This window comes from Misgurnus anguillicaudatus, chromosome 23 (genome assembly GCF_027580225.2).
Source record: "Misgurnus anguillicaudatus chromosome 23, ASM2758022v2, whole genome shotgun sequence".
NCBI lineage: Eukaryota > Metazoa > Chordata > Actinopteri > Cypriniformes > Cobitidae > Misgurnus > Misgurnus anguillicaudatus.
Genome location: NC_073359.2, coordinates 1,262,501 through 1,550,858, shown reverse-complemented (window position 1 = coordinate 1,550,858; position 288,358 = coordinate 1,262,501). Strand labels below are relative to the sequence as shown.

The window sequence follows — 288,358 nt, the reverse complement described above, 5'->3', positions numbered from 1 at the left end:
ACAGAACGGTAGCTTATTAACACCTTATACGTATTTTATTACATAGTTATAACAACATTTTATAAAAGCTTAAATTTCTCAACTATCCAAGTTTTAACAGGCTCTCATTATGTTTTTAAGTTGATCTGCTAGCTTTGTTAAAGTGGAAAGCACATCCGGACCGCGTAATGGACATTTTGGGTCGATTGCGACACGTCTGCGGGGAGGAAATTGTCAAAGTTAGCGTTCTGTCTTATTATTATTATAATTTTTTTAGATAATTATTATCATTTTTATTAATGTGACATTTGTTTTCCAGTTTCTTCAAGATATTCTTGACACGCTGTTTTCGATTCTGGATGATAATACAGACAAATACGGACCTCTGGTGTTTCAGTCACTGGTGAGAAAATTTTAATACATGAATATTGTATTAGTGTGCAATCATTTACATTAATAATTTAATGTTTTTATGAAGACTTCATCAAGTGTGTGTTTGTTCGTGTGAATGTTTTAAAACTGCTCGATTCATCTTGTTTAGGAAAACCTGTGCGGTATGTGTCTCATTTTGAAAAATGGTTGTTTTGTTCTGGCGTGGATCCAGGCATTATTAAGCATCACAGCTGCATGATTCTGCCGTCTCCACAGAGCCTTTAGCTTCTTGTATTCGTGCAAAAAGAGTCAAGATGCTCTAGCCTTTCCCTCGGCCTGAATACATCTGTCATGTTTCTGCCATGAGTATAGTGTACCTGCACGGGGTGTTTTCTATTTGAGTTTTGAAAAAGGCAGCAGTTCTTTGAAATTTGGCATCTGTAGTTAATGCAATGTCTATGGAAATTAAAATTTTCAAAGTTCAAAAAGCAGATATATCCAATACAAAGTAATCCTCATGACTCCTGGTGATGTATTGGTGACACATTGACGTCTTGTGAAACCAACCGATCAGTTTTTTGCAAGAATGAACGTTATTTACAACATTATTAGCATAATGCAGGGCAAACATGAGGGTGGACGACTTCTTGTAGTGGTGTTTGGTGCCGGTTGGCAAACCAGCCAATCAGTGCCACCTATAGAGCCGGAGGGTAAAGCGCACTTCCTGTATATTCCTCCTAACAAGTGGGCAAAGATCTGAGCTTTAGACCTAACCTGTCCTTTACTGTCCGTCTATGTCCAGGTTTTTATCATCAATCTACTCCGGGACAGTAAGTTTTATCACTTCAGACCTGTGATGGACACCTACATCCAGAAACATTTTGCTGGAGCGCTTGCTTACAAGTGAGCATTGTTTATTTAGAAATAAAGCTTACTTGCTTATAAATATGAATTAAACTTGTCCACATGGCTGCCAGGATAATCTAACTTTATTTTGTATTTGAAACACAGAGAACTGATTCGCTGTCTGAAGTGGTATATGGACCGATCAGCTGAAGTTGTTCGACAGGATCACATCCAGGAAGCGATGAGGGTGAGGCCTCTGTGATGTCACTAAGTACCGATGTTCCTTTTTAGGGTTTGGGATGCTTGAAGTATTACATCATCATCCTCCTAGCAGGAAATGAATATGTGTTCTTAACAACAAGTGACCAATCATTTCTTATTTTCATTTTCATTGAAAACCTGGAAATGCCACATCTTTTCGTTTGACAGTTTCTTAATTAACTCTTTTCCCGCCAATGACAAGTTATCTCGTTAATTAAGAGAAAACATCCCAATGACATTTTCAATTTATAAAAAACAGCAAAAACTAATTTAATTCATTTTAAACTCTGTTAATGTTTTAATAATCGTTCTGAATCTGATCTCTAACAAAATTCCTTTACAAAAATGCAATTATTTCAGCTTTTTGCTTTTTTTTGAAGAAGAAGAAACCTACCCATATATAGTCACTTTTTCAGCTTAAACTGCTACTAAAATAAAGGATACTTAGCATAGGAGTCAGTGTTCCAGTGTTCAAAAACCAGATCCAAGCAAATTTTATTAGGCATTGCGATCCAAGTCGTGAAAATCTGTTAAGTGATTACGATCCATGTCAAATTAATCTAAGAGGACATGAACTCTTAGGGCAAGATCAGCCTGATCTCACCAGAATTTGTATTTTACGAGTTGGCTAATTCGTATGAATTCGTATGGAAAAAAACGTAAGATTATCATAAAAAAAAAAAAACAATAACGAAACCCCACCCCTAACCCCAACGTCACAGGGCCCAGGGCAAATCGTACCAAAATATACGAATGTGGTCGTACAAATTAATACGAATAAGGCACCTTGTAAAATACGTACGAATTGCCATGAAATAGCTTTGGTCAGATTCACTAAACAGGGCAAATTAGTGTGAGAACCCAATTTCAATAAAGTGCCGATGGGAGTGGCCATTTTGTTGTGTGATTTAGTGACAATGTGCAGGTTAAAAAACACGAATTCTCATTTCCATAATAACCAATCCAATCTACCAAGAGCAGCTCAAATTTGCATAATTTATCAAACAATACCAGTAAATTGACGAGCACAAACCTTAGTAAATCGCATTGAGTGATTTATTTAAATAATCTCCTCCCATAAAAAAGAGAAACTCCTACAAATACATGCAATCAGATTTTTTACTGCGTGTCTAAAATTTTAGTAAATCCTGACAGTAGTTTTTTTAATGCCGCTGGCACAAGCTGTTAGTAATTCAGGCCCTAAATCTTTTCATGAATATTTAAATCACATGATGTGACCATTTACATTTATGCATATGGCAGAATATAGATGAATTAACACATTAACCCAAGTATAAATATCTCATTTATATGATGATCTGTATGTTTACTGTAAATTTCCTCCAGGCTCTGGAATACCTGTTTAAATTCATCGTCCAGTCACGGATCCTCTACTCACGAGCCACCTGCGGGATGGAGGAGGACCAGTTTCGGGCGAGCATCCAAGAGCTTTTCCAGTCCATCCGCTTCGTGCTCAGCCTGGACAGCCGCAGCTCGGAGACCCTCATTTTCACCCAGGTCAGATACAAACTTAAGACACTGAAATATTTATCAGCAGCTTGTTGTAAAAGATCAGCTTTCTTGTGAGTTAGCTATAGAGAACCCGACCGGCGGCTCCCAAGAGTGCAATACTTAGTAGAGCAAAGAAGATGCTATTAAAAAATATATTAAAGCTAAAAATTATACAGGAGAAATTGCTACAAATTGTACAATAACTAATAAAAGGATGCAATGGTTCGAGACCTTAAATTAAAAGTAATTACATTCACACCTGCATCTACTCGCTATTGCTATTTTTACTGCACTTATTATTGCAGAAGAAACAAATAAAAACAGATGCTTGAAGCCAATGATTTTTCTTTTAATAGAGAAAATTAAAAGCTTGAATTTAACAGCAGTGGGATGCCCTTAATAACATCATATATAAATAATAACTGGACTTAATGTTTAAAGAATCCATCCATTCTCCCATTCTCCCTATTTCTCTGTGTCTCAGATGTTTCTCCTTAGAAAAAAAAATGGAATCTCACAAATGTCTCCATTGGAGTTTCTCATGTGTTTCTATTTTATTTTATCCTAAGTAATTCTAAGGAGAAACATCTGAAATTGAATTGAAGGTTGGATAGATAGGTGCCAGTCAATGATAGGACACTTGAGAGAATCATACGCCTCAAAAATACTAGTTTAGCTGTTTAAAGTGTTTAAACTCTTAAGCCACTGTTGTTGATCCAGGATTTAAGCTGCTTTGGGTTTGTTTAGTCTTCACAGATTTTTCTTTCCAGCTCTGCCCTGAAGAAGTTGTATATGCCCTGCAAAAAAATTATTTTTAAGAATTTTTTTTTAGTATTTTTGTCTTGTTTTCAGTAAAAATATCAAAAAATTCTTAAATCAAGAGGATTTTTCTTGATAAGCAAAATGACCCAAGAAAATAAGTCTAGTTTTTAGACCAACAATATAAAATTTAAGTGATTTTGTGCATAAAAAAGCAAAAAAATCTGCCAATGGGGTAAGCTAATTTTCCTTGATTTTTTTCTTGAATTTAGTGTTTTAGAAAATGTTCAAGATTTTTTGCTTACCCCAATGGCAGATTATTTTGCTTTTTATTTGTGCACAAAATCACTTTAATGTGATATTTTTGGTCTAAAAACTAGACTAACTTTCTTGGGTCGTTTTGCTCATCAAGAAAAAGCATTTTAATTTAAGAATTTTTAGATATTTTTACTAAAAACAAGACAAAAATACTAAGACTTTTTTTCTTGAAAATCCTTTTTTGCAGTGTGTAATCTGTTTAAACAGCCCCAATCAGAATGAGATTCTTATAAATTATTTCACATGTTAAATGAATTACAATCATTTAGGATTTTCTTGTGGGCTACTGGTGTCAAGCTCTGTCACTGTCCCACAGGTGGACGTTTGGCATTACATATTTAAAACAAGTCTAAACCTACACTAATCTTGACAAACTATCGTTGGAAAGCTCTAAGAATGTAGGTTTTATATTTCGTTCTTCAAAAAGAATGACGTAGTAAGAGTAATTTTCTAAAATGTCACGGGCCAACAGGTAGGCCTAATGTGTTATTACGTATTTATTTGTAAATATCCCATAAGCTTAAAATAATCTTGACAAACTATATATTGTTGGAAAGCTCTAAGAATGTAGTTTTCATATATCAAGTTCATCTGAGGATAGAAATTGTATAGTGACCGTCATTTTGTTAAATGCCACAGACCCGTAGGAATACATATGAATGATTATATATTCATAATTCTAATATTCTTCAAATGAATCTATAAATCTTCAAAAGTCTTGACAACCTATTTATATCATTGGAAAGCTCTAAGAATGATTTCTAAACCTTTTTCAAAACCATTGACAGTAATTTATCAATTTGTGAGTATGCAGCAAACCATTGACACCTAGTGGCCGTTGTTGGTAAAACTACTAAAAGTGTGAAACAAACCTAATTTATTGTGATTTTAACTTGAAATTTGGTTCTGTCACACCCTTCCACTCAAAGGGTGTGAGCAGTTAAAGGGTTAAGCAGATTGGAGTCATTTGAAATGTTAAATCTGCAGAACACACAGGGGCTCTTAAGAAGATCAACACCTACACTACCACCTCAAAAAAAAAAAAAAAATCTGCCAAAGTTTTTAAGAACTTTTTTTCTTACCCCATTGGCAGATTTATTTGCTTGTTTTAAACACAAATTCGCTCAAAAAATGTGTGCAAAAAATGTAAAAACTATAGACTTATTTTCTTATATGTCATTTTCCTCATCAGGAAAATGCATCTTAATTTAGGATTTTTTTGATATTTGTACTTAAAACAAGGCAAAAATACTAAGTAACAAAAAGTCTTTTTATTGAAGTGTATCCATTAATTTCCAAGAAATTCTTTGCACTGTAGTAATTTTTGGCAGATGCTTTAGTCCAAAGTTTACAACTTTAGATGATTTCTAAACATTTCTGAAGAACATAAGAGCATTTCTGAAAAAATGTGAGTGAAAAATGATTGACATTGCTAGGATGAAGTAAGTGATTGCATTATGTGATTCCTAAGGTGTTCATAGTGGTTGCTAGATGATTGCTTACTGGCCCAAGTCAAAGAGCCCACGACTATAATATCTGCTCCTTAGATATAAAATGTTTGATTTGAGGTATAATTTCTGTAGTACAAACACTGTGGTTACATGGTGAACTTTAATACTCATGGGTTAGGGCAGAGGCTTTCAAATTGTAAAAGGTATCTATGGGTATCTACGCACTTAAAACATACAAAACACGTTTATATTCTCCAGGGCATTATAGACTATAAAGGTGAAAATGTTTTTCTGCCACATGTTTTCAAATGTTATCAAAGTTATGTTCACATCTCCTGCAAAACATTAAATTCTCATCCCACTATGAAATTGTGATACACACAACATGACTAAACACAGTATAGTACATCCACACACAGGACTGATTTTACAAAGTTTTTTGTTGACATCTTTTTTGTGACCTTTGTCAACACCTCCCATGTTTGCACTGGTTCTTGACCGAATCCTGCCCCACCTCACTGTACTCCCCCTAGGGTCCCCAGCCTCCGACAGGACCGGCCACTACCAACCAGGGCAGCTGCTTGCAGCCGTTGAGCAGTAGTGCCCCACGGCCCTCTCCTCTGTCCGTAAGTAGACGCAGCTTGTTTGTCACACAGTAATGGAATGGAGACTCCCTCACAACCCAACCCACGACAAGGTGCAAAACATCAATGCAAGCACCCACTACCTCTCCAGACCACCAGAACCGAAAAACACCAACAAACGCTACCCAACTTCCCCAAACCTGTTTGGTTTTTGCTTTGACGTGTTTCTCAGCTTTGATTGCTGTGTTTGATGCCGAATCTTCTCCCGCACAAGCATTGATAACTTTCACAACCCTCACAAGTTTGGACCTGTTTGATCACCCCCACAATTTTTGTTTCCTTCAGTGGTATTGAACCGGAAACCATTGGATGGTGTCTTTGGACTGTTGAGCAAAAAGGGAAATGAAAAAGAGATACTTTAATCACTCAAAAGAACAGAATTGATCTATTTAAGTAGTATTTAACCGTGACCGTACGACATAACCGATGACTTCCCATCTTTGGCCAGCAGTCCTTCACTGACACATTGAGATGTTCAAACTCTGTCCTTCATCCTTCATCTGTCTTTCTCTGATCTACTCTCCAGGCTGCCCTTCTCAACTCTTTCCCAGCTATATTTGATGAGCTCCTGCAGATGTTCACGGTTCAGGAAGTAGCCGAGTTTGTAAGGGGAACTCTCGGCAGTATGCCCAGCACAGTGCACATCGGTCAGTCCATGGACGTGGTGAAGCTGCAGTCCATCGCTCGTACTGTGGACAGCAGGCTTTTCTCCTTTCCAGGTAGAGGTTTACATTTATCAATGAGATTTTGATGTGTGACAACTGTAGATAAAGTCATAACAGTGTTTCTTTCAAATACTTACTTGATTAGGATCAGTTGTACCATGAATAAAATGTGCTGTAAAGCAGTTTTGTGTCTCATATCTTTACCATTATTTCTTTCTCTGTCTACAGAGTCGAGGAGAATTCTGCTTCCTGTCGTTCTACATCATATTCATCTGCATCTGAGGCAACAGAAGGAGCTTCTCATCTGTTCAGGGATCCTGAGCAGCATCTTCTCCATTATTAAAAGCAGCTCACTGGTATACAAACACAATTAGCCCTCGTACAAATCTTCGAAACCTCCCACATCTCGTGAGCAACTTTAAGGATCGAGTGTTTTTCTGTTTGTAGGAGAGCTCTGTGCAGGAAGAGGTGGAGATGATGGTGGAGAGCTTGTTGGATGTGTTGTTGCAGACACTGTTGGCCATCATGAGTAAATCTCAGTCGCAGGAGGCGGTAAGAGGGCAGCGCTGTCCACAGTGCACGGCTGAAATCACTGTTAGTAACTAACAATCTGATTCTTCTACCTTTTTTCCTTCCCTCCATTCCTTCAGTATTCTCATCCACCTGCTTGCCAGCATCTGTTCCTCTCTTTCTTATCTGAATACTTTCTTTTCTGGCTGTAGAGTGGTCCAGAACAAAAATCGCTGATTTTCTCTCTTTTATTTTTTATGGTAAACTTTCAACCGATCAAGACAGATCTAATGTATTCCCAGCTGGCTAGACAGTTATATATGCTTAGTAGACATGAGTCAGCATAATTTTTATGTATTTTTACCAAATATACGTTTGCTAATTTAACAATGGGGAAAAATGGTTTGTGCGCCTAGCACACAGTCTAAAAGGGTTGTTGCTATTCTCGTAATGAGTAATGGGTGTGTTTAACGTGCAATAAACCAATGAAAGTCTCAGCTCTCATTCCCTTTAAAAGCCAGTTGCACTCGCGACTTGTCGATTCCCTATTTAGATGACGGATATTATAAACAAAAAAAAACTAAGCGGAGGAAGAAGACCACCAGTTTAAGATCAATGTTAAAAAATTGCGTTGTTTTTATTTGTATTGAAATTTTTGAATTAAAACCTAGTCATTTTCTTAGCCTACATGATATGTAATCTCAAAGAATTATTTACTAATTAGCAAGAAAAGGTTTGTACTCTTTATTTGTAGCAAACACGAATTTACAAACGTGTCGAGAGACGATTCCGAAAGATTTCAGCACTTGAACAGGGCCGTGCGTGTTTTGAAAAACATTACATAAGAACGTTTTTTATGTCTTCATATCCACAGGTACAAAGTCATCATATACAATAAATCCGTGGGGTAGCATTAAAAAAACATAGATGCAAGATTTGCATTTGTTTAATGCAAAACATTTAATTACTTACCAGGCTACATGTGAAGCAGCTCTTTACGCCTTCTAACGTCTCATAATCGGTCCTCATTTATGTCCAAGAGACTCAATAATAATCTTCTACATTTTAATCCTTTGATTTTTCATATTTTAAACGTTTGTGTGCTGCTGCACATTCATGTATCTGATAAGCAAACCCGAGTTGTCCCGTTTATAGGCGCATAATACTAACGCGCTCATTAAATAACAAAAACATTATTGCGACATTGACCTTAGTCTTTAGAGCAGGTTTTAGTTGGTCAATGGCGTAGTCTATTTTAGTTGCCTCAAAATAGCAACGCGCCAACAATACACCTGAACACACCTCGTTTTCAGATCAGAACGCCCATGGGCACAAAATTGGGCGCAAATGCATTTGCCATTTAAGCAACGTGACAACTTCGCTGGGCTAAAACTGCATTGTGCCACGTGTATAATAGGGCCCTTTTATTGAAATGTTTTCATTTTGGTCTATGTCTCTTTATAGAAGAGCTAAATTTAAATCCTATGAAGAATTTGGGTGGTTTTAGGTGTCCATCTCTCTCTATTTCACATTAATGTGTACAGTATGTGTTGTCGTATGTCTCTTACTCTCACCAACTCACATAATGTCTTCATAAGGGTGAGATTTGTGAAATCTGCATGTAAAATTTTATTGTGTTAACATCCCAAAAAAACAAACAAAAAAATGTGTTGTATAACATACTGTATGTTGTAATTAAGTTAAGTATTACTACATATTGCAAAGGCAGTTCAAAAATATGCTATACTCCCTAATTGCACAGCTTGTTTGAATGCTTCTGGTCAGTGATTCTGATTGGCCATTTGCAGGTTTGTTAGTCCCAGATTACAACCTATCAAAACTAGCGGTAACTCGGATGCGGCAAATAGTTTTGACAGGTACTATTTAATATTACACAAAAAAAATATAAATATGTCTTTTAATAACATTTATGACATTATATTTACAAATGATCAAACCAAATATGAGCAAAAAAATTCAAATATTTCAAATCAGTATTTAATGCTTCTTACCTTTCTTATGAGGTAAATAGCTGTGTAATAATCCGGATAATGTACAGACAGCCGGATTTTATCGCAGAATAAGTTTTACGCTTTGCATCGGTTCTTGATCACACTGTCTGGGCTTGTTTCTGTGTTAACAACCGGCTGCCTGTACAACATCCCTTACATAAAAAACTATACAAATACTGTCGGTGGTATGGTATCCTTTATAAAGGTCCTAATATGTATTATTTAGGTGCTGATTTGGTAGCAGTATGTACCTAACATATATGCACCCTTTAGGTACAAAGGTGTACCGCCCCAGTGACAGCTTTTGTACCTTTATTTCTAATAATGTATGATGATGAAATTAAATACCATATACATTACCAATTTTGCTTTTGTTCAATATATATTTCCTTTGAGTAAAATATGACTTATATGTGTTGTTGACAGGTTTCATGAAATTCACCCATGTATGTTCATTCCCTCACCTCATTTTGCTACCCCGCTCCCTTTTAAAACATCGTGTTGGCTGTTTGAGGGTCATGGATTGGTTCACAAGGCTTTCTCTTGCTTTCCGTCAGGGAGAATACGTGTCCTGTCTTTTGTCGCTTCTGCGGCAAATGTCGGATATTCACTTCCAACACCTGCTGGACAACTTCCAGAGCAAAGAAGAGCTGAAGGTGAGTCGAAATAATTTACATAGGAAATCGATTTTCCTGGGACAGCAGTCGATTCTTTTACAAGAACAAATTTGACTGCACAATGCCAGAATCGACCAATCAGCAAAGAGTAAAATTGATTCCAAATACAGCTATTTTAGAAAGCGAGATTCATTTATAATGATTTAAAAATGCGGTCCATACAATCAATAGGTAATCTCTTTCGTCTTCACAATGTCTTTCAGGAATTCTTGCTGAAGATCTTCTGTGTGTTCAGAAACCTGATGAAGCTCAGCATTTTTCCTCGTGACTGGAACGTCATGCGGCTTCTTACCAGCAAGTAAGAATCTTAACTTTCTTGAAAATCTGCTCCAAACATATTTTCTGTCTCTAAAAATCACCTTGATTGTTGTTTAAAAGGCTGATTGTGAGTAATATGGTTCATAAATGTAATAAAAACATTGTTATATTTCTAGATATTTAAAGCCCTTGTGATTCTCTCTCTCTCTTTCTTCTTTCCAGTATAATTGTGAGCACAACTCAATATCTATCACCTGCTCTACATAAAAGCTTCACAGAGGCAGACTTTGATTTTAAGGTGCGTGACCGTGCATCATGCACACATTTCCCTGCATGTATTTAACTCTACCACACCACAGATGTGTACCAAAACACACGTTTAAACATGCACGCACACCGTCTACAGCTTATGTGTAAAAAGCTGAAATAATTGAATTTTTTTGAAGGAATTTTGTTAGAGATCAGATTCAGAATGATTATCAAAACATACACAGAGTTTAAAATTAGTAGATAACATTTTTGCTTTAGTTTTTTTATAAATTGGGAAACTTGTGGATAATCGCGGTATTGGAGATTAACATAAAAATTCATCACTAACATGTTTTTTATGCAAATGTTTTCTCTTAATTGACGAGATAAGTCGTCAATGGCGGGGAAAAAGTTAAACACTAAAGCTTTTGTGTGTTTATTTGTTTCTCAGGTGTGGAATTCATACTTCAGTCTGGTTGTGCTGTTTATCAATCAGCCCAGTCTACAGCTGGAAACGCTGACACCGGCCAAAAGAAAGAAGGTCTTTGACAAGTAAGACTTTACATCTATACATACAATAGACTACAGTCAACCTGCATGAATTTAGAGGTGGTTTAAACTGATTGCTTGCTCTGTTTTCGTTGTTTGTATAGGTATGGAGATATGAGAGTCATGATGGCTTATGAACTATTCAGCATGTGGCAGAATTTGGGTAAGCGTTTTATTTTCCTCATTCTGCTGTTTCCCTGCATTTCTCTACATGCAATGACTGTTTTTTACAACATTTTTCACATCAGCTCAAGTCGGTGTTGGTTTGCTTTGTTTGTCTGCACTGCAGGTGAGAATAAGATCCACTTCATACCAGGAATGATTGGGCCATTTCTGGGCGTGACCCTTGTGCCACAAAATGAAGTCCGGAATATAATGATCCCCATTTTTCACGACATGATGGACTGGGAACAACGAAAGAACGGCAATTTCAAACAGGTCTGTCTGTGAAATCCAGGCTGATGAGATTAGAAACATCAAGTGACATGATCTTACTCAGACAATATTAAAGATATCAAGATTTTATGTTTAATACATTATGTGGGATGAATATATGTAGATCAGGCTGAAAAAATATATATTTGGGTGAAGTGTAATTACATCTCATTCTTCATCGATTATTACTTCATCTGTGTACAGGTGGAGGCAGAGCTGATAGACAAACTGGACAGTCTGGTGTCTGAAGGCAAAGGAGACGAGAATTACAGAGAGCTCTTCAGTTTACTGTGAGTAAACACACACAAACACACACACACACTTTAACTTCTCTCTCCTGTAAAAAACACACCATACACAACCAGCTTGTGTTGTGTTACTCTTATCATAATCTGAGTGTCTCTGCTTTACCTTGTGCTGCGGGATTTATAGAACTCAACTCTTTGGGCCTTACCCAAGGTAAGAGGAAACTAACCTTGTTTAACCAATCAGATGCCACTAACAACACCCGTGAGAGTCCACATGACATTAGCCGATGGGGTTGTTTACATGCAGCCTGTAAATTGTTCTTATAAGTGTGTTTTATGTGCTGTAGTCTGCTGGAGAAGATAGAACAAGAGACCTGGAGGGAAACAGGCGTTTCTTTCGTCACGTCGGTCACACGCTTAATGGAGCGACTGCTTGACTACAGGTAAAACTGACATCTGGTTTAGCGTGAATGATTATCAAGACATACACAGAGTTTAAAATGTTGTTAGATTCATTTTTGGTTAAGAGTTTTGGGTAAGATTGCCATCTAGTGGATAATAGTGCAATTACAGAAAACTCATCAGAAAAGCGTCATTGGCAAGGAAATGTTTTCTCTGAATTGACGAGATAATTGGTCAATGGTGGGGAAAGAGTTAAATAGCAAGAGGGGATTGAATCAATGAACTTTGTGCTGCTATTGCGTTACAGGAACTTTGCTAATGTCAGACTGTTTTGTCTCTTGTGTTGTCTCGGCAGGGACTGCATGAAAGGTGATGAAACAGAAAACAAGAAAATAGGCTGCACTGTGAACCTGCTGGTGAGTTTTGTCTTTCATTTGAACATGAGTTTGTTTTTTTTGACTTAACCAATAGCAAATTGATGATCTTTTGCTCGTATGTTTTAGAACTTCTACAAGTCAGAGATTAACAAGGAGGAGATGTATATCAGATACATTCACAAGCTGTGCGACATGCACCTGCAAGCTGAAAACTACACAGGTGAGACATGCACATCTATTATGAGTTATAAATATGCATTTGTGAATTTGGCAGATTTACTGTGCATTACATTCAGTGTTCGAATGCCACAAAGCTATACTGTCCATTATTTGTCCCAATTTGGCAATAAACTAATCCAAAAGATCAAGTGCACCTCACACTGTTTTCTGGAGGAATTGAAAGATTGTTAGATTTAGGATTGGGTTAGGGGCTTTTAAAAATTTGAGTTTGAGTAATGTGACATTCACACCAGGCAAGCGCAAGTGATTTACATGTTAAGTCAATGCAAAGACGCAAATAGGCATTCTGCGGCTCGGAATTGAGCGTTGCCGCAGGAAACACGCAAGTTAAAAAATCTGAACTTTGGCGGATATTCGTGCCGCGTTAACCAATCAGGAGTTTGCTCTAGTAGTCACGTGATTACAGAGAGCGAGCGGAGTCACAGAAGCTCCACCCATGACGCAAATTTCCATGCGAATGTCTAGAATGACTAGAATTTCACGCGCGGCTTTTACGCACGAATTAAGCAAGTAAACTTAAAATGTTTAAGAGTCCAACTACGGGCAAATAGCGCAAATAGCCATCTCTACTGCGGCTGGTGTGAATGCTACATTAGAGATAATTGGCAGTTTCTTTGATCCAGTGCCAACAAAAAATGTTGATCCAGGATCTTACTTTGTAAAATCACGGCGTCCGGGAAGGGGGGCTGGTGCTTAGCTGGGGGACCCCCCATAATCTTTGACATAATTCAAACAATGTATACATTTTATCAGTATGTGTGTTCCTGGGTTCAAACCCATAAGCTTGTGTTGCCAATTCTATCTTCTGCCAGCTGAGCCAAAAGTAGGAGTATAATATAAGAGTAACACCAAACGTTATGTTCAACAGAGGCAGCATTTACTCTGCTGCTTTATTGGGAGCTCCTGCATTGGGAGGAAAGACCACTCCGAGAATTCCTGCATTATCCTGCACAAAGTGAATGGCATCGCAAAGAGGGTCTTTGTCGTAAAGTCATCCACTATTTCAACAAGGGAAAGGTGGGTTCACGCAGGTAGCCGCCATGTAAATTGAGACACTGAGTGTGTTTACATCCCGATGTCTTACGTTGATTATGCTAAATAAACTGATAACATCCCATACGCGAAAAAAATATTTTCTTTTATCGGGCAAAGCGCATAAATGGCGTAAGGAAAAAACGATCGTCACAGGTAGTATTTTTGCTCATTATCCTGATGCATGTAAACACCTTTACTGATTTTCTTGCAGTAATGTTCTGCAGACATAAGAAGAGATACAACAGTATAGCTTAAGACAGATTTCCCATCTGCTTTTTGAATGACTACTATAGGCAGTGATGTCAAGAAACCTGACAAATCTCCAAATCCCATGTGAACACAGTTTTCTGCATAGCCAGTTTACTGATTTGCATGTAAATGCACAAAAACGGGTTTCTATAATAAGCAGATTTTTTAATAGTTATCCGCTTATTCTGCGCATGTAAACGCACATAATGTTTAGCATTCAGATGGTAAATGTACTTAATTTTGTTTGGCTAGCTTACTTAAGTTATTTACATACTAAATTGTGATTTTGACTCTGTAGCTACTTTTATTACACGGTAATTCTGCTTTGTTATGTGCTTTTTTTCTCATACTCATCCGACAGCATTTTTGTGTGATGCTGTGAAATTTTGTTATAATCTTACCTAAAATTGAACTCTATTCTCTTCCTACTTGGCTAGTATTGGCTGGTATTTCCTTATTAAAATGCAAATCTAGTTTTATATACATGCCAAACTTGCTGTTATGTGTGTTTCAGTGTTGGGAGTACGGCATCCCCTTATGCCGAGAGCTAGCCTTCCAGTACGAGTCCCTTTACGATTATCAGAGTCTCAGCTGGATACGGGTCAGCGATTTATATGTTTTGTTTATGTATATAAATAGATTGTATATAACAACCCTTTCAGTGGACCTAATTTCTGTTGATGGACTGTAATAATGTTTTTCATTATTATGCTGAGGAGGTGGCCGATCCCTTTGTGAATATTTGGCCTTTTCTTTCTCTACAGAAAATGGAGGCAGCGTATTATGACAACATCATGGAGCAGCAGAGACTGGAACCGGAGTTTTTCAGGGTGGGATTTTACGGTCGAAAATTCCCCTTCTTTCTTAGGGTAAGTGGACTGTATAAACCTTGCCACATTGTTATTAATAAAATATTAAGCTGTTCTGTCTCAAAAACTGTAAAAAAAAAACATTGAGGCCAGTTACTCTGCTTAGTGTTAACTATAAGATTTTTCTTCTGACTCTCTATCTTCACCTCTCCCTGCCTCTTCACACAGAATAAGGAGTTTGTTTGCCGGGGTCATGATTATGAGAGACTTGAAGCCTTTCAGCAAAGAATGCTGGGAGAGTTTCCACAAGCTATTGCCATGCAGCACCCTAATCAACCAGATGAGGGTATATTACAGGGTGATGCTCAGTGTATCCTTTACTGTAATACAAACATTTGGATGCTTTTGGAGGGATTTGGGATAGTGAATACTAATCATCTGAAGGGTCATTTTCTCAAATATAAAATGTTGAAGCTTTTAGATAGATTGGACTAGTTTGTTGGTTTACATGACAATTTAGGGGATTTTAATCTGCTCCAAAAATTATAGCAGGAGGTATTTTTCCTTTATAAAGCCCCACAGACCTACAGATCTATGCTGTAACTCCAGTCCCAGAAAATGTTGACGTGCTGCAGATGGATCGTGTGCCTGACCGCATCAAAAGCTTCTACAGAGTCAACAACGTCCGCCGGTTCCGTTATGACCGACCTTTCCACAAGGGCCTGAAAGACAGGGAAAATGAATTTAAGGTGACAAGATGAAATATACTGGAATTTAATATGAAACAGCCAGCTGATGTTTGGAAGAAACTTTATATAGTATATTAACATCTGAACCTCTTAGACTGAAGATGTTGCTGCTGTGTTTTTCAGAGTCTCTGGATCGAGCGGACCACACTCATCCTTACCCACCCTCTGCCTGGGATCTCCCGTTGGTTTGAAGTGGATAAGCGAGAGCTGGTGGGTGATTTATAAAATATACGCCATCCTTACGGCACTCTATGGTCCAAATAAATGGAGTTAATGGTTAGGTAGCTAGGTAGTTGGTGGTGTTATTGGTAAGAGATAGTTGGTAATATTACTTATCTGAATCTGCATTATGTACATCATGCATTGTGTAGATTGAAGTCAGTCCGCTAGAAAACGCCATTTATGTGGTGGAAAATAAGAACCAGGAGCTCCGTACCCTGATCAGCCAGTACCAACACAAGCAGCTTCACGGAAACATCAATCTGCTCAGCATGTGCCTCAATGGAGTCATCGATGCGGCCGTCAACGGGGGCATCGCCAGATACCAGGAAGTGAGTGGCAGAATTGGGTCAGAAATGACACTTTACAGTCATAGCTTATACAGTAGGCATTGTAGTAATAATATGATAAAATCAGCATGAAATTCAAATGAATGCATTTCTGTACTTTTTTTATTATGAAGTCGCTTCTGAGAATTCACATGGTTACACATGGCGTTTGCTTTTCATTGTTTATGCAAAAAAAAATCAGAAATCTGCTGACTATGTCTTTATGCTTGATGTTATCCAGGCTTTCTTTGATAAGGAGTACATTAGCAGCCATCCAGAAGATACAGAGAAGATCACCCAACTTAAAGATCTAATGCAAGAACAGGTGAACACGCCCAAACTCCTTTAGTTCAACAACTCAATTATTTTCTGATGTTTAGATCTTCAGGCTGATAATCTCACATATATCATTAATAACTCCACAGGTTCACGTCCTGGGCGTAGGTCTGGCTGTTCATGAGAAACTGGTGCATCCGGAAATGCGTCCCCTTCACAAGAAACTCATCGATCAGTTCCAGATGATGAGAAGCAGTCTTTGTCATGTGAGAACTTGATCACTTTTCTGACTTTTAATAGTTTTGTGCAGTCGGCACATACCCAGCATCAAACATTTATGTTTTGTAAGATGTGTGTTTCCAGTATTTGATGGCCTGAGGGCAGACAGTGTGAATATTCAGAGTAGTGTTTCTATGTGGCCCTGCAGGGCCTGCCTGGTCTGGACAAACTGAGCCCGGCCTGTTCAGGTGCAAGTACCCCACGCGGTATCCTCGCCACACATAGTCCAATGAGTCCTGAGAGTATTAAACTCATGCACCGACACAGGTGAGTAAATCTGGATGCATGAACACAAACATACATAATGACAGAGGCAATAGTAGTCTTAAAATAATTCTTAACTCTTGCCCCGCCATTGACGATTTATCTCGTCAATTAAGAGGAAACATTGTTGTCTTGCTGCCCCCTCCCCATTCTGTGATTGGTTCCCCATTTCAGGTGAAAATTTGGGCCATGGTTTCCATGCTAGACTTGCAGCGCGAATACATTTGCCGCAAGGCAGCATGGGGAAACCCAGGCTAGCGCTCCTACACAATTTATAAAAAATTAAAGCAAAAACTAATTTAACAACACTGTAAACTCTGTGAATGTTTTGATCATCATTTTGAATCTGAGCTCTAACAAAATTCCTTTACAAAAATGCAATTATTTCAGCTTTTTGCTCAAAATTTGGTCTTTTTGAAGAAATCTACCCATATATTTATAAAAAGATAATGATGATTCAAATTGATATAGGATAAAAAAAATTCTCATTTTGTTTAAAAGCTGAGGGTCTTTTATTTCATTTGATATATTTGTATGTTTATATATTTATAGAAGAAAATTTCCTAGACGGCATTTTATGAAACTTTTGTGAAATTCACAAAAATTGCTGGATGGCAACTTTTTAAAAAAGGCTAGCAGGGAATAAGTTAACAGTCCAAATTTGTTAAGTGGATTTATTGCATTCTGCAGAGAAGGAGAACTGGCGTTTATCGCGTTTTGGAAAAAATGAAAAGATGACGACAGAAAAACATGGCGGATATTGGATTTTGTGTAAAATTAAGAATTTAATTTTTAATACAGACCTGATACAATCATTTCCTCCAGAAAAATGCAGATTTTTGTGTGATTGCGGGATATTTATGCTATTTTTTGCAATGAAATTGCGGGAACTTGCAAAAACTGTTTTTCAATTATGTTCACGTCACATAATCACGTCACATCATAGCGTTCCCATGGCAACAGGGGACATGGCTGCGCTTGTGTGAAGTAAATGCAACATTTTTCAACTTTCTGCTAAGATATATGTGACTTTTGCTACGAAAATGCAGGGATAATGAAATCATGCAAGCCCTGCATATTTTGCGCACGTAAATCTGCAATTTATGCTGCGAAAGTGCGGCATATTTGAAACTTTTGCTGATTATGCGTTGAATCTTGTGATCGCACAATCACATTTTTCTAGAGGGACTGTACAATACTGATTTTGGCGGCAACTATTTTTTGTTATTGCGTTTATCACATTTTGGAACCAAACTCTTCATATATACAGTATAGTCCAATGCTTTCATTTTGATTTATTATTTATTTCCATTTTAGCACTTCATCCGCCTTCTATTGTTTTGTAATACATTTATGTAGTGTCTTCATGCTTGTGTATGTATACACATGTATTGTGGTTATAGAGATCTGTAGCCATAGACAAAGTCCTTCCTTCTCCTCACATTTTTGAACGATGTATTCCCCATAAAGAAACGTACACGATCATGCCGCCCACCCTGAACACGCAAACCTCAGCTCCACCACATCTTTCTCATGTCTCTCTCTCTCTCTTTGTTCCTCTGTCTCTCTCTCTATCTATCTATCTATCTATCTCTCTCTGTTGTCACTTTTCCTCACAACTGTTTGGCATCTATTCATATTTTTCTACTTTTTCTACTACATCTATTTTTTCCCAATGATTTTGTTCTTACCTGCATGGCTGCCTCTGTCACTATTGGATACGGTTTGTTTTACCACACGACACTCTCTCTTTCTCTTGTTCAACATTCTTTACTCTTGGTTGATCATGGCATGAATCACTTTCCACATCCCTGCATGCTTCACCACAATGTTATTCCTGTTTAAACACCTCATCTTCCTCCTCTGGCATTGCTTGCCTCTGTTCTGTATTTTCACTCCATCCCTGCATGTGTCTGTCTAGCCCTCTAAATATGTCGGGCTCTATCCGCCACTCCTCTTCTTCTCTTTCCTCTCACACCTCCAGTGATACAGGAAACCTTCTCATCCTGACGGACAGCATGATGGAGCACCCAGAGGATCTCTATCGCATGCAGGTGGGCTACACAAGGTCACACGCAAAAACACAAGCATTTTATTGGTTTTGGACACTTTTTGAGGGAAGTATGTTTATACTAAGTGGTGGGCAAAACATACAAATTGTTTTACTGGCAAAGTAAGCAATATCCCACAATAAGCTAAAAACCACATAGCAGTGTGTAAAAACACCCAAGCAATCACCTAGCTACACTCTTGTAATCAAACAGAATGCCCTAGCAACCACTTACAGTAACTAAGCCTTTGCAACCAAATAGAACACCCCTGGACTCACCCCAACACTTGTGCAACCAAGCAGAACATCCAGGCAACCATCCAGCTACAGCCTTTCAACCAAACTGAACACCATAGCAACCACCAAACTACACCCTTGCAAATAAACAGAACAACCTAGTAAAAACCTAGCTACCCCTTGTGACCAAACAGAACTGGCTAGCAACCACCTAGCTACACCCGCGAGACAAAACAGAATAGCCAAGCAACCACCTAGCTACGCCCATGAGACCAAACCAAACAGCCTAGCAGTCACCTAGCTACGCCCATGAGACCAAACAGAACAGCCTAGCAACCACCTAGCTATGCCCATGAAACCAAAAAGAACAGCCTAGCAACCACCTAGCTACGCCTATGAGACCAAACAGAACTGGCTAGCAACCACCTAGCTACACCCACGAGACAAAACAGAATAGCCAAGCAACCACCTAGCTACATCCACGAGACAAAACAAAAAGCCAAGCAACCACCTAGCTACGCCCATGAGACCAAACAGAACAGCCTAGCACCCACCTAGCTACACCCATGAGACCAAACAGAACAGCCTAGCAACCACCTAGCTATACCCATGAGACCAAAAAGAACAGCCTAGCAACCACCTAGCTACGCCCCTGAGACCAAACAGAACTGGCTAGCAACCACCTAGCTACACCCATGAGACCGAAAAGAATAGCCAAGCAAACACCCAGCTACACCCATGAGACAAAACAGAACAGTTTAGTAACTACTTAGCTATGCCCATGAGACCAAACAGAACAGCCTACCAACCACCTAGCTATGCCCATGAGATCAAAAAGAACAGCCTAGCAACCACCTAGCTACGCCCATGAGACCAAAAAGAACACCATTATAAAGACCTATTAACACTCCAGGCACTGCTTCGCAACATTTTACCCATGCCCTAGCAACCAGACATAATACTGTACCTTATAGTAGCACACCAAAGCATTCAGAACACTTTAGCAACAACTCAAACATTGACAGACAAGACAATCTATTATATTTACCAGAATTTGCAGTATTTAACCATAAAAATTGGTTTGAGCTCAAGCGAGGTTTAAAGCACCTTTCACCCTCTGTAATATTTTCAGCCCAGTCCATCATCATCCAGTTTGAGCTCGACACATTCAGCTCCTTCTCAGATGATCAATTCAGGTCACAGCAGCATCAGAGGTGAGCAGTCATTTAACATCAAGTTATTGGGTCGACAGTCGGTATATGTACACATTCATAAGTACTTAAATGCACACGGCTGCCTTCAATGGAGCTTTTATTACGCTTTTATAGCTTTGGCAAACCATGTCCTCACAAAAGCCACAATATTGCTTGGGGAGCATCTGGTACGTGTCACACACCAGTGAATTTTTATTTCTTTTCTTATCAGTTGGCTCCCCATCACTGCCCGACAGATACAGACACAGCCGTGAGATGTTGATGCTCCTGCCGCCACACAGGGATCGTCCCAGTAGCGCCATGTACCCCAACATCACTGAAAATGGACAGGTATGCCACAACAACTAGCTTATTTGCAACTTTGCACAATCCAGGTCTGTATCAGGAAATTATCAAATTCTTCATTCGTTATATAATTATATTTTGGTTTATCCTCTCCAGCCGACCAGTCACCAGAGGGCTCTGTACCATCAGGTCACCGGGCCCTGCAAGCCATGCAGTGACCCCAATCTCTCTGTGGCTGATAAAGGTACGACTGGGTGTGTATGATCCTCTAAACCAACTGTACCGCTGTACTGTCGCTCCCACAATCCTCTGCACAGACAGAAATCAGACTAACTAACCCTTTGAGTACCATATTCAACAAAATGTATAAATGCTTTCTCATTTGTCAACTCAGTGAAAAGTCATTTATTATGGCCTTTTTATAGACATTCTTTGCCCAGAGATTGAGTTAATAGTATTAAATTATAATTTTTGGATTAATTTACCCTTTAAGGAGACAGTTAGATGTACAAGCATCCCAAGCATTACATGACACATTACGGTGTCAGAGCTTCCTGATAAATTTTAAATTCTGGTTAAGATCCAGTAAGTCCGTAGTGATTGTTATGGTCCTTGGTCTTTTTCTTTGGTAGTGTTGACGGCACCCAGCAGCTGGAGTTTGGACAGTGGCACGAGGGACACTCTGCCGTTCCACTCTGCTCATGTGGGGAGTGTGATGGTACCACCCGTACCCCCCCGCACCCTCCCTCCCGGTAAAATCAAATTCCTTTTATGAATGCATTATGAAATGTAATGGGTTATCATGGTGAAGTTATGTGTTGTGCATAAAGAGGTGTTACAATGTGTCTGTACCGGCCCTTATGTTCATGTACTATCTGTTCATGTTGTCCAGACAAATTTTTATAAATGTGACCCAGTCTGAGAAAGCCCAACTAAAGTAATTTATTTATAATGTAAAGAACATTCTGTAAAAACATAACCTTGATATCTTTAATATTGACTAAGACATGTCAAAGACCGAAATCAGTGCATAAAAATAAAAGTTGACACTCATCATTAGATTACGAGACTTTAATCTAGACTTCACAGACAGGGGTACATTTCCCTAAAGCGACCCATCATATCAAACTTCCCCCAATGTGTCAGGAGTGTAGCGCCTACCCTCATTTCTTTTCCCCATTCGCTCATCAATCTTTTGCTTCTCGTCTACATCATCACATAATCCAGACCACAAGACCCCATTTCCCCTCGTTTCCTTCCAAATCATCATTCTTCTCTGAACATTAGCTAAGTTCGATCCTACATAGCGTTTGCTGAATGTGTGTGCATGCACGTGTGTGTATGTCTACGTGCGGGCGTGTCCTCTATCCAACCCGTGTTGTGTTTCCCCTTTAGGACACTTCTCGATGCACTTTGATGCCTTCCACCACCAGAGCAACGAACTCCCTCCAGCTCTCCCTGCGCGCTCCTTAAGAAAGGTATCCTCCGCCTAGATCTGTCTTGTGCAGTTTAGTCCATTCGTGCATGTTCCCGCTAGCTTTCCGAGATGTCTTGCGTCACATTGTCCTCGGATGTCCTCACCTGTTCTCCAATCGAAACACTCTGGCCTGAAATGCACTTGAGTCTGGATAATTGTTGGGTATATAAGTGTTTTGGGTTCATAGTGTAGTTGTTTCCTTTGTGTGTGTGTGTGTGTGTGTGTGTGTGTGTGTGTGTGTGTGTGTGTGTGCATGCGTGTGCTCCTTTATAGCTCAGTAGTAGAATATTGCATAAGCAGCGCAAAGATCATGGGTTCCAACCCAGGGAACATACATGCTGATAAAAATGTAGACCTTGTTATGACACTTTGGATGAAAGCATCTGCCAAATGCATCAATCTATATGCAATGTCAATCCTTCTGTGTTTTGGAGGGTCTGTCTTCCGGAAGTGTTTAGGTCCTTATTAAATGTACTTGAAGTAACTACTCAAGGTCTTTGAACCTTGCATTATATACGTGTACTACACCCTAAAAGTATAATAAATGTAGGCACTGTACTTCTCCTTTGAATTGGCATAAAAGACAGAATCCTGGTACTGGGATAACAGGCATGGAATTGTTGCCTTGTCTCAGACCCAAGATAGGAGGGCTAAATATATCTACTTAAGGTTTTAGCGTGATGTAAAATAAATAACAACCATCTACTTCTTCCTATCCTCTCCAGTCTCCCCTTCACCCTATACCTGCCTCACCCACCAGTCCACAATCAGGCCTGGATGGCAGTAACTCCACCCTATCCGGCAGTGCCAGCAGCGGCGTCTCCTCCCTGAGCGAAAGCAACTTCGCCCAGTCCTCCTCTGAGCCTACGGCACGAGCCGACACCCTGGACTCGATGCCGAGCAGCCAGGCCTGGACCACGGACACGGAGGAAGCCGACAGCCCGTACCTCCCCGTGCGCTACAGCGTCTCCGAGCCCGAAGTCCTTGACCCGCTCAAGCCCGCTCCGTGCCGTAGTCACTCGGCCCCGCTGGGCGTAACCCCGGGGATACCCCCCGATGGTCACCATCACATGCACATTCTTCACCATCACCCACTTGCAATTCACGTCACCCACCCCCATTATCATCACCACGAGCCTCCTCCCGCTCTGCCGCCTAAACCCTACCTTAGGGAAGGTTGCATTCCTGAAGAGGACCTGAGGCCGGTACCACGACCCATGGCACGAAAGATCTCCCAGCCTCTGCTCACCAACAAGGATGAACAAGCTAAAGTGGCTTGGGAACACGGTATTAGCGAAGAATAGAGGAAGAAGGTGGTTCTGCTTGGACCGGGATATTGAATCCCCAAAGCAATGATTGGTCCCCTGTACTTCCCATACTGTAGGTCTTTTAAACGTTTGCAAAAGTGCTTGCCATGTTGCTGAGCTTCCAAACACTAGTGAGATTTTTGTTTCGCGCTTAGTGAGTGCTTATTGCCCCCAGACAAGTATCTGTACATGGATTGGATAACTCAGACATGTGATGGCATGGAAAGAGATCTACAGACGGTACAGGAAGCACAATGATCACATGGTTTAGAAGGGCGCAAGTTAATCTGCGTCACCCGGTGTACCAGATCCAATATTTATCTATTTTTAAGTTTTACAATTGTTTTAATAGTTGTGTCACTCAAACAATAGTGTTGTCAACCTTCCCAGGAAACAGTTCTAGTTCTGGTTGGGTTACGCTTTAGCACTTAACCCTAGGCCACCAAAAACTTTATTAGTTATTCAAATACAGTATGAGGAACTCAGATGCCTTCGTCAAAAGGACTTTTGATAGAGATCAGATTCAGAGCGATCCTCAAAACATACATGTAGTTTGAACTGTTTGCCCTAAGGGGTTGCTTCTGGGTTTTATTAGTTGGTTAAGAGTGCCACCTCGTGGATAATAGCAGAAATATGGATTCCCGGAAAAACTTGTCATTGGCAGGGGAGCGTTTTCTCTTAATTGACGAGTTAACTCGTCAATGGCGGGGAAAGAGTTCAGAATCTGAAAAAAAATGCTTATTTACAAGAAAACTTGTCGGACCCACTTAGAGGGTTTTGCATCTAAGCTCTTCATTTTTTTAAATACATTTTTGGACTTTCCAGCAATCAATATTGCATTTGAAAGATGTCTAATAGCCGTCCAAACACAGCCCAGAGGTCTAGGCTAAAACAAGGCAACATTTGGGCTGTTAGTAAAAAATGTAATAGACATAGCGCAAAAATAAATAAATAAATGAAACCAAACTCCCCGTTGGCTTACATGATTAAAAATCATGCATCCCGCAAGTTATTTTGGCTAGAAGTGGGTTACTCATAGCCAGACTATATTTCTAGTCTATAGTTAACCTAGATGGCTATTGCTTGCTGGGAAATAGTGCATCAAGTTACCAACATATGATTAGATTCTTCTCATTGTGTTTATTTGCTCTCCGAATTAAATGCAAGCGCCTCTTTTATTAACACAGCGGTTGATATAACACGCCGACACTTCATTACAAGCCTAAAAACACTTAGCAGATCGACTGCTACCTCCTGCATGTTTGCGAGAAGCTTCTCCTAACAGAAGCCGCACACTTATTTGACAGTAAGAGGCTTTTACAATCTCCGTAAAGCCTCATTACACACCCACAGTATTGTCGGGCTGCGAAAGCAAATCAGCCGCTTTCAACATTACAATTCCGTTACGCTAATAACGCGACAGTCGAAGAGCTGTTATATCAAAGCCATTTCACTGATGTCTCCTTACGGTAAAGCAGCTTTTGGTCTCAGCTGGTTTCTTTGGGATCTGATTTTCGTTCTTTTGAGTTGACGGTTTCGTAATGAAGTATATATTTTTAGATAGAGCTGTTATAAAATAATACAAAATTCCAAGACTTTAATATAATTGTATAGTAAAATGTAATGAATATTTCTAAGATTATATAATAAACATCGCTATGAAAGATTATATTACGTTTAGGGAAGTGAAAAGGTGTGCGCGTGATGTTTAGGGACTTGAAGTCCTTCAGCTGCTGATGGATTCGCACTTTCGATACCTGATAGTGTCTGTGTATTCATTTCTGATAACTTGAAAGTACGTGTTATTTAAAAAGCTAATTTTTGTATAGTTGTGCATGTTCTCTACACTCGTGCCCAGGAAGGTCTTCTAGAGACGTTGCTTGTATATCTACAGTACACACCATTAACTCACATTTTATGTCACATGATAGGCGTTGAGTGAAATTGAGACTGGAATAGATTTTTTTGTGGCCTGCACTGTTTGATGTACCACAGCTTTCAATGGGACAGTACCCTTTTATAAGGTCCTAATATGTACCATTAGTGACATTATGTATACATTTTGTATACACTCAGTGATGTTTTGAAAGGGTAACACCCCAATGATAGCAAGAGGTTCATATTTTTACTTTTTTTCAGACAGTGTACTGGCTCACACTTCTGCTCTGTATAGCTGTATAACATCAGATAGACATAAATTGGTTGTGGTTGTGCCACATTTTTGCTTTTAGTCTGGAGAGTTGGATACTGTTGTTTATTTTTATGCACTGTCATTTTTATTTGCATTTTTACATACATTGTTTATGGTTTATGTATAATTTGATTTAGGGTATGCTCATTGTATGAAATCCCATACTTGAAGATTATTAAAGGGAAATGGCAAGTGTTAAGGAGATCTAAGGGTTGTTTATGTATGCTTTTGTAATATGAAGACAGTACGCATCATTGAGAGATATGTGACCCTGCCTGTGAAAACCCAGGTGAAGTCATTTTTACGATTTACTCTTTTGTACATAAATTCATCCAATATAATGTTCTGTAAAAATTTAACCTTGATATGTTTAATATTATATTATATATTATTTAAAGGCGCAGTGTGTAAATTTTAGCGAAGTCTAGTGGTGAGGTTGCGAATTGCAACCAACGGCTCAGTCCACTGCTCACCCCTTGCTTTTAAAACGCATAGAGAAGCTACGGTAGCCGTCACCAGAACAAACATGGCATCGTTGGAGACAACTTAGTAAAAAAGTTTGTCCGTTAAGGGCTTCTGTAGAAACATGGCGGCACAAAAATGCGACTTCCACATAAGGGGACCCTCTGTGTTTGTAGATAAAACGCCTCATTCTAAAAACATAACGGTTCATTATAAAAAGGTCTTTATACACCCCTGATAATAGAGTTTTGTATATTATTTTGCATTTCTGTCAAGAGATCCTTCTAAAAATTACACACTGAACCTTTAATATAATATTAAATTATACGACCATAGTCTGAATTTCACAGACAGGATCACATATATACGAGAAGTGCATGTTAACCTAATAGGCCACAGTTCATTACCTCTTACTGTATGGCCAAGCAAAGTCAATACAAGTGAATGTTTTGACAGAAGGTCTTTTGTAAACGTGGGAACTTCATATTCATCACACAATATTCAAATCTCCTACATAAACTAATCTTATATCTCCGTTTTAATGATCTAAGTGCCATTTTCTTAAGTAGCCTAAGTCTTTTTTTAGGAAATTATTGCATTCATGTCTTCAAAAACAAACATGAGTAATAGTTTTAACCTCCAATCATTTTAATAAAAATATTTTCTATATCCATTAAATATCGAGTGATCAGGGATGGAAATGCAATCTATGCAAAGATGGTGTGATATAGGAAAGAGTGTGAACTGCTAAAATATATATGAAATGGGCCCTGCATAACTAGAAAGCATTAATATTTATTGTTTTAAGCACATTTTGCATGTAAATATTAACCGATGGATACTATGTGGCTTGTACTCATAATTCATAATATCCAAAAACAATGCATATATTCACAATTCATTGCTTTAAATGAAGGTTACTCGTTCGGCACAAAACACCGTGTAAAAATGACTGTACATATTTTACATGTTTGATATCTCAGTGGAAGCAAGCTGAAGTTTTGGATACGGGCTTTCGGATCGAGGGTGACATTTTATTTTTTACATTACGAGGTTGCCCTAATACGCATCTACAATATTCAATCAATACTTTGTTCATATATACAGCATTAGGTGTGATTTGCTAATGAAATATTTTTTCTTCTGTATTTTGCTGAGAACACTGAACGATATTGTAGGATGTGTCAAGTTATATGATGATGATGATATGGGCGTGCAAAGTTATAACACTGGAAAATTGACATTTTTGTACATAGGATAAACTGAGTAAAGTGGGGTACTAAACACTCTGACCTGCATTACAGTTTGTACCGCACATTGTCTGGCTTTATTTTGTGTATATAATCCTTCAAAAGCTTTGTATTTATATGGTCAAGAAGGACAAATCATGTATAGACAGAGATTAATTGTCTGCCTTGTACTTTCTGATGTAAATGTGTTTTTAAAACTAAAAATGCAAACAAGGAAAAAAAGAGAAAAAAAATCAATGGCCTAATCACTACGAGTTATTTTGTGTATTTTGCATCGAAATCTAAAGAAAGTTACCATGCAGAAATATGAAAACCTTTGTATTCTGAAAGTATTTTTTCTGTATATATTGTGCTAGCATGAATAAATGTGGTGTGGATTTTAGATGTAAATACACATGTTTTCCTACTCACTTAACCGATGTGACGTGTAATTCATTAATAATGCCTAATATTAAAGATAATGTTTTATCAACTGATACTTGTCTTGTTTTTTATTTTCTTTGGGTGTACACGGTTATTTTTGTGCATGCCTGTATTCATTAATATTATATTATTTGTATGCAAAACAGACATCAGGATGTTTGTTTCACTGCAGTGTATACAAATATACAGTTTGTAGTTTCTTATGTAACAGCGCGCCCTGGTGGCGAGTTTAATCCACAGCAGTTACTGTAACAAAAATGAACTAAAATATTATAAAATGAATTATCTTAATGTATGCAAAAGGAATTGTATTTATTACACCATATAAATATCAGGACCACTTAAAGGGGTATCCTACTCCAAACGTAAGATACTCATGTAGAGATAGAAAGCAATGATGCAATGACAAAAAAGTCATTGTGTGCATCATATGCTACACTTAATATAATATAATATAATATAATTTTACCATATTTTGATTAACATTTAAGCACTTTTATCAATGGTCTAATTATGACCTTTTGTGACCACATTGGGTCCCCTTACGAAAATTTGTCTTTTATTGTGATAAAAGTATAGTAACCATGTTTTTTACTACACTAACCATGGTTTAACTATGGTTTTTGAAAACCATGGTTGTCAAAACCATGGTTTCTTTGTGGTTATCATGGTTTACTACGTTTACTTTAACTCTCATCCATTCTCAAATTCTCATCCATGGCTAATAATGTCACCAGATCAATAAAGATTTTTTTTTATTACAGACCAATAACATTTTCATATCGTATACATCAATTGGTTGGATAATGCAGATTAAGGGGCGGTATTATCCCATTTTGACATCACAAGGGGAGACAAATTTCAATGAGCTTTTTTTACATGCTTTTTACAGAAAATGGTTTACCAAAACTAAATTACTGGTTTGATTTTTTTACCTTTTCTGATTGATAGAACCACTGGGGATGCTTAAACACGAAAAAAGTCAGATTTTTATGTTATGTCCCCTTTAAGGGTCTCTGTCTAATGCATTAGTTTGGTTTTGAATTATATTACCCTTAATTAACAGGTAACAATAACTATAAAACAGATGAAAAGGTAAATGTTGTTAAGTTAAACATGCAAATGTGCTATTAAATTATTAAAATATTTATTTAAAATCTCAGGGGATACTTCAAGTAAATAATTTAGGTCAAGGTATAATAATGGTGCATTCACACCAGACACGGAAGAGGCGGCAAGCGCAAGTGATTTACATGTGAAGTCAATGCAAAGATGCGAATAGGCATCCTGCGGCGCGATAAGCGGATGGCGCGTTCCGCGCAAATTGAGTGTTGCTGCCCGAAAAGCGCAAGTTGAAAAATCTGAACTTTGGCGGATATTCATGCCGCGTTAATCAATCAGGAGCTTGCTGTAGTTGTGACGTGATTGCAGGAAGTGAGCAGAGTCACAGAAGCCCCTCCCATGACGCAAATTTTGGCGTGAATGTCTCGAATGACTAGAATTTCACGAGCGCCTTTCACGTGCGAATAAAGCGAGTAAACTAAAATCTTCAAGCGTCCAACTATGTACTAACTATGTATGCGAATAGCGCATTTTTGGGCGAAGACGCGTTTGAGGCGAATAGCGCGTGTTTTTGCGCGAACGCACTGCCCATATCGTCTCATTCGCGAGGACGCGTCTGATCGCGTCTTTGCATTGACTTTGTATGTCATCTACTCGTGCAAATCGTTGAAGTCGAGTTTGGTGTGTATGCCCCATTACTGTGGGTTTACACCAGATGCGAGTTCAACGATTGATGCGATATGGGCTGCGCGTTTGCCGTGAAAAAACGCGCTATTCGCATCAAACGCATCTTCGCCCAAGTTGAAGATATTTAACTCAAGCGAAAAATTCGCATGACACGAAGTTAAATCCCGCGAATAATCTAGAGCAAGCAACGCGATGCGATTGCACGCTTCGTGTTTGGTGTAAACCCACAGTAAGGCTTGTTCGACTTCATGCGGTGCTGCAAGAACTGACAGGTGGATAACGTCAAAGTACAGCGAAAGGATTTGAGATATCATACGAATGAGTTCATGTCGCTCTCACGGTACTTTGACGTCATCCACATGTCGGTGCGGCGCAGCATGAAGTCAAACAAGCCTAAAGACACGCCGTTCAGTAAATGTTTTTCTTTTATTTATATTTTGATGTTCAAAACAATGTAGCCTACATGTAACAAATAATAACAAATGATAAAAAAGATACAAAACAGAACAACCAGAAGGAAAGAGATAAATTAAATGTTGATCATAAATAGAAGAATTATGGGACAATGTCATGATGGAATAGTGAAACGGTTAATCTATTATTATTATTTTGAATAGCACAATTTCCCAACAGAAATATTGACCAGAGAATCAAAGATAGGCGTTTAGTAAACTTTTTATTATTTTTGTTTATTATAAAGTCAGATGTATAACAAATGTACATACAAAAACAGGTCTGCAATAGAAAAAAAAAAACTATAATTGTCAAAAGCAGAAACAGTGCAACGTCAACAGCCAAAGTTCAAATATGGAAATACAAAGAACTGTAAAGAATGAAACAAATATAAATAATGAAAAACGTAAATAAATAATAAACTTTAAATAAAATATTGATAATACAAGGGGTTACAAATAATTATTGAGTTCCGTTCAGTAAACTACAAAGATGCTTGTTTCCGACGTCACGTCATCAAACCGCGTAAACCCTCGAAACCAATCACAGGCCGCCAACTGGACTCACTCCTGAACGAATAGTACACATCCAATCAGGCGGCGGTGCGTGTTGCGACGTCATGAGTCAGCCAATAGGATCGCGTGGAGTGTAACATTAACCAATCTGATGTGAGAGTGGGTGGGTCTTTACTTCAGGAAGCGGTGTTGAACAAATACGTTGCCTGCCATCAAACCGGTATCTTTAATGATCCGACAGGCACTTTTTCATCAGATATTAAAGTAGTTAGACGCATTTATTTGCTTTGATGATGTTATATTTCAGTGGACTTTCTGTGGCGCTGGCCCTGGCGCTCGTGCCGAGCTATATTGATGCTTTGAAAGATGGTGAATGTGAAGGTGAGTTTGTTTCAACGTGGTTTAAACGTGTGCCTGCGTGTATTTAATAATGCACAAATAATATACATTTTAACTGAATAATGTGTGTATGTTCAATTATACCATACTGTTACATTTAAATTTGATGTATATTGCTATTTTATATGTTTGGCCTTAGTCAAAACTTTGCATAAATATTTAATTTATTCAATGAAAACGTCTTGTCTATAGATCCTCATTTAGGCAATGCTGCTGGGATGCATAATGTTACTGTATGTTAGATTAACACATAATGATGATATATGTGTGACATGACACACCTGTTAAAATAACAACTGAAACAGATTATATAACATATAGAAAGTGATAAATGTCTAGGTCTGGAAAATTGAGATTAATAAAACCTTATGTTTTGTGAGAAATATTACTAAATCCTATGAAAACTAGCTAATTATTTGTTTGTTTTTATATTTCAGTTTGTGTGGGATTTCTGGACCGGTTTCGTCAGTCATTAGAAGACAATAATGTTAAATTTGACAGCGACACCATTGAAAAAGCTATTCTGAAAGCTTGCAAAGAAGCCAAGGGGAAAGAAAACCGCTTTGTAAGTGTGTGTCTGTGTGTATAAAGTATTCTGTATATTGCAGTATTTCTGTTTATTTATGCATTGCTTTGTTTTTGTTTGTATAAAGTGTTATTATATAGGTGCAACAAGTGATGCAGCTACAAAAATAATCAATGAAGTTTCCAAACCGATGAGTTATCATGTGCCTGTGGAAAAGATCTGCGAAAAACTGAAAAAGAAAGACAGTCAAATCTGTGAATTGAAATACGGTAAGTTGAAAATTAAAGTTAATGCATCACCGCTGTTTAGTTAGTGTAACCTGTATATGGAGGGCAATGGCAAACAACCCTGTTGATGGAGGATTTCAGGTGTATATTAACTCTTTCCCTGCAATTGACAAGTTTTTCATCAATAAAAAGAAAACATTTCCCTGCAAATGACGTTTCCCTTATGAGTTTTTACGGTAATCTATAATTCTGCTATTTAACAATAGATGGCGCTCTTACCAAATTTGTAAAAAAACTGAAGCGTCAAATAATTTTAAACTCTGTGTATGCTTTGATCTTAGTTCTGAATCGGATCTCTGACAAAATTCCTTTACAAAATGCAATTATTTCAGCTTTTTACAGAAAATTGGTATTTGAAGAAACCTACCCATATTTGAGAGGTGATAAAAAGAGAACAAATTAAAATAGAATGAAACACATTTTTTACTGGTTTACTGTTTTTTTACTCTCGCGATTGACAAGTTAACTCATCGATTAAGAGAAAACGCTTCCTTGCCAATTACGAGTTTTTACGGCAATCCGTATTAATGCTATTATCCACCAGGTGGCGCCTTTATATATTTTGTAAAAGAAAAATTCCATGCAATGCATTTTGTGGAAATTACAAAAAATGCTAGTGGGCAACTTTTTTAAAAAGCGCTGGCAAGGAATTGAACCAATTGCTTTGAAAATTGATTCAGTTTTCGAAGCGTTCGAAACGCCACACACGCTGGCGATACCTGCTGGTCAAAATAGTATAAAAGCTGATCCGTCCATAAATTTTACACTTTTTTTTACAAAACAACAGCAAGATTTTTATTAAAATGTTTTTAGTTTTATTTAGGGCAAACGGATCACTAAAACTAACTCCCCTTTTAATTATGCAAATTTTTGTGTTATTAGTCAGAAGGATGTATATTTTATGAACTTGCATAATAAAAATGACCCGAGTTCACCTAACCATATTAGACACTGGTCATGTGATCAACTCCCTCTAGTGGTGAACCATTGGATTTTCGAAACGTTTTGAAACAGTTATGACGTAATGAAGTCGTGACTTGGCTAGTTTGAAACAAGCTCCAAACCAATTGATTCGAAACAAAAGATTCGTAAAAGTTTCGAAGCCTCATGAAGCGTGCTTCGAAAGCGACCATCACTAGAATGAGTTAAGTAGATGGTTATTGGTAAAAAAACTAATTTTCACAATATTTACCCCAGCTGGGACTGTACCCTTGTAAAAAGTACAGCTGTGCACCTAAAGAGTTAAAAATTACCATATTGGTACCATTACATAACTGTAGGTACTAATACACATTAGGACCTTTTTAAAAGGTACTACACCAGTTGAGATTATTTTTAAGCAGTAAAGTGTGATTGTTGAGTTATATAGTAAATATAGTAAGAGCCGATGATGTTGTTGAGGCACAATATTGTACAATATTTGTAGCTTTGTAACTAAACAGGGTGTGTGTCAATGAAAATTGGATTATTGCAAGAGCTAGGTTGACATGCAAATGAAAGGGTTTTACATTTATGCATTTGCCTTTTTTTTACAAACAGACATTTTTTCAACATAAAAAGAAAAAATACTAAATAAAATAAATGGATTGTTTAATCTTATCACCCACTTTTTGCTTACTGATGTTAGTTAAGCTGTTAGATTTTAAAGGCATAAATTGACATTAAAACACATTTCTCTTTCCCATAGATAAACATGTTGACTTGAGCACAGTCGACCTGAAAAAGCTGAAAGTGAAAGATCTAAAGAAAATTTTGGAGGAATGGGGCGAGTCCTGCAAAGGATGCGTGGAGAAAACCGACTTCATCCGCAAGATCAATGAACTCATGCCCAAATATGCACCAAACGCAGCCAAGGCAAGGACAGATCTGTAACTGCGCATGGAATTATGGGACTCGGGCAGCGGCCAAAGGCATTTAGGGTGGACTATGTGACTACCTGACCACCTAACACTGGTGGTTTGCATTGTGCTGTCACTTTACCATGTTCTCCTGGGGTAAACATCAAGAATTAAAGCGCACACATTCCCATACAAATTCAACTTTTCATTTATGACAACCTTGACTAAGATCCACCACCACCTAATGTTATGGTATATTTTGACACACTTTGCATAGCTTAAATATATAAATAGGTTTTCCTTTTTTTTCTGAGGGGATGGGCTTTCTTAGTTATATTATTATATTATATAAAATAGATGGAGAGAGTCTTGCCTTCAAAATGTGTGGGTCAGTTTGAAAGGATTTGCTGTAAAATGTGTTTGATATCGTTATACCATCTTTTTCAATAAAAGAAAAAAAAGTCGTCATTTATTTATGCATGTTTGTACATTTTGTGAACATAAACCTAAATTTTAAACCATGTTTTATTTCTAAGTCAAATTTGTACATATTATAACCAACCATATTTCTTTAATATGACAACTGTGTGACATGCTTCTGTTGAAAGCCTTTATTGTTGCATACTGTAAATTTAAACACAATAGTCATAAAATACAGTGAAGTATTTAAGCTTTTGTCTTTTTCCATCTTTTATGAAAAACAGATTTATAATTTTATAATTTGCGCACTCAAAAAGTGTTATTTTCAGAGAAAAATACATTTTTGTCGTAATTCCCACGGCGTCACGCGATCAGCGCTGACGTCACTGACGGCTCCTCCCTCTCGCGGGCGCGCGCACATTCCTTTTGTCCAAGATGGCGGAATAGATGCAGCAGAAGCGACGCTAATGTTTGTTGCTTTATTTTTAAGCGCAAAATTAAACACCCGCCGTCTGTTTTTCGTGCACGCGTTAGCTAAAAGTCCCCTCACGAATGTGCACCGTTTCTCGGAGCCGTGAGAATTCACCTCGGAGCTGATTTTGTGTTTTTGCGCTGAGGAGCATCACTGTAAAATGAAGAGGCAGGCCGAACGCGACGCGAGTCCGTCCAGGGCGCTCTCCAAACGCGCCCGCGAGCGGGACAGAGAGCGCGAGCCCAGCGCGCCACTCGCGCTGCTGCTCGCCGAGACCCGAAGTTACCACAAGCGAAGCCGCAGCCGAGAGCGGGAAAAATCGCGGGCGCGCGAAGAGCGCGACAGCCTCCATCACCGTGAACTGGGTCTGCTGGGTCGAGCCCCGGTCCGAACCGCAGGTAAGACCCCATCCGCAGACATGGCGGGTACACGACTCGAATACAAGACACTATTGATCAGCAACCTCGGCTCGCAGATTTCTGACGAGCATGTCGAGGACGGACTGTTTCACGAGTTTAAAAAGTTTGGGGATGTTAGCGTCAAGCTTTCCCACACGCCGGAACTGGGCCGGGTCGCCTATGTCAACTTCCGGCACACGGAAAACGCGCGGGAAGCGCGGCACTCCAAAACAAGGTTGGTGCTTTACGATCGTCCGCTAAAAGTTGAACCCATGTACATGCGGCGTCGCAGTTGCACGCCTCCTGACGTCAGTTACGCGTCCGTGCACAGTGCTGCCTACACCTACAGACAGAGATCCCTTTCCCCAGGTGCTGGTGGCAGTGCACTTACAAGGGATGCGAGAGCCAGACATTACGTCGAAGGTATTGGACTCAGCCGGGAACGTGTTTTGGACTATTATACCGCCTTGGATGAGAGGAGTCGCATGTATGCTTATCAGTTACCTGAGGATGACTTGAAACCAGAGGATGATCAGAGAGCAACTAGGAATTTATTCATCGGCAATTTGGATCATAACATTTCTGAGGTGGAACTACGGCAGGGGTTCGAAAAATATGGGATTATCGAAGAGGTCGTCATCAAGCGTCCGGCCCGTGGACAGGGGGGCGCTTACGCTTTTCTCAAATTTCAGAATTTGGATATGGCTCATCGAGCCAAAGTGGCTATGCAGGGACGAATGATTAACGGAAACCCGATAAAAATCGGCTACGGGAAAGCCAATCCAACGACTCGCCTGTGGGTGGGTGGACTCGGCCCGAATACATCGCTGGCCACTTTAGCCCGTGAGTTCGACCGCTTTGGGAGTATTCGCACTATAGACTATGTAAAAGGAGATAATTTTGCGTACATTCATTATGAAAGCCTGGATGCTGCTCAGGCCGCTTGTGCGCAGATGCGTGGCTTCCCTCTGGGCGGTCCGAACCGCAGACTGCGTGTGGATTTTGCTAAAGAAGAGGAGACCAGGGCGTACCCTCAGCAGTACCAGCCTCCTCTTCCCCTCCCTTCACATTACGACCTTCTGCCTGATGGTTACGGACGTCACCGTAGCCTCGAAAGAGAACTGAGGGCGAGAGCTCGTTCACCCTCCCATCCTTTGTTCGTGGAGCGAGAAAGAGATCGCCTTTCGGACCGTGAATGGAGTCCGCTGAAAGGGCTGGAGCGCAGTGCGAACCCTGACGCGTTTGGGCGAGCGAGACAGCGCAGCCGCAGTCGTAGTCGCAGCAGGGAACGTTGGATAAAGGAACGAGAACTGGAACGCAGACAAGGAAAAAGCTGGGAGGAGCGGCGCAAACGGAGAAGCCTCAGCCCCGTCGAGCGGTCCACAGAGGAGCGTGGAAGGTCAAAAATTCGTGGAGGAGCCCCTTGCACCCCGGAAGACAGCCCAGATCGGAGCCGTGGTCGGCTACCGGACTCCACCTCCGAACCTCTCAATCACACTCCCGATATAAGCAGACACTCCAGCGACGAACGCGCCCCGCTAGATGAATCCTCGCATTCGAGGAAGGACGGCGAGCACGAACGCAACCACCGCAAAGGCGAGAGCGACCCCGACTCGCAGACGGACAAGTCAAAAACGGACTCCAAAAAGCCAAGCACGCTCTCCGAATACGCACAGACTCTGAGCCGTGTCTGGCACGGTTCTCTCGTCCTTAAAAACAGTTGCTTTCCCACAAACATGCATATGTTAGAAGGAGGCGCAAACTTTTTTTACACCCTCATGCGGGACAATCATGCAGGCGGCGCCAAGATCACCCAGCTCAAAATTGCTCAGCGGCTGAGGTTGGATCAGCCCAAACTGGACGAGGTGACGCGTCGCATCAAACTAGGCAGCCCGGACGGTTACGCCGTGCTCCTCGCCGTTCAAGGCCCCGTGGACCGCGAAGCCCCACCTCCAGAACCGGGCCTTCAGCAGCGCCTTCTCAGAAACCTGGTGACTTATCTCAGGAACAAGCAGGCGGCTGGGGTCATCGGTCTGCCCCTTGGTGGCCCCAAAGATAGGGAGATGGGGGGCATGTTGTATGCTTTTCCACCCTGTGACTTCTCGCAGCAGTATCTTCAGACTGCTTTGAAAACTCTTGGAAAACTTGAGGAAGAGCATCTGGTCATAGTGGTTGTTAGAGACTCAACTTAACACTTCAATCGAAAGTCCAGATACTCTTACCCTCCATTTCAACATACAGATATTACACTTGTTGGTTTTATGTGGACGTATGTTTTTAATTCCATGCATTTCGCTGTGTTTTTAAAAAGTTGAACGTAGATCGTAACATCCCTATTAACATACCAGCGAGTTTTGTGTTTGTTTTGACTAAACAGTATTCGAAATGGTCATTGTCCTATTTAAAATGGTTTATAACGTTGCATGCACAGCTAATTTTCCTGAAGTTTCTTTCGGGTGATTTACTGTAATGTGTATAAAACATATTGGTCCTCACTTATGAAACAAGCAGAACAAATAACCGTTAGTAAATTGTCACTATAATTCAGTGCAATGGCTAGTTTCACAAATTATCTATTTAGTTCTGACTTGGTGTCATAAGTGAGTCCCATAGACCTGCATTCGCTATAATTTGCTTATAACTTTAAAACACATTCTTCCCTATCCACTTGTATGTTTACAATAACTGGGTAAAGGTTTGGTTTTACTTTAAGTAATACACGGTATGGTGGTCAGGCATTAACTTATGCCATCTACCTCTCATGCGACAAATCAGGTCTCCTCACGTCGACTGTTTTTGAGCCCATTGCAGTTTTATCACACATGCAGCGTTAACAGAAAGGTCATGTGACCACACACACACACGTGTCTTACTGTAAAATGTACTGTACCAATCCAAACACACTAATGTTTGTAAACAAACACTATGGACTTTGTGCACACGATTGTCTTTTTATTATGCCTTATTGGTTTTTGCCCTCTTGTATCTTAGTTATTTGAGCCAATGCGCATTTTAAACGATTGTACGAGTTAAAAAAACGTCCAGTGATTTCAAATTTTATAAGCTCAAATCCAGTGTTATTTAAGATTTTAGTTATTGGTGTTTTAAAAGCCTACTCGCCAACACTACAACCATTGCACTGAACGGTCATTTTCTGTTGTTTTTATTGCATTCTTTTATTAGATCCTCTTTTATCACTCCTTTTTTTTTGTAAAACAATTTTCTAGGAAAGTCTTTTTTTTCTGTCTGTATGCCAACTATGTATGACACAGAAATGTAAGTAAACAATTCATGTTCTTGTATTTAATCTCACCTACTAGTCCTTATTTGCCAAAGTCTCACTTTAAACACGGCAAAAAAATGATTTTCAAGAAAAAAAATTCTTAGTATTTTCAGTAAAAATATCTAAAAATTCTTAAATTAAGATGGTTTTTCTTGATGAGCATAACAACATGGGAAAATAAGTCTAGTTTTTAGACCAAAAATATCAAATTTAAGTGATTTTGTGCATAAAACAAGCAAAAAAATCTGCCAATGGAGTAAGCAAAAAAAACTGAACATTTTTCTTAAACACTAAATTCAAGAAAAATTTGCTTACCCCATTGGCAGATGTTTTTGCTTGTTTTATGCGCAAAATCACTTAAATTTGATATTTTGGTCTAAAACCTAGACTTATTTACTTATTAGCATCTTAATTTAATAATTTTTAGATATTTTTACTGAAAACAAATACTAAGAACATTTTTCTTGAAAATATTTTTTTGCAGTGAAGATTTCAATGTGAAAAGTGTCAATACACATCATAAGAAGTGTGAATGACCAATACACTGCAAAAAATGACTTCTTACATAGTATTTTTGTCTTGTTTTCAGTAGAAATATCTAAAAAATTCTTAAATCAAGAAAATAAGTCTAGTTTTTAGACAAATGAAAATATACAATTTAAGTGAATTTGTGCTTAAAACAAGCAAAACAAATAAATAATCTGCCAATGGGGTAAGAAAAGAAATCTTGAAATAAGTTTATTTTTTTTCTTCAACACTTCCTTAAAGAGAAATTCACTCACCCCAGATCTTTTAAGCACAAATTTACTTAAATTGTATATTTTTTATTTCTCTAAAAACTAGACTTATTTTCTTGATTTAAAATGTTTTAGATATTTCTACTGAAAACAAGAACATAAGTCTAGTTAATAGACAAATAAAAATATACAATTAAAGTGAATTTATGCTTAAAACAAGCAAAAATATCTGCCAAATATCTGGGGCGAGGGAATTTTCTCTAATGAAGTGTTGAAGAAAAATAGTAAACTTATTTCAAGTTTTTTTTCTTACCCCATTGGCAGATTAATATTATTTTTTTATTTTATTTTTTTATTTTTTTTCCTTGTTTTAAGCACAAATTCACTTAAATTGTATAATTTTATTTGTCTGAAAACAAGACTTGTATACGGAAGCCGAGAGAGGACATGCACTATTACTATTTTTGCTTGCTTGTTTTCTCGTGATCACGACTTAATTTCTCGTTATCTCGAGATAACAAAAGTTGTTTTCTCATGATCTCGACATAACAAAAGTTGTATTTTTGTGATGTGATTAAAGCTTACGTGTACTCAATGTTTTGTTTGTAAACAGCAAAAGCATATTTAGCTAAATTAGCATGGATGAACAAACGAGATTTTACTTGGATCAGAGATTCGCTCAAGCGGAAATAGATTTGTCAATATTTACAATTTTACAGTGGTAAATTTAGGGACCGTCTTTAAGTTACTCAATACACGTTTCTACTTTTAACAGCATTAAAATGGAATGACTGAAAGTCAACAAACAGTCACAAAACCAACGTGTTGTCAGCTATAATGCACACTTTTTAGATTCTTGATATTTATTTAAATAAACTGTTAAATACTATTGAAGATAGAAACATGTACAGTATTACTTTAGAGATGGTCCCTAAATTCACGAACATGAACCGTCCAACTTTATTAAGTCTACACATTAGCTACACGTGTGGTTACGGCGAAGACCCCAACTCATATACATTAGCAGTCCACTTCAAAATACACTAAATATTATATTGACAGGAAATTACATTATGACATTTGGATTATCATGTCAGGATAACGAGAAAACAACTTTTGTTTTCTCGAGATCATGAGAAAATTAAGTCGTGATCACGAGAAAACAACTTTCTGTATCTCGAGATCACGAAAAAACAACTTTTGTTATCTCGAGATAACGAGAAATTAAGTCGTGATCACGAGAAAACAAGCAAGCAAAAATAATACTAGTGCATGTCCTCTCTCGGCTTCCATACTTATATTCTTGATTTACATACAGACTTTTTAGATATTTCTACTGAAAACAAGTAAATAAGTCTAGTTTTTAGGCAAATAAAAATAAACAATTTAAGTGAATTTGTGCTTAAAACAAGCAAAACAATAAAAAAAAAAAATATAAATAATAATAATCTGCTAATGGGGTAAGAAAAAAATCTTGAAATAAGTTTACTTTTTTTCTTCAACATTTCATTAAAGAAAAATTTACTCCCTCATCCCAGATATTTTGCTTGTTTTAAGCACAAATTCACGTAAATTGTATATTTTTATTTGTCTAGACTTATTTTCTTGATTTAAAATGTTTTAGATATTTCTACTGAAAACAAGGACATAAGTCTAGTTTTTAGACAAATAAAAATATACAATTTAAGTCAATTTGTGCTTAAAACAAGCAAAAATATCTGCCAAAGATCTGGGTTGAGGGAATTTTTCTTTAATGAAATGTTGAAGGAAAAAAGTTAACTTATTTCAAGATTTATTTTCTTACCCCATTGGCAGATAACTATTTATTTATTTATTTTTTTGCTTGTTTTAAGCACAAATTCACTTAAATGTTATATGTTTTGTCTAAGAACTAGATTTATTTTTTTTAGATCATTTTGCACATCAAGAAAATCTTGATTTCAAGAATTTGTATATTTGTACTTTAAACAAGACAAAACTACTAAGTACACTCTAAAAATGGCTGGGTTATTTTTGACCCATAATGGGTAAATATTGGACAGAACACATGCTGGGTTAAAAATTGACTTAATGCTGGGTTATTTTAACCAAACTGCTGGGTTATTATACACCTTGGTTTAATAAAAACAACCCAATATTGGGTAATTTTTAACCCAGAACATGGAAATTTTTGGCCCAGCACGTGCTCTGTCCAGTATTTACCCATTTTGGGTCAAAAATAAGCCTGCCATTTTTAGAGTGTAAAAGAGTCATTTTTTGCAATGTAGATGTAAATTACTGTAAAATCAATACTTGTGTCCAAAGTTACCTCTCCATCTCAAAAGAAGTTGTGAAGGTTAAAGTGGTAACCAGGCAACCGCATCCCTCACATAAAAAGTTAAATAAGGCCTACTAACCGTGATGATGCTTGTAATAAACACTAGGCGGCAGTGTGGTCAAAGAATAACAAATCTCTAAACTCAACATATGAATCCAGCGAGTCCCTGCTGTGCAAGTGGGATGTTGCTTCAGGGGAAACAGTTGACGCCGGGCATATTAAGCACTTGCTAGAACATTGTTGCCGCATTTAACGACTTAAAAGCCTGCTTTTAGTTTCACCCTATGCCAATATGCAAATTAAGTTTATATATATATATATATAACTAACTACATGATTTACGCTGTAAATAAGCCCAGAATATTGTTAATAATGGAGGATGAAGTGTGTAACTGAACTATATATAGACTATATATCATTCAGCTCATTGTAAACGTCAGTTTTATTGAATTTAATCGGTTGCAGTAGATCCCCATGACACTTTATCTTTTAAAATTCCTTCGAGTTGACTGAACCTCCTGCTCTCAACATGATGGTTAGTTCCCAAAAACCTCTCATTTATTGAGGATTTTAATTTGCATGTGTACTTGTCATCAACGGCTGTGATTTAAGTGCACAGTTCATCTAAACTCTGTGAGCTGTGATTCATGATCCAGCTGATTCAAACAATTTGATAATCAGGTGAAGGTCTTATAAGGGCAATAAGGGGTGTTGTTAAGTTTAGTTTAGTCATTGCATTTATGATGCATTTGTGCAAAATATAGAATTATCCTGTGAACAGAATGTAAATATCTTCAGATTAATCAATTTAAGTTTAAATCATTTAAAATGCCTATTTTTAGTGCTTATGATGATACACTACTGTCTTGAATAACGGATTGGTTGTGCAATGAATTTATTTGGATACACATATTTTCATCATGTTAACCCAAGTGGTGAAAAGGGTAAACTTATACTATTTTTATGCACCAATTTCATATTTAATATAGAAAAAATTATAACGAGTACTATTTTAAGACATAATTTATTTCAATACGCTACAAATGTGTTGAAGTATTACATTACTGGTATTTAGTATACTTTTAAGTGCAAATAAGTACTACAGAATTAATATAATTATCTAGTATATATTTCTAGTATACACAATACTACAAATGCACTTTCTAGTATTTACTGTAAGTATATTTCTTTTACATTCAAGCATACTTCATTTTTACCTAAGAGTAACCTTTGCTTTACCATGATCTTGAAAATCATTTGCAGTAACACTCTACAATAAGATTGTATTTGTTAACTTTAGTTAGTAAATGAAATAACAATGACCAATATTTTTTTAGCATTTATTAATCTTTGTTCATGTTAATGCCAATACATTTGAAGAGCTCAGATGCAAAAGCCGCCAAATGCCACTTCCGTCAAAAATGAGATGATATTAACCCAATGTTCTCTGCATGTAATATACGTTTATTAGATATTTTCACTTCAAATCTGCTTAATCCTGGCCTCAGGTCATACAGAAATGGCGCTTTGTTGGCAGAATCCATTAAAAAATGCTCATTTACAAGAAAACATGAAAGACAACTGCTCTACTGCAAAAAAAATATTTTCAGAAAAAAATGTATTAGTTTTTTTATCTAGTTTTTGACCAAAAATATCAAATTTAAGTGATTTTGTGCATAAAACAAGCAAAAAAATCTGCCTTAATTTAATCTTTTTGCGTACCCCATTGGCAGATTTTTTTGCTTTGTTTTATGTACAAAATCACTTAAATTTGATATTTTTGGTCTAAAACTAGACTAACTTTCTTGGGTTGTTTTGCTCATCAAGTCAAAGCATCTTTAATTTAAGAATCTTGAGATATTTTTACTGAAAACAAGACAAAAATACTAAGAATTTTATTTTCTTGAAAATAATTTTTTGCAGTGTATGTTAGTTCATTATGCATTAATGTTAACAACTTTTGATTTGAATAATGTATTAGTAAATGCCAAAATTAACATGAACTAAATTTTAATAAATGCTGTAGAGGTCAGTGGTGGCCGGTGACTTCTTTTTTCGAAGGCGCTTGATGCGAAGTTCGTCACAACATGTTTGTAGCCTGTCATGTGTGGGGTTCGTAATTTCAAAAGATGTGTTCTGCGCGTCGAGTGATCCTGTGTGCATCACGTGTCTTGTCAAAATTCAGATGCATCTAAAGGGTTTCTGATTAAAGAGACGCTCGCGTTTGCCAGATACTCACATAATTTCATGCGTAATCACAGTTTAGCGTTAAGTGAATGTCGTGCGTGTATTTTGTGAACGTGAGAGTCTCGTTTTGACGCGTGTGCAGCAGGCACTTATTTTGACAAAACATGTGATGCACATGGTTCACATGACGCAACAAACACATATTTTGAACACTTATTTTGAATTTGCGCCTCTCGGGTGAGCAGTCACGAGCCGCCACTGGTAGAGGTATTGTTCACTGTTAGTGTATGTTAATGCATTAATGTTATTTCATGGCTCATTGGAATGCTTGATTCTGATTGGCCAGTCACAACATTTGCTTGTTTATTTTTCCATCCAAACGACCACTCAAAACTATAACGCACGGTAACCTGAATACTGCAAATCATTTTGACAGGCACAGCTTAATATTACACAAAAATTAAATATAAATATGTCTTTTAATATGACATTATATTTAGGCTATAAATGATTAAGCGAAAAAGGGTGATTCTTGCGAAATTAGACTTATGAGGTGTCATGAAACATTTTGATAAAAAAGTAAATGCAAAGTAAGAATCAAAATAAGAAGCATATAAACATCTCTTCATGTACTATTTTGCACATGATTTTAAATGACATCATACAAACTAATTTTGTTGTTTTTTCCACATTTAAGGGGAAAATTCTCATTACCGCTACGTGTCCATGACTGGATTTGGGTGGAAATATTTATAAATAAAAAAATTAAAAAATAAGAAGCTTCAGTGTATGTTATACTATAAACATTAACAGTAAAGAAACATGTGGTATTTGGTGATTATTGGTAAATGTAGAGACAATAATAAGGAATATAAATGTGTCCAAGATCAATTTTCTCATCCTCCGCAACAATTTTCAATCATTGTTTAAGCCCTCAAGGAACCAACATTTTCAAAAAAAAAAAAAATAGTTGGAAGGGACATTTTTTTCCCCAGATAAAAGTTAAAACATTTTTGTTATAGTACCTAGACAACTTTTTAGTTTTCATTACCGAAACATGAGTTTGTAAATGCATATATTTAATGTAATATCATGTTGCGGTAATGATAATTATTGCTAATGATTAAAAAATGTAAATAATTCTATAGGAAATATTTGTTTAAATCCTCTAAAAATAATGCTTATAGTAAGTTCAGACCTTGATCTTATATGTGCAAAAAAAAAAAATTGGCTTCAATGGCTTTTTAAATTTTTTTTGATGTTTGACATCTTCTAAGTCATGACATTTGAACGTCTTGTCTTATCTTAAAACCAAAAGTAAATAGGTTTTCCTTGTGAAAGGTCTTCAAGGGCTTTTTAAATGCATATATTTAATGTAATATCATGTTGCGGTAATTATAATTTTTGATAATGATAATCTAAAAAATGTAAATAATTATATAGAAATTATTTTTAAATCCTCTAAAAATAATGGATATAATAAGTTCAGATCTTAATCTTATATGTGCAAAAAAAAAAAAAAAAAAACAATGGCTTCAATGGCTTTTTAAAAAAATCTGATGCTGGACACCTTCTAAGTCGTGACATTTGAATGTCTTGTCTTATCTTAAAACCAAAAGTAAAACAGGTTTTCCTTGTGAAAGGTCTGCATTTGTTAAATATGAGCAAATATCACATTTTCTAATCAATATTTAATGCTGACCTTATGAGTTAAATAGCCGTGTAATAAGCGTGTTAATGTACAGGCATTACCAATTGTTATCACAGAAATAAACCCCTTCAGTGTCATACAAGACTACACATTGTCCCATACTTAACACATACAAGCTTATTGTAAAGTGTTAAAAAGTTAACGTTTTAAAAGTATCTCGCCTCTGATACTGCATGTACTCATTTATGGTAATTACCGGTCTGTGAGCATTACAGTCAGCTGTTCATTAACCCAAAAAAAAACTAGTTTGTGATTGGTTGACTGGACATTAACCTGCTTATTACAACTTTACAAATAAATGCAGGAAGCCGTAATGAGATTCAAGTACTCCAGAGCACTGTTTAATAGATATACATGTTTAAGTATTTATGTTTTATGTTATATTTATTTTTTCAAAGCTTATTTAGTTTTAATGGCACAAGAGATAGACGACAGACAGAATTCTCAAATCAAAACTATTTGTCGCAGACGCCTTTTGCTTTAATGACATTGATGGATCCTTTGAAGAAGCACTTGAAAGGTTTTTTTAGCAAAGCATCTTTCCATGGTGTGCTGAGGCAGCAGCCCGTCTGACCTGCATATGTCTGATCGCTTTAGCTTGCGCTGTTGCACTTGAATACATTAATGTTCGTGATTCATCTCAACCTCGTCATATAATATCGCAACTGCAATGTTGTCGATGTCTCTTGTTAAAACAAAATGTCGCATCCAGTTCTCAGGTGTTCATTTGCATCATTGGGCAGACAAACATTTCTTACTAAGAAAATAAGCTTGCTCGGGTAATGATGAAACAAATTTTTCTGGCAATGCATTGTGGGACATGAAACATTTAAGCATGTGAGCTCTTAAGTCAAACTGTGTTATTTATTTACAAGCACACGAGTCTCCATCCAGCTCAGATTTGTTGTAAAATATTTTGTTTGTTGTCAGTGAAAGCAAAATTAAACTTTAAGCTTTCTTGTTACTATATTCTTTGATCTAGCAGTATCATTTTTAGACTTGAGAACTGCTATGACTGTGTTTTCAGCTAATAAATATCGAATAAAACCTGATTTTAGTATGGACCATCTTTATGATTTGCTTATTTTTGTCCTTGGAGCTAAACAGACCACATGGAGATTCTTCAAAAACTCACTAGGAGACCCGTCGATAACAGTGAGTAAATGGCCAAATTTAAATTTTCGTGCGAACTAACCCTCAAATCTCATTATGTAATTGTTTTTCCCTTTTGTCATTTTAGATCGATGAGGGTCACCGTTTCGATCCCCGGGGTGTGGACGAGTCTCAGATGTTTCGGGGAGTTGGCCTGTTCCTGGTAGCAGTCCATCGACCCGGAGCACTTCGCTGTAAGCCAGCTCGGCACTCTTAAAGCCAGGAAATGGAAGACAAAGGTAATGAAATATTAATGCAGAATCACAAGCAGGAAAAATCAATGGATCCTGGCCATACAATCTCTCAGAGATGACCATCTGGTGAGGTTGTTTTCCTCTTTATGGACCCTCGGTAAGAACACGGGTAAACAAGCATATACTAGGGTCTAGCCATTAGTGATGTGCATTAATATATGATAGGACCTCCAGAGCTTAGACCCTTAAGGGATTACGTTCATGCAGGACTTTACTACTTCATGTTGACCTTGACATGTAATGGAATACACTACCGAGCAAGAGTTTTGAAACACTCACTTATTCATCTTTTACAGAATATTAATAAACCTGTCCAAATTATGGCATAACACAAATGTAACTGTTGTAATTATGCTGATGACTAAAACCATCCAAAATAAATCAAAACTGTTATATTTTATTATTTCAAGTGCAGTCACCCTTTGCCTAGAAACTGCAAAACTGTACTCGTGTCATTTTATCAAGAAGCTTCTTAAAGTTTCACTTGAGGATGATTTTTAAAGAATTTTGAAGGAGTTCACATTTAATCTGGGCTGTTATTGGCTGCTTTTCTTTCAATATTCAGTGTAATTCTGCATACACACTAAATGCGAAGCATCACATTCCTCGCTCCTTATTATTTGTGGGATTTAATTTCATGTCATGCATTTTTTTTGCTCGAGTTAAATATTTTCCTGTGTGTCTATTCGCCACTTTTCGCGTCTATTCGCCACTTTTCGCATCTATTCGCCGCTGTTCATGTCTATTTTATTCGCCACTGTTCATGTCTAATAGCCTCTGTTCGCATCTATTCACCACTTTTCGCGTCTATTCGCCATGGTTCATGTCTACTTTATTCGCCTCTGTTCACGTCTATTCGCCTCTGTTCACCTCTGTTCACATATCTTCGCCTCTGTTTGCGTCTCTTCGCCTCTGTTCATGTCTAATAGCCTCTGTTCGCGTCTATTCGCCATGGTTTATGTCTACTTTATTCGCCTCTATTCATGTCTAATAGCCACTGTTCGCACTGTTCATGTCTATTCGCCTCTGTTCGCTACTGTTCACATATCTTCCCCTCTGTTTGCGTCTCTTCGCCGCTGTTTGCGTCTATTCGTCGCTGTTCACGTCTATTTGCCACTGTTCACGTATCTTTTTACGTGAACAGTGGTTTTTTTCTCTAGGGTTTTTTTTCTCCTAGGGGGTTTTTTAACCCGGGGAGGCAGCCTCCTTGGGCTTAACTTAGCTTCTTCTTCTAGACGTTACGTGTATTATGTTGTGCTATCAGTCGTTTTTCTGTGTTTTTCACTGCTTCTATTAATGTAAAGCTGCTTTGAAACAATTAACTATTGTGAAAGCGCTATATAAATAAAATTTAATTGAATTGAATCTTTGCCTCTGTTCCCGTCTCTTCACTTCTGTTCGCGTCTATTCGCCTCTGTTCACACTGTTTGCGTCTATTCGCCGCTGTTCGTGTCTATTTGCCTCTGTTCACGTATCTTTGCCTCTGTTCGTGTCTATTTGCCGCTGCTCGTGTCTATTTGCTTCTGTTCACGTATCTTCACCTCTGTTTGTGTCTATTCGCCTCTGTTCGTGTCTATTTGCTTCTGTTCACGTATCTTCACCTCTGTTTGTGTCTATTCGCCTCTGTTCGTGTCTATTTGCTTCTGTTCACGTATCTTCACCTCTGTTTGTGTCTATTCGCCTCTGTTCGTGTCTATTTGCTTCTGTTCACGTATCTTCACCTCTGTTCATGTCTATTTTATTCGCCTCTGTGCATGTCTTATAGCCTCTGTTCGCGTCTATTCGCCACTTTTCGCGTCTATTCACCATGGTTCATGTCTACTTTATTCGCCTCTGTTCACATCTATTCACCTCTGTTCACATATCTTCGCCTCATTTTGCGTCCCTTCGCCTCTGTTCATGTCTAATAGCCTCTGTTCGCGTCTATTCGCCATGGTTTATGTCTACTTTATTCGCCTCTGTTCATGTCTAATAGCCACTGTTCGCACTGTTCACTTCTATTTGCCTCTGTTCACCTCTGTTCACATATCTTCGCCTCTGTTTGCGTCTTTTCGCCGCTGTTGGCGTCTATTTGCCACTGTTCGCGTCTATTCGCCGCTGTTCGTGTCTATTTGCCACTGTTCACATATCTTTACCTCTGTTTGCGTCTATTCGCCGCTGTTCGTGTCTATTTGCCACTGTTCACATATCTTTACCTCTGTTTGTGTCTATTCGCCTCTGTTCGTGTCTATTTGCTTCTGTTCACGTATCTTCACCTCTGTTTGTGTCTATTCGCCTCTGTTCGTGTCTATTTGCTTCTGTTCACGTATCTTCACCTCTGTTCATGTCTATTTTATTCGCCTCTGTTCATGTCTAATAGCCTCTGTTCGCGTCTATTCGCCACTTTTCGCGTCTATTCACCATGGTTCATGTCTACTTTATTCGCCTCTGTTCACATCTATTCACCTCTGTTCACATATCTTCGCCTCATTTTGCGTCCCTTCGCCTCTGTTCATGTCTAATAGCCTCTGTTCGCGTCTATTCGCCATGGTTTATGTCTACTTTATTCGCCTCTGTTCATGTCTAATAGCCACTGTTCGCACTGTTCACTTCTATTTGCCTCTGTTCACCTCTGTTCACATATCTTCGCCTCTGTTTGCGTCTCTTCGCCGCTGTTCGCGTCTATTTGCCGCTGCTCGTGTCTATTCGCCGCTGTTCGTGTCTATTTGCCTCTGTTCACGTATCTTCGCCTCTGTTCGTGTCTATTTGCCGCTGCTCGTGTCTATTTGCTTCTGTTCACGTATCTTCACCTCTGTTTGTGTCTATTCGCCTCTGTTCGTGTCTATTTGCTTCTGTTCACGTATCTTCACCTCTGTTTGTGTCTATTCGCCTCTGTTCGTGTCTATTTGCTTCTGTTCACGTATCTTCACCTCTGTTCATGTCTATTTTATTCGCCTCTGTTCATGTCTAATAGCCTCTGTTCGCGTCTATTCGCCACTTTTCGCGTCTATTCACCATGGTTCATGTCTACTTTATTCGCCTCTGTTCACATCTATTCACCTCTGTTCACATATCTTCGCCTCATTTTGCGTCCCTTCGCCTCTGTTCATGTCTAATAGCCTCTGTTCGCGTCTATTCGCCATGGTTTATGTCTACTTTATTCGCCTCTGTTCATGTCTAATAGCCACTGTTCGCACTGTTCACTTCTATTTGCCTCTGTTCACCTCTGTTCACATATCTTCGCCTCTGTTTGCGTCTCTTCGCCGCTGTTCGCGTCTATTTGCCGCTGCTCGTGTCTATTCGCCACTGTTCGTGTCTATTTGCCTCTGTTCACGTATCTTCGCCTCTGCTCGTGTCTATTTGCCTCTGTTCACGTATCTTCGCCTCTGTTCGTGTCTATTCGCCACTGTTCGTGACTATTTGCCTCTGTTCACGTATCTTCGCCTCTGTTCGTGTCTATTCGCCACTGTTCGTGACTATTTGCCTCTGTTCACGTATCTTCGCCTCTGTTCGTGTCTATTCGCCACTGTTCGCGTCTATTCGCCACTGTTCAAGTCTATTCGCCTCTGTTTGTGTATCTTCGCCTCTGTTCACATGTCTTAGCCGCTGTATGCATCTATTCACCAGTGTTTGTGTCTAATCGCCTCTATTCGTGTCTGTTAGCATCTATTCGTGTCTATTTGCCTCTTTTCACTGTTTTCGTGTCTATACGCCTCTTTTCGCTTCGATTCACAACTTTTCGCCTTCATTCACATCTGTTCGCCTCTTTTTGTGTCTGTTTGCCTCTATTAGCGACTTTGCATGTAATTTACTTGCGCAAAACATTGAATTTGTTTTGGTGTGTACGCCACCAAATGCGAAGCATCGCTTTCCTCGCCCTAAAATAATTGTGTGATTTAACTTGTGTCATGCTAATGCTTGAGTTAAATAACGTTTGAGGCAAATAGTGTGTGTTTTCGCGGCAATCGCGCCACTTGATTCGCGTCTGTTCACGTCATTTCAAAAATAATATTTTTAAATAATGTTTTAGTTTTTTAATAACAGAAATTAATCTGTTTGGCACAGCTATATTTTTGCCTAGAAAATGAATTTCAAGCATTTAAACATACACATTTTAGATTTAAATATTTTTAAGATCATAAAAAACATTTCAGTCAAGTGTTTCAAAACTTGACTGGTGTGTATTTGATAGTGCTATATAAAAAAGTACAAAAGTTGTCACTTTGACAGTAGCCTACTCTTTAAAAAGGCTCTAATAATACCATTTAGGGACAGAAATGTACCTTTGAAGTAACAATATGTACTTTTGGGGTACTAATATGCACGCTTTAGATACAAAAGATGCCGTCATATTGACAGCTTTTGTATCTTTTAATCTGAATGCAGTGCTTAAATCCAAACATCACCAGCCTTTAGGGTTAAGGTGCGACAATCATAGAGGTTCCTGGTTTAACCATAGCATCACCAGCAGCACAGGGACCCAAACTCCCCGGTGAATGATGTCAGCTGAGCCTTTTTGGATCCCGGGCTTTGTGTTCTGTGTAGCAGGCAGGCGACCGGCTGGATTTTGGATGTCTGACATGTATGTGTGGCATACCTACCATATCGCTTTAAGCATTGTTGTATGACTACAAAGAAAGCTCCTCATGGCTGTCGAGAGCTTATGGCGCTGTCCCGCAAATCCGACTCGGTTGAAACAAAGACAAGAGAAGGATTGTCCCTGAGACAATTGCCATCTGTTTTATCCCTACCAGACAATTGCCAATGTATTTATAAAGCATGAAATACAGGCTGTGCAGCGCTGTACATGTGTCTAAAATGGCCTTCGCTCTCCCACAAAACATGTCATGATAATGTCCAGGCATATAAGCTCAATTATACCTCACTTATATTAAAATCATATTTCAATCCAAAAGTCAGACGAGCAATAATATTTTGCAGAAAGAAAATGAAGCCTGTTTTTATGACCATTAAGATTGTTCGCATTGTCATTATTTTCTTGACAATTATTAATCCCCCAATACTCATTCTCAGTAATCTGTATACACTGCAATTTATTTTATCAAGCTTATTTTGTAATTCTCATCCCAATGGTGGTTCCCATTACAGAGAGATTTTAATTAAAGGCATACAGCAAAACTACAATCAAATGTAAACACACTTTAAAATCGATCATATTGTACAGATACACCATGTTTTTGGTTCCACTGGAGTATTTGTTCATTAACTAATTAAAGTTTGTCCCTCAATGTCATACGCATAAATAATAGCGGACATCAATCTTACATACATTTTTATTTTGTTTTCTTTAGATCTTGGCAGCCTGTTTTGTAAGGAAAGACTTTTCAAAGGTCAATTCTCCACAACAAGGAACAATAAACAACATTCAATACAGTGAGTAAATAATACACTTATAATATTATACATACTATCAGATGCATCACCAATTCAATTCAGATTGATTTATAAAGCACCTCTTCATAATGTTGCAGCTTTACATGAAAATCGAACACAGAAAATATGCTAAATATATATAGAATACGTACAAAAATGCTTAAATAAGTTGCTGAAATGGAACAAAATCCAAAGAGCAATTTGTTAAATTAAAGTTGCAATGTTTGGTTGCCTTAGGGGAAGTGGATGTGTCTAATTAGAAATAAATGTTAACAAAGAGCTCGCTTCACACGGGGAGATTATCAGAGGGGAGCTTTTAACTCCTCATTCACTGATTCGGGTTAATAAGCGTAGCCAGTTTATAAGGAGTTGTTATTAACTCGTGTAATGATGAATCAATCCACTCACGTTCTTAATCAATGCTTTAATAATTCAGATTTTCCCTCGAGTCTTTTGATCAGTCTTGGTCATTCATTACTTTTCTGTTGATTGTAATGGGATTACTGTATTAATGAATATAATCGGCACATTTACAATCAAAAAACTTCTTGGAATATTGTAGTGTTTTTTTTTTTTTTTATAAATGACGTATTAGTTTTGTTCATGTGGCCTCATAATCTTTAAAGGGGACTTTTTTTAACGTGTCAAATAAATCTTTGGTGTCCCCAGAGTGCAAGTTTTAGCTCAAAATACCCCACAGATAATTTATTATGGCATGTTAAAATTGACACTTTGTATGTGTGAGCAAAAATGTGCCGTTTCTGGGTGTGTCCTTTAACATGCATATGAGCGGATAATTCAAACACTGATCACCATAATGATGGTTTGTTGAAATTAAAACTCAATTGTGCTGTCAATTATTTTCTTTCTCTGCACTAAATGGCAGTCCATTGGTTGGATAGTGCAGATTAAGGGGCAGTATTATTATAATAAGATCCCTTTCTGACATCACAAGGGGATCCAGATATTTAAAGCTAATTTTTCACATGATTGCAGAGAATGGTTTACCAAAACTAAGTTACTGGGTTGATATTTATCAGATTTTTTAGGTTGATAGAAGCACTTCACAGCAAAAAATGATTTTCAAGAAGAAAAAAAATTAGTATTTTTGTCTTGTTTTCAGTAAAATATCTAAATGCTTAAATTTAGGTGCTTTTTCTTGATGAGCAAAACAACCCAGAAAATAAGTAGTTTTTAGACCAAAAATATCATAAAATAAGCAAAAAAAATCTGCCAATGGGATAAACAAATTTTTCTTAACTCTTTCACCGCCAGCGTTTTTAAAAAAAGTTGCCAGCCAGGGCCAGCGTTTTTCATGATTTTCACAAAAGTTTAATGCCTTCCAGAAAATGTTCTTCTTCAAATATAGAAACATACAATATACCAAATGAAAGAACAGACCCTCTGCTTTCAAACAAAAAAAAAATATTTTTTTTCCTATAGTTTTTTTGTAATCATCTTTTGAATATGGGTAGGTTTCTGCCACCACATTTTGAGCAAAAAGCAGAGATAATTCCATTTTTGTGACGGACTTTTCATAGAGATCCCATTCAGAGCGATCTTTAAAACAGACACGGACATGCAGCCGCTTGCCATAGGGCAATACTTCCGGGTTTGAAAAGTTGCGGAAGTGCGCCACCTACTGGATAATAGCGGTAATTTGGAAAGACGGAAATACTCGTCATTGGCGGGGAAGCGTTTTCTCTTGATTGACGAGATATTTTTATTCGGATAAGGAAAACGGATGAACGTATAAATTTAAACTAATTATCCAGAAATTGACAAAAAAATGTTAAATTGCCATTAGATTGTGTTGGAATTTTCATTTTTGCGAGCTATGCTATATTTACAGCAATTTAATATTAAAACATACAGCATCAATATGCTTTGTACAAAATAGAAATGTGAAGTCAGGTATAATTTGGACTTTGAAAGCAAAAAATTATTTGTTGGTTTAACTAAAAAAAGTAAGTTGCATTAAAATTTATTTTGAATTAATTCTACTTAAAAATATTATTTAAAGTGCACATCTTTTATTGCTCAAAACAATGTTATTTTGTGTATTTGGTATAATACCATGCGTTTGCGTGGGTTATGGGTTAAAAAACATACCGTACATTTTTCATGATTGTGAATCGGACGTCAGGTGCTCTTTAACACAAAAAAGTTTGTTGTCAACTAATAAGTTGAATTAACTACAAATTTTAAGGCAATCAAGTAACTTACTTTTTTAAGTTAAACCAACTTATGCATTATGCCAACCCATGTGTGTTTATAATGTGGCTCAGCAGAGCAAATAATGCTGTGGGTTCGATTCCCAGGGAACTTGAATGCATTATAAGTCACTTTGGATAAATGTTCTGCCCAATGCAAAGTCAATAAAAGCCAACGAAATGAAAGAGGGGTTTAAACCAATTAAAAAGTGTGTAATAACACATATAACACAACACACATCTGTTACAGTCTTAGTAAAAAAAATGACATCCTTCAAATTCTGTTTTGTATTTTTTACACTAGCCTTACTGAAATCATTTTCATTATTTATTTGCATATAAGAAGACTTTCTATAGTATTGACGTTATTGGACACCCCACCATCACAGCTGTATGTATTGAAAGGTGTGGTCTGTTTGCATTTATCCCCCAAAACAGCAGCCCCGGGCTAGCAGATGGTGACGGGGGGCCAGGTGCTCCACCTCCTCCCATTTCAGAGATTGATCCTGTTTGCAGATTGCCTTCCTGAATCATCCTCTCATGGTCGCCCCTGTGGGACATGAAACTTCAGAGGCGAGGTGAGGACTTTTATGGTATTGGATTGTGGATCACTGTTACAGAAGGGGAGGGGGGGGGGGTGGAGTAAAGAAGGTTTGGAGTTAACACAAAGAAATGTCAATTTGTTTGAAGGCCTGTGTTGATAAGCAGGTCATTCAGTTGTGCCGAACACAATGCGCTTTGCATGCATGAATGTGAAGGCGGTTGGTAGATGATGTTGGTATGAATAGCTTTATAAATAAGGCGTGTGCTCAATACAGTGAAGTGAATGGAGGTTTAGGACAGAGCCCTGCATGTCACGAGGCTGATGTAGATTTATTTCATACATACAGACCTTTGGTGCTGGGCGAGTGGCGTGTATTTATTTCGGCGACCGTACCTCGCAGTATTGCCTGCGTCAGCGAGACGATTGTGTTAGGACAGGCAAGTAGAGTTTCAGCACTTGGTCTATTTTTGCCGAAAATATATTGAAAAAGCGACGCCAACCTATTTATCAACACAATCTCTTCTGCAGTGTAGGCTTTAATGAAGCAACATAAATAATGGAGGTTAGTCCTCACCCAGTCTGTGAAGAAAAACGTCTGTTTGGCTTGATGCTATTTAGTCCAGGTACACACAAATACAGTACCGTCTATTTAGTAAATGTCAATGAATACAGATAATTTTGGTATTTATAGCTACACAATGGGGTTTGGATTCATTTTCGGTGTAAATTTAAAGGGATAGTTCACCCCCAAATTAAAATTTTATCATAATTCACTTAATTTTAATTCAATTTTATTTATATAGCGCAGGTTTACAAAAATAAATGCAGGAAAAACACAGAAAAATCATAACACATAAGCAGCAGAATACAGCAGTTCAAATTAACCATACTAGCGAGCATAGTAATAATGTAAGATATATAAAACAGTGCTTAAGTTAAAGGATTAGTCCATTTTCTAAAAAAAAATCCAGATAATTTACTCACCACCATGTCATCCAAAATGTTGATGTCTGTCTTTGTTCAGTCGAGAAGAAATGATGTTTTTTGAGGAAAATATTCCAGGATTTTTCTCATTTTAATGGACCCCAACACTTAACAGTTTTAATGCAGTTCAAATTGCAGTTTCAAATTACTCTAAACGATCTCAAATGAGGCATAAGGGTCTTATCTAGCGAAACAATTGTCATTTTTGATAATAAAAATAAAAATATGCACTTTTAAACCACAACTTCTCGTCTTCCTCTGGTCGTGTGACGCGCCAGCGCGACCTCCGAAATACATCATCACGTCAAGAGGTCACGGATGATGTATGCGAAACTTCGCCCAAGTGTTTACAAGTGTGGAGAAAGAGGACCGTTCTGACGTTGTTGTATGTGAAATGATATTAATTCATGTTTTTGTGTCAGTTTATTGTTTAAAATGGTCCACAAATGTGCGTTTCATATATGTAACACGTGACCTTTCTACATCATTACGCATTTACATGAGGTCGCGCTGGCTCTTCACACAGTCGGAGTAAGAAGAGATGTTGTGGTTTTAAATAGCATATTTTTTATTTTTCTTGTCAAAAATGACAATTGTTTTGCTAGATAAGACCCTTATGCCTCGTTTGGGATTGTTTAGAGTCCTCTGAAACTGCAATTTTAAACTGCATTAAAGCTGTTAAGTGTTGGGGTCCAATAAAGTCCATTAAAATGAGAGGAATCCTGGAGTGTTTTTCTCAAAAAACATAGTTTGTTCTCGACTGAACGGGGAGGGACGTCAGCATTTTGGATGACATGGTGTTATGTAGATTGTCTGGATTTTTTTTAAAGAAAATGGACTAATCCTTTAATCCAATGTCAGCAGACTCTCCAGGGGGTTGAAAAAGACCCTAGGAGAAAACCCCTGTGGGAAAAGTCCTAGTGTCCGTTCTAAACCAACCAGTGCTCAGACTGTCTTCAGAACACATTTTTAGATATTTTTGATTAAACCGTGAGGCTTTGGTTTGTCCCATTGACTTGTGAAATTAATTTTACAATCCATTTCCCAGAATAGAACGAAAAACGCCTTCAAAAAGGTCCATCAGTCATTCAACAACAACACCACGAAGGGACGAGAACGCTCCTGTGCGCAAAGAAAACCAAACAAACTATTTTATTGAACAATTTGTTCTCCTCCATGGTTGTTCAAAGCGCATTCGCGATCAGACCACGGCGCATGATGCCGATTTTCAAAATGTGATAAAAAATCCTAGATTTAACCATTTTGCTCCTATAGTGTGTGGTGTGCCATGATGTGTCAAAGACAGCACACCACACACAAAGACATTTTCAACCAACTAGAGTCTCGATTGTGAACACAGGAAATCTCGCAAAGTCTCGCGAGACTTCAGAATAAGCATGGCGGACGATATACAGGAAGAAATTTCGATAATATTGGGTCTCGTTTACTAAGCACGCGTACGCACAATTTTGCTCGCAAAATACATAAGAACAACTTAGACCACATGTGCGCAATAATCATAAACAATTTTATATATTTTTCCTTGTTCGTGATTATTGCGTACATGTGGTCTAAGTTGTTCTTACGTTTTTGCATACATTTTAAATAAATCAATAAATAAATAAGAACAACATGTGCGCAATAATCATAAACAAGGAAAAAATATATAAAATTGTTCGTGATTGTTGTGCACAAGTTGTTCTTACGTTTTTTCAATACATTTAAAAAAAAATTTAGTATGAAAGTTAGACCACTAAATGTATGCAAAAACGCAAGAACAACCTGTGCACAATAATCACGAACAATTTTATATATTTTTTCCTTGTTCGTGACTATTGCACACATGTGGTGTAAGTTGTTCCTACGTTTTTGCATACATTTTAAATAAATTTTAGTATGAAAGTTTTTGTTGAACATTATTAGTAAATTAAAACATCCGTGCGCACAATTTACGAACAAATTTGTGCGTACGCATGCTTAGTGAATGTTTGTAATAATTTTTACGTTGTATAAACTTTCATGCTGTTGCCACAAATCAACAAGTTGATCCTCCATCTTTGCTGTCCACATCAACTTCACTTTATGCTGCGCCATGACTGCTTCCATCTTCGATCATCTCACTTTCTGATTGGATATCGTTTCGTTTCACGTGATAATCTTAAGAGCGTGCGCGCGTTTGTTCTCGGGGTTCCCCCCACACATCAGGATTTCTGATCGTAAAGGTTTAGGTTTGGAAACTCTTAACACACCAAGGGAAAATCTGATAAAATAATCTGTAGATAATCGGGACATAGCTAGGATTGTCAGTCCGATTATCTTTTGGTGTGTACCCATCTTATGCCAGCAGGTGACGTCAGCAGCATGCACCGTAATCTGCTCGCGAGCGCGCCCTGAACGACCAAGCAGGAGAACAAATTGTTGAATAAAATGATTTGTTTAGTTTTCTTTGTGCACAAAAGTGTCTTCATTGCTTCATAATAATATTATTAAACGACTGATGGACCTTTTTGGCGACGTCTTTCATTCTTTTCTGGGAAACGGATTGTGAAACTAATTGAAGTCAATGGGACAGACAACAGCCTCCTGGTTTTCATCAAAAATATGTAAAAATTTGTTCAGCAGACAATCGGAGAACTCGGTGGCCTAGGAGGACACAGGGCTAAGTGATTTATGAAAAATGATATAATTTTGGGGTGAACTATCCCTTTAAGACCATTTGAATGTAAATGTGGTCATCTTATTTATGTGAATTAGATTTACGGACGATCAAGTTCCCAGCTAATGACCTAATCCTATTTGTATCCTACTTATACTAATCCCAATGTATGGTATACCTATTGTATAGTAACCTATTGTATAGTAACCTATAAAACACTTTATTTTCTGTATCGAGCGAGCCATGAAAAAGCTGTTCTGTAAATGTGATGCTTTTTTGGATTAACACAAGAGCAATACAAGTGGAGACAGGCCAGACTCTTTTTGAAATGTCTTTTTAAATACAGCTGTGAACCAATATTTGCTATGTGCAGAGGCAGGTGGTGTTTTATTGGACAGACATTTGGGCACGCCCATAAGTGCAGGATGAATCATCAATATTTTAGATGATTTGACAACAATAGCGTATTGACGGACTTAATGCTAGCATACATGGATTCTTCAGCTCATATGTTTAGCTAAATAAAAACATTAAGATCTCTCATTTTAAAAGATATTTGCCTTAGGGTTGTTGAAATAAGCAAACATTTTTATACTGTGATTTTTATAAACCTCAGATATGATCTGATTATAAAAACAAAGATGGCAATCCACATCTAAACGTTTTAGGTTCGGTGCAACTCAAGCCCACAATTCCCCCTCAGTTTGTATAAACACAATTACAGTAGTTTATGGGGCAAAGCATTGCACTGCCATAAAAATTAAAACACATTATTTCAAAAATATAGCCACAAATCTGAACAACTTGAGACTGATGTAATAAAATCCTTTACTTACTCTGTCTGTGGAAAATAGCAAGGGACTTCAATATTCCCTGTACCACAGCTACTGTTTGTAATACTTCTCCAAAATGGCTGCGTTGTCACAATATCTTCTCCAAATCTTCAAAATATCCTTCCTGGTTATTCTTTTGTTGCACTCGTAGTTAAAACAACGATAAATGGTACAAAACAGCAAGAGTGTGTTTGTGTATATCCTTGGCTTATCATTTAACAGTACACAAAACTATACTGTTAGTAATGTAATATGATTTGTGACATATAATTAAGACAACTGATCCTTTTAATATTAAGCTATTAATATATAAAGATAGGAAAACCTCAAATTTCAATTTATTATTCAAGTATACTGTTATGCACAGTGAATTTGCCTCAATAAATGATTTGCAAATGTGAAAAGTCTTCAAACTACTAATATTATAAATTAAATCTCACTTGTGCTTATTTAGGAGTTGAACATAAATGTTTCTGTCAAATCAGCGCACCAACTAAAAACGTACTCATTAACAGGTCTTTTGAAAAATAAATGAATAATTCTCCCTCGTTGCCTTTGATCCTCTTTTTGATCTTGAAAAACTCTTCAGCTATTATACAAATTCAGCGTTGCACTCCAAAATCTGCGTGTACCATGATGTGTTCTGGACAAATTAAAGGTATTGCTTATAGGTTGTACTAACGCAGTGGTTCCCAAACTAGAGGAGGTGCGAGATGGTGCCAGAGTAGCCTGATCTCACAAAATACGTGAAATAGTCATTATTTTGCTCAGTTTTGGATGGCATTGTCATGTATTTCCACCATTTTATGTGCCCGTGCCACGACTTTCTTTTCCTTGTCAGTTTCACGTATTGGTTACTCAACTGTTTTTCCTATTTTTCTTACAATTGTCGCTTCGGTTTGGGGTTAGAACGACTTTCTGTTACATAAAATGACATCCTTACCCAAACCCAAATCGTAACCCTAACATCAGGCGACAATGGTTTTAAAACCATATACATTTTTTTTATAAACCAATACTTAAAGTGACAAACAGCAAATCTAATCCAATTGTGTAAAATAGGAAAAACAGTTGAGTAAACAATAGGGCTGTGCAAAAATATCGATACAGCTAACTATCGTGATTATTTTTTCCACGATAGTGTATCGATATTTCAAACTCTACTATCAATATTTTAATATAATATAATTTAATATAATATAATTTTTAATAAAAAAAGAAAAAGTATTCAATGTATCGCAACATGCAACGTACTGTATTGTACCGTGAAATATTGCATCATGGACCATGTATCGCGATACTTATCGTATCGTGAGGCCCTTGCCAATACCCAGCCCTAGTAAACAATACGTGAAACTGACACGGAAAAGAAAGTCGTGGTAAGGCCATGTAAAATGGTGGAAATACGTGACAATGCCACGCAAAACTGAGCAAAATAATGCGGGACTATTTCATGGAAATTTTTAGAGATCAGGTTGTGCCAGAGGGACACCAGTTTTATAATTATTATAAAATATGTGAAAGTATCATACATTTTTGTAATCAAACATCAGACAAATATAGATACCAACCAACAGCACTACATTGTATAATTTATTAGGTTTTGTTTAATTCAACTTTTAAGTTTGAGATGTTTATGTCATGAATTTTCTTTGGAGGGGCACAAATGGATGCACCCTACACAAAACGGGGCGCACTCCGAAAAGTTTGAGAACCACTGTAAATAATGTCAAATATATTACAGACATAAGAAGACCTTTGACCTCTACGAATGGCACATTATACATCTTTTCAGTCTTTTAACTCTCTACCCGCCATTGACGAGTTAACCTCGTCAATTAAGAGAAAACGCTTCCCTGGCAATGACGAATATTTCCGGCTTTCAGCAATACAGCTATTATTAGGGCTGGGTATCGATTCAGATGTTCCAGATCGATTCGATTTCGATTCACAAGCTATCAATTTTGATTCTCTGTCCGATTTTCGATACGGATTCGAGACTCGGTTGTTATACTCGATTCTCGGCAAAAAAAGGGTAATGTCTAATGGAGAAGTTTTTATTTTATTTTACGTTCAGTGTTTGAACAAAAAAATGGGATTTGTGGCCTGTGAGAATCGATTTTGAATCAACCACGGAATAAAAACAGATTAATCGAAAAATAGATTTTTTTGCCCAGCCCTAGCTATTATCCACCATATTTATCCGCAAAACTCGGAAGTATCACCCTAGGGCAAACAGCTATATGTCCGTGTAAGTTTTGTGGATCGCTCTGCATCTGATCTCTATCAAAAATCTGTCATAAAATTTCAATTATTTCAGCTTTTTGCTTAAAATTTTGTGTTTTTGAAGAAGCCTACCCATATTTGAGAGATGATAAAAAGAAAACAAATGAAGGTAGGATGAAACTTTTTTTTAAAGTTCTTTATATTGTATGCTTATATATTTTAAGAATATTATTTTCTGGTAGACATTAAACTTTGGTAAAAATCATGAAAAATGCTGGCACTGGCTAGCAACTAAAAAAAAAACACTGGCAGGGAGAGAGTTAATATAAGAATAACATGATTTCAAATGCCTAAAAAGTATTTTTTTTTAACAACAGATGTTAACATTTTGTCATTAGTGTTCAATACACAGACCTGAAGCATTGTTGAATATGAATGCTGGGATGGTGTTTGTTTGACCAATGGCAGGTGGTGGGAGTGTTCAAGAAACCTGTTTTAATATTTGGGAAGCATAAATGCTTTACCTTTAGATTATAATTGTTCTTCCAAAACGTGAGAGGATTTCTGCTTCTGGATGTCATACATTGCCTTATTTGTTATCACTTGGTGCTCAAGGCAAATCCAGGCCCAGAACTAAAATCATTCAAACCTATACCTCAGATTTGTATTTTTTAATAATAGTTTTATGTTTTGATCGGTCCATTGGCGAAGTTGCAGCTGTTTCGTTTCTATTTAAAAATTCCTTTCATTTTCCTGTTACACTCCAAAATACCGACCTCTGCGAAGGTCACAGTGACCCTAAATAATGCTCGGTCCTTTGCAGATAGCTTTGGGCTACAAATACGCTCTACTTTACGTTTAATGGGCTGAAATGGGCTGATCTGAATTTCCTGGATTTAATCCCACTTTAATGGTTTTTGGAGTACGTGGCACGAGGCGCACGCTTCTGTTTGTGTGCCAAACTCACAAGCGAGAGGCCCTATAATTACTAGCTTCCATTTTAAGCCACAAAGTCCTCAGATTGTCATCAATTGTTGGTAAATTGTAGTTATTATTCCACTCACTCATGGCTGAAAGAAGTTATAACTCGCGTGATTGTAAACCCATCCTGTAAGAACCCAAAATTTAATTTTAATATAACCTTGATATCTTACATTGACTACGTAAGGTCATGTCAAAGATTGAAATGAAATTTAATGTCATAATTTGATTGAGACTTTAGCTTGGATTTTACAGACAGGGTCGTAATTACTCAATGTAGGGTCGTATACGATGGACATTGATGGGTGACAATGAGCCCGGTGCGTTGTTGTGTGAGATGGAGAATGTGGTTAGGCCTCCCAACCGTTCACAACGGCAAACCCCGCCTGTAAGAATTTGTTTGTGTTTGAGCAGCTGCTATGAGGTGTAAGCTTTATTCACAGTCGGCTTTCATCTCTGGCGTCGTCGCATGGCCTTATGGCGAGCCGCCAGTTGGGCGGCGCTCTCGGCCTAAGTCGAGCTGGGATTGTAAGACACGAGGATCGCTGGTGTGTCAGCATGTTATTATAGCTGAGTTTGTTTATTATACGCATGAATTTTGGCTATGGCCGTAGAGATGCGTCAGTATTGCTCTCGAGGGGTCTTTCCACTGGAATGAAAATACACCTTGTGCAATGAGTGACACAACAGAGACTTGTTCAAACAAAGCATGGACGTCTTATTTTAGAGCGTCTATTTTAACAGCTTGTCGTGCGATAGCTTTTTAATTAGCTTTGAGAGGATGCTAAACCTTGTAAAAACATAATGTCATGCTTGGACAGAAGAGAAAAGTCTCCTAATTACAAGTGTTAGGAATATGATATTGCGTGCTAAATTAATACTAAGCTGATTTCTATAATGTGAATATGTGACTAATTATACAACAAAAATCTATATTATAATATTAAGGGATGATAAATGTTAATTAATACTGTTAGTTTGAGTCGTTTATAACATGCATTTGAAAAAGCAACACTCATCAAAAATAATCATAAATATTCTTCATTAATATAAAAACAGCTGAAAAGGTTTGAAGAACTGCAATATAAATATGCTTATAGTCATTACCTGGAGATGCATGTGTAAATGGTTCTTCTTCTGTGGCTCAAAATTACCCGATTCGCATGGTGCATCGGCATAAAAAGTAAAAAATGCGATGCATTGGTTTAAAAATTGTGCATCGGATACAAATTTGCATTTGCATCGCAATGCATCGTTTCTAACATATTGCATCCATAAAAACAGATTTATGTATGCATGTACCATATTAAATTGCATGGCATCATATTTTTTTATGGTATTGGACCGCACTGCATCGCAAAGGGGTGAATCGCATTGGTAGCTGCTCATATGTATCTTTAATGTATCGTAATGGAAGGCTATGCATCAAGATGTGTATATATATAGTTATGGAAATGAACATTCCTAATTACAAACATTCCTCAAAATGTTTATACAGGTTTCAAACAACCTGAGGGTGAGTAAATGATGGCCTAATAGGCTTTATGCCCAGCTGCACTACTTCCTGAACTTCGGCCAGCTCCTTGTTTCCTGTCTGCCATTATTGGACAAACTGATGAATCCAGGTGTGTCTGATTATTGTTGTTGTGACTACTGAGGTCAGGCACACCTGGATTAATCAGTTTGTCCAATAATGGCAGACAGGAAACAAGGAGCTGGCTGAAGATCAGGAAGTAGTGCAGCTGGGCATAAAGCCTATTTTCATTAAGTAATAATTGAAAACGGGCCTTTGAATTATTAGGAAATAATGCACACCCAAAGCGGTAATGCGGCACGACGCAAAGCGGAGTTACACCAGGGGTACCACGCTTATACCAAAAAACTAAAATTGCTCTGGTGGTTATTTTAAGACATTTGACAGGTCAGGTGTGTGTTTATTGAAAAATAATGCATACATATGGAACATTTCTTAACCAATCAGAATAAAGCATTCAACAGACCCATGTATAATATATTTATTGAACATTTGTGTCTTTTACACTGCAAAAAATGATTTTCAAGAAAAAAACAATCTTCGTATTTTGTCATGTTTTCAGTAAAAATATCTAAAAAATTCTTAAATTAAGATGCATTTTCTTGATGAGTAAAATGTCCCAAGAAAATAAGTCTAGTTTTTAGACTAAAAATATCAAATTTAAGTGATTTTGTGCATAAAACAAGCCAATGGGGTAAGCAAAAAAAAAAAAAAAAACATTGAACATTTTTCTTAAACACTAAATTCAAGAAAAATTTGATTACCCCATTGGCAATTTTTTTTGCTGGTTTTATGCACATAATCACTTAAATTTTATATTTTTGGTCTAAAAACTAGACTTATTTTTCTAGGTAATTTTGCTCATCAAGAGAAAGCATCTTAATTTAAGTATTTTTAGTTGTTTTTACTGAAAACAAGACAAAAATACTAAGATTTTTTTCTTGAAAATCATTTTTTGCAGTGTATCATAGTACTGTTGCATACTAAAATAGACAATGAGCCATTGATTTTACAACTGTTAAGATGACTTTCTTTTTTAGTATTTTTGTCTTGTTTTCAGTAAAAATATCTAAAAATTCTTAAATTAAGATGTATTTTCTCGATGAGCAAAATGACATAGGAAAATAAATCTAGTTTTTAGACAAAAAATATAAAATTTAAGTGAATTTGTGCTTCAAACAAGCAAAAAATCTGCCAATGGAATAAGAAAAAAATTCTTGAATTAAGTGTTTATGAAAAAAAGGAAACTTATTTCAAGAAAAAAAATTATTCCATTGTCAGATTTTTTGCTTGTTTTAAGCACTAATTCACTTAAAGTTGATATTTTTTGTCCAAAAACTAGACTTACCTTCTTTGGTAATCTTGCTCATCAAGAAAATAAATATTTTAATTGAAAACAAGACAAAAATACTTAGTATGAAAGTCATTTTTTTGCATTGAGGAGCTTTGCTCATTGCCGGCAATATCTGTAAAATCTTGTAAAATCATTGTAACTTTTTGCTTTAGTGGCTTCCTGCTTTAATAAAACACTTACTGAGGGCTTAGTTGTTAAACTGGCTTGTTTATGCAGTGTTTAAGTTTGAACAATATCATATCATGTACCAAAAACAAAATAAGTCATTGTGACTTCTGGCCCACACATTCCCAGCTATCAATGCTGCTAAAAGAGGACAAAAGAGGCTGAATTACGTTAATACAGTGTTTATTATTCATTTGTATGGCAATGATGAATGGAACTAAAACAGAAGTTACATTTATGTCGAGGCTGACAAACCTTCCCAAACCTCTGAAAATTCAAGCATCCGAACGGTTTTCCGAACTCTCGTTGTGAAGTGCAACAGTGCATGTCATGGCCACACTGTGTCATTTCATATACAGTAGTTTGTGAAAGGGTGGTTACGTGTTAGGCTTCGGAATGGGAAGTATGGATATAATACAACGTATATATTCATGTGTATATATATATTATACAAAGAATGGTTCGTAAAAGCATCGTTGTTCTTGGGTTCGGGTTTTGTCAATCAGCTCTTTCTCAACAATGGTTTGTTCTGGGCTGTTGACATAGGATACTTCGCTGAACCACCCCCGAGATGTTTTGCATAGACGCCAAGTTAAATTCATGCAAATGAGTATGGGACAGACGTTTGAGAGAAGTATATCTAAACAAATAACCTAATGAAAGAAATCAAATGACAAGGTTACACAACATCTAAGTGTGATGAGTGGTCACATTCAATTTTAGGACTCTAGTTTTAGAAAAATAAGTGTGATATTTTCTATATTAATTTTAATAAAAAGAAAAACAAATAGGAAGTCTGTGTAATATACTCTTGTGATCGAGCATAATCATAATGACTGTAGCTACAGTATGTTTACATCTAAATCGGTGTGTTTTAGCACTCTGGAACCAATATTGCTCTTCTGCAACACTGCCTATTTTAAAAGTCGTTGTCGTTGCTAGTGTGTGCGCGTAAGGGGCCGAGTCAACATGCAGCATTAGTTTACGACAAGGGAAGTCACCATGCATAGTAGTCTTTTACGCCGTCAGAAACAGTGACGAAAACCCCTGACACGAGTTCAGAAAGAATAGCTACCTGTGTAACGTTCAGTATTTGGACTTTTATTATGCTAGACTTCACTGTGGCGCTGGACGCTTTCCAGAAAGATCGGTCTTGTTCTTGGTTACTCAGATGCGTGTCAGAATGTGTGTAACCATGATCGAATGGAAGATATTTAAAGATTTTTTTAGTTTTTGTTTTTTTTACCTGCAGCTGTTACAGAAAACAAACATTGATCGTAAAAGAAACACTCAATACGTACAATAAATAAAATAAATAACATTTTAAAACGAATGTGAACGAAACGTAAAAATTTAACACAAAAGCGAGGTTTAGATCTGTTGTCATTTTAAAAACATTTTTCTCCATATTTTTAATTTAATACAGATTTCTAAAAAAAAAAGAAAAATCTGAAAGTTGTATACAGAAGCATTCACAGACATCATATTGTATAAAAGCTGATACATAATAAGAGATTAGCATCAGTCAACAGTGTCGTACGTTATAAACTCTTTGCGGGAATATTTCATTGTTATCAATAAATAAGAGCAGACAAACGTGTGTAAAGATTTCGGGAAAATAGGAGATTAGGAATAGTCTATGGCTTTAGCGGCTACCTCAGCCAGAAAACAACGTAAAACAAATGATGCCATTATTTTCCTACCTTTCTCAGGACGAGCTACAAAACAAAAACAAATTGGTACTTTCGGTTTTCGACTACACGGCTACATCAGGCTAGAGGAAAAGGATCCTCGTCACTGGAAATTGGTGGAAGTTCCTCAGTAGGGTGCGAACTTCTGTCGCTCCGGTTTCTTGATGCCGTTAGCGGAAGAGATCTTGGCGGTGTAGGAAGCCAGGGTGCCGTGAGCGGGGGCAGCGGCCGCTGCGCTGGCGGCAGGTGCCGAGAGTGCCAGGAAGGGGACGGATTTGATTCCCAGGAGGCTGGAGAGGGGAAGGGTATAGGGGGCGCCCAAGATTGGAGCGTGGGGCAGGCCACCCATCGCTGCCAGGGCTGCGGCAGAGGACGATGCATGGGGAGCAGTCTGGGTGAAGCTCATGTTGAGGTCTACAGGGGTCGACATGGAGGAGGACTGGGCAGTGGATTTGGCGGTCTCTAAACTGTACGAGGAAGGGAGGGGAGGAGGTGGAGGGGAGGAGGGTGGAGGAACAGGAGAGGGAGGCGAATGGAGAAGGGTTAGAAGGTCAAATAAAAGACATGTTAAACAAAAATTGAGAAAAAACAAACGAAAATCGAAAAGAAAAACAGAAACGAAAATCATAAGAGAGGTGTGTTTTGCTGGTGGTTGCAACAGATTATTTGAGGGGGGACCTTTGCACTCATGGGAAAGGAGCTGTTTAATTCGGGGTGATGGCGTGGGTAGGGGCTTAGGAAAAAGAAACAAAATGATTTCAATTTCAGTAGCATTTCTTTTAAATTTACACTGCAAACAAATCATCTTAAATCAGTATTTTTGGCTCGTTTTCCAGTAAAAAAGACATTTACCTCAGAAGCAAAACATCCATAAGACTTGGATTTTATCCTGAATTCAGTTTATTCACATTTGCAAATAGTTTTCTTGTTTTGAAAGTCTATGGCCCTGTCCCAAATGGCACACTCCGGACTCGTGGTCCTCCTCAGAGTCCACACTTTGATGACATCATAGAGTGCAGACTTTAGGGACCCTTGATGCGGGTCCACGTGGGTGCACCGGAGTCGTGTTTTGGGACAGACTCGAGCATCACGCCGGAAATAGGAAGAGAAGTTGCCCGTCGGTGTGAACTCCTCCCTTCCATCGTCGGATTGGTCTGATTGCTCTTACGCAAGGACTTGGGTTGGTAAAGTGCGCGAATCCTGCTGCAGTGCGGGCTTCGCCGGAGACCGCATCAAGGGGGCAAAGGGGGCACTGATGAGCACAATTTAAAGCATAAAAATGACAGATGGGACACCCTATGGGCTCGTAGACTAAGCGAGCACGCGCAATTTAAGGCCACGAGACCGAAAGGTGCGCCATTTGGGACAGGGCCTTTGATAACATCATGTAGTGCAGACCTTAAGGACCCTTGACGCAAGTCCAAGAGGTTGCAACGGAGTCATATTTTGGAACAGACACGAGTGTCACACCGGAAAAAGGAATAGAAGTTGCTCATCAGTGTGAACTCCTCCCTTCCGTCGTCTGATTGGTCTGATCGCTCTTTCGCAAGGACTTCTGGGTTGGTAAAGTGCACGAAACCTGCTGCAGTGCGGACTTCGCCGAAGACAGCATCAAGTGTGCAAAGAGGGTATTGATGAGCACACTTCGGAGCTTTTAAATGATAGATGGGACACCCTACAGCAGGGTTCCCCAAATCCCACCATGAAGGACCGGAGCACTACATAGTTTAGCTCCAACCCTAATCAAACTTACCCACCTGTGATTTTCTAGTGATCATGAAGAACTTGATTAGCTTGCTCAGGTGTGTTTGATCAGGGTTGGAGCTAAACCCTGCAGTGCTCCGGCCCTCCAGGGCAACACCTGGGGAACCCTGCCCTATAGACTCATAGACTTAAGCCTGGAATACACTGCGGGATTTTTGCCCTCCTATAAGACCATTACCTTATCACACTGTGCGACATGGATCATTTAAACTTGGGTGCGACAGGCATGTAGACTGTACGATGATGACACGGAGGCTTTGGCGGCTGCGTCACACGTTAGCGCAACGTCACCAGCATGTGCTCGTGGTAAACAAATACCAGCACGTAGGTCATAGCAGCAAACACACTGTGCGGTGATCATGCCAAATTTCTGACACTGTCAGAAAACTATCGTAGGCTATCTTTGGACGCAAGACCGGTAAAAAGGACGTCTTTGAACCTCTTTCATTGTACGACATAGGACCACCGATGAAGAGCCACGATCACAGAAATCGCGACAATTGTTTTACGATGGCAATCTTTCGTCTGGGACAGCCAATAATCATGCAGTGTATCCCAGGCTTAAGCAAGCGCGTGCAATTTAAGGCCACTAGACCGAAAGTCCACATGAAGTGCGCCATTTGGGACAGGGCCTAAAACGTGAAAACAGTTTGCCAATGGAGTCAAAAAATTCAAGATAGCCTATATTATATTGAGTCTTACGCAGGTTTGATTCTCAGATTTTTCTTCATTTTTGAAAACCACACAAAAATACTGATTAAGAAAATAGTTTGCAGTGTATAAAGTCGTCAAAAAAAAAGAAGAAGATGCATTTGTCAACACGTTACAAATTGCAAATGCATGTAATCAAAAGTGCGATTTGTTTGTTGACATTAAAGGGCTTACGTTCAATCGATGTCATGTCACAAAATCAAGTGGGGGTGTGTTCAATATGCAGAACAATCTGATGCAATGCACGGAAACAGCTATCAAATAAAGTATTGTTAGTGACACTGACGTCTCTGATAAGACCTTCAGGAAATAAATAATCATGTTTGATTTTGGCTTGAACTCATTAAGGAGTGCCTCCGTGATCTGCAAAAAACTAAAGTAATATGACTTCAACTAATGAGAAACTCAATAATATTAAGACATAATCAAAACAACAAAATCTTTCCAAAAAATCTTCAAACAAACAAAACAACCTCCAATAAAATAATGAGGGGCTTCTCAGAATGGGTTTGACATTATGCACCAGTCTGCTTGTTGAACACACCTGAGACAAGCATGAATATTTCATTCAAGACCTAATTATTGCTCCCCATCAACTTGCTGAGTCATAATTTGGTGGGAGAATTAATATGTAGTCGAGTCCATGCCACTGCATCTATTATTTCTCCATCTGAAACGGCAGTAACTACTTGTTGAATGAGTCTCTCATTTCGAGTGGAGTCTAATTTATTCAATTTCCTCATTATAGTGAATATGCTTAGGTCCACAGTTTAAATTTTGGTTGTCCCTATTTGAACTTTTAACTAACAAAACTTATACATTTCTCTCCTTCCTGTTTGATTTGTGAGTGTTTAACCAATTCTACCTTGTGTTAACTGAATTGGCCTTAAAAATGTCATTTTCATAAAGAAACGAAACTATCAATTTTCTTACATTAGCGAATTACATCATGCTACGGCAATAACAGGGAAGCCTTTTCAGAGTAAAAAAAATCTTTCTTGCCTGCCACAACATTTTATCAAATTAGAAACCGCATAGACCTCGTGGAAGAAAATTACAGTCTGTCTATGAGGCAGCCCTGCCTTCGCTCTAACAAGCTTCTGGCTTGAAACCTGGCCAATTAATCCCTCGCCCTCCACATCATCTTGCTTTGTAGTTGTGCTACGCCTTTGCTCACATACGACCAGCAAACTATAGAGTGGAAAGACCCAAACAGAATACTCCCATAAGTCAAGCATGTCAAAATTGGTCAGCATCATGTAGTCAAATGCAACCCTTGATAGACATACATAGTTGTTAGGTAGGAACACCCTGGGTCGGTTATGATGGGTTGGCGTCCAGTGCTTACCAAGATGTGATTAGATACTGGGCCAGGTTGATGCTGATTGGGGAGCCTGTGATGGTGACGTGTCGGTCACTGGTGCTGTCCAGTTGACTGCCGATTTTAATCTGGGCCCCGGATACCTGACGGATCTCGTTGATTTTTGTACCCTGCCTGCCGATTATTGAACCAATTAGCTGTTGGAAAAATGTGGATTCATTATTAGATCTCTTAAATCTCATTATTAGATCTCTAAATTGCATCCCATCAAAATATACAGTAAGAAAATTGGCTATCAGCCCTGGAGATGGACATAACTCACAAGTTTAAGATTCATTAGTCCTATTGACAGATGTACCTGCTCATAACAGTCTGTTTATGATCGGTATACTGCTGGATATTTGTTGCATGCAACAAGCGTGGGCAATTTAATATAGTTTATTTATAGCTTTTTCCAGCAACCTTGAGTTTCTTTTTATTGCATTAAATTCAGACTCATAAATCATAATTTCTCTTGACGTTGTGTTGTAGATCCAGCACTTCCCCTGAATTGTAATTCAGGAAACACAAACAGCTTAAGGCATTGAAGAACAATGATCAGTACCGAACGCTATCAAAACGATTTGGTATTTCTGAAAAATGAAAGCGGTTATCGATTCCCAAACCTAATCAGACAAACATATCAACTGTACGAACCAAAATATTGCATAGCTACAACTGGGACAGCTAGAACGTCCCCAGCGCTTGGTCAACTGCAATCCTGTCAAAATTCATAAAACATGACATATAATCCTACCCACCCTCTTGCGTTGCTAAGTGACTATTGATTTTCCGGATCACCGTTTGCGGTCCCATGCCTATATCTAATGCGTTTCTAGACCAACAATTCGGTCTATTGTGGTGTGCATGCCGTCACATTTGCCTCTGCATTACTGTGAATACTGCTGTAGGTCGCCGAGTCAAGAAGGTGCCGGTTTATCAATGCATTCATCTGACAAGGCTGTGCCTACGCATGGCGCTGCCTCTGTACCGAGCATCCGCTAATGGTTCTGTTTATTTTGTGGATCTAGACGGTTTAAACCGATGACAGGTGGTGAACTCAATTCATCCTATGTGGCGCATCCGGCTTTCGAAAATGTTGGGTGCTTGCAAAGCAAGAAGACTGATGAAAAGCAAGAACTTAGCTGGCTTTGGTCTATTACAGCAGCCGGTTGGGGACAAATCAGCACACCACACTTGATGGTGGACCAGTTATTTCTGGTTATTCCCTAAATTTGAAATTGCAGGAAATACAGTTGCAAGAAGAGGGCAAGGGGGTTGGGTGACCCCTATGGCTTGGTGTCAAGCCTAGATGATGATAAAGTGAAGTGACCCTAACAAGGATGAGTCGGAGGTTTATCATTCAAATGACTGACAGCTTGTCTTTTGTTAACCTCATGTCCCAGCCCCCAACCTTCACTACAAGTGTGTGGATGGAAATGTGTGAACGAGTCTACGTGTTTCTCCACAAAGCATTCCTTTCCTAACAAGTCATTCAGACGTCAAAGCCTCTGATTCGTCACACAGCTCTCCCCAGTGCCCGGGGTCTATTAATGGCGCTGCTGATTGTAGGCAAGCGTGTGTAGTAGGCCGCTGCCACCTTGATACAGAGCATTCCAGAATATGCCCCGTGTACTGCACCATACATCTTACCGACATCCTTCATTTAGAAAATGCCATGAGTTATTCACGTGTCTCAGAGCCACAGGACATATAAACAAACACCCATAAAAATGGTACTCATTTTCGTTAAACTACAGTCAAGGTACTCTTGAAAATATACTTGGGTGCACTACAAACCACAAAAAAAGGCTCACAGTGGCTCATTGTATCAATCAATCCCACAAGGGTGACAACCATAAGCTATGGGTCAAATCTAAGCAGGAGACATGCATATACTCTAGCCGAGCTGGAGACAGGTCTATTTTAAGTGTACAGCCATTGTCGGCTTTAATTTATGAAAATCTGGGGAGGATATGTCTCCCGCCAGCTAAAAGCAATGTTGCCAAAATTCCCATCCGCCTCTCGCAGAGCAGGTAGATATCTGACTTATGGACCCAGCTGAATCCCCCGCAACTGCCTCGCTCTCAAGCTCCCATCTGATCCCGGTATAATTGCAACGTGTTCGTGGTGATTTAACGGGGATCTTTGCCACGGAAATAGCAGGTCGTCTGTAGAGAGAAACCTGATTGAGAATGATAAACAACTTCTTCTGCCAGCCGTTTGATGTCTGTTTGATGTCGCCTTGCTTTGGAATCGCATTGCTGTGAGGGTATTTCAATAATACATGCTCTCCTTCTCCCTGTTTATGCATTTGTGCGGGAATATGACTGTACGAGTGTGCTACGTTGGCCCCTGATTGGAAAAACTGATGCAGTTTCTTTGAAGTTTATCTTGTAATGTTTGCCGAGGTTTAGAAATGAGGTCTAGCGGCTTAGGAATATATTGAGGAAAGTCAAGTTTCATTTAAGGCTGATGTCGGTCTGATACGAGCCGAATCTTAATGTTCCCGAGTGCCTGAAGGTAATCAATGATTAACGCTCGTACCGGATCGCTCCAGATAATGCATCCAGTCAACTTTGCAAATGCTGATTCACTTCAAATCAGTGTGAGTAATCTGCCTCGATAACAAAATAACTTGCCCAACCACTTTAGCCGGAATTACTAAAATTCCAATTCCCAAATAAAGACACTGATTTGACACTAAATTGAAGGTGATTCACTAGGAATAACTGCACAAATGCACTTGTGCAACCTACGTAGTTGTACAAACCCAGACAGCAAATGACTTCGCGCCGGAACTGCTGACTTCGGGTGGATTCGGCCCGAATCGTTGTTGTCATTCACAAATCACAATGACATAAAAAAAGTATTGAGCGAGTACATTAATATTGTAAGCGTATAGTTGTGAATTATTTTTATTTATGATCTGTATGAGCTGTTGGGTACAATTTTTGTATAAAGGTAAGTCTGATTTAATTCGACTTCAATCCACATAAAGAACGTAAGTTACCTGCAATTTTATGTGTTAAACAGAGATGGCGATAGAGAGGCAAAAGTTGCGGATTCCAGCTTTAAAACAAATACTACTGGAAATTAGAGATGCATCGATAAGGGGTAGTAATCGGTATCGGTTGACAAAAGCAAATTTTCACACTATCTGCCGATAGTTTAAAAGCAGATGATAGTTGTAACCGATATATTCTGTCAATCAAAAGAGTGCAATGCAATCAATTTAAGCTCTCACTAGTTTAATGTTTATGAAACATGTTAATGGTCATTTTGTGAATTAATAACATTAAGAAAATGTATTCTTCAGAATTTAGTTAATGCAAGTTAATAAAACCACAAAACTATCGGTATCAGCAGATATCGGTCTGAATAATCGTCAATCAGTGAAATTTTTTATATCGGTGCATTTGTACTGGAAATGCATTTTAAAGAAAAAAAAATGTGGATCCATAACAGGCACAGTGCTTTATTTCGAAACCGATACTTCCAGACCAACTGTTTTACTAAAACCCACAAATATTACTAGATGACTTCTACACCTGCAAGAGCAGCTGTAATTATAGGTTGAATGTGTGGTCAGAGTCTATACTGGGTTCTCTGCCAGTCCATGAATCATGTGATCTTAGAGAGATGTGGGGTGAGAGGGAGCCACAGTCAACAGGCATGAAGGGAACGTCCCGCATGCCCCCGGAGTGCCGGCTCTGACAAACGGCTGAGGCTTTATTTACCATCTCTGTTTTGACAGCAAAGCAATGCTATGCACATCAGACGCCATGACTGGGTTGAACTGGACCTCATACAACTGACAGAAAGCTAATTAAAGCACGGGTCGTGTATTTAATGAAACAAACAAAAAAAAGGTTTATGTAATTCTGGATGACCAAGCAGCACAAGAAAGCAATGCTGCCCTGATTTCCTTCTGCGAAGAGATTTTATAATGAACATCTTCAGATTTTAATCTCATTATCCCAATTAAAACTCTAAAGATGAAAGCACGGCTTTACAAACATTCGCCCCCTTAAAAAAAGAAACATGTGCAACAAAAGTAAAGATCTCTTACGTCGTTTGGAATGAGGAGTTCTTGTGATGCCGTCTGGGAGCTGGAGTCCATGCCTGGAAGACGAACAGATACTAGGTGAACAAACCACAGGAGAAATCACTTCAGTGTGTTTGTTTGCTTACAGTATGTCTTTCATTTAGTATTTTCTTCTTTCTTTTGCAGTAAATTTGTAAGAATCTCATTTCAGAGTAAAGTCACGTGCCCTTTTCCTCTCTCCCACCATACACAGTACTTATCTTTCTTTCTCCGGGGAAACGTGGGAAAGAGATAAGTGACAGTTTCAAGTGACTTTAGCTTATGTGATAAACTCTTTGTTAAAGGTGAAGTGTAATTTATGTGCCACTAGTCGCTCATTTAAGCTGCCTGACGATATTGGATACACCAATAGCTTGCATTTGAAGGCTCGATTCTTCTTGAAGTCTACTTGCCTCACCCTTATTTACTTCGGTAAGCTAATAGTAATAGTAATAAATTATAATAATAATTTAAATGTCAGTTTGACGTCGTTCGACATTAAGGGGGCGTGCACACCAAGGTGTTTAAGCCGCTGTATGTTTTTTAATTGTTTTCAAAAATGCCAGCAGCTGTCGGGTTTTGCCCGCACTGAGCGTTGGCACACACTTAGGGCTGAGAACCAAGAGTGAAACGCTCAGCTCGTCAATGTCACTTCTCACTCGGCCGTCCAATCACAGTGGAGGAGGGTTGGGACAAATATCACAACCATCAACCGGTGCCTCATTTAACGACAAATCAGGAGTATCATAGCAACCAAACGGTCAGCTAATAAAAAGCTGAAAAGCACCTAGAGTTGGCACCCGGCCGTGTTTAAACGTTTTGGTGTACACGTCCCCAACTTACATTAAGATAAGCTTTTATCTTGGGCCTAGTGTTTGTTTGCAATGTAAGTTGCCTACTGTCACTTTAATTCATTCTATCCACCATAACCGATTTTTACAGTTCTCATGAAGCATACTTCTATCTAATAGATAAACCTGGATGTTATCACCTAACCGCTTATGACAGAGCTAGCCTTCCACTTCCTGTAACAGCGGGCGGTCCAGACCCAACACTGCCTTCCATCCCATCAGGGGCCTATTTAATAGACTGAAACATTGCCTTGACTGATGAGCTTTTACCTCCGACATAATCGAATTCCCCAGCCATATCACGAGTGGATGTGCTCTCGTAGTTTTACCGGCAGGAGGGGCAACTATTACATTTATTTCCACTTCTCCAATTGCTCGCAGGGCATTTTTTGATTCTCACATTTGCTGCAAAACTGCTTATTTACCTTAATGTTCAACAGTCTGCTGGTTATAGGAGCGCCTGCACGACAAACCTTCTGCTAAACAAACGTTGGGAATCTCCAGACAAGTTGAAAGGCATTGCAGAATAACTTGGGGTGGCTGGATAATTGGATGGAAAAATACGAGAGGCTCGGAGCGAGAAGAAAAGAGAGAGAGTCCCTCCTTTTGCTTTAGTTTGAAATTTGTAATGGCTGTGAGAAGCCCCAGGAGCTGCCTGTGAAGTCTTGTAAGGCTTGGCCCATTTTTGCAGGTCTAATCTACATGTGCCCGTATGCTTCATGGAGCTCAGGTGTATTAGCTTGAACCTGGGTGGCTGATGGCTTTTTGGTACATCTGAGATCAAGCGCTTCCAAAGGAGTATATTTTAGGGTCTGTGCACTCTAGGGTCTGTTTAACATTTAACTCAATCTACTTTGTGGAGCAAAAATAAACAAGAGAAAACAAGTTTCTCTGCATTCACATTGGAAGTGGAGTCAGATCACAAGATAACCCTTAACAAGATAACACTATAGTACTTCTAACTGTAATTGCCCAGTGTACAGATCTGGTTCAGGTTTTTGTCAAACATTCAGGTTGGATGCTAAATTAAATTAGTGCTGCTGTAGGATAATGGGTTAATGGGTTGGGTGTTCTGTTAATTAGTGCGGGTTCATCAAACAGGACACTGACTAATGCTGCGTGGCTTTTATGACTTCTGTCAAGCAAGTATTTCTTTTTAGAGTGGTTCTTATAGTGGTATCAGAAATCGGCCACCCTATTTTAGAAAATCTGGTAGAGGTTGAAAAACACCCATTTAATTGGAGAGTGCCCCTTTAATATATGTATCTGCCGTGGAGGTCTTCACCCGACTGATCTACTGACCTTCCTCCATCGTGATGCCCAGCCGATGTCAGACCAACGACCACCAGCTGCCCCCGTCTGATCTACTTATCCGTGTATACATATATACTATGTTTGAATCCCCATAAAATTGTAAAAAAAAGTGTACCTATTATATAATATATCCTCTATAGAATCAACTATGTCTGGTTCTCTCCCAAGGGGTTTTCCCCTCCTAGGACTTTTCCCACAGGGTTTTTCTCCTAGGTGTTTTTTTGAACCCTTGGGGTGTCTGCTGACATTGGCTTAACTTAGCACCCTCTTATATACGTTACATTATTACTACACTCACTAGTATTTTTTATCTTAACCGCTGTATTCTGCTGCTCATGTTTTATGATTTTGTGTTTTTTTATTGCATCTATTAATTTAAAGCTGCTTTGAAATAATTAAACAATTGTGAAAAGAGCTATATAAATAAAATAAAATAAAATTTATATTTAATAAGAGCCATGTTACCGCTTTTGGATAAAACATAAATATCCTTCTTCTTCGTGAGATAACTCCTCTCCCGGAAGCTCACGGGATAGTAAAGGGTCCACTTGCTCTGCCATTTTTGGAATACTATGAATTTGGACATACTACTTGCCTCGCATACTGCTTTTTGCCTACTATATAGTATGGAAGTAGGCGGTATCGGACGCAGCAATTGTGTGTCATCATTAACTTTGCACAAAAAATCTTCAGCATTACAAATATAATTTATTGCACCCATGAGGATTTGCAGTTACAAAGTGTATTATGTGTGAACTATGTAACGTATACAGTAAAGTAGTAAGTTAAGCCAAAGGTGTTGGACTCTCCAGGGGATGAAAACAAACCCCAGGAGAAAAACCCTCCTGGCTAGTACACGGGGAAATCTCCTAGGAGGAGAAAACCCCTGAGAGAGATACATATATTTTTATATATATAAATACTATCGGGGTATGTGAACGGGTAAGCGAATTAAACTGTTTCCGCCGGTTGGTCATTGGTAAGGCATCGGCCGGGCATCCCGCCGAAGGACGGTCAGTAGATCAGTGGTGTGATGACCTCCACAGCAGTAGGAACTGGGTCTGTTTGTCTCATTGTCCTCGGGGTCGATAAATCGCTTGCAAAACTCACGCATCTCGTCAGTAATGTCGGTTCTTCGATGAGTAGTAAATCGCCATCGCCTGCTTTCAAATGGAGAGGCATTCACCACAAAGAGCCAAAGCACAATTGCAAGTTGGGCCATATCGCATCCATTATCACAGGTGATACGCCAACAATAATGAATGTGAACTTGCACAGATTGTCAGTGAACTACGACTTTATGTAGTAAATGGCGTTCCATCTGAAAGCAGGTAATGGCAATTTACTACTAATCAAAGAACCCGCTTAACTGACATGCAATGTATCGTGCAGCCCTAGTGCGAACTAGACAATGGACAAACTGGTCTCAGATCAGTACTCAGTTTGGTGGGGGTTTATTTGACCCCTGAAACAAAGTGTAAACTCATAACCAGACCTGCCAACAGCAGTTGATCCTAAAAACCAACTGTGTGATTTGTCGTCTTGGATATAAAGATTCTTCAGAGAACTTGGATTGGGAAAACATACCAGACAGGACTTGAGTGGCTGTGGGCTGAGCCATGGGGGCGAGACCCTGCTGCATGGACAACTGGTGCAACTTTGCCAGCTGGGATAAAAACACAAACATATTTAATTCATTTTATCAGACACAGTTCTTCATTCAGACACTTTAAACAAGCTAATACTTTACATATCTCAGATGTTATGCAGTAGATGAGGTTTTTCTTACCTCTGAGTGTGGAATGCCATATTGGTTTTGTACAGTATATGCCTGAGAAAGAAACAGAGATGAGTTTATATATAAACAAAATTAACGAAACATGAATTTCTCAGCACTTTATTTTTCATTGTGAAGCATCTTACAACCACTTTATCTAAATAATTGGGGAAACTGAACAAGGATCATCCCATATTTATAGTGTGTACCAAAAGTGTAAACTATGGCCCTGTTTAAAAGAGTTTTTCCTAAGTTTCACTTATAAACTAAGTGAAGGTGTCTTTAGGCAAATTTAAAGTCACAATGAAACGGAAGTAGCGAATGGCTTTTTTCCCCCTTCGTGACGTATATCCGAGTGAAACGGCTTCTTAAATGAGCTATCGTCTATCGAGAATTGATTGGATTATTGGAAGTTGGGTCATTTTGCTATTTGCTAATTGCTGTAATCTTTCTCCGCGCCCCACCCTCTTGCCATTCCTCGTGACCGGAAGTAAAGAGAGATTGTTTCACATTTTTGATTAAACATTGAGGGCACATGAATTTTTGTATATTAAATATACAAATATATCATGAAAAAAAATGTCTTATTGCACAGAACTTATTTGAGCTTTATTCAAAAGAAAATCTTTGTCTTTATAATAATTCATCAAAATGCAATAACTTTATCTGCTGCTGAAATAATTTTCCTGTATTGCTGACATTAGCGATTTTATTTTTAACTCCTTGCGACTTAACCATCTGGCTTCTTTATGTTAAGTAATACTCACTTTTCTTAATCATCAATTTCAGATGGCCCTACCATACATTATCTCCAAAACAGTAACCAGTTTTTTTTTTGAATAGAGTAAAATGGAATGGCATTTCCCACCCGTTTTAGTTAATTACGAGACATCTATAAGTTACTTATCGGTCTTGTGATTGACTAACCCTATTTGAAATAAAAAAAATATGACAATGCAATTCACACAGTCATAAAGACAGGCCAAATTTAAGAAAATCTTCCAGATTAAAAATAGAAAAAATAGCTGTTGTGGTGTCCGATGTCTGATATGCAATGATGAACGCCCAGCTAGGTTTAAAGAAAATCATCGTTTGATCTGTAGCCGCCCTCCATGTTCACCAAGAGAATTGATGTGCTCGCTTGAAATATTATGTCCTTATACTGATATGTCCCATCACAGCTTTTTGAAAGTGTACAAATGTGAATGCAAAAGATCTTTGAGTCAAAGCCTCGACATCAAAGAGAATAAGAAGCCAAATAGGCAGACGCTATGAAGAACGCTACAGTACGTGCTGTTCCCAGAGGTTCCCTTGCATAACCTCGCTTAAAAGTTTAAACACGTGGAAGAGAGAGAGAAGAACAAGGGAAGGAGAAAATGGAGGATAAAAATCAAAAGATCAGTGATGCAGAAATGGCAGTCCATGTTAAAGAGGAACCCTAGTTTGTGTCTCTGACAGTCGGGTTAATGAACGTGACTGGACACGGCTCGCTATGAGAACACTGTTTGGGGGAATACATGACCCTTTGGTCTCTTTCTCTTTTAAAGTTGTGATTAAACTTTTAAAAATGCAATCTGCTTCCTCCTCTCTTAAATGTCCATCAGTTGTCTTACCCCAATATCACCCAGTGGCTGTTTAGGATTTATAATGAATGTAAATCTGCTCTATAGGTGTATATATATGTATATGTAATGTGTTTAACAAAATTTTTCCTTATTTGGTAAACCATTTCTTTAATACTAAACAGGCCATTAGTAGATTTGTCTTTGTAGTTCAACTGGTAGAGCATTGTGTTAGCAGCACAAAGGTTGTGGGTTTGATTTCCGAGGAACACATACTGATAAAACTTGCATAAATCATAAATATCACGGGACCAAAATTGTGCCTATGGGGGTTACGATACCTCTAAAGTTGGCAAAACTTTACAAAATCAAGTAAAAGTTTGCGGCATCAACAAAAACAGCACAATTTCAGAGGGCTGATAGGAAAGCCATGCACAAATGGAACGAAACAATCTCAAGTCTGAAAAACAGTAATTGCTGTCCTGTCACGCCCTCTCGCTCATGTGGGGAGGACACTGGCCAAGAGGAATGACAAAGGGGAACAGAATTCCCACCTCCATGCAGGGGCGGAAGAGGCAAATAAAGAAAAAGTGGGGGGAGCACGTATCTGTGTTATCCGTCATGGATAAATGATACTCACTTGTTGCAGATCCAGCCCGCCCTGAGCCATCGAGAAAAGCGGGTGAGACGCAAACTCTGACGTTTCGAAAACCTTAGGAAGGCAAATAGGGGACAGAGACACAAACCAAGGCTTCATTCGCATGTCATCACCATTACGAATATTCATATTCGCAGCGCGCACAAACCACTGTTACTGGTGTCATTATCACAAAGCGTGATTTGAATACAGACAAAAAGGCATTAATGAAAGAAGTACATATTAATTTCATTATTAGACATGAATCTTGCTCTGGTCATGACAGATTGGTAAATATATCAAACAGACAATGTATCGTGAGTGCACACGTCAAAGCTTCTGCCACTTCCATTAATTACGCCGTCTACGAATGACTCCAAAGTGATTTTATTGCTGATGAATATTCATGAGTCTGATTAAGCTTAATGTTACTGTTGTTCATGCATAATTGTGCTGATAATGAATGGCCGTGTCAACATGAATAAACATAGCGACCACTCGACTCTCTTCTGAAGATGTGTTAAATAATGATTGCCAGGTAAAACTAAAAAGATTAGACATGTAGGAAAAAATATCTGTGAGGGATCTACAATCTGTAATGAAAATTTCCGCAAGATTGATTTTGCAAACAATGTATGAATCAGAAATATATTTTGTCTTGCGTTTAATGATTAATGCCTATTGAGGATTTTTATATGCAAGTCATTGTTAATTCATAAAAAAAATTAATTCACATTTAATCCAACCATTGTTGCAAGTCGGGTTTGCCAATGATTGACACAAAATTGTGTTATGCTTGTTTTATGAATGAGTTGAAATTACGAAATGTGTTCAAACATTACCATAAAGGTGCAGTGTGTAACTTTAATAAGGATCTCTTGACAGAAATGCACTATCATATTCATAACTATATTATCAGTGGTGTATAAAGACCTTACATAATAAACTGTTACTTTACATACACCGTTTGTCCCTGTACATGGAAGTCGCCATTTTGTGCCGCCATGTTTCTACAGTAGCCCTAAATGGACAAACTGCTCTACAGAGCACATTTTGTTACTAATGTATTTTGTCTTAGACAACAACATGTTTGTCCTGTGGTGGCTACCGTAGCTTCTCTGTTTCGGTAAACGGTGGACTGAGCCGTTGGTTGCAATTCACAATCTCACTGCTAGATGCCGCTAAATTCTACACACTGCACCTTTGAACTAATAAATAGAGCTAAATTTAATGAACTCATTTAAGGACATGTAAAGTACATGTTTTGTGGGGACTCGTTCATAAAGTGTGCATAAGTACAGATTTGATCGTAGAGTGTGCATACGCCAAAATCCATGGCAACGTTCATTTTTATAAAAACGATGGTGGAAAATGTATTCGCACCATTTCAAGGTCTGAACGGACGTATGCACTTGCTTGTCCGAGTGCAGCAGATTTTTTTTAAATACAAGCTGTTCTCCGCTCATAAAGGATTTGGGCTTTGATGTGCTCTTATTTGTCAGTGGCATTAATTAGGCTTTGTTTGCAAGGCGATGATCTATAAACCTATGCACTTTGAGAAGTGATCGTAAGATAAATTTTAGGACCGTTTCTATGCAGCATTTTATAACTGAGGCCCATGGCCTTTATATTTGTAATACTCAACGTTGTTTTCAGTCCTTCCATATCAAACGAGAACAGACACTACAGACAAGCTTGAGAAATATTTCCTAAAACACTGTCTGCCCCCCCCCCACCAACACTCTTCATTGATGGACAGAATCGCTTTATTAAAGTAAATAAAGGCAGTGTGCTGTCAGCTGTGTGTAGCCGTGAGGCTGTACTATATTATTGTAGCTCTGTGCTATATTACAGTAGCTCTGCGCTATATCACTGTAGCTCTGCGCTATATCACTGTAGCTCTGCGCTATATCACTGTAGCTCTGCGCTATATCACTGTAGCTCTGCGCTATATCACTGTAGCTCTGCGCTATATCACTGTAGCTCTGCGCTATATCACTGTAGCTCTGCGCTATATCAGTGTAGCTCTGCGCTATATCACTGTAGCTCTGCGCTATATCACTGTAGCTCTGCGCTATATCACTGTAGCTCTGCGCTATATCACTGTAGCTCTGCGCTATATCACTGTAGCTCTGCGCTATATCACTGTAGCTCTGCGCTATATCAGTGTAGCTCTGTGCTATATTACAGTAGCTCTGCGCTATATCACTGTAGCTCTGCGCTATATCACTGTAGCTCTGCGCTATATCAGTGTAGCTCTGCGCTATATCACTGTAGCTCTGCGCTATATCACTGTAGCTCTGCGCTATATCACTGTAGCTCTGCGCTATATCACTGTAGCTCTGCGCTATATCACTGTAGCTCTGCGCTATATCATTGTAGCTCTGCGCTATGTCACTGTAGCTCTGCGCTATATCACTGTAGCTCTGCGCTATATCACTGTAGCTCTGCGCTATATCACTGTAGCTCTGCGCTATATCATTGTAGCTCTGCGCTATGTCACTGTAGCTCTGCGCTATATCACTGTAGCTCTGCGCTATATTACAGTAGCTCTGCGCTATATCACTGTAGCTCTGCGCTATATCACTGTAGCTCTGCGCTATATCACTGTAGCTCTGCGCTATATCACTGTAGCTCTGCGCTATATTACTGTAACTCTGCGTTATATCACTGTAGCTCTGCGCTATATCACTGTAGCTCTGCGCTATATCACTGTAGCTCTGCGCTATATCACTGTAGCTCTGCGCTATATCATTGTAGCTCTGCGCTATGTCACTGTAGCTCTGCGCTATATCACTGTAGCTCTGCGCTATATTATTGTAGCTCTGCGCTATATCACTGTAGCTCTGCGCTATATTACAGTAGCTCTGCGTTAAATTACTGTAGCTCTGCGCTATATCACTGTAGCTCTGCGCTATATCACTGTAGCTCTGCGCTATATCACTGTAGCTCTGCGCTATATCACTGTAGCTCTGCGCTATATCACTGTAGCTCTGCGCTATATCACTGTAGCTCTGCGCTATATCACTGTAGCTCTGCGCTATATCATTGTAGCTCTGCGCTATGTCACTGTAGCTCTGCGCTATATCACTGTAGCTCTGCGCTATATTATTGTAGCTCTGCGCTATATCACTGTAGCTCTGCGCTATATCACTGTAGCTCTGCGCTATATCACTGTAGCTCTGCGCTATATCACTGTAGCTCTGCGCTATATCACTGTAGCTCTGCGCTATATCACTGTAGCTCTGCGCTATATCACTGTAGCTCTGCGCTATATCACTGTAGCTCTGCGCTATATCACTGTAGCTCTGCGCTATATCACTGTAGCTCTGCGCTATATCACTGTAGCTCTGCGCTATATCACTGTAGCTCTGCGCTATATCACTGTAGCTCTGCGCTATATCACTGTAGCTCTGCGCTATATCACTGTAGCTCTGCGCTATATCACTGTAGCTCTGCGCTATATCACTGTAGCTCTGCGCTATATCACTGTAGCTCTGCGCTATATCACTGTAGCTCTGCGCTATATCACTGTAGCTCTGCGCTATATCACTGTAGCTCTGCGCTATATCACTGTAGCTCTGCGCTATATCACTGTAGCTCTGCGCTATATCACTGTAGCTCTGCGCTATATCACTGTAGCTCTGCGCTATATCAGTGTAGCTCTGTGCTATATTACAGTAGCTCTGCGCTATATCACTGTAGCTCTGCGCTATATCACTGTAGCTCTGCGCTATATCAGTGTAGCTCTGCGCTATATCACTGTAGCTCTGCGCTATATCAGTGTAGCTCTGCGCTATATCAGTGTAGCTCTGCGCTATATCACTGTAGCTCTGCGCTATATCACTGTAGCTCTGCGCTATATCACTGTAGCTCTGCGCTATATCACTGTAGCTCTGCGCTATATCACTGTAGCTCTGCGCTATATCACTGTAGCTCTGCGCTATATCAGTGTAGCTCTGCGCTATATCACTGTAGCTCTGCGCTATATCACTGTAGCTCTGCGCTATATCACTGTAGCTCTGCGCTATATCACTGTAGCTCTGCGCTATATCACTGTAGCTCTGCGCTATATCACTGTAGCTCTGCGCTATATCACTGTAGCTCTGCGCTATATCACTGTAGCTCTGCGCTATATCACTGTAGCTCTGCGCTACATCACTGTAGCTCTGCGCTATATCACTGTAGCTCTGCGCTATATCACTGTAGCTCTGCGCTATATCAGTGTAGCTCTGCGCTATATCACTGTAGCTCTGCGCTATATCACTGTAGCTCTGCGCTATATCACTGTAGCTCTGCGCTATATCACTGTAGCTCTGCGCTATATCACTGTAGCTCTGCGCTATATCACTGTAGCTCTGCGCTATATCACTGTAGCTCTGCGCTATATCACTGTAGCTCTGCGCTATATCACTGTAGCTCTGCGCTACATCACTGTAGCTCTGCGCTATATCACTGTAGCTCTGCGCTATATCACTGTAGCTCTGCGCTATATCAGTGTAGCTCTGTGCTATATTACAGTAGCTCTGCGCTATATCACTGTAGCTCTGCGCTATATCACTGTAGCTCTGCGCTATATCAGTGTAGCTCTGCGCTATATCACTGTAGCTCTGCGCTATATCAGTGTAGCTCTGCGCTATATCACTGTAGCTCTGCGCTATATCACTGTAGCTCTGCGCTATATCACTGTAGCTCTGCGCTATATCACTGTAGCTCTGCGCTATATCATTGTAGCTCTGCGCTATTTCACTGTAGCTCTGCGCTATATCACGGTATCTCTGAGATATATTACAGTAGATCTGCGCTATATCACTGTAGCTCTGCGCTATATCACTGTAGCTCTGCGCTATATCACTGTAGCTCTGCGCTATATCACTGTAGCTCTGCGCTATATCACTGTAGCTCTGCGCTATATCACTGTAGCTCTGCGCTATATCACTGTAGCTCTGAGTAAATCGTGGGGTAATTTTGATATTTGGCTGGGGTATCACTTTAAAAGTACAATAATCATCCGGGCGCATACTATTATGCAATATTTTCTCTATATTGTCTCTGTTTCCACTGGATAATAACTAGAAGGTCTAAACAGATCAAATTTTGACACTTGCAAAATGACAGTGCACAGTCAGTCCTAAAGATTAGATTTAGGAACAAAAATCGTATTAGTGTGAAGACCTTGACAATTAATGATGAGTGTTATGAGAAGAGAAAGTGAACACTTGCTATTTTTGGTGACAAATTCACGTTTTTTGTTATGTTGAAGTTTTTACCTGATTTCCAGCTAGAAGAACCGCACTTGGAGCGGGACTGGGGCGGTACGGGATTGTAGCACCCTTCGGAGGAGACTGTAAACGAAAAGTTAAGCAATTAATACTCTTTTAAGAGAAACACCTTAAAGTTTCAAACTGCGAGCATCATATTGATAGAAGCCGAGTTTTCTCCGTACCCGAGGAATCAGCAGCAAGTCAATTAAACATATTATCTTAATGAGTGGAAATACTGACGCAGCGCACAAAAGCAACACATTTATCGATTAGTTGCATCACTTAAAAGCACACCATTATCCTCTTACAGGAAGTCATTTGGTGGATTGTTTCAGAATGCTTTTGAGAGCATTAATGCTTGCTCATGATATTCTCAGATGGAAAATTTGCGATTAGAGGAAGGGTTTCCAAACGTGAACAGGAATGAAGTGCACTCCGAGCCTGTTTTATTCGACTTACGTCACTATGATGGAGCCAATTATTACAATCCAGATTGTATCACAAACAGCATTTAAAGTGAAATCACTGCTTCTCTGGACGACCTAAAAGTCTGGAGGACATTATCTTACATGAATAAAATAGATAATAAGTAATTTTTTGGATAAATTGAAGATAAAACACAAGATGAAGAGTTCAGATCAGGACTGATGTGAAGAAGACTCACAGCTCAGCAACTAAACAAAAAGATTCTTTTAAAATATTCATTGGGTGACTTTGCATAATTTGCATCTCTGGATCAGCCGAGGATCCTAAAATGGGGCACGTAGCCGTCACCACCGCCCCACTCTTCTGATCGTTCAACAATAAAACAGAGAGAGCAGGATGTGTGCGGTGCAATCCCACCGATTAAAAAGTAAAATCTTTTCCTGAAACATTAAAGAAAACCATTTGCGAGCAAATTCATTTCACGCTCTTGGACATCTGAGTAACCACGTTCGCTAATCATTGCTGTACTGATTTTTAATACGTAGTTAGTTAGATCAAGCATCTAACTAAAAAGTATTTGACAGCTGCAAACAGCCATAAAAATGGCTAACAACTATAAAAGTACGCTGTCTTTGAAGTATGGAAGCCTTTGAGGACTATCACACAATAGTCATCCGCTACTAAGTGAATGCATGCATATCAATTCTGCAAATGGATCTGCTATTGCTTAATAGCTCAATAAAAGTCTCAAGAGTTGAATCACCTCCAGTATTACAGTGCAGATGAGTTTGACACACTGGATGATGGCGTCCTGACTGCCGGATATCGTCACTCCTCTCTCTGTGGAGTTAGGGAGCAGATCTCCAGCCACCTGGACCTGAGCTCCTGTTTTCTGAGACATGGGAAGAACAAGCTGTTAGTGTTCCTGTAGGAGAGCGTACCATCTAATGTAGATGTTAGTACACTTATACAAAGGTGTGTTGCTACATTTTGCTCATTATAGGCAACATTTGTTCCCAACGTATGGTTAGGTTGGAGCACACTCGAAAGCAAAGTGTTTCTGTGAAAACCCTTGTAGCCTAATAGCTGCTTTAAGAAACCCCATGAAGCGAACAGGAAGGACTACAAACACTGTGAGTTCTAACTTAAAAGCCTCCATTTCCAAACTTTCTTGCTTTGATTAGCTTAACGCACTTGCTATTCCCCCAACTCGAGCAACCCTCCCCTTCCCCGCTCCCTCTGCAAGTGCATTACAGAATGCTGTGAACTTAGCGTGACGGACCATTCAACATTACCTCATGACAGCCCAGAGACCATAAATGTAAAATAAATGGGCTTTTACTGGCATCCAAAGCCATGAAATATGCATCGGCGAAAGCAGTCCCAACATAGACGTCCTTTGGAGCAGAAGGAGAAACATAGGAATATGGAAAGCCGGTATATTGGCACTCACCTCTCTGATCTCTTTGATTTTGGATCCGCCCTTGCCGATGAGCGAACCGCACTGGCTGGCCGGGATAACCAGCCGTAGTGTGACCGGAGGCTTACTGGTGACTGTGCCGTTCGCCACAAGTGCAGCCAAGTCCTTGAGGGCCAAACACAGAATGGATATTGTGTTAAATGAAAGTTTACCCCAAGTTGACCCCAGGTTACTTGAATAAAAAATGTAATGTTTTTAACATGGGGTTCTTGTTAGATTTATGATAAAGGGATCCCTAATGATAAAGTATTTAGCTTTGGTGGTAGCTACCAAACACATGCCTGATCTTCTTGGGAATCCTTGGCCAACTAGAAACCAGCTTCCATAAACTGGACAGCAGGGTAAAACATGATTAAGCGTTGACCTTTTTCAAAAACAAAATGGATCCATTTCTGCTGTATTCCACATGAGTGACACAAGAGGCAATTATTTTTTCTGGCAGTAAAATACTTTGTTCAAAACTCAACGCACATATTTGTCTCAGTTGAGACTGTGAAGGCGGTGCAACACTGTCCAAGCAAATCCGGTCACTCCCGTTTAAATACAAGAACTGTTCGCAAGAACTGTGAACTCCTTTGATGCAAAAGTGGTATTTTTAGACCCTTGTGGCTTTTGGGCACAATCTAATGAAATGTTATTTACCCAAGCTACTTTAATCAATTTCCCCATTCAGAATCAATGCACCCTGCTTAACAAAAGGTTACTGTTGATTGAACACAAGTCGCATCCCATTTGAAGACACCTATTGATTTTCATGACCAGATTAAATGATATTAACCAACCTGTCAACCTCACAAGTCATCTCTATCAAGTTGTGACATGTACTCGCGTGGTGGATTATGCTGAAGGAACCGTTAACCCAACAGTATACTGAAGGTCAAGGAACCATGGCCCCTCTGAATGACCAAGGATCACCCAAGAGGCCATATGAACCAATCCTGTTTTGCTTTGTGCTGTGTCATGTTTAGGGACGAAGAAAGTCTCCACAACCAGTAAATCATTCATTCACGGACGTCTAACGCTGAAGAACGCAACACACGTCAAGCAGAAATCCTGTACATTTCAACCAATCAGAGGATGACTTTCGAGCTGTTTTTTAACAGTGTGCATTATGCATCCAACATTCAGGCAACGGTCTGTGGGCGTGACGTCTGAGCCCGAGATGACTCTTTTCCATACATTGCAAGTGGATGGGAACTCCAAAAGCACAAACTAACCATTATCGAAGTAGTATGGATACAGAAAAAATGTATTCGTTATTCTCTAAAAATCTTCCATGACATTCATTCATTTTAAAAGAGCATTGATGAAATAAATGATGAACTGTTCCTTTAAAAATCTTGAAACCTTAATGTGATTTCTGAAAATAGCCTCATATCAGCAAAAAACGGACTTGTGTTCCACCCTCATATTCTTGCCACTAAGAGAAGTCAGTTTCGACGTCCATTATTCACCCGGTGCACTTTCACAGGCTTTTTCTTTAATTAAACCAGGTAATAAATATCAGACCGAATCGCGGCCACCACCGCTGCAATCAATTAGGGGGTAAAGAAGAAATCTGCCCGGGTTTGAAATGTAAATAGTGTGCGCTGTCTCCCTGCCCATCAACTCGACCGCACCTACGTGAGCCGAATATATATACACAGAGCGACGTCTCGGCAAGTAGTGCCTCCTCTTGTTTAGTGTTTCCATTAGCACTGGGGGTTTGAGAGACGCTGCTTTTGTGTTCTTTCAATGTCTTATACTGAAACCTCCAGAGAATGAAGAGGAGGTGGAAAAGAGAAAGTTCTCGTTGATGTTACAGCATTTCAGAGAAGAGGAAAGAAACAACCGAATGCCTGACAAAATCTCAAGACTTTTTTTTCGTTCCAACACTTGCTCTTTTTTGGTCAAAGGAATAATGGTGTTGGAAAAGCGACTTTGAAACTATAGGTAGAAGTTAGTCAATAGCTGAACTGAAGTCAATAGATTATTTTTTAAGTAGTACTTCACTACAAACTACACTAAAGCTGGAAGCTACACAAAAATCACAAAATAATGTGTTTATTTACATGAACCAAACCGAATCATAAAAAAAACACTTCCACCATCTGTACACTCTCAGACAAAAAGGTACTACAGTTGTCACTGAGACAGCATCTTTTAAAAAGGTCCTAATATGTATCATTTTGGTACATATATGTACCTCAGAGCCAGAGGCAAATTTCAAATCAATTCTTTCTTTTTCGACATCACCAGCTCGGAACCAGGAAAAGTGGTTCTTAAGTAGCACCAAAACATTGCTGGTCTAGAATTAAGAACTGATTGCATCAGGGGCGTTGTGCACACCAAAGCTTTACAACGTGGCTAAAAATGGCAACTTTTTTCAGGTGCTTCCCTCACAAAAATTAACCATGGTTTTACTACAGTTAAAACAAAAAAAAAAACATGGTAAGTGTAGTAAAACCATGTTTTTGCTGATAGTAATCAATACTCCAAAAACATGGTTACGTCACTTTTACCACAAAAAACATGGTTAATTTTCGTAAGGGTTTGGTTGTTATGATATTTCTGCTTTGTTTATCAGTCGTTGAACGATGCGGCAGTTGGTTATTGTGATATTTGTCCCACCCCTCCACCACTGTGATTGGACGGCCGAGTGAGAGTGACATTGACGAGCTGAGATTTTCACTCACAGTTCAATATTTTTCAACTCTCGCTGTTCAGCGCTGAGCAAGGAAAAACGGAGAGCGCGGACAAAATGCCAGCTAATGGCTTTTTTGAAAAGCGCAGCGCTTCCATCGGAAACTATTGAAGACATACGTCGCCGGCCGGCGTAAACGCTTTGGTGTGCACACTTGCTTACTGTGTCACGATACTAGGAGGGTAGCTACATGCTAAGGCTAATGTTCTGTGTAAATTATAAAATATGTTATGCCCGTACCGTTATTCTCAATACATTAATAAATGTTCATATAAATTATACAAAGCAAATGCCGCTGAGCGCTTGCTATGATACTTCTGCTTTGTTTATCAGTTGTTGAACGGTGCGGCGGTTGGCTATTGTGATATTTGTCCCACCCCTCCACCACTGTGATTGGACGGCCGAGTGAGAGTGACATTGACGAGCTGAGCTTTTCACCCACAGTTAAATATTTTTCAACTGTCTGCGTTCAGCGCTAAGCGAGAAAAACTTCCTAGCGCTGGCGCTCAGTGCCGAAATAAACGCCAGCTGTTGGCTTTTTTGAAAAGCGCCGCGCTTCCATTGGAAACAATTGAAGACATACGTTGTCCGCCGGCGGACACGCTTTGGTGTGCATGCTCTCTTACTGTGTAACGATACAAGGAGGGTAGCTACATGCTAAGGCTAACGTTGTTCTGTGTAAATTATAAAATATGTTATGCCCGTATAATTATTCTCGATCGCAAACTCAGTTTATATATAATACCGTATTTTTCGGTCTATAAGCCGTTTTTTTATATCTTGGCTTGTGCTGCGTTTTATAGTCAGGTGCGCCATGTAAGTCAGTATGAATTCATTTTGACACTTATGAGGCAAGAGACATCATTCCAGTCTACAGGCGAGAGAGGCCCCCATATGCTGATTCTGGATTTATGTAATTCAATAGATTCAAGAATGACGAGTATGCAAACTTCACGCTAGTTGGATTGTTCAGTTAATTTAGACTATTCAACCTTCTAGGTAAGTTCTGTATGTTATGGTTTATCGTTTAAATAACTGATAATATTACTTTAATGTACAGACATCTATTCAGCCATCTGTTCTGTCTGCTATTGTTTAGTTGAATAACTTGCCTTTCCAGATTAAATGTCTGTTCTTCGGCTTGGATGTTGTGAAATAATTTTCTAAATAAACGCGGCGTATAGTCCACTGTGACTTATATATGTTATTTCGTCTAAATTACGAATTTTTGAATGATGCGGCTTATAGTCAGGAAAGTACGGTATATATTACGTCGAGCTGCATGTACAAGTTGTATTTGCTGCATTTGGATGCTAATGTAGGTAAGCAAAGTAATGACCATAAATAATGTTTAAATAAAGCAGTAGGTTTTAACCAGCATACGGTACTTTCTTGTGGAAATGGGGCATAAGGTACCAATGTGTACCCTTTGAAGTACCAATTTGCACCTTTTAGGTACAAAAGTGTACTTTTTGAAAAGGTACCACCCCAGCAACCAACGTAAAGTTTGTTTTCAGAATGTAGCTAGTAATTGAAATGCACTACTAAAATGAATTTAACTTACGGACAGTTCACTTCGTTTGTTAAACCGGAAAAATATGAAAGACTAGTGAGAAAGGGGTGTCTGTTCTCCTTATTCTCAATCATAATATACAATATCACATGAAACTCTTTCACCTCTTCCCTCACATATCATTTAACAACTTGATATTAAAATCCCAATTAAGATATTGCCCTCAACAGATTGACTTTGTCTGAGGTTTAATAAGAGGGCACAGAATTTATTACACTTTGTAAGATCCCTTGGTCAGATGAAACTGAAATGTGAAGCTGACAGTTTTAATAACACATAGGAAAAGGTTGAAAGGATACTGGTGGCAGAGTTGGGTGTATCGTATTGTTATTTTTCTTGGTTGTCATTCAAAGGCTTTTGTTCTGTTGAACCTGCGAGTTTTTTGTGTCTAGAGTTTCAAAAATGTTTCATTTTTGGAGATCTTTCTTTTGGTCGATTTATTTATAACAGAAGAAGAATGGGAACTGGGAATGATTTTATTATTAGTGTTTATAGAATGCAATGCAACTTTTTAGGTGATTTTCTCAATATTTCGATTTTTGCATCCTCAATATTGTCAAATAGTTGTAAATATTGTCATATCCTAACAAACGCATCAATGGAAGCTTATTTATTCAACTTTCAAATGATGTATAAATCTAAAAAAAAAAAAAATAAATAAATGGCTTTGTGGTCCACAATATGGGTATATAAAAGTATATACAGTGTAATATTTATAATTTTTTAATTTCCTAATTTTGTGTTTAGTGCATTTCTCGGCACAAATGTTGTTTTTTTCTCCCTATGTAATGACTTGCACTAGAGTCCAAGCACACAGTCTTAGTTTCATGACATGTCTCATGGTTCATTTATAGCTTAAAAAGAACAACTCCAGTGTTCTCCACTCCCTTTAAAATCCCAAAAGCCTCCGTTCTTGTTCGATTGTGCCACAGATCGACAAAACCACATCGATTTACCCCTCCATGTTTACTACATCTACAGTAACGTTCGGCATCAAAGTTGTGTCAGACCTCAACATTCATCCAGTAATCCTCTTCACATGCTCAGCATAGGTGAAAGTCCATCATGCCTTCAGGATTTCTATATCGGCCGCTCCTTTATGGGTATAAGGAAGCGGGCACCGGGTGTGGGAGATTCCTAACAGATGTTTAATGAATGGCACCCTGCCTGCCCTGAACGGATATGAAGTATATAATGGATTTAGCATGAGTAAGAAGATTCATTATTACTTGGTAGGGGATGAGATGACATGCTGCAGGCAGACAGATACACATCATTGACTGGCGGTTATATAACTGTACTGATGTCATTAAAAATGCTAATTTAAGTTGCAATAAGCAAGGCTGTGTATTTAAAATGTTTTGATCACTGCCTGTTAAATTTGCATTGTGTAACTTTAATAAGGATCTCTTGACAGAAATGCAATATAATCTACATAACTATATTATCAGTGGTGTTGTTTTTATTACCTTAGAATGAGTCGTCGTCGTCATGTTTCTACAGTAGCCCTAAATGGACAAACTAGAGCGGGTGATTCTAGCGAAAATGTTCATTAATGCAATGTGTCCATGACTGGATTTGGGTTCTTTGACATGGAAATATTTATAATTAAAAAAATCTAAAAAATAAAAAGCTTCAGTGCATGTTATACTATAAACATTTACAGTAAAGAAACATGTGGGATTTGGTGATCATTGACAAATGTAGAGACAATAATAAGGAATATAAATGTGTCCAAGACCAATTTCCTCATCCTCCGCAACAATTTTGTTTAAGCCCTCAAGGAACATTTTCAAAAAAAAAAAAAAAAATTTGTTGTAAGGGACATAATTGACTGTGACACTCAAGATTGCTATCAGGTAAGCAGTTCTTATTTTTCTCTCCAGATAAAAGTTGAAGGGCTCTATCTTACACCCGGCGCAATGCAGCGCAATGCGCGACGCAAGTGTCTTTCGCTAGTTTCCACCCTAATTTTCACGTTTAGCGCCGCGTTGTTTAAATAGCAAATGCATTTGCGCCCCCTTTTGCGCCCATGGGCGTTCTGGTCTGAAAATGAGGTGTGTTCAGGCGCATTGTTGGCGCGTTGCTATTTTGAGGCAACTAAAATAGACTACGCCATTGACCAACAAAAACCTGGTCTAAAGTCTAAAGTCAATGGCGCAATGTGTTTTATGTTATTTAAAGAGCGCATTAGTAAAATGCGCCTATAAACGGGAGGACAACGCGGGTTTGCTTATCACAAAGTACATGAATGCGCAGCAGCACAAAAATGCTTTTAAATATGAAAGATTAAAGGATTGAATGTAAAAGATTATTATTGAGTCTCTTGGACATAATTGAGGACTTATTATGAGACGTTAGAAGGCGCAAAGAGCTGCTTCACCTGTAAATAAATGCTTTGCTTTGAACAAATGCGTCTGTTTTTAAATGTTTTTTTTTTAATGCTACCTCACGGATTTATTGTATATGATGTACCTGTGGATATGGTGAGATGAGAAACATTTTTAAGTAATGCATAAAAAAACTCTTTGCTAAAAAACCGCTGTCCAAAGTGCTGAAACGTGGGGAGAGCCGTTTGTAAATTCTTTATCTCCTGTTTGTTACAAATAAAGTATTTTTAGAGTACAAACCTTATCTTAGATACTTGTAAATTATGTTTTGATGATATTGGATAGGCATACATTTAAAGCAATTACAAGCCTGCTTTTTACTTCCATGACTAAAAGAAAACGGGTTTTAAAGGTTTAATAAAAAAAATAACAATTTCAATACAAGTGAAAGACAACACAATTATTTAACATTAATCTTAAACTGGGGATCTTCTTCCTCCGCTTAGTTTTTCAGTTTACAAAGTCCGTCATGTAAATAGGGATTAGACATAGCGCCAGCGCAACTTGCTTTTAAAGGGGATGAGAGCTGAGTCTCTCATTGGTTTACTGCACGTTACGCCCAAAATACTCCCATTACAATAGGACCTACCCTTTTCGACCATGCGTTCGGCGCAAAAACCATTTTTCCCGTCGTTAAATTAGCAAAAGTAGATTCGGACACGCCCATTTAGACGTTGCGTTGTGCGCTTTAGACAATGCGCTTAGATCGTTAAAATAGGGCCCGAAATGTTGTTTGTCATAGAAACTTTTTAGTTCTCATTACTGAAACATGAGTTTGTAAATGCATATATTTAAGGTAATATCATGTTGCGGTAATGATCATTTTATAACGATAATCTAAAAATTTTAATAATTCTATAGGAAATATTTTTTAAATCCTCTGAACATAATGGTTATAGTAAGTTTAGACCTTAATCTTATGTGTGCAAAAAAATTGGCTTCAAGGGCTTTTTAAATGCATATATTTAATGTAATATCATGTTGCGGTAATGATAATTTTTGATAATGATAATCTAAAAAATTTAAATAATTATATAGGAAATATTTTTTAAATCCTCTGAACATAATGGTTGTAGTAAGTTTAGACCTTAATCTTATGTGTGCAAAAAATTGGCTTCAAGGGCTTTTTAAATTCATATATTTAATGTTATATCATGTTGCGGTAATGATCATTTTTGATAATGATAAAAAAATTTAAATAATTATATAGGAAAAAAAATTTAAATCCTCTGAAAATAATGGTTATAGTAAGTTCAGACCTTAATCTTATGTGTGCAAAAAAATAATAATTGGCTTTAAGGGCTTTTTAAATGCATATATTTAATGTAATATAATGTTGCGGTAATGATCATTTTTGATAATGATTAAAAAATGTAAATAATTATATGGGAAATATTTTTTAAATCCTCTGAAAATAATGGTTATAGTAAGTTCAGACCTTAATCTTATGTGTGCAAAAAAATAATAATTGGCTTTAAGGGCTTTTTAAATGCATATATTTAATGTAATATAATGTTGCGGTAATGATCATTTTTGATAATGATTAAAAAATGTAAATAATTATATGGGAAATATTTTTTAAATCCTCTGAAAATAATGGTTATAGTAAGTTCAGACCTTAATCTTATGTGTGCAAAAAATAATAATTGGCTTTAAGGGCTTTTTAAATGCATATATTTAATGTTATATCATGTTGCGGTAATGATAATTTTTGATAATGATTAAAAAATGTAAATAATTATATGGGAAATATTTTTTAAATCCTCTGAAAATAATGGTTAAAGTAAGTTCAGACCTTCATCTTATATGTGCAAAAAAAAGGGTTTTTAAAAAAATTCTGATGCTGGACACCTTCTAAATCTGGATTTCATGAGAATCCCCTGAGTGTGTTTTGTCCCTACGTTGTCTCAGACAATGATGTGTTTGTCCTGTGTTGGCTACCGTAGCTTTACTATGCGTTTTGAAAATGAGGAGTTAGCTGTGGACTGAGCAGTTGGTTGCAATTTACAATCTCACCACTAGATGGCGCTTAAAGTACCACATTGCGCTTTTAATATGTGTAATGCAAGTAAATGTATTTTTACAAAAAAAGTATATAAACATCTACACAGTGGACCTTTAAAGGTTATGTATATTACCAACCCACTACCATCACTGAATAAAATCGCAAGACTTTTCAAACAAGTTTCCCAAGTCTTTGATTCGCTAAACAAATAGATAGTCCCGCCCTAAACTCATACCATTGGGTTAGCCTGTAAGATTCCCAAATAAGCAAAACAATGCCAGTCTCAATGTTGATATTTTTAGGGAATATTGGCCTACGAATGGCTTAGTTAAATTAGTCTGTGTATTAAGCTATAATACAAGAAAGTATTTCAACATGCCACACATCACCAATCGTGTTTTAGTCCCTAAGCGTTGCGGGATGTTGAAGTCTAGCGTATGTTTCTTCATGGAGCTGTATGTCTCCTCATCAATCGTTCCCTGGCATCGCCCAGGGGGTTGTTATGTGTGTGGGAGCCCAAATTATTTCTCTGGGATAATCCCACCACAGACAGGCACCCCATTGCTATGGGACCGTTTGGAGATAAATAAAAACTACCCACTGCTTTTCCCAGATGTTCCAGCAAACCTTTTCCTACAGTTGCTGAGATTCAAACACTATTCAACTACTACTGTAAACGTTTGAATCATTCTGACCGTGTATACCGCAATTTAACTATATTATCTCATGTTAGACACTCGTGTGTCATTGCAACAATTAAGTTATGGTTCAGCTCTTTAAAATTAGGGATTTACATGCAGATTAACATTTAAGACGAAAAAGGTCTGCAAACTTGACTGAAGCTGAGATCAAGGAGCTCGTCACTCTCCGCGCTGAAGCGGAGATCATTTTACAGCTAAAAGAATAGCGCGTTACGTGCTCATATGAGCTTATAATCAACAAAAATCGACGTGTGTCATCGCAACAAGATATAACGTTCAGCTATTTAAAATGAGCGTTTTAAATGCACATTAACAATCACAACGAGAAATGTCTGCAAACTGGACTGGAGAGAGAATTAACGGATAATAAGCAAACTACCAAGAAATAAAAACTAGGAGAACACAGAGAAAAACTACCAAGTGCAGGACTTTAAACACAGCACGTGTCTTTACAGTATCTTTACGGTATGTGTGTGAACGCACACACAGATTCTGAAAAATCATTGGCAGTGTGAAAAAACCAAAAATCCCGGACAAATCCTGGATTAATTTTCCGTGTATTTTCTGTAATGTCTGTGAAAAGGGCTTACAGTATGTAAGGGGACCAGTGGGATATGTATGTAAAAACAACTCATTCTAAGGTAATAAAATCAATACAGTTCATTATGTAAAGGCTTTATACACCACTGATAATATAGTTAAGTATATAATATTACATTTTTGTCAAGAGAACCCTCTAAAAGTTACACATGGCACCTTTAAAAAAAATTATAAATCTAATTAATTTGTATTATAATCAGAAACTAATATTTGAGCTTCACACCATTTCATGTAAATTCGTAGTACGACTTTTTACGATAATCTAATTTGTACGTTTTATTAGTGATGTTTAATTGAATTACGGTTCATCATTGTTGTAATAATCGAACATTTTTGTACAATCCATATCGTATAAATGTATACAAAATAGTAACATCATAAAATAGTAAAAACCAAGATATTTAAAGAGCACCTATTTCATTGCTAAAAAACAATGTCATTTTGTGTATTTGGTATACTACAATGTGTTAGCGTGGTGTATGGTAAAAAAATATTTTCCACATACCGTACATTTTGTAGCTCCAGATATCCCTGCCTTCCTCAAACGCATTGATTTTGTACAAAGTTTATCGATCTAAAAAGCTCTGTGTCCCTGATTGGCCAGGTAATCTGTACGTTTTTGATTGGCCTGAATACCTCTGACCATGTGACGCTCCTTACCATGTTTAAAAAGATTCAAACATGTCGGTCTTGTCTACATCAACAATCACAAAAGTAAACTGTTGCCTACAATCCGTGGCCCCTACACTAACAGGATTTTGTTACTCGAACCCGAAAACATTGAGACAAACAGACCCAGTTCCGGCTGCCGTGGAGGTCAACACACCACTGATCTACTGGCCGTCCTTCAACGTGATGTCCAGCCGATGCCTGACCAACGACCACAGATGGAACCCGTTTAATCTACTTATCCGTTTACATACCGTTTAAATCCCATATATATATGGGATTTAACCAAGGGTTTTTTTCCCTCCTAGGACTTTTTTTCCCTCCTAGGCTTAAAAAAAGTCGGGAGGTTTTTCTCCTAGGGGGTTTTCAACCCCAGGGAGTCAGCCGACATTGTCTTAACTTAGCACTTTCTTCTATTTTTTACATTATTAATAGGCTCGCTTGTTAAGTTTATTCATAGCCGCTGTATTCTGCTACTTATATTGTCTGTTGATTTTTCTGTGTTTTCTGTGATTTTTCTGTAAAGCTGCTTTAAAGCAATTACCAATTGTGAAAAGCGCTATATAAATAAAATTGAATTGTTTTTTTTTGTCCAAGAAAAGAGACATGTACTAATACACACCTACACGCCAAAGGAAATTTTAAATCGTCAAACGTACGGTAGTTGTTCTTTAAATTACATTTTCAACCCTGAATAGATGTCATATACTGTCTATAAGATGTAGTGTGTGATGGTGTACTCACCTCCTCTAGTTTGATTGTGATCATGGTGAAGGCTCTGAAGACACACTCTGTAGCTCCTGTGATGGTGATGATTCGCTCTGGGCACGAGCCTTCTGAGATATTGATACGTGCATTACTCTGTATGGATGAGAAACAGAAGAAAAGAAATAGATATAATTTGTGTTTAATGCACTCATCCTGTTACTTCCTGTTGTTCCATTTACTTCCTCTTACATCTTACCAAAAAATTACAAAAGCTGCATAATGACACAAATAATGCAAATTTATCTTCTCTTGTTTTTTGAAAAGAAAAGAAAATTTTAAAGCTTTAGAACCAGGTTGAGTATTTTAATATATTTTTTTTATTTTTTATTAATTATTACTGTTTTGTTAATAATATTTGTATGCCAGCAGCATTCAACCAGCTGTTATTTTACCCAGAAATCCATAATGTGTTTTTCTAGTAGAGATCTGGACCGGGCCGTGTGATTCACTTTCCTCGCAGGCCTCTCCGACTGTCTGCTTCACTTAAACTGATCTCTCTATCAATCGTGCACAAATGCATGCGCCGCTCCACCACTCCTTAACTCATTCACTGAGAGTTTACATCATAAGGCATGCCACTTTCTTTTCTAGGACCTTTATATCAAAGCTGTAATGTTAAATATCATAACTACATTTAGGCAATGGTGGTGCTTGTGCCACACTACTTATATATGTTGTTGCTTATGACAGTACAGATTATTTTTAACATTAAACTCTGTCATCCTTCGTTCACTCTCATATCTTTCCAAACCTGTATGACTTTCATTTTTCTGTGAAACACAAAAGATGCCATAGCCTATATGACTTGGGATCAATATTTCAGTTTCTCTGGAGCTATATGATAGCTTTGTGTTAGCGGCAGACTGAATTTGAGGTTTCATTTACATTTATTCAAGCGATATGTGTGTCACGATTGGGTAAGCCGACACATCAATCAATAACATTTAGCCATGTCATGCCAGACGTGGTGCCTCAATTTAAAATCTTTTTTTTTGTTGTTGCTAAAATACTCTGAATATAGCGTACAAGTCACATGGGCAGACCTGCATTTGAAATCACATACTTTTAATAAAATGAAGTATAGTATGTTTTATATTGTATGTGTGGTTGAAGTATGAATTCAATCTGGACGTACTACTTCCACCAAGTTCGTCTACACTTATGACATATTAACAACAAGCGTGATTATAATTTATTCAAATGTTGTACAAGTACAATATAGACATAATTAATACATGTCTTCAATACATAAATATAAAAAAAAAAAAAACAGTTTGGCAAGATGAGAAAAAAACTTGTTTTAAAAGCATGCATTAGTTTTTTTTCAATGCACATATTGTATTTATGCTGATTTTATTTTAAAATAGAATTTTATAAGTTATTTCTAAATGTACATTTTAATGCGTTTTTTTAATATTTGTCCTGAAATATGCTGAAAACAGCTGTTTTCTAATTGATCTTTGACAAATGATGTAAAAATGTATATATAAAAATTTATAAAAAATAATATTACACTAAACTAGATGATTATATTTTATTCCACATTTTTATGAATATATTTATATTTTCATAAAAAAAAACTAGTTACACCAATTGACATTTTTTGCAATTATCCCCCAAATATTCTTTCAAAATGAAATATAACCAGAAATTTTAAACTTGGTCCTCAAAAAAGAGAATGTATGTATGTAATCTGCAAATTTATTTTGAAATTTTAACCCTTTGACATTTAATTGAACCATACGGACACAAATAATTAACGTACATCACTGAAGTTCAAGTTTGGTAAACTTTGCTAATTTGTAGCACGTCTTGATCGATACGTCAAAGTGTGACCTTTTCAGGTAGAGAAAAATCAAATAATGAAAATAACAATATTGCACAATCGTATTTTGTACAAAAATAATAAAAGCAGCCATTATGGTACATTTAACTCTTTTCCCGCCATTGACGAGTTATCTCGTTAATTAAGAAAAAAACATTTGCATAAAAAAACATTTTTATGTTAATCCATCCTACCGTAACACTTACCCAATTTATAAAAAGCAAAAGAATATTACTAATTAAAAAAAAATCTTTACTAATTTTAAACTCTGTGTATGTTTTGATAATCGTTCTAAATCTGATATTTAACAAAATTCCTTCACAAAAATATAATTATTTCAGCTTTTTGCTAAAAAAAATATTTTTTAAGAAAAATACGCATATTTAAAGGTGCAGTGTGTAAATTTTAGCGACATCTAGTGGTGAGGTTGCGAATTGCAACCCACGGCTCAGTCCACTGCCCAACCCTCACTTTTGAAATGCATAAAGAAGCTACGATAGCCTCCACTGGACAAACATTTCATAGTCGTAGACAACTTTGTAAAAAAGTTTGTCCGTTAAGGGCTTCTGTAGAAACATGGCAGCACAAAATGGCGACTTCCATGTAAGGGGGCCCTCGGTGTATGTAGATAAAAACGTCTTATTCTTAGGTTATAAAAACATAACGGTTCATTTTAAAGGTCTTTATACACCCCTGATAATATAGTTTTGTATATTATTTTGCATTTTTTTCAAGAGATCCTTCTAAAAATTACACACTGCACCTTTAAGAGTTTATAAACAGAGAAAAAAAAATATAGATATGATGAAAGTTTTTCTCCCTTTTTGTTTGTTTGTTTGTTTGTCTGCTTATTGTTTGTTTGAAAGCATTTTTTGAAAGCATTATTTTATATATATATATTTGTATGTTTATATATTTTAGAAGAAAATGTTCCTGGAAGGCATTTTGTAAAAATCACAAAAAATACTGGCGGACAACTTAAAAAAAATGGCTGGCGTGTCAAAATCCATGATGTGTAAATTAAAAAAACATCACTTTATTGCATGATATCATATCTGGTTGCTACAAGGGTTTACAAAAAAAATTGCATGCTGAATGTCTAGTGTGAACACGGCTTTATGATTGAATAAAGTCGCGTAGTTCACAGTTTTCTTGTATTTTTAATCTATTACCCATCTGGTGGCTCCTTTTTGTGATAAAAAAGTGTCCATGTGGTACATACTAAGAAATCCCAGCAATATTAGTATTTCTCACATAAACATATTACTCATTTTGCATACTGATTTTTGCATACTATATATAAAAGGGACTGCATAGTTTTTTAGTAAAAGCATTGAAAGAAATCCTCTTATATCTCTCCAAATCTTGTGAAAAAAATAATGATAATGACAGAATTTTCTATTTTGGCTGTTCCTTTACGCTTCATCTATTTACAACAGCACAAAACAGTGCGGATGGCAATTTTGTCTATTTTTGACATCTGTGGATCGACCCCCGTGGTGTCCCTAATGCGATAGAAAATGACTCGTACGCAGGCTCGTGTTTGCGTTTGCCAACCCCTAAACCGTTAATTAGGGTGAGCCTTTTTGACATTTTACGTTGTTAGGAAGCAAAAACCATTATGGTCGAGCTACGCAAAGAGAAACACAATGTGTGCCGTGAAGGATTTCTACTGATTAACTGTGTGTGAGGGAGATTTTTCTTATTCTGGAGCGACATGCTCACCCACGCCTGGGTCTCTCTCCTTAGTAACCTGCTTCAATCTTTGTATGGATGCCATTGTTACCTTAAAAATACCAGTGCAGTCATATCAAATAATGAATTATTTTGTGTGCACGTGCTTGTCAGACGCCTTTGTGATGAAAGAGTTCATTTAAATATTCACATTTTCTGCAGTATGCAGTGAACATTGAGATCTTACATTGGAAATAAGGGCGTTTTGTGTATTTTTCACAAATAGCTTGTGGCGTACATCATGCTAGCTACAAAGAAATACCATCTACTATGCAAGCATGATGCATGCTGGGAAGTCAAGATAGATGAAGGTGAAGTACTGTATGTAGCATGCGGCTTACCTCCTCTCGTATCCTCTTCACGGTCTCTCCTTTCTGTAGAGAAAAAAAGACATAACTCACTTAAAGCCTTTGTGTTGCGTTGGCACAATACGTTTACAGAGTGACTGTCTTTCCCAATCTCATAATAGCTCAGGATAAAGTGAGTTTGACTAGTTGAACAGATAGCTGGAATTAATATCAATTCTGCTTCGCTACACAGCAATATGGCATCTGCATGGATGAACCCCAAGGGAACAGGTTTTCCAATCCTATGGCCCACGTTTGGAAGGTCTGGAGAATCAATAGCCCATGAATCACTTAGAGAGTCTCAAATAGAGTCCCGCTATCTGACACATGGAGCAAACACATACCACATAGTCATGGCCGAGGATCCAAATGCCCGTTTTAGCATGCTTGACTGACGTTTTATTGTTTATAGCGGTGCAGAAAAGCAATCGGATGTGTCATGACAGTGGAAAAGCAGGGCTTGAGTGCTCTTAATTCATCAAGGGGATTTTGATTTCAGATGGCACTATTTCGAGACCACACGTCGCATAAATCCAAAGTTAGCAGTTGGTAGAAATTTCGATGGCAAAAAAATCTTTCACACTCTGATGCATGTGTCACTATTCACAGCTGCTTATTAAATCATTGCTTGATTGCAAGGTTTCTGTTCAATTGGATTTCTCAATTAAATGAATCTTAAAAAAATGGCAAAAATGGTATATGTTTATAATAGTTGGCCAAAAATGATATTAAACCCATGATTTACTCACCCTCAAGCCGTCCGAGATGCACATGCGTCATTTTTCAGACGAACACATTTTCAGTTATTTTAGAAATTGTCCTAGATCTTTCAGTTTATAAAATATAAGTTATGGGGTCCACCTCATTCAAGCTCAACGATTGTGCATCCATCATTCCCAAAAGTTATCCAAACGGCTCCGGGGGAAAAACAAAGGCCTGAGGGTTAATCGTGCGGTTTTGTCATAGAAATATCCATAATTAAAACTTTATAATCGAAAATAACTAGCCAATCATCTGAATGCAGATGCGACTAAGATGGCGTTACCAGAAGCTATTTATTTTCATTTATAAAGTATTAAAAAATATTTATACGACAAAACCGCACAGATTACCCTCCGAAGGCCTTCGTTTATCCCCCTGAAGCCGTTTGGATTACTTTTGCGAAGGATGGATCCACATTTTCGGACTTGAAGGAGGTGGCACCCATATCCTTGCATTTTATAAACTGAAAGATCTAGAACATTTTCTAAAATAACTAAAAATGCGTTTGTCCAGTAGACATTTCGATGCCAAAAAATCCTTCACACTCTGATGCATGTGCCATAATTCACAGGTGCTTATTAAATCATCGCTTGATTGCAAGGTTTCTGTTCAATTGGTCTTCTCAATTAAACGAATCTTAAAAAAATGGCAAAAATTGTATACGTTTATAATAGTTGTCCTTAAACTATGGACACAATTACATTAAACCCATGATTTACTAACCCTCAAGCCATCCAAGATGCACAAGCATAATTTTTCAGACAAACACATTTTCAGAAATTGTCCTAGATCTTTCAGTTTAAAAAATATAAGTTATGGGGTCCACCTCCTTCAAGCTCAATGATTGTGCATCCATCATTGCCAAAAGTAATCCAAATGGGTCCGGGGGAAAAACAAAGGCCTGAGGGTTAACCGTGCGGTTTTGTCATACTGTAGAAATATCCATAATTAAAACTTTATAATTGAAAATAACTAGCCGCCATCTTAGACGCCACTGCATTTCACTTTTCTTAGAGCGGACACGACTAAGATGGCGTTACCAGAAGCTAGTTATTTTAGTTTATAAAGTATTAAAAAATATTTCTACGACAAAACCGCACAGATTACCTTCAGAAGGCCTTTGTTTATCCCCCTGAAGCCGTTTGGATTACTTTTACGAAGGATGGATGCACATTTTTGGACTTGAATGAGGTGGCCCCCATATCCTTGCATTTTATAAACTGAAAGATCTAGAACATTTTCTAAAATAACTAAAAATGTGTTTGTCTGATAAATGATGGACAAATGAATCTCAGACGGCTTGAGGGTGAGTAAATAATGGGTATAATATGATTTTTGGCGGAACTATCCCTTTAACTCTCTTGCACGTTTTTTGATTGACTATATAAAGTGAAGTTTGTCTGTAAAGAACATCTTGCAAGGAAAAATATAACATGCAATAGTTTTAACCAAACACACACAGACTTAAATGCTTCACTCAAAACGCTCATTAACAGTGATGATCAACAAACATCATTAAGTAAAACGATGAGATCTTAAGACGCAAAAACAGCGATGAAAGGAAAGACATCAGCGTAGAGTCTAAAAACAGCAGAACAATGCTATAACTGAGCAGCATCATTTATTCATACTGAGATGCATGCTGGGAGCTCCAAAACCCTGAACAAATCAAAAACATGGTTTGAAATGAAATTGTTTCTGCAGGCAACTCTGTTAGGCTAGTTGGGACAACATTTGGCCTAATCTTTTGGTCTAATGTTTGCTTCTGCGTAGATTCAAAGAAATGTACATGTTTAGCATCAGTGACTCAAATAGTCATGAATCCTAAAAAATGAATACAGCATGAAGTTAAAACAACTTGGTTTTGCAAATCAAGTAAACCTATTATTTTAAGTTTTGACTTGTGATAACTTAAAGGTATTGTGGAGGATTTTCTTTTTTCCAGGTGGATCATCAAGACTATTGGTCCTCCTAGTTGTCAATCAGGAGTGTTGCGCAATTGCATTTTAAAAAAGTGGAGAAGGCGGTTCTTTTCTAAAATTCGAGAAAATTTTCCGTTACACCTTTAAGGAATTAAGTTCACTTGTTTTTATAAGTTAAAGTAACAAAAATGTAAAAAATTATGTCAGATCAACATATATGTCATAGTGTTACCTAGGTGTGAAACAAGGTGTGAATTTTGCATATCGCTAACGCATAAAATGTTAAAACGTACAAATAATGTCATGCAAATCAGAAACGTACTTGGCCACATGCATGAAACAGAACTGATTTCTGTGTTATTTGTTCGTAAATCATTCATATCCATGCAAAAATGTACTTAAAATTTATTAATGAAAGACGCTAACAATCAAGCTAGCACGTGCTAAAATGAATCATGTAACGAACAATTCGCACTGAAATTCGTTCAGCTTGCGCTTCAAGAACGAAGCCCAAAATACATGAGAAATCATTAAAACTTGTGTTTCGTGAACGAGACTCGTGCTTTCGTCCTGAACACCTTCATTTACATTCGTGTCGAATTACGTATGTTGTCTACTCTGAGCTGAGGTCTATTACATTTTATAATTTCCCATTCACCTTTATCACTTTCTCCTCAAGATGCATTAAGAATAGTAATCAACTTAAGGTAGCTCTTACAGTCTGCGATGTAACTGCACAAACTTAGGTCTAGGTCTGTGTTTATTTATGTTCTGGAAACCAAACCTAAGTGTATTGATTTTACTTTAGGAAATAGCCCTTCATTCATTTTCCTAAGGGGAGGTAAAACAAAGACGATGAGGAATATCAAAGCCATGGGACAGCTTATACGGGAACGTGACAGAGCATTATCATTCCATAAATGTCATGAAAACGCCCTGAGACAGCTGCACATTGCTTACAGTCCAATACGAGTGAATGTAATATTCATATTAATATGATATGTGGCATAAATTAATGTCAATTTAACACATTAAGATATATGTGCATAAGCATTTTCTACATAAATACAGACACACATGCTTGGTTTAAGCATTAAAATGATCAATGCATCCTGTATTGTTGTCCAAATTAACATCAGGTTTTATGTGACCGTGAACGTCAGAACGTAGGAGGTAGAAATATTTTAAAATGCCTGCACTATTAAACCAAATATGATATTAGGGACAATGACACAACAAGCTCCTAAAAAGCGTTTTAAAAAATATTTTGAAAATAGATGTAATGCATATTTTTGAATCAGGAACGATGTGTTTTAAAAGTTTTGTTTATTGAACATTTCTATATATTTAAAGGCGTAGTAGTGCACGATGTTTGAAAGCTAATGTTGACATTTGAAATCACCTAAACAAACACGCCCCTACCTGAATAGAATCTGGACCTTCTTTTGATAGACCCGCCCCACACATACGTAACCCCGGCAAGGATGTCGGTTAGTAGACACGCCCCTTACTAATGATTGGCTACAAGTGTGGTTTGGTAGTCGACGCGACTCCCTTTTACAAAGCATTTTTTAAACATTGTGCATTCCGCCTTTAATGATTTTTCCAAACTATTTTTGATATCCTCATTCACAAAATGTCAGGTGGTACAACCAATCATTGTCTATCTGCCGGATAAGTTTTAATGCGCTCCCTGTGTCGTGCCGATTGTTTGTTTATGTGATAGCGGCATTTAAAATTATAATCCTGAAAATGGTTTGAAAGTGTAAAACAACTTTGAAAATTATACATTTATAAACAATCATTAAAAAAAAGTATAATAACAATTATAGACAACCTAGCTTGCATTAATTAAAACTAAAATTATTATTAAAATTTTTTAGCTTAATGTTTTTTAACTCATTCATCGCCAGCCTTTTTGAGAAAAGTTGCCTACCTGCATTTTCGTGATTTTAACAAAATTTTCACAAAATTCCTTGCAGGAAAAATTATTTTCTATAAATATATAAACATACAAATTATGTCAAATTAAAGAACACACCCTCTGCTTTCAAACAAACAATAAACAAACAAACAAACAAACAAAATGGGGAAAAAACGTTTCATTATATATTTACTTTTTCTACTTAATTTAACCACTGAAATATGGATATTTCTCTTAAAAAATACAACATTTTGAGCAAAAAGCTTAAAAATTGCGTTTTTGTAAAGGAATTTATGTTAGAGATCAGACTCAGAATGACTATCAAACATAAAGGCAGTTAAAATAAATCATTAAATCTTTTTAACTTCCGTTTTTGATAAATTCGGTTTGCATAAAAGCGGTATTACACTTTCACTTTGAAATTCGTCCAGAAAGGCATATTTATTAGTTAAATATGAACTCATAAATGACGAGATAACTCGTCAATGGCGGTGAATGAGTTAAATGTCTTAGAGGCATTCATAGCAGTTGCACCCTTTGACTTTCTGGTTGCACCACCTGACCTCCGCAATAAATTTGCATTTAACTTCTACTTGGATGCTGGTGTAACATTTTGCTTGCATGTCATTGACCCATTACTCAAACTCGGCTATAAAAAAATGTTTGTAACTACCTAACTCGCTCAGGAGATTCTCTTCAAACTGTTGTGGTGCTTTGATGGTAGTTGTACTGGTAGAGAGATGGTAGTTCGCAATATATCACCCCTAGTGGCATCGCTTACAATGCGTTGCATATTTGCGTCCTCACCTTAGACCTAATGACATTGAGTTTGTCTAGCTGTGTATATGTTCACGTTCATGTTTTGGGCATACTTTTTAAATTAAATCCTTCCTTAAAGAAGTGGAGGTGTAAGAGCAAGTAACTTATCCATCTTATTAAAACGTTTCTATTGTGCAGTACAATTGTAGCCGCATTTATTTTTTAACTTCTTTTTGTGCACGTTGAAAGCTTGTGTATATTGTGAGCACTTTTCCACGACAATAGACCAAACTATGTGTTGGAAAAGGCGAAGTGAACTATGTATTTGAAAAGACGTATGTTAAGCAGTGCAATCCCCCGTTGAGCTTACAGAAGTCTGTATTCCTCCATCTGGCTGTATTGTGGACGCTCAAGCCAAAACTTTGGCAAAGGCCCAGAGACCTATTAGCAGACCGCTACTGAAGGGAGCAACTTTCATTTATGTGCGGCCAATGAAATGCCAACAACTGTGTGTATTTCTGAATATTCGTGTGAGTGTTTTGTAGCTCCGGGCCACAAAAATCATCCAAAAATCATCTCATCATCACTAGCTGACATGCTGTTTACTAATCATTGTGACATGTACATTTGGTCTCGCAGAGACAATTGCACTGGCTCTAGGGATAAACAGTGCTGCTTGTAGACCTGGACATTGTAATATATCCAGATCATTAATACACATGATGCACAACCAGAATTTCAGACTTTTAAAAATAGAAACCGCTTTGAAGAAACTCAATAAGATCCTCAAAAGAGAAAATTTCAATGAAGAGTTCTAAGCCAAACCAACAAGCAAGATGTAAGACTTTGATTTAAAGCGAAAAGTACAAAACTGCATTGACTGTATTCAATTATTTATGTGTTAACTCTGTGTACTTAAATTACTTTATTTACTTCCCATGATGCATTGCAAATTACACATAAGTTAACATACATCATGAACACTACACAAAACATATGACATACATATTAACAATATTAAACGTTTAAATCAATGCGGCAAAGTGTACAAAATGAGAAATTTGTAATGCATTGTGGGAATATGTGGTTGCTGCACCTTTGGTTCTCGTTTCCATGGTAACTCTTGGTGGATCTAAGTAGATCTTTCTTTGGGATTATGGGTAGTGTAGTTTTTCGGCTGTGAATTTGTCATTTAAAGAGGATCTGTCATGAACTACGTTAAAATTGGTAGGCCTGTATTAAACTATTAATGTGTGACATTTTACATCTGGAATCGGTTGTTGTGCTTTTCCCAGCGACGGTGACATCAGGACACACATTCAAGACACATCCATCGAAGTCAAACATCAAAGTCAACAAAGGAAACAACAGGAAGAAAGATATTTGCTCACCTTGCCTATGATGCTTCCGACCTCCTGTGAAAACAGAAACAAGCAAATGTCAGCGTATTGATCTGTCAGATAACACTTTGCATGAGGAAGACTAGAAAATGTAATCAGATGAATACCACAAAGAATACAATGACATGTGAATTTTAGTATCCATTAAATTATGAGATTAATTAAAGAACTGGTACAGTAATACAATTAATCAGTAAGTGGCCTTAAAGGGCCAGTTCACCATTTACGCACTCTCATGTTGTCACAAACCTGTTTAAATGTTTGATATTTGTGTTGATGAATTTTAATTTTTGGGTGAACTATCCCTTTATTATTCATTATATGGTCTTAACACATAAAAAAACTTTTTGGTTCATGTTTCTCTTGAGCTTTCCTTGAATTCACATTGAAATGATATCTGTATCATTGAAAGTATCTTTACAACTTCGCAATCTGTTGATGTGATTGAGAATTAGCATAAATTGTGCACATAAATCAGATAAATGTGTCAGTTTATTAACGGTTGGTTATGGATTTTTCATGACTGTTTTTAATGACTCATTCGTTTTACTGGCATGCGAATGTGAAAGATGAGAGGGAGTGGGAAGAAATCTGTCATTCACAGTTTCTCTGACACATGATGACAACACACAGTAATGACAGCAATGATATTGACATCTGTTTGTTTCCTAATAACTCAAGTGTTTGATTTAGGACACGGCGATATGTAGGGATAATAAGGGTTGTTATTGCAGAAATAAATCCCGACATTGTAATCAGATCTCCACGTGAAGTGAAGGGGCTTATTTCACGATTACAACCGACTGCCTGTACATTATCCCCCTTATTACACAGCTATTTACCTTATAAGCAAGATAAGGTTCATTAAATATTGATTTTAAATATTTTATTTGCTTATTTTTAACAAATGCAGAGCTTTCGCGAGGACAACACGTTTTAAGATAAGACGTTCAGATGTCACGTAAATATAATTATTAAAATACATATTTAGGGGCCCAAAGGGGCGAAGACCCATATTTAAACTGCTATTATATTTAATTTTTGTGTTCCTCTCAAAACGATTTGAAGCATCCAAGTCACAGCGTGTTATTCGTTTTGAGCGGCGTTATCTGGGAATAAGCAAATGCCGCGACTGGCCAATCAGAATCAGGCATTTCAACGAGCCGTGTAATAAAGATAAAAATAAATTGTGTTTAGAAAACATTTACTTGAATAAATACTATGATATTTACAAAGATGCTCAATTAAGAGAAAACCTTTCCCTGCCAATGACATTTTCCTGACGTTTTTGACTGTAATCTGTAATTCCACTATTATCCACTAGGTAAATAAAAAAAGAATGTTTGTATGTTTATATATTTATAGAAGAAAATTTTTGTGAAAATCACAAAAAATGCTTGCGGGCAAAAACTAATTTAACAACATTTTAAACTCTGTGTATGTTTTGATTTTTGTTCTGAATCCAATGTCTAAAAAAGTCCTTCACAAAAATTCAATTATTTCAGCTTTTTGCTCAAAATTTCGTATTTTTGAAGAAGCCTACCCATATTTAAGAGGTGATAAAAAGAAAACAAATGAAGATAGGATGAAACGGTTTTCCAAATTTTGTTTGTTTATTTGAAAGCAGAGGATCTGTTTTTTTTAATTTGATATATTTGTATGTTTATATATTTAAAGAAAAAAAATCCTGGACGGCATTTTGTGAAAATCACAAAAAGTGCTGGCAGGCAACTTAAAAAAAAAGGCTGGCGGGGAATGAGTTAAGAGAAAACATTTGCCCTGCCAATGATGCTTTCCTGACGAGTTTTTGCTGTAATCTATAATTGCTCTACTATCCACTAGATGGCGCTCTTACCCAATTTATTATTATTTCGAATATTTTAACTCTTTCACCGCCATTGACGAGTTTTCTTGTTAATTAAGACAAAACGTTTTCCTGCCAATGACGCTTTCCTGACGAGTAATCTGTAATTCCGCTATTATCCACTAAATGGCGATTTTTCCCAATTTATAAAAAACAAGCATCAGCTACTCAACAACAATTTGAACTCTGTGTATGATTTGATCTTCGTTCTGAATCCAAAGTCTAACAAAAGTCCTTTACAAAAATGCAATTATTTCAGCTTTCTGCTCAAAATGTGGTATTTTTTAAGAAACCTACCCATATTTGAGAGGGTTTAAAAAGATAACAAACGAAGATAATATTAAAAGTTTTTTCCCCGTTTTGTTTGTTTAAAAGCAGAGGGTCTGTTCATTCATTTGTTTTATTTGTATGTTTATATATTTATAGAAGAAAATGTTGCAGGCATTTTGTGAAAAGGCTGGCGGGGAATGAGTTAATTGTAGTACATTAAAGGTGCAGTGTGCAATTTTTAGAAGGATCTCTTGACAGAAATGCAAAATAATATACAAAACTATATTATCAGGGGTGTATTCATAATGAACCGTTATGTGTTTATTACCTTTGAACGAGACCCTTTTGTCTACATACACAGAGGGTCCCCTTACATGGAAGTCGCCATTTTCTGCCACCATTTTTCTACAGAAGCCCTTAACGGACAATTTTTTTTACTAAAATGTCTCCGACAATGACATGTTTGTCCAGTGGCAGCTTCTCTATGCAAGGGGTGAGCAGTGGACTAAGCCGTTGGTTGCAATTCGCAACCTTACCACTAGATGCCGCTAAAATTTACACACTGCACCTTTAATATCTAGATCATGATGCAATGATAAAGCAATTATGTTAAGTATAGTATTGTCGAAATCATTATATATTTTACTTCTTTCTTTTATCTTCATTGAACTTGTGTGGTTTATGCAATTCATATTCTTAGTAAGAATTTTGGTGAAACAAAAATAATCTAATGCTGGAGAACTCTTTAATTCTCCCAGAATTGCTCTAAAACCTTTATTTTTCCAAAAATACTGATGAGACATATTACTACAATTATAGATTGTGAGTTTAAATGCTGCAATACTTTGAAATAAAAGTTTCCCAGAATATATATATGTTTTTTTAGAAATTTCGGTCCAATTTATCATTTTGAAATATACACGCAGTCTTCACGTAAGTGTGCTTACCTTGCCGTGCATGAGCAGGCGGAGGGTTAGTGTGACATTCATTCCTCCATCTCCAAAATCCTGCTCACAGTTCATCCTGACGTGGGAGTTGGGCCCAGGGAGACGCATGAAAGATGCTCTGCGGATGATGGAATGGGTGGGGAGGGGGGAGTCAGGAGTCTCTCCTTCCGCTCGCTTCTCTGGAACAACAATACATAAAGCATCAAACATCAGGAACATGACATCGTCACCGCCCGCATGCGTGCTCTGATGCAAAGTCTTAGAAATATTTTTGGTGACATTTATGCCCTCGGCAATCTACCCATCACGCCAATTCTCTGAGATATTGACCAAACGCTTTGAGAACTGATATAACCAAAAATCAACAATGCCTCGACACAAATCTCATTTCGTTTATGCACTTTTATCTTAGTGCAACTCAATAAGCTGTCTTAGATTCGAACTCATGACCTTGGTGGCATTGCTAGTGGCAAGCTCAAACAGTTGAGGGAATACTGCATGTCTCAGCAATAAATACGATCTGTGATAGCCATGCCATCGGATCTTTCGCTCAAAGCTTTCAGTTAAGAGAAAACACGCATGACACACAAATCCCACAATGCCCAGGCAGCTGAACGATGACATTGTGGTGTTGTGTTACAAAAGCACACATCACAAACCAAACCCAGTGTCACCGATTTAGCCCTCGTCAGAGAAGGCGGCATAACTGGAAGTGCTCGCCGAAATGACTCCTAGTGCATTTCTGTAGTTTTAGGTGGCGACCCAGACTTGTGAGGTGGGGCTGGTTGTGAACAATCTTTGAAAATTGCAGGTTTTGTGCACCTCTAACTGAATGAAACAGCACAGGTTCTTTTGAGACTGTCTGCATGCTTTTTATATACGGTGCACTGCGGAGAGCATTGAGAAACATCTAAGACGACAAATATCTGAAGTAGTTTCAGCAAAATCTGATTTTAATGCTATGCTCTCAGACAGTGCGGCTCAGGGGCTGTTCGAGCAGATTGTTGTTTGTTGTCGCTGTTCAGTGACAGTTAGATTGGAGCACAGTGGACTGGGACAAAATGCTATTGCATTGCTACACTTAACTTGACACAGCATTATGAGTTACTATTAGGGCTGTCACAATGATTAAATAATTGTCTCATTGCGACTGTGTGACTTCACCATGATTTCAGATCACCGCAATGATTGCACATCTCTTCAAAAAACACAAGGGGGAGCTGCAGCGCCTGTATAAACGAGACCGTATCAGACGGCGCTCCTTAAAGGGACAGTAAGTAGGATTTACCCCATCTAGTGGTGAAATTGTATTTTGCATTCAAATGAATAGTGCTCTCTAGCGCCTCGCTTTCCCAAATGCATGCGACAACTACGGTAGCCGTTATGTAATCACTGATCTCCTTGTCCGTTTTAGCCGGTTCACGTGTTCTGAATGAAAACGCGTTGGTAGGCAAGTGCTTTTTGTCCCTCTCTGCTATTATAGTTTATCAATACGGCGAAATGACATTGAAGCCTCCTTGGACTTACACGTTCAATATAAGTAAAGAGAAGAAATTCTAAGCTTACAAAGAAAAGTCAGATCACTGGCAGAGGTCATCTGACACCAACGAGGACATATTTATGAATAAAGACATTGATTTTGATTAATAAAACACTTAAAACCCTACTTACTGTCCCTTTAACTAACAGTGTAATGCGATACATTGCAAAGGCATTCAATACAGTGGAAAAGCAGCATTTAAAGAAATGCTGCAAAACAATGCATTTTTATTTTTACTTTATTGTATTTATTTTTTATGAAGAATTTTCAGTTTTTTAAATATATATTTATTAAATAATTACTTTTAAATATGTGTTATGTGTATTAATATATGCGTAGACGCAAAAAATACGTAGAGGCAAAATATGCGCGTTGATTCGTCAGACCAAAAATGACGGCGCTGTAGAGTTAGATTAATCGATGCATCGAAAAAAATTATCGCTAGGTTAATTGTAAAAAAAAAAAAATAATCGTTTTATCCCAGCCCTACTTGCAAAAGAGAAACAATCACAACAGTGTTTGAAAATTATTTTAAGAACAAACAAAAAATGTATAAAAATTAAATAAATTTAATTAATTGTCATAATCGTCAAAGTCCCAAAACAAGAAATTAATCGCCATAATCGTCACAGATTATAAAACAATTAACCATCAGACAAATGTCATAATCATGACAGCCCTAGTTACTGTGAAATCAAAATTAACTTTTTACAACCATAAGGCAAAAACAACAGCAACAAATGTATTTATAATCTTGAAATAAATTGTAATAACTTGCTCCACCTCTAAAACATTTCTGATGACATCACCCCATTTAATTTGTAGCCCCTCCCTTTCAATTATCTGCAATAATTCTACAATGCCACACCCACTTCACAATCCAATCAATTCCCAAAGTGTTAAATCAAGTCCCTACCAAATTATTTTAATTGAGAAGCCTGATTTAATCTAAATTTCAAAGTTGTTCACCTAAAAAACATACAAAAATATGGTTTTAATGTAAACTTTGTTTATGATCTACGATTTTGCCAAGTGAGAGATGTCCTCATTGTAACATATTGTGTTGACCCAAGGACAACACATTTGTAAGAAAAACCTAACCCTAACCCACCCCAACCCCAACCAAACTGGACCCTTAAATCAGAGGAAAATGATAAGTGAAAAACAATCTAGAAGCAGCTAATCCTGATTGAAACTTGAAACAAACCTTCAAAGTATTTCTAAAATCTTGAAATGTCAACATAATGTTGCTCTGAGGACATCAACCACTTGGCAAAATCAGGAGAGCCACTTTGCATATCCTCTGCATGTGTTTTCTTCATACAGTACAAAAATTGATTGGCATGTATCTGACCTGCTACGACAGACGTCACACAAGCTACAAAACCGTTTTGAATTAGCTTGATGAGCGCGTTCATGACCGCTAAAAGCAAACCATCCATCATTTCTTCACCATCCCCCTCATCACGCTTTCTGTAATCCGCTGACATATTAATTAAACCCGCCGCCGTTACGCACATTCAAAAGTGAAGTCATTTCGACAGGACTCGTGCCACACATTTACATTACGTGAGAGGCATCGGCGAGTCGGGTGTGTGGGAGTTTGGCGGCGTGTAATTTGGACAGTCATGTCCACCGGTGTGCTTGTCATTTGTGCAAAGCGATCGTTACTTGCGTCTCATTTATTCTCTTCCCTTAAGGCTATCTGCCATCCAATTATAGTAAGCGACAAAGAGATGGTGTCCGGTGGTTCACACCTGTGGTCACCACTATTTTGCCAAATATGATGTTCTCATGGAACGACAGTTTTTGTTGGTCCAAAGACAACATTTCTATTAAATAAATTTAAAAAACCTGCTAAACTTGCTACGATAATAGCTTTGAACCTTAAGCAAGATGTGTCTACTGGAACATTTCCATTTAATAGATCCAAATCACCTGTAAGTCCCCCTACTACCTTAATGTGTAATACAATGGCACAGCTAATGAAGATGAACCAGCAGTATCTTTGGCTGTACACTGATAGTAGACATGGTACACTTACGCATTTGGCAAACACAATTAATAGTGCATTCAAGCTACACGTTTCGTTTCTTGGAATCAAATGCATGACCCATGGTGACCCATGACCCATCTTTGTGTTGCTCTGCCAGTTAAACTACAATTACCTGGTACTTCGAAATGCATAGGGAATAATAACCATCCAAGTCTCAGACTACGTGTGCGTCCATACTGGAATATAATGTAATAAATGTATCCTGCAATATTGACCGTATGTCATGAGCTACTTCTACCAAATGCCCAAGTTCAGATCTGAGTGCATTTCAAAGCGAAGCCTAAGATCGATGCACAGACACTAGCGAGCACCTGTGTACGTTTGAATATGAACACAACTCAGGATTATTCAAAGCATTTGTATGCAGGCGAGCGTGTCGGGTCACGGCGGAGCGCTGCTATTTGCATCAGTCTGTTTCTCCCTCGCTTTACCCGTGTTTGACGCGCAGCTCAAATACACACCCTGCCAGTCAAGGCCATGCACACCGATGTGTCCGTTTTTGCTTGCTTATCCTGTCAACATTTATAATGCCGTGAATAGATCCACTAAACAAGCACTAGAAGGGGAGCTGATCATTTAAGTTTTACACTTGGGAGTGATATTTAGATACATGATTTGGATGTTAAAGGAACCAAATAGCCAAAAGTAGTTCTGTAGCAACATATCCAAGTCTGTGAGATTAATCTTGTCCAAGGACTTTCTCGGATATCCATCAGCATTTCTATTACAAGTCATGACGCTTGGTTTCAGTGTATATGAATGATGAAACTGCTTTGCAGGATGGGGTTAAAATCATAATTTAGTTTCTCTTTCCCACTGACCCATGCGTGACTGATTCACGGCCCAACCCACGCCAGCGTCACCATCACTCCACCGAATGGACAAGCTTGTGTCTCTTAAACACCGGGCCGGCCTTGGACCAGAAACTCTATTAGCATTACACAAGAGCTGAGTTAATGTTATTGTCGGGTGAATTGGTTTGACGATATGAAAGGAAGCTTTTTAAAAGCATTGAGTCTAATCTCTTATGTAGACAATGAAGCAGAAGGCCTTGGGTAAATAATACTTTCTCTGCTGACGAAAAAGCATTTGTGGGTGTATTTAGATTTGTGTGTCGATCCCCATGTGAGCCAATTGGAAAATTGTGTCTGATGCCTCTTTGCAATCTGATTTGAGTTTGATGCATGAAGGAAAATAAGTTGCATCTCTAAATTTATGTACATAATTTGTGTGTTTGCATTCGCACATCGGTTTACACTTGTTGTTTACACTCATCACACAATATACAAACAAATTATGATTTATATATTTGCACTTACATTTACACAAGACACAAGATGTTATAATTGGTTTGATATGATCATTCAAGTATACATATTATTTCTGTTGTTAATGTACTCATTAATCCGTTCTTATAAACAGAACAAGGTTGGTTTGTAGATGAAAACAAACTATTAAAGGGGATCTTACACTTTCTAACCAAATAATTTCCATGACATTCACAGGGTTTACGAATATCGGATGCAAGATTTAACTTTAAAAATGGATTTACAGTATTTGCTTCCATATCCAAATCTTACACCGGGGATTTTCAATTTCATTCCTGGAGGGCCACATCCTGCAATTTAGCTGGAACCCTAATGAAACCCACCTGCCTGTAATTTTATAATCTTGAAGACCCTGATGAGCGTATGCTCTTCAGGACCTCCAGGAATTTAATTGAATGTTCCTCTCCCACACCTGTTTATTTTTCTTTATTAAACTCCATTTTTAGTTGAGCAGTTTGCATCAAATTCACACAGTTTAGCTTTTGATTGCAATGTTTAACCCTCTCTGACTTATACAGTTCAACAAATTAACCAAGCTTTTTAAAAATCGGATCAGTTTCAAACAGTTTTGCATGTAAAACGAATAACACAGGCTGAGCATAAATTCACTATAAGAAATGTCCATAGCTTTTTTCCCAGCCTGATCTCACGAGAATTTGTATGAATCATACAAATTGAAACATAAAAAATATACACTTATCATAAAAAAATTAAACGAAACCCTAACCCCAACATCACGGGCAAAAGCAAATCAAAATGTACGAATGTGCTCGTACAAATGCATACAAATTAGCAACCTGGTAAAATATGAGGAATGAGAAATAATTTAAAAAATGTATAGCATCATTTATTCACCATCATGTCATTAAAAAGCTCCAAATGAACACAAATGATATTTTCATTTAATGCATTAGCTAACATGAGCTAGCAAACTATACATTTTACATTTAATAATCATTGTAAATGCTAGTATACAAGTATGCTTATGCTTTTTAAATGTGCATTAAATAATGTTATACCATGGGTGTTGATTATTTTTCTTAAACTACACACCTAACCTTTCAAATGTCTTAAAATAACCACCAGAGCAATGCTTGTGGTAACCGTGGTATAAGAGGAATAATTGACTCCAATCATTTGAATTATATTAGGAATAATTGATGACAGGCTGTTGAATTATTCGAAAATAATGCACACCCCAGGTGGTAATGTGGCACGACACATTATTTTCTAATAATTCAAAGGACCGAAGTCAAATATTCCTCTTATACAGTTACCACAAACATTGCTCTGGTGTCTAATTCTATGACATTTGACAAGTTAGGTTTGCGGTTTACAGAAAAATAATCAACACTTAACGAATATTTCTCAACCAATCAGAATAAAGCATTCAACAGACCCGTGGTATAATTGAAAATAATGCACACCCAAGGTGTACTACCACCCTGGGTGAGCATTATTTTCAAATTCAACTACCTGTCATCAATTATTCCATACTTAACTCTTTTCCTGCCATTGACGAGTTATCTCGTCAATTAAGAGAAAACATTTGCATTAAAAAAAAAAAAACGTGTTCCTGATTAATTTAATTTTGATGTTAATCTGCAATACTGCGATTACCCAATTTATGAAAAAACCAAAGCCAAAACGTTATTTACTAATTTTAAACTACATTTTAAAGAAAAATACCCCTATTTAAGAGTTTATAAGCAAATAATATAGATAATATCAACCTTTTTTTCCCCATTTTGTTTGTTTGTTTGAAAGCAGAGGGTCTGTTATTTTATTTGATATATTTGTATGTTTATATATATTTAGAAGAACATTTTCCTGGAAGGCATTTTGTGAAAATCACAAAAAAATGTGGGCAGGCAAATTTTCAAAAAATAGCTGGCGGGGAATGAGGTAACAGATACACATTTTAAAAATAAAACTTTCAAAAAATTAATTAGAAATAATAAATGCTATTTATTGTTTATTGTTAGTTAATATTAAAGTAATTATCTAATGTTAGCTAAGTGTTAGCAACAGTGGTTTTGTGTCCGCAAACAAAGTAAATGGGCACCATTATTATTATCATTTTATTTTTTTCTTACCTAAAATAAAATTACACACAACTATCAGAAAGCCTTTTTACTAAAATAATTAGCCTTAAACAAAAGTTATGGATTTAAAAAAAATAGTTTTTAGTTGGGAAGGGAAATTTTATTTATATTTTCTGTCTAATAGTTATTTCTATGTCTCTTGTGTGGGGGTTTTGTATTTATTTATGTTTTTTTTTCTGTGTTTTTTTACTTCATGCTTATTTTTTAATAGGGATGTGCAAAAATATCCATACAGCTAACTATCGTGATAATTTTTCCACAATAGTGTAACGATATTTCAATCTCTACTATCGGTATTTTAATAAAAAAAGAAAAAGTATTGCAATGTATCGCAACATGCAACGTATTGTATTGTACCGTGATACATTGTATCATGGGCCACGTATCGTGATACGTACCGTGAGGCCCTTGCCAATACCCAATAAATTTTGCTAAAATTTAAGTTTTGTTTGCATTAAAAAAAATGTAATTATAAGTGACCCGCTGTTAAAATTTCTAATAAAAATATTTAACAGAAAAAATTTAGTATCTAACAGAAAACTTTTTTGTGTATATACACAGAGATCCGTACACAGACAGACACAGACTCTATTTAAATCAGCAACGTGTGGCTTCATGTCTCTGCTCTGACAGATCCTTGCCGGAGCAAAAGACAAAACAAGATCACGCCGTTTTGCCTTTCCTCCCTCCACCCACTACATCCATCCCTGTGTCTCTCCCTCCCTCTCCTCCCATCACTCATCTCACACTCGCGATCACTATAATTATGCTGAGTGGGATAGCGGGGCGTTGAAGAGCTCTCTAAAGAAGCAGAGTTCTCCACTCTACAGTGCGTGTGCTTAACTACAAAGCAGTCAGATTTTATTTAGCCTGATCTTTTTTGCGGCTGTTGCATCACAATCGTATTGCGATAATTGCCGCTGTCTCGGTATCTTCGCAGCGGATGCCGAAAGTAGCCGGGGAGTGGGTGTGCCAAGTATGAATTCCTCGTGATAAGTGGATTTTTTGATTGTTATCTTTAGCAAATCAATTACCTCGCTGACGGCTCATGGCATTAAAACAACTTAAAAGGTCAATAAACACAGTCGCAAGCCCTTGAGGAAAAGATAACGGTGCGTTAGCGTTTGCTAGTACAGAGCTATTATACCGACTTCAGGTGTGTTAGCATAATTATGGTGTTTAGGCGCAAACTGAAGCGACACCAATTTTGTTTGCGATATTATTCTTTCTTTCCTCTCCGCAGAGAGCTGGGTGGACACCACAGGGAGCTGTTTGGTTTGTGGAAGAAGACTGACAGCTAAAGAGTGTCGGTGACCTGGCCGACGAAGGGCCAGGGGCCGCGGGAGATTTATGTGACAGGTCTGAAAACAACTCGGCAAAAGGATCTGGACTGGTTGAGGGAGACTCGGAAAAGGATTCAGGCGTGTTGTTGCTGACGGCTACTCGATGCCACAAGTGGCAAATGTGCAGCGATGAAATGTCAAGAGAATGATGCAACTCTGAATGTCGATGTGACACAAAGTGAAAAAGATTCACAAACTGTTTTTAAATGAGATGATTTAAAGTCATGCTTCACCAAAATCATTTGATTTTCTTTCTCCCGTGGAACGTAAACAACAAAATCTGTGGATCACGACGATTTTAAGATGTTAATGATTTTATTTTAAATGCAATTTCAAATGATCTCAATAAAGATTAAATAAACTGCAGTACATGTACAAGACATAACATTTGGTAAACTTCAGCAAGTACAAAACCAAAAAATACTAAGAAACCTGCGGGAATGATTATTGCATGAGTTTTTTCCCCATAGTCTCCTAAAAAAAACACACTCCTCCCAGTGCAAGTGGAGGAAAAAACAGGCCTCAGATCAGCAACCAAAAGCAATTTTCATCAACACAGAATATGAAATGCTGTTTGCAGTGGTGGCCAAAGATTAATCGTGATTAATCGCATACAAAATAAAAGTGACTTTTCGCATAATATTTGTGTGTCTTTTGTGTGTAATTATTATGTAAATTTAAACAAAAACACACAAATGTATACATTTTTTATATAACATAGAATAAATAAATAAATATAATGTGTGTATTTATATATACATAATAATTACACAGAGCACACACTTATATGTTATGCAAAAACTCTAAAAACTTTTATTTTGTATGCGATTAATCACGATAAATCGTTGCCCACCTCTCGTTAAATAATATTTAAATTCTGGACAGTAAACAATTGATAAATGCCGATATAAACTAATAATACGTGGCCGATAACTATTCTGAATCGCACAGCCGATATTATGCATAGCTATTTCATGTACTACGGCTTTTGATCAATAAGTCCTTATCGATCTGAGTTTGAGTCGTTTATAACGCATTTGAAAAAGCAACACCCATCAAACATAACCATTATACATATTCTTTATTATTATAAAAATACCCTAAAAGTTTTGAAGAACAGCAATATTTGCTTAAGCCATTTCCTGGAACTGCGTGTGTATGGTTCTTCGTCTGCAGCGCATATTGAGTTTCTGCACAAGAGCGCCCTCTGGCTTTTGGATGTAGCAGCATTTCACCGTAATTTATTGAGAAGTATAACAAGCATCATCGGCCATTTTACTAAAACTCATTAAACTGCGGTGTAGTTGCACACAGGTTTTTTTTTCCAGTGTGAATCTGTGCCCAAAATGACCCCTACATCGTGACTAACAAATGTAGCCTAATCGTGGAGTGCACAATGTCAAAATACAATCAAGTAAAACTGTACAAAAGCGTTAGCATGCTTTAGCTTGCTAGTCAGTCAACTCAAATGCTAATGCTAACAAAAAATGTATTATGTTTAATTATTTGGGGCTGACTTTTATCTGAAATCTTAATTTAGATATCCACACCTGTATTACATTTCATTATACACATTTACATTTAGGCATTTAGTTCACGCTTTTATCCCAAGAGACTACAAAGCAATTAATCTTAGGGAAGCAAGAATCATCTGTTGTTGTTGTTTTTTAAGTTATACCTAGCTACTTAGCTTAAATGTTTAAATGGACATTTTATTATCTCTGCATATTAATAGTGTACGTCTGATAGATATTCATTTTGCATTTCTTTGAATAAGATTGCACCTGCTGGGCTTCTTGCTTCAAGATCATTTAGAAAAGGAAACGTCTAATCAGAAAGACTTTCTGTCCAGTTCCACCACCTAAATTACATTCCCATAACATTTTTCTGGATGAATGAGGCCTGATGATGGACTGAATCTTCAAATCAAACTGTACTTGAATCAAATAGTTAGCTTAAATGTTAATGACGGGTTAACTGTCTTTAGGTTTCACATCCTGGTGGGCTTGCTGTATCTGGAGCTCACTTACAAAAGAGAAACAGCTAATCATTAAGACTTCTTTGTGGCTAGCGCTGACACCTAAATTAGCGCTCGGTAACCTGGCAGTGGAATTATAGGGTTAGCACAGCTCAAGCTAAAGTCGTGATTCAATCGCTCGAGGGTGCGGATTATGATGTGTGTGAGAACAGCCCACGTGAAGAGCGTGGGGTGCGCTTGTAATGACCTTTCTAATCTAATCCCCATTCATTGGTCGTCACAAATAAAGAACAACTTGGATAGAAAATTAGCATGAATGTTTAGTAGTGGCCTTTGCTACACAATTTCAGATCAGTGCTTGCTAATATTGTGCATTTTGAAAACTCAATGCGAAATCAGCTAGCATGCCCTTTCATCGGCTACTGCAAGCGGAGCACTTAAACCCATGAATTAAATTGTAATTTTGTACATAATAGAAGAAGTTAACATAGTTAAACACAGGACCACTAATCCGACCGCTGTGACTAGCATATGAATGCGTCTGCGATTTCCCTAATGCTGTTCTACTCATAATTTTTCCTCATTTGGTGTGAAAGGCTCCAGCTGAGTGTCGGTGCCGAATTTAATTTGCTCAGTGATCTCAGAAAGTACAAGGACTGGGTAGGTACTTAATGAGTGGAGGCAATAACCTGAAACTGCCCTATTTTGATTTAATTAGTCGCTCCTCAAAGACAGTCGAGTATTTTATTCTTCTCGGGCTTTTGCCGTCGGGTCTGTTGTACCTTGCAGGAAACTCCATTTCCACTTCTCTTTTCTTAGCCCTTAATTCTTTAGCCGCCGCCTGGCTGGCTTGGCTTCCCCCGCTTAAATCAGGTTGAAGGTCGTTGGCCGAGAATATTGGCAGAAGAAAATTAGACCGGCTTGTTTTCTCATTCCCATCCCTGACCTCGGTTCTAAAGTGGCAAAGGATTACTCGCATACCAAAGGATGGCAGTGTAAATACAATGAAGATTAGAAAAGAGGGAACAAGTGAAGGAGATGGCTACAGTTATTGAATTTTCAGAGTTCCCCTCGAATCTATGCCGAGCTGCATTTCACCTGATATTTAGTTGACCACGTTGGTCAATTATTGAAAAAAAGCCACAATTGCCTCCTGAAAACTTCTTCTGAAAGCATCTTGTTTCTTTTGTTATACAGAGAACTCCACACAAACTGACCCAAATACATATTATAACAGCGCAGCGATGCATCTTCCATTTGAATTAACTTGCGCCTCATGTCTTGAGTTGCTGTCGGCTTTGTTTTATTCACAGGGTGCCTTGTGATACCCGAGCCGGTGAAGGTCTGTGTTGGCCAGCCCCTCCAATGACAGATACGAGTCTCGGACATGGTTGTTTTAGGGACTTGACGCCTGAGCCCAGTAGAGCATGGTGCTAAAACAACACAGCGTGCCACCCACCCTTCACACAGGGGTGGATTCCAGGACTCACGCACAAAGCAAACTGAGGGGGCCTGGTGGGAGGGTCGAGCCAGGGCTTTTGTCAGCTGCACAAGCAGAGCGGTTCGGGCGTGTGCCTCTGATCTTTGGGACGCTCCTCAGCTGTTCCATGCCGGACAGCTGGACCCCTGAGGGAACCAGACGGCCTGCTAGAATTAGAGTACAGGCGACAGGACTCCGCGCATTTCCCCTTTGAAAATGCTCAACTGGTAAAGCATTGCGTTAGCAGTGCAAAGAACATGGGTTTGATTCCAAGGGAATACACCTAGAGTAATATTGTCTGTTACTAAATCTTCATTAGTTCCCAAACTAAGAGCAAGCTGATGCCGGTTTTGTTGACAATTCGCAAGTGGTAAAATGCAATCCAACTAAGGCTTATGTACAATGTTCGCCTTTCAGGACCAATGGATGAGCATCACATACATAGATGTTCATACTTCTTTCGGCCTTACTTACCCTTGAACAATTTAAACCAAGTTAAAAAATAAAAAACACGTTAATGTGTAATAACAATAATAATAATACTGGAAACTTTGCAATGCCAGCAATTTCACTCTTGCTTTATTGACTTATGGTCACTTTACTTATTGTCAAGCAATTATTGTAATGAAAGCCGCAATGAAATTGAAAACTGTAATTTGTTTTGGAATATTTTGGTATTTTTTTAGGTTTGCTGCTTGGAGTCGAGGGAGGAGTTGAAGACGGAGCCGTTAAAGGATTAGTCAATTTTCTTAAAAAAAAATCCAGATAATTTACTCATCAACATGTCATCCAAAATGTTGATGTCTTTCTTTGTTTAGTCGAGAAGAAATTATGTTTTTTGAGGAAAACATACCAGGATTTTTCTCATTTTAATGGACTTCAATGGACCCCAACACTTAACAGTTTTAATGCAGTTTAAAATTGCATTTTCAAATGATCTCAAACGAGGCATAAGGGTCTTATCTAGCAAAACAATTGTAATTTTTGACAAGGAAAATAAAAAATATGCACTTTTAAACCACAACTTCTCGTCTATCTCCAGTCCTGTGAAGCGCCAGCGCGACCTCACGTAATTGCGTAATGTGTTACATAAATGAAATGCACATTTGCGGACCATTTTAAACAATAAACTGACACAAAAACATTAATTTGTATTATTCGAAATACAACAACGTCAGAACGGTCCTCTTTCTACATACTTGTAAACACTAGGGCGTAGTTTTGCCTTCGTCATCCGTGACCTCTTGACGTGATGACGTATTACGTGAGGTCGCGCTGGCATTAAAAGTGCATATTTTTTATTTTTCTTGTAAAAAATGACAATTGTTTCACTAGATAAGACCCTTATGCCTTGTTTTGGATCGTTTAGAGTCATTTAAAACTCTGTAGAAACTGCAATTTTAAACTGCATTAAAACTGTTAAGTGTTGGGGTCCATTAAAGTCCATTAAAATGAGAAAAATCCTGGAATGTTTTCCTCAAAAAACATAATTTCTTCTCGACTGAACAAAGAAAGACATCAACATTTTGGATGACATGGTGGTGAGTAAATTTATTTTTAAGAAAATGGACTAATCCTTTAAGTCGGACACCTGCTGCTTGCCGTAGTGATATATGCACTGTTTTCCTTTGTTTTATTGCAAATTAAGCCAATTAGATTGTGAATATGTTAAACACAATCATTTTAATAAAAAGTTGCAACCAGAAACACTTTATGTCAAATACTTTAATTGCTGCTTATACTGTATGAAAATAATGAGAACATAAGCCTACATTATTAATTTCTGTACATTCCTGTATTTTGGCTTTGCATTTAACAAACAAACACCACCATAAAGTAATTATATCCCTAAAGTTCGGCACATTTATTTAAAGTTGGCACTGCTTTTCGATTAAATCCAGGGGTCAGCTCCTCGTCGCAGCTGTAATGAGGTCTGCTGGGAGCGATGCAACCCGTTCACCGTGCCCTAACATTCTGACCTCTCACCCCATCACACCGTTCGACCATGTCAAAAGAGACCTGGGTGTACGGCAAATGCCCCCAGTTGAGTTGTGAAGCTTAGGGCACTAATGACCCATTCGGTGAACATGCTGTCTGATTGATTTTACATTGATTTCAATCTTTGACATGACTTTACTCGGTCAATATTAAATATATGAAGGTTATATTTTCACAGAATGTTCTTTACGTTATGTAGGATGATTTTACAGTAAATCACAATTTTGGTCACAGTTTAATTTGATGCGTAATCTCGTCAATTAAGAGAAAACATTTGCATAAAAACCGTGTTACTAATGAGGTTTTATGTTATCTGCAATACAGCGATTATCCACTAGATTACCCAATTCATAAAAAAACTGAAGCCAAAATGTTATTTACTAATTTTAAACTCTGTGTATGTTTTGATAATCATTCTGAATCTGATCTCTAAACTCCTTCACAAAAATGCTATTTTTTCTGCTTTTTGCTTAAAAAAATGTAAAGAAAAATTCCCATATTCAAGAGTTTATAAGCAGAGAAAAAAATATAGATGAAACAGGTTTTTTTTCCGTTTTGTTTGTTTGTTCATTGTTTGTTTGAAAGCAGAGTGTCTGTTCTTTCATTTGATACATTTTTATGTTTATATATTTTCAGAAAAAAAAAATCCTGGAAGGCATTTAGTAAAACTTTTGTGAAAATCACAAAAAATAGCTGGCGGGGAATGAGTTAACTGTGATTTTTTACATTAAAGGGATAGTTTACCCAAAAAGGAATTTGCTCACCATCATGTTTTTTAAACCTGTATTTTCTAAATAACAAAAAAAAGATATTTTGATGAATGATGGTAAGCACAGTTGGCGACACCCATTGACTTCCATAGTAGAAAAAACGAATACATGGAAGTAAATGGATAGCGTCAACTGTGTGCTTACTATCATTTATCAACTTATCTTTTTGTGTTCAAAAAAATAACAAAACTGTCTCAACCAATTGCATGACTTGGGCGTGGAGAAATCTTTTTAACTCTTTCCCTGCCATTGCGGGTTATTTCGTCAATTAAGAGAAAACATTTCCCTGCCAATTACGCTTTCCTGACAAGTTTTTACGGTAATCTATAATTCCACTATTATCCACTAATTTATTAAAACTGAAGCAAAAACTAATTTAATTCATTTTAAACTCTATTTTTTGATCATTTTTCTGAATCTGATCTCTAACAAAATTTCTTTACAATTATTTTTACTTTTTCCTTAAAAATATATATATATTTTTGAAGAAACCTATCCATTTTTGAGAGGTTATAAAAGAGAACAAATGAAGATAGGATGAAACATTTTTTCAGGTTTTGTTTGTTTGTTTGAAAGCAGATGTCTGTTCTTTCATTTGATATATTTGTATGCTTATATATTTATAGAACATTTTCTGAAACATTTTGTGAAAATAACAAAAACTGCTGGCGGGCAACTTTTTTAAAAAATTAATTTAAAAAGTAATTTAACCAATAGGTAAGTGTTAAATTAAGCAAATTTAAAGCATTTCTATTAAAATGCACCAATTAAAATACTGCACGAATATTATGCATTGATTATGTACCGGCATTCTTAACTCGAGTTTGCATAAACAAACAAATGTGCACTAATAAAATCAAGACACACTGATTTATTTACATTGCAAAACCTAGGCCCAAACGCCCATAATCCATCAAAACTAGGCAATTTAATTCTCCAAAAACCATTCTTCAGACAAACAAAATTATAAGAAGCCTTTAAAACATCCACTGAACCACTGGCATAGATATAAATAAATCTGAATTATAAATACATTTTTAATAAATCTTTATACAAAGCTATCGCTGAATGTATCATTACTGACAAATCTCATTATTCGCTTAGTTTGGTCGAAGGAGATAAACAACAAATGAAGGTTGTAATATACAAATACTATTATCCTGATCTAATACATGTACCACTGACATTTATGAATCTTTATCTTATTAGTGTAACAACATAATATTAGTCTTAAATGAGGAGACAACATAGCAAACCACAGTGCCAGTAGATGGACGGACAAATGATCTCATTAAATAATTGTAATTCGGGAGGTTTATGTTATGACGGGCAGAGTGACAAGAGACAGGCTTGTTATGGCATGTCATCCTAATTGTGATGTGGTCGTTGCGTATATATGTGTGTGTGTTTGACGGAGGACGGTGACAGGCCGCATGGGCTCGTCTCATTAGTAAATGTCTCTCTTCGTCTGTAGAATAACGGCTTTCCATTGTGCGTCCATTGTTAATTTTATCAGTGCGAGCGAAGCAGGTAAATTTAAACTCCAGAGTTGACTACAAAACCTGCATCTCTATTAACAAGTTAAAAATAACATCGCAATGTCCGCATCTGACAACTGGAACGACTAGCATGGACTCTCAGTCGAGCGTGTTTGTGCAGTACTGAGCCACAGTGAGTGTCAGTCCACGTTTCATCTATCGAGTGAACACACTGTCTTTGTCCCCGGGGAGCCCGGCGTGTGCTGGAGACGCAGTCTGGCCCCTGGGTTTGTTTACCGTGGGCCAAGCTGTCCAGATAGCATTCAAACCTACATCTGTCTCATTAACCCCTACTGAACCTATTGATTCCCCCCAACCCCCCCCGTGATTTTAAGGGTCCTCGAGCTTTCCACAGCCATTGTGCTAATTCCAAGTTACAAGGGATAATGTAATGCTGGGCTTCCTGTGTCTGATGCTATTCAGTAGGAAAATGACTCACGATCATTAAGCCATCTGGTTTTGTGCAGACACACCAGTTGGGGAATAGCCTATATCTTCTTTTGCTTGCCTTTTTTCATTTATAAATTATTATGAACATGTTATTAAATTAGTTTGAATGTTTAATTGGTTTTAAATAAAAGTTCCATCTTATACTGATCTAGTATAAGCATTGGGTCTACAAGGGACGTACCAGACACTGAGTTAAATTAACTAATTAAAGAACAGAGTTCAGGGGTCTCCAACCTTTTTGTGAAGAAGGGCTCCCACAATGGATAAAACAATCTGGAGTGCTACTTTTTTTAAATAGTTTACTCAATTTTTTTCGTATTACTTGATTTTATTTTATTGTACTTGTTGATATGTTTTAATATTGTTTGAAAACGAGAGACCCCTGGGCACCATGTTGGAGACCACTGGTTTACTTTAATCCAGGACTAGTTCTTAGCTATATTAGGACATTTAGTAGTAGGGTGATACTCACGAAACCATTGAAACACCACGGCACTAATGATTTTAGCTTTAAAATGTGTAATATAGTAACATTAAAAAGCATCAGAATTAACACAATACTGTGTTCTACCTTGCACAATGTGTGATTTCAACATAAGAATTTATAATTGTACATTTTATCTCATTTTCTGCTGAAATTCTCATTACCGCAATGTGTCCGGCTGTGTTTGAACATGCGTTATGTTGTAATTTAATCAAATGAACACAAAAATATTAAGAAAAAAAAATAAATGGATGTTTTGCTAGACTACTTTAGATGACAGAAAAAATATTTACTGAATATTCATGTATAATAATAATGAAGAAAAATTAGGAAAATGATGTGTCCATGCCTGATGTTCTCATCCTCCGCAACACTTTTTGAGAACAGTTTAAGCACACATACAGAATTTTAACAAAGTTTGAGTGACCAAGCACATGGACCAGTTACTTCAAGATGGCTACCAGGTAAGATCATTTTTTTACAGTTAATTTGAAATATTGTCTTGTCAGAATGCTTACACGACATTTTGATTATCATTACCGCAACAGATGCTTATTAAATGTTAATTTAATTAATAGAAGCATAATACTTTGATTTTAAATAAAATGCATGTGCAGAATCTCCAAATTATGTTCTTTCAGGTTTGTCATGTCATTTTGAAAATATGTCAGTGTTGATGTTTTCTGACTGTTGCGGTAATGAGATTTTTTAGGACTAATTTTTTAAATTATGTTACAAAAAGTGTTAAATGATAAGTAAAACATTTTAAATTAATGTTCCCATTTACTCCAGACTTTGTTTTTAAATATCTGGTGGGAAAAAAGTAAATTTAAGCAATTTTTACATTTTCATGCTTGACATTTTTAAAACCAAGTTTTCGTGAGAATCACCCAGTTTACTGGTGTGAATCCAAAACAATGGCACTGATATATGTTGAGATACGTCAATGCAATGTGTTTTTTAAATTAAGGCAGCTCAAGCATGCATTTTAGTCTGGGACTAGGATAAGCCCGTCCGGGAAACAGCCCCAATTTTTTTTTGCTTTGACCCAACAACAGTTTGGATTCATCTCTTTTTGACCCAACTCGTTGAAAATATACAACATGCTGCATTAATTCAGAATTCAGGTATTTTGTTTTTATATTGGAGATTGTTAAAGTGCATTACTATACCCAAGTTTAATATAACGTGATTCAATTTCTTATGGATAATATTACTGTTTGGTTTGCATCCAAATAAACAGGCAAATTAATCACATAATGTATCTTATTAGTAAATTGAATTAATTCACTGAATAATCAAATTAATGCATTTCCACCGAAAGCATCAGAAAATGTTTAAATTAAATTTGGTATATTACAAAGTTTATTTATTGCTGCTTTTAAAACATCAAAATCCTAAAAAGGCTAAATGCACACCAGAAAGATTTTAGTGCTTCGATGGATGGAGCTTATTGTATATATATCACCTGTTGTGGTAATGCCCAAAATAAGCACTCGCCAGACCATGAAACAAAAATCGCTCTGTATAATTTTGTTCCTTGAAGTAAATTGCTGGTGTAATATTCAATAATGATATGTTACAGCAGTTGGTGAAAGACAATAAGGGATGTGTCTCTTTTCATTTTTCTTGATCGAGCCTTCAATTTTATCAAGCATTATAATTATTAGAACCAGAACGTCTATGCTTCAACCGTTAATCTGAAAAAAGTGATCAAATATGAAAGTCTTGAGCGGATTAATTCACAAGTTAATTAAGTGCTGGAAATGATTTGCTTAGAAAAAAACGCCTTGTGGAAATATCTCCGCCTACTGTATATTCTTAATGATATTGCTTGTGTTTTAATGATGGATTTACCTATTAAGAGATTTGCCTTGTGACCACAACGTTTATAAATGTTGTTAACCAAAGACCCAGGATGAAAAAAAACGGGGTTAAAATGTACTTGAGACAAATGATCTCATACTGTATCTTTCAAAACAAGCAAATAAAAACTTTAAACGCATTTAAGCATCCAGAAATATCCATCCAAGAGACAGTCGGGCCATGAAAACCTTTTTAAAACAAACACGAAGCTTAGTGTCTCCAACACCCAGACTCTCGGTGAGAGATACTCCACACATCGTATAAAAATAGCCTTCATGTCACTTTAAATGACACTTGAATGAAGTGCGGTAGGTGACCGGTATGTCTCTGTCCACCTAGAAACACAGCAGTTGTGCGTAACTGAAAATGATTACGGTTAACAAGATATCCAAATGGACCTCATTTGCTTTCCTAATACATATTCTCCGTCTTAATGGGGATGTTTAGGACAGAAGAGGGTCGAGATCTCATTACAATTTTATGGACGAGATCTTCTCAATGCACCAAAACGATCTTTCTGTCACTTAGGACAGAGTGGAATGTTTGGGACAGGAATAGCTTCCCATCCCTGCACTTTAGCTCTTTTCCTCGTTTTCTCTCCCCGCGAATTGGCATTCCACTGTTCTTTACTTTCAATTAAAGTAATGGACATCTGGACAGCAATCAGAACGGCCCCTTCGGGTTAAAAACACCCACAAAGGATCCGTGTGTCTCGTCCGCTGCCAGATAGCCGACTTTAATCGATGGGCTCGGAAGACTAATTGTAAAACGTTCTATGGCAATATGGAATCCCGTTAAGATCCGAGTCATCGTTTCCTGCTCCATCTCGGATGAATTTCCTCTCACGCTCATTTAAAGGGTCTGTTTATTAGATGCCATTGTTCGGTTCTTGTTTTCCTTCAGTTTTTAAAGGCAGTAGCTGTGAAGTATTTGCTCACAATGATTAGCAGAAGTAAACAAATATTTAAAGGGACATTTCACAATAATTTTTTAAGATGTCACATAAGTTTTTGGTGTCCCCAGAGTGCATATCTGAAGTTTTAGCTCAAAATACTCCACAGATAATTTATTATAGCAAGTTAAAATTGACACGTTGTAGGTGTAAGCGTTTTTGGGTGTGCAAATGAGCTGATCTCTGCATTAAATGGCAGTGCTGTGGTTGGACAGTGCAGATTAAGGGGCGGTATTATCCCCTTCTGACATCACAAGGGGAGCCCAATTTCAATGAGCTATTTTTTCACATGCTTGCAGAAAATGGTTTATCAAAACTAAGTTACTGGGTTGATCTTTATCACATTTACTAGGTTGATGGAAGCACTGGGGACCCAATTATAGCACTTAAACATAGAAAAAGTCAGATTTTCGTGATATGTCCCACGTTTAACTACATGTTTATCTACAAAAGCTAAAATTTTTGTGACGTTCTGAAATCGTTTACTTGTATCGGAGGACATAGTCTTGCCACAAGAGGCCCTATAGCAAGCAAATGTGTAAACTACGAACACGGCTAAAATAATGTCAGGGCCCAATTTTAAATGTATGTTTTGTATTTTTGCATGCTGCATGGCACAATTTAAGCAAGCTTGATTCACGTTATCGCATTCTGAAATATTATGAACGCAATATTCATAATGCTAAACATTAGCATAGCTTAAAAATATTAGTTAACGCATGTGTTACCTAATATTTTTAATAGGGCATGTCCAAAGATTAATCGCGATTAATCGCATACAAAATAAAAGTTTGTTTTTGCATAATATATGTGTGTGCACTGTGTGTAATTATTTTGTATATATAAACACACACATACATGTATACATTTAAGAAAAATTGTATGTATGTATATATTTTTTATCTATATATAATATAAAATATATCAAAATCGAAATAAATAAATAAATAAATATATATATGAAGAGTTTGGTTCCAAAACGCAATAAATCCATTTTGACAAATTTCGGTAAAAAGGTGTTTTCTATACCAAGAAAGTGACAAGATGAAAACCACTATTTTCTGTTACAAACTTTCACATAGCATCTTTAGGTTATAAAAACATAATAAATTCACATCCATAACTTGATTTTCAAAGATTTATTATAAAAACTAATTCTTTTTTCCACAAAATGCAATAAATCCATGACAGTTTTTTTATTTCAAAATGCTATAAATCTATTAAATCAATGTATAAATGTGCATTCATCTTTACCATTTTATATTTATTTAGTTGACTAGTGGTATACAATGATTAAAAAATAAACATTAATGGCATTAACCAAAACACTTACTTTGTTATATTAAGAACACAATGTTTTAGCATGAGAAGCTTGATGCTGTCTGGAGAACAAGCAACCGAGTGCCTCTCGCGGAAATTATTAGCTGTTGATGGCTTACGTTTCTTTCCCGTCACAGAAAACCATCACAGGTTTGGCAATGCTATTAAAGTATTATTTTGTTTTGTTTGTTGATCACGAAGTACAAAGTAGATGAGGAAAATTAGGACTCAGTGTACTCAGCGCGCCGCCATGTTTGTTTACATTGCGTGAATGGTCCGCTGTAATATCAGGAATGGATTTATTGCGTTCTGTAAAAAAGGAGGAGTGGCGTTTGTCGCATTTTGGGAAAAAAGGGAGAAAAGATGACAGAATATCACGGCGGGTATTGGAATTTGCGTAAAATTAATTATTTACTTTTAACTACTGAGCTGATATAATACTGATTTTGGCAGTAAATTTTTTTTCAAAAATGGCGTTTATCGCGTTTTGGAACCAAACTCTTTATATATATACACACACACACACACACACACACACACACACACACACACACACACACACACACACACACACACACACACACACACACACATGTAAATGTTTCTTAAATATGTACATGCATGTGTGTGTATTTATATATACAAAAGAATTTCACACAGTGCACACACACATATATTATGCAAAAACAAACTTTTATTTTGTATGCGATTAATCACGATTAATCTTTGGACAGCCCTAATTTTAAGTCAAATTAACATTTTAAGTCAAAACTATTTTAAAAAAGACTTTATTTAAGTTGAACCAACAAATCTTTTTTTAAAGATAAAGATTTGCAAGGCAACTTCCTGCACACTTCCAATACTATCCCAGACATGGTTTAGAATAATCCAGGACAAGGCATTCGGGGTTTTTTTAGGACTTTTAAGTTGTTTTAACAAACATACCTTACAAAAAGCATTACTAGTGTGCATCTTGGGACAAAATAAAACAAAAGAAAGCTCAAACAACCGACTAGGCTTAAGCCCTGTCCAGGAAACCATCCCTTTAAATGTACTCAGATATTGGGCCAAGTAGTTCACCTAGCTCAGTTTATTGCTGGGCCAAAAATATTGCAAAATATTGAGTTCCTAGAGCATTTCAAAGTGCAATCCATTGCACTATGCAAACTACCTCAGAATTTCTACAAGGAGGGATTTATGTAAAGTGTCTTTTACAGTCAATTTTCTCTCTATTAGATCAATTACTATTATGAACAAGCAACAGTCTGATCTCCTCCTGAGCAAGTACCATTTATTGCTAGTTACGTGAATAAAAACAATACTAAAATCAGATAATAATGGCACAGGCGTCTGAAGGTAACTCTTTCAAGTACAGTAGAACAAAGTATTCGCAATGCACTTCCCACGACATTGTGTTTGTGAACTTGTTAAAGTGCAAAAGAATAATAATGTGATGTTTCTCAATGCAAAAAAAAAAAACACACCATGCAGGGAGGCAAATGCAACATAAGGCAAAGCACGCTTCCAGAGCGAGTCTTCCTAAACTACATGACGCACCCCTCTTTAGATCAAGCAATCATCTGGTGAAATCCTCTTAGCTCAGGAGTAAACGGGTGCAGTGCAGCGGGGATCGCTTTGTACTCGCGGGACACATTAGTCCCTCAGGCAAGATCTCTGCATATGCCGCCGATTCTCTCAGATTACAACCAATTTATGGACATCATTCGGTTCCGACGCCAGCAGGCGCGCATAGACGGAGAGCATCTAAAAATATATGTAATACAGTCCTGTTGGGAAAAATCGGACGTGCATTTGTTTCTTGAAAACTATGGTTCTTTTTTTAAATATGCTGCTCTACTGTATGGGTGTTTTGAAGAAAATGTAAGTTAATTTGTATTCTGCTGTATGTTCCCAGCTAAAGGGTAAAAGTGTATGACAGTATGAAGTATGACAGAAACAAAGGGACTCTTAAAATACGCTGCACTAAAAATATCCTGCTGTTGTGATGACGCCACGAAATGGCTTTTCTTATCCTTTGTCACAGCCTGGACATGAAACAAATTTTGGTTTATCATATGAAGATATTTATCCTTGGAAAGCATCGAATTGGAGAAATAATAATTGTACATTCATATCCATTAAGCTATCAAACTCTTTGTCAACTATAGTGAGTAAGGAAAAATGTCTTGTTTTAATAATTACATCCAACCGAGAACCCTTCAAATATTATTTTCCTTTGACCTCAGTTTAGTCATCGAGTCTTTGAACAGCTTGCCACTTAGCACATACACCAATCTGAACCTTCGACCTCTGTCTGGGCTGAAGGTCATCCTATCAGTCTGTCACTTTACTCCATTTTTGTGGGATGATGATGATGATGCAAGCAACCCGAGAAGCCACTGGAGATGATGGGATGGGGGTTGTCGAGTGAGATGATCGATAGTCTCAGAACAGTCAGGCAGTCAGGTTATGGATACTCGCATTACTGCCTGCTTACAGGAACTTATAAACCACTGCTCATTGAGCACGGACTCGTTTTACTATAGACACAAAGCATGCAAGGGATATAAATGACAGACAGAACATTACAGAAGACACATTTAGTCCCGTTTTGCAATAAATGGATAATAAAGGAGGTTAACTTTTTGAAAATGTTAATCATCCACCTTCGGGTGTAAAATTCGCACGGTGACAGGGTTGTAAATTTGGCTATATATCATTTTAGTAAGTGCTGAATAGTTGCTAAGTTCCTAACCTCATAAATCAAAGAAAAAATATTTATTTAATAATTTTAATATCGGTATAAATGCACATTTTTTTAAACTCTTTAAAACAGCTTAAATTAAGAGTTTTTACAACGGGACATTGTGAGACCCTGGGTGGAAAGATAAACCGCCTAATTAGCATTTAGATATCTGAATATTCTTAACTCATTCCCCACCATTTTTTGAAAAGTTGCCCGCCAACATTTTTTGTGATTTTCATAAAATGCCTTCAGAGAAAATAGTCTTCAAAAAATATATAAACATACAAACAAACAATAAAGTCTTAAATCTGGGTATTTTTCTTTAAAATTAGTAAATAACGTTTTGGCTTCAATTTTTTTATAAATTGGTTAAGTGTGCCATTGCAGTATTGCAGACTAACATAAAAATTAATCAGGAACCCTTTTTTATGCAAATATTGATGATATAACTCGTCAATAGCGGGGAAAGAGTTAAGCAAGATGAATGGGTTAAGTAGAGGGATGGTGTTCGTCATCTGTACTAGTTATCATATTCTGTCGTGGCTCTTTTTCTACCCTGCAGAGATAGCTGACAGAATCTGCAGAGGCTCAAAGTTTAGGAGGAGGGTAAGGGCGGATAAAGAGCACCGGTGGATTTGGATAAGACTATCAGAAAGGTAAAAATAAGATTTTTCGGTCAACCTGATTAAATAATCCTTTACTGAACTTAGAATCACTTTTCAGAGGATTAAAAGATGACGACGAGTGAAAAGAAACTTTTCTAAAGAAAATTGGCTTGGCCGCCACAGTGCCGGTATCTGAATGGTTGCCACGGTGTTGCTATGTGGTTGCAATACATTAAGTGACATCGTAACGCAAACAGCAAATCTAACCCCAAACCGAAGCGACAATTGTAAGAAAATAGGAAAAACTGTTGAGTAACCAATACGTGAAACGGTCACAGAAAAGAAAGTCGTGTCAGGGGCACGCAATATGGTGGAAATACGTGACAATGTCACGCAAAACTATATGCGTGACTATTTCACGTATTTTGTGAGTTCAGGTTGTTTATAGTCATAAAGATAAAAGTAAAACAACATTCTAAAGTGTAAATGGTATATTTTTATTTGTGTAAACTCACAATAAGGAGAAAACATTGTGCTTATTTAAACACGACGTGCTTTCTGCTGCTTTGGTTTTAGAGCGCGTCACAAAAAAAGAACAGAAACTCAAATACTTTTTTATTCGTTTTGTCAATCTGATAATTATTTAAGTGTAACATATTTCGTGTAGGCTTATTTATTTTATTATTATTTTTCAAAACAGAGACGTAGCCTAATCATCATCTGTTGATTTAAATCTATTTGTGCATGAACTAAACCTATGGGGAAAATTATGATAATTTAGGAGATTTATTTATAAATGAGTGAACAACGCGAATCCAGAAACGAATTTATTTCTTTAAGACAGCCAGACTGGCAAGGCGGACATTTCCGTAGCTTTATTTTGCGAGCTGCCGCCGTGGGTTTTGTCTAGAAGGGATACAGCAAATGCCAAAAAGTTTAGGATTAGATTTGGAGGTAGGATTATTAGGATGAAAACAGCAGCTCTGGCTAAATGAGATACAAATACATCCTACAATCGTGTGAAATTTTGTGTTTAGAGTTGGGTTTGGGCGAAGGATTAGGATAAAACAGTGCTCATCCGCCGAGATTTCGTTTGCTGTATCCCTTCTATCCACAACCGCAGGCGTTGCGGGGATGTTTTAGGCGTGGCGGGCCGCCACGGTAGAATGTATATAGCAGAAACACTGGGGTATTGACATAAAAGTCTGATCACTTATAGCTCTGAGTACCCCTCAAAAAGCCACATTTGTTTTGTTTTGGTTCAAAAGAGATGTGTGCCTAAATTTGGTGCCTAGGAATATGGGTTTGGTAAAACCCATAAGCCCAAATATGAACAAAAGTGACAGTGCCTTGATAAACACCATTAAAAATGAGACATTTAGACAGCAGTTTTCCATTCTCACTTCCCGCTTTCCCTTGAGATCGTCATCTGATCTCCGAGCAGATCAGTAAACATCCGTAATGTGTCCTTATAACATTTTCTGGTTATGTACATTTCGTCCTTGCGCCTAAATTGGCCGTAATTCGAGCCAAGCTATTCTTAATTAAATTACATCAGCGAGCCTGTGTCTTCTGGCTCCAGCCATTAAACTTAAGACTGAGATGCTAACAAATCATTTTTTTTATTACATTGCCAATCGGCAGATTGCATCATGCTATTTTTACATCTGGAGCGCTTGAAACCCTGTGATGGGTGAGCGGTGGCAGGAGATGTCTTTAGTGAAGTACTTTGCTTTGTGACATAGAGGGATAGGGAAGAGAAAGAGTAATATATGACTAGGAGGACAGACGTCTCCATCTGGCTTTGACTGATCTCTGGTGAAGGAACCGGGGCCCTGTGGAGTGACCGGGGTGGAAATTAAAAATGCAGGTGCAGGTAATGTCTTGGATGTCAAGATCTCTCTGTTCTGAATGTGTTACCAGAGGACCAAAAACATCTTTATTTCATTGTTTTCATTTGTTGTTTGTGAAGTGAGAACCGCTTCTATGGGTAAGACATATTATATTATAAGAAAGGAATTAGTATTTTTTTAAAGTCCATTTTAGGGCTCTTCAGATTGTTTTTCCATTCCAGTAATGACCCTTCAACAATGATTTTTTTTTATTACAATCATAAAGCACTTTATAGGTTGTTGTACAGGGTTAATTAATTAAGTAAGGATATTTGTGATGTTAAATTGCATACATTGAGATTAAAGTAATTGCGTATAATAATTTAGTATAATTATGTAAAGTAAATTAATACAATAAAAAAAAATATTTTGATTTCTGCCCTGAAATGTGACCTGGACATGTTGTCATATTATTCACCCATTTCCGCATGTTAAATTGTCTCATATATATAGTTGAATCATCTTATGGCCACTTTTCTTTGAACACTTCCTGTTAAAAACAAATTCACACATCATGATGAATTCACCCCCGAGCGAAGGCATAACTGGGCATTGTAACACCTACTCATTTATGTTGGCGAGAAGCCACGCAGATAAAAAGCCTAAACCAGTAGTTAAATGCGGGCGAGTACCTTGCCCGGAATGCTTCAGTGAATGCCAGCTCTCTAAAATGGGCACCTAAATTGGTAACACGGAGCGCCGGCCAAAAAAAAAGGAATATAAAAATAATCTGTATATATGCGTGATTACCTCGTGATCTGCCATCCTAGGCTGTGACATTGAGCTCAAATCTAAGTCTTCCTAATTACCTTACGAACACAAGAGTAATCGATGGTCTCGTATTTGCTGTTGTTTTCATAAACCGGGACATGAAGCGCCATGTAATCCAAAATGTCCAGACCGATGGCTGTATAATCTATCATGGCCGTAATCCAAAATGTAGAACGTCTTGCAGTTACCGCCGAAGTCAAACAACTCGCTGAAAGCAGACAGTTTTCTAATGAGAAAACATCCCACAGTTACAACAAGGTCTTTGTGTTGGTCATGTGTGGAAAAACCTCATTTGAAGCCACTTATACACCGGACAAAAGCAAATCCAACATGTTGCTCTTCGGGTACAAGTGACGTGTCTTGGGGGATATTGAAAACCATTGCTCAGGCTGGTCTCATCTCGCCATAAACGGCACAATTACCGCGACATGTGACCTTTGAATCTAATCTGCGACGGCATGTTTTGTGGTCACGCTTCAGGGAACGTACAACTGGGGATATTGGTTTGGAGGAACTGGGAGTCTAGCAATAAACTGAACATTTGGGTTGAGATGCATAACTACGATCATTTCAGAACATCAATGATCTCGGCTAAAACAACCAGATTCAGTTTTCATCAAATGTTGGCTTCGAAAGCAGATCTATTTATGTTTTTCTATGTAGATATGTGTAGATGTGTGATTCTCACAAAACCATTGAAACACCACGGCACTGATGATTTTAGCTTTAAAATGTGTAATATAGTAACATTAAAAAGCATCAGAATTAACACAATACTGTGTTCTACCTTGCACAATGTGTGATTTCAACATAAGAATTTATAATTGTAAATTTTATCTCATGTTCTGCTGAAATTCTCATTACCGCAATGTGTCCGGCTGTGTTTGAACATGCGTTATGTTGTAATTTAATCAAATTAAAACAATAATATTAAGAAAAAAAAATAAATGGATGTTTTGCTAGACTACTTTAGATGACAGAAAAATATTTACTGAATATTCATGTATAATAATAATGAAAAAAAAAATAATAGGAAAATGATGTGTCCATGCCTGATGTTCTCATCCTCCGCAACACTTTTTGAGAACAGTTTAAGCACACATACAGAATTTTAATAAAGTTTGATTTTGAGTGACCAAGCACATGGACCAGTTACTTCAAGATGGCTACCAGGTAAGATCATTTTTTTTACAGTTAATTTGAAATATTGTCTTGTCAGAATGCTTACACGACATTTTGATTATCATTACCGCAACAGATGCTTATTAAATGTTAATTTAATTAATAGAAGCATAATACTTTGATTTTAAATGCATGTGCAGAATCTCCAAATTATGTTCTTTCAGGTTTGTCATGTCATTTTGAAAATATGTCAGTGTTGATGTTTTCTGACTGTTGCGGTAATGAGATTTTTTAGGACTAATTTTTTTAAATTATGTTACAAAAAGTGTTAAATGATAAGTAAAAGTTTTGAAATTAATGTTCCCGTTTACTCCAGACTTTGTTTTTCAATGTCTGGTGGGGAAAAAAGTAAATTTAAGCAATTTTTACATTTTCATGCTTGACATTTTTAAAACCAAGTTTTCGTGAGGATCACCCAGATAGACAGTATGGCCATGCTAGTTCAAGCAGCCTCTGAAGGGTTTCAAATATTAAGATACATTGGGCACAAAAGCTCTTAACATTAAACATTGACATTGAGAATCAAAGCTTTAAACATTCGATCAATAGTCAAGCACTTTATGATATATGTCAAAATTTAAGACAGTTCTTCAAAGTGTGACAGTTTCTCGGGACTTCACATCAACATCATGTGGACGACCTGCACCTCGACAACAGATCCAAGTTTTTGCCCAATGGGAAATGAATCCGTAGTAGACAAACTGCCCAAGGGTGGGTTTTGACTGGTCAGGGCAAAGAGGCTAAGCGCATTACGAACAGAACCTGATTCTAGATCAGCTGTTTCTGCACGAGATGCGTCTCTGAATATTTCTATCCATGACAGCAGCAGATTTCCATGCTGATTTTTTATTTCAGGTCACATCCCATCTGCCTGTCATTCTGATGGACAGATGCACGGCAGTGAAGGGGGGGAGTGTTGGATTGCAAAAGATGAGAAATGGTGGGAGAGATGAGAAAAGCGACACAGAATTGTGAAGATAATTAACACGTAGGCTTATGTAGCTCAGTTGGTAGAGCATTGCATTAGCAGTGCAAAAGGTCATGGGTTCGATGCCCAGGGAACACACAAGATTGATAAAATGGATGGAAATACTGCCAAATTAAAAAAAATGCTAATGCAAAGATGGATGCAAACACGATATTCTTGGTTGTTTAATATTTTAAATGCACTTGAGACTAAGAGTAGATTAAATAATTAGCAATGCATTGTTTCAACGCATAATTGGGTCAAATATATATATATATAATATAAACATGGTCTAGATTAATGTAAAGCAGTGATTGTGTTTGTCTAGATTTCTTCCAACCGTAGGTTTAAACAACCCAGCATTTTTACAGTGTATGCTATAGTTTTATGCTTATGCTCCCCTGCTCCGCTCTCTCCATCATCTTGTATCTTGATAAAATGCCTCTTACTAAAATTCAGCAGACGTTGTATGGCTGGATTGAGGAAAAATAATAGGAACGCATACACAGAGACACGCTGGTGTGGAATGAACTTCCAGCCAAAAATAGCACAAGCGGTGTTAAATATTTTAAGCACTTAGCTGACAGAAAGAAGAAAATAAAAAATCCTCAGTCACAAACAAAAACGTTGAATGATTAAACCCCCATTCAAGGGCATTAATATGTTTATCGGGTTGCACGGCTTTGTTGATTTATCCACAACTTTAGATCACCGTCCCTTAATTCTTTTGGCTGAGGCTTGGGTGACTCTTGGCACAGCCAAAGTAGCTATTTAGGTGCTAGCTTTGTGAAACAAAGTGAGATTAGCCAGTCCTAGGAAAAGGAGGCCACTTTTAGCAACAGTTAGTGGTTGCTACCGTCACGGTACCAACAAATGGCTTAGTGCAAGGGATTGGTGGTTAGACGACCTAAGAGCTCGAAACTTCTCACCCACTTCGACACCCAATGACATTCTATTAGGACTGATTCCTGGGGTAGATGTGGAGGTAACGGGGCTTCAGGCTGTTTTGCGACAAGCCGAGTGAAGGTGGAGCGGAGGGGTGTCAAGAAATGGGGTTTGATCAAAGCCGGGGAGAGGTAACCAGCCTCTGGAATGATAAGCAGCTCAGTGCCGAGTTGAAGAATGCCGCATGCCGCAGAGGAACACAAACACATGCACTGGAGTGAAAAGTGTATAAAATAAATGCATTTGTGAACCTCTTTTACCCAGATTTATATTGTTCATTGATGCCACTGTGCTGTATAGTTTTATTTACATTTCTACATTGCACAACTACTTCAAGTAAAACAGATGCTGATGCAAAATACTGCCCAAATACTTCTATTTACAAAGATAAAATAAAATTCATAATCAATTTACTCAAGTAAAACATCTGATAGCAATGGTAAATTGCGCATGCTTAACAATATTTGCCATTTAATTAAACTGTTTTAAAGCTTAATATCCAAAATAATTTGTATAATCTAAGTATTGTCGTCTCACTAGCTGGGTTTCCAATCAAACGTGAAGTGAATCTTTCCAAAATTTGCACACACAAAAAAACAACAAAAGAAACAAAATTTGGGACGCGAATTAGGTGCGTTTCCATAAAGTTGTTTGAGCAAATGATGGTGGTATTGGTAACTTAGTAACCAACAGTAAATAAAACAAAGCACGCTATGAAAAATAGAGACAGGACTGCATGTAGTTACGATGGGGCAACTTATTAATTTATTAGCAGTGCAGCTTGTAATTGAATTGAATGCTGTGCACAGAAGAAGGAATGCAACAATTTTGATGCAGGCCCTAGCAGCAAGGGCATTGTGACGACGTCAAGCCCCATATCTGGGAAAGGCAACAACATCGGAAACACGTAGACGGTCAGTCCTGTGGGTTTAATGTTCGCTATGTCAGAATTATTTTGGCAAATGCGTTTCCTTCTCCCATTATTCGCATTAACTCTTTTTTGCATTTAAATCAAAAACCAACTCAAAGAGCGTAAAAAACTTTTTTGAGAATTAAAGGATTTTTATTCGAATTTTGGTGTTTCCATCACTAGTTTAAGATGCGATACTTCAACAATTTCCCCGCCATTGACGAGTTATCTCGTCAAATAAGAGAAAACATTTGCCTGATTTTTTTTTGTTTCTGTAATACCGCGATTAAAACATTATTTATTAATTCTACACTCTGTGTATGTTTTGATAATCTGATCTCAAACAAAATTCCTTCTTAATTTTTTTTTTTAAATACCCATATTTAAGAGTTTATAAGCAGAGAAAAAAATATAGATATGATGAAACGTTTTTCCCCCGTTTTGTTTGTTTGTTTGAAAGCAGAGGATCTGTTCTTTCATTTGATATATTTCTGTTTATATATTTTTAAAATAAAGTTTTCCTGGAAGGCATTTTGTGAGACTTTTGTGAAAATCACAAAAAAATGCTGGCGGGGAATGAGTTAAAATGCACATAAAATCATGGTGATGGAAACATGGCTACTAACTTTCCTCAAATTTTTTTTATAATTCAAAATGCGTGAAGTGCACATAGCTTGGATTACATGGCTTTTTTGATGTGTTTATTAAACACGTTAAAATGTTGATTAAAATGTTTTAGGGATGCACCAAAAGGAAAATCTTGGCTGAAGCAGAGTAAAATGAAAAACTCCGAATACCGAACAATTTTTTTTCCTAATTATTTTGAAAATATTTAAGTCACAATTTTAGAATGTCCTTTTTACTATATTTATTTCATATTATTTAACATTCCAGGAGTCATTATAGGTTCTTTTTACACCTGTTCACTTCTTTGCTATTTTCGGCTGAATAATTTCGGTTGCCAAACATTCAGTGCATCCCTAAAATGTTTTAAAAACCGCTATACTACCCAACTGCAAACAATTCTTTTGTTTTTGCTTGTTGGGTTGTGTGTCGCAGACATTATATGTTTTTTAACCTCAAATATCAAAATGTTGGTTTGCTTGTACAAAGAGAATGACAAACCCGAGACGAAGTGAACATGACATAAATAAGGACAGAATTCGCACACTTGGAGCACTCCTAGTGTTCATCTGGTGAGATTTATTTCTCTATTCCGAGAACGGAAATGAAATGATTTCACAGAACAGGGTTCTCAGGGTACGGCCTTGATTCGGCAACTACCAGAGGCCTGCTGTTAAAACCGTAAGCCGTGACACAGTGACGCAGTGTGCAGGGGAGATGCTAAACCATCTAGTTTATAAACTGCGACTCAAAAACTAGGCCAATATAATCGATTTACTTTGGATGAACCTAGTAGACTAATAATAGCGATTAACTTGTTGTTTTGGAGTAAAGAGTGGGTGGGGACTGAGGCTTGCTGGTGGATGATTATATCTTCAAACTGAACGCAGCCGTCAGCTGCAGGGCTGTCTCATCCCTAATTCATACTGACACTACATCCACTGCACTAGATAACAGACTGATCCGTGCAGTAATTACCAGCGCAGACATGTATATTCTCCAGAAAACAAGGAGGCGATCCTGTAAGAGAGAGGGCGAGAGATAAACAGAGAAGGGGGGAGAACGGAGAGTGCAGTAAATACATTTTTATTGCCCAAAGGTTGCTCTTTTATAGGTCAGATGGCGTAATAGTTCTTGGTTATGTTTCAGTTAAAGTCAACATGGAGTCTAAATTGACTGTGTTTACTTCTTAAAACACATTTCTGATCTTATTGTCAATGCTATTCATATGCTCCTTTCATTTTGACAGGTGACACCTAGTAGGCGTCAGAAGCTACTGCTATGGTTTACCAAATAGGTAGTTTTACATTTATGCATTTGGGAAATGCTTTTTACGGTGCATTCAAGGTATACATTTTATCAGTATGTGTCTTCCCTGGGATCGAATCCATGACCATATCAGTTTTTATTTTTAATCAGAAATGTGTTGAAATGGGTGCTGAACTCAACAAAGAATGCAACAAAGGTTTTCTGACTGGCCAGATTGAGGGTTCACAGTCAGCAGTGCATCAATCTTCAGATTTTTTTACCAAGCAAAGCCGTTTTTCTGCTTTGGCCTGCAAGAGCCGGGTCTTTGCACTACAATAAGTCCAGATATTGGCGTTTCCGAGAGCTTTTGGAAACGTGTGTGTCACTCCTGACTTGGTAATTTATGGTAGGCCTTCACCCCTCCTTACCCACAACCCCCTCTCTGGGAGATTTCTGCCCAGCTTTCATTATCGAAAAGGCCCGCCCTCCTTTCTTCCCCATTTCTTCCCCACCCACCCTCTCAATCTTTCTCTCTTATTAGATCTGCGATTCCAAGAACGCATTAGGATATTAAATTCAAGATGGGAATGGATGCTACCCGCCGACTTGGCAAGACTCCCTGTTGCTAACTCCTCTATAGCTCCGCCCCCTTCTCCATCACAAACTGGACAAATCTAGAGAGAGTGAGCATCTCCGGCTGAATGAGCCTGCTAGTTGTGTCCGGCTCTCTCTGTACGGCCCTGTGCCGGGGCTGACAGAGGCACAAAGCAGCCACTTGTGAGGAGGAAGAGATGGCGAGGCCGGCACAGTGGCTGCTCTGTCATCGCATGAATCATTCTGACGCGCTCGAGGATAAAGACGTGCATGCATGCGCCTACACGGCATAGCGACCCCCCCTTCGTGCGCCGCCTTAGGAGCATTCCTCGTGACATGTGAGCTTCTATTATGGTGGATCCTTCACTATTGTTATTGCGAAAACAAGGATGCATTTTTCTTACTTATCTGTGGGTATTATTGCCTGGCTATACACATGAAGATGAACTGTTAGACATCATGTAAAATTAACAAGATTTCTGCTTTTCCACCACAATGCCGGGATATTCTGGTTCCCAGGGCATTTAAGGTGGCCAACATCAAAACTGCCCCCAAGTCATAATATATTGGTCCCAAGACAAGATCCTTCTTCAGTGTAAGTCTATAAGATTTTTAAAATCCCCTAGGGTCAAACTCATAAGTCTGACAGTCTAAAGCAATAGCACAACTCTCCGCAACATACCACAAAATTTGAGGCATCATTCTTGGCTGTAACCCATATGGTGCATTGCAAGTTAAATGCTGAAATATAATATTAAAGTATGAGCAACAGTATCACAAGTATTACCATGACAATTTTTTGAAGACTATCATATTAAAACACTACGGGGTGGTTTCCCAGACAGGGATTACCTTAAACCAGGACTAGGCCTTAGTTTATATAGGAAATATATATTTTTGGAAATTTGTGCTATAGATCCTGCAGACAGTTGCTTAATTTGATTTACCACCAACCTAAAAGTACAATCAATGAAAACTTCCCCTCACCCCTTCATTTGTTTACCATATTAGCTCGACCTCATCTCGAATAATGCCCCACCCTACTCATGGGGCAAAAAAAAACTGAGATTTATTGATATCGGCTGGAGCACACTGATTAGTACACAAGATAGATGATGATGATGATGTAAGATTGGTCTGGTCCATTACAAAAATGTCTACAAACATAATGTGCATGTCGATTAAAGACTAGCTGAGGTCTTGCCATTGGATCACAAGAACAAATCCACCTCATGCAAGCCAAGTATGGTTTCAGCCTGGGTCACTGAGTGAACATATGATGGGTTTTAAATAATAAAGCACTCTAGCGCTTCTGTTATCTTCTCAACGACCGAGTGAACTATTCAGCCACTTGTTTACGCCAAAGCATTGCTTGACATAATTGTGCGGTCATGCTCGAGGGCGGGTATATTGAATCAGGGGGTGTTTTTTGGAGAAGTTGATCTTATAAAGGATGGGATGGCGTGATGCAGATGAGACATACAATTTGACCTAGATCTTTACAAAATGGCAGACGCTTTTATCTAAAGAGTCTTGCAGTCGAACCCATTACCTTGCCGCAAACCAGATAAGCAAAAGGAACTCAAAAGACATAAGAAAGTTTCTCTCGCCCATAATTCTGTCTCAATGTAATTCCACCTGGCACTGACTGTCTGTATCTTAAAATCGATTGTATGAAAGGTGACATCAAATTCTGTAATGCTGTAAATAATATATATAATGTATTTTGGAATATCACACATAAAATGTCCCTCCTTCCTGACAGATATCACTAAAATAGGTTTCATGATAAATCGCACCAGACTTTGTGATATCCTTACTGTGGGATCACACCAGACGCGTTTAAGACATCAAATTCGTGTCTACCGCATGTAGTTGGACGGTTGAACATTTTTAGTGTACTCGCTTCAGTCTAGTCATCAAGACATTCACACGGAAATTTGCGTCATGGGAGGGGCTTCTGCGACTCTGCTCGCTTCCTGTAATCACGTCACTACTAGAGCAAGCTCCTGATTGGTTAACGCTCAGTTCAGATTTTTAACGCGCGCGTCAACGAGTCTTTACATTAACTTAACATTGAAATCACTCGCGCTTGACGCATCTACCGCGGCTGGTGTGAACGCAGCATTAGAGTATGAAAACAGATTGATCAGAAAACAGACCAATCGAAAACATTCTGATCTCTGTGCATCAGTTTGGAGAGAGGGTGGAGTTTTAGAGAGAGGGCGTGGCCTCCAAATAATCAAAATGGCAGGCATTAAACACAACAAACAGCATACAAATAAAAGCACCATTGATAAAGAAAAGAGCATACTGTACATATCTACAAGACATTTTTAAGGAACTTATTGAGGCTTAACACTGCAGTTTTTCATATATAATGATGACAAAAATATATTTTAATAAAAATTAAATGTCTAGTAATTGAAGCGATAATATGCCCATAGTGCAGTTAGGTAACAGATTAATTGGTGAACAAAAGAAATGGGATTGCTGTACAGCTACGGATGAATCATAACTGTAGAAAAATAGATAGTCTATTTATATCTTTACTCGTGTTAGTCACCAGACAGCTGGTAGTTTCATGTAAAATTGCATTGTAATGCTACAGTCAGACCTCCTCAACTCCTAAAACTGATCAAATTTCTGATTTATACTGTAAGCAGTACATACTGACCATCTCTCTTACGCTAACTGTTAGCTTAAAGCTCACTGTAAATTATGAACACTGTTAAAACACAAATCGGCTCAATATTGATCTCATGTACTTTAACGTCCAGGTAGTTCAGCCAGAACTCTATCATTCATTTCCTGCTACAGTAAACGCTCACCCAAGTTTCACTTAGCCGGACAGCCAAAAAGCATTCATCCTCCTATCCTATTCCTGAGTAAGTCATTAACCTATAACCTCCCAATCTGATGGTAGATTTCAACCGTTCCCCTATGCGTTTAGCCGTCCCTGCGAGAATACAGAGTGCTTGAAATGAGGACTCCCATTTCCCCTGTCTTCTATTTCCCTTCATCAAGACTCTTAACCAATAAAGTCCAGAGGTCCCGTCCCACTCTTTCTTTAAGTACTACTTGGGAAAATGGAACTGTAAAGCAGCTTGCCATGGCAAAGAGCCCACAACACTCAGGTACACGCGTGCCTTTCCGGAAAGGGCATCATTTGAGAAAGTGGGAGGTGGATATTGCATCTCATAAATATCGCTTCAGGGGAATCTCTCTACGGAGCCGGGGCAGATCCGTGCTCGGGGTTTTGATTTTATACGAATATTTAGCTACGCCACACTGTTACTGATTAAAATGGAAGGTGGCAGCCATTCTGTTTGGGAAAAACAGGTGTTTGATACACATGTCGGATTGATTACATCCCAAAAATCACCATGGCAGATATTTAAAGATGTCGTCAGGAAATTGTTTCCATCTGAAATCAGTTAATTACTTAAAAAGCTCACCGGGCTCCTCTAATAAAGCTTTATTGTGTATACGATTTTATTTCTCCTTGGCTAACTTTCAAATGGATGGCAATTTCACAGCACTTCAACCAAACAATTTGCTTCACACTTCTTCATTAGGTCGTCCGCCAGTTGTTATGTTGACAAAGCTGCCGAAACCTTTCGAAAACTGAGAAATTAGATTAGACAGCATCAAGAACTCGTATTATATTCAGGCTTAGATTAGATTGCACCTTTTAAAGGAATAGTTTAAAAATATTTCCTGTCTTGTTTTATAAATAGAAGAAAGTCCTGAGGGGTTGGAATGACGTGAAGGTAAATAATAACCAAATTTATGGGCCACTGTTTCTTTTATGTATTTTTCCCAAGCTTGCAGCACTGAGAGGAACCTAAAAATTAATTGAAGGACGTTGTTAGTTAGGGGGATTCAGGGAAAAATTTCTCATACTAATTAACATGCGTCTGTGTTTCAATTAACAATGACCTCAATCTCTCCGAAAGCAGAAAAATAAGGGGACGATTGTTCGTAACCGTGGGCTGTGTTGCACTCGTTCCCTCACTAGAACGCAGGAAACAATATCTGTATTCTGTCTCGATGAATGGACTGTTCTGTTGAAAATTATACACAGAGTAAGCCTGTAAACATACAACATCCTTACTAACAGTCAATATCAAGTCAAATCCATGCATCTTTTTTATTTTTATTCAGATGACAATGCGTTCCCTCGTTTTGCAATGGGTCAAACCCGTCGCTCGAAATCTCGAAAATCAGTTCGCTTTTTGATTGCAACCCAGCCAGCTGGCTTTGAAAGCAATGAGAATTGAAAAAATAATATGCGTCTCGAAATTTCTCTGCGCTCTAAATTGCAGCGCCTTTCTTCCAAAGAAATGTTTCAAAAAAGTTGGAGCGCAACATTGACAGTGGGAGGGAGGGGGGGTGCTGTGACATTGATGGGAGCAGATTTTCGACTGAAGCAGAGATGAGTGTCAAACAACGTGCAACGGAGAAGCGCTTCTAAGTTTAGATACAGTCTCTAGACAAAAGCAACAACCTTGGCGTTTCGTTTGATGCTGGCTGATAATAGAAGATGGCAAAACAGTGAGACGATATGTGCTCAGAGTTTGCATTCAAAAATGTATATGTTCTTGCTTCCTTTCGGAGAAACGAAGAAACAGTGTTGTTTTCAAAGTAGAAGAATTAGTGGGTTAAAGCCAAAGCTAACCTTTGCTGTTTCTACATTTTAAAGCAATCATACATCTGTGAAATACTCAACTGGTAAAATTGAAATGACATAAATGTATATTACATGTGTAGTCTTGTACTTTTTTTGCTTCTGTTTAAACTTTTAATGATTATCCAATCAGAATAACAAAAGATATATTGTAGGGATGATAAAAAAGAACTGAAATCAGATTTTGATTAGTTGGATATGTTAATGTAGCCGACAGCTGTAACCAACTGGATATAAACTAATGCAAATTGATTGTAATAATCATGACATTAAACATTTAGGTTGGATTTATCTGTGTGTATTTTTGTTTGAGCTACTACTAATATTAGCGTCCTGTAAGCCTTGACGGCAAACTTAGGTTTCTGTTTTTGTTTCTCTGCTAATGGAGCATCTAGTCAGCAAATTAATTCCTTCATAATGATATGAAGCAATGGACACACTCAGAAAAAATACTGGCATGGATTTTTTGCAGACAGCCGATTGTTTAACCAAAGAACTATCGGTGCCGATTAATCCGTCTCCCTCTAATTTAAATCTACATTAAGTTACTTGCAAACACTGGCAATCTACAGTAGATTTTTACAAAATTTTATACCATGCATACCACTAAAATTAATCAGTATGTGAGTCTAAAAGAATACTAAAGCATCAACTTGATGTTGCATACCTAAAGAAAAATATAAAAAATTAAAATATATATAAATATTGTACATTCAGATAGTATTTTCAATACAATAGTTATATTACAGTATATATTTATAATATGTTATCAAAATATTTGGCCAAAATATTTGCTCTAAAATAAATTCATACTTCACGAGAAAAAGAGATCCCAATGGGCCATCAAAACGAAAAATTCTTTAAATCAGGAAAATGTCATCGGTCAAAAATAAACTACAGTGCACATGCTAGCCATAAATGGACCAGACAGGAAAAACATGCTTGTGTGATGTGTGACAGATATAGCTTTAGAGAATCACTATAGGAGCAAAGTCTGGTGGAATAGTTGTCTCAGCACCTTACACATTCTCAAAAGACATTTTCTTTCTTTCTTTCTGAGCAGTCAATGGATGTAATTTGTTTACCTCACATGACAGGCCTTAAGCCATTATTACACTATCAATCTGTCAATAAGCTCTGAACTTGAAGGAACAGTTCACCAAAACAAGAATATTGTGTTGTTTACGTACTCTCCAAAACCATATGATAAGTAGAAGAAAACCTTACACATAACAGTACATAGTTGAGCACTAGAGGTGGACCGATTAATCGGTTTTGTTAATTAATCGGCACTGACAGTTCATTGGTGGAACAATCGTCTATCGGCAAAAAATCCATGCTGATAGTTTTTCTGAGTGCTTCCGTTGCTTCATATCATTATGAAGTAATTTATTTCCTGAATAGATGCTACATTAGCAGAGAAACAATAACAGGAACTTGAGTGCTAAAACAGAAGCAAATAAAGTACAAGACTAAACATATTATAGACATTTATGTAAGTGAGTATTTCACAGACGTATTTAGTTCTATACTTATTAATTTAATTAAAGTTTTAAAAACAATCGGTCGATTCATCGGTTATCGGCAAGGCAGGGACCAACTTAGTTATCAGTATCGATAAAATCCAGTATTGGTCGACCTCTAGTGAGCACATCTATTAAGTTTCAAAACGTTTAAACTTATTATATTAATTAAATATATATTGTTATTTTATTATTATATTACTCATTAGGGATGCTCCGATCAGGATTTTTGCAGGCCGATACCGATAAGCCGCATTCAGGAGCCCTATGTTGACAAAAGTAAACAGAAAGATCGGTTTAGGAGATCGGCAAATTTAGCGAGGACCGATCGAGTCATTTAATGACATCCCTATTACTCATTAAATTATTTAATAATAAATATGACTTAAAGCTGTTATCGGTATCATTTGCCTCTATATCGCCATCTCAGTTTGAGGCATACAATCGCAAGTTACTTTAAAAGTAGTATATTTATGTGGGTTCAGATGTCAAATAACATCAAAATGACATTTCTCAAAAATTGTACATAACGTTTCCTATAGGGGTGTAAATCGAACAGCTCATTACGATGCGATACACAATATCGATTTTCTGCGCCAGAGATGTGATTTTTGCCGTTACAATAAAAGCTTCTTGATGTGATTACGATTTTACTTACAAATGCAACCAAAATATATAACTATGTTTTGCATGAACAGTGTCACCAGCAGTGCTAAACACACACTCGTTTTCTGTCTCTTTTGCTGCGTTTTCACTGCTACAACCATTTTTGTTGCTAGCATTCACTTGCTGACGCTAGCAGATAAAAATAAACAAAAATGCGCACTTTGGCGGAAATGCCTAGATGGACGTTACGTCAAGGAATGTAGACGTGGAGAGTGTCAAAATAAAAGTACCTCAAATTGATTGTTTAAGTTTGGCATCGAAGTATCGAATTGTTAGAAATAAAATTAATGTATCGATCCATATCGATGTATTGTTACACCCCTAGTTTCATATTATTAATCATTAATCATATTGATATATATTGTTAACTTTAAATACAAAGTCACAGTGTGTTTTTATTGATATCCTAACACATTTAGGGGGTGAGAGTTGAACATTTAAAAAAAAATACCCATTATAAGGACCACCCTACGGTACATAGTTGAGCACTAAAGGTAGACCGATTAATCGGTTTTGCCAAATAATCGGCACCGATAGTTCATTGGTGGAAAAACTGGTATCCGCAAAAATCCATGCCGATTGTTTTTCTGAGTGCTTCCATTGCTATGAAGTAATTTATTTGCTGAATAGATGCTAGATTAGCAGAGAAACAAAAACAGGAACCTAAGTTTTGATTAGATAAACATTAAGCGCTAAAACAGAAGCTAATTTTATTTGTGAATGGGGGCAATGTATATATTTTTTGTTTAACTGTAAATACAAAGTCAAAAGGTTCAAGATGCTTGGTTGTACTTCCGTGGTACGTGCATGGCATTTTGTCAGATGTTGTCATTGTAAAGTGACATTGAAAGACAAAGCTTGATCAAAATAAATCTCCCAGGAAATAACACGAAAAGACATGGTGAGTAAATCATACCAATATTATTTCACATCAGAAAAATTAAAGGTCTTATAAATCTCATATAAAAAAAGAGAGTCCCTCTCAGTCCACTAATAGTTTTGATAGCTAGAGGTCATGTTCCAGGCCCGGGGCCACATTTACTGATGCCACTGTACAAGCAAACAATCGATATCAACTCCAGTCTTTTCTCAAGGAGAATCCATGCACTCACTCCGTATACCCGAAAGGATCCTGTGCCTCAAGCTCAGCTGTAGCAAATAAACAGCAGAAACAAGGGAAATATTAGCAAGAATCACCTGCGTGTCACAAGGATAAACTTAGCATCCTCCGAGTGAGCTCGTGCTCTTATCTTAAATGCTGGATTCCTCACAGATGCCTGCAGCTAGGCAGTGTTTTTTGGGTGGTTGGGGGGAGCTGTGTTGTTTTGTGGGGCTAAAATAGTGCCGTGGATCAGAATGTAGAGGGGGATACGGCCTCGTGCAGATTAAACTGCTGTTAATCGCCTGTATGCGATGGAGCAGGGGGCCATAATGCCATTGTGTATTGTGTGTGTGTCGCTTAAACATGGCAAACTTCATTTCTGTTTAGCTTTGGCTCTGTTGTGAATATTAAAACGTCGTTTTTCTTTTCCATGTCATTCATCACTTTTCCATCTCTTCTCATTTCCTCAACCAGAGAGAGGCAATTTGTTTTTCTATAAACATGTTTTGAGGAAATATCGGTTTGAGGGGTCTTGAGCTGACAGGGGACTTAATCAAAGAACCAAAGCTAATGTGCTTTGCTGCAGATCTGTCAAAATCTTAATGGCAACAATTACAAAGCAACCTACATTTTCTAAACACACATAAACTTGAGTTAAAAAACGAAATATCAAACAGTACTTTAATAAAGACACGATGATACTTTAAAGTCAGAATTAAATGTACTCATTTTGAAGGGGCACATCAGGGTAACGTTCTTAAACACGCCAGAGCCAACACGTCCCGGTACACACTACTATTAATATCCAAAGTTAACTTCAAAGGTTTGTACAGACAGTCATAACAGCGACAACAAAGATCTCTATTCAGTGATTCAGGCAACAAGAATTAGCTAGTCACATGCCAAACAGTTTAGCAGAGAAAATGTCATGAGCACAATGAAGGTTTTCATCCTAAATAAGTTATGCTGGTGCCATAAAGCTTTGGGTTTAAAACTGAGAACAAACTAAATAACTCATCGAATGAATATATGGATGGAAGCGACTATGATCAAATATTTTACAAAGTTTAACAGATCTATATGTACAAATGGTTAGGACTGTCACAATTATTAGATAATCATTTATGATTATAATGATTTCAGATCACCGCAATGATTGCATATCTCTCTAAAAAACACAAGGGGGAGCTGCAGCGCCTGTATAAACGAGACAGTATCTAATAGAGCTCCTTGACTGACAGTGTAACGCAAAACAGCATTTAAAGAAATGCTGAAAAACTTTGATAAGCAGTATGAATTGCCAAGTAAAACATACATTTCCAAAACAGCAATTCCAAATTTAGGGAAGTGAAGGATGCTATTCTTAAGGATCTGTAAGGAATTGATTTTTTTTACAGCCACTACAGACATGTGGTTCAGTACTAATATGACTACTATTTAAGGCCTGTTCTGCTATAGTCAGTTTATTTTGATAGCATTTTTATTTTCAGTTCTTTTTAATAATTTTATTCTGTTTATTTCTTATAAAGAATTTTCAGGTTTTGAAATATAGTCATTAAATAAATAATTTTAAATATTTATATTAATATTTACTGCCAGGTAAACCTTGCAGAAGATTGAATTTAAATTTCATGAACAAACAAAAAAATCTTTGAGAATTAAACATCAAAATCCTATAACAGGCAATTAATTGTCATAATCGTCAAAGTCCTAAAACAGGCAACTAATAGCCACAATTTAGTAGACAATTAACCGTCAGCCAAACTTCATAATCATGACAAAACAACGTGTGTGGATTGTCATGTCAAAATGTGTGTTCAGCGCATCATATGAACCTATGTGCATTATGCGTCATGTCAAAATACAAGCCTGCTGTAAAAGCTTCGAAGGGGTTTGTATGATAAAAGAGACGCTCACGTTTGGAAGATTCTCGCTTAATCTCATGTGTAATCTCATGAGTTTAGTGTTAAATTAGTGTTTTGAAATCACGCATGATGCACATTTACATGACACAATGAACACAAGCAACACCCATGACGCACCGAATAGATAGATAGATAGATAGATAGATAGATAGATAGATAGATAGATAGATAGATAGATAGATAGATAGATAGATAGATAGATAGATAGATAGATAGATAGATAGATAACACCCAAGATTATTTAATTAATTACAATGATGCTCAGTCATTCAGTCACTGACCCATGCAAATGAGTATTCCTCCAACGTGAGGGTTTGTGTCTTGGTCAAACTAATTCATTACAGGATCCAAATTCAAATCAGATGTCCAGGAAGAGACATCAACCCATCCGGCCACCTGTACAGTACACTGAATGTAAACTGCTGACCTGCTTCACATAAATAAATGGTCCTGTTCAAAATATAAAGGGTTTTATTATCTAATGTTCTGTCATTACCTAATTCAACTAGTTTTTCGTGCTTTAAATAACCAAAACACGGAACTGAACCTATGTAGGCTGCTTCATATACATCAATAACTTGTAACAACTCGAGAACCCTAAACAAAAAAAGTCTGAAACACTAAATCACTGCTAAGGTTTGGCTTACTTTGCATTGGCTTAACTAGAACTAACCAAATACAGTGAACAAATCGTATTCTCCAAAAAAGGCTCTTGTACTCTTGCACCTTTACTTTGATTTTAAAGTCTTTTAAAAACACTAAATCACTGCTTAGGTTTGGCTTACTTTGCATTGGCTTAACTAGAACTAACCAAGCATCCAAGTACACAGTGAACAAATCTAATCCTCATCATAACATGCGCACCGCGAAGAAGGTAATGTTGTTTCTGTAATGATGTTAAATGTCACTTACACGTCATAAATCGTCCATTAAGATGTAAACTTGACAGTTCGGTTCTAGATTAGTTGGTAAAGTTATAAAAATGTGTGCTGTGCTGAAACGGACCCGCACGCGACGCGAAACGCGTTTATTGCCATAACAACTGCAGCGGTTTCCTGCGGGATATCAGCGCGTGTCAGCTCTTACTTCTGACTGGATCGGACGCATTAGAAAAACCGACAGATACGAGGGGACGAAAACACATAAATGTTAATAAAGAATAGCTTCTTACCTGGTAATAATGAAGTTGAATGCGCTGGTAACACGATGCGTAAGTAGATGATAGACACTATATATTCCCTGCTGATGTCCACATTGTCAGTGCCTGGCGCTTACTGTATGAGAAAATGCCGATGTCAGAGAGACTGAGAGAGAGAGAGAGAGAAAGAGAGAGAGAGAGAGAAAGAGGGGGGACCAAAGGAGATAGCACCATCCTATCCAATTACAGCAGACAAATGAGGGTTAACAAAACAACAATGCACAGCCATACACCGAGGACATCTAGCGCATTTGTTTCTGTTCAGCCACTGTCGATTCTTTTAGATGAATCTTGAGACTCGTCTAGCATTATCTCAACACATAATCTGACACGAGTTATCTTATGGTGAACTGAGTGATGGAGAAATTACTGAAGAAAAAGACTTGATAGGGTGCAAAGATTTGATTCGACTAAAATGCTTAAAGAAATTCGATTCAATTTAGATTCAATTCCATACAAAGATTCGATTCGTCTAAAGTGGCTATTCAATCCGTACAAAGATTCGATTGATCTAAAGTGGCTATACAGTTCAATTCTGTACAAAGAATCGATTCATCTAACGTGGCTACACAATTCAATTCCGTACAAAGAATTCATTCGACTAAGAAATACTATTACATTTAGATTCAATTTTCTACAAAGATTCGATTCGTCTAAAGTGGCTATTCAATCTGTACAAAAATTCGATTCATCTAAAGTTGCTATACAATTCAATTCCGTACAAAGAATTCATTCGACTAAAAGTGCTTAAAGAAATACGATTAAATTTAGATTCAATTCCGTACAAAGATTCGATTCATCTAAAGTGGCTATACAGTTCAATTCTGTACAAAGAATCGATTCATCTACCATGGCTATACAATTCAATTCCATACAAAGAATTCATTCAACTAAGAAATACGATTACATTTAGATTCAATTTTGTACAAAGATTCGATTCGTCTAAAGTGTCTATACAATTCAATTCCATACAAAGATTCGATTCATCTAACATGGCTATACACTTCAATTCTGTACGAAGAATTCATTCGACTAAAGTGCTCAAAGAAATACGATTAAATTTAGATTCAACTTTGTACAAAGATTCGATTCGTCTAACGTGTCTATACAATTCAATTCCATACAAAGATTCGATTCATCTAAAGTGGCTATACAGTTCAATTCTGTACAAAGAATTCATTCGACCAAAGTGCTTAAAGAAATACGATTACATTTAGATTCAATTCCGTACAAAGAATTAATTCGACTAAGAAATAGAATTAAATTTAGATTCAATTTTGTACAAAGATTCAATTCGTCTAAAGTGGCTATACAATTCAATTCCGTACAAAGATTCGATTCATCTAAAGTGGCTATACAGTTCAATTCTGTACAAAGAATTAATTCGACTAAAGTGCTTAAAGAAATACGATTAAATTTAGATTCAATTTTGTACAAAGATTCAATTAATCTAAAGTGGCTATACAATTCAATTCCGTACAAAGATTCGATTCATCTAAAGTGGCTATACAGTTCAATTCTGTACAAAAAATCGATTCATCTAAAGTGGCTATACAGTTCAATTCTGTACAAAGATTCGATTCATCTAACGTGGCTATACATGTTCAATTCTGTACAAAGAATCGATTCATCTAACGTAGCTATACAATTCAATTCCGTACAACGAATTCATTCGACTAAGAAATAGAATTAAATGTAGATTAAATTTTGTACAAAGTTTCAATTCGTCTAAAGTGGCTATACAATTCAATTCCATACAAAAATTCGATTCATCTAACATGGCTATACACTTCAATTCCGTACAAAGAATTCATTCGACTAAAGTGTTTAAAGAAATAAGCTTAAATTTAGATTCAATTCCGTACAAAGATTCAATTAATCTAAAGTGGCTATAAAATTCAATTCTGCACAAAGATTTTATAGAAAATATTTCACTGTTATGGCCTTTTATAGCAAATTTTAATATAAATAAAAATATAAGCATTTGTTAAAATAATGACTTTGGTGTCGATGTTATTTATTATTTATTCACCCATATGTTTTGCAGATCAGAAGTCACTTTAAAATAAAATATATACAAACATAAATTAACTTTCATAATATATTTTATCAACTGATTTATTTTATAATGCTATAATTCATTATTTTATAATACGCTGCTATTTTGTTTGTCAAAGTTATTTATTAAAAAAACTTATTTAGACTTAAACCTTAAGGCAAAAACTATATGTGATGAGTTTCTTATCTCATCTCATCTTGAGCCAATTTAATTACTTTGTAGCTCATTTGCTTGCTGAATAATCCTGATTTTATAGACATTATAAAAACTATTTGCATGATAAAATCCACTTAGCTAGCATGGACAGACCTGTCAAACCTATTCCTATTCAAAATCCAGATTGGTAATCATTCGTTTGACTTTCTGCATTATGCATTGTATTGATCAAACAGAAATAAATGAATGAATAAATGCATAGAGACAAGCTGACTTGTCCTTGGATGATACTATTTCATCAAAATAAATCAGAATAAATTTAAATTCAAATAATTTAAAAAGAGTTACTCTACTTTTTCCCCTGCAGGAGAAGTTTTGCGCTAAGCTTGTTATTAGAAGTCTTTCTGCTTCTTTGGATCTTTTAATTAATTTTCCTGCTGTAAAATTATATTAAAGTCAACGAATGCCTAAAGCTGCTTTTTTTAATTTTCTGTTGTTTCTTAACAAGCTGGGTAAGGTCACTCTGTATCAGAAATCTTTCATTTGGAGGGATTATTTAAACATTAGACACGGCCTCGTGTTGATTACTAATGATCCTAAAAGTCGTCTGGATTACACGTGCCTGCATATTTGCATAGAAATGCAAAATCCTAAAGTAAGAATTGGTCTGTTCTGACTACATACTACGTGTACAATAAACTCTTCTAGCACACTGTTAAAAAAAATCCTTGTTGCACTAAAATGTTTAAGTTTAATCAACTTGAATTTACAACTCATTTCAACTTATTTGTGAGAGTGAGAGGAGTTAAATTATAAAAGTTAAGTTTAAGTTATTTCAATTTTATTTTTTATTATTCATGACAACTCCTCACCAGTCAAAAAAGTTGAAATTAATTGTAATTTCAAGTTGATTAAACTTAAAAATGTAAAGTTTTTATTTACAACATACAGTTTTGCAAATGTAGTAATTCCTAGATACATATGCATGTAGTATAGCAAATATGCTAACAGCACATATTTCAGAACGTGATTATGGAGATGAACAAACTTTATTTAGCCAAAATCTGCATTCTGCATTGTGATTCCAACAATGTGTGTTATCTGTGTTATGTGTTAAAGCATGAAAACCTATTATATGTGCTTTGGTTTATTAATTACAACAGCATAATTATCTGTGTATATTTAACTGAAGCTGAAACTGATCCACATGTATTTGCGTTCTTAGAATGAAGGCAATGGTAATGCGGTCATGTGACGATGAAAAATGGCCACAGGTGATTTGGTGTCATATGTCTTCTGTTTCTATTGTTGTACGCTTGTTGAATCATTAGTCATGACAGAGAGCAGCACGTATCAGAAAGTGTCTGTACAAAAAAAATAATACTGTGTACACATTACAACACGGTTACAAGAAACAACATTTGATACAGACTGATGTCACGGCAAGTCGTGTTATAGTCACAAAAAATTTGATTAATTTATTTGTGTCCATAGCACGAAATGTAGCTTTTTTGTGCCTTGAGCACGAATGTCTTTTTCGTGTCACTCGCGCACATTTCTATAAATAGTTTCTCGTGTTCATGGTACAACTTTCTTTTTCGTGTCAAATTTATGTATTGTTTTCGTTTCTATTTTCTTACCATTGTCGCTTGGGGTTAGGGTTAGAATCACTTTTTGTTACATTTTTAGACATCCTAACCCAAACTCTAACCCCAACTCCAGGCGAGAATAGTTTTAAAAGCAGAAGAAAAACATGTAGATACATAAAACCTCATCCTAACCCAAACCCCAAATCTCACCCCAACCCCAAGCGACAATGATAATAAATAGAGTAAAAAATGAGCAAATAATACATAAAATGACACGAAAAAGAAAGTTGTGACACGGCAAACTATTTATTGAAAATCATGCCCGTGTCACAAAAAAGACATTCGTGCTCAAGGCACAAAAAAGCTGAATTTAACACAAATTTTCATGAGATCATGTTGTACTGGGTTGTTATTTTTCACATTTGGTAGTTTGAAAGAAGCACTGGGGACCCAATTATATTAAAGGTGCAGTGTGTACTTTTTAAAAGGATCTCTTGATAGAAATGCAAATTTTTTTTCAAAATTATATTGGGTGTATAAAGACCGTTTTATAATGAACTGTTATGTTTTTATAAGAATGAGTCATTTTTATCTACATACACCGAGGGTCCCCTTACATGGAAGTCCACATTTTGTGCCGCCATACAGAAACCCTTGACGGAAAACTTTTTTTACGTCGATGACATTTTTTTTTTTTGCGGTGGCTACTGTAGCTTCTCTGTGCGTTTCAAAAGTGAGGGAAGAGCAGTGGACTGAGCCGTTGGTTGCAATTCACAACCTCACCACTAGATGCCGCTAAAATTTACACACTGCACCTTTAAACATGAAAAAGTCAGATTTTCATGATACATCCCCTTTAAATGTTTAAGTTTAATGCAAGTCATTTTTAAACTATAGGAATGATTGTGTAAATAATTTCACACCCCTTGAGTGCAACAGGTTTTGTGATTGCAATAATGACGTGTGGCTCACTAGATTGTTTCTTTTTATATGCATGGTTGTCATCTTCCTTTCGACATGAAGAAGAGCATTTGTCTCTGGTAAACAACTATAAATGGTTTTGACGGATCTTCTCCAATGATTTATTGTACCTGCGGCTCTGGTCGCTTATAGCGTACACCTGTACTTGTTTCTCAAAGCACGACACAACAATTATCTCAGGGTGTGTGCTACCCACAATGCATCTGTCTATTATTTTAAGAGGGATATTTCAGATCTGTTGATGGTTATTAGGATCCGAGGAGTGAACCAAGTGGTGCCTGCCTTGACAGACGGACCAACAGGTGTCCTATGTGTAGACAGCCATGAGATATAGCCCGGCCCTGAGGGGAACGAAAGCCATTCGCTGCACACGTCTGCACTTATGGGTGACTCAGATGTGGAGAGGGACGAGTGTCGGGGTGTTAGAGAGACTAATAGGTGTATAATAGCAGGCACATGGTGGTATTTTAGTCATCTAAATAGTGATAATGACCACACGTCTTACTGAAAAGCAAGCGTTGTTGTGTTATATGACTATGGCTGTGTTTTTGTGTGCTTGACATGCGTTTGGAATGAAACAGGTCTGCAGGTCGTGTGAATTCTGAAATCAAATTGGTGGAGGTGAACCATACAGTTTAATGTGCGTCTATGCACTTGTAATGCGTCTCACATAGCTGCTTGTCTCCAAAAATTTCCTTTTGGAGAACTGCCCGAATATTTTGCATCTCTTGTAAAGCATCCTCACAAGACAAATGCAAGTGTTGTTCTGTGTGTGTTGAAGGTTTTTATGGTTATCCCAAAGGACAAATACTTCAGTAACGCAGTCATTCCTTAACTACAGTACAATGTTAAACAGCTGCTACTAGTGCACTACTGTATGTAGTCTGCATGCTGATGATGCAATCGGTTCTTAATAAAGGAATAGTCGACTCATTTTCAATATTAAAATATGTTATTACCTTAACTAAGAACTGTTGATACATCCCTCTATCATCTGTGTGCGTGCACGTAAGCGCTGGAGCGCGCTGCGACGCTTCGATAGCATTTAGCTTAGCCCCATTCATTCAATGGTACCATTTAGAGATAAAGTTAGAAGTGACCAAACACATCAACGTTTTTCCTATTTAAGACGAGTAGTTATACGAGCAAGTTTGGTGGTACAAAATAAAACGTAGCGCTTTTCAAAGCGGATTTAAAAGAGGAACTATATTTTATGGCGTAATAGCACTTTTGGGAGTACCCCGACTCGCCTGAAAAGTCCGCTCCCCTTCTCACTCTCATAATACGCACAACCGGCGCAACGTCATAGAATGTCTCTGAACAGGTTCACGCCCACTTTCGGGGGAAATCGCACTAGACGTTCCATTGGCTTCCATTCAAAATAGCGGAACAAAGCAACCTTCGCACACAGCCGGCAGGCGTAAATAACTTATGAAATCACTCAGATTAAACATGTTGAGTAATTATCTGTCCACCCCGCCGGCCACAGAGCGCGAAAGATACATCAACACATCCAACTTGGTCAACACAAAAACATGTCTCCTTCATTCTCCCAGCATCAAATTTGTGCAACAACGCTCCCTATTGGCCAGAGGTGTCTTACCCGGACATTAAACACGTACCTCATCAAGTCAACAGGGAAGCAAGTGAATGATTTTACTTCGTATTTGAAAGTTACTTCGTATTTATTTATTATGTCTTTATATTTAGAGTACTGAGTGCACTTTTCCGTCCAGCCATACAACTAACTGGCTTAGCGATATTTCCAGCAATCACTGGATGGCGTTGTTACACAAATTTGACGCTGTGAGAATGAAAGGGACACGCCTCCATATTGACCAAATCAAATGTGTCAATGTACCTTTTGCGCTCTATTGCTGGCAGGATGGACAGATAAATACTTAACATGTTTAATCTGAGTGATTTCATAAGTTATTTACGCCTGCCGGCTGTGTAAAAACGTTGCTTTGTTCCGCTATTTTGAATGGAAGCCAATGGAAGCTCTGCTTTTTTATCCCCCGAAAAGGGGCGGTGACGAAATTTACAGTCAAGTTCCCGGATGTGCCGGTTGTCCGTATAATGGGAGGGGGAGGGTGTTAATGCGCCGGGTCGAAGTACTCCCATAAGTACTATTACGCCATACAATATAGTTCCTCTTTTAAATCCGCTTAGAAAAGCGCTACGTTTTATTTTGTACCACCAAACTTGCTCGTACAACCACTCGCCTCAAATAGGAAAAACGCCGATGCGTTCGGTCACTTCCAACTCCATCTCCAAATGGCACCACCGAATGAATGGGGCTAAGCTAAATGCTATCGAAGCGTCGCAGCGCGCTCCAGCCCCCACGCGCACGCACACAGACGACAGAGGGACGTATCAACAATTCTTAGTTAAGGTAATAACATAGTTTAATATTGAAAATTTAACAGATTGTAAAGGTGATATGTCATATGAGCAATTTAGGAATACATATTTCTTTCTATTATTATAAATGTCAGTAAATATTTTTAACGAAATACAGTAGTCAACATTTAAAGTGGATACAATTTGTCTTAAAGGGATAGTTAACTTTAAAATGAAAATTTTGTCGTCATTTACTCATCCTCTTGTTGTTTTAAACCTGTATGAATTTCTTTTTTCTGATGAATACAAAATTATTTATATTTTGAGGAAAGATGGTAAACACACAGCAGATCATAGACTTCCATAGTAGGAAAAATATTTTGGATGTATTGTGATAAACGATGACGAAAATATTTTGATAAATGATGGTAAGCACACAGTTGATGGTACCCATTAAATTCCATCATATTTTTTTATTCCTACTATGAAGTCAACGGTCACTATCTGCTGTACCATCAAGTCAACTATACCTTTAAACCAATACCCAATGCCTGTTCTTGTCTTATAACAACTTTTTTGATCAAATGTTGACTAATATCTAACTTAAGAGATGTGTCATTATGGATAGATGGATGAATGGATCGACTTACAAATGCATTGTAAATAATAAATTGTGTTTGCGGTGTGTTTTTTGGAATCTGGACCTCACAATATTAAACAATATAGACCTAATATTAGAGACCAACCATAATAAAGCAAAACTAAAGGGTTCAGAGTACACTTTGAAGGCCAGTGGAGGCGTTTTTATAAACACACCTCAAATGTGGAAATACACCACTGGCACAGTGTTGCATGCAAGTCATAATTGTGTAAGCATACCTCCCCCTGGTGGCAGTTCATAGTGATGCATTTAAGCCAATAAAAAATTTGTATCCTTTTCAGTAAATAAATACTACTGTTATGCTGTTAAGTTTGTCTTTCTTTCCAATAAAAAAAAGAACACAAAGAGGACATCTGTTTTAAGCTGTGTGTGTATGATCCGTTATGCATATATTCAGAAATGCCATGATACCCGCATCTCCTCAGATCTTACCGAAGCATGAACATCAACTTTATTCTTCTTATATCTTAAAAAAACAGTGATTTGCAAGAGTAAGCATCACAGCCTCTCAAATCAAAAATTGCATCAACCCTTAAAATGATGAAGGTCAAGAAATTAACTCCAATCTCCATGTTTGTCGTTCCGATTTTATTGATGCCTGTTGCCCGTAACAGCAGTTTTTCTATCCATTATCACATGAGCAGGTGTTGATTATCCTCAGCAGAAGTCATCATTAAAGCTCACTGTAGTGCAAGCATATGTTCTCATCATGTTCTTATGCTGCCTACTGTTGAGTCAACATGCTGACTTGCGTGCGTGACTAGCAATTCTGTTTAATATACAATATTTGAACACCCAGCTATTTTGCAAGTTCTCCCACTTAGAAATCATGCAGGGGTCTGAAATGTCATCGTATGTGCATGTCCACTGTGAGAGACATAATCTGAAAAAATCCAGAAATCACAATGCATGACTTTGTACTATTTATTTGTATGATACAGCTGCCAATAAGTACCTGAACACCTGAGAAAGTCAACGTTAATATTTGGTACAGTAGCGTTTGTTTGCAATCACAGAGGTCAAAAGTTTCCTGTAGTTTTTCACCAGGTTTGCACACACTACAGGAGGGATTTTGGCTCCCATGACTCCTCTGGATCATCCAAATGGTCATTGGCAAACTTAAGACGGGCCTGGACATGTGCTGGTTTAAGCAGGGGAACCTTCCGTGCCATGCATGATTTCAAACCATGACATCTAGTGTATTACCAACAGTAACCTTGGAAACGGTGGTCCCAGCTCTTTTCAGGTCATTCTGTGTAGTTCTGGACTAATTTCTCATCTTTCTTAGGATCATTGAGACCCCACAAGGTGAGATCTTGCATGGAGCCCCAGTCTGAGGGAGATTGACAGTCATGTTTAGCTTCTTCCATTTTCTAATGATTGCTCCAACAGTGGACCTTTTTTCACCAAGCTGCTTGCTGGTGTCTTTGGACAGCTCTTTAGTCTTTGCCATGTTTTTGTTACATTGTTGGACTTTATGAGTACACTGCTGTAGAGCATTTTACAACCAATGTTGCTTTGATCAGACTTTACAAAAATTAACCATGTTTTTTGTGGTAAAAGTGTAGTAACTATGTTTTTTGGTTTTAACTGTAGTAAAACCATGGTTAATTTTTAAAAAGGCGGTCCTGGAGGGACAGGGTTTAGTTAAAACTTACCTCAACACACATGACATGTTGTTTCTGTGGATGTGCACATTGATGCTGCCGCATCGATAAATCAATGCCTAGAAGCTAAAATTTGGTATCGATGTTATCAAAAAAGTGTCGATATGTTACTTATATTAATGATTTCATCATAAGTGTGTGTTCCTGTGTGTTTGAGTCAACTCAATGTAGTTGGTACTGCCAGGGTGTCATATCCATAGCTGTAAATGATCAGAAATGTATATTTTTGAGCAAATAGTACATTCTGACTGTAGAAATGGATGATCTGAAAACATTAGCTTAACTTTTCTACTCTTACCATAAAGTGACAAATCAACTGTTTAGTTGAGCACGTTTTTGAAAAACTATTAAAAACATAAGTTTTTTCATGACACAAATTAACATAAATTTGTAAATTTAGGGATCTTACAGTGTAATATGTCAAAAAAATATGCTCTTCTTGCAAAATCTTACCAAGAACAGTTCACATGGCAGGAGTGATTTCTTTCTCTCTGACATCCATCTAAGAAGATGTGCTGCGACAATTGATTGACACTTTGACATCTAGTGGATTTTTTTGGCATAACACACCTCAACCAGATGGTAGAGATAGCTCAATCAGCTTAGGCTAGGTACTCTTCTCAATAAAATATAGTGACTCAAAAATGTGCCCAACCAAGGGTTAAATGAATTAGTTTAGTTAAAGGTACAGTGTGTACATTTACACGGCATCTAGTGGTGAGGTTGCGAATTGCAATCAACGCTCAGTCCACCGTTCACCGAAAAGCATAGAGAAGCTACGGTAGCTACCACAGGACAAACATGTCATTGTCGGAGACAACTTTTGTCCGTTAAAGGCTGTTGTAAAAACATGGCGGCACAAAATGGCGACTTCCATGTAAGGGGACCCGCAGTGTATGTAGATAAAACACCTCATTCTAAGGAAATAAAAACATAACAGTTCATTATAAAATATCTTTATACACCTCTGATCAGTGTTGTTTATGGCAGCCCTTTTAGTTTTTGTCTTAGTCTTTTGGACGAAAATGCTTTTAGTTTTAGTCACATTTTAGTCACTTATAAAATTGATAGTTTTAGTCAAGTTTTAGTCGACGAAAACACAAAAAGGTTTTAGTCAAGTTTTAGTCGACGAAAATGCAAAAAGGTTTTAGTCAAGTTTAAGTCAATTTTAGTAAAAAAAGTATTTTTTAACCAATGAATTTAGGTTAAAAAGTGTGGTGTATTTAACACAATTAAAATATGCATTAAGCTTGTCCCTGAGGGCTTGCTGTTGTTTTAGTCGGTGTGCCTTCTGCGCATGTCATCATAAAAAGTTATGAAGAAAAAAGTTGAGGCTAATATACCCTCATGTTGAGTTTGTGTGTTGTGCAGAGACCTCGCTTATAAAGTTGAGAAACGCGTGCCTTGCCTTATTTAAATACATTACAAAAAGTATTGGAAATGGGCTTAGGTTTGACAAGTAGATACATGTAAAACCTTAAGCTTACCATGAAATGTGTCACAAGCCGAATGTCGAGTAAAATTTAATGTATATGATATGTTAACAGCGTGACTTGTTAGTTACCTTTAAAAAATATTAGCGTGATGAGCATTCAGGTGCCGCTTGAGGTTGGTGGTATTCTTCCCACCTAGTTTGTGGCCACATTTACCGTCGTCTCCCAATATGCATTCCGTTTGTCTGTCTGATGGATTATACTGAAAGTATGTCCATAAATCATCTCGTCGTTTCCGTTTATTGGCGTCACCGTTACGGTCCTTCGAACTCGCCACAGCCGCAGGTGGGTTGTTGTTGTTTGAAATCTGGTGCGCGTGCGCGGCATGGCGGCAGCCGGGTGGTGGGCGTGAACGTGAGTGAGACTGTGTTGACCCAAAACAGGGATAGGAAGTGGCAGCATTGCTGATACTTTTTAGGTAAAAACAGACAGATTTCACGCAAAATAGGCAGAAATGACATGCATTGTTGAACGTCAGACTTATAATCATTTTCGTTCCGTCTCGTCTCGTCAACGAAAATTCGAAAGCGTCTCGTCATGTTTTCGTCACCTTAGAGACATTTTTAGCTAGTCATCGTTGCGTTAGCGTCATAAAAAATTGGTGCGTCAACGAAATCATTTCGTTATCGTCATCGTTAACGAAAACAACACTGCCACTGATAATATAGTTTTGTATATTATTTTGCATTTCTGTCAAGAGATCCTTCTAAAAGTTACACGCTGTACCTTTAAGTCAACTCAAGGCCATAACCACACCTTGAACATTGGAGGGCGGGAACAAAACATTCAGGGGCCATATTTATGAAAAATCTTAGTGCAGAAATTCTAAGAAAATTCTTAGAAATGTGGGCGTTTCTCCTATAAATCAAAGAAATTATACTAGTAAAGAAAACAGTAATTCAGAAAGCATTTTAACAATTAAAAGAGGTCCAACATTTTTAGTAGTATGGACTTTTAAGAGGCTTAAAGGTGCAGTGTGTAATTTTCAGAAGGATCTCTTGACAGAAATGCAAAATAATATACAAAACTATATTATCAGTGTTGTATAAAGACCTTTCATAATGAATCGTTATGTGTACCTTAGAACGAGACCTTTTTATGTACATACACAGAGGGTCCCCTTACATGGAAGTCGCCATTTTGTGCTGCCATTTTTCCACAGAAGCCCTTTTTTCTGACATTTTTTACTAAGTTGTCTCCGACGATGACATGTTTGTCCGGTGGTGGCTACTGTAACTTCTCTATGTGTTTCAAAAGCGAGTGGTAAGCATTGGACTAGGCCGTTGGTTGCAATTCGCAACCTCACCACTAGATGCAGCTAAAATTTACACACTGCACCTTTAAGAGTTCCTTAAGCTGCAGGGAAAGTGGATAAAAGGCGAATTGGGAGACAAAAAGGGTTGCACACAATGCATGACAGTGACACAACACATTAGATCGTGCATGGATCATGTTTGTGACCGATATTATTAGAGACATGCTAACATCTCCGATACAGCACAGAAATAAAAGTAGTCACTACATTAACAACATTCGGCAACTGCAAAATACACAACTATGCATCAGAGATGATTTGGGTTATTACACAAAATATTCATCACTTTATTGTGTTACTGGAAATTTCCTATCATGACATTAATAGATGACATTAACAGCATGATAAATACAAAATAAAGAAAATAAATACATACAGTATATAGTGAGTACAGTAAAACAGGAAAAAATACACCTGTAATTTCAAAGTGATGGCTTATAGACCCTATACCTGTACCTAAAACCACTTTTTACCACTTATTGGACAACCAATCAATCACAATCTTTAAAAGACTGTGCCATACAAAGCAATGGGGTCAGTTCCCATTCATTGTTTAAACAAATTTAATTTGAATGAACTAAACCATTACTTTTACTTAATTTAATTTAATTTAATTTAATTTAATTCTTGAGTGCAGCCTTGATCTCCAGCACAATCACCCTGTTGTTGTTTTAGTGATTTAAGAGTCTTGTTCTTGTTTATAATAGTGTCCTGCGCTCCCAGTAATGAGGGTGACCTTTGCTTTATAGCCATGGATTGTTTTTTGGTGAAATTACAACATGGCCCTATTAATTATTGGTCTCAAAGTTAAAATAATCTACCACAAGAACCTAAATAAATTAGTTTAAGTGGGTTTTCTTTTAATTGGTGATAAAAACTTCATAACCACAGGAACCCTGCTGCGTTTCTTCAGATTCTTATCTTCTTATTTATTATTTTTCCCCCATCAGAGACAAGCACAAAAACCTGGTAATTATACCTTTACAGCCCTCCAGTTTAAATTTTTAAGAGATTTATTAAATTTTACAGTCCTCTGCTGACTCTGTCAGCATCATATTTTGACACTTACTGCTGTCGATCAGTCTTCTTAACTAGCTAGACCAAGACTACCATTGTCAACTAGTGGCACCAGAGAGGTTTGCTTATTAACATGACTGACAGGCTGTCACTTATGAAGACAAATAAACCGTATATGGTGTTACGTTTTGCCCATACGTTGCCGCATTTAAAAAGATATTGAAAATAAATCTCAGTAATGATCTCAAAGATCTGACACACATATCGTAAGATGTCACGTCTATAAACTAACAGCTTCCTCTGCAGGTGACGGATTGTTGGAAAAACATCAGCTCAGCATTCTGTGTCCACACATGGCCTAAAGCGATGAGGCTGTCGACTCGCTGGAGGGAATGATAATATTGAGATCAGGGCAGGTGTGAAATATTGCTGAGATTACATTGAATAATAGATGAAATGTGGGCAGATTTACTCAATTTGCTTGAAATAATTAAAGATTGGGAGTTAGCACCAAAGGCAGCTGTTAGCTAAAGTTTATTCTGCTTTTTAAAACGTGAGTGCTTTTTTCAACCAAAAAATAAATAAATTATCATTATTTACTCACCATCATGTCATTTGAAGCTCCATTGTCTATCTTTGTTCTTCAGTACCCAAATGCAGATAAAAAAATATATAATAAAGTTGTTTTGGGTTGTTTGGTTACTAAGTGACTGCCTCTTCAAGCTTTTAAAAGACCCAAGTGTCACTATATGTACGATTTTTGTAATAAAATATTCACACACTACTAGCACAGTGTATTTAATGTAGTTGTTTACTTACAGTATCCCAAACGTTCCCAAGGATTTGTAAATCTAGAGAAATTCCTGTTTTAAATAATGGCTTATCGCTTGAAAACTAGGGCAAGTCGCCTTGCAGCTAATTCATTGCATAAAATAATGCGCAGTGAATAATTAGCATTGAAAAGGTGTGATTTAGTTATTTTTGTGACTGACCTTATTGCATATGCATTTCTAAGAGTTTCCCTTTCAGACACAAAATTTATGGGAGGAGATTATTTAAATGATTCACGCAACTTGATTTACTTATGTTTGTGCGTGTGATGTTACTGGTATGTGCGCCATTATTTAACACACAAAGCATATCTTAAATCATTTTGCGCTTGAAATGGCTGAAATTGTAGCTAATAGAAGAGGCATCATTTAATTTGCCCCATTTAATAAATCTGGCCCTAAGTGTCTTAACTCGTCAATGGTGGGGAAAGAGTTATCTCGATGAGTTAAGTGACGAGAAAACATTGAGGAGTTATCTCGTCAATTAAGAGCAAACATTTCCCTGTCAATGACGCTTTCCTGATGAGTTTTTACAGTAATCTATCTACAGTAATTCCACTATTATCCAATAGATGGCGCCCTTACCCATCATAACGGTGTAAGAAAAGTCAAGTTAGTAAAAATAAGTTGAAGCTTTTGCATTTTGGCCCAGTGTTTTGATGGTTTTCACCAACGCACAAACAACTTAAGGAGTCGAGTGTGCAAAAACCACGATCAAATAAAACTCCAGCTCAATGATTCAGAGAGACGACAAACTTGACAAGAAGATCGTCTGTTTGTTGAGCATCCAGATCTAAAGGCTTGCGCTCTCTGAAATAAACTGGCAGCGTGTCAGACCCCGTCAGCTCTTTTTGAGAAACCATGAGAGCATCAGAGGAGTAAAGTGGTTTGGCCAACAGTAGAACTTAGATGAGATCGAAACAGAAACAGAAAGGCCATTGTGTAAAAGTAAGGAGCCTATTATAACATTGTGGGTGTTTGTGATCTGCCTAAGGGTCTGTTAGACCTCTGAAAATCAGACAAAAGTTGCTTTCGAATGCCTCCGCTAACTTTCATGAGCCGACCGAGGTATTAGCTTGGCACAAAATCAATACTCTATTGTTCAAACATTCTTTCACCTGTTATAAATGCGGACCGAGCTTGAAAATGATTATATTGATTCGTTCTGCTTGTTTTCCTTTTGAAGTTTGACTGGCGTGCTTCTCATTACACTTTGCACAATGATCTTACTCCCATACATTTATGGCTGATTGGAGATTGGAGTTGCATTTATTATGTTTGTGATGAGAATCCATTTGTCAGGTTTTCCCAAAGATAATTTTTCCCACCAGCTCATACAAACACTATCCATTGAAAAAAGTCATTTTTCCGAGGTTTGAAATGGTTTGATTGTTTTAAAGGGTAGATTTCATGAAAAAAGCTGATTTTTTTCATGTTTAAGTGCTATAATTGGGTTCCCAGTGCTTCTATAAACCTAGAAAATATGTAAAAGATCAACCCAGTAACTTAGTTTTGGTAAAGCATTCTCTCACTGCAAAAATGACTTTCTTACTTAGTATTTTTGTCTTGTTTTCAGTAGAAATATCTAAAAATTCTTAAATTAAGATGCTTTTTCTTGATGAGCAAAATGACCTAAGAAAATAAGTCTAGTTTTAAGGCAAATAATATACAATTTAAGTGAAATTGTCCTTAAAACAAACAAAATTATCTGCCAATGGGGTGAGAAAAAAAATTGTGAAATAAGATTTCGTTTTTCTAAATAACTTAATTCAAGTAAAATTTTCTCATCCCATTGTAAGATATTTTTGCTTGTTTTAAGCACAAATTTACTTAAATTGTAGATTTTTTCACTAAAAACTAGACTTATTTTCTTAGGTCATTTTGCTCATCAAGAAAAATACATCTTGATTTAAGAATTTTTATATATTTCTTCTGAAAACAAGACAAAAATACTAAGTAAGAAAGTAATTTTTTGCAGTGCTCCAAGCATGTGAAAAAAATAACTCATTGAAATTTGGCTCCCCTTGTGATGTCAGAAGGGGGTGTTATAATAATACCACCCCATAATCTGCACTATCCGACCACATCACTGCCATTTAGTGCAGAGAAAGAGAGAGAGAAAATAATTGACAGCACAATTGAGTTTCATTTTCAAGAAACCGCCATTATGGTGATCAGTGTTTGCATTATTAGCTCATTTGCATTTTAAAGGACACACCCATAAATGGCGCATTTTTGCTCACACATACAAAGTGGCAAATTTAACAGTTATAAAAATGATCTTTGGAATATTTTGAGCTAAAACTTCACATACGTACTCTGGGGACACCAAAGATTTATTTGACATCTTAAAAAAGTCTTATGAAATCTCCCCTTTAAAAGGTTCATGCATGTCTGGGTTATTTCAGTACACATCATTTAAAGGAATAGTTCACCCCAAATTGACTTATCTTTATGCCAGAGGTCTTCATTCACCCTTTTCAGGCCAAGGACCCCTTAATGGATAGAAAAGAGGAGCAAGGACCCCCAGTACATTATGATGGTTACGTTGCAAAGATACCATATTAAAATAATATTTTTTGGCACATACTGTTAACATACATAACGTTTTTATTTTACTGATGTTAATGTGGAAATCTTTACTTTAATATGTTTTAATTTGTATTTTTAGCCTATTAATGATGCCCAATTTACCCCCCAAAATAATTTTGAATTCAAACAATAGTTGGACGCCTTTAATACCTAACTCTCAGAAAAAGGCACAACAGCTGTCACTGGGATGTTACCCTTTTAAAAGGTCCCATGTACCATCATTTTGATACAGATATTAGGTACCAATATGCACCAATATGTATTTTCTGAAAAGATACACTGCAAAAAATGACTTTCTTACTTAGTATTTTTGTCTTGTTTTCAGCAAACATATCTAAAAATTCTTAAATTAAGATGTATTTTCTTGATGAGCAAAATGGCCTAGGAAAATAATTCTAGTTTATAGACAAAAAATATAAAATTAAAGCGTATTTGTGCTTAAAACAAGCAAAAAATTTTGCCAATGGAATAAGAAAAATGTTCCTTAATTAAGGGTTTCCTGAATATATTTTTTTCTTATTCCATTGGCAGATTTTTTTGTTTGTTTTAAGCACTAATTTACGGAGCCCCTAAGAGAACATGGAGAAAAAATTAAATAAGTTTAGTTTCGCGTGCGCACGTGAAACTACCGTGTGCGCACGTGAAACTACCGTGTGCGCACGTGAAATTATTGCGTGCTTTTTTATTCCAATGTCACCTTAGGGGCTTGGTACTAATTTACTTAAAGTGTATATTTTTTGTCTAAAAACTAGACTTATTTTCTTAGATCATTTTGCTCATCAAGAAAATACATCTTAATTTAAAATTTGAAAGATATTTTTTACTGAAAACAAGACAAAAATCACCCCAGTGACAGCTTTTGAACCTTTTTTTCTGAGAGTGCATCACGGACCCCTAATGTGTAAACCCCTGTGTTATAAGTTAGTTGATGTCCAGCAGAGGGCGCCTTTATCCCAGGGTTTGTCAATGTCAACACCAAATGTATGTTTGGTAACAGATTAACATGAATTCAGTCGTAGAGCCTAAAATTAGTATGAAGGTTTTACGACTTCTGTGACTTCTGTATCTCTAGGTTGTCAAAGTCATTTGAGTCAAGTCTATCGGTATAAAATCATAAATGTACCCAAATTAAAATGTCACTCTATGGTGTTATATATCAACTTTAATTATTGCCTGATTGCCACCGCATATTAATTAAAGTGAATCTTTCACCTTCGATAACTTTTAAAATGCATTAACAGCTAATTTAATATGGCAAATGAATGAATAAATAAATAGGCATGTGTGTAATATATAATAAGATAATCTTATAAAACTCAACCTTTTTATTATGTGTAAAATGTATTATGTAATAATAATTAATTAATATATAGTGTAGCATAAATTCATTTTGCCTGATTGTTATAGCTTATTAAAATGAATCCTTTACCTTTTAAAACTTTAAAGATAACTAAAAGTTCACGGTATGCATTAATACATAATTTAATGTGGCAAATGAATAAATAAATACGTATGAATCTCTATAGTGTGAAAAACTAAGAGCTGGTGTATTATACTTATTTATTATTGAAAAATGTAAAATATCCTCTTTTATAACCCTTAGGGTAACTGAAAAGCATAAATAATGAACCTAATATAGCAAATGAATGAATAAATAAGACAGAAGTGATGAAACGACTACCTTCCCTTTGAAGTTATGTAAGCGATATACAGCTGTAACAGATACACTTTATATAACAACACACTAAACTAAACTCTTTATTCAAACAATTCCAACTTAACATCCAGTTTAAAGTTCAAGCATCTATTTTTAACCAGAAAACTCTTGAACAAACCAAAGTTTGCCGACTCTACTAATCCACAAGCCCTAAGCCGAGCTGCTATTGAATTTACAGCCCCCCTCGTGCATTTTCTCCAGCTTTTCACCGTGTTCCTTGGCAACACTGGTCTGAGATCTGCTCTCCGGTTTCCACATAATATGTCAGGTTGAAATTACGATACAGCTGGGTTGCCCGGGCCGTTCGTGAGGTACACGCACTCATTATGGGATCCTGACAGAAAGCCAAACACCACTTTTGAACATTTATCTTTCTGTCTTATACTTCGATCCCGTCTGACTCGCCTAACGCCTTGTGTTTCATAGCTGCAACGCATTAACGCCTCTGGTTATCTTTCACCAATATACAGTACACTGCAAAAATCCGAAGATTTATAGAACATTTTCCTCTGTTTATTTCATATTGACCTTAGCAGGGATGGATTACAAATCAGGCCAATGAAGCCAGGGCAGCTCGGAGACCCTCAGTGGCCTGCCACACCTGGAAACAACCCAGATGGTAACGCTGTTAGACAAATAGGAAACGAACGTGTGCAAGTGACTGAGAAATGTAAAACATGACTTGTTCTCAGCACCAACAGGGCCCTTATTTTCGTGTCATATATCCCACACGTGGTGTATAAATTCTTGTAATCGCAACTTTGAGACTTTGTATTACGCAACTGCCACTTTATTTCTCATATTTACAATGTCATTTCTTTTTATTGGACATTATGTTTTGGAACTGCGAGAAGGCAGGGTCTCCAAAGACCTTGTGCCTTTCATAACCCCTCCTTAGACATTAGTGAAAGCAGACGACATAGTTAATATGATGTGAATAAAACAACAGGCTGTGAGGGGCAAACAGTCTGCCTTCATATCTTCGGTCACATTTAATTTTTACAATCCACTGATGGAAATATTTTCAGTAGCTTCTATTGTTTTACAACATTTCAACCAAAACCGAAATTCTTTACTTTTTTATGTGGATTGTACCGAGCCTCTAAGGTGACATTGGAGTAAAAAAATAAAAAGTTTAGTTTCAAGTGCAGAATATTTTTTAAAGTTTAGTTTCGCGTGCTCACGTGAAACTTTCGTACGCGCACTTGAAAGCGAAAGTTTCACATGCGCACGCGATAGTTTCACGTGAGCACGCGATAGTTTCATTTTCAAATTTTCATGCGATAGTTTTCGCCGGTTTCAGCTTAAAAACATTTCGAGGACCGAGTTGCTGAATTGTTTCACGTGCGCACGCGAAAGTTTCACGTGAGCTGCGATAGTGATAGTTTCACGTGAGCACCCAATAGTTTCACGTGTCCGCACGCGAAACTTTCAAAATTTTCACGCGATAGTTTCACCGGTTTCAGCTTAAAAACATTTCGGGGACAGAGTTGCTGAATTGTTTCACGTGCGCACGCGAAAGTTTCACGTGAGCTGCGATAGTGATAGTTTCACGTGAGTACGCAATAGTTTCAAGTGCGCACGCGAAAGTTTCACGTGAGCACCCGATAGTTTCATGTCCGCACGCGAAACTAAATGTGGTAGTTTCACCGGTTTCAGCTTAAAAACATTTCGGGGACAGAGTTGCTGAATTGTTTCACGTGCGCACGCGAAAGTTTCACGTGAGCTGCGATAGTGATAGTTTCACGTGAGTACGCAATAGTTTCAAGTGCGCACGCGAAAGTTTCACGTGAGCACCCGATAGTTTCATGTCCGCACGCGAAACTAAATGTGGTAGTTTCACCGGTTTCAGCTTAAAAACATTTCGGGGACCGAGTTGCTGAATTGTTTCACGTGCGCACGCGAAAGTTTCACGTGAGCTGCGATAGTGATAGTTTCACGTGAGTACGCAATAGTTTCAAGTGCGCACACGAAAGTTTCACGTGAGCACCCGATAGTTTCATGTGCGCACGCGAAACTAAACGCGGTAGTTTCACCGGTTTCAGCTTAAAAACATTTTGGGGACAGAGTTGCTGAATTGTTTCACGTGCGCACGCAAAGGTTTCACGTGAGCTGCGATAGTGATAGTTTCAAGTGTGCACGCGATAGTTTCACGTCTGAACGCGAAACTAAACGCGGTAGTTTCATCGGTTTCAGCTTAAAAACATTTCGGGGACTGAGTTGGTGAGTTGTTTCACGTGTGCACATGAAGTTTTACGTGAGCACGCTATAGTTTCACGTGCGCATGCGAAACTAAACTTTATTTATTTTTTGCTCCATGTCCCCTTAGGGGCTCCGTAGGATTGGCTGTTTGTTTACCCAACAAAAACACAAACCTTGTCTCTGTGACATCATGCGCATGTGTAAACTCTGACTAAAGGCATGTGTGAGTATAACCAAAACAAAGTCGTCCGTCTTTATTAAAATTTACTTAATTCTGGTGCTTTGTGGTAACAAACCTACCTCATAGTCTGTCTAAACAAAACTGCTGAATGCTTTTGACATTTGTATTAACTACTCTGTGGGCAGCCGTGTAGCATTTCTTTACAAAGTAACATCGCCAACTACTTGCCTGGCAAGCAATAACACTTGAGTTTAGTGGATCCGCCTAAACCAGAGGTCCCCAATTACCGGACCCAGTACCGGGTTGTGGACAAATTGCCACTGGGTCGCAAGAACGTCCTGAAGAAATGCGTATAATAGCTACGTAATAGCTTAATCTGTGTTTTGTCCTTTAAGAGCCGTATTCAAATAACATTGACCATGTCCACTATTGTACTCAGCCACTGTTAATTACTGTTAATTATTAAGACCGGATGGGCAGCCAAACTTGTTAAACAATGAACGTAAAACAATCCGCCAAAATTTGTTTTTACACGTCTACTAAAATCAAGCCATTAGTAATTTTCCTAATGCATGGTTCTTTGATCTTTACTTACGTTTAAAACGTTATACACCTCCCGGTTGGCAATTTTTTTAAGCTAAAACCGGTTTGCGGTGTAAAAAAGTTGGGGACCCCTGGTCTAAACCAGTGCTTCTTAATCTTTTTCACTTTAAGGTCCCTTTGTTGCCCACAACAATATTTAATTAACTGATGGACCCCGACACTCAATGTTTTCCAAATAAAATTAACTAGAGCTTTAAATGACAGATGAATATTCACTACTAAAAATAGCCAAAAATTAATCAGTCGATACATATATCTCTGATGTTAAAAGTTATGGAAGTTCAGTAGCTTAGTTTCAATAAACGCTCTTGTTAGACTTGGAAGTGATGTTTCATACCGAACTTGGACGTGCCAGCTGTCATAAGCCATTAGTGCGCTGCAGGATGAGAACGTCTACAGTGTCTACGCTAACTCCCACCTGAGCTTGCTTTAATCATGTCAAATGTGTTCAAAAATATCTGTGTATTACAGTTAAAGCTACTTCGGTGTATTGCATCATTCAAGCGTGATAATACCTCGCCTTTCAAATCACATGATAATGTCCTACTTTTGCTAAATCTTGACAGGCTATTCCAAGAACCTTATCAGGGTGATGTTTCAGTGGTTTAGATGTGACTACGTCTGTGAAATCCAGGAGTCTCAGAATCTGAATATGAGATTAGGAGCGTCAAACAAATTAAGTTAAACAATCTCAACTTGTTTTGCCAAACTTAAAATAGTAAAAAGTTGTTTACTTTAACATTTGTTTACAGTTTCAAAGACTGGGTCACAAATGTGGCAAGACATGCATTTCAGTGATGTGCTGATAAAGATATACAGTGTTTATGTGGGTTAAGTGTCCCCAATGTGGTACTAAGGGTATTAAAATCTCAAAATGTAGAGGACAGCAGTTCTTGTTTACTTCTGGGGCATCAAAACCAATAAGCACCGTGTTCATTATAAACAGTTTCCTGCTAGCTCCTCCCAAAACACCATCACTGATAATTCAGTCGGCTTGTTTACATTTATGCATTTGGCAGATGCTTCATCCAAAGCGACTTATAGTGCATTTGGGATTGGAATCGAACCCAAGACCTCTTGACTTGCTAATGCAATAAGCACTTGAGCTACTCTGTTTGCATGCATCATCTCTAGTGACCACACCTGATTGGATTGCAATAAAAGTTTTTGATTTTATAATATAATACATGATCCATTATCTCAGACAGGTTTATGCATGCACACAACACCATTTGTGGCTGTTTTTAGGATCAGACAGATGCTGATACAAGGTGCAAACATGGTTGTAGACGCCTTCTAGCAATTCATCTGAATGACTGTATTTCAAAGAGGGAAAATACAGTCGTACATCTGTTAGTCTCCAAGCACTTTGAATCCATTTAGCGAAACTTTCACTGGATTAAACACATTCTCGCAAATAAGGGGCGTGATTTCGAGCAGAAGAAATACGATTATTTCACGCGGTCAGGTCTTTGTGTAGCACCTGCACATTTTCTCAAAGGTACGGGTAACGAGAAGCTCACACCTGAAACTGTAACCCTGCCGAAACAACGGAAAGCGTTTCCAAATCTGGCAGCCTAAAGCAGTCGCCCGTGGATCTCGACGGATTTTAACCGAAAAGTTAAACTTCAGAAACATCGCAGGAGCAGCCATCTGGACAGACCATAAACAGACTTACTATAATTACTGCCGTGAGACGGTAATGGGCCCTGCTTTTCCCACAACCGCCCACGAGAAGCTGCTCATCCTTCGCTGCTTCTGAATTTCTTGAAATTACAACATGGCCACATGAGATTCAAGCTGTTTCATTGCTGGTGCTGTGGTACACCTACACCGTCGACCTACGCTTTTACTTAAGCAGTGAGAAATCGTGGCTCTGACGCTGCCTGTTTAATGGTTCCCTGTTTGCACCTGATGCTCAGAAACACCTGAAGATATTGGCTTTAAGTCTTATTATTGAGTATAGTGAAGTATAAAGCCATCGCGTTTGTTTGGATTCATAGATTCATTCCCACGATCCTTTGCGTGCAATTCCACCGTCTGGTTATTGTTAAAGCTTACTTGAATTTGTACTAGATGATTAGAAATGGCATCATGGTGCTTTGGGTGTCTGAAACCAGTATCCCTTTATACTCCCAGTGACAGCCTATTAAGTTGCTGACTGACCGGGCCTTTCATTTCGGACACAAGGGCCGTGTCCTTAACCGACTCCGGCTAGTTCTACGAATACGGAAAGCGTCAGCTGTAGATGGATATTATTTCTGACAACTACAGATTCTGTTTGATTTGTACATGCATTAATGTAAATGCTGGCAGGATGCCATTGGGAAGAAAATGACGCCACTGTGGAAAAAAAGTCCTTTTTTGCTGATATTAGAACTCAAATAATTAATAAATAAATAAAGGAGCCAAATCCACGGAGGTCATCCAAATTTAATCCGCAGTCATTTTTCTGATCTTTTAATGCAGGGAACCTGAATCAGCATCCGATGGGATGCTTCATCTCATGGGCTGATGGAGGTCCTGGAGGGGAAAGACGATTTGGCCGGCAGCCAAATAAACATCAGGACCAGGTGATGGGATCCGGGTCAGGGACAAATGCACCGGTCGGTGGGACGGCCAGAAATCTTTCCTCTGTCCCGGGCAAAGCCATCTACAGGATAGATTGGAAAGTGTGGGCCTATATTATGGCTTTTTTATCCCCAAAGTAGATTTATCCACAACTTGTGGCGTGTAAAATCACTCTGTCTCGGTCTCTCAGGGCTGATGGGTAATGTGGACTTGTGTCAGTTGCGGATATCAGCACAAAGGCCGTTTTATAAACAGTCCAAGCAGCTAAGCCACTTGAAATCCTATCTGAGGTGTTTTCTGAAGTAGGCATCGCCATTACGCATAACTGGTCCTGCTCGACCTATGCTGTGCAGGTGAATCAAACCTGAAATAAATCCTACAGACATGCATTGATGAAGGGACCCGAGCCGTATCCAAACACCAGTTTACAACAAACACGCGGGGTGTGCATTCACCTGGAACACCCTGGCAACTGCATAGAAACATCCTTAAAATGGGTCTTTTACTGTACACCATAGCAACTGCATAGCAATGCACTGCGCAGTCAGAAATAAAAGTACAAAGCTGTCACTGGGATATCCTTTGAAATGTCCCATTTAGGCACACATACATACCTTTGAGGTACTGCTGTTGCCTGGTGACTGAAATGTTACGTAAATGTAGAAAATATTGTGTTAAAATCTTTTGAATATGTTGTTTCTTTATTATTAACTTACATTGGCTCCAAACTATTACAATTACAGTAAAATATCATAAAAAACATGTTTTAGTTAGTGTCCTGTATCAGTTGAACTGATTTAGCAATACAAAGGTTGTTTTAAAAAAATGCATGGATTGAATGCACTGTTGCTGGGATAGCAGCGTTTGCCAAATGCATAAATGTAAATGTAAATGAAAACATAATAAGACATTAAAGAATAACACAAAACCAGTTCATAATTCTACAGAATCAATTTTTATGGTACACTACTGTTTAAGCAAAAAACAATTTGAAAATAAGTAGAGGCAATGAAACATACAGTACACTCTTTAAAATAAGGTGCTATAAAGGGCTTGTCATAGTGATGCCATGTTGAAGAACTATTTTTGGTTCCCTAAAGAGTCAAATGTTCTTAAAAGACCGATTTTTTCACTATATTTTTAGTCTATTCTATTCTATTCTATTCTATTCTATTCTATTCTATTCTATTCTATGTCTTGCCTAGTCCAGTCTAGTCTATGTATATTATATGTCTATGTCTAGTCTATGTTTATGTCTTTTGTCTGGTCTATGTGTATGTCTGTTCTATTCTATTCTGCCATATGTCTGTGGTTATTTAATTTTATTCTAGTCTAGTCTAGTCCATGTCTATGTCTTTTGTCTTGTCTAAGTGTATGCATTTTCTATGTCTATTCTATTCTATTCTATTCTATTTTGCCATATGTCTATGGCTATTTTATTCTAGTCTAGTCTAGTCTAGTCTACTTTAGTCTAGTCTAGTCTAGTATAGTCTAGTCTATGTCTATATCTAGCCTAGTCCAGTCTAGTCTATGTATATTATATGTCTATGTCTAGTCTATGTTTATGTCTTTTGTCTGGTCTATGTGTATGTCTATGTCTTTTGTCTTGTCTAAGTGTATGCATTTTCTATGTCTATTCTATTCTATTCTATTCTATTCTATTCTATTCTATTTTGCCATATGTCTATGGCTATTTTATTCTAGTCTAGTCTAGTCTAGTCTACTTTAGTCTAGTCTAGTCTAGTATAGTCTAGTCTATGTCTATATCTAGCCTAGTCCAGTCTAGTCTATGTATATTATATGTCTATGTCTAGTCTATGTTTATGTCTTTTGTCTGGTCTATGTGTATGTCTGTTCTATTCTATTCTGCCATATGTCTGTGGTTATTTAATTTTATTCTAGTCTAGTCCATGTCTATGTCTTTTGTCTTGTCTAAGTGTATGCATTTTCTATGTCTATTCTATTCTATTCAGCCGTATGTCTATTCTATTCTATTCTATTCTATTCTATTCTATTCTATTCTATTCTATTCTATTCTATTCTATTCTGCCATATGTCTATTCTATTCTATTCTGAAAATATGTCTATGGCTACTTTTTTCTAGTGTGGTCTGGTCTGGTCTGGTCTAGTCCAGTCTAGTCTAGTCTAGTCTAGTCTAGTCTAGTCTAGTCTAGTCTAGTCTAGTCTTGTCTATGTCTATGTCTATGTCTTGTCTATGTCTATGTCCAGTCTAGTCTATGTATATTATATGTATATTCTATTATATGTTTATTCTATATCTAGTCTATGTCTTTTGTCTTTTATCTTTTATCTTTTATCTTTTATCTTTTATCTTTTATCTTTTGTCTTGTCTTGTCTTGTCTTGTCTTGTCTTGTCTTGTCTTGCGTATGCGTATGTTTATTCTATGTCTATGTCTATGTCTGTTCTATTCTATTCTATTCTATTCTATTCTATTCTATTCTATTCTATTCTATTCTATTCTATTCTATTCTGCTGTACAGTATGTCTATTCTATTCTATTCTATTCTATTCTATTCTATTCTATTCTATTCTATTCTATTCTATTCTATTCTATTCTATTTTGCCATACGTATATGGCTATTTTATTCTAGTCTAGTCTAGTCTAGTCTATATCTAGCCTAGTCCAGTCTAGTCTATGTATATTATATGTATATTCTATTCTATGTTTATTTTATATCTAGTTTATGTCTAGTCTATGTCTATGTCTTTTGTCTGGTCTATGTGTATGTCTGTTTTATTCTATTCTGCCATATGTCTATGGCTGTTTAATTCTATTTTAGTCTAGTCTAGCCCATGTCTATGTCTTTTGTCTTGTCTATGTGTATGTATTTTCTATGTCTATTCTATTTTATTCTGCCGTATGTCTATTCTATTCTATTCTATTCTATTCTATTCTATTCTATTCTATTCTATTCTATTCTATTCTATTCTATTCTATTCTATTTTGCCATACGTATATGGCTATTTTATTCTAGTCTAGTCTAGTCTAGTCTATATCTAGCCTAGTCCAGTCTAGTCTATGTATATTATATGTATATTCTATTCTATGTTTATTTTATATCTAGTTTATGTCTAGTCTATGTCTATGTCTTTTGTCTGGTCTATGTGTATGTCTGTTTTATTCTATTCTGCCATATGTCTATGGCTGTTTAATTCTATTTTAGTCTAGTCTAGCCCATGTCTATGTCTTTTGTCTTGTCTATGTGTATGTATTTTCTATGTCTATTCTATTTTATTCTGCCGTATGTCTATTCTATTCTATTCTGCCGTATGTCTATTCTATTCTATTCTATTCTATTCTATTCTATTCTATTCTATTCTATTCTATTCTATTCTATTCTATTCTATTCTATTCTTGTGCAGCAGGAGTCCATTCCCCATGTGTGGCGATACTAAAAAAAGATTCAATATTCATTCACTACTATCTTTTGTTTGACCTGCTGTAGTATTGTTACTTTGTCATATCTTCTAATTGCAGACTGTGGGTATTAATTGCTTTTTATCATTAATGTCCACGACTCTTTTTTTTATCCCTGTAGGGGTGCGGGGACTCACCCATGCTGAATGTTAGAACAATGAGGAGTAGGTTTGTTAGTCTTACCAAAAAATGTATTTGTCATTCCACATGATCCTACACTATTCTTCACAGTTCACTATTAAAATGAACTGTATTGTTCATTCTTAGCTCCTTATAACCTGTAAATGACTTCATCAAGGGTGATTATCTCCCAGAATATAATGTCAAGCATGTAACATCAAAGATCTGGCCTGTGTTACGATTGCATATCATGCACAGCATGAAAAAGCGTAGCAACCGTAGGACTTGCCAACCAATCGCATTTGCAATGAATCTGTAATGTAGCACCCACACATGCACTGTGCTGTCAATAGTGCACAACAGGGATGGCCCACTTTTCCAGAAGTATTTTTCCAGTCATTTTCTCCATAGGCATTTCAAAAGAATTCAATTAAGAGTTCTCAGCCTTGAACCGAACCGAATCGGTCAGAGATGAATTGTACCATTGAAACTTTGATTTGAAAAAAAAAAAATGTCTGAAAAACATAAAAAGACAAAGGTACAAAACCTTGTGTCCTTAAAGCTGGCTCCAAATAAAACTGCACAAATACCTCTGCCAGTCAGTCTAGAAGGGAGTTTAATAGTCATAAATAAGCACACCCCTTAGTGCATGATGAGTCATCTGGGAACCAAAAGGTACTTTTAAGAGTGTGTGTATCCTTAAAGCTGCAATCAATAACTGTTGCCTCTCTATCGCCATCTCTGCTTGAAACACAAAATTGCAGATTAGACTACTTTATGTACTTACATTGCATTTACTTAAGTTGAAGTCAAATGACATTTCCAATGAAATGCTCAAATTATAAATGATCAATAACTGACTTTTTTTTCAAAGTGCAGCTATCAACTTTTATGATTACATTATCATATAAACAAGAGTTCATGTGTCCTAGACACAGACTAAAAGCCACAATCTTGATTTATTTATTATATGTTGTTTTTGTCATTGTTTTTTTCATTGTTCATTTTTACAACCAGTTAAATGCTTCAAATGCACAGAAAAATATGAACTCGACAGACCAAGTACCTCTCTAGAGACACATACTGCCTGCTTATGTTATTCAAAACACTGCCAGACACTACAACCGCAAAGAAAATATAATCAATAAATGATGTCCTTTGACACTGCCGCATGCATTTTCCTCTTTAAACGTAGGAGACAGTTCAGGTCATGATATATAAAGCATCACATTTACCATTCATATTTTTCGTGAAACTGCACAAGACGTTTTTGTTTGTTAGAAGTGTTTGTTGTTAGCTGCATGTGCAAAACTCGCAACCAAGGTTTGCTAGGTGGCAGACAATAAAACAACTCGCCTAGTAATAGCACACCTCTCCCCAAACAAGCCAATCTGATGTACTTTCATGTCCATGGCACAAACTATGTGGAAAAGTTTAATAATAAAGGTCACAGGGTTTGTTCAAATACCCAACACTGAGCAATAATAATAATAATAGGGATATTAGTGTAGCAAAGATCACTAATAAAGTAACATTTAAAGGTGCAGTGTGTAATTTTTAAAAGGATCGCTTGACAGAAATGCAAAAAAAAAAAAACTATATTATTATGGGTGTATAAAGACCTTTTATAATGAACTGTTATGTGTTTATTACCTTAGAATGAGACATTTTTATCTACATACATCGAGGGTCCCCTAACACGGAAGTCGCCATTTTGTGCCGCCATGTTTCTACGGAAGCCCTTAACGGACAAACTTTTTTTACAAAGCTATCTCCGAAGATGACACGTTTGTCTGGTGGTGGCTTCCGTAGCTTCTCTATGCTTTTTAAATGCAAACTGAGCCATTGGTTGCAATTCGCAACCTCACCACTAGATGCCACTAAAATTTACACACTGCACCTTTAATAAATATTTTTAATTTGTTTCAGATAGACCTATAAAGAAACATAATGGGGCTGTTTTCCAGACTTAAATGCCCTGGATTCATGTAAACCCTGTTTCGAAAAACTGTCCCAATATGTTAACATATAAGTAAAACAATGTTGAATGTATTGAAATGTGTACACTCTTAAAATGCTGGGTTATTTTCAACCAAAAAGGGACTAAGATCAACCCACACAGTTGGAATGTAACTCTTTCCTGCTATTGACAAGTTATCTCGTCAATTAAGAGAAATCATTTGCATAAAAACTTGTTTCTGATGAATTTTTATGTTAATCTGCAATACCGCGATTATTTAATAAATGGCGCACTTACCCAATTTGTGAAAAAACAAGCCAAAACGTTGTTTACTAATTTTAAACTCTGTGTATGTTTTGATGATCGTTCTGAATCTGATCTCTAACAAAATCCCTTCACAAAAATGCAATTATTTCAGCTTTTTGCTAAAAAAAATGTAATTTAAAGAAAAATACCCAGATTTAAGAGTTTATAAGCAGAGAAAAATATAGATTGAATTAATTTTTTTCTCCGTTTTGTTTGTTTGTTTATTGTTTGTTTAAAGGCAGAGGGTCTGTTCTTTCATTTGATATATTTGTATGTTTATATATTTTTAGAAGCAAATTTTCACGAAAAGCATTTTGTGAAACTTTTGTGAAAATCACAAAAAATGCATGCGGGCAAGTTTTTTAAAAAATGCCTTGCGGCGAATGAGTTAACTTGCTAGGTTGTTTCAACCAATTGTTGGGTAAAATAAAAAAAAATCTGGGTTAATTTAACCCAACAACTGGGTTTTTGACGCAACGCTGGGTTAAAAATAACCCAGGATTTTTTAGCATTGATGAAGACACCAGTTGAAAAAAAAACATTAAATCTATCTGGTCGATATTTCAGGCGTTCCTCAGACCTGGGTGAGCTTCTTAAATGCGAAATCATTACAGATGAATGTTCCTATTTATGAAGCGACGTGTGATGGAGCGCCACAGGGCCCGGTGATCTCCTCTGTCGCACAGGAAGACGACTTTCACCTGGGGCATGAAGGTCTGTTTAGAAGCGATTCATTTCCTCACTCATTAACGTAATGGAAGAACGTCCCGCTGTGAGAACCTAAAGAAAGGAGATAGGTAGATGCACGACACACAGGGAGAACATTCCACTTCATTTGAGCCGAAGAATACACAGACGTGCTCTTGGAGATCATAATTAAACCGCGGGACCTGAAACGAATCGCTTTCTTTCGGAGTCTAATTAGCAGTATTAATGTTGCTTGAGAGTCGATCTGTTCATACGTATACGTGTTTGCGTGCTAATGCGTACGTGCTTACGAAAAATGTGTGATGGGCTCTTCCATATCTGCATTTAAATGCAATGAGGCCAGCTACACAAAGTTCATACACTTATAAGCATTTATAACTCATAAACGGCACATGGAGGCCCGTGCCCTGACAGTGCAATTACCAACTCTCTTTTGCAAAGCAGGGGTCTGAATGGAAATATAATCTCTCTCATTATTTTATTTCTGTTTCCAGCGCACAGATGTTCTCGGATAATGTATTCTCCAGCGTGCAGGTGGCTTAACAGCCTTCTTCTAACGCGCCTTTTCCTGATAAGCACTCCATATATTCAGATGCAATTATGAGCATATAAACAAACGTCTTAATATTTGCATTGCAAGGATGAATCTTTCCTAACGCTGGCCTGAGTAGTTTTGGCTCAGAGCCCTAACCTTAAAATCATCCATATTAATGGTGCTTTCTAAGGGGAACAATCGCTGGTTATCACAAATCATGTGACTTGTTGAGAAAAACTGTATGGTTCTTTTAATAGGCATCTGTATTGTGATTTTTACCTGATGGATGATAAAATAGGCCATATATGGAGACCATGGGCTCTATCATACACCCGGCACAATGCAGTGTAATACGCGCCGTAAGTGTCAACTCGGCGCACTTATCATTTTCACGTTTAGCGCCACATTGTTTAAATAGCAAATGCATTTGCGCCCATGAGAGTTCTGGTCTAAAAATGAGGTGTGTTCAGGTGCATTGTTGGCGCGTTACTATTTTTTGGCAACTAAAATAGACTACGCCATTGACCAACAAAAACCTGCTCTAAAGTCTAAAGTCAATGGCGTAATATTGTTTTTGTTATTTAATAAACGCAATATGCGCCTACAAACAGGACGACAACGTGCATTTGCTTATCACACACATGGATGCGCAGCAGCACACAAACATTTTAAAATATGAAAAGTCAAAGGATTACAATTTAAAAGATTATAACTGAGTCTCTTGGAGCTCCTTCACCTGTAGCCTGGTAAGTAAATAAATGTTTTGCTTTAAACAAATGCAAATATTGCATCTATTTTAAAGTTTTTTTTTAAATGCTACCTCACGGATTTATTGTATATGATGACTTTGTACCTGTGGATATGGTGGGATGAAAACCTTTATGCTTTTCAAAACCCTCACGGCGCTGTCCGAGTGCTGAAATGTTTCGGAATCAGTTCGCCACACGTTTGTAAATTCTTTATTCCCTGATTGGACAAACTCCGTCATCTAAATAGGTATTAGGCATGGGGCCAGGTGCAACTTGCTTTTAAAGGGGATGAGAGCTGAGACTCTCATTGGCTTATTGCACATTACGCCCAAAAACACACCCAATACTCATTACAAAAATAGGAACAACCCTTTTAGACTGTGTGCTAGGCGCACAAACCATTTTTTCCGTCCTTAAATTAGGAAAAGTGGGTTCGGACATGCCGTTTAGACCGTGCGTGGTGCGCTTTAGACAATGTGCTTAGACTGTTAAAATAGGGTCCCATATCTATAGCATGGTGCACATTCTTTCTTGTATGTTACACTAGCTTTATAAAATAATGATTGAAAAGTTCATTAAAACTTAAATGGCAATGCAAAAATGTGTCTCTTGTGGGTCTGCAAATGGACCGATTTGTGAATATTCTCCTGACACAAACAGAGACAGCCCAAGTATGATCGAGAATTCTCTCTACCCTGTGATGCAAAAGCAATGATGTGCAAAATGTGCTTCGTCTTCGCTGCAAAACACTTAGCTTAAACTCGATAATACTTTGTATCAAATCAACGACCTCTTCGCATGTTTTTCACCTGGTTTCATAGCCACGATGTGGAAAATCACAGATATGAATTCTCGACATAAGTGGTTCACAACTGCAGGGTCACGACTCAAAACAGGGGTTGGAGTTCTTTTCTTATTGGATCTTGGATTGCATGAAAACCAATTTTCCCAAAGATTCATCATGCTTCAATTTCTTTTGTTTTTGATCTCAAAGATTTGGTACAAGCTTGTCATGTTGCTAGACACTGTTTTAGGTAAAAAAAAATTCAGTCCTGATAGCCGACTGTTTTTAATTTAGCTCAAATTGCATTTCTATCAAAGCGCTGCTTCATACCCCAAGACGTTTAACATGCTGCGACATATTCGGCTTCTTCGGTACAGTGTGGCTTTCTGCTCTGTCCTTCCCTTCTCCTCAGAGCTCTCTGCTTTCAATAATTCACAGTTTTCTTAATCTAAGGTGTTAAATAGTTAATTAGGAGGAGGGCTTGGGTCCTCTGCGGCTCCTTTTGGTCCAGTGCTCCCAAAGCCTAGTTGGCAGTTCTGAGACTCATCCATTCATGGTCATGACATTTTCCAACCCCAGCATTTGAAACCAAAGCCAACCGTGTTGTCGCTTGCCCAATGCCCTGCTTTATATACGAGTCAAAACCTTGGCTCTTTAGATGTTGATTCTAAAGCCAGACAGACAGATGGAGATGATGGGATATGAATCGCTAAACCACCCCAAAGCAGAAAATCACAGATTTTACCTAAAATAAAATTAAAGATAATAACATAAAATAGTCATGTTGATAAAAGCATAAAACAATGCACTTGCTGCCTAATATGTAGCTCTTCTTATAACCTAAAAAACACTCATTTGAAATGCGCTGGTCAAAAACCTAGTAAAACGATTTGAGCTTGACTTGTAAAAGTGTCTACCACATATAAAGACGCAAAATGTGTTTTTACCATTTCCAAAAATTAGTGGTTTTGGACATACAGGGTTTTTATTCGTATTGATATATAAGAATATTGAGGATGGCTACAGTCTTCCCGTAAAACTGTAGTATACCCATTAATGGATCTTTCCTGCGGGCCAGTTCACCACAGAGACTTATAGAAAAGCAATTCTAGTCAATCCAGTAGTGTAATTGGCCTCCAGTTTCTTTGCTACCGACAAGGTTGAGAGGGACATTACTGTGTCTGCTCCCAGGTTTTATTAGAAGTTTTCAGCTTTACAATGCAAACATTAAACTTAACAAACCAATAAAAAGATGCCGTTGACCTCATGAGAGAATCGCTTCAGTGTAAAGCCTGTCACTGATGTTTACGAGCCGAATTCAACCTGAGAAAACGTTAAAGTCTCATCGGCATCAAAGATTCAAGGTTGGGCTTTATTGGAGCTGTTAGTGTCAGCGCTGATGGCCGAGGTGCCCGGACAATGAGTCGAGATTACTATACTGTCTGAGACCTTTCCGCATAGTTCGATGTAAAATTGTAATAGTCCTTTATGAATAATAAATCGCAAATATAGGACAGAGGATGATTGTGACAATAATGAATAATTTACACTTATTTTACAAGCACAACACGATAAATGAATATTACACTTTAAAAAGCTCTTGATATGCTCCACAACTGACAGTATGTGATTTGGCTATCCACATTTTAATGCTATAACATACATTGAGATTGCTTCTAACTTTGTGGGAAGAATTTGGGCACGGCCTTTTCTGTTTCACTATCCATTTAGGCATGGTTTACTGAATCTGCTAAAGAAGAACTTGGCGAGCCAGCACAAAGCCCCCTGAGCACATTTGAAATAAATTGGACGCTGACTCTGAACCAGGCCCCAGGCCTATCGTCCGACATCAGTGCCTGACCTTAATGATGCGCCACGTACCAACATCTCATGCAAAACCTAGCCAGACGTGTGGACGGCAGCTGCCATAGCTAGATGCTGTGGAATCCATTTAGCGGCAAAGATTCATGGGATTAAATGTTCAACAAGCACATAACAGAAGTATGCATACTACTCTACATGTAGTTTAGGTATGTAGCTACACATGCAGCCCAAAATAAGTTTTTAGGTTGTTTAGTATTCCAGCCCGTTCTGACATTTCCATTCACATCATTTAGAAGATTTGGGGTGGAGGAAGTCTGTAATATTGATCACCAAATGAGACCAGGGGATTGTGCGAAAGTCCATCCCTTTGTTCATAAAAGGCCTGTTAGGTTTATATAAGTCGGCCCTCAATGGACTGAATAAACTCAGAGCCCATCTGTCAGCTTGACACGTCGGTAATCAGCCAAAGTCTCAGCTCTGCGTTTCGAATTTAGCCTTTGTACTGAAATGAATGTCTGTCTTCCATTTTGTAATAAAACCGCGAGGAAGGCTGCTTAGCGAGATTGTGATTATGCACTGACAAGACTGCTTAGAGCTTTTCTATGGCGTGGAGTGGAAAGGAGGGGGAGAGGATGAATCGGCCGAGATGGGTTTATTTATATAATTCACCTCGGCTCCTGTAGGGGGAGCTATGCCATTGATAAAACCGAGCTTGGAAGCCTCACCTACCTTGTGTGAAAAATGAATTCATCCTTTTTTCCTCTGAAGATTCTTCAGTACCTCAGTTTACTTGTCTTTTGTTATATCAGAACGTGTCTTTATTGAAAAAAAAAAAAATAAACGAAATGGCCCTGAAGTGTTTAACACCAAACAAGCCATACCAGGAACCCTTACAGATGAATGCTTGTAAAGACTATTTGCGCAGCCAACGGTGGGGTGGGGGCTTCCGTGATTGGCTTTCCCCTGTAGCAGACGGACGTATTACTATATCATCTTGCATGGCTATCCATATCTTTGCCTTCATGACTCATTCTGGGATAGCAATCACCTCCCACCGGCCCTGTTTTCTTTTTATACGCTGACACGTTTAAGCCCCCTATTGTGGGTAATTTGTCAAATGAGGAGAACCGGACTTCATTTTGATATAAGATCAATATTCTTCTTAAGAATGGGCGGCAAACTGTGTAATTTGATTAGGCGACGGCGGCTGAGCTTCAAAGCAGGGAAATGTTTGGTATCTTCGTGTTGACTCTGTGAGGCACATGTCATTTTGATTCCAGACAGAACGCGAATAAATAGAAACAGGGCTGACGGCGTTTAATGTCTGCAAAAGCACAGCATGTTAAGAGCGTGCAGTTGGGCTAAATCAAACTGTCTCCGTGATGGCATGTTTTGCTTCCATGTCAAAGCTGCCCGAACTGTCTCTTGCATCGCAGATGGAAAGAGAGACAGACGGAGATAGAAATAGAGAGAGAGAGAGAGGTGCAGTAATGAAGACAGTAGAGTAGGGGTGGGTGGGATGATTAACATATATCACACTATGATTTATCTTATATTACAGTAGTTATGTAGTGTTCTTTGCGTTGGCAGGTCTTAGGTCATGGGTTTGTTTCCCAATGCACTGCAAGTCTCTTTGGAAAAAAGTACCTGTTAAATGCATAAATGTACACTCACCTAATACCGTGTTTGACCCTCTTTCGCCTTCAGATCTGCCTTAATTCTACATGGCATTGATTCAACAAGCTGCTGAAAGCATTCTTTAGAAATGTTGGCCCATATTGATAGGATAGCATCTTGCATCTTGATTTGTGGGATGCACATCCAGGGCACGAAGCTCCCATTCCAACACATCCCAAAGATGCTCTATTGGGTTGAGATCTGGTGACTGTGGGGGCCATTTTAATACAGTGAACTCATTGTCATGTTCAAGAAACCAATTTGAAATGATTCGAGCTTTGTGACATGGTGCATTATTCTGCTGGAAGTGGCCATCAGAGGATGAGTACATGGTGGTCATAAAGGGATGGACATGGTCAGAAACAATGCTCAGGTAGGCAGTGGCATTTAAACGATGCCCAATTGGCACTAAGGGGCCTAAAGTGTGCCAAGAAAACACCTCCCACACCATTACACCATTGCATTAATGAAAAACTAAACAGGTGTTTCTAATAATACTTTTGGTGAGTGTATGTATCAAAATGCATTTGGCAGAAAGGAGTGTATTTTCAGAGGTATGAATGTTCCCTGGGGGTCGAACTTTATGTTGCTAATGCAATGCTCTACCAACTAAGCTATAGCAACACAATATTTATTTTTTGTTTTTAATCTGTCAAATGACCGTGTTGAGAAGTGCATGAATAGAGGATGCACCTTTTCACACTCCTCAACTCAATTCATTTCTCCTTCACGGAAAACCTGTGCTCAATGCGGAAATCCCTCGATGACGCTTGACGCGCCTCTGCTATTTGCAATTTCAAACAAATTTCATTTATCATCAGCGCGTTTGTTCCTCTGCTCCGGCATCTCTCCGAGATGGGAGGAGAGAGAAAGAGGAGATAAAGTGAAAAAAAAACAACAACAACAAAAATCGAGAGAGGCAGAGGCACAATTATTCCTGTAGCTCTTATTTTAATGAAATGCAAAAGTAATTCCCAAGTGAAAGAAGCGGTAATTGCCCAAACAGTATTATAATGTGACAATCGTAGTAGAACAAAGTATGAAATTGCAGGGGATTTTAATCACGGGTAATTCTCGCAACAAGCTTGACGAGTTTACATAATTAGAAATAAATAAAGAAATAAATAAAAACATCTTTGAAAAATAGGGTTTTGTTTGCATGTCGGGGATCATATTCACACTCTCGCCTTGGTTTGCAATCCTTGGGGTTTGATAGGCAACGTTTAACAAGCAATAAAGTGTATGAAATTCAGAATGAGTCATTTTAATCCCCAGGCTGTTCACTGTATAGACACGAAAAACCTCTACATTCAAGTACTTATGAATCATATGGAAAGAAGTCCAAGAGCATTATATAAGACAGATGGAGATGAAATTGAAGCTTGAAGAAGTTTCACAACCAAGATTTAGCATTGGCAACTTTCTATTACAAAAATTAACCATGGTTTCACTATAGTAAAAAACATGGTTACTGTAGTAAAACCATGGTAACCACAAAATAACCATGGTTTCAACCATAGTTTATCCATGGTAAGTCATGGTTTTGCTAATAGTATCCAATACACCAAAAAAAAAACATGGTTACTACACTTTTACCAGAAAAAACATGGTTAATTTTCATAAGGGAGGGATTTTCATCTTGTTTTGGAGTAAAAAACATTCTGAATATTTACAGATCTGCAATAAATCGCATGGCTGAGTGTTTCCGTAGCAAGTTAGATGAAGAGAAACTTTGAGGCGGCCAATTAAAACGGTTGTTTAATAGCAGGAGGCAATTGGCATTTTGGTGCCCACAACAAATGCAACATAAAACATGCAGCATAAATGCTAAACAAAAACAAATGATAGAAACCGAAAGTTTAAAAAGCAATCACTCTGTTCCATCCAAACTGATGGTTTTGTCTCCAGATGCACACCAGTATTGTTTTTGTAAGATATGTTTGTAAAACCTACTTAAATGTCCTCATATAACTAAGGCATGGTCCTGGATTAATCTAAAACCTGTCCGGGAAAACGCCCCAAGATGCTTTTGTGTCTGCTCACAAGTGCTTTAATTTAACTTAAACCCAATCCTCTACTTGTTTTATTTTATATGTTTCTGTGCATTTCAAAGTTTGAATAAATGATTAAATGATAAAGAAAAAAATCATCATTGAACTCACCAATCTAACTGAAGCACTTATTTAGGCATTTCTACAGTGACTCAAAATCCTACAGTTAACTCATATTAAAGAAAAAATCATCATGGACGTGGTACTTTGAAGGATTTAGGTAAAGAGATTTGGTTTTCCTTACTGGGAAAACATTTATTTGATCACTTGTGTCCACTTCTAGAATAAGCATATGAAAAACAAGGCCAATTAATCATCAAAACAAGTAATTAACTAAACTTTAAACCTAGTTCCCATAGGAAGTCACAAAACAGCCTTATTGGAAAATAAGACAATGCCCATGTTAATTGCAAAATGCATTCAAGACCATTTTTATTTATTTCACACTTTCAACTTTTATTTCATCAGGTGAATCAAATCAATAGTTGAAACTTGCTGTTTTCAATGCTTCTTGGCTTGCTACGTTAACAAAACAAGTCTAAAGGGGATTCGAAAACTAAAGACAGAACCTAATAAAAATCGAATGTAATCAGCGTAAATGAAAACATCTTCAGGGTGCCAGTGTTATCTGTTGAAAAGCAATATTTGAGAAAACAAAGCAATTTTGAAAAAAGAGTTACAATCAAGTAATAGGGAAAATTAATTAGTTTCGATAAAAGTAATGGAGCAAATAAGCATTCCAGTGTCACTTCAAATCCAATGTTTATACTTCAAATCCTATTACTACACATGATTCACAGAATGTTTTTGTAAACAGGGCACTGTTTTTTTTTAAGGGGAACCGTGTGCACAGACAGACATTAAAATAAATATTATAGTGCGTCCACACTGTATTCTTCATAATGAAGTTTATTTAACTAAGTTCAGGAGAAGCAAGGTCATGTACTCCAACCAGTCAGCATGAAGAGCTCTCTTTGTATAAACACTTTTATTGGATGCAAACGCATTCATGGTTACGCATCTGGATGAAACTTAACTTCGGGTCTCTGTTTGTTAATGTTCTGGTTAGTCTGAACTCTTGAAAATACATCAGATAATAACAAATGTTTTGGTTTCTGAAAGATGAGGGGAGACGGTTATCATGGATCACCGCTATGTGAAGGAAGGTTTGGCAGCCGATCTGTAGTTCATTTACACAGTAACGTGTCGTTTTTGATACGCTTTAGCTATGATTTGAACTAAGGTCATCTACTTGTTGTTATTTTGCTTGTTTTCAGAAATAAACTCTAAAAGGACTCTGTTGGAAGTTTTGTGGAAGTTTACACTGAAAAAAATGATTAATTGAATTTAATAAATTTTTTTAAGGTAAGTGGTTGCAATCAATTTATTTAAGCTACATTTAAACAAAAAAGATTAGTAAAGTAAAATAAAGCGTAAAACTTTTGTTTAAATGTAGCTTAAATAAATTGATTGCAACCACTTACCTTAAAAAATTGATTAAATTCAATGAATCATTTTTTTTTAGTGACCGGAAGTTACATTTGTTTCGCAAAAGCCGTTTGTTTTTTTAGGGATGCAACGAAAGGAAAATTCTTGTCAAAGCCGATATAATGAAAAACTCATCCGAAGGCCATATACCGAATAGGGCTGTGCAAAAACACCGATACAGCTAACTATTGTGATAGTTAGCTGTATCGATAGTGTATCGATATTTCGATCTCTACTATCGATATTTAAAAAAACATAGAATCTCTCAGTGTGCATCAAACAACCTCCTCTGCCGTTGCTGTAGTTATACGGCCATTCGGCCAATGTATCAGAAGTTAGAGGGAGTGAGAAAATGGCAGAAAATTTTAAAACAACTGCAGCTTTCAAAGAGCTGCAGGTGTTATCTCAATTTTTTTTACATATTTGATAAAAAAAGAAAAAGTATTGCAATGTATCGCAACATGCAACGCATTGTACTGTATCGTGATATGTACCGTACCATGGCACGTACCGTGATACGTATCGTACCGGGAGGCTCTTGCCAATACCCAGCCCTAATACCGAATAACCAAATTTGTTTTAATTTTCCTAATTATTTTGCCAATTTTCTCAGGGAGAGAGAGAGAGAGAGAGAGAGAGAGAGAGAGAGAGAGAGAGAGAGAGAGAGAGAGAGAGAGAGAGAGAGAGAGAGAGAGAGAGAGAGAGAGAGAGAGAGACGGTGGTTAGATTGACAGGAGATGACAGAAGAAAAATCACAACAAAACGGTCTATCAAAAAAGCGTTTGTCATTGTAGGACTTTACTGGTTTTAGGAAGTTTTTATTACATACTGCTGACGCTCTTCGTCGTTCAATGACATGAGATGTAGAGCTAAAGTCTATTGTTCTCCATGCTTATGCATTCAGCAGAGAAATACCCAGTATCGCTGCCTTGTCTTTCTCAAACGCTGCATGATGTTCAGGCTGTCTTGATTTTAAAATAATAAATGAAACTTGTAGTACTGTTTGTTTTTGCGTCTTTCTCGGACACTTTAAAATGCTTATCAACATGTTTGCTGCATTTGCCCATCTCTTACTCTGCGCTGGTTACTATTTGATTGTGTAATCAGAGACCTTATTGTTCAGTAAAATTTATTGTGCCTTTTAAAGGCACACCAGGCAAGTCTGAGTATTATTTCTCTACTAGCTCCCCCTAGTGTCTGGGAGTAAATGCTTTCTATATCTGAGACTTTACGAGACTGAAGGACACCGGGTCGGATACAGCGAACTTGCAAGTGGGGTATTCTTCCTACAGACGGTAGGTGCAGGCGAGAGGGTCTTCATTCGTCATGTAATGAGTCATTTAACCATATACCGACTTACGAAGATGATTTATTAACATAAAAATGCTGCCTTGTGTCCCTTTAACTTGTTCGGCCAAACACCGAAAATTTCTTTTTTGCAGAATAATTTGGGTTGCCAAACATTCAGTGCATCCCTATTTATGTTGTTACTGCTGAAGCCATTTATAGCCGTCCCTTACTTCCGTCCCCCACAGTTATTTGCAGCATCCCTCCTTCACAATATTCCCTCACTCTCTGTTTGTACATCCATCCCAGTTAAGGGGGGGGGGTACACTGGGTTTGGGCTAATATTCCAAGCTCTCAGCCGTCCCCCTGGACAGTGGACCAAATATGCTTCATCTCATTAATTTATTGATTACATGTTAATGTGAACTCATGAACTTACATTTCTAACGATCTGAGCCCCCTTAAAAACGTTAAAAAAACTTCACGTAAAAAACACCATAACAAATGTGTTGATTAACTTTTATGTCAAATACTTCCAATCAGAATAATGACATACTGGTAGAAGTTACATCTGCAATGGCATTTACGTTTGTTTATGTTCTTTCTAATGCTGCTCAACTGTGACATTAATGCATTTGCACAACAACTGCGTTATGTTATAAAATGAATGTCATTTTAAATACATAAAGTACGCTTTATGAACAATGAAACTGACTAAATCAGTCACATGATTGATTGTAATGTTTAACGCTGCAAAAACATGAATGCTACACTTTTCATTTATTTTATTTTTTATTTTAACTGCAATAAAAAAACAACAACATTTTTGCACAAATTTTGACCTCATATGTAAGCATTTGTGATTCAGCACCCCCGTGAACTCTAGTGCCGTAAGATGAATAGAAATATAACGTTGAGAATGTCACATTTTGAACCATACATTTTCTACACTGCAGGGGTTAACTGCACATTACCATACTGGGTTTGGGAAGTGTTGTGAGCATTTCTAAGGACATTTAAATTCTTCAGATAACAAAATGGAGCAGCAAGGAGCCCATGACCGCACACAGATGTTGATGCAGCCTGCCACCTGAATGAAGCAACATGTAACATGTTCAAAACCTTATCAAAAATCGCTAAAAAGTGGTGAGGATGCAGCACAGAACTAATAATATTGTGCCTATTAAACAGATTAAAAGACAAGTGACAGATTAATGGATGCATTTGTTTTTGATCTGGAGGTTGCATGCATGTGCACCCTTAGTTTGAATGTGCATGACGCATCTGCTTGTAAACCAGTCTGTCTTCAAAATCTTATTAGACATCGTCAAGAACAGAAATTCATAAAAACCAATACCCACAAACCTGTCTCTAACATCTTGCTAATAGTTAACACGGTTATTTATCGCATCTAATAGGTTATAAATGATATAAAATACTGATTTTGTGTGCTGAGCAGATAATGTAAAAACACATTTAGAGATTTCTGCCAAAAACAAAATCGGGAAATCAAAACCAATGTCCACAAATCCTGAACTAACACACAGCTTTTATCTTCTCTTCAGAAGGTGAAAATTGATTTCGAAAAACTTAATGACCCAATTGAAACCCAGACATTCACCTTCCCAGAATGCATTTCTGTATCTTTACAGCTTTCTTTTCATTCTCATTCAGCCTTTCTATCTGATTATCAGGGGTTTTGCTCTCCTTTAAAAGCCTGTAATGTGTTTCATGAGCTCCTGTGACATCTTTGTGTGGTTTACACGCAGGGAATCGATAGAGGTGCGCAGAAGTGCGAGGGGTCGCTGCGATGCAAGCAAGAACTAAAACAGACGGTCAAATAGCTGACCTTTGAGAGCCATTTTGACAACAATGCGGGTCCATGCTGGAGCGGGTTTCCCTTTTGAAATAACGAGTGTTTTTAAAGATTTCGCTAACAGTCCGCGTTCGATACGAGGCTGTGGTTGACCTTTCGCAACAGGTTTGTTGTCCCGTGTTGCACATACACTCGCAGGGTGTTTCTCAGGGTTCACTGTGGACTGGCGAGACCAAACAGTCACAAAAAATAAAATGTTAGGAGCGAGTCATGCAGCACAACGAGAGAGACAAGAGACAGAAGAGAGAAAAATGATAGAGAGAAAGAGATCCAGATGAGGAAAAAAAAGAAAGGGAAAGAGAGACAAAGTGATGTTATACAGAGTATGGTGTTAATTCATATACAATGGTACTATTATGATTTGTGGGCATGTATCGGGGTAATATTGTGCTGTCTAAAAATCTTTACATTTATAAAGATCTTTGGTCATTTACTGCAGTAATATAATGATTTTTAGGCATGCATATTGGTAATATGGTTTTTCGGCATGCCATGTGGTAATATGTTTTTTAGGCATGTATCGTGGTAATATTATGCTGCCTAAAAATCTTTACATTTATCATGGTAATATAAAGATCTTTGGTCATTTACTGCAGTAATATAATGATTTTAGGCATGTATCGTGGTAATATAAAGATCTTTGATCATGTACAATGGTAATATGAAGATATTTGGTCATTTACTGCAGTAACATTAGGATTTATTTTGGCATGTACTGTGGTAATATGTTTTTAGGCATGTATCGTGGTAATATTATGCTGCCTAAAATATTTACATTTCTCAAGGTAATATAAAGATCTTTGGTCATTTACTGCAGTAATATAAGTTTTTTTTGGCATGTACTGTGGTAATTTGTTTATTAGGCATGCACCGTGGTAATATTATGCTGCCTAAAAATCTTTACATTTATTATGGTAATATAAAGATCTTTGGTCATTTACTGCAGTAACATAAGGATTTTTAGGCATGCATCATGGTAATATAAAGATCTTTGGTCATTTACTGCAGTAATATAATGATTTTAGGCATGTATCGTGGTAATATAAAGATCTTTGATCATGTACAATGGTAATATGAAGATATTTGGTCATTTACTGCAGTAATATAATGATTTTAGGCATGTATCATGGTAATATAAAGATCTTTGGTCATGTACAGTAGTAATATTATGCTGTTTGGCATGTACATGGTAAATGTAAAGATTTTTAGGCATGCATCATTTTAATATAAAGGTCCTTTGGTCATTTACTGCAGTAATATAAGGAATTTTAGGCATGCATCATGGTAATATAAAGATCTTTGGTCATTTACTGCAGTAACTTTAGGATTTTTTTGGCATATACTGTGGTAATTTGGTTTTTAGGCATGCACCGTGGTAATATTATGCTGCCTTAAAATCTTTACATTTATCATGGTAATATAAAGATCTTTGGTCATGCACAGTAGTAATATAATGATTTTTAGGCATGCATCATGGTAATATAAAGGTCTTTGGTCATTTACTGCAGAAATATAAGGATTTTTAGGCATGTACCATGGTAATATGGTTTTTAGGCATGTACCGTGGTAATATTATGCTGCCTTAAATCTTTACATTTATTATAGTAATATAAAGATCTTTGGTCATTTACTGCAATAATATAATGATTTTAGGCATGCATCATGGTAATATAAAGGTATTTGATCATTTACTGCAGTAATAAGGATGTTTAGGCATGTACCATGGCAATATGGTTTTTAGGCATGTACCGTGGTAATATTATGAGTTTTACTGTGGTAATTTGGTTTTTAGGCATGTAACGTGGTAATATTATGCTGCCTAAAAATCTTTACATTTATTATGGTAATATAAAGATCTTTAGTCATTTACTGCAATAATATAATGGTTTTTAGGCATGCATCGTGGTAATATAAAGATCTTATGTCATGTACAGTAGTAATATTATGAGTTTTAGGCATGTACTGTGGTAATTTGGTTTTAAGGCATGTAGCATGGTAATATTATGAGTTTTACTGTGGTAATTTGGTTTTTAGGCATGTGCCTTGGTAATATTATGCTGCCTAAACATCTCTACATTTATCATGGTAATATAAAGATCTTTAGTCATTTACTGCAGTAATATAATTATTTTTAGGCATGTACCATGGTAATATGATAATACGGTAATATGGCCACATGCCTGGTGGCCACCAGCATTCCAGCACCAAAATACAACATATGCTGGTCTTGCTGGTATGCAGTTTTTTCCAACAGGGTTTGGTAATATTATGCTGGCTGGGTATGTACTGTACTGCAGTAATATAATGATTTTTGGGTATCACAGTAATATCATATATTTTTAACCATCATATGATTAAGGCATAGAAATCCCATACAGTAGCTTTTTTAACAATGTACCATGATATGATATAACATTAAAATAAACGTAGATTTTAGGCATGGTATTACCATGTGTCATGATAGTGCAGGTATCATGGTAATACAATATTCATGGGTATCAAAAACATGAGCAAGCACAATAACAAAACAACTGTATTCTTTAAAGTACCATAGAGTACCATGTAAATACCATGCTTATTTGTTTAGCATGCAGATAAATGAATGGTTATCATGGTATTACCATTGTACCTGTCTAAAAACAGCATTAATGTTTGATTTAAGTCATTGATTTCAATCTTTGACATGATATTACTCAGTCAAAATTGAAGATATCTAGATTATATTTACACAGAATCTTAATGATAAAAATAGCCTGGGTTCTTACAGGCGGGGTCACAAATGTCTTAAAAATGTGGTATCACTGCAGTACTAACAAATTGAAATAGAGTGTGCTTTAATCCATACATTTAAGAGGTACAGCTACATTACAGTCTAGCATAATCCACACGTGTGTATGAAGATCAAACAGTACGCTTGCAGACACTATCACCTGACACTTTCTTCATCCTGCACTGTTAGTAAAAATCCATTTTAGCCTTGTATAAGAAAGCCATGAGAAGTTCATCCTCTCTCGCTCCTTCGCATGCTCTCTTCAGATTAAAGGGGAACATTTGCTTTCCCTATCAGTGTTGACGTGGTACAGCGCTCACTAAAGTCACCGAGCATCTCAACACAGTGGATTTGTGAAGTTAACAAGAAAAATCACTTTGGATTGACCTTTGAAGAGCTGAAACAACTCGGGAGTTTATGTCTTGGAACAACTCACCAGAAAATGAAAATTGTGAACTTTACTCACCCTCGAGTCATTTCAAACCCCTGTGATTTTCACACAATGTATATGTAATACACCTGATGTCTTCACAAATGTATTCTTTGTAATTTACATGAAGATAATAATGACATCGTTTTAAAAAATGTGTACTTTGAAAGCACAACTTTTCATAAAACTGCCTCCTAAGCGCCATTGCCGTGCCAAAAAGTTTACTTTTTTTTGGCAAGTCATAAAAAGTTTTCTGTTTTTAGTTAAAAACAGTGCAAAGCCTACTTACATTTCAGGATTGGCACACATAAGTGAAGCCACTAAAAAGGAGGCAAAAGTGATGGATTGCAGTTTTATTTTTAATGTGTTCAACTAGAAATAACTGTATTTGTTTAAGAGATCCGAACACATTCAGTGGACTTTGCATGACAATGATCTTTGCATAAAAATGTGCTTGTTTAAATATGTAAAATAACAGTGAATCCAATCTGATGCCTGCGTGTGACAGGGTTATTAGCGTGCCTAAAATGAGTGTCAGATTGATAATTACTTAACCGCTGTTTTGCATCCAACAAATGCATGCCGTGTTTTAAATTCATAATGGGAATAATAATGCCTGTACTGTATGATGCACTCAATCTTGTTTACAAAATACAGTCTAATTTCACTAGAATTGACCATTAACAAAATAATGTACCCACACGCTATTTAAGCACGTTTTTCTAAATAAATAAACAAATATAGAAAGAAATGTTTTTGCAGTAAGCTTTTTCCATGTGCGCTGTATTATTTGTAATGTGAATGCATCTGTTTGTTGTAATGATGTTGGTAAGAACAGCTGTACTGTATTATCTGTATAGCAGATAGTAAAAAGAGTGATTGATGCTAATGCCTCTTCATTTCTTGCCGCCCAGAGGGAGCGTACAATTTTATGGCATTAAAAACACCAAAACATCTTTACAGAGGGAAACACGCTCGGTTTCATTGTTTTATCAATATGGCCGTACCTACGTAAACTCTCAGTCAATACTGTGTTGAAATTACAGGCTTTAAAATGATAGTTCACCCAAAAATGAACATTTACTCATGTTGTGCCTAGTGTCTTTATTCTGAAATACAAAAGAAAATATTTTGATAAATGATGGTAAGCACACCCATTGACTTCCATAGTAGGAAAAGCAAATACTTGCCAACTGTATAGTTGTTTAATGCTGCATTCAGACCAGCCGCGGTAGAGGCATCAAACGCGAGTGATTTCAATGTTAAGTGAATGTAAAGGTCTCGCGGCGCGAATGAGGCATTTAGCGTTGCCGCGGGAAACGCAAGAGTTGAAAATTTTGAACTTAGGCGGAAAAACGCGCCGTGTTAACCAATCCGGAGCTTGCTCTAGTGGTGACATGATTACAGGAAGCAAGCGGAGTCGCAGAAGCCCCTACCATGATTTTTCGTGTGAATGTCTCGATGACTAGAATTCACAAAGTCTCACAAGGTTTCGTGATATAGTCATGTACTTTTTTAATTCTTTTTTCATGATATTATCACGAATTTCTGCGTTTTTCCGTGATCGTATAACGAATTCCTGTTTTCGTGTGATTATCAATTATTGGTTACTCAACTGCTTTTTCCTATTTTTAAACCATAGATTTAGTGCTTGCATTAGAATGTCACTTTATACTGTATATTGGTTTATTCTATTTTTTTCTGATTTATGTCGCCTGGTGTTAGGGTTAGAGTTGGGTTTTGGTTGGGATGTCATTTTATGTAAATCTAAACCGAAGCGACAATAGGACAAAACAGTTGAGTAACCAATACGTGATAATCACACGAAAATAGGAATTCGTTATACGATCATGAAAAAATTTGTGATAATATCATGAAAAAAATAATAAAAAATTACGTGACTATACAACGAAATTTCGTGAGACTGGGCTGGGCTTTCACACGTGAATGAAGCGAGTAAACTCAAAATAAAAAAATTTAAAAACTCAAGCGGCACACTAGACGTGGTATATGCAAATTTGACGCCTCAAACGCGGCTGGTGTGAACACACGGTAAGACTAAACTTATCAGCTACTGTATATGTGAAATGTAAATAATCTGTACATGGGCTGATTTTACACATAAACCTTTGCTATGTGCACACTTTTACTTATGATAAACATGACTGATGATTACATCCCATGTAAACAGTGGATGATGTATAAATATTTCTTCTATCTATAACATTTGTGTTACCAGACCTGTCAATCAATTTTGAATGCACATTTTAGCGGTTCCTTTGGCGTCATCGTCAGCAGTGTTGGTAAGTTACTCCAAAAAGTAATTAATTACTAGTTACTAATTACATCTTCAATAATTTAATTAGATTACTGTACAAATTACTCTCCCCAAAAAGTATTGAATTACTTATTACTAATTACTTTTTAAATACTATTGATGATACAACAAACGGCTCAGATAAATCATATAAAATGACATAAATTATTCTGGTCACACTTTTTAAGATCCAATTCTCACTTTTAACTAACTATTAACTACTTTTACCTCCATTTACTCCAAATTACCACTTATTAATAGTTAAAGTAGTTGTTAAGTTTAAGTAGTGGTAGGAATTGGGTAGGATTAAGGATGTAGCATGAGGTTTTGCATTAATATGTGCTTTATAATAAACAGCCAATATCTCAGTAATATTAATGCTAATAACCAGCCAGTTAAACTACAGTAGAGTGTTACCATTATTCTTATAAATGTTTGCAGTTGACAATATAGTTAATTATAACCTTATCAAACCGTTATGTATACAGGTTTGTAACATACAAAGTTTTTCTTACAAATTCCAGTACAACATAAATAAAAATACTTTACATTATATTTCTTTTTAAAATATATAAAAAAATATACTAGTCAAAAATGCTTTTTTTAAACATATTTCAAAATATATTTTGGCCATTTTTGTATATTTTGAAATATATTTAAAATGATAATTGAATTTTTATTTTATTTTTTACCGTATGGGATAGTATGCTTTTGGCCACTATACATACACTTAAGGGGATCCCACACTGGCCGCGCAGCTCAGCGTCGCATCGAGTCGCGTCTAGTACAACTCGGAGGTATTGTAAACCGGAAGTGCACATTAAATAGTGCGAGCTTCGTCAGATAGCGTCTACTTCAAAATGCAAAATACACGTTAGCAGCCAATGTTAATCGTTAATGATTTGGGACAAATATGATGTTATTTAATGTTAAACTATGTGAGTGGTGCTGTGTGGCGCGACAGGGATTTCCTGAGTCACAGCTGGGCGGCGCGGACAGGCGCCACCTGACAGCGCCGGTGTGCGTATACTCATAGAAAACAATGTGTTCGATTTTTTAGAACGGCGCGGCGCTGAGTTGCGCGGCCGGTGTGCGATCCCCTTTACTGTAAGTCACAATTGTTTGCATTGTGTTGGATAGACCCTACACCAGACCCTGAAAAAGTGGTCCCGGTACTAAAATCGTCCCCATGTCATGTGATGTGAACAGGCCAAAAAGAGTTTGGGTACTATGAAAAGTTTCCTGCTGTGAGAAATGCCCTACTGTGATGACACAGTCCCAAATCCTTTAGTAGTAACTATCCTGAAAGAAATTATAGATCCATTGCCCATTACATTTAAAATACCATAATCATCAGTGTCCCACATATCATCATGTGTGTGTTCCCTGGGCCTCGAACCCATAACCTTAGCAAAGATTTAGCAATCGTAAGTCTTTTTGTATTAAAATCTCAACATACTGTAGCAGCCCACCTCATGTAAACTAAAACCCCACATTTGTCAAAAGCAGGTGTTCACAAGTGTAAGTGGAAAGCAGTGTGATGGATGGATGGTGTTAGAGGTGACCACCCATACCAGGAAAACAAAGCTTGTATTTGTCTCTCACCACATTGTGCAGGGGGGACGAGGTGAATTCGTCAGGGTGGCCACCTTATGGAGTGCCAGTTGTCCGTTTCTATCTCGCTAACTTCAGGGAACAAGATGGAGTGATATGACGGCAATATATCTCAGGCTAACCTGACCATCTGTGACACCACAAAATGCAGAATTGTTTCTTGGCCGGAAGGGAGAGTGGCGGTGTGTGCGGTGCATCTGCAATCAGATCCTTCGACACATCGGAGACGAACAGCTTCCGGGGGTGATCTGCTGAAGGATGAAAATCTTATTGGCCGTGATCAGCGCTGATTACTTTAGCACTTTCCAAGCATCCCGTAAAGCATATTGTAGTCTATAAACAAACAGCGCAATTAATAATTAACCTTCCCCAACCAAATTCACCCTCTAAGCGCTGCTAAAGCGAAGTGGCCTCTCCAGCAGCTCGGAAGCCATTTTCCACGCTTGTTGAAAATCAGCGTTAAATCACTTCAGAAATCAATGGCCATTCCAATTGCTCACCCACACCGTGCATAAACGCCCGCGATATATTACACAGAAAAACCCATCACCGAAACTAATGAACGTAAATACCGGCCGCGCAAATAATGAAGTGTGGCCGTATAAATCTCACCCTCACGTGAAAGGCTGCCGAGAGAATAGACAAATATTGTCTGTGTCGTGGAGAGCGCCGGAACAGATGTATTCGGGTGGTGAGTGATTGGTTGTTTGTATGAACCAGACTGTTTGTGATTTACGGAGACCCCGAAGAGCCATTGGTTTCTCGTGAAGTCAACTAGCGAGGTAAATTTAATTAAGCCGAAAGTGTCAGGGAGGGACCACGTTTCTCAAACCTTTAAATGCAAAAGCAATGAGGTGATTACCGGTTTTGATGGCCGCCGCAATCCCACATAAAGATGTTGCAGATTACAGCATAATTTCCTCAGCAGCCAATGCAAATGGAAAAAATATACTTTTTGGATTTTAAAATAAAAATGCATCAATCTGACAATAAATGTGAATTTTTGCATTGTAGAGAGCATTTATTTGGACTTAATTGATTTTTACTAGAAAAGAAAGACTAAAATGTATGTATGTGTGAATAAAAGTTCAATGGAAAAAGTGAATCCCAACTTTTAAAAAGTACACTACCATATACTTTCACACATGAGCTAAAACTACAAAACTCTAATTTCATGGGGTCTTTGAAAGCTGCATGAAAAATTGTGCCAGTTGACGAAGGCCTGCTGATATCAGCAAAGGACTTTTGGTTATTTTTCACCCCACTTATCGGCACTGCATTTCTGCCTTCTCTATAATATGAAAATATACTTTGAACTTTTAAAATATAGTGTTGAAATAAAGTCCCTGCATATACAAGAAACTTCAGTCTCTTCCCATATTTTGATAAAACCCATCAAAAAACATGTATTAGATTACTGTGCCATAATCACTTAAGCTCATTTCATAGCTGGTTTCGTCCTTTGTGTACTAATTGGAAGTGGCTGTCATGTGCGAAAGAAGGAATTGTTTAGATTTACGATGAGAGAAGACAACAGCTCACACGTCTGTGACGCCCAATAATTAGCAACTACTCTCTGCGATAAGCTGTCTGCTTTGTCAGCGAAAGCTTTGGTGTTCGTGATAATGGTTACCGTCTACACCTGAATGTCGAAACCTGTTAATTTCTTTACAAAACCACCATCATAATGAAGATCAGACAGGTCTGGTAAGAGATGATGAAACAATGTCATTAAGTATACTGTAAAAAAATGCCAAAAAAGTCAAGTAAACCAAAAACCAAAAATTGTTGAACTTCATTTGTTAAAGGGCACCTATTATGCAAAATCCACTTTTACTTTTATTTGCTTGAACAAAATCTGTAAACAAAAATCCATCATTAAACCAAAGCAGTGTCATTAGACATGCCGTTTTGATTTTCTTATCAATGTAAAGTCACACTGATAAAGCCCCACCCACTTACAGACCTGCATAATACTCTGTCCATTAGATACTATTGTCTCAGACTGTAGATTATAGAAAAGACAGTCCTGTCTGGTAGAATTCTGAAATAAAAAACACTGATTATTTTCATGCTTATTAACTCTTTCGCCTCAATCAAGAGAAAACGCTTTCCTGCCAATGACGAGTATTTCAGGCTTTCCGCAATATCGCTATTATCCCTTCCACAACTTTTTAAACCCGAAAGTATTGCCCTATGGTAAGCGGCTGCATGTCCATGTCTGTTTTAAAGATTGCTCTGAATGGGATCTCTATGAAAAGTCCGTCACAAAAATGGAATTATCTCTGCTTTTTGCTCAAAATGTGGTGTTTTGCAGAAACCTACCCATATTCAAAAGCTGATTACAAAAAGAACTACTCAAGGTAGGATGAAATTTTTTTTTGTTTGAAAGCAGAGGGTCTGTTCTTTCATTTGGTATATTGTATGTTTATATATTTAAAGAAGAACATTTTCTGGAAGGCATTAAACTTTTGTGAAAATCATGAAAAACGCTGGCGCTGGCTGGCAACTTTTTTTTAAAACGCTGGCGGCGAAAGAGTTAATTCCAATCACATTTATACACTTCAAATGATTCACCCATTCCACAGAATTCACACAATACTATCTAGCAAACTTATTGTCTTCTATTTATAATGCTAATATCACCTATACCCCCATCCCACATTCCAGAACAATATCACCTGACCCTCATGCAGCAAACAGATATTTGAACAAACAAAGCCCAGACAAGAAAACAGGACCAGCTAAGAATATTTTATAAACAATAAGATACAGATAGTTTTAAATATTGCCACATAAAAACTTTCAAATTCTCAAATAAGTTTTTTATTTCATATAAACGTATTTAATACTCTTAACACTTTTTATTAAAAAAAGACTAAAACTAACAATAGTATCAAAGACATTTAACATCAATATTATATTTTGTTGCTACAAAAAATGATTAAAAAAGTACATTTTTAACAGTTTAGAAGTACAGCAAATTTATGTAATGTACTATTGGTGAAGAAGTGAGTTGCTGTAGCTCATTTGCATTTAAAGGTACAGACATTAAAACAGCGCATTTTTGCTCCATCCCAAACAGTGTCATTTTGGACATGTTATAATAAATGATCAGTAGGATATTTTGAGCTGAAACTACACAGACACATTCTGGGCACACCTGAGACTTACATAACATTTTGTTAAAATATATGTTGATTTAATATTATTTTTTACAGTGTAAAAATACGCTACTTGCAATTTTATGTAAAATGTGCATTCTGTTATAGTACATTAAATATCATATTAAATGTGTTTATATTTTCCCATAATGCAACACACTGCATGTGCCCTAACAAGTGAACTGTCGCATACTAATCAAAGGTGTGATTAAGTTATAGCATAATAGGGCTCGCTTGAAAAAATAAATAAAAGAACAAACATCTTTTTTTGTTGACTGTGTTTTAAATGAGGCAGAGAGAATTGCCCTGTACAGAGGATACCTGATCACCTCAAGGTACAAGATATCCGGTCCATTTCACCATGGTTTGGCTCTCTGTCATGTTTAATTGGGCAGCAATGCCAATGTTACGCACGGTCTCAATTTCTCAGCAGTAACACAATATTGCATAATGACAGTCGGCTTGAGACACTATTTATAAAATGTATTGTTTTTAGATGGCCTCTGATTGGTCAATACAGCACTCCAGCTGTAGTGCATGATATAGAAACTGTTACAGAATGCAACTAGGTACTTACTATACTATACCTTGTATAGTCATAGATGTGATGTTGACGATAACATTGTAACATTATCACTGTAATTATAAATCGCAATCATTGTTAAAGTTACACGCCCATGACATGAAACAGCTTGAATTTACCATGGCAGACAAATACAAATAAGCTTAATGCATTTAGACCCATGATTTAAACATTACTTCACGTTTGTAATTACATGTCTGCCACTATATTGATTTGAACGTATGACATCATCATATTTCTCGTATTTGTGGCCGTGAGGAAAATAATGTCTCTCTCTACTTTGGGCTTGTGTGTTGTTTTCTCTTTTCAGACTTGTTTATAACCTGCCCTGTCAAGGAATGGTCTGAAATAACCAGAACTGACAAGTAATTATACGCACAACTCTCCTCATTCGTCTCCAATTATCCCTCAACACCTCAACCTCAGAGCAATTATTCCAAATTGTGCTGCTTTGTCTCGTTTTGTTTTCTCGTCTTATTTTTGGGAAGTGCAACCATTCATTAGCGTTAAGCGGACATTGTTCACTGGTTAATAATTTCAATTGAGTTTGAAGAGGTTTAGTATAATGTGATGCCTTGTGAAAAACTGTTCTGTAATAAATGAATGCTAATTTTTACTCAAAACAACTTTTTCGTTTTTTAATATATTTTAACAAGAGCGAGTTTACGTCCGTAGGCTGGAAGCAAGCATTTGACAGTCGTATAGCTCCGGGTGACTGCTCACTGACAATACCAAGCGTTTCTTCATTTAGAATGAGTGACTCCGGGGCGGGTCTGCCGCCACAGCAGCAAGCAGGTTCCTGATTGGTTAAGGTGGCGCGAAAATCTGCCAAAGTTTAAATTTTTCAACTTGGCCGTCAGCCACAAATTCACATCAAACGCAAACTGCACTAAAAGCACCATTCGTGCGTACCGCGCCAAATGCTCAATTTGAGCGAATTCGCATTTTTGATTAAAGATATAGTGCACAAATAAGTCGATTAATGTTTACGTGACTAGTCACATTTTTTAATTTCATGCTAACTTTAAGGTGATAAGTATATTAACAACAAGGTTTGTACACTATATAGTCCACCAGAAGTACTCCAAACATGAAAAACAGCCCTTAATGTTCAGTCTCTTTCAGTTCATCTGCGGATTTGAGCGTCATCACCTTTGGACTCTAGGAAATGTTGCCCTTTCACACTGATCCATGACCAGTTTTTGATTTTCCATACAAAGGTTATGATTTGTAGTTCTGACAGGTACACTGGTATGAGATTAGTGAAAAATAACATCTACCGGGAATCGAATACGACAACAGCTTAATTTCCCATGTGTATGCATCTGTCACTGTTTTCTCTCTCTTTCCTTCTCCCCTATTGGATTATTGGCTGAAAGAAAGCGGCACAGCAAAATGCAGGCCTTGTTTTATGAAGTCCCCAATCTAAATGTCACTGCGGCCCACTGTAGCGCTAAGCTTTGTGTGTAGGCAAACACCGCTGGGCGCCTGTTTGGCGACGACTGCCGAATCTCCTCAGGATCTCGTCTGAGTGAGCGGATGAGATGACAGTGAACATGTCGGGTATCTAGAAGAGGTCAGCTGCCGAGCATATTTGGACATAGCGATTCTGACAAGTCTCGCGCATGCACGTTCACGCTCTGATGCAGGGCAAACAGCTGCTTGTCTAACCGTGTCAATGCGTGACATACGTTATAGCCTTTCTCTCTGAAGGGTATAAGTTGGAACCTGTGTTGAACTTGCACGACATTTGAGTCAAAGTTTCTGAACAGAACCGTTTGGGGCAGTCATAACCTATTGGTTAGAGAGTCGGGCTTGTAACCCAAAACTTGCAGGTTCAATTCCCAAGACTGGCAGGTAATGACTTAAGCAAGGCACCTTTACCCTAGTTGCTCCTGGACTGCTGTGTGTGTGTGCACTAGTCATTGGGATGGGTTAAATGCAAAGGTTATATTTAGATTTTTCATTCTTAGTTTTTTAAAGTCTAAAAACAATTCAAGTTTGTAAAACAGAAAGGTTCTTCGGATGTTAAAGGTTCTTTATGGAACCATACAGCTAAACATAGTTTAGCTATGTCTCCTTTATTTGTAAGTGTAGCAAAGCCAGCTTGAAAAAACACCCCTGCAACAGTGGGAGCTATGTAGTCTTTGATTTATTATAAGAAGCTACTTAAGCATGTGGACACCACAATACAAGCACAGTTGCGTTTCATTCAGCCCAAAGAATCACTGAAAGTATCAATCGTACGCTCTGGTCCCACTTAAATTTTATTGCTGTCTATATTTTTGCCAGTTAGGGAACATTAGAGAGGTGAAACAGAACCCCTGTTGTTCTAGAGCAACGTGGATGGACGGACGGCAATCTCGCTGCCGCTGGGAGGTCGGCCAGGTTTTGCGGCTTTAAGCCGTAAAAGAGCACATGACTTATGAACGTCTGGTGTTAAAGAATGATGGAGAAAGAGGAAAAAAGGAGATCGATATTTAGGTTGATGCAGTTGGCAGCCTTCAAACGTGGCAGCTGGAGATGGGACCTCAGCCACGAATTTACAATGCTGAGAGCCACGGAAATCCCCATAAACCATTGCAGCCCATTGTATTACTCCCTCCCACTGGATTCCTCTTTAAAAATAAAGGTGAGGGAGGATAAAGCTTCGAGCACAATACCTAAAGGGTGAAATAGTCAAGGCTTATAAATCACTCGATGGGGACAAAAGTGTCGAGTCGAGGACCACCGAAAACAGCGACACGGAGAGTCCTTCAGGTGCATATCTGTGAGGACGTGTCAAAATGAATTAATAAAACTGTCTCCAGCCGTTCAATTTTAATTAAGGGCTTGAGGGGTCTAGGAAGTGAGTTTTAAAGTGAAATGATCCCACCCTTGACTTGCCCAACCCGGACCTTAAACCACACCAAGGACGGACATGCAAATAAACATTCTGAGCTTCTATTACAAGTGTTTCGAGTGCCAAAGACAACAATATCAGCGGTCTTTATGCAAGACTGAACAATATACATCCCTAATAACTTCACTCAAGATTGATGGTGTTGACTGGCTATCAATCATGCCATGTTTAGACATCCTGGTGGACGCACAAACTAAAATGGTACCCAAGTCAATCCTAGACTTAATGCTGTGAGTAAAAGTGGGATAAAACTAAATTAAAGTGACTAAACCGATAAGAGGAAAGGTCAATATGCAAACTGCAATAACTGAACAAGTGTGCATTCTGAGAATTATATTGTTAAAAATCTTTGACACTGTCCCCATTTCTGTGGTCTCCCATGGATTTAAAATCTTAAAAATCATCCAGTGTGTAAGTTCAACGTCGCAAGACATTATTTATTATCGCCCGAATTTGTCATGACCAAGGTCTTGCAGTGAACTCATAAGCCTGAAAGTGAAATCTACATCTTTCTAGCCAAACCAGCTCTAACGCTAACCACAAAGACGGCCTTCACCCAAAATTCATGTTGACATGCAAATAAAACCGCCAGTCGAAGAGCAGTTTGACGCTCCTAATACAATCCATTGTGAGCGCTTTTTAAAGTGGTTCTTGAAACAATTTTTCACAGTCAGACTCACTTAGATGGACTAAGCGGTTCCCCTTTAGTACGCCACATTGCAATGGCAGTCTTTTTTAAATGGGCCATGTATTTCCTCTTATTTTAAGCAATGGGACAACCATCACACACTATGTAAACAATCTCCCACAGCTTTTCAAATGCCACGGCAATCTTCTTTCGATAAGTCCACAGACATATCTCACTGGTTGAGAACGTGCCAGTCGGACATGATGGATATTCAGACTTTAAGTCTGGTGGCAATCTAATTATAGACCCTGCAGATGATAAGGGTGAGTAGAGAGGGAGAAGTAAAGATATATAGAGGGGGATCTTTTCCTCTACGCGACAGTAATGTCATCCCCCAGTGGAGATTTTGTGGCAGTTGTGGGTTGATTCTGAATGCAGCTTCCCAGCTGAGTCAAGCTAGACGGACAGACACAGGTCGATAAAAACTGCACTAGCAATAGCAACGTCAAGCTATGGTGGTTAAAATGCCTTAGGAATGAGAATGTGGTGTGCCACAATAAACCTTAACAACTCAATCCATCCCACAAGTCCATTGAACCTGGCCATTTCTGGATAGGTACAACTCAGCTACAGTATCTTCAAAAAGACTTGGAGTACTATGACCCAAGGTACTCAAGCGGATCTCTCGGTAACTCGGATTACAGAAATGAACCATTTCCCAGCAGACACCTGCTCCAAACTGTTGGCAAGCTTTGTAAACGGTCACCTAGCCAGAGCTGGCTACAAGAGAGAGGGAAAAATAACGACTTTGAATCTATGAGCAAAGCTCGGCTCCCCCTGCAAAAGATTTGGCATGACATTTTTACATAGCAATTAGAAAGTTGTTTTCATTCGTGATTTCTTTCCAGCGCTGTCATACGATATTGGTGCCTCAGCCCTTATGTGCCAGTTTAAATCCGAGGTATATCAGGTAAACACACGCTGATGGTTTTCATTCAACTCTAATAGAAACTAAATGCATTCATGAATGACAAACAAGATGCCACCTGATCTCTAGGAAGGGGGACAGAAGCCACATCCAATGTGACAAAACAAGACCGAAGGATGCTATTAAAAACAACATCTATGAAACCCAGCAAGGTTAATTTCTTGTTGCATTATGTCCTGAGCGTCTCACGTGTGCACATTTGTGATTATACAATTATCATAATGCTATTTTTTCTAAATCCTACATTTTTAAGATTTCTTTAAATTTTTTATTATGTTATTAAAGCAATAAACCCCCAGAAGCAGTGGTTTACCAGTGCATTTTATAACAGCTAAGGGGCGTTGTTAGGCTGTTATAAAATGCACTGTAACCCCACTGCTTCGCGGGGGTTATTGTGTTTATAAAACGGTTACCTCATATGCATAACGTTAGCGGGATTTTATAAAATAAAACACAAATAAGTTGTAATTATATTAGTACAAATATTACTCTTCCGCCAAACAAAGTAGTTCCTCAGAATCAAATGTGTTTATTTTATAAACCAACAATCATCTAATTCATACATTAACATTTATATTGTGCAACTGTTGAAGTGATGATCAAATATGCTTGGAAGCATGCTAAACTTTAACTCTTTCCCTGTCAGCGTTTTTTTTTTTTTTTTTTTAAGTTGCCACCCAGTTTTAGTTTAATGCCTTACAGAAAAATTATCTTCTTTAAATAAACATAAAATATCAAATGAAAGAACAGACCATCCACTTTCCAAAAACAACAAAAAATTGTTTCATCCTACCTTCATTTGTTCTCATCAGTTATCACCTCTCAAATTTTCAGCTAAAAGCAGAGATAATTCAATTTTTGTGAAGAACTTTTGTAAGAGATCATATTCAAAGCCATCAAAACTTACACGCTGTGTTTTCAGTGTTGAGTGAATGCGTCAGTGTTTAAGTTGGGTAAGATCGCCAACCAGTGGATAATAGCGGACGTATGAACTTGAGTTAGAAACTCCTCAGACAACGTTTTCTCTTTATCGACGAGATGACTCAACAATATTTATTGACATTTATCTGAATATCGCCATTAATTGTGCAATTGTAGAAAAATTGAAAATATGATTAAAGACTGTGGTGTTTATTTTCATAAATCCGTACGCAGCAACATTGGCGCAGTGAAACGTATGTGATGCGGTCTGAACCGTGGGGTTACCGGGGTATTTTATCACGACTTAGAAAGCGTTTCAACCAATCAGAATGAAGAACCACAACTGCCCGTTTTATATGTATTATGTAATTTTCATTACATAATATGGGAAGAGTGTTGTACTGTAAATAGTAAAAGTTGGATCTACTTTCAAAAATTTGTTCAATTTGTAACACTTAAAAAATGTGTTTTATCAACTTGTAATTTTTGTCAACTTAAATCTTCTCACTGTAAGTGAATTTTTTATTTTTTAGGTGTTACGAACTGGAGTATTTTTTAAGGTGACAAAGACTGCATTAAAATAATCTGTTAAATTGTTCTCTGATATCTATAAGGTTTGTGGCTTTATTAGGTGCAAAAATGATCCAGAGTCAGTCCATTTACAACCCTAGGATTTGTCTTTAGAATGAAATGGTCTATTATTACCTTATTTGGAAGGGTCATGAATAATAATGTTGAGCTCTGCTCTGATTGGCTGTTTCTCCTTCAGTAGCTCTGTGTGTGTGTAAACAGTTCTTATGTTTGAGTCTGTATCAGATTTTGAGGAATAATCAATTATTTGGAGATTAATGGACATTTCTGAGTGGTAAGTTTGTGTTTTTTTCAGTGTGGACCTGCAAAACATAATTGTAACGTCAATAGTAGACCTTCAGCCTAAACGCTAGCATATAGCATAATTAGCATATAGCATTAACTAGCATATAGTGCTAACTCAGCAATCACAACTTTGTTTTTAGCATTGTAACAACATTGTACATCAATTAGGGGTGGGCGCATAGCAATGCGAACATTCTGAATCGATTTACAAATGTCAAAAATTCATTTTTAAAAGTTAGTTCACAAAATAATACCGTGACGTTGTCGGAACCAAAAAGCGGAAGTCAATTGTGGGAGCAGTGCGGACAAATGCGATGTAATGACGTCACAAATATGCTAATTAGTACATTAGGAATCAAATCACGAGGGTCCAAAACGATTCCCACGGCTAATGGCACTATTCATCACAATCAAAATCTATATTTGCTTTTACCTGAAAGGGATTGGGTAAATACGGAGATGTAGATGTGCATTATATAATATCCGGTTTTATGTACGAACTCTCCTCATGCCTTACTATTCAGACTGAAGCCACTTTAACAATTTCTGCCACTGCGGTGTGTTTTGTTATAGCCGTATGCAAATCTTAAGTGCTTCTTTCAGTAAGAGGCTGGAATGTGTTTCCTGGTGCCCCAATTTGAGCATATTTATATTCTGAGTGGTAAGGTCTGTTCAAATTGTAGCATTTATTGGAAAGGTTTTTAAGCTAAGGAGACTTGCAGAATTGGTTTAATCATCGCCAGACAAAAGCTGTTGCTAGTGTTAACTCCAGAGGAAGCGTTTGGGGTCGGGGTGTGTTAACTAACGTTCCTAGCTGTATCCTCACCTGACTCGTGATTTGCTTTGGCATTTCGGTTGAAAGCTAGTTTGGGGTAGCTTAACTGATGCTTTATGCTATATAACAATAAGATATGTCAGTGCAAGGTGTTTTTAAATAAATGCAGCTCAAATGTGCATTTTAGTCTGCAATTAAATTTTAGTCAACTCAAATCTGCATCTAAGTCTAACTACTGTGATTCTTGCATTAATAACAAAAAAGTACTTTATTTAGATTACATATGTATACACTCATTTAAAGGATTATTAGGAACACCATACTAATACTGTGTTTAATACAGAACTGCCTTAATTCTACATGGCATTGATTAAACAAGGTGCTGAAAGCATTCTTTAGAAATGTTGGCCTATATTGATAGGATAGCATCTTGCAGTTGATGGAGATTTGTGGGATGCATATCCAGGGCACGAAGCTCCCGTTCCACCACATCCCAAAGATGCTCTCTTGGGTTGAGATCTGGAGACTGTGGGGGCCATTTTAGTACAGTGAACTCGTTGTCATGTTCAAGAAACCAATTTGAAATGATTCAAGCTTTGTGACATGGTGCATTATCCTGCTGGAAGTAGCCATCAGAGGATGAGTAAATGGTGGATGGACATGGTCAGAAACAATGCTCAGGTAGGCTGTGGCATTTAAACGATGCCCAATTGGCACTAAGGGGCCTAAAGTGTGCCAAATCCCCCACACCATTACACCATTGCATTAATGAGAAATTGAACAGGTGTTCCTAATAATCCTTTAGGTGAGTGTATGTATATGTATAAAATCGTCAGTAAGTATATATTAATAAAATGTCAATTTACTTGTTAATACTGTTCAGACAACTGCTCCTTGATGAATAACATTAGCTATAACATCTTCAATTTTAATCACAGCACCTGTTTGTCAATCAAACATCTGCAAGATCAAATCTGTATAAGATAAATATTTGTCATATGTACGGTCATTGTAATCTGTGCCTTTGCTCAGTTGTGGAGATTTGTAAGCCGTTGTTTTCTGTGAAGCTGTTTTGTAACTACTGTATGTAGCTTGGAAGCTTTACATAAAAAAACACTAATTTGATGTAATTATCATTCACTTGTGACTTAGACATTCAGAACCAATTATCAAACTTTTTCCTAGTACATTACAATGTTGTCATTATTGCTTTAGGACCCAGAATCAAGTGCTCCCAACACAGTACTAAAACCGTTTATAGCGCAGAAATTACTTTTAAAGGGGTCCTATAATGCTTTTTCCTTTTTCAACTTTAGTTGTTGTGTTGTCTTCTAAAAATCTGTAAAGTTACACAGAAAGAAATCTCTTTTTGCCATGCATGCAACACAGGTTTATAGTCTAAAGCTGCTGGTGTGGCCATCCTGCGATATTCAAAATATTTACATGCTTTGATGAGCCTGTTTTTTAGCTATCATTTTACTATGCACACTTATATGGCTAGTTGCATTTTACTATATGCATGTGTATATACGGTATATTTTTTGCACTTGCTGTCCAGTACTAAAACAGACCACTTAAGAATTAATGTCCAAATGACATTGCAAAGCAAACACGTCGTCTTTCACTGCATAAGCGGGAAAAGGCCCACACTCATTTCCGCTGCTAATAGAACAATTTGGATGCATGTGCTTCTTTCCTGTGTTTTAGATAAACATGATGTAACATCTAGAGAGATGTTTAGATTATTGCTGCATGTATATTTCACGACAGACAGACAGACAGACATTTAGGCTCATTAAGATCTAGATAGAGTATATATTATGGTGATCAGTGTACGAAAAGAATGAGTATTTTATGATGATTTGCACAAAATAGAAGAAAGTTATTAATAATGTATTTCTAATTCGGATAACTCTGCTTGGATGTTATATCATCTCGGACATGTGGGGGTGGAGGGTCACCGAAGTATAAGGATTTTCCATATGCATGGAGTACACGGATGACCTACTACATGTGTCAGAATATGCTGTATACAACGGAGCGCTCCTATAACCGTCTTGACCTTTGATTTTCTGTGTGTTGAATAAACCATAAGTATAATTTGATCAGCCATGATTTTTATCATCTTTCTTGACATTTTATCTGATAAAACTGTCAAATGGTACAACATTAGATATCATTTTAAGTTGATTACTGGACACCACATGTAACACGATTAGGTCACGTGACAATGTAACATGCCACTATATAGATCATTTAAATAACACTGGTCCAAAAACACATCACTGTTATAACACAAGAACATTAAGAATTAAAATGTTTAAAGGGGACATATCGTGAAAATCTGACTTTTTCAAAGTTTAAGTGCTATAATTGGGTCTCCATTAACCCAGTAACTCTGCTAACATGTGAAAAAATATCTCATTGAAATTTGGCTCCCCTTGTGATGTCAGAAGGGGATAATATAGATAATCTGCACTATCCAAACACAACACTTCCTTTTAGTTCAGAAAGAGAGAGAGAAAAAAATTACAGCACAATAGAGTTTCAATTTCAACAAACCCACTATTATGGTGATCAGTGTTTGCATTTCATCAGCTAATTTGCATTTTAAAGGACACACCCCAAATAGCAATTTTAACATGCTATAGTGAAATATCTGTGGGGTATTTTAAGATAAAACGTCACACATGCACTCCAGGGACACCAAAGATTTATTTGACATCTTAAAAAAAATTATCATAATATGACCCCTTTAGTACGTTTTTGTGATGTCATTGTTTTGAACAAACACCTTTAAGACTTTTAGGGGCGGTTTCCTGGACAGGGCTTATCCTAGTCCCAGACTAAAGTGCATGTTTGAGCTGCTTTAATTTAAAAACACCTTGCACTGATGTATCCTGACATTCATATGTCAGTACCATCGTTTGGTCTCAAGATGCACACCAGTAATGGTTTTTTTGGAACGCATGTTTGTAAAAACTACTTAAATGTAAGGCCTACTCCTGACCCTGTCCAGGAAACTGCCTCTTTGAATAAAAATATTATGGACCAATGTTTTGTTTACATTTTAATAAAATAATGCCTTCATTTTTTCTGAAATAGTGCATGATGCACAGTAAATCCTATAAATCCTAAGCTTGTATTTCATCCCAAACGTATTCTGAGATAGAGAGATGGCAGAGCGTCACAGCTGATGCAGGAACGCTTGATACTGTCTTCTGCGTCACTGCCTCTCGTCTTATCTTCCTGACAAACCTGGACTTTGGATCAGATGCTGAAACACAACCCCCGTCATTTGCAAGCGATGACAACAACCCTAAAAACCAAACTGATATGAGACCATGGTTTTCTCAGACATAAAGGATGGTGACACTGTTTTTACCCAATGTACTTACGACAATAATATAAAATGATTGTAAGGAGAAAAGGATAAACAATAAAGGAAGAAGAGGAAAGATTAGTGTGTGCGTGTGTGTGCGCGCATGTGAATGATAGTGGATCTCTGTGAGGTTGTTAATGCAGAAGCATGCAGGGGCATTAATGGAGGTCTGATGTGAAGGAAATGAATGACCTGAGCTTGACTCAGAGATGTGAGCCAGCACCACAACAGAGACACTCATCACACATCACATGTTATTATAACAAGATCCCATTTTACAGCAACCAGTTATTGTTTTGTCGTTAACTTGTTTTAACTTTTGTTTTGCTGATAATAAGATTTGCGCCAAAGTCACCGAACTTTGGGAGCTGCAGTGCAGGGAGGTGGTCGACATCTTCTATTTATTGTAAATGCTTTTGTGTCTGTCTGTATGGCTAGTAGGGAGACAGCTTAGCTTATTGTACGTTGGTTTTGTACTTTAGATAGTTGTTTTGTTTCCTGAAGGTTATGCCCCCTGAAACAGAATCAATGTGACCGCACCTTTTTTGGCTTTCAAGTCTTATTTCTGAGGTTATTGTAAGACGCTCACTTCCAGTCACCTCTTTCCATTAATGTTAGCCCTCTTAGCCCCTAAAATTATAGAGGTCCTGGCTTTTCATTTCTGGCTTTTTTCTTTTCTTTTAAAGTCCACTGATAAGGTTTAATGCATCAAAACATTCAATCCTGTGAATATATATTCACCAACCTACTGTATAACATTCATCCAAAAATACTCATTTCTTTTACGTGAAACCTGCCTTGAATTCTTTCTCAACTCTTACTTTGGGGCGGCAGTGGCTCAGTGGTTCATGGAGGTTGTCTACAAATCGGAAGGTTGGTGGTTCAATCCCCGGCTCCACCGGACCAAGTGTCGAGGTGACCTTGAGCAAGACACCTAACCCCACCTGCTCCCGACGAGCTGGATGGCGCCTTGCATGGCTGACACCGCCGTCGGTGTATGGATGTGTGAGTGAATGGGTGAATGTGAGGCAACTTGTAAAGCGCTTTGGATGGCCATTGGTCTATAAAAAAGCGCTATATAAATGCAGTCCATTTACCATTACCATTCATTACTGTATGTAGGTATTTTCTCTTTGATATGTGATGTTTGATCTAGAATTCTTCCTGGCAAAGGTCGGTTCTCCCTAATGAGACTGCTAGGAGCCCAGTTAAAACGGATGTACAACCAGAACCCAAAGCCTCCAGCAGCTCTTTGGCCCAACATCCATCACTGAGCCTGGGGAAGGTCAGGCTCCACATCTGATATATGTCACAATGCTTCCCCTCCGGGCAGCACACCTGCTTTTAAATTCATGAAATCATCGTTTTTGAGGTGCTCGTTCTTCACCTCTACACTCTTACGTCACTGACACCCTTATTGTCAGAAAACACATTAGGGTAACTTTAGCTTCTGCCGTGCGGTGGGTAATCTGAGCTTAATTTAGCCGTGAGGCTTCATTTTTTCAGTCTATGCATTTGCTAGGAATTTCAAATTTACGATAAATTGAAAAAGTGAATGGAACTGAATGAAATAAAGATTTAAAGGCATGGTTCACAAAAAATTTGGCTGTTGGTGACAGGAAGTGGGCGTGTCCAGCTACGCGACAACATTGGAAACAGTTCAACTTTATGCAATGACGAGAGCGACATTGATCGTTGGTGACAGGAAGTGGGCATGTCCAGCTACGCAACAAAGTCGAGAGCAGTTCAACTTCATGCTAAGACAAGAGCGACAGCGGGCGTTGATGACAGGAAGTGGGCGTGTCAAGCTACATGACAAAGTCGAGAGCAGTTCAACTTTATGCAATGATGAGAGCTACAGTGATTGTTGGTGACAGGAAGTGGGCGTGTCCAGCTACGCAACAAAGTCGAGAGCAGTTCAAGTTTATGCAATGAAGAGAGCAACAGTGGACGTTGGTGACAGGAAGTGGGTGTGTTCAGCTACGCGACAAAGTTGAGAGCAGTTCAACTTTGTTATGACGAGAGCGACAGCTGGTGTTGATGACAGGAAATGGGCGTGTCAAGCTACGTGACAAAGTCGAGAGCAGTTCAACTTTATGTAATGACAAGAGCGACAGCCGGCGTTGATGACAGGAATTGGGCATGTCAAGCTACGCGACAAAGTTGAGAGCAGTTCAACTCCATGCAATGACGAGAGCGACAGCGCGCGTTGGTGACAGGAAGTGAGTGTGTCCAGCTACACGACAAAATTGAGAGCAAATCAAATTCATGCAATGACGAGAGCGACAGCAGACGTTGCTGACAGGAAGTGGGCGTGTGCAGCTATGCGACAAAGTTGAGAACAGTTCAACTTTATGCAATAATGAGAGCAACAGTGACCGTTAATGACATGAAGTGTGCGTGTCAATCTACGCAACAAAATTGGGAACAGGTCAACTTTATACAATGACAAAGCGAGAGCGGTCATTGGTGACATGAAGTGGGCGTGTCCAGCTACGAGACAAAGTTAAGAGCAGTTTAACTTCATGCAATAACGAGAGCGACAGTGGCTGTTGGTGACAGGAAGTAAGCGTGTCCAGCTATGCGACAAAGTCGAGCAGTTCAACTTCATGCAATGAAGAGAGCGACAGCGGCTGTGGTGACAGGAAGTGGGCGTATCCAGCTATGCGACAAAGTCTAGAGAGCATTTCAACTTTATGCAATGACGAGAGTGACAGTGATCGTTGGTGACAGGAAGTGGGCATGTCCAGCTACGCAACAAAGTCGAGAGCAGTTCAACTTCATGCTCAGACAAGAGCGACAGCGGGCGTTGGTGACAGGAAGTGGCCGTGTCCAGCTACGTGACAAAGTCGAGAGCAGTTCAACTTCATGCAATGACGAGAGCTACAGTGATTGTTGTTGACAGGAAGTGGGCGTGTTCAGCTACGCGACAAAGTTGAGAGCAGTTCAACTTTATAAATGAAAAGAGCGACAGCAGCAGTTGGTGACAAAAATTGGGCGTGTCCAGCTACGCGACAAAGTCGAGAGCAGTTCAACTTTATGTAATGTCGAGAGCGACAGCCGTCGTTGATGACAGGAATTGGGCTTGTCAAGCTACGCGACAAAGTTGAGAGCAGTTCAACTCCATGCAATGACGAGAGCGACAGCGAGCGTTGGTGACAGGAAGTGAGTGTGTCCAGCTACACGACAAAATTGAGAGTAAATCAAATTCATGCAACGACGAGAGCGACAGCAGACGTTGCTGACAGGAAGTGGAAGTGACAAAGTCGAGAGCACTTCAACTTTATGCAATGACGAGTGACTTTCGGGAGTTACAACCAATGAGAGTGAAGCAAAGGAGTTCCCATCATCTGTCTTTCGTCAATCACTGAGAGGAAGATTACTCATCTGTTTACTGTCTTTCTAGGACAACCAGAATTGGAAACGCCTTCTAACGACCTCATTGTTGTTGGCGGTGCACACACAGTCAGCTGGTCTTTTGCTAAGCCCCGCCTTAAAAAGGTAACCAACCAATTATACATGAGCAGCTGTTACTGTCTCTCATATAATCAGCTTTTCTAATGAAGAAAATGAAATTGTGCCGATATTACCAGAAAGCTATCCAAATGTCAATTTTAAGAGACGTGTCCCGCATCCGAATGAGCTTCTGTTTGTTCCAATAATTGGTCTGTGAACCTGCAAATCTTACAATGTGCAAAAGATGATGAGCTTCTGTCTCATAATGTGTGTGTTTGACCTCATCGGTCATCACATGACAGTGTAATCTAAATGATCTAATTGCTTATCAAAACGTGCTCACGTACCTACACCGAATCTAAAAAAGTATTACCTTTGCTATTCACCATCAGGAGAAAAGAAAAAATCTAAGGCTGAATTCAGGTCTGCAAAACTTATGAGAGTTAATGTTTAGACTCATTGTAGTGTCTCTATAGATCTGATACAGTACGTTGCTGAAGCTCAGTTGAGTTGACTAGCAGTGCAAATGTTGTGGGTTTGAATCAGAGGTAACATGATTAAGATGTATAGCTTGAAAGCACTGCTGGTCTGCCGATGCATAAATGTAAAGCCATCTTAAAGCTACAATGCCTCTATATCGCCATCTCTGTTTGAAACATAACATTGCAGATTGTTTTACATAGGTTCAAGTCGAATAACTGACTTCAATTTCTACAAAATTACGCCTGACAGCTCGACACTTGCTGTTGCGAATCATGGTAGGGTAAAGAAACAGTTGTGAAAACATGTACTTGCTTAATAACGAATTTTTGTTTATTTTAACAAAAAAAAGTATAAATTGCAACTTTAAATAAACAACCTTTCTTTAAAAGACACCCACATGTGATTGGCAAAGCATGCATACTATCCACCCGGCCACGTTTTCGACATCTCCGCACTTTTTCTTTCATGCTCATTCAAGGAGTGCGAGACGTGAATGTGTACAAATTGAATGCGTATCAGCGAAAAGAAGCAAAGTTTATCACACAGTATTTTGCATTACTAAAAAACTAGTTCATTTCGCACTGCTCATGCAGAACCCCCAGCGTGTCAGGAGCGTGTGAAGATAAATTTCCTTCTCCGGAGAGCGCACATGGTCACTAGAGGCTTCATTAGCCAATTTAATGGAAGGAAGGAATACAGCGCCTGCAGAGCAATTTTCCTTTTCGGGGCAGACGCTGCTAAATAACGTGTTATTGTACCGCTACTGTTTCAAAACCCAGCACGTTGCCTATACAGGAAAAAGTTTGAGGTATCATTGATGTGATCTTGTCACAAAGGCTCTTGCAAAAATTAAGGAGCATTATGCTGATACATTTTTTCAACATATGGTCAGCTGTCCAAAAAGGGGCTTTACAAATGTGCTAATGTGTACAAATATGCCCACATGGAAAGAACCTATATGTGGATATATGTGCATATATGAAACCTATATGCAGCTTATATGCACATATATGCAGCACATATACAGCATATATGCACATATATAATAATATATATGCACATATATGAAACCTACATGTAGCTAATATGCACATATATCCTGCACATATACAGCATATATGCCCATATATGATAATATATATGCTGCATATATGCAAAATTGAGGTGCATATATGTGCATATACAGGCCATATAGGTCTCCTGTATTGCTTCTTTATATCCACACATGAGCCCTATAAGTTATAAGTCTCCTATAAAGCAGGATCTGGTCATTTTATAGCTCATATGTGTACATTTGGTTACAATATGTATCTTTGAGGTGCTATTATGAACTCATTGACCATTGATCTTCTTTTGGCAAGGCCAATATGGTTTTTGTAGAGTCCTACATGGTAACCTAACCTACATAGACACAATACTTAGCATATTTAATAAGTACGGAAAGTGCAAAACTTTTCAAATCAGCGGCGTTGCAATTCTTCAAAAATCAGTGGCTGCAGGCCTGTAGGGAAAACCTCAGCAGGATCCAGATGGACACGGCATGTCAGTGAGTCTGAACACTATTACAGAGAAGTCTCTGCCACTCTATATCTCATAGCGGGAGAGCACCAAATCACCTCTCTCCAAGCCAAACCCGACGACACTCCCTCAAATAAGACAAGACAGGTAGGGTGAATTGCTTCCCTCCTCGTCGTTTCTCTCCGCCTGGCAATCCGTGAGAAATTCTCCATCTCGTGGAGGGCGTATAAGACACATACCCGATAGCAATATTGCCTCGCTATTTAGAGGAGCCGTTTGGCCGTCATAAGAAAGTTAACCTCTTTTATTTTGTTTATTCGTTTTATATGGCCGTCCGTGTTCGCGTCAGGTAAGATTTTATGCCCCGTCATTGCAGATCAAAGCAGAATCGCTGGCGCGCTGCATCATGTTAAGAGTGATGCTCTTGAAACGATGCCATTGCGACGGCTGGCGTGTATCGATGTTTGTTTTTAAATGGAGCTGTATAAAGGCCAAGCGAGGACCTCATGACTGGATTTTTCTTTGGCCGTGTTCTCTCTCTCTCTCCTGTCAGTGAGATGTGAAGGGCAGTGATGTAGGCTGTATTGCCCAGCTGCTTGCATGAATCTTTCATTCTGTCAGTATCCATCAGTGGGTGACAGGCCGTTGTGTGATTTTGTATGTGTGTGTCCAGCAGCTGAAGCAAAGGAAGTGATTTAAGAAGCAAGTGGTGCTTGCATTGGTTGTCTAAGGGTACACATTGATTCTTCAGACATGGTACAAAATGTGCCACAAAAGTTCAGATGCTGTTTTCGAAAATAGACACATTTATACACATTAAAATTTTCTCCGCTTTTTTTCTACCCTAATATGTCAAAATATGTACCACAGCTTTTTAAACAGTAAAGCTTTGGACCTCAAACGTTCATATTAGAACCTCAAAGGTACATATTGGTATCAGATATATACATGTCTCTACCTATATTACATTCCCTCCAGAAAAATGCGATTATGCGATCGCATGATTCAATGCATAATCAGCCAAAGTCTGCATATTTATGTGGCAGATGCATTTTTTAGAAAATACGCCACACAATTTCCGCGTGCAAAATATGCAGGGCTTGCATGATTTCATAATCCTCGCATTTTTGTAGCAAAAAATCACATATATCTTAGCAGAAAGCTGAAAAATGTTGCATTTATTTCACACAAGAGCAGCCGTCGTTATGAAGTGACGCAACGTGAACATCAATGAAAATCTGCAGTTTTTTGTAAGTTCTTGCAGTTTTTGCAATTTCATCGCTTAAAATTGCATAAATATCCCACATATTCCATCGCATTTTATAAGAAAACGTGCAACAAGATCAAGGATTTTTGCCCGCAACAATAATAATAAAAAAAAAAAAAACTCATTTTTAATATAAGGCAAGCATTTTTGGTCTTTTTTGATCTAAAAAAAACCCCATAATTTCCCCCCACAAATTTCTGGAAATTATTGTCATGTTAATTGCAATAATCACAAAATAAAATCGTGAAATCCTGCTGGGACTGATTATTTCTAAATCCAACAGCACTGACACAATTAACCATTTTGGCGATTTTTAGTTTTTTTACTTAATTCGGCCCCAACATTTTCTGTGTTTCAACAAATGGAATGATTTTTGGTGACCAATCTTATATTTAAACATATTTTAAGAAAATGCTTTGAAATGTTTCAAAAACTCAACAATACACCGTGGGCAAATTTACTACCCTTACGTGTTGTTAGTGGCCAACAATGGCCACTAAATTAAACTCCTGTAAAAATGTATCAGATTATTTTTTTTCTGTGAATCAACCTCAGTACTGATCAAAACTACCAAATGTTTACAAAAATTCCATGATTTTAACTCGTTAATAGCCAAGTTTATAAGTGGTGTCACTGATTTGGGAAAAAACACACAAAATGACAGATTTTTAATATAGAAAGTGATTGTGCAAAGAGGTACAATTTGTAATTTTTACTGTTGATCACCATGTGGCACCATTAACCCTTTAGTAGGCCTGTGCAAAAAACAGAGTATAACAGCATATTAGAGAGAGAGAGAGAGAGAGAGAGAGAGAGAGAGAGAGAGAAAGAGTGAGAGAAAGTGTGTGTGTGTGTGTGTGTGTGTGTGTGTGCGTGTGTGCATGCAAAAAAAATCTGTAAAAAATCATCTCTGCATCTTCTCAGATTTATGAACAACATTTATTATGAACCAAAATGCAAAAACAACTTCAAATCAACTGAACAATGGAAAAAATAAAATCTGATGATGCACAAAAACTAAACATGCATCAAAGCCAATGTTTTTACCAATCTTTGGCATGCCCAAGACTGAAAAAAGTGAAAAAAAAATCCAGTCCACAATCACCTTTTATATTGAAAATCAGTCATTTTGTGTTTTTTCCCCAGTGACATCACTTATGAACTTGGCAATTAAAGTGTTAAAATCATGAAATGTTTGTAAACATTTGGTAATTTTGATCAGTACTGAGGTTGATTAACAGATTTAAGCAAATAAATAAATAAATAAATAAAATTCATTACAGCCGTTTAATTTAGTGGCCATTTTTTTGCCACTAACCACACGAAAGGGTAGTGTATTGGAACAATGCACAAGGGTTAAATTACAAACTGCAAAAAACAAAAAAACATAAAGATACAAGGAAACCTAAAAACCCACCAAACTAAATATTTAACTGATCCTGTTAATAACTGTCTCTCACTTTCATGTGGTTTTTGCAGTGCTCATACTGGTTCCCCCCAAATGGATTTACATACATTTCCCAACCCCATTTCCCCAAAATGTACATATCAGCAATATAGCACTCATACTACTTCTGTGTATTTACTTCTTGCCGTTCACCTCAGCATCTGGGTCACATTGCAGCTCATGTTTCACATAATATTTAAAGCAAAAGAAGCAGAATATGTTATTGTAAAAATACGTACGTCTACCCTAAGGCTACAAATATTATGTCGCTACTGCATCTCAGGGTCACGCGGGGTTGCAAATATTACAGCGTGCATTGTCAGTTCGCACTGTAGACTACCTTTGCAAAACAGGTGTCAAAAACACAAACCCCAGCTGTCGTCTGGAAACATCCACCTGCTCGAGAATAAAGTTAGGATAGATCTGACAGAGAAAGCTCTGAAAGATCTGTAAAAATTCTGAAAATCTGAAAGACACATCAAAGCCATTACAAGACGAAACAGGTTTGCAATTAACTGCCGCGCGGGGCACATGAAAATGAAAAAGAAGCAGAGAAATCTGCCACAATGCACAGATGAAATAATAAATTGAATGAAAACCAAGGCCTGGCGGCGCATCAAACAACTCTCTTATCAACAAAGTCAATTTTACTGATCAAAACTAATTAGTACAGAAGCAAGCATTAGGACAGGGCGGTGCTTACCCACAACACCCAGTGTCTTATTTTGTTTGCTAATGCAGCGCCTTCACGAAAGGGGAGAGATTGAATTCCTCTAATCGGATGGGATCCAAACACACAGCTAGTTATAATGAGTTTTGAAGTCTGTATTAACCCTTTATGTGCTTATAATACTGTTCGGGTTATTCTGAAGTACAGCATGCTCCGCCTCTAAAACGTTTTCTGTTTTGTCTGATGTCACAAATCCCTCTTTAAGCCCCTCCCCTTAAATCACCCATCAGTGATGCACGGGTTGATCCAAAATGATCGGGTGCCTGCGGTCACCAGAGTCATCCAAAAATACTTTTAATGATATTCAGGTAGGTCGGGTTGTTTGAAATAAAGATGCCAATTCACTACTTTGAACAATTACTGCTTTTAAAAAATGTGGGCCAGGAAGCGGGTTGGGTTTTCGCGGTCCGAGTTGCGGGTGGGTTAGTTGAAAACGTCGGTCGGGTGTGGGTTGTTTATACATTGACCCGCGCATCACTGACTCCCGTCGATTTCCAATAAACACACTTTTTTCTTCAAACATCCTGTTTGAGTCTGAAATACGTCTGTTTACAAAGCAAGTTTTAGGATGAAAAATCTTCACCATCTAAAAAGATCATAAGTCCTCGTGGCTACAACAGTTAAACTATCGATCGATCTACCCATTTAGTTTTGATTTTCTCCCAGCCGATGCCATTTTTCCGGCCCTTTCTCTGTGAAAGAATTGACAGCAAAGGATTATTCAAGTTCACATTTGCGTCAGAGCTTTTCACAACCCCGAACCCCAAGCTGGCCTAATAATGCCATAAATTCAAGACCTTTATCGTCATCCACCAGGCACCAATTCTGTAAAAATTCGAAGTGAAGCAACAACGAGGCTACTGCCAACAGGCTGGTGCAACTGACGGGCAACATCACACGGATCCTCCGGGACTTCCTAGTGCAACTAATTGTGCTATCAAACGGTTCCTCGCCGCCTCCCCCGGCCGACCGGTGGTCCATAGACACTTCAGCAGGTAATCAAGTGTAATTAAGCACCCTGGCTGGCACGCTAGCAGAGGGCATTGAGACTAACAGCGCCACGGGTCGCTAGCATGGCAGTCCCCCCGCTGCTAGCGAGTGCCAAAAGCGTGCTAAAGGGGGAAGCGGCGAAGGCAGGAGGCGTAGCGAGAAGAACTGCGTGCTAATGATTGATACAGGTCGTAATCAGGGTGAAGAGGGGATTGAGGAGACAAGAGACGACGCTTTAATGCTAATGACGCCTTGCCGGGTTACTCCGTCGCAACTTCACAGTCGGTGCGAGGATGAGACATTGTTTAGCGTCTAGTTTCCAGCGAGCAGCTGGTTAGACTGATTCGCCGCATATGCGCAAAAAGAAGCAGGGAAAAATGGGATATCGACTGCGGTTGCACTCAAAGGAGAGATGAATAAAAACTAAATGGATTCGGATGCAGTCGATCTCGAGAAATCAAAGAGCAATGTGTATAAATAAGCAGCCGACGCTGGGTAGAGAAATGAGCTCTCTCTGGAGTCTCCGAACCCCTTCATTAAACATCACGACATGCTCGTACCTTTGAATAAAGCTTTGCAAATCTACCAGCTCTGTGAGCAAAGAAACAGTAATGCCCTGAGGCTATAGCATTCAAATATTAAACATCATTAAGGAGACCTTGCAGACTTTCGAGTAATAGTTGAACATCTCGTCTCCGTTAAAATGTTGATATTCAATTAACTCTTATAATCAGACCAAATTCAAATAAATCGCTCATAGATTTGCTTCCCAAGTCCTTTTAAGTTCATGGATTCAGATCCTAGCAAAGCAGATGCCCCGTAAAAAGGTAAGAAAAATGACTTTTTTTAATTAAAATTACAATTATAACCATTACAAGTGGTACTTTTAAAATATGAAACTTTTAAAATCTTATAGAAATTTTTATTTTTAGTTAATGTTTATTCCTATGTTTTATTGTACAAACTATTCAAATAAAATCACATTTAATTAAATAATTACATATGTTTTAAATTTAAATATTTTAAAGGGACAGTTCACTCAAAATTAAAATTCTGTAATCATTTACTCACACTTAAATTGTTACAAACCTCTATACATATCTTTCTTTTGCTAAACGCAAAGGAAGATATTTGTAGGAATATTTATAATGAAATTGACTTCCACTGCTATGGAAGTCAATGGTGCCCCAAAATTGCTTGGTGACAAATATTCTCCAAAATATCTTCTTTTGTGTTAAGCAAAACAAAGAAAATTTTATAGGTTTGTAGCAATTTGTTGGTGAGTAAATGATGACAGAATTTTCATTTTTTGGGTGAACTATCCCTTTAATATTAAATGACTTAAAGGGACAGTAAGTAGTTTTAAGTGTTTTATTAATCAAAATCAATGTCTTTATTCATAAATATGTCCTCGTTGGTGTCAAATGACCTCTGCCAGTGATCTGACTTTTCTTTGTAAGCTTAAAATTTCTTCTCGTACTTACAGCTTCCATGTCGTTCCGCCGTATTGATAAACTATAATAGCAGAGAGGGACAAAAAGCACTAGCCTACCAATACGTTTCCACAATGCGTTTTCGTTCAGAACACGTGAACTAGCTGAAACGGACAAGGAGATCAACGATTACATAACGGCTACTGTAGTTGCAACACGCATTTGAAAAAACGAGGCGCTAGAGAGCACTGTTTCACAATTTCACCACTAGATGGGGGTAAATCTTACTTATTGTTCCTTTAAAGCAGTGCTTCTCAAATAGTGGGGCGGGACCCCCAGGGGGGGCTCCAAGCGACACCAGGGGGGGCGCGCGAGACCCCGAGAAAAATACTTTTTCAGGAAGTGATTTTTTTGCACTGTCACTTAAAGACATTACACCCCAATCACGCTGATAAGCCGCTTGAGTTTTTATTATTATTTATTGATTATATTTAATTTAATTTTTCAGTATCAAATGGTCAAAAAATATTATACTTTAAATTAGGATTGATTTTTTTCAGGCAAATTGATGCATTTTAAGTCTTTTTTGTTACATACTAAAAAACAATTTTAATAAAGTTATTCTTTGTTGTAAGTTGATCGATATTTCTATTTTTGTGTTTTCTTTAATGTTAATATGTTTTGCAGATGTGTCATTTTATAGACAAATTATACTATTTACAGTCGCGGCGGAGAGGTGGGGGGCGCGAAATGTTTACTTCTTCCTAGGGGGGGCGTGACAGAAAATAATTGAGAAGCACTGCTTTAAAGTAATAAAAACTTCTGAAATCTAACATCTTACACAAACAAAAAAGAAAATTCCTATTCAAGAAATTCTTACAAAAACACAGGATTTGCCTTTAACACTAAACTGTGCAATATGAATAAGTGTCAGACAGCCTCAACAAAGGAAACCTAATGAGGCAGTCAGCTATGACTGTATTAGCACTAATACAAAAGCTCTACATGAAGGCAAACTTCTGAAACAAATGTATGAACAGAGTTTCTAATGAGCTTGAGAAGTGTTACAGAAACGGCTCCATTCATGACTCCAAGTCCGATCCACCCTCTCCTTTCTTGCCTCCAGCACATCAATGGGAAATCAATGGTTGTCAGAAAGCTATTTCTCCACCCTAAACAAAAAAAGATGTTTTCGTGCATTGAATTCCAACCGCTGCCCCTTGGTCAGAAGGTAAAGACATTTTATTGATGGGAAAGGATATACTGTACTGACAGACTCCAGATCAATGCTTGTAGGAACGTCAGGATTGTGTTAATTCGGTTGTGTTTGAGGTTCAGTTGCCTCAATTGCATATTTTATAAAGTTCAGCATGCCACTAAGGAAAATAAAGTGATTAAACTCATTCCCCAGCACCTATTTTTAAAAAAGTTGCACGCCAGAAAGATTTTCACATAATGCCTTTCAGGAAAAATTTCTTCTATAAATATATAAACATACAAATATATCAAATGAAAGAACAGACCCTCTGCTTTCGAACAAACAAAACGAGGAAAAACGTTTTATCCTATCTTCATTTGTTCTCTTTTATAACCTCTTAACTCATTCACCGCCATTGACGAGTTATCTCGTCATTTATGAGTTCATATTTAACTAATAAATATGCCTTTCTGGACGAATTTCAAAGTGAAAGTGTAATACTGCTTTTATCCACCAGATGGCGCCAAACCGAATTTATCAAAAACAGAAGTTAAAAAGATTTAATGATTTATTTTAACTGCCTTTATGTTTGATAGTCATTCTGAGTCTGATGTCTAGCATAAATTCCTTTACAAAAACGCTATTTTTTAATCCTTTTGCTCAAAATGTTGTATTTTTGAAGAGAAATATCCATATTTCAGTGGTTTAATTAAGTAGAAAAAGTAAATATATAATGAAACGTTTTTTCCCCATTTTGTTTGTTTGTTCGTTTGTTTGTTTGTTTATTGTTTGTTTGAAAGCAGAGGGTGTGTTCTTTAATTTGATATAATTTGTATGTTTATATATTTATAGAAAATAATTTTTCCTGCAAGGAATTTTGTGAAAATTTTGTTAAAATCACAAAAATGCAGGTGGGCAACTTTTCTCAAAAAGGCTGGCGGTGAATGAGTTAAATATGGGTAGGTCTCTACAAAAATAAAAAATTTTGAGCAAAAATCTGAAATAATAGCATTTTTGTAAAAGACTTTTGTTAGAGATCAGATTCAGACGAAGATCAAAACATACACAGAGTTTAAAATGTTGTTAAATTAGTTTTTGCAGTTTTTTCTAAATTGGGTAAGAGCACCATCTAGTGGATAATAGCAGAATTAAAGATTACCATAAAAACTTGTCAGTAAATCGTCATTGGCAGGTAATTTTTTTCTCCTAATTGACTCCTTATTGGCGAGGAAATAGTCAATATATTTATTTAGCGGAAAAATCTTCTAATCTGACTAGTTGTAATCAAAGTAATCAAATTTGAGGTAACTGATGTATTTTCATATTTGAATTTAGTACTAACAAGTGCTAAACAAGTTCAAATCCAGTGGCGGCCAGTGATTGCTCTTTCGAGGGGCGCGAATTCAAAATATGTGTTCAGAGTGTTTGTTGCGTCATGTGAATCACGTGCATCATGCGTCATGGCAAAATACGTGCCTGCTGCACACGCGTTGAAAGGGTCTATAATAAAAGAGACACTCATGTTTATTCACAAAATACTGGCAAAACACTCACTTAACATTAAACTCTGATAAATATGAGATTAAGCAAGTATCTGGCAAACATGAGCGTCTCTTTTATCATAAACCCTATGAAGCTTCTGTAGCAGACACGTTTTTTTGACATGACGCTTGATGCACATAAGTTTACATGACGCGCCGAACACATATTTTAACATGACGGGCTACATATATGTTGTGATGAGCTTCGAAAAAGAAGTCACCGGCCGCCACTGTTCAAAACATAGTCGTTTTCTTATACACACTGTAAAATAGATTTGTTGGATTAACTTAAAAAAGAAGGTTACCTGGTTGAGTTTCTTTAAAAAATTTTAATGTGTCAACTAATATTTTTTAAGTTGAATTAACACAAAATTTAAAGCACCAAGGTAACTTTTTATTTTTACAGTGCAGCTATCGTTTCACATCAGGATATATATTAGGTTGTGTAGCGCAATTTGAGCTTTAGAAACTGAAGTTATGGTCAAATTTAAGTTTAGGTTTAATCGTTGAGAGAAAAATGTTGTTTAATTGTGATTTTAGTATACAATTTTTTCCTCACTCAAGTAATTAGGTCTTAAACATCTTGGGTAAAATGTTCCTACTACTACCAATGAGAAAATCAAAGCTTCAATGTTTAGACAGTGATGGGTCTCATGAGTCTAATTGGGGAGTTTCTGCATGTCCCACTGACGTAAACACTGAAGCAATAGAAGAATAACAAGAGTCATTTGTCTTAGTCAAACGAATCTCACAACCTTCAGTAAGTTGTTTTTCGCCATCCGCAATGTTTCTGTTGAATACCACCGGTGTAAATTAATGCGCCGGCTTATCTCTGGTGGGTAGCAACCCGAAAATGTTATCTACTTATCAGGACTCTTAAGATAGGAGCGGCGACAGCACGGAAAAACAATGCATAGTTAGGATAATAGAGTCCAAAGGCTTATCAACTTTTAAATTGAAGGGTAAAACGCTTCCCATTTCAAACCAAATGAGGTGTTGGCCAACATGGTCAGGTGGCGTGACGAAACCACCGACCAAAATGGATTAAGAAAATCATGCTACATTAAATAGATGTTGCAAAGAAAAAAGCAAAGATGCTCATATTTGTTAATAGTAGTTTTTTAAGAATATTCATGTTAAGCAATGTAAAATCCATTCCCCGAAGCAAAAATTAACTCACAACGGCAGGATATATTAACATCCCAATGTAAACCCAACGCGTTTAATGCAACCTATTGTACGACAGATGCTAATGAATCCTGTCAAGGCTCAGGAATCGCATTGCAAATTCCACCTCGTCCTTCTCCTCCTTTGCATACTTTTACATATGGCTCAATTGCGAAAACGAGACGCCGGCATATCTGCATACAGATCGACTCGACGAGTGCATTAAACAACAAATGTCTCATAACTACAAAATATGCTGATGAGATGCAAATGAGAAAGTTAGGGGCTGTTTGGCCATTATGGCCTTATAGTAAACTATTACATGGTCCATAGAGACTCCTCGCAAAACATGCCCAGAAAAGGAGATTTAAGATTGCAACAAGAAAAGCCACTGCGGATTGTCGAGCTGTTTCGCACCAAGCTTAAATGAAAATAAAGTGAATTATCTCAACCTTGAAGTGGCAATGATGCCAGACTATATAGCTTGAGCTTTATCGATCTATTGGCCTCTTTCACCTGCTTTTAGTACAGTAACTGTCTCTGTTTCATCTCAAGTTCAATGGGTATCTGTGTTTTTTGCCTCTCATCACATTTTCATAAAACCGTAAGTGCAATGATGAAACAGTAACATGCACGAAGATTTGAAGATTTTGTAAGGTTTACTATAGGGTCAACAAAGATGGTAAACAACTATTATGACTAGTTAAGTCATTGCATTGAAAATTAAAGGTTAAATTGAGTGCATTGCATTATGGGACGCCAATAGGAAACCATGCATGCATACTACAGTATATACTGCAAAAAGTACGCTATAACATTTATACGCACTTGCTTCCAAACACACAAACTCATACTGACGCCATCCGTTGGGTCACGTTGACATGTCAGACTGCTCATCGGATGTGCTGTTAGTTAGTCCATTTTCCTATTAACTCTAATTTTACCCAATTAAATGAAGCCTTGCCTATAAACATATGCTGTCTCATGAAGAAAAGCTGCAAATATTCCTTCTGGATACGGGAGCATTTCTCCATAAATTGAGTTGTTTGGGAGAGACGTAGGCAAGTGTGAAACCCGAGCAGATTTTGCGCCTCAAAAAGCACAAATTTGCTGTCTGCGGGCACCTGCAGATGTCATGCATTTATTATTAGACCTGCAGCCTGATAGATGCTATCAGAGGAGCAACAAACCGTCAATATGAGGAAGGGGACGGGGTTCGTACGAAGCCAGAATCTAATTTGGGGGTTAATTGGAACAAACTAGGAAAGATTTGCACATTTTTGCATGCAAAAGCTTTTTCCAAACCATGTTTGAATTTAGCATCTGTGATTTCTACTGAGGTAGATCATAACTGGCTCTTCTTATTGATTCGTTTTATGTTGGATTGGAGGCTGACAGTAGTTGACTTCAGTACAGTACTACAGTATTCAGTGAAGGTCACTGTATGAAAAACGTTGTGAAAAACAAAACAATCAGACATTCTCATCCGGATGTGAATACGTTTGTCTGAAGACCGCTTAGCTTGCAGAAAAACAAAGGATGATTTTCTCTGAGGAGAAAACTCAAGACATTTGATTTGTATAATATTAAAATCCCAAAGAATAATAACACATTTTGTCTGCCCGCCTCCGGGAAAACTATATTCAATAAGAATCAAGATGAATATTTCTAATTATATGCGTTTATATATATTTAGATATGTTAGATGAACAGGTGTACATTGTTCGTTCATCGAATTATTGTTTAAAAATAGTAAGTAATTTCATGCAGGTATTAAATTGTGTTAAAAATAATCTAATATTAATGTTACTGTATATGAACGCGCTCTCCTCTCAGATGTACTGTTAGGAAAAAATGGTCAAAATATCTACCGAAATGTATACATGTCTGTACCTAATGGGGTACATATTTCGACATTTTTTTCTAACAGCGTGGGCAATAACTAATACCAGAAGCCTTGGCCGACAACATGGTTCACTTGTGAAAGTTGTGGGTTTGATTATGGTTCACACTGGCTTTGATCCTATTTATATTTTTTTTCTCTGCTTATAAACGCTTAGGTATTTTTCTTTAAAAATACAATTTTTTAGCAAAAAGCTGAAATAATTGCATTTTTGTGAAGCAATTTTGTTAGAGATCAGATTCAGAACGATGATCAAAACTATCAAAACAGAACGATGAGTTTAAAATGAGTAAATAACGTTTTGGCTTTAGTTTTTTCATAAATTGGGTAAGTGCATCTAGTGGATAATTGTGGTATTGCAGATTAACATAAAAATTCATCAGGAACACTTTTTTATGCAAATGTTTTCTCTTAACTCATTCACCGCCAGCCTTTTTGAGAAAAGTTGCCCACCTGCATTTTTGTGATTTTAACAAAATTTTCACAAAATTCCTTGCAGGAAAAATTATTTTCTATAAATATATAAACATACAAATTATATCAAATTAAAGAACACACCCTCTGCTTTCAAACAAACAAACAAACAAACAAACAAAATGGGGAAAAAAACGTTTCATTATATATTTACTTTTTCTACTTAATTTAACCACTGAAATATGGATATTTCTCTTCAAAAATACAACATTTTGAGCAAAAAGCTTAAAAAATTGCGTTTTTGTAAAGGAATTTATGTTAGACATCATCAGAATGACTATCAAACATAAAGGCAGTTAAAATAAATCATTAAATCTTTTTAACTTCCGTTTTTGATAAATTCGGTTTTGATAAAAGCGGTATTACACTTTCACTTTGAAATTCGTCCAGAAAGGCATATTTATTAGTTAAATATGAACTCATAAATGACGAGATAACTCGTCAATGGCGTTGAATGAGTTAATTGACGAGATAACTCGTCAATGGCAGGGAAAGAGTTAATATTCTCAAGGATTATTCTTTCTAGCAGCAGTAAGCCTTTAAGTGATTTTTCTTCATGAAAATTGCATTTTGCTTTAATATTTGTATTATAATATTTGTGTGGTAACCAGGGTTTAAAATGCATTTCGGCTAAAGGTCTCGCTCTGCTCCACACCAGCGTGCACGCTGGTGCTTGTGCATTGACGTGAGGCAAATATCGTGCTTTTTATTCTTATAAAAGGTAGGCTTTACGCTCGTGAGTGTAGGGTACTCGTGAAAAAAAAACTAAATGTGTGAGCGTTTTTTTTCCAGTCATTTGCACAACACGGATGCGTCAATCGTTTTGTCACTATGCGCCATCATATGAAAATGCCAGAAATAAAATGCATCTGATGGATATTTTATATCTATTTTTTTACAAAATTGTTTATACAAAAACACTATATAGGTGACTAAAAATGTACATGCTGGGGGTCTACCTTATAGTTGAAGTGCGTATGTAATGTAATGTTAAGGTAATTCCAATGCTATCTCATGGGAATTCGTACATAATTTATGAGGTGGCTAATTCCCTTTGCCTCGTAACGGCAGTGTTAGGGATGGGGTTTCGTTATTTTTTTTTAGGACAATCGTACGCTTTTGCATGATTGACTTTGTACGAATTCTCATGAGATCAAGCTGTACTTAAAACTTAAAAAAACTTTGTTTATCAACTGTCACATTAATAAAAAATGTTAGAAAAATCAGGTCATTTGTTGTTTTTGACTAAAATTGAAAAGAACCCCCAAGAGAACAGACTCCTAAGCTTCCTCTGATTCGACACATCAGCGTGCTTACTCCTAACTGATGTGCATTGATCAACTGCATGAAGAAAAGCGTCAGCCCATCTTAAGTTGGTCCTAACCCTAAGTTGGAAAGACGTAGATATGCGGTTTGACCTCTCATTTATTCTTTAAACTTCATAACCCCAATAGGCTTTATGCCCAGCTGCACTACTTCCTAATCTTCTGCCAGCTCCTTGTTTCCTGTCTGCCATTATTGGACAAACTGATTAATCCAGGTGTGTCTGATTATTGTTGTTGTGACTACTGAGGTCAGGCACACCTGCATTAATCAGGTTGTCCAAAAATGGCAGACAGGAAACAAGGAGCTGTCTGAAGTTCAGGAAGTAGTGCAGCTGGGCATAAAGCCTATTCTGAAAACCCCAGTTATGTGTTGCTGTGTGAACTGGGAGAAACGCCACATTTAGGAACGTTTCAGAAACGTCACATTATTCACCAGAAAATGCTTAACGTCATGTGAGCGCCCTATGAAAGGAACAGGAAGTTCTTCGTGTTATTCGTTGGTGCCGATTCTGAGGTTTTTGATTGGCTTGCATGCGGCTTTATTCTTCTTCCTACACTGCCGCCCATAGGTTTGGCACAGTTATTATGGCCCCCGACGGCGTGTTGATGTAAATGACAAGTTTTTTTTTGAAAACTCTGTTGTGTGCACGATGTTATTGTTCAAAACGGATGCGGGGAAATATTAGTTTCTTTAAATACCGTCCACTTTTAAATGTGGCCTCATTCAGCAGTCAACATCCCAACAGCAAATGACATCCCTAAGATGATATTTTTACTCTCCAAATGTAAATGTGACACATGCAAAAAGGTCACTACATGCAGTTACATCAGCGTCTACAGTCATCAGAAGGGCACGATGGGAAAGAAAAACAAAGGTTAGACGTCTACAGTTCCAGGGGATTCATTACAGACTGTCCTTGGGCAAGCAGGCGTAAGGAGAAAAGGAAACTCATTGATGGAAATTGACCGCAAAGTACAATTATCTGAAGCTGGTGGAATATGAGGAACTAATTCAGCACCGTAAGCAAAAAGCCAATCCTCATGTGTGTAATTTGAGCACCAGAGGTGCATTCATGGCTTTGAATGCTGGTCGCCTTCCACATACAAGATAAAGGGGAGATCATTATGGCCTGATTTGATAACATCAATGTTTCATTTTCCTGAAGAAAGTCTTTATTCTATGCCTCGTATTTCTCTTATTCTTCTGTTCTTGTTGGCTTGTGTTGAACTGCAAGCTTTGTCGAAGATAATGATGTCTTATTAAAGGGTACTTCTATTCTTCATGGTAGGTTAAATACCTCACTTCTTTTAAAGAAACACTCCACTTTTTTGGAACATAGCTCCCATGGAGTTGAACATCTGAGTTTTACCATTTTGAAACCCATTCAGCTGATCTCCGGGTCTGACGCTACCACTTTTAGCATAGCTTAGCATAATTCATCGAATCTGATTAGATCATTAGCATTGCACTCAAAAATATGTCAATATTTTTCCTGTTTAAAACTTGACTCTTCTGTAGTTACATCGTGTACTAAGACCGACGGAAAATTAAAAGTTATGATTTTCTAGGCTGATATGGCTAGAAATGGTTGCAACAAGCGCAGTGATATTATGCAGCGCCCGGAAATAGTCCCTGGCTAGGTTACTTTCAATTTGACCAGCACTAAGTTACATTGAAAGTTACCTAGCTGAGGACTATTTTCGGGCGCTGCGTAATATCATTGCGCCTCCTGCCACCATGTTACATCAGCAAAGTCCTTGATTATTACACCAGAATGAGAGTATAGTTCCTAGCCATATCGCTTAGGAAATCACAACTTTTAATTTTCTGTCGGTCTTACTACATTATGTAAGGTCTCAGTATACTATGTAACTACAGAAGAGTCAAGTTTTAAATAGGAAAAATATAGAAACTCTTTGGTTATTTTTAGCGTGATGCTAATGGTCTAATCAGATTCAATGGATTATGCTAAGCTATGCTAAAAGTGCTAGAGCCAGACCCGGAGATTAGCTGAATGGGTTCCAAAACGGTAAAAATCAAATATTTAATATATTTATTTAGGGGAGCTGGAAAATGAGCATATTTTCAAAAAAGTGGAATGTCCCTTTAAGAGCAAAGAACGTGGAAAGTTAGATTTTAACTTTGTCGAGTAAATCGACCATTTTCTAATCAAATACTTTTATTAAAACAATGGAAAATGTGAACAAGCATACGCAAATGAGGTTGAGCTGTCTATACAAATGTATTAAGTTTTTACAAAGTCACATGTTGTAATGTATTGTGTTTGTAAAACCATGATTTCCAGAGTATCACAGTCATTTTATTCTGGAATGTACAATCAAAATTGCAATAAATCAGAATTCAGTCCTATTCTAGTCTAATTTTTAATCTCTCTTAAAGGTGCAGTGTGTACATTTTAGTGGCATCTAGTGGTGAGGTTGTGAATTGCAACCAATGGCTCAGTTAACTGCTCACCCATCGCATCTAAAACGCATATAATAGAACCTACGGTAGCCAACACCAGACAAACATGTCATCTTTGTAGACAGCTTTGTAAAGAAAGTTGGTCCGTTAAGGGCTTCTGTAGAAACATGATGGCACAAAATGGCGACTTCCATGTAAGGGGACCCTCGGTGTATGTAGATAAAAACGTCTCATTCTAAGGTAATAAACACATAAAGGTTCATTATGAAAGGTCTTTATACACCCCTGATAATATAGTTTTGTATTTTTTGCATTTCTGTCAAAGATCCTTCTAAAAATTGCACACTGCACCTTTAAATCTTTATTTTTGACTCTCTGTCACCATCTCTGTTTGAAATTTAAATTGCAGGGTAATTTTCTGTAGGTGCGTTCTGTACAAACATTATTGTTAGCTTTCCATTATAAATAGGGCAAAGTTGAGGACACAGTTTTAAACACTGTTTATTTACTATAATTTATAAATACTTGTACTTTAGTACTTGCTCAATAATAGATTTTCATTTTTCGTTCATTTTACCACAAAAAGTTATAGATTGCAACTTTAAATAAATTAAAGAGATTGAGAGCAACTGATATTTGTTTTTTTATTACCAATAACTAAGATAGGACACAAAGCAGATGACTAACTTTTAGGCCAAAAGTTTTTTTTCTAAACAGCATCAAATTTTTTGTTAAATAAACAATAATGGCTCAACAATGAAAAATATATGTAAATAACTTATACACAAATATATACTAACCACCAAGGAACACAAATGCGGGAAATCTTTTTTATTTTCGCTTATAACCTATAGTTCTATAAAAGGTAATCAGTACCGATTAATCCGTATTACCGATATATCGGTCGACCATTACTCTTGAGGTTCAATGGGAATCATACATGGGAGGATTTTCACAGACTTCTACTACACACCGGCTTGCTGGCAATGGCAATGCCTCTGTTTTGTTTACTCCTGAGTAAGTTATTACATTTTGATAAAAGGTTACGTAGACGTACTTTTCTTGAAATAGCATGTGCCGATAAATTGTAGACAATAATACCAGAAATGTGCATTATGAAGGTAAACAGGATCAATTTCCATTATCATGTTGGCTGTAAACATTGAAGCTTTACATGGCAAGCAGTCACATAATGTAACACCTAATAATTTATGAAAGACCACATACAACCCCAACAAATAATAATGTTTAATGTTTAAATGTTTAATCTTAATTCATAACCAACACCAGGTGAACAATAAAACTATCACCATTGATGTTGCAGACTGCATTAGCTTAAATCCAAGATCTCATTTGGTTCATATCATACAATCCATCCGCTGATAAAAAGTCCTTTTGTGTTCGCAAAGGGCTACAGTTGGCACCGCGGGCAGAACCTGCTGCTTTCAGTCACATAAGGCCCGCTGTGCCCTTCGGTTCTCTCTGTCGCTGATACACAGACAGCTGTTGCAAGCTGTCAAGCATCAGGAGAATAGAGCACCTCTGCTGTCAGGGCAATGATCTCTCCGCCTCCAGGCTGCACTAACGCCACACCAATCGGGCAAGTGAGGGACGCACCAAACGTCTTGTGCCAAAAGCAGAATACAGACTGCTCACCCCACTACTTTACACCAATTATCTGTCTGGCAGACATCGTGTTGTATTATCGGTGTACTCATTGATTCAGATGCATTATAATCAAAGTGTTTTCTTCTATAGAAGGCCATGAACTCTGTTATCAGTAAACTGATATAAACATGATGCATTTCCTCTTCCAAATGCTTTATGTCAAGGTGTTTTGGACAGAACCGAAATAAACTTAGAATAAACTTTGTTACCGTCTGTGAATATGAAGTCTGCTGAGTAAATGTAAAAAAACAAGAAAAGAACTATGTTTAAAATGATTGAAAGGAAAAATCTTTAAAACATTCAGTTTAATGTGCATATGTCTGTTTGTATTAATGTAATTTCTGTGTTCATGATTTTCTGTGCATGCTTTTAAAAATAACTTTTATGGAATTTATGCTAGAATTGAGTTGCTTATTCATGTCATGTCACCATAAAGAGCAAATTAATTCAATATTTACATTATCTAATAATCCATCATTACCAGATAAATATATTTTCTGGCAATATTTTGCATTGCATAGACAAGCAAATTGATTAATTTTGACTAAATTAAATTAGTATAAAACATAGAGATCATAATTAGAAATTTTTGTTAAATTCTGAAAAAAACAAAACAAATAGGCTTGGACAATTAAAAAACATTACTGAACACACAAAAAAAGAATGCATACAGTGTGGGCGGTAAAATAATACAGAAAACACTAAATTCCTCCCACTATACCAAAAAATTTTGTTGAATAAATGTTTTGCCTATTCCCACATAAGTAAAAGATGATGAACAACAGTACCTTATGTTATTTTTGCAAAGCAATTTGTTAATTTAATATACGCTATTAAATAATTGTTGCACTTAACTTTTTAAGTTTAATCAACTTGAATTTACAATTCATTTAATGTTTAACTGCAATCCCCCTTTTTGAGTGGGGTGAAAAGGTGATGTGCACATTGACATTAATTTAACTCTGTAATTCTTCGGTCTAGAAGTTAAATCTTGGTCTCTATTTTAAAGAAGACAATTTAAAGTTTTTCACTGAAGTGTCTGGAGTTGCGAATATTTAATAAAAAAAAGTTATAGCAATTTAAATTCATAAAAAAATAATGCAATAATGTATATTTTTGTGTTATATTTAAAACCCATAAAATAAAAATGTTTTACTCCCAAAATGCTAAAAAAAAGTCTCCATAAGTCTCAACTAGTCTTGATCCAAATTTCAATTTAAAATCACAAACAATAAGTTTTTTTCACACTTTTAGTGGTTTTACCATCAAAGGCCACTAGGTGTCAACGGTTAGCTGCATACTTTTGTCACAAGTTAATAAATTACTGTCACTGCAGAGAGAACCAAAGCTTTTATTACAATAATAACCATTTGAATAAATAAAACGCAATGCATTTTTTTGACATCAATCTTATGGTGGTCTTCAGCTTACAAACTCTGACATGTAAATAAGGAATTTGCCTTGGCGTTGGCGCAATTGGGTGATTTTCACGAAATTAGACTTATGAGGTCTCATGAAACATGCTGATAAAAAAAGTAAATGCAAAGTAAGAGTATCAAAATAAGTTTTTCATTACCATAATGTGTCCATGACTGGATTTGGGTTCTTTGACATGGAAATATTTATAAATTTTTTCATTCTCCGCAACAATTTTTAATCATTGTTTAAGCCCTCAAGGAACTAACTAAAAAAAATTGTTGTAAAGGACATAATTGACTGTGACACTTAAGATGGCTGCCAGGTAAGTAGTTCTTATTTTTTCTCTCCAGATAAAAGTTGAAATTTTGTTTGTCATAGTACCTAGACAACTTTTTAGTTCTCATTACCGAAACATGAGTTTGTAAATGCATATATTTAATGTAATATCATGTTGCGGTAATAATCATTTTTGATTATGATAATCTTAAAAATTTAAATAATTCTATAGGAAATATTTTTTAAATCCTCTGAAAATAATGGTTATAGTAAGTTCAGACCTTCATCTTATATGTGCAAAAAAAGTTGGCTTCAAGGGATTAAAAAAAAAATCTGATTCTGGACAACTTCTAAGCCTGGATTTCATGAGAATCACCCAATTGGCTTTTAAATGGGATGAGACTCTTATTGGTTTATTGCACATTACGGCCAAAACACACCCATTACTCATTACGAGAATAGGAACAACCCGTTTAGACTGTGTGCCAGGCGCACAAACCATATTTCCTGTTGATAAACTAGCAAAATTGGATTCGGACATGCCTTAAATGCACTTTAGACCATATGCTTAGATTGTTAAAATAGGGCCCTTTAAGTCACAGCTGTGATGTACAGTATTTACTGTACTGCATGTGTTGTTGACAGGTGGTCACACACATGCTGGTATATATTTTCACTCGGGGCTCATCGCAGATTCACTTTAATGGTGGTTTGACAGTTTTTCTGCTGCATTTGACGGTGAATGTTTGGTAACATCTATGTATTTCTGACAGGCTCGGTTTGTACAGTAAGACTTCATAAAAGTAATGTCCATCAACTTTTTTTTATGTCAAACCCATCTCAGCTTCAAGAACAAACCAGACACAGCAGGATATAAATTTCTGAGTGGTGTGTGAGGTCTGAAAATGCAACGATAACCTGGTACGCTACTGTAGGTTGACCTCATTACATTGCCTGTCTAATTCAGTTGGCACCATCTTATCATATAGGAAATAGGAGATTATTTGCATTTTCACCCACCTTTGTGTAAAATGTCTTCACTTTTGGCATTCTATAAGAAAAAATTTGATAGAGGTCAAGTTGAAGACATACCAACTCTGTGTCATCTAGTTGTATACCTCACATTTTGTAGTAAATAACCATTCCTTGCAAAAATTTGCAAATTATGTACGACAGCATACTGCAAAAATAGTGCACTGGCCCAACATTATGTCCATATACGTCTATTGTTATAGCTGTATTCCAGTTTGGCTGTTGTTTGTTATCAAAAGCTATTAAATCATCCATATGTTGTTTATAGGATTAACTGATGCCTTTAAAAGCTCTTTCTAGCCTGTGGTGTTGCATAAAGCATTGTGACTAATGAGGTTTGTTATGCAAAGGGTTGGACTCTCATCAGCGTCATCCTGCTTAATGTTTGTATCCCTGTGTGTGTAAATAAATTTGAGAAATTACTTGTGCTTTTATCAACTGCTTAGGGCCCGGAGGACGTTTATTCCATACGTAATGGCTTTCCCCTCCAAGCCCCGTACGATTTTCCTGTTATCTCTCTCCTCCGATGCTCCTTATTAAAACTCACTTAAATCAAATGAGATTGTACCTTAAGAGTCGCTCAGATTCTGGTGCTAGGAACTTGCTTCTATCCTGATTTAATTGAATTCAAACTATTTCATCGCCTTTAATTTGCTCTGCAAATTAACTACCAACGTTATTTTGCCAGCGGCAGAAGAACGGTCATCGGATTAAACAAACTTTAAAAAATAACCGTGGCCATTGCGCTAACAATTCACACTTTATTCGTCGGCAGGAGCCAGGAAGGTATATTTAAATAGTTAGACATTTTCCTTATTGCCGTAGTTAAACAAAATGCATCCTCTTTGATTTTGCCTCGACTAAGGAATTATTGACTAAGCATACATCCCCTAATGTGTAAGCTGCGGTCATGCGTTCTCTTACTTTAAACAAATTTCCCTTTTCACAGTCCATCTGGGTTGTAAATTGGGTGGGCTGATGCTGTTTCTGCTCCGTCGCTCTACAGGATATTGGTATTAATTGTAGGCCGGGTTTGCATGGCTACGTCCCATTTTTTAGGAACATCACTGGCACCATTGGTCTGATTATTTGTTAATTATTAACTATTTTTTTCCCATGTTTAAATGATTCCTTCTTTCCTAGCTTATAATGTGGATACACAACTACTGCCTGGTTGATTTCTTAGAAAAATGTAAACCCTGATGTGCTATCAAAACATTACACAACTTGAAAACATTATCTCAATCAACAATGCAAATTTGGGAGAGGGACATCTATTTGTCCAACCAATAACATATGGGGGAGCCTTGCTCACAAATTACGCACTTTCCATTTAAGGGAACAGTTCAAACAAAAATGAACGCATGCCTTTCTTCTTTCTGTCCACACGGTTATATTAAATAATATCCTTTCTCTGTTCAGCTTTTTTTAGACATATAAACTTATCAAATATATACATTTTAAGCAAAAAGCTGAGATTTCTTGTAAAGGACTTTTGATAGAGATTAGATTTAGAGCAATGATCAAAACATACACAGAGTTTAAACTGTTTGTCCTAAGGGGAGACTTCCAGGTTTTATAAGTTGTGTAAGAGCACCACCTGGTGGATAATAGAGGAAATACAGATTGCCTGAAAAACTCGTCAATGGCGGGGAAAGAGTTAAAGCTCCAAAAAAGCACATAATTTCACAAAAAATGCAACAAACAGTTATTAAATATCTTCTGAGGATAAGCGATAGTTTTTTGTAACGTTAGGTCAGAGGTCAGTCTTGTGCCTGACCTAAACTCTCTTGTAAACACATTTACAGCTGTAGTTTATAAAGTTTCTTTACAAAAACCCATCGCTTTACCTCAGAAGACATTTAATAACTGTATGGATTAGTTTTTTGTGTACAGGTGCGCTTTTTGGAGCTTTAAAAATGGGGCACTATCCAATGTTATTGCAAAGCTCAATAGCCAGAATATTATTTAATATAACCCCAAATGTATTTGGCTGAAAGAAGAACATCTTATACACCTAGTAAAATATGGGCTAATTTTAATTTTGAAATAAACTATTCCTTTAAAAAAAAAACACCACCGTTTTTCAATATTTTACTATGTTATACTGCTGCAGTAATATTGACGGAAGTTTGAGTGAGAGGGTGAGTAGTCAGGAATGATGATGTCCCCGATACGCCCGAGGTCGAAGTGCTGCAAACTAAGTGCTCTCCATCCACACAAAAATTTCCCACGTTTGATTTTGTGCCACCATACTTACTGGTGTAACTACTCATGTAACAGTCTTTAAATAGGGAAAACATGGAAGTGTTTGGTGGCTTCTAAATTCATCCCTGTTTGGATCCTAAGGAATGAATGCGGCTAGGCTAAATGCTAACACATTCACAACACGCTGTACAAAGAAAAAGTGCACGTATTGAATAAAGATAGGGATGTATTAATTTGTCTAAGTTGAGGTAAGAACATAGTAAAATATTGAAAAACTGTGGTGTTTTCCTTTAAATAAGCGCTTTCCTTTTTTAAATGTCATTCTCTGACTTTTTCTCTGTTTTCTGTCTCCTAACCTCACCCATTGACATCCTTTTGTTTTTAGCATTCATCTAGTTACCTCCGAGTTTGTGCTCACCTCGTTTAACTCGCTACGTGATAAATATTCATGAGCACTATTTGCCCCCACGCATAATAGGGGAAGAAACTACCAAGCAATTTCGTGCAATTACAAATCAGTATTCCCCATCTATGATGTTCATATCTTCCAGATGGCCTCATTTGTAGACCTTAATGTTAAATAAACTCAATCTCTATGCCATTAAGTACACTAATGTCAAACGAACTTGGAGAAAGGTGAATGTTTAGCGCTTGGGGTGAAATGTGTACATCAGCCTGATAAATAGAAGTCGCTCTTATTGTCTGATGTTGTGGGTTGGCTTCTTTATTTGTGTTGCAGATCCTTGACACAGATTCCAGCCTGGAGAATCTTTAATGAGAGTTTGATGCAGCACAGAAGGTTTTCCCTTAGGCCAAAAAATAGTCTATGCAAGTGTACAGATGCAGTGCATTGCGAGCTTGTGTGACGCTAACAACCTCATTACTCAAGGAGGCGATGGAGTTAACTTTAAATGTTGTTGGTACTAAACCAAACATACTATAGTATAGATGGTTTTAGCCACAACAACCAGTAGACTTCTGCAAAGAATCAATAACAGCAGAGTCCTTCTTCGGTAGATAACGAGCTAAATGAATAGCTGAGTTCAAATCATAGCTAAACGTATCAACTACTAACATTACTGAGTAAAATTAATCGATACAATGTTAGTAATATAGATCATTAAATTGGTGCCTGGCTGCCAAACCTCTCTTCTCACAGTGGTGATCCATGCTCCTCGCTATCTCCCCGCCGTCTTTAGGAAACCAAAATATGTATACGACTTCAGTAGTATACACTACAACTAGTGTAATACGAATAGGACGTTACATTTTTTTAGTAGTTTAACAAAAATTAAAGAAGACGATAGAATATGCTAGTGCCCACTATACCCCCCGCCCCCAAGTGCCAACGCTAAAAAATGCATTGTAATCTCTGACCCATTTCAAAAGAACCTCAGTCTCCGGTTTAAGTGCAAATAAGATCTAACACTAAAAAAACCTCTGACAAGGCAGTGCATCATCTGGCTAAAAATACACTTGTACAAGTCAATTAAAATATTATATTTCAAACTACTTTGAGTGTCTAGACACCACTCCTGGTTTTTTGATTCATAATCGTTGATGATGAAGAATGTCCTCTCACCTCTTCACTGACTAGAAACATTATAATGAGATTTTATTGGGATAAACACTCCCTAAAAGTGGCTCTGTTGAGGCTTACAGGTTGGAAATATGGTGAGTAGATTCCCCAGTCCTGAATATTTGATCATGGCCTTGGTTTACATCGATTAACCCATTGTTACACCCTAAATGAATGGGTTAGATATAGGCATCTCAGGCCCAAGAAAATGATTTGTCTGTGGTATGACCAACATTGTGTTTGAGAATTTAACTGTATGATGGTTTTGATAAATTGCTTCACTCCCGGTCTTTGTCCAGCACCCTGGTGTAGATTTATTGTCCGAGACCTCGCTTTCTTTCCCAATGTGTGGAGTTATTTACTCTCCACAATATGTGCTCAATGTTCCTCTACCTCTCTATGGCACGCAATACATCATTTGAACATGGAGCAAATACAGTGTGGACGTTAACTTTGTGTTTGACTTAGTCAGAGCATGTGCCAGTCAAGCTAATGCTAATGCTAACACATGAGTGGTGGGGACCTGCACGGAGAGGCTCATCAATAAGGATGAAGCATTGCTCGCGTACTGACACGCAACTGCTGTTTTGCCTGGAGCTGTAGTGATCTGCATGGAAGCGTGGCAGGGCCACTCCATCAAAAGCCGGCCCCCTGTACCGCTGATGGATGTCTCTCTTCCAGGAACTTACACGGCAGTTGACCAGGCAGGTAGCTGCATGTTCCGGATATAAAGCTTCAGAGACCCATCATCAAGCAAGGTATACTGATGTTGGGTTTGGCTGACAGCAAAAATTAAGAAAGAGTGTTAGTTTTAGTATTTGCTTGATGTGACAAGGTCAGATCTTCCATAAGTGGGTTTTAAATGTCCCAAAGTTTTCTTGAAGAAAATATAAAGCTTAATTCATTAGTACAAAAGAACAGCGTCTAGTGAAACTAAGTATTGGAAGCAGTAAAACTATGTGTTAGGGAAGACTGTAAATACTTTACATTTAAAATACTATTGAGACTTATGTTGCGGAGTAGGCAAGGGATAGGGAGATTGGGAAGACTATATTAAGAAGTATAAACTGAGAAGTATAAGGAATATGTTGAGAAGTATGTTGATTAATATATGGTGAGTATGAGGTGTGTACTGAGGTGTTTGAGGAGTATGTCGGAGTACGCCAAGGAAGGCAAGGTGTGTACTGGGGTGTTTCATTAGTATGTCGGAGTATGCCGAGGAACGCAAGGTGTGTACTGGGCTTTTCTGGAGTATGTCGGAGTACGCCAAGGTATGCAAGGTGTGTACTGGGGTGTTTGAGGAGTATGTCGGAGTACGCCGGGGAAGGTGAGGTGTGTAATGGGGCGTTTGAGGAGTATGTCGGAGTACGCAGAGGAAGGCAAGGTGTGTACTGGGATGTTTTAGGAGTATGTCGGAGTATGCCGAGGAATGCGAGGTGTGTACTGGGCGTTTCAGGAGTATGTCAGAGTACGCCAAGGAAAGCAAGGTGTGTACTGGGGGCATTTGAGGAGTATGTCGGAGTACGCCAAGGAAGGCAAGGTGTGTACTGGGATGTTTTAGGAGTATGTCGGAGTATGCCGAGGAATGCGAGGTGTGTACTGGGCGTTTCAGGAGTATGTCAGAGTACGCCAAGGAAAGCAAGGTGTGTACTGGGGGCATTTGAGGAGTATGTCGGAGTACGCCAAGGAAGGCAAGGTGTGTACTGGGGTGTTTCATTAGTATATCGGAGTATGCCGAGGAACGCGAGGTGTGTACTGGGCATTTGAGGAGTATGTCGGAGTACGCCGAGGAACTCGAGGAGTGTACTGGGGCATTTGAAGAGTATGTCGGAGTACGCCGGGGAAGGCGAGGTGTGTACTGGGGTGTTTAAGGAGTATGTCGGAAAACGTCGAGGGACACGAGGAGTGTACTGGGGGCATTTGAAGAGTATGTCGGAGTACGCCGGTGAAGGCGAGGTGTGTACTGGGGCGTTTAAGGAGTATGTCGGAAAACGTCTAGGAACGCCAGGAGTGCACTGGGGCGTTTCAGGAGTATGTCGGAGTACGCCAAGGAACACGAGGTGTGTACTGGGGCGTTTTTAGGAGTATGTCGGAGTACGCCAAGGAACGTAAGGTGTGTACTGGGCCATTTCAGGAGTATGTCGGAGTACGCCGAGGAACGTGAGGTGTGTAGTGGGCCGTATCAGGAGTATGTCGGAGTACGCAGAGGAACACAAGGTGTGTACTGGGGCGTTTCAGTAGTATGTCTGAGTACGCCAAGGAACGTGAGGTGTGTACTGGGCCGTATCAGGAGTATGTCGGAGTACGCCGAGGAACAGGATGTGTGTATTGGGACGTTTGAGGAGTATGTCAGAGTATGCTAAGGAACATGGGATGTTTAAGGAGTATGTTGGAGCATGCTGAGGAACACGAGGTGTGTTCTGGGATGTTTAAGGAGTATGTTGGAGCATGTTGAAGAACACAAGGTGTGTACTGGGATGTGTAAGGGGTATGTTGGAGTAGGGTGAGGAACACGAGGTGTGTACTGGGACGTTTGAGGTGTATGTTGGAGTATGGTGAAGAACACGAGGTGTGTACTGGGATGTGTAAGGGGTATGTTGGAGTATGCTGGGGTAAGCTTGGGTAAGAAGTCTGGTGTATGCTGAGGAATATGAAGTATGAGGTATGTATTGGGATGTTTAAAGAGGATGTTTATGTTGAGGAGTCTGCTGAAGATTATGAGTTGTGTATTGGGATGTTTAAGGAGTATGCTTAAGAATATGATGTGTCTATTGAGGGGTATGATAAGAACATTTTCTTTAGTATGTTAAGCATTAGGGATAAGGCACAATGGAGATATTTTATATAATATTTTAGTAATGGTTTTAAACAGGGATGCAATTCTTGAATAATTCAGAGACTAGCTTTTCTAAAGTAATTCTGTACATGCTGTGCTTTACCACGCTTACAGTAAATACTATACCATAAAACCCACTCCGAGATACGTATTCTCTCTTAAATCCACTCATTTAAAGCTCCACCACATTAAGCATTGAATTAAGACCATCACTGTCGGACTTCACATCACCCATTGTGAGCAATGCTACCGCTATTATACGTAATCCACAGGTTTACTTTTAAGCCATTTTGTAGTTCACATGCACCACTATGTTATTCTGTATTCTGTTAAGAAGTCGTTTACTCCTGGACACTAGCAGAAAAGACTCAATGAGCTGTTTTACTGACTGTGATCTAGGTGCTGGGTTTTATGCTCTGTATCTGTAATAAGCTTGTATGATGCATTTAAAAAAATGCTGTCTATTTGTTGATTGTTTGTTAGTTCCCTGTTAAAAGGCCTTGCTTTTTATCCGTCTCTCCCACACAAACATCCCAAATTCAAAACACCCACTGACTGTCAAAGTTATGAAGGTCTTTGCAGTATATAAGGACCATGTGACGAACGTTTATGAGAAGTATGTTGAAGAGCATCATCTGATGTTAACCCCCATCACATGTTGGGTTTGCTTAAAAGATGTCAGTCAGATGGTTAGCACATCCTTCAGAGAAGAGGCACTCGGCAACCGCTGTGTGAATTCAAAGTCAAGCAGGTGTGCTAATGTAAACACTCTCCTCTCTCTCCGGTGCTATTGATCTGTACATGCATTGCATTGTTATACGTATCTCTCTGGAGACCTGCCGGCTATAGGGTTTTGAATATTGCAGTGACACTTCTTTAAATAACTCCATAGCTCTGAAACCTCTGGCTATCAATATGTGATTCTTCTTACGCATATCTTCTCTACTGTAGTCTGTCTCAGGGCTGTATATATACCTGTATGTTTATACAATAAATAAACACAATATTTCTATGAGTATCTTTATACTGAAGGGCAGATACGTTCATCATTCCCACACAGTATATAAGTCGATATTACAACAAAACTACAAAGCTACTGAAGACAAACTTTGATTTTTAAATGTTTTGAAGTTTAAAAGAAAAGTTAAACTCAGTTGTGTTACTGAGGTTAGATAATTGCATTCAGTCTTTATTCTTTTAATTGCATTCATTATTAAACTGCTACCGAGCCCCTAAGGTGACATTGGAGTAAAAAAATAAAAAGTTTAGTTTCTTGTGCTCACGTGAAACTTTCGCGTGCTCACGTGAAACTTTTGCGTGCTTACGTGAAACGTTCATGTGCTCACGAGAAACCTTCATGTGCAGAATGTTTTTTAAAAGTTTAGTTTCGCGTGCGCACATGAAACTATCACGCACGTGAAACTTTTGCGCACGCACGTGAAAGTTTCGTGTGCGCACGTAAAAGTTTCACGTAAGCACGCGAAACTAAACTATTAAATTTTTTCTCCATGTCCCCTTAGGGGCTCCGTAAACGTCTTTACTTTACAAACTTTATTTTTTAAATCTACATATAAAGATGCTTTAATCCAAAGTTAGTTACAATGCAATCATGCATTAACTGAGAATCGAACAAAAGACTTTGAAGTTGCTAGCGCCATGCACTGAGTAAAAATATGACCTTATAGGTGTAGCGGAGGATTTTCTTGAATTTTAGAAAAGAACCGCATTCTCCACTTTTTTAAAAAATGCAATTGCGCAACACTTCTGATTAACAACTAGGAGGACCAATAGTCTTGATTATCCACATGGAAAAAGAAAATCCTCCACAATACCTTTAATATCTTCAACATTGACTCATGTAAGACCATGCCAAAGATTAAAATCGTTGAAACAAAATGTACTGCTCTAAATCTGATAATTTGATTGAGACTTTAGTCTGGATTTCACAGACAGTGTCACATTTCTTATAGTGATTTATTTAATATTGAAATTGCTTTAAAAACAAACTCATCTTTAATTTGCTAAACAATAAATGGAACACTACTGCTTAAACCCGGCAGAAAAATGCACAAAGATGTTTTCCCTTATCTTTTGATTTATTAGCTTATGTTTTGTTGCTTTAAAAGCATTCCACTGCCAACCATGGCGACCTGTGAGACGAAACATTCGCATACCTACGCGCAATCACAGTTGCACCAAAACAACACAAGCCAAAGCTGCTTAGAGAGGCTGTATAATTGTCTGCCCTCTTGTTGAGCTTTTTCAGAGTCTGGTTGACAAATATTTGGGCAGGCCTGCTAAAGAGGGAGTGAAATTAGCCTCTGGTGTGGGGTGGGGGTGCTGGTGAAAACAACGCTCCTCATTGTCCTGACACCCCCTCCTGCGTGTTTCCGTGGCATTGGACAAGTTTAGGATTCCATTCACATAGCGGCTGTTTGGAAGGTCAAGCCAAGAAACGCTGGACACGTTGGCATTTCTCTGTTCAGAGAAGACAGGAGCAGCGAGTGCAAGAGGGGGTAAGTAAAGGTGAGCCGCAAGTGCACTTTACCGCGGTAAACATTGTTAAAGGAGCGGCACAGGCCTGTTACACTTGCTCCAGACAAAACAGACAATGAAGAACAGATGAGAAAATGTCTGTATGCCCCTCTGTTACACTTGGCGTTAACATTTATTTTAGTTGACTAATATAAACTCCCTGGTGAAAAAACTATAAAAATCATCACAGAAATTCTGTTGGTTTTTATTAAAATACCATAAGGTCTTACCATTAAAACCATTACAATATTCCTTTTTGTAGTGTTTTAGGTATTTCAGTAGGATTTAATAAAAAAATTAAAAATTTAAGGTTATTTTTTTAAATAAAAAAAAATAATTGGTAGCACCTAAAATATGAAACATTTTTATATCTTGAATTTTTAGGTGTTACCATTGAAGTAATTTTTAAAGTTGATCCAACTTTTACTTTTTAAAGTGCATTATAGTTTCCATATCAACTAATTAAATTTTCCATTAAAACCATTAAATAGAATAGAATTTATGTTGTGGTTACTATTGTTTTTAGCAAGGCCGTTGGCACAATAGACCAACAACAGGATGAAAGTGCTAAATGTTCAACTTAAAGTTTTAATTATTATTAACTCTTTCTCCGCAATTGATGAGTTATCTCGTCAATTAAGAGAAAACATTTCCTTTTATAAAAAACGTGTTCCTGATGACGTTTTATGTTAATCTGTAATACCGCGATTATCCACTAGATAGAGCACTTACCCAATTTATAATATAAAATAAAGCCAAAATGTTATTAACAATTTTAAACTCTGTGTATGTTTTGATAATCGCTCTGAATCTCTAACCAAATTCCTTCAAAGAAAATTAAAATAATAACAATAATATTAATAAAAAAGAAAGCAATTATTTCATATTTTTGCTAAAATATTAATAATAATAAAACATATTTAAGAGTTTATAAACAAAGAAAAAAATAGATAGGATGAAACGTTTTTTTTTTCCCCCGTTTTGTATGTTTATATATTTTTAGAAGAAAAAATTCCTGGAAGGCATTTTGTGAAACTTTTGTGAAAATCACAAAAAATGCTGGCGGGCAACTTTAAAAAAGGCTGGCGGGGTATGAGTTAAAGCTGCGATATAAACAAAAATCTGTTTTGCTGTAAGCTGAAAGTCTAAAATAAAAATAATTTAAATTTGAGCTGTTGCGTCAGATTTCATCGGAAATGAACAAGCGTAAAAATAAGTATGTAACGTAACCTTCAAAGTCACAAATAAACGGAAGTCGCGATTGCTTTATTTTCCCCGTGGTGACGTATATCCGAATGAAATGTCTTCTGAAATAAAAAAAGGTAGGGCTTGACTTGAATACATCCATCGAGAATTTATTGGATTGATTGAAGTTGGGTCACGTTGCTATTCGCTAATCGCTGCGATTTTTCCGGCGCCCCCCATCCACCATACCCCGTGCTTGGAAGTAAAGAGAGATCGTTTTGAGGAGGTGAGGAGATTTGCTTGTTTGATTAAAGATTATGAAAGCACATTATTTTTTTTAATAATGAGGCTCACAGATCATTTGTAAAAAATACCACAATATTAATTTTTCTTTTTATTGTGAGTCTAACATGTTTCAAACAGAGATGGCAGTAGAGACTTAGAATGGGCAATTTTTTCAGGTAATTTAGTTCGTAAGCGTATTTGTGTGCTGTGTTTACAGTTGCCAACGTTGCAACTTGGAGCAATAAAAGAGAATGTGCGGTCTCAGGTGTGCGTTTATCCGCAATTCGCAGTGGCTCGGAAGACGGCTTATCCAATCAGAATTCAGAGTTGGAGATATCCGTTTTATAAAGAGCCATTGATTACTCGTCCTCCCTCGTGCTGTTTTCACCCCCTTTTCTTGGCAAAATAAATAGATCTACGTTCAGTTAATAATCACCAGCATGCATGCAGCGTTTTGATATTCACATGATGACTTTCAGCTGTTTATTTACCTTCCCAAAAGTCCCTTGGGTGCCGTATGTTAATTTCGGTCTCTATACAGAGAATTAAAGCAGGAGGGAAACGGTAAACAAACAAAAAAAGATGCTGATGAAGGCCGAGTTGTGTTTATCTTAACCGAGAGCAGGATTCTGAAGAATTTAGTCCATACGAATACTGTTACTGTGTGTCTGAACTTTGGCTGAAATGCTGTGGAAAACCATGTGGGATTTAAGACTCCAGGATTAGTTCTGATGTTCAGAAGCCCATATGACAGATTCAGTGATCTCAATGTGTGTGATATGACAGAGTTTCAGAGCAAGTTCATTTGGAAATACACGCAGCTGTGAGGTATTGGTTTATTTCCGGTCACTGTCCTCTTGATACTTATGGTTGTCTATTGTAGATCAGATATATGAAATTTTATTTTAATGTTAAGTTTATCCACCGAAACAACGGCACATCTACTACTGATAATACTCAAAAGAGACCATTGGTTAAGCCAGAAGTTGTCATAATGTTCAAAGAAAGCACCACAGTCATAGTGTTTATACTCCACCAATGAATAGCTCACTTATATGACTCTGCATACTATATACTAAAATCACACACTACACCCTAAAGTAAACTTTTGCTACGTCTATAGAAGCGTATGTGTAAAATTCCTGTGGTCAGTGGCTCATGGCCATATCATGGATTAGTCAGCTAACCTTTTCTTGATCAATTTAGCTTTGATTCTTAAAAATCGCTTAAAAAATTGGGAGACGGTGAGTCAGAATTCAAGGGAAATGAAAGTTTATTTAAAAACAGTAACCATATCGCATGCTCAATCTTTCTGGCACTCAACTGGAAATGCAGACGTGAATCAAAAACAAATGAGAAAGCTAGCAGTGCCAAAATTTACCATCTAGTGCACGTTTCTGTAGAGATTCACTATAAAAACACAAAAATCAATTTCTCTCAGAGAAAATAACAGTAAAGAGTGTTTTCATGGACTAAATGGTACGATGGCATTTAAAGGACCACAGTAATAACTTTAGTTTAAAATATAGAGGTGTTTATGAAGTTTACTAAGCTCAAATGAAAGGTCAGTATGACTCCACTAGTGTCATTTTCTTTTCTTTCCTTTTGTTTATTGATTTATTTATTTTTTGCTTTTTTATTATATTTTTAATGAATTATTTAAATTATGTCTATACTCTCATCTTGGTGATGAAAAACCCAGTTACAGTAAATAATTGTAACGAAATAGTAGGCTAATTGTTAGTGGTTGTGAAAATAAAATAAAAACATGGATGTCATAGATAAGACGTTTGGTAATGAAGTATTAGATTATTATATATCTAACAATATTTATTTAATAAAACTTTAAACTTTATTTTTATAATTTACAGCAACTTATTACAAGTCAAAAAAGTTGAAATTACTGTGTTAATTCACTTAGTTTAAAATTAAACTTTTAAGTGCAGCAAGCAATTTAGTGTAGCTACTTGTTGTATTTATTATCACATATACCAATTTTATATTATATTTTATTATTAGTATAATATTAGTATAATGTATCACATGAATTTATATTTTATAAATCATATAATTTAACACATTCTAACACTGCAAAAAAAGATTTGTTGATTTAACTTATTTTTTTCTAAGCTACCTGGTTGCCTTAACTTAAAACTATTATTAAATTAAGCACTAATCTTTTTAAGCATTTTTACTAAGAATTTACAGTAAAAATACTGTAAAAAGTGAGTTAGAAGGACAACTAATTATAAGATTCTATTATGTATTATTATTTATGTTTTACATTTGAGCTAATAGCTATCAGGTCTCATTTCTCCTGGTAATCCTTGCCTGTAATGGATTTTCCTTAAGGCAGTATTAGCTTTATGTGTCAAACACTGACCCCAGAGCCTCCATAGATTTTCTTTAAAGCCTGTTCCTAACCCTCTGAACTTTGACCTTTGACCACTAACATCATAGCCAAGCGATCACATGCACCAGTAAACTGCAAAGCTGTTATACTGTAACTACCCAGAACGTACACCTTTTACAATGTTACATTATGTGACATAATAAGACCCTTATGCCTCGTTTGGGATCTTTTAGAGCCCTTTGAAACTCAGTTAAAACAGCAATTTTAAACTGTGTTAAAACTGTTAAGTGTTGGGGTCCATTAAAGTACATTAAAATGAAAAAAATCCTGGAATGTTTTCATCAAAAAACATTTTTCTTCTCGACTGAACAAAGAAAAACATCAGCATTTTGGATGACATGATGGTGAGTAAATTATCTGGATTTTTTTAAGAAAATGGGCTAATCCTTTAAGTGCAAAATGTGTACTTTTTGAAAGGGTACCACCCCAGTGACAGTTCCCATGAGGCAAAAAATATATTTTAAAATATAAAAAATGGCCAAAAAATTTTTTTGCTGAAATATATTTTGAAATATGTTAACAAAAATGTGTTTTTTGTATATTTTGAAATATATTTTAAGAAAAACTTTATGTTATATCCTGTACACATAACAGGTTTAAAAAGGTTAAAATAAAATTAAATATATTTTCAACTAGAAATTATAGAATGTAAGATTGTGGTTTATTTATTTTTATTTTATTTAATTATTGATTTGTACTTTATTTATTTACTTATTTTATTTTTAAATCCTGCCTGGGGTAAAGTGTGATGTTTTTTTGTTTTTAAATATTTTGTAAAATCTCAATAAAGACATATTCTACAAATATATTTTCAACTGCAAAAATATACTTTATAACTGTTTATATTTTGGCCAGGAAAATATATTTTCTGTCGTATGGGTTGTATAAGTAGAAATGTATTTGTTGCCCCTGAAATACATTTTGAAATATGTGTTGATATATAAAGGTTAAAACTAAATATATTTTCAAATTTAAAAATATATATTAAGCTTTAATTTTAACAAAATGTATTAAGCATATATTTCCAATGTATTTTCAGGCAGATAATTTTTTTTTTTGCCGTATGAGGGACGTGTTTGACAATTTTTTTGGACAGTGCTAAATGTTTTTAAGTCTTTTCCCGCCATCTCGTCAATTACAGCACTTACCCAATTTATGAAAAAACTGAAGCCAAAATGTTATTTACTAAATTTAAACTCTGTATATGTTTTGAAAAATTCCTTGACAAAAATGCAATTATTTAAACTTTTTGCTAAAAAAATTAGTTTTAAAGAAAAATACCTATATTTAAGAGTTTATAAGCAGAAACAAAATATAGATAGAATGAAACGTTTTTTTCCCCCCGTTTTGTTTGTTGTTTGTTTGAAAGCAGAGGGTCTGTTCTTTCATTTGATATATTTGTATGTTTATATATTTTTAGAAAGGCATTTTGTTGAAATAAATAAATAAAATGCTAGCGAACCCCATTACATCATCTATGTGGTTTTTGTGCGACCATCTTGAGCAACAGGACATTTTTCAATCCTCTGGTTTTCAGTTCCACAACCATCAAGTATCATCTGATTGGCTGAGACTGCATCATGTGATGCAGTAGTTTATAAATGGTTTTTGTGGATATTTGCTTCTGATTGTTACCAATAGTCATGGCCAAACCTGATGACGGTTATCAATATGTGTCAAATAGCAAGAGAAAAATGTTATCTATTAGAAAAAGGCAATTATTGTTATCCCATATGATGAGAAAATAGAAAGCAATAAGACCATAATGAGAGTTTTAATTTCAAGACATTAAGTCTTTATCTGCTCCTGGATTTTCTCCGATCTGGAGTTCTTCGGTATCATTTTCCTTTGTGTCTGCACTGCAGCGTTAAAACTCACAAGAGAATTACACTCTCTCTATCTCACACACACTCACGCTACAAAATGTCAATACTTCCAAGCCTCCAGGGAAGTGGAGACACTTGGATAAAATTAGCCATCCTTCTGGGAGAAATGCCAGAGATACTAGTTAGATACTAGTTTGTGAACCCTTGACAGACTCTCTTTCTTGATGTTTGTGAGTTTGCTTATAAACTTGTGATTGCAGCAGACTCGCACACTTGCTCGGTCCACATCATTACAGGCTTAGACACGCGTAGATGAACCTACATTACAGTGAAAATCCTGGAAATTGGTCCGGCTCATATGGATGTTTCTGTTCCCAGGGAAAATGTTTGAGATAATAGACTGTGTTTTTAGATTACAGCTGATGTCTTGCTTGTGGCCTTTTCATCTGGAGCTGTTTTCCATAGTAATAATCTTCATGTTCGCAGCGCCACAGAATTTATATTTGAGAATGAAATGGGTATAGATTTTCGGATCACTTATGTCCCACTTATGACCTTCATTTGGTGAAAGACATTTGAGCAGCTTTTCTTCATGCAATGAAAGAAGTGTATGAGAAGTGCTGATGTCAAGCTTTAAAAGAGTGAGAAAAAAACTATATACAAAAAGAAATAATGCATTATTAATCAACTAGCCCGATCACACAAGAATTTGTATATTAAGAGGTGGCTAATGCAGAAGTTGTTGTAAGATGTGCATCATACAAAAACATGATTATTAGAAAAAGGCAACAATAAAACTCGATCCCTAAACCCAACATCACTAGATCGCATAGATTGTACAATTTCCTACGAATAAATTACACCCACAAATTTCTGTAATGATTCCAACTCATCTGAAGCAATACAGTATACTGTATATAAAAGAGCACTCATGTCTATTCATTGTGCATTAAAGGTGCAATGTGTAACTTTAAGAAGGGTCTCTTGACAGAAATGCAATATAATCTACATAACTACATTATTAGTGGTGTATAAAGACCTTACAAAATGGACTGAATAGTTTTTATTATCTTGCAATGAGGCGTTTTTATCTACATACACAGCATGTCCCCTTAAGGGCTCGTTATAGTTGTGCGCATGTCCTACGGCGTAGCTGGGACGGCGTAGGTTCCGCGTCGGTTTTCATTTATACTTTTGCGTCATCGTCCGCGTCGACGAGCAAACACACGCGCAGACCACTGGTAGGCAGTATCCACGCGTGTAACCACAGTAGCAGCGTCAATGAAAAAGAAGCTTGACAAGTTAACCCACAAACGAAAAAGAAACAGCAACTTGTTGTGTATGATTTGAGAAGACCAGCAATGATGGAAGTAAATAAACAGCGACTTTTGTTGCAGTTTAAGTTAAATCACTCCTCAACTTGACTCATCTTTGTTTTCACCGTCGCAAACAGAAATACCTATGACGCAGGTTTTTTTTACCTGACGGGAGGGGTTCTGGTGGACCAATCACAGCGCTTGCGGTTCACTTAGAACTGACGCGCTGTTAAAATTTTTGCAAGGTGCACATCAGGCTATGCAGAGCTACGCATAGGCTACGGATAACCTACGCCGTAGAACTTACTCATAAATCGAGCTTTATATGGAGGTCAACTTAATTTTTCTAGCCCTAAACGGAGAAACTGCTCTATAGTGCGTTTTTTGTTAGTACTTTTTCTCAGATAATGACATATTTGTCCTGTGGCAGCTACTGTAGCTTCTCATTGCGTTTCGAAATTGAGCTTGGTTGCAATTCATAATCTCACCACTAGTTGCCGCTAAAAATTACACATTTAACTAAAGTTATCAGTTACAACTTTTAAACATTTTTAAACTAAACAAGTAGAAAAGCTTGCTTGAATATCATGGTTATCATTTACTTTTATTGTATGGAAATAATTCTTTAAAAAAAACAGTTTTGAAAAATTTAAGGAACTAAATGTTGACCGAATTTAAATTTTTGTGTCAATTATACCTCTGTGAAAATGCCAAAAGTAAAAGCATAATTTTATAGAACTTACATTCTTGAATATGTTGCTTATATACAGTACAGGCCAAAAGTTTGGACAAACTCACTAATTCTTTATTTATATATTTTTCCACATAACAGAATAATAATAAACTTGTCATAACACAAATGCAACTGTGGGAATTATGTTGGTGACTGAAAGCATCCAAAATAAATCAAAATTCTTTTATATTTATCATCTGAAGTGCAGTCACCCTTTGCCAAGAAATTGCAAAACCACACTTGTGTGTCATTTTATCAAGAACCTTCTTGAAGTTTTACTTTAGACTGAATTTTAATGAATATTGAAGGGCTTCACATTTAATCTGGGCTCTTATTGACAGATTTTTCTTTAATATTCATTGTAAGTTATCTATTTAAAAAATAATATTTAAAAATAAAATTTAAGTTTTCTAATAACAACAATTAATCTGTTTGGCACAGCTATATTTTTGTCTACAAAAGTAATTTCATGCATTTAACCATACATCTTCAGCTTAAATGATTTTTAAGATCATAGTTAAAATTTTAGTCAAGTGTGTCCAAACTTTTAGCCTGTACTGTATATGTTTTGAACCTTTATATCTTAACTCTTTCCCCACCATTGATGAGTTATCTCGTCAATTATGAGAAATCATTCGCATGAAAAAAAAACATATTACTGTTGAGTTTTTATGTTAATCTGCAATACCGCTATTATCTACTAGATGGCAGTTTCCCAATTTATAAAAACTGAAGCAAAAAGGGTCTGTTCTTTTATTTAATATATTTGTATGTAAATATATTTTAGAAGAAAAATTTCCTGGTAGGCATTTTGTGAAAATGCTGGCAGGCAATAAAAAAAAGGCTGGCAGGGAATGGGTTGAAGACTCACTCTGGTTTTAGGCAACCGTAAATAAACGTTTTCTGTACGAAAAGTGACATTAACTAAACAGCTGTTACCAGAAACATTATTTGTTTACATGGGATTTATTTTCAACCTATCAATATCTCAAGAATCAATAGCAATACAGTACTAAGTCAGAGATAAATAGAGAAGGATCCTCTGCTCATGTTGCGAATGCTGTTTGTTTAGTAATCTCTTTCCACAGCGCCTCGTCCCTGCTGACTGAAAGCAGATAGCGCATCTAATGATCTGCAGCATTGCAGAGTTTCTCTCCTCCTCGTGCCTTCTGTAGACTGATCTCCCTCGCCGTCTCTCAAAGGTAGATGAATCCCACCCTTATCTCACCTACGCACGGCCAGATACACACTGATGGAGAAAGATCCCAGTTGTCCCGGCTGCCTCTTTACGGATGAGGTGTTGGGGGAGGGACGGATGGCAAATGGGCCGGGAGAAGAGAGCCAACAGGTACTGCATCATGCCGACACAACAAATTAGATTCAGCCGCGAGGAGGGGCGTGGAGGGGGGTGAGTCCTCGGAGGAGTGAATTAAAACATGGACTCACTGTAGATGGGGTTTCGAGTGTGATAAAGACCTTTGTAGATACACATCTGAAAAACAATCTTCTTTGAGGTCAACCAATCGCAGCATGCACTCTGGCACAAGTCAAATGGGAGGAGTCAGAGATTATATTTGAATGCAAAAAATTTTCTATAGTGCTTTTCACAGTTTTTCAATGTTGCAAAGCAGAAAATACATTTAGTACACTGCAAAAAAAAAGACTTTCTTACTTAGTACTGCTGTCTTGTTTTTTATACAAATATCTAAAATTATTAAATCAAGATGCATTTTCTTAATGAGCAAAATGACCTAAGAAAATCATTTTTACACAAAATATATAAAATTTAAGTGATTTTGTGCTTAAAACAAGCAAAAAAAAAAAAACAACAAAAAAAATCTGCCAATGGGTTATGCAAATTTTTCTTGAAATTTGTTGTATGAAGTGTTTAAGAAAAATGTTTAAGATTTTTTTTTTTGCTTGTTTTAAGCACAAATTCTCTTAAATTTGATATATTTTCTTATTTTTATAGGTCATTTTGCTCATCAAGAAAATGCATCCTGATATTTGTACTTAAAACAAGACAAAAATACTAAGTAAGAAAGTCATTTTCTTGCAGTGTACTCTTAAAAAAAGGTGTCATATGGTGACATACACTCATGTGACATATAAAGTTGCTTTAAAAGTTCTTCACAGCAATGTCGTTTTTGGTTTTCTCAAAGAACCATTAAGTTTATTTAGCCAAAAATAGTTCTTCCATGGCATTGTGAAGCACCTTTATTTATAGAAGAACCATTTTAAGTGGTATGGTTACTTTAAGAATCTTTAAAGCGTAACTAAACCCCTGGTCAAAGCCTGACTCCACCCACTGGCAATATTTGAAAAATGCAAGAAAAGTGGGCAGATCCCAACGGAGATAGAGGGGACGAACTAAGCTCGTACCAAGTGTGTGGTGAGATCGTAACAAGGGCGTGGTGAGCTTGAACCTGCTTACATCACGAGACATTTTTTGGACCCAACATCCAATAGGAAAATTAAACTGCAGTAGCCACCGTTCAACCTGAAGAGGGCAGCACTCAGACGTTTTTACACCATATATTGCAGTATTGAAACACTTTATATCCAAATGTCAAAAAACTTACTAAAATCAATGAACAGCACTAATAAAGGATCATTCTTACAGATCATTAACTAAAAAAAGTTGGTTTAGGGTTTAGTTACTCTTTAATGTCCAAAGAGCATGTTATTATTGGAGAATATTGCATAAGATGTAAATTTGACAAATCTTATGCAACATTTTCCAAAAATAATTTATTTAATTTAATTAGCGATACTGAATGTAAAAATATTTGTCTGTAGGATTGTAGACATCCTTGGACAGAATTTGAGAAGCTCAAATATAAAACGCCGCCTCCATCAAAAATAAGATAATGATATTAGCTCAATATTATCTTAAAATGCTGATCCTACACTGCAAATTTTGCTTGATTTTTTGTGTTTAAGAAAAAAGATTTATTTCTTACCCCATTGGCATATTTTTTGGCTTGCTTTAAAACCCAAACCAAAATGTCAGATGCGCATGTGTATGCACGCGCATCCTTGTTTTAGATTAAGCATTTAGGACGATACACCTCTTAGAAAAAGTACAAATAAAGATCATTTTAGATGTTTAATGACTATTTAGAGCATTGAGACCACTTGGCGAGGGCATAATGTACTTATTTTTATGTAAACCTTAATTTCAACCAAAATCGACAATTATACTTTCTTTTGGCTGTAGCTCAAAATAACACTGTGCACGTTCCGATTGTGTCAGCAAAAGTCACATTTAATTTATACATTACTTAATTTAATTTCTGTTCTGTACCTGAAAACTAAAGACCAACCTGAAAGACATGAAATGCACTGTTTATTTAATATTTTTTTGTATTTGTTTATGCTATTGCTAATAAAATCTTTGTCAATAGGGGGATGGATTGAGAGCAGATTCAACCGTACACATCATGCAAGTTTATTACATTTATTTTCAATAAAGTGTAATATTATTAATAATATATCCATGCTAATTTAAAAAGTAAAGTATTTTTTTTAAACTCCACTCTTTCTGGTTGGGGGGCTGTGTAGTGGCCAGTGTCTTTTTAGGGGTGGCGATGGCTCCCCTGGCCCCCTTGGGGGTGCTACTGGCCCTGTTTAATTGTAATGGTTATGGAGAGGGTGAAAATTGTCATAAAAATTGTCATGAAAGTGACCTTGACTATAAATGCAATTCAGATTGCGAAAATGTATGATTTGACCCCTTTAAACAAAACAACCTTTGTGTCATACAGTTCTTAAATGAGATTTCATATTAATTATTATGCGTCAGTGCAGTATTAAAGCATTACCTGCGATATAAAAAGTGAAAATATTACCATAATCATCATACCCGACCTTAAATAATGAGTTCCAATGTGGTGGGTTAATAAAATCAGTCAAACTGAATAATAGTTTTAATCTAAATAGGACTAGTGCATTTAGATGTTATCACCTTAAACATCAGTTCAGGTTACTTAAAAACATTCCTGTTCATAAATTTCATCTCTCTCTCAGAACAGAAAAACAGAAAATGTTGATGGGTAAATCAAGATTTTTGAGTCATATTTGTATTTCCCCATCGCTCACCGCTGACGCACACGTTTCCAAACAAGATGAACGCTGTCCTCCTGGGCACATCTAGATACAACTATCTGTAACTCTTTATCTCGGCGTACAGAAATGTCATCAGATGAATACGCTCCATCAGTCAGCTATAGGCTATCACAAGGCTTATGGAATAGCGTATGCAATATCGCAGGCCCGATATGACCATATAATTGCAGTAATTCTTATCATCGGGCCAATTTGGCATGAAGTGAGACTGGAATAGCGTCTCTTCAATATTTTAGATGTGATTTCAAATCCACTTGGTCACAATTAAACGTCAATAAGTCTGGCTGAGATTCTGGTGTCAGTTCTGGTTGAGAGATATAATGGCAAACGACTGGATCGATGCCTCCCTTCATATGAGGTTGATATCCGTCACGACAGATGGATTTTGACGTGTGTCTCCTCGTACGGCTCTGGCACAGACTGCAGAACAAGCAGCTTCATAACAGACATTTATTTGGGATCCCTGTGGATAAAAAACGGTGCGCTCGGGCGTTCATCGTTTACGTCAAGAGCGTTCCTGTCTGTTTTTTTTTTATCATGAGGGAGCTGTGGATGCTCTACTCCACGTAGATATGGGCCAAACGCATTCAGACTGAATAATATACAGGCATAATTGCAATTGTTTTGACACATTCTACATTGGCAGATTCATAATTAGCCCTGTTTATTATATTACTTTATTGTTTTTATATTAGATGAATCATTTAAGGTCAAAAAGCATACGATAAAGTATATTATAAAGTACAAACAATACACAGTAGCCTACAATCTAAAAATCAATTAAATCAATCAATTAAAACAACCCATCATAGGTTAAATTACAACCCAACAGGTTGGGTAGATCTCTTTATGACCCAAAGCTGGGTAGAAAATAAGCCAGTATATATATATATATATATACTTTAAAAATGCTTATATATACTTTAAAAATGCTGGATGTATATGTCTGTGTGTCAAAGGTGATAATTATTTTATGGCCATAAACATATTTTTTCATTATTTTAGCATGAAAATCTTATTACTGTACTTCTCAAAACATTTGACTTCTGTGGATTCTCATTAGATCCTCATTACTGTCTCGCTATATTTTTAAAGTCACTGTACTACTTTTAATGATTTAGTTGAGCTTAAATTAAGGCTGATATTTTATTTTTCATCATGTTAATTTATTTCTACAATCTTAAAATAGGCTTCTCCCTCTGTATACGTACAATATAATTTATGACTTTTTCACCCGAGATATGACTATCCTTTGAAACATGACCTACTTACATACCTGTTCTTGAAATAGTTATTAGTAAGTTGCAGCATAAGATATTTTTCAGCAGAAAATGTTACAAGCTGGATTTAAACCCATGTGCATTGGCATTATAAGTAACAAAGTTAAAATCTTTGGACCCAGCCAACCACAGCACGGCATTAACACTTATGAAAACCCATACCACCTTACATACTATTCATTTTGTGTCCATTGCTAATACAGTTCCGAACCTTTTGAACTACTTACGCAATGCTCTACCTCATCTTAACTATAGTGCAATGCTGATATTATAATGCTTTAAAGCAGTGGTTTTCAACACCACACTCTAAAAAAAATCCCATAATCATAGGGGAACCATTTTCAGTGCTATTAGCACTGATAAAGCACCTATGAAGAACCATCCAGGGGTGATATGGCACCACTATAGCACCAGCACAATATGGTGCTACATGGCACTTTAAATGGTTCCCATATGATTACGAGCCAGTGAACCACTTTTAGTGCCATATAGCACGACTTGTTTTTAGAGTGCACTGCCTTAAAGGGAACATATTATGCAAAATCCACTTTTACAAGGTGTTTGGACATAAATGTGTGTAGCAGTGTGTGAACACAACAACCCTACAATGAAAAAAATCCACACTGTTCTTTTTTAATCCCCATTAAACCAAAGCAGTCATGTTCTTTTGATTCTCTTGTTAATGTGATGTCACACTAACAAGGCACCACTCACAGCCACTGACTGACTGGTTCATTTGACCCAAAAGCTTTTTTTAACGTGTTTGTTAGGACGAAGCTAAATATGCTTTGATAGCATATCAACCGGAATCAAATCTATTTTTAACATAAAGCGCTCACTGTCTGTTGGTAAGGGAGGGAGGAGCTGTAGCTTATTTGCATTTAAAGGTACGTTTTTTAGCTCTCATCCAAATAGGGGAATTTTGGACAGTTTACATTTCTTAAGTACTGCTTATAAGGCATCAGGTCAATACACACTAGTGAAAGTTTACCCTAAACTTCCTTAACACTTCCTTGGATCTTTGACTCTGTCAGCAAATTCGATCCCAACAGGAGGCTAACAAAAAAAATTCACAATACCTCACCAACCGCGTCCTCACATCTGCTGGCCGACCTTCCTGTATCGACACCAAGCATTGTTGCTCACCGGAGCCACATTAATCTGAAAAGCCAAGAAACTTTTTTGACACAGGATGAGTGCGACTAATCCAAAACAAATCCATTTGTGTTTGCCGTTCTTTGAGTTGACCGGCATGGATTTGGCTTCTTCCTGGGCATCTTTTGAATCCACTGCTGTGTCTTTGTTTTAGGAAGTTTGAATGGAAGGCTCCCGCTGGGTCGGGTAAAACTGTCTGTTCTTATGTAGATGTTCATTAGCAAAGTCCTCATTTATACACGAAAGACAGAAGGGGTTTGGTGGACTACGGGGTTCCAGATGCTGATCCAAATTGTTCAAAGACAAAAGAGACAGCTGTGCATTAGTAACTTTAAAGGGCACATATTAGACCCATTTATACAAGATGTAATAAAAGTAGCACGTTTTCTTAAAAAATGCAATGCAATATGCAGTATATTTATGCAATTTTATGCAATGAAATTGCCAAAAATACATAAACTTGAAAAAGTTTTTCATTGATGTTCAAGTCGTGTAATTACGTCACTTCCTAACATTCCCATGACAACATGGGACATGGCTGCGCATGTGTTAAGTTAATGCAACATTTTTCAACTTTCTGCTAAGATATATATGACTTTTTGCTACGAAAATGCGGGGAATATGAAATTATGCTAGCATCACATATTTTGCGAGCAGAAATCTGCAATTTATGCTGCGAAAGTGCGGCATATTTAAAAAAAATGCGGCCCCCGCATACAGTAAATATGCAGACTTTGGGGGATTATGCATTGAATCATGCGATTGCATAATCACGTTTTAACTGTAAAACCATGGTTAATTTTCCTAACCAAAGTACTAAATCGACCAATCAAACTCAATTGTATCTACATGAGGTAGCTTATAAAAAAGTTGCCAGTAACCTTTGACCTATAAAATTGTGCAATGGTAATTCCAAAAGAAAGCGATAGCGCATTTCCAGGGTCCTTATTCATCATCATACATTAAATCATAATACATCACTGGCCCTATTTTTTATGCTAATGTAATTAAACACATAGCTGAGTATTGGAACATGTGATGAAATGAATTGGATCCTCTGGATTTCTCTCACAGGAGGAGGGGGTGGACGGCGGAGAAGAGGAAATGAAAACGTTGAAGAAAAACAGCGAGGACAAGATTCCATTATCTCTTGATCAATACGGCTATTTGTGCCATCCGCTCAATTCAGAATCTGTTTGCTCTGAGAAAATGCCATAGATATACTCTGAGACAGTTGCATTCTGGGTATATGCTGTCTTGAGATTGCTTCCTAATGTGGGGCCTTATATGATTTGCTTTGCCATATAAAGAATATAATGACAGTAGAGAGGTCTCACTTTTGTTTTGATGGCCCTTCACAATGAGTCGAGTAGCTAATATGCTGGTAAATAGGCACTACAGATTTCAGTCATCCATTGGAAAAAAACCCATCATTGAATGAAATACTCGTCGGTCAAGGGAGGTCATTTCTGTGGAATTTATGTGAAATGACAGAAGTTGTTAGCCTGGAAAAAATTGCGCCTTAGACTCGTAATTCCAGGCCGAATGTTGGGATTGGAGCAAGGTGCTCTTTTCTATTTAGAGAGGATTCTCAGGTGCCATCGTAAAATTAATCAGAAAATCTGTTATTTCTATTGTCAAAGGAGATTGGCAGGAAATGGCTTTAATACCCTACATTATATTATTTAATGCACCGATGTTCCAGTAGTTCATTGAACGTTTCTGCAATTTACAGTGAATAACTTAATTAAGAGGCCTAATTCGCAATCGGTCGTACTCGATATGAATTAGATCAAATGAGATTTCCTTGATTGAGATGGTTTATATGCAGCAAATTGGTTCTTTCATGAAAATGTTGTACCCTGGAGTCACCCTCTTACATCTCAGAAGACCCATTTGTCTATACAAGATCTCAATTACAGTTTCCATAATGCTTCCGTTATGGAGCGATTTGGAAAATGAGTTTGTCGTGGGACCCTGCGTGTTAACTACCGGCTCACAAAACCGCATAACCAAGCCTAAGATATGAATATGTTAGACCAGATAAATACTTTGCAAGGCTGAGAGAACAGTTAGACCAGTTGAAGACCAGTTTTGTCAATTTGTTGAAGACCAACTTTGCCAGGCTGAGAAAAAAGTATTTGCTAAATACCAGATTTGCCAGGCCAAGACAACAGTTAGACCAGCTATAGACCAAGTTTAAAAGGTACTGTTAAACCAGCACAAGACAGTTAGTTGAATAGTTAGACCGGCAGAATACCAGCTTTACCATGCTGAGATAAGAGTAGATCAGCTGAAGACCAGTTTTGCCATGCTAAGAGAGGAGTAGATCAGGCGAAGACCAGTTTTCCCATGCTAAGAGAGGAGTAGATCAGGCGAAGACCAGTTTTCCCATGCTGAGAGAAGAGAAGATCAGTTGAAGACCAGTTTTGGCTTCCTGAGAGAGGAGTAGATCAGCTAAAAACTAGTTTTGGCATGCTGAGAGAAGAGTAGATCAGCCGAAAACCAGTTTCGACATGCTGAGAGAGGAGAAGATCAGCCGAAGACCAGTTTTGGCATGCTGAGAGAGGAGTAGATCAGCTAAAAACCAGTTTTGGCATGCTGAGAGAAGAGTAGATCAGTTGAAGATCAGTTTTGGCATGCTGAGAGAAGAGTAGATCAGCCAAAGACCAGTTTTGCTATGCTGAGAGAGGAGAAGATCAGCTGAAGACCAATTTTGGCATGCTGAGAGAAGAGTAGATCAGCCAGAGACCAGTTTTGGCATGCTGAGAGAAGAGTAGATCAGCTAAAGACCAGCTTTTCCATGCTGAAAGAAGAGTAGATCAGCCAAAGACCAGTTTTGGCATGCTGAGAGAGGAGAAGATCAGCTGAAGACCAATTTTGGCATGCTGAGAGAAGAGTAGATCAGCTAAAGACCAGTTTTGGCATGCTGAAAGAAGAGTAGATCAGCCAAAGACCAGCTTTGGCATGCTGAGAGAAGAGTAGATCAACTGAAGACCAGCTTTTCCATGCTGTGAGAAGAGTAGATCAGCCAAAGACCAATTTTGGCATGCTGAGAGAAGAGTAGATCAGCTAAAGACCAGCTTTTCCATGCTGAAAGAAGAGTAGATCAGCTAAAGTTCAGCTTTGGCATGCTGAGAGAAGAGTAGATCAACTGAAGACCAATTTTGGCATGCTGAGAGAAGAGTAGATCAGCTAAAGACCAGTTTTGGCATGTTGAAAGAAGAGTAGATCAGCCAGAGACCAGTTTTGGCATGCTGAGAGAAGAGTAGATCAGCTGAAGACCAATTTTGGCATGCTGAGAGAAGAGTAGATCAGCCAGAGACCAGTTTTGGCATGCTGAGAGAAGAGTAGATCAGCCAAAGACTAATTTTGGCATGCTGAAAGAAGAGTAGATCAGCCAAAGACCAATTTTGGCATGCTGAAAGATGAGTAGATCAGCCAAAGAGCAGTTTTGGCAAATTGAGGGAGAAGTTAGATCAGCTAAAGACCAATTTTGTCAGGCTAAGGAAACAGTTAGAATAACTGAAGACCAGTTTTGTCAGGTTGAGAGAACAGTTAGAACAGCTGACCAAGCATAAAGAACAGTTAACCAGCTAAAAAACATGAAACCAGCTTTGCCACATTGAGACCACAGTTCAACCATGTGCATGTGGGGCCACGTGGTTGCCCTCTGGGTAATGCCCCATTCTGCTGTGCTGGAGACCCAGGTTCACTTCCGAGGTCTGCCGGGCAGGGACATGAATTAAATGTAAACATGAATTGGCCATGAATTTATTCTGTTTCTGTGTAGCTCAGTGGTAGAGCATTGTATACCAGCACAAAAGGTCATGCATTTAAACCCAGGGCACACCCATTTTGATAAAAATGTATATCTTGTAATGCACTGTAAGCGTCTGCAAAATGCATACATGCTCAAGAACAGCTTTTTCAGGCTAAAAATACAGTTTGATCGACCAGCTTTACCAGGTTGAGAGACCATAAAAGAACAGTTAGAAAAGCTGGAGATCATCTTTGACAGGCCACTAATCCAGATTGGTCCTATTTAGACCAGGCTGGGTTACCTATCTTCTAATAGCAGCAAAACCACTTTAAGATGGATGAAGCCGTTTGTCTTTGTTTTTCAGCAGGTATCGTGTATTAATCATATTTTGAGGGGCAATATTTGAGCAGACGAAGGAAGAAAACAGGTACTCCACCATTTGACAAATTTCCCCCCACTTTATCATAATAGTTCACATCCGTCAGTGAGTTTTTGCATTTACTCTCCAGCGGTTGTTTTTCTAACCTTATTTGTCACACACAGCGGACTATAAATACCATCTTCCTGTCCTCCTCTGTCACAGCTTTAGTGATGACTTGGTTTGCAGGGTCTCCCGTTGCCATCTTAGTGCAGCAGATGGCAAAATGATTTGAACTGTTCGTGAGCCTTATTTAAATGTGAGCCATATGTTATGTTCTGCGGTTGTAATTCACAAACTCTCAACCTTAGACGTCACGCCTACTGACCGCCCACATTTGTGATGCATATTGCACACAAAAATGGCACGATCGGGCTGAAAAACTTGGATTTGCAGGTGCCACACAACGTCTGGAGGGCGGTATGCGCTGGTTTTTATTGGTCTGTTTGAAAGGTTGTGTTGACAAAATACCAAGCTGTCACACAGAGTGCTTTTGAGGAGGTAATAAAAAGTTTGTGCAACCTTTTCAAACATACTCAGCGTGCTGTTTGACGCAAATAAAATATCCCAAATTATTGTAAATTTTACATTTACCAGACACTTTGCAGTGACTTGCAGTATTTCCTTGGTATAGAACCCGCAACCTTCCTGCCGCTAATGCAATGCTAGGTCATGTCAAAGATTGAAATCAATGATTGAAATCAAACTTTGTTGCTACTAATCTCATCAGATGTTTTTACAGACAGGGTCACGTTTTACCAAACCATAAAAACACTAGTGCTATACGACCGCTATAAGCACCATATACAGTACACCAAAATACATCGTAAGGCATTTTTTCAACCCTAGGTCCTTCGGGAACCGAATTATCTTATACGAGCATAAAGCGAGATTAGTTACGATGTAGAGTCCGGGTGGGTGGGTCTCATCGCTATCCCAGCAGTCATCATTAGCTCATCACACAGCCCCCAGGGGGTGGGCGCCATCAATCTACCCGACAGGGGCGGCCGGGCGTAGGCAGCCCAGCATGAGGGAGAGCTCCATTGCTCGTGCCTCCACACTAGACATCTAGACAGAAACAAATGGAGGGTGCTAGGGATTCAACTGAAAATTAAGAAAGCGACCGGTGTGATGCAGATTTAAGAAGCAAGGAGTGCCAGGTACAAGTGTGTAATCATCTTCTTTGCAGCAAATTTGCTTTCCTCTTCAGCGCTTTCCACCTCAACATCAATCACACCCGCAACAGTTGTCAACGCTTTTCATAAATTCTGAGTCCTTTGGTGTCCCTTGACTTTTTAATGCATTAAAGGCAAAAAATATGTTTTTTTTGCACGAGATATATTAGATATGCTAAATGAAACATTTTAAATTAGTTTAAATTAAAAACTAGCTAGTTTGAAACATATCACATACTGTATGTGTGTTACACTCATCTCCCTTTAAAATGTGGTGAACTTAACAATATCTTACATATACATTCAAAATTAACTCTTTCCCCGCCATTGACAAGTTATCTCGTCAATTAAGAGAAAACATTTCCCTGCCAATGACGCTTTCCTGGCGAGTTTTTACGGTTATCTGTAATTAAGCTGTAATTCCTTTATATATTTATAAAATAAACTTTTACTGGAAGGCATTTTGTCAAAAATCTACTTTTTAAAACTTTTTTCTACGTTCCACTCCAGTTTTAGACACGCACTCGCGAACTTCCCTAAACACTTCCCCTCTGAGGAATTCCTGTCGCCATTTTGAAACGCATTCCACTTCGTCAAGTGGATGAGGGAAGTTTATATGGACAGACCCTCGCTCCCTCGATTTTGAAAGAGGAAGTGAATCTACTTCATATTTACACATCAGGCAGCTCCATTTACAACAATGCAACACAACTGTGACGTCACTTCAGCAACTCGCGCTTTGCACAGTTCAAATGATGAAGGGGCGGTCTCCACTTTCCATGTGATCAAGGGCTTTTGGGTGTTCCATTTGAACCTACTTCAAGTGTTCCAGCAGTAGTGGACACTCGTACAACGTAAGCAATGACGTACCTCCGAGTGAACGAGACTGAGGGAAGTTAGCGAGGGAAGGTCATAAAAACGAACTGGAACGCAGCCATTGTTGTCGTCTGTACATTAAACGTTTCAAAAACGCAAAGAAAAAGCATTGTTGTGTTAGCCATTAAGTTTCTGCAGAAGTTTACAAAAATCTCTTTTCATTGCAAGCAGATTATGACGTCCTCCAGTTTAAGAAGTTTCCCACTCTTTTCCCAATTTTTTTTATGTTGTGCCCATCTCCACTTTAATCATGCCTTGGTTCACTTCATCTCCTCCCACACATCACGAGTGTCAAGTTTAGGGGTCAGAACCGTTTTCCTGGATATCTTAACTTCAAGCTAGCAATTACGTTTTGACCCCACTCTGGTCACCGAGATGATTGGCTAGCATGTGCCGTGTGAAGTTCTGTGGCCGATCAGGGGGAAAAATATGACTTAGATTGGGGTCTGCGGGTTAATGATATACTTTGGCTTTGCAGAGTTTTCTGTAGCTGTTTATTTGCTATCACACAAATAAGCAAACACTCTTAGATCTGCTTTAGGCAAAACGTGGGAGACAATCACATACAATTGAAACTGCTGGGATGCAATTAAAATACTTGGGGAGAGTTTACTCTAAAATCTGTAAAAATGTAAAAGAAATAATGCAGCATACAAGAAGCAATGTTGTTGAGTTGTACTGATGTGAACTTTTAAAAACAACCTTTATCATCCGCAGAGCCGTTCTGTTCCACAAAAGGTCCTGATGATAGGACTATATGTATCATTTTGGACACTTCCTCTCTTTCTCTGATATTTCAGCGCAATTGATGAAATACTGTAAGCTTGTGTAACTTTCAAATGTTTGCAAAATGAAACAAATGAAAGAAGCAGAGAGCAGCCGATTCATTATTATTAATGAAAGCTTAAAGATCGCGCTGAACACTGTGGGTTTGCGCTAGCAGTCATGTCCAATAGTAAGACATTGTGCTCAGTACATTACATTTGATTAATAGGCGGAGAGTACACACACATTCGATCACATGCGCGTCTACAACGGTGCCTCGTAAGTCCTTAAAAGTGAAGCCGTTGGCTCTTTGATCGCCCTCTGGTGACTGGATGCATTACAAGTCATAAACCCCTCCCTCTCCATGCAAACAAACGGTACTCGTGTCAAAATAAAAAATGAATTACACTTCCAATAAAATTTTCTGAAAGATGGTTTTGATCCTTTAAGATAGTTGTTATCACGCTGATATATATTCGATTGTTTATAAGTTTCATTTTAGCTAGTTATTTGAAGCTATAGAAACGTGGCATGTCGTTATGATTGACAGCTTCTCTGAGCAGATGTTGGAGCATCGAGGGAAGATTGAAGATATAACTAACTATACATTTTTTGATTTTGGTGTTATTTTACACTGACAAAATGAGTTGTATTTAGCAAGCCAGTCAAATGAGACGTTCAAGGGGCGTGGTTAAATTGGGCGTGCAAGCATTTGGGCAGAGGTTTAATACCCCGGCTCTGCCTCCGTGCTCCATGGACGATTCTTTCCGCGCATGTTTTGGCTCCAAATGTTTGTGTAACATCAGCGCCCATCATCGTACATTTTACGTTCAGTTCATTACAATGGAAGAGACGCCGTTGAGTCATCCAAGTCTATGGCAGGGTTCTCCAAATTTTATCCTTGAGGGCCAGAGCACTACAGAGTTTAGGTCCAACCCTAATCAAACTTAACCAACTATGATTGTCTAGTGATCATGAAGACCTTGATTAGCTTTCTCAGGTGTGTTTGATCAGGGTTGAAGCTAAACTCTGCAGTACTCGAGTCCGGTCTCTGACTCGAGACTGGTCTCGAGACCGATTTCTGCTTTATTTTTAAATGCAATGTCGAAGGGCATCATTTGAAAATGACATCCCATGTTGCAATGCAAAGATACCAACATTAGAGCCGTTTATTTATCTCTAGAAAAATAGGCAGGAGATGATGATGATGTGGTAGGGATTTTTTTAATGATAGTAAAAGCATAGTCCATATTAAGACGTTAAGACTGCTCCTCTAAACAATTCCCAATCTAGCTTAGTCTGTAGGCCTAACTGTTGTTTATTAACTGGGGTGATATTAAATCATGAATAAGAAAACTGACATGTTTTTTTGTTCTTGGTCTCGACTCAGACTGGCTTCCTCAAAGACTTCGTCTTGACCTTAGACTTGACCCTTCAAAGACTTGGTCTTGACTCGGACTCAGGATAGGTGGTCTTGTTCCCATTACTACTCTGCAGTGCTCCGGCCCTCCAGGGTAAGATTTGGGGAACCCTGGACTATGGTCCACACCACAAAAGCAATCAGGTTGAAAGTGTTTTCAACTACTTCTGTATGTGGTCAAAAGTGGACAAGCTCAAAATGTTTTACACTCCTTTTACACCTGTAAACACTCTTAATAGTAGGTGTAAACAGCCTATTAGTCTCAGAGTAACCGAGTCTGATCAAATAAGACCTCAATCGCAAACTGTCTGCACAAGTTCTGTATCTGTACAATTCAGTCATCTGGGAAGGAGATGAGCTACAGTAACTACTTTTAAAGGAATAACTCAATCTGACGTGCCTTTAGGGTTCACCTTAACCAACAATTTCTGAACCCAACAACTGCTGCACGACCCTGACTTTATCTCGAACCCTCCAGGGGAGAAACACACAGGTTTCTGACGGTTGCACTGTACATAATGGGTTCATTACATTTTTTTTACATGGTTTTGCATTCCGCTAAGACCGTCTGCACCTCGAAACCCATTTCCCAGATTATGACCGGCCCATTTGTGAACCCGATTGAGTTATGCTCTCGTTTTCCCTCATTGGTATGCCTCACCTGTCTGCACATTGAATTATGTACTTCACGATCGCATTTCTCCTTGCAATAGCAAAAGTCTAGTGAAATGGATTAAAATATATACAGTCTAATTCTGTCAGGATTGTTAATATGCTAAATATGAAGGATAATGTGAAAACAGACCCTCCATTCTTAAGAACAATATTTCTATTGTGCAAATTGGATGGAAATAATATGAATCAGCCTGCAGTGCTGTAAAATAATAACTCCAGTCGTCCTGTACCAATGACCTTCTTTGTTCTGTTCGATGCTTTGTTTAGCTCAATATCAACAATCTCTGTGAGTCAGCACTAACATATCTGTTAAATACAATGTCAAATAAACCCTGAGCTTGGAAAGATAAACAGTTATTAAAATTGAGTTACCGCTGGATCATTTTGTGCGTTGAAAAGCATCATGGGATTAGTTACAGCACCTCTATAAAAAAAACGATGAATGGCGATGCATTTACATAACATTTGTTTTTAAGAAAGTCATCACAAGTTCACTTTCTGCTAAAACATTTTGCAATGCGATGCTAACCCGTGCTTATTGTTTATAAAAGCTTTATCACCACTTGCTAGTTATATTTCATTATCTATGCAATTAAATTCATGCATTTTAAGTGAGGCTTAGTTGTCCAAATATTTTTGGGCCACTTTATACTAATGCATTAATGTAGTTGAATAAGAATTACAACCTGCTTAGAAACACGATGGCATATACATTTATTTGATAAGTTTCACTTGGTTTTAAATGGAGAAAAAATGATACACATTCAACATTAATAAAATCACAGTGATTATGTAAATTAACAGGTGACTGATGGCTTACATGGAAGTGAAAATTATTTCAGCTCCTAATGAGCGATTTCACTTTTCCCCAAGAAGTTCAGTGATTTGCAATGCTAATAAGACACAAAATGTGAAATATTAAAGTCAATATGACGCCAATATCCTGTTTACTTTCTTAACACACAATATTAAATATGTATTTTTAAACTTGACTCTAAAACACTTTCACCACAAATTTCTTTTCAAAGCCTCCACTTTAATCTTCTGTCTTATGTTTGTTACCATAAATGAACATTCAAGGCACGCACCATTGTTTTAAGGTTAATGTTATTGTTCATAAAAATTCACAGCTGTGGCCACCGTCAAAACCCTGACTGCTTCGCACATCTGATCACCTTGACCGTTGCAGTACCTCCTTGCCTTTTACCTTGGAGCTGTTTTCAATCATGAAGGTGCTTATTTCATCACTTTGATCTTTAAACAGAAACCGTTCATTTGCTTATCATAAATGAGAGAATGAAATTAAATGTTTATACATGCGATAACTTATGAAATACAGCGTATTGCCTATGTTTTATTTAGGCTAAATCTCATTTTCTAGGCCAAGAGTGATCAATACGAGAAATCAATTGCTTATTAAATATGAGTGCATCAGCTTTGTACTTTCAAATTTAGTTGTAAACTATACGAAACTAAATTATAATCAATTAAAAAATAGGCATGAGAAAACAATTATTTTATTTTATTTCTTTAGGGTTACATAGATTTAAAACTGTGCAGCAAAATAAAATCACTTAGGTACAAAACCGTTTAAAAAGATCCTAATGCTGCGTTTACACCAGCCGCGTAGCACTAGCCGTGCCTAGTTTGCCGCTTGAACAGTTTGAATGCATTCGTGCGTCTAGAGCAAAGTAGACGTGTGAAAAAAGCAACCATTTGAGGCGAAATCCGCTTCTTGTGGGAGGGGCAAGTGCTATGCGGTTGTCTGTTTGCAAGATGACTGATGCTGATTGTGCATTTATCGAGAGAGGTACCAGTTTTGTATTTGGTCACCTTACTATTGGGGGGAAAATAGTTTAAAAACGGCGGGAATGCCGCGGGTCGATAAACGTCACGTGACTCAAAAGTGAAATGTGTATTACAACTTACCAGGTTGCCGGATGTCCTCACTGACACTCTTCCAAGCGAGGTCCTTTTTTCCCTGTCTCTATAGAAATAAGAAGCTCACCGACAATATCAAGCGTCCCTTCATGTTGAATGAGTGACTCAGTGCGGGGCTGCCGCTGCAGCAGCATGCAGGCTCCTGATTGGTTAACGCAGCGCAAAAATACGCCAAAGTTCAATTTTTATAACTCGGGCGTCAGCCGCAAATTTGTGTGAAACGCAAAATTCACAAAAAGCACAGTTGACGCGCGTCTGGAGGTCTCGCGGTGCGAAAGAGGCGTTTAGCGTACCGCACTAGACGCTCAATTCGCGCCATTCGGACGAACTAGATGCGCAAATGAGGCGGAATCGTGTCTACCTTGTCGCGCTAAATGCCTCATTCGTGCTGCGAGACCTCCAGACGCGCGTCGGCACGTCTTCACATTGACTAAACATTGAAATCACTCGCGCTTGACACCTCTACCGTGGCTTGTGTAAACGCAGCATAATAATGTACCATTTTGGTACAGATATATACCTTGTATGTACTTTTAATTTAGCAATGTGTACCTTTAGCAAGAGGTACCAACACACACCTTTTAGATTCAAATGTGTACTTTTTGAAAAGGTATACCGTTGTATATTGTGCAATTTACTCGCTTTATTTGTGCATGAAATTCTAGTCATTCGAGACATTAACACAGAAATTTGCATGATGGGAGGGGCTACTGCAACTCTGCTCGCTTCCTGTAATCACGTCACTACAAGAGCAAGCTCCTGATTGGTGCGATGTGATTTTCCACCAAAATTCAGATTTTCCAACTCAAGCTTTTCCTGCGGCAATGTTTAATTCGCCTTATATGTGCGTCAATAAACTGGATTCGCTATTACGCACTGCGAGACCTTCAGACACACGTAAACGCGTCTTTACATTGACTTAACATTGAAATCACTCGCGCTTGACGCCTCTACTGCGGCTGGTGTGAACGCAGCATTAGACCACCATCAGCTTTGCCAGTTTTAGCAAAGTTTTAATGACATCTATATTTATTTTTCCCTATCTTTATCAAGACAGAAGCAGAAAATATACGTACACAAAATCATAACAATTTTGGACTTTTGTGTTTAGTTTGGCCAAACACATCTTGAACTCTTTTGAGGAGATTGAAGTACTGAAGTAATTTGATTAGCATTAGAAATTACGATTTAAATTAACTTCAATCACACTAAATACTTCACACTTTAGCTTATCATTATATGTATTTTTTGGTGGTGTATGAAGAAAAGACCTAGAAATAGTTATATACCATCACTATACCATTGCAGAAATAAGCTTATAGCACAAGGCTTTTGCACAGTGCTGTATATTTTTTAAATGTTTGCATTGTTGTCAACTATTAAACTATTCGGATTTTGCTAATGTGGCCATATTTCTCTCTTGAGTAAAATATCTATGTCCTTTACTAGGAGTCAATCTGAAATATAATTAAACATATTTGTTTCATTTCCATCTCACTTATCCTTGGCTAGAGGACAACTTAAGTACAAAAGTGCCACTTACTCCATTCTCCTCTATTCTTAAAGGGATTATTTATTTTTGTGTAACACAAAAGCTGTTTTCTAACAGAATGCCCATAAATGTTTTCTTTTAAATGAATAATTGAATATGTTTTAACAATAATATTTCCAAAAGCACAAATCGTTCATGATTTAGACATCTTCAAAGGAGCACCAATGTGAGTGAATAATTATAATTTCAAACACAATTGGCTACAATAGACTTGAAATATGGTGAACACATTTTATGGTACTTTTCATCCATTTTAAAGTTTCCATCTGCTGTAATCGCACATAAAAGAGTACTGAAAACAACATTTTCCCTCACAGAAATTTAGTTTGATGACAATTTAGTGATGATTTTTTTTTTGGTGCACCTTTCCTTTTAACTGACAACCCCAATACAAAAGGTATAACTTCCCATTTGTATGCCAAGCACATCTCCCCTTCTCTTTTTCTCATCCATAAACTGCAGCATACTAAAACACATGCTCATATTCTCAGCCAGCGTGTGGGAACGGTTTATTGAGCTCAGGCCCGACTTGGTCTCCATGGCCCTGGGCACCATGCTGCCTTTACATCTCTTGTATTGTATTCATGGCATCTCTGGGTTGTGCACATTCATATAGGTTATAATAGTCTGTGCCTGGAGGAAGCCGTACTAACGGTGTATCCCAGCTAAAAGGAGGTAAGGAGGCATTCCTGGCTGCTCTCCAGAGATACGAGTGGATTTATGGAGCTCGGGGGTCGAGACAATGAAACGACGTGTGCTTATCGAAGTGTGGAAAGAGGCTTTAAAGAAGCGTCGAGACACGGGTCGCCGTCTCGCCCTCTGGGGTCTGTGTGGACGATGTTCGCCTCCTCTTGTAGAGATCTGGCGGATGGGAAGTGGAGGAGGGAGTAATCCACCCGATCTTCTGAATATTAGTACCAGGAGATGATGAGAAGATGGCTCCCAGTTCTCTTATGGAGTTAATTACCAAGCACCGCATCGCTGTTTATCTGACAACCGTGTCTGTTTGTGAATATGTGAAAGGTGCATGGGAATTGAAAAATGTGAGCTTGCTTTGCAGTAAAATAAATAAATAGAGAAAGTAAACAGAATCACATTTATTGTTAAATAAGACTTTTTACTGGATCTCTCTCCATCTCATCCAGAAATCACAGCTTGTCTATTTTGTTATGATTTTGTTAAAGTCAGAGAGAGAAAACCTTGCAACATGATCTCACAAAGTTCTGTGTTGTAGTCACGGAGTGTTTTGCTCATTTGTCCGTGTCAGTGGCACGGGTCTTCGCATTTTTCCGTGTCCGTGCCACGGACTTTCTTTTCGGTGCCAGTTTCATGTATTGGTTGTTTTTCCTTTTTTTAAACAATTGTTACCTGGCCTTAGAGTTGGGTTTGGGTTAGGATGTCATTTTATGATACAGAAAGTCATTCTAACCCCAAACCCAAGCAACAATGGTAAGAAAATAGAAAAAACTATTGAGTAACCAATGCGTGAAACTGACACAGAAAAGAAAGTTTGTGGTATGGACACGGAAAAATGCAGAGATCCGTGACAATGACACGGATAAATGAGCAAAAAATTCTGTGACTATAACACGGAAATTTGTGAAATCAGGTAGGAGAAAACTCATTGATATCATGGAAATTTATACATATTTAACAAGTATGAAGTAAATCATACAAAACGCCTGGTGGTTAGAAAAAAACTATAACAATACCTAGCCCAGAAAAAGCAAATCATATAAAAATATACAAATATGATCATATGAATTAATAATTTATATGTATTAGCTATCTCTTAAAATATGTGCAAATGATTGTTTTGGAAAACCAATGCTATCTCATGGAATTCGTACGTATTTTACGAGGTGGCTAATTCGTATCAATTTGTATGACCACATTTGTATATTTTTGTACGATTTGCCTTGACCCCTGTGATGTTGGGGTTAGGGGTGAGGGTTTGTTATTGTTTTTTTATGATAATCGTATGTTTTTGCGCAATTAACCTAATACGAATTCATACAAATTAGTCAACTTCTGAAATATTTATGAATTCCCATAAATCATCTGGATCATGCTGGGAAAACTTTGAATAAAATTGACTTTTATGAAATTTGTTTAATAATTTATTGTTTGTGCATTTTTTTGCAAGTTTGATGTAGAAAGGGAGCGTCTCCATCTCAAAGTTATCATCAACAACAGGACATTTGTTTGGTGTCACAACAAAAGTCTGAGATTAAGTTATAACAAACATCAGAAAATATGCAACTAAAGCTGGAATAATATACAGTAATCGCAATATTTGATATAATATTCTACATACTGTAGTTTAACTCTTTCTCACCATTGACGAGTTATCTCGTCAATTAAGACAAAATATTTCCCTGCTAATGATGCTTCCCTGATGAGTTTTTACGGTAATCTGTAATTCTGCTATTATCCACTAGATGGCCCAATTATAAAAAAGATGAAGCGAAAACTAATTTAATTAATTTTAAACTCTGTGTATGATAATCATTCTGAATCTGATTTCTAACAAAGTTTCTTTACAGAAATGCAATTATTTCAGCTTTTTGCTCAAAATGTTGTATTTTTTAAGAAATCTACCCATATTTGAGAGGTTATAGAAAGAGAACAAATGAAGATGGGATGAAATGTTTTTTTTTCTCGTATTGTTTGTTTGTTTGAAAGCAGAGGTCTGTTCTTTCATTTGATGTACTTATGTTTATGTATTTATAGAAGAGAACTTTCCTGGAAGGCATCTTGTGAATTTTTTTGAAAAACACATGGGCTGCTTTCTCTTTGCATGTTCCTGGTGATATTGTACATCAAATAGATGAATTATGAATCATATATGTACTTGTAGCTCAACTGGTACAACATCACGCTCATAATGCCAAGCTCATCTGCTCAAAACGCAAGGAAAACACACTTACAGATAACATTAGCATTAACAATAACACAACAATACGTGACAAAGTTTACTTTCTTTACATTTTACAGTTTGTGGTTGCTAGAGGATTCACAGGGCAATCATTTCATTGTATATCATAACAAACTGTTTTAACATACTATATACAATAAAACTCTTGAATTTTGAAAATATAAAAATCGTTTTTAAACGTGTTAAAGGTGAAAAGCTTGCTGTTTGTGCTTGTCCATACATACACTAACAGTTTATGCAGCCATTTTTGTGACAGACTTGTAAAAATACATTATTTAGAGCAATGAACCATAAGACAACAAGAATGAGTGAAAATCAATCAAGATTCAGCTGGCCTCATATTCAATCCCATGAGCCTTTGCCACTTGAAAGTCATTAAGCTCCTATTTGACCCTTAATCACGATCATTCTGCAATCATTTCTAGTGTTCTTCAATCTCGCAAATGAGCGTCTTCATACTTCAAGTCTTCCCCGAGATGTTAAACATTGGAAGCGAACAGGCAGGAGGCTAAAATCCCAAACGATTGAAGGGAACTTGAAGGAATCGTTTTGAGGTAGATGTTCAATTAGACATTCTGATGAGTGGACTGTAAATGTAAAACTTACATTGATTCAGTGGCATTGGAGCACATTACAAATGACCGTTTGACATTGAGAGGTTTATTGATATGAACGTCCAAATAACAAACTGTATATTTGCAACGATGAGGCAATAACAATGAGGCTAAAAGCTGGATGCATTAAAAAAACCTTATGATTTTGATTATGAGCGTCTATATTGGTTTCCAAAAACAGATGGAACATCGGCAGCAAAGTGACACTACTGAATCAATAGCAGCAGAAGTGGCACTAGAAATGATGGTTTAGTGAGCTTGTCGTATGAATTGGATGTCATTCACACAGTCCTTACAGTGGAACAGTACAAAGACAATAAACATACACCACATCTTTCTATTAAGTTATATTTGCAGGTTGCAAACAATGTCAGACATACACCATGACGCATAGAATCATAAATGAGTTGATTTTTTCAAAATGAATCAGCCATAAATAGTTTTATAATGGCATCAGTTTGAATCACTTTAATCCGTTTATTTTACGTTATAATTATTTATTACATGCCTCGTTGGAATGCTTTATTCTGATTGGCCAGTTGTGACATTTGCAGGTTTGTTATTC

The 288,358-nt window shown here is 37.4% G+C and overlaps 4 protein-coding genes across 18 annotated transcripts in view; 3 read left to right on the top strand and 1 right to left on the bottom strand.

Annotated features, from left to right (window-relative positions):
• The window catches only part of LOC129453153 (dedicator of cytokinesis protein 3), a 171,086-nt gene extending 146,629 nt beyond the window's left edge, over positions 1-24,457 (top strand). For 2 of the 11 annotated variants that reach the window (XM_073861343.1, XM_073861352.1), the window contains 38 exons: positions 1-8; positions 121-218; positions 299-382; positions 1,154-1,254; positions 1,363-1,444; positions 2,806-2,976; positions 6,032-6,124; positions 6,669-6,861; positions 7,036-7,163; positions 7,255-7,401; positions 9,887-9,985; positions 10,210-10,304; positions 10,487-10,562; positions 10,965-11,065; positions 11,167-11,225; positions 11,352-11,500; positions 11,702-11,787; positions 11,930-11,956; positions 12,093-12,188; positions 12,503-12,563; positions 12,651-12,744; positions 13,633-13,781; positions 14,563-14,649; positions 14,813-14,917; positions 15,086-15,227; positions 15,440-15,606; positions 15,730-15,816; positions 15,978-16,157; positions 16,396-16,479; positions 16,580-16,696; positions 16,837-16,976; positions 18,895-19,027; positions 20,393-20,474; positions 20,686-20,804; positions 20,916-21,003; positions 21,392-21,511; positions 22,155-22,237; positions 22,962-24,457. The exon at positions 1-8 is cut by the window's left edge and continues 164 nt beyond it. In XM_073861343.1, coding sequence (XP_073717444.1) covers positions 1-8; positions 121-218; positions 299-382; positions 1,154-1,254; positions 1,363-1,444; positions 2,806-2,976; positions 6,032-6,124; positions 6,669-6,861; positions 7,036-7,163; positions 7,255-7,401; positions 9,887-9,985; positions 10,210-10,304; positions 10,487-10,562; positions 10,965-11,065; positions 11,167-11,225; positions 11,352-11,500; positions 11,702-11,787; positions 11,930-11,956; positions 12,093-12,188; positions 12,503-12,563; positions 12,651-12,744; positions 13,633-13,781; positions 14,563-14,649; positions 14,813-14,917; positions 15,086-15,227; positions 15,440-15,606; positions 15,730-15,816; positions 15,978-16,157; positions 16,396-16,479; positions 16,580-16,696; positions 16,837-16,976; positions 18,895-19,027; positions 20,393-20,474; positions 20,686-20,804; positions 20,916-21,003; positions 21,392-21,511; positions 22,155-22,237; positions 22,962-23,540 — 4,510 coding nt within the window. In that variant the 3' untranslated portion in view covers positions 23,541-24,457. Of the gene's footprint in view, positions 9-120; positions 219-298; positions 383-1,153; positions 1,255-1,362; positions 1,445-2,805; positions 2,977-6,031; positions 6,125-6,668; positions 6,862-7,035; positions 7,164-7,254; positions 7,402-9,886; positions 9,986-10,209; positions 10,305-10,486; positions 10,563-10,964; positions 11,066-11,166; positions 11,226-11,351; positions 11,501-11,701; positions 11,788-11,929; positions 11,957-12,092; positions 12,189-12,502; positions 12,564-12,650; positions 12,745-13,632; positions 13,782-14,562; positions 14,650-14,812; positions 14,918-15,085; positions 15,228-15,439; positions 15,607-15,729; positions 15,817-15,977; positions 16,158-16,395; positions 16,480-16,579; positions 16,697-16,836; positions 16,977-18,894; positions 19,028-20,392; positions 20,475-20,685; positions 20,805-20,915; positions 21,014-21,391; positions 21,512-22,154; positions 22,238-22,961 lie in introns of all 11 variants that reach the window. The other 9 variants (XR_012365653.1, XM_073861348.1, XM_073861344.1 and 6 more) reach the window with 9 other exon arrangements.
• Positions 24,458-30,751: 6,294 nt separating this feature from the next.
• On the top strand, positions 30,752-34,108 carry LOC141359236 (mesencephalic astrocyte-derived neurotrophic factor-like). The gene is made up of 4 exons (XM_073861298.1): positions 30,752-30,967; positions 31,423-31,550; positions 31,639-31,780; positions 33,486-34,108. Exons 1-4 carry the CDS (start codon positions 30,877-30,879, stop codon positions 33,668-33,670), a joined length of 546 nt encoding a protein of 181 aa, XP_073717399.1. The 5' UTR covers positions 30,752-30,876; the 3' UTR covers positions 33,671-34,108.
• Positions 34,109-34,262: 154 nt separating this feature from the next.
• Positions 34,263-38,228, top strand: LOC141359235 (putative RNA-binding protein 15B). The gene has a single exon (XM_073861297.1). It carries the CDS (start codon positions 34,689-34,691, stop codon positions 37,116-37,118), a length of 2,430 nt encoding a protein of 809 aa, XP_073717398.1. The 5' UTR covers positions 34,263-34,688; the 3' UTR covers positions 37,119-38,228.
• Positions 38,229-65,596: 27,368 nt separating this feature from the next.
• Positions 65,597-158,426, bottom strand: LOC129453373 (poly(rC)-binding protein 4). 5 transcript variants are annotated; one of them, XM_055217600.2, is made up of 14 exons: positions 158,267-158,426; positions 113,498-113,676; positions 110,408-110,431; positions 103,644-103,676; positions 99,720-99,836; positions 88,328-88,459; positions 87,638-87,766; positions 86,455-86,529; positions 81,188-81,259; positions 78,998-79,039; positions 78,796-78,874; positions 75,029-75,081; positions 70,945-71,114; positions 65,597-67,588 (listed from the first exon to the last, which is right to left on the bottom strand). In XM_055217600.2, the coding sequence occupies exons 2-14, from the start codon at positions 113,603-113,605 to the stop codon at positions 67,249-67,251; spliced, it is 1,374 nt and encodes a 457-aa protein (XP_055073575.2). In that variant the 5' UTR covers positions 113,606-113,676; positions 158,267-158,426; the 3' UTR covers positions 65,597-67,248. The 5 variants fall into 5 exon arrangements, with proteins under 5 accessions (XP_055073575.2, XP_055073576.2, XP_055073577.2 ...); XM_055217601.2 differs by lacking the exon at positions 158,267-158,426 and adding an exon at positions 158,008-158,138; XM_055217604.2 differs by lacking the exon at positions 65,597-67,588 and adding an exon at positions 67,596-67,854.
• Between the last annotated feature and the right edge of the window lie 129,932 nt (positions 158,427-288,358).

What these genes read in the sequence shown, in the direction of transcription:
- LOC141359236 (XM_073861298.1), top strand. Translation starts at nt 30,877, where the DNA reads ATGATGTTATATTTCAGTGGACTTTCTGTGGCGCTGGCCCTGGCGCTC. An exon ending in AGGGGAAAGAAAACCGCTTT is followed by an intron (nt 31,551 to 31,638) that starts GTAAGTGTGTGT and finishes GTTTGTATAAAG; the next exon opens with TGTTATTATATAGGTGCAAC. An exon ending in AATCTGTGAATTGAAATACG is followed by an intron (nt 31,781 to 33,485) that starts GTAAGTTGAAAA and finishes TCTTTCCCATAG; the next exon opens with ATAAACATGTTGACTTGAGC.
- LOC141359235 (XM_073861297.1), top strand. Translation starts at nt 34,689, where the DNA reads ATGAAGAGGCAGGCCGAACGCGACGCGAGTCCGTCCAGGGCGCTCTCC.
- LOC129453373 (XM_055217600.2), bottom strand. Translation starts at nt 113,605, where the DNA reads ATGCGTCTCCCTGGGCCCAACTCCCACGTCAGGATGAACTGTGAGCAG. An exon ending in TCACAATCAAACTAGAGGAG is followed by an intron (nt 88,460 to 99,719) that starts GTGAGTACACCA and finishes TTGGCCCTCAAG; the next exon opens with GACTTGGCTGCACTTGTGGC. An exon ending in AAATCAAAGAGATCAGAGAG is followed by an intron (nt 87,767 to 88,327) that starts GTGAGTGCCAAT and finishes CCCATGTCTCAG; the next exon opens with AAAACAGGAGCTCAGGTCCA.